The 261,156-nt window shown below is 35.6% G+C and overlaps 5 protein-coding genes and 1 long non-coding RNA gene across 14 annotated transcripts; 3 read left to right on the forward strand and 3 right to left on the reverse strand.

The window, feature by feature from the left end:
* Positions 1-1,751: 1,751 nt before the first annotated feature.
* LOC123524078 (adenosine 3'-phospho 5'-phosphosulfate transporter 2-like) lies at positions 1,752-18,176 on the forward strand. Its single transcript, XM_045301979.2, has 10 exons — positions 1,752-1,884; positions 7,421-7,678; positions 8,090-8,211; positions 8,787-8,941; positions 9,228-9,335; positions 9,937-10,034; positions 10,656-10,748; positions 11,982-12,093; positions 12,608-12,677; positions 15,245-18,176. The coding sequence occupies exons 2-10, from the start codon at positions 7,442-7,444 to the stop codon at positions 15,411-15,413; spliced, it is 1,164 nt and encodes a 387-aa protein (XP_045157914.2). The 5' UTR covers positions 1,752-1,884; positions 7,421-7,441; the 3' UTR covers positions 15,414-18,176.
* Positions 18,177-20,845: 2,669 nt separating this feature from the next.
* Positions 20,846-22,814, reverse strand: LOC128555970 (SCAN domain-containing protein 3-like). The gene is made up of 2 exons (XM_053539831.1): positions 22,802-22,814; positions 20,846-21,600 (listed from the first exon to the last, which is right to left on the reverse strand). Exons 1-2 carry the CDS (start codon positions 22,812-22,814, stop codon positions 20,846-20,848), a joined length of 768 nt encoding a protein of 255 aa, XP_053395806.1.
* A 14,786-nt stretch (positions 22,815-37,600) lies between these two features.
* Positions 37,601-95,737, reverse strand: LOC123524076 (tetratricopeptide repeat protein 39B-like). 2 transcript variants are annotated; one of them, XM_053539249.1, is made up of 18 exons: positions 95,640-95,737; positions 88,644-88,675; positions 67,593-67,697; positions 66,412-66,487; positions 64,339-64,471; positions 60,015-60,147; positions 56,240-56,339; positions 55,056-55,121; positions 54,594-54,705; positions 53,235-53,302; positions 51,144-51,203; positions 50,565-50,656; positions 46,469-46,627; positions 45,533-45,650; positions 45,045-45,156; positions 43,902-44,019; positions 42,255-42,371; positions 37,601-40,776 (listed from the first exon to the last, which is right to left on the reverse strand). In XM_053539249.1, exons 1-18 carry the CDS (start codon positions 95,679-95,681, stop codon positions 40,524-40,526), a joined length of 1,896 nt encoding a protein of 631 aa, XP_053395224.1. In that variant the 5' UTR covers positions 95,682-95,737; the 3' UTR covers positions 37,601-40,523. The 2 variants fall into 2 exon arrangements, with proteins under 2 accessions (XP_053395224.1, XP_053395225.1); XM_053539250.1 differs by lacking the exons at positions 88,644-88,675; positions 95,640-95,737 and adding an exon at positions 70,072-70,716.
* A 10,045-nt stretch (positions 95,738-105,782) lies between these two features.
* On the reverse strand, positions 105,783-234,344 carry LOC123524075 (uncharacterized). Of its 7 annotated transcripts, none has more exons than XM_053539255.1 (18): positions 234,236-234,344; positions 174,631-174,769; positions 170,187-170,516; positions 166,978-167,101; positions 164,876-165,063; positions 160,853-160,995; positions 151,553-151,594; positions 148,253-148,424; positions 147,485-147,585; positions 143,815-144,043; positions 139,659-139,786; positions 137,684-137,852; positions 131,827-131,982; positions 130,973-131,122; positions 129,205-129,292; positions 125,791-125,878; positions 124,988-125,026; positions 105,783-123,758 (listed from the first exon to the last, which is right to left on the reverse strand). In XM_053539255.1, exons 2-18 carry the CDS (start codon positions 174,704-174,706, stop codon positions 121,398-121,400), a joined length of 4,584 nt encoding a protein of 1,527 aa, XP_053395230.1. In that variant the 5' UTR covers positions 174,707-174,769; positions 234,236-234,344; the 3' UTR covers positions 105,783-121,397. The 7 variants fall into 7 exon arrangements, with proteins under 7 accessions (XP_053395230.1, XP_053395229.1, XP_053395226.1 ...); XM_053539254.1 differs by lacking the exon at positions 234,236-234,344 and adding an exon at positions 229,379-229,520; XM_053539251.1 differs by lacking the exon at positions 234,236-234,344 and adding an exon at positions 217,759-218,222.
* LOC128555774 (uncharacterized) lies at positions 219,401-221,338 on the forward strand. Its single transcript, XR_008370351.1, has 2 exons — positions 219,401-219,714; positions 220,268-221,338. It is a non-coding gene; the product is annotated as an uncharacterized LOC128555774 (long non-coding RNA).
* A 2,196-nt stretch (positions 234,345-236,540) lies between the features above and the next one.
* LOC123524073 (F-box/WD repeat-containing protein 9-like) lies at positions 236,541-259,685 on the forward strand. 2 transcript variants are annotated; one of them, XM_045301969.2, is made up of 9 exons: positions 236,541-236,697; positions 240,977-241,376; positions 242,249-242,388; positions 244,390-244,518; positions 250,524-250,639; positions 254,149-254,386; positions 254,690-254,809; positions 256,930-257,088; positions 258,128-259,685. In XM_045301969.2, exons 2-9 carry the CDS (start codon positions 241,046-241,048, stop codon positions 258,209-258,211), a joined length of 1,317 nt encoding a protein of 438 aa, XP_045157904.2. In that variant the 5' UTR covers positions 236,541-236,697; positions 240,977-241,045; the 3' UTR covers positions 258,212-259,685. The 2 variants fall into 2 exon arrangements, with proteins under 2 accessions (XP_045157904.2, XP_045157905.2); XM_045301970.2 differs by lacking the exon at positions 236,541-236,697 and adding an exon at positions 239,942-240,083.
* The last annotated feature ends 1,471 nt before the right edge of the window (positions 259,686-261,156 follow it).

Consider the following 261,156-nt stretch of genomic DNA (forward strand, 5'->3'; position numbering starts at 1 on the left):
GTGACCTTGACCTTTGAGACAGGGATAAGGGTGTTGTGAATTTTTTCTTAGATGACAGTGTTATTGACCATACAGTAAAAAATATATATCAACCTTTGACCTCCATGTGTCACCTTGACCTTTGAGCTAGGGTTTTGGGTGCTGCGCATGACATGTCTTCTTATTATGGGGTACATTTGTGCCACGGCATATTAAAATGCATTTAAGGATTGTCGAGTTATACACCAGACAGAAAAAACCCTGTTGGCCATTGACCTACAAGTGTGACCTTGGCCTTTGAGCTAAGAGTCGGAGGTTTGCGCATGACACGTTGTCTCATCAAGGGGAAATTTGTGCCACCTGATATTTAAATCCTGGTTATGGACCAGACAGGAAAATCCTTATTGACATTTTGATCTCCAAGTGTGATCTTGACCTTTGCGCTAGGGTCCTATGTTTTGCGCATGGCACATCGTCTGATTATGGGAAACATTTATTCCAAGTAATATTGTAATCTCTTGAGTTCTGGACCGGACTCGAAACAGACCCTGTTCATGCCATATTAATATCTGACTGCCAAGTGTGACCTTGACCTTTAAGCTAGGGGTCTGAAAGTTGTGCACGACACATCGTCATATTATGGGATACATTTGTGCCAAGTAATATTAAAACCCCTTCCTGGATTGTTGAGTTACAGACCGGACAGGAAAAAAGCCATATTGAAAGTTGACCTCCAAGTCTAACATTGACCTTTGAGCTAGGAATATGGGTATTACACATGACACTTTGTCTCATTATGGGGTATACATTTGTTTCAAGGAATATCAAAATCCCTTCCGCATGGATGACAGATTAATTGACCATACAGGAAAAACACATTGTCCATTGACCCTTGACCTCCACGTTTGACCTTTACATTTGAGCTAAGGGTCGGGGTTTTGTGCAAGACACATCGTCTTATCAAGGGGAATATTTGTGCCAACTAATATTCAAATCCTGTTTTGCACGAAGTTATGGACCGGACAGGAAAAACAACAAAACTTATTGACCTTTGACCTCCAAGTGTGGCTTTAGGGTTCTGGGTGTTGTGCATGACACGTCATCTGAATATAGGGAACTTTTATGTAAGTAATATTGCAATCCCTTGATGGATTCCAGAGTTCTGGATCGGACACGAAACAGACCCTGTTCATGCTATGTTAACATTTGAACGCCAAGTTTGACATTGACCTTAAAGCTAGGATTCTGGAAGCTGGCATGTCTTCTCATCAAGGGAACATCTGTGCTAAGTAATATCAAAATCCCTTGTTAAATGACAGAGTTACGGACCGGGCACGAAATAGCGGACGGACAGACATACGGACGGACGGACGTACGTTCATACATATAGGTATTTATGTAGCTACCTTTTTGTTCTCTCTGTTGTTTTTTTAGCTACGTAAAAGAAAAATAGTCACATAAAAGCTTACGGAATGAAGGACATCAAAGAAAAAATACAGTTATATCTATTGTTCCTATAGCCGCCTAAGTATGTAAATGTAAGCTCGGAATGACGGAATGACAGACGGACGGACGGAAAAGTGCAATCCTATAGTGCCAGAAACTGGCCGGGAAATGGCTAATAAGCTAATGTTTAGTCGGTTCAAAAACTCACATGAGCTTATGTTGTACTTGTTCGATGTCTTGCCGACTTTAAATAAATCTTATCTTATCTTATTTGGTATACATATACGGCGCTCTCGAGACGACAGCGATTAACAAACTTTGTAATTCGCGACAGGAAACTTGATGTTTGACAACCACGTACAAAGAAATATTTTCATTCAATTTCTCAACAGGAAAAGCATGTAGCTTTGTGACTTTCTTCCTGCGTCTGACCACAACTTATATGTATCGATTGCAAGGGTATTTTCTTTAATTTTATGCAGTTATTTCTTGAAAATGAAACATACTTATTTAGTGTTATATTATTCGGATAAACAAATATCGGACATGAATGTAGTGGTAGTAGGTTTGCTAACAACCTTGCTGTGGGATTAATCATTTAGGGATCGTGGTAAGAGTGTCCGCCAAGAGTTCTGGGGTTCAAACCTCAGTAGGGACCTTGGTATTTTCTCCCACATACTTACTTTCTATGGCTTTAGAAGTGCTTGATGTGATACTAGTGACAGCCTTACTCATTTTAGGCAAAGAGCTTTAGAAATAAATTGACCGGCAACTTGAAAGGGAAATCTCACCAACATCATGTGGGAACTGATCGAAAGATCTCGTTTTATCGGTGTATGAAACAGACAACAGAAGGATAAAAATTTGTGTCGTGAAAAACTTAATTTTCTATCAGATCGTTTGTTTATAATGATAATGTTGTCTTTTTTAATGTTATTAGTATTTTCTACATGGGAAAGTAATGAATTTATGATTGGAAGTCTGAGAAATCAACAGTGGTTGTTTGAAAATTGAACCCAATTTGGTTTATTACGTGCTGGCTGTATCGCCAGTGTAAATTGTAATAGCCTACTTTAATAAACGTCTGTTGTGATCAATTTAAGTCAGCAAATGCTTCATTAAGATAACGCGCTGACACAAGATTGTCTCCTGTTGCCATTCTGTGTATTTTATACTTCTTGTTTTAGTTATTTCAGTGACTTATTTAGATAAAGACTTTTCTTTTCAAAAATGATGCAGATCGATGTGTTCACTAATATTATATTGTTCATAATAATTCAGTTTGAAGTATTTTACCTTAAAAGTCGTTTTACAAAACCTACAACACTTTCAACTCTCTCCTCTTATTTTTTGTAGGTCACTTCCATTTTATAAAAAAATGGTGTAACTAATTAATTTTGGCAACAAATATTTTAATTCTTTTATTTTTCCTCAGGGGGGATTCTTTGAAGTGGCAACATTTTTCTAATTTTTTCCTTATTTTGGATAAAAAGAATTTCTGCAAAGTTGTACCAACCAATTCAGAATGCTGTTAAGATTAATAAGCAAAGTTATTGGGATGAATTTATCGATACCTGACTAAGCTTAAGACACTTTCCACTTTAAAAACCTTGTCGGCTCTAGGGGTCAAGGTCATTGAAATACCTACTCATTTGTCTTATCGGGATGACTTATTAGCCCACCATCATCAGATGGTGGGCTATTCAAATCACTCAGCGTCCGTGGTCCTTCTGTCCATTAACAATTTCTCGTTGTCGCATCTCCTCAGAAACTACTGGGGGCATTTTGACCAAACTTTGTTAGAATGATGTGTTGGTACCCTTGTTGTGTCCCCCTGAAAATCAGACTGGTTCAACAATTTTTGAGTGAGTTATGGTCCTTTGTTTATTTTGATTTCTAATATAATTTTATATCCAGTGGCCCTCCAAGTAGTTAATTGGTTTTTTTATGGCCTTACCTGTAGAAGGGTCATAAAGTCTGCATACACTATTAATGAGATAATGATTCAAGTTGTTCATTATTTTCCTATTACACCTCAGCAGTGAATGGACTACCTTAGTAGATTGATGATTAATTTGTTTAGTACTCAGATTTCTGGGTTTAATTATTAGTTATAATATAAGTAATTATATGAGCATTCTTTGTTTCCATAAAAAGAAAAAAAAAATTGCATATAACTCATTAATGGTGTCATCTCTCTTGTTTAGGGTATGGGTTTAATTATTAGTTATAATATAAGTAATTAGACTTGCATTCTCTGTTTCCCTAATAAGAAAAAAAAATGCATATAACTCATTAATGGTGTCATCTCTTGTTTAGGGTCAAGGTCACTTATTTTGATCTAGTGACCTTTTTTGGTTTTTAACCTACAACATTCAAATTTGGACCACATGTATAGTTTTGAGTGGCTAGATGAACCTTGACATGAGTTGACCTTGATATTGACCTAGTGACCTACTTTCACATTTCTGTTGCTACAGCCTTCAAATTTGGACCACATGCATAGGTTTGTGTACCGAAAAAAACTTTGACATTGACCTAGTGACCTACTTTCACATTTTTGAAGGTACAGCCTTCCAGTTTGGACCACCTGCTTAGTTTTGTGTTCCGAAATAAAATTTGACCTTGATTTTGACCTAGTGACCTACTTTCACATTTCTCAAGCTACAGCTTTTAAATTTGGACCACATGCATAGTTTTGTGTACCGAAGTGAACTTTGACCTTGAGATTGACCTAGTGACCTACTTTCTCATTTCTCAAGCTACAGGCTTCAGATTTGGACCACGTGCATAGTTTTGTGTTCTGAATTGAAATTTGACCTTGATTTTTACCTAGTACCTACTTTCACATTTCTCAAGCTACAGCCTTCAAATTCAAAGCACATGCATAGTTTTGTGTACCGAAATGAACTTTGACCTTGAAGTTGATCTAGTGACCTACTTTCACATTGCTCAAGCTACAGCTTTCAAATTTGGACCACATGCACAGTTTTGTGTACAGAAATGAACTTTGACCTTGATTATGACATAGTGACATATTTGTGCTTTGCTCATAGCACATTCATATATTGACCAATCTCTTTGATATTTGGTATGTAAAGTACCTTGTATGGAGCTGAAATTATCAACTGGTATTAGAGGTCACTGGATCCAAGGACTGTGATGACCTGGATTCTGACATAGTGACCTACTTTTAGGATTTTGAGCTTGTCTTGAAATTTGGAACATTCAAAAATGACTCAGTGGTGGACGCCAAGATCACTCTGTGATCTCTTGTTTTATGATGTGATATTTTGTAGTTGACATCCCTCTAAGCCTTACCTGTGTCTGCATTTTACTGTTAAGAAAATGAAGATGTTAAAAAACAAAAAAAAAGTCATACAGTACTTGCCAAACTTACTTTCTCCAGGTCGCTTAACGGGTTAACCCAACAGCAAGGCTTTTGGTAGTAGCCTAGGAACCTAGGAAGTGGCTAGGTGTCTGGTAACCGGACCTCTAGACCCAGAGTCTAGAGGTCTGTTAATCAATATACATGTACTATTATGTACTGCAAATAAAAGTTATGATTAGTTGTCATAAAGATGCCATTTTTTACGGGGTTTTTGAAAATATTTTATTTATAAATACCTCTGTTTCCTGTCACTTACAATTTAAAACAATGAGAAAAATACGACAGCAAACTTTTGAAATCATCTCCCGTTTCTAAAGATAAATTATAGTCTCCTGTTTGTACATGTAAGTACCGTTCTAAGTATTCATATTGATTACCGAACCTCTAGACAGCCCTGTACGGGTTGTGTGCTCTACCGAGTACCGACAAAACTAGCACACTGTCTAACATAAAATTATGGTTTAAATAATAGGATGTTTCGGGACAGCCTGATAACTTTTGACTGTCAGTGTCCCATCACATCCAAACTTACTCTGCATATTTACGCCTCCCTTCGAAGAAGGAGGTGTGTATTGTTTTGCTGATGTTTGTCGGTCAGTTCACCAATCGGTTTCCTGATGATTACACAAGAACGCTTTGGCCTAGGATCATGAAAGTTGATAGGGAGGTTGATCATTACAAGTATATGATCCCTATTGACTTTGAGATCAGTAGGTCAAAGGTCAAGATCATAGTGACCTGGAAGAGTTAAACGGTTTCCAGATGATAAATTGAGAATGCTTGGGTTTAGGATCAGGAAACTTATAAGGGAGGTTGATCATGACCAGCAGATGACCCCTACTGATTTTGAGATCGGTAGGTCAAAGGTCAAGGTAACAGTGACCCGGAACAGTTAAACTGTTTCCAGATGATAAATTGAGAACGTTTGAGTCTAAGGTCAAGTAACTTAGGTTGATCATGACCAGCAGATGACCTCTATTGATTTTTAGATCAGTAGGTCAAAGTTCAAGGTCAAAGTGAGCCCAGGAACAGTTAAACAGTTTCCAGACGATAACTTTAGAACACTTGGGCCTAGGATCACAAAACTTTATAGGGAGCTTGATCATGACCAGCAGATGGCCCCTATTGATTTTGAGGTCAGTAGGTCAAATGTCAAGGTCAGATTGACCAAAAATAGTAGTACTTTTTTTTTGCCAAATAACTAGAGAATGCTTTGGTCTAAGATCACATTTGATAAGGGGTCACCTATATAATTGGTAAATGACCAATAATTATTGATTTGAGATCAGTGCATCAAATGTCCACTGCACAGTGAGATACACCCCCACAAAGCAGAAATTTTTCCTTGAATTCTGGAGGTGCATAATATTGCAAGCATCATAAGACCAACCAAAGAAGCATAACATGGCCCCACACTTGGTACCAAATATCACTGGGTGAGAAAAATGTGCAGTTAGTACGGGGCTTGAACCCTGGTCACCTTGCTTACAGAGCAATAGCTCTACCAACTGAGCTAAATGACTGCTTTTCACATTCACCCCCCTCACGTGACTAAGTCTTTACCTTGACATGTACTTGTATCTGACAATGAGGAATATACCAACAACAGGTTATAAAAATCTTACCAGTATATCTATAAGGTTGAAAAATAATTTTATTACTTTTAAAAGTGTAAAAATTACACAAAAGGACTTTTCTTATCAATATAGACAAGTAGGTTGAATAAAAAGATGCCAGAGTGGAAAGTGTGTGACATTGCTTGATCATGTTACATTATAATTCTGCAATATGCTCAAGAGGGATACAAGCGATTGATTATTGTATGTAAATACATAGTCTCAGGTTTAGAAATACCCGATCCTGCTCAAAATAACCCTCTTGGTAGCCTAGTGGTAGAGTGTCTGCTTTGAGACTGTGGGAGGTCAATGGTTTGCTTCCTGGCTGAGTCATATCAAAGACATGAAAAATGTTGGTGCTCAGCTTTATGAGGATAGTTTTAGGATCGGTTAGACTGGAGTCAGTACAATGTGACTAGGTAGGGTATCAAACACAAACACTGCTCAAAATAAATTTTAGAACAATTGTCCTTTTGAAGAATCTTTTGAGAATGTACAGTCCTCAGTATTGTCACCTGTATGTTATGACATACGAATATCAACATTTTTGTAATTATAACAATATAATTACAAAAATGTTGATATTCATATGTCATAAATTGTTATTTACATTATATATAAATAAACATTTATTGTTATAAAGAAGTTATATACTGTACTAACCCAGTATTGCTAGCCACTTCCATTAAAAATGTTACATTTTACGCAAAAAACCCAAGTACTTTGCTCCAAGGTCAAGGTGACAGTTAGAGGTCAGAGGTATACAGGATCAGTTTTGTGTCATATAGTTATAACTTTCCAATCCATTAACTTTTAGAGATTTTTATAAAATTTGGCACACATATTTTCTGAAACTAAAACAGCACTACATTAGGAGGTCAAAGGTTACAGAATGTAGAGTAGTGTTTGTCTCAGATTTTTCCAAACTAAAGAAATCTAGGAAAAAGCCTTTGAATTCAAAAGTAATTATGTTGTTTTAATTTTGCAGGGTGATATATTTGCCTCTACAATGTCAAAGGACTCCAAGAAGATGAGAACAGAGCGTCATCTTCGTCAGATACTTGGTTTAAATGGTCAAGAGAGGGACAGTGCCTACATCGAGATGGGAGATAACTCTGATACAGAAGAGAGAAAGAAAGACATGAAGATATTCTTTGTAGACTTATCTTCCTTTACAAGTTCAGTCCAGTTTGTGATCCTGTGTGCAGCAACATTTTTCTTTTATCTTATTTATGGTTACTTCCAGGTAAACATGACTTGTGACATATTTTTTTTTCTTTTTGAAGTTTTATCGAAACTTTGGTAATAAAAAAAGTTTTTTCAAATTCTAAAATTTGGATGGTCGCTTATTAGTAATTTCTGAAAAAAGATATTCTGGGACTTCTATTCAATCTGTAAAGCAATAATATACTTTGATTCTGTAAAAAATAGTGTAATATTTCTTATTCATAATTGAACTGGCTTATAGTTAGTCTTTTTATCATGAAAAGTTTTTTGTCAATAAGACAGAATTTGATGTAGAATATGGACAACATAATTAACCTAAGCATGCACTTTATAAAAGCTGTGGTATTCAATGAAGAAGATGCTCAGGAATTTTTGGACTTGTTAAATATTTTGTAATTTTACAAACCATTTTTCATGTTATTTCTTTTAGGAATTGATATTCCGCCTAAAGGAGTTCCGTCCACATGGCTGGTATCTTACTCTGGTACAGTTCGGATGTTACACGTGTTTTGGCCTGATTGAAATGGTCTGCACTGGTGATAAAACCAGAAAGTAAGTCATTTGGTGCGTTTCATCATTGTTTGAACTCGGTTAACAATATATATTGCAGTGACACTCTGTGTTGATACTGTCGTTTGAAAGCATGGCTTTGAATGTAAAACTCATTCAAGTACGGATGTTATCCATCTTGCTTGCAAAGGAGCAGTGACTCTGCACACCAAGTGCCCGCTCATCCCAGATGTAATGCCTGGAAATCTGGTGTAAATCATGTGAAACAAATTCCTTCAGTATGTTTTAACTGTCAACACAATAAACAAAGTAACTTATCTTTCAAAATGATGACTGCAAAGTCCATTAATTCATGTTGAGTATTTATTTAATTTGCTCGATTGTGATGAAAGCTTGAATTTTATTGAATCACTCTTGAATCTGCTTCCTGGAAAAAACAGTACTTGTTTTAATGAGAAGGTATGGTCATGACCTCAGCATAGCTCAAACGCAGGACCTCTGGATTGAATGGCAAACACCCTTACCACTAGCTAGGCCACCACTCCCCTTATTTAATTATTAATAATTAGGGATTCATTTTTGGTGATGGACTAGGATACCAGTTGTATTTTTTTCAGGATACCTATGAAGATGTATTGTTTGCTAGCATTCCTTACAGTTGCTACAATGGGTCTCTCTAATACATCAGTTGGATATCTGAACTACCCAACACAAGTTATATTTAAATGTTGTAAGCTTATTCCAGTGATGATAGGTGGAGTTCTCATACAAGGTAATTCATATAATATAAATAAAAAAGTGACAGGTGTACTTATTTATTAGATTATTAAAAAAAATATGGCAGATTTTTAATCAAGTTATAAAATTTAAAAGCAATGGTTGTTGGATATTACAAGAAATTTCCTACTTTAAATGTTGTAACCGTATTGGTAGAGAAAACCTTTTTGAACATTTTGTTACTTGTGTGTTTGATTCGTATTTGGGTAAATTTTATATTTTGATAATTATTTGCCAGAAATATTTCAAGTGGCAAATATTAAAAGAATGTTTGATTTCAGGCAAGAGATATTCACCATTAGATGTCACTGCAATGTTGATGATGGTAGTAGGTCTTATATTGTTTACGTTGGCTGATAACAGTGTTTCTCCATCATTCAATACATATGGTATGTTCCTATTTTTCAACATGTATATACATGATGTTTCTGTGTAATTCAGCCACCATTCAGGGATTTTCACCAGGAAATTTTGCCCTGGCTCTTAAAAATGGGAAATTTGTAGGTGATAATTGCTGATTTTGGGAAGCTTCCTAGCCACCTGTATTTCAGTTGTACTTCATCTGATTTGTTTTTCCCATAGTTTAATTTCATATTTCTGGTTTGAATTTAGAGTTATTTGCATTTGTGGTTGTTTGTGATTAAATAAACAAACTATATTTACAATAAAGATTGATAATAACTGATGATAACTATAAACTTCTGTTAAGTTGCTATTAACAGTCTCGTACAATAGCAATACTAGTTTTTGTGAGGTCACTAGACACACAAAACAGGGAGCTGTTACATAGTGTCCCAATATTTAGGAAAATGCATTAGGAGGTAAACTTACAGTCATATAAAACAGGGAATCCAGACTGTTACAGGGTATCAATATTACACGACATACATAACGCATGTTTCAATAGTGAGTCTTACATTCTTGCCAGAGGTTTACCTGATCTCTTGAAATAATATTGACTAAATGTTTATAATGTTTATATAATTACAGGTGTTATACTGATATGTCTAGCATTGTGTGCTGATGGACTCATTGGTAACTTTCAAGAAAAAACTCTGAAACAGTTTTCAGCTGCAAACTCAGAAATGGTAACAGCTTCAAGTTTCAGTTCTTTCTGTGTTAATTTCCTTTCCTGGCATCAACTTGCTTTGACATGGTTATTGAGAAGTTATCAACAGTTTTCTAAATCTGTCATGTTTCATGTAATAAAATACTCATTGAATGACTTGCCAGTCAGTAGTTAAAACTATTGATCTGTAAGCTCTTCAGTATTGAGTAAGTGTATGCTGATATATATTATATTCATTTCATCTTAACAATGACAAGAATATAGTGATAACAAGACTATAAATGCATGACAAGTATTTTATCTTGTAGCAGGTTGTGGACATTTACCTACCGACAAAAGAAGTTACGGAGCTTTTTCTGTGTCACATAGCACTGTCAAATATCTGTGTATCTGTAGTGTCATACGACAGTGTCATATTGTCAAATAACAGTGTTACATGATAGTGTCATATGGCAGTGTCATACTGTAGTTTTATATAACAGTGTTTCACGCTATTGTCACATGACACAGTATCGTATTGTAGTTTTTTATAACAGTGTCATATTCTAGTTTTATATAACAGTGTTACACTGTAGTGTCACATGGCAATGTCATATTATGGTGTCACGTGAAATTTCAATGCATTTCAACTATATTTCAGGTATTTTACTCCTATTCTCTGGGCTTTGTGTATATACTGGTTGGAATATTATTACTTGGTGATATTGTCTCTGCTTTTAAAGTTTGTCAACTGGTAAGTTGCATCATATTTTAGCATGTTATAGAAACATCCTTTGTTACTGTTGCATTGCAATGTATACAATTTGGTATATTAAAACTTTATACTTTCTAAATTTATCTAACATTGTTGAGTACATATTGCAACATAATTTATCATTATTATTAACAATTAGTCAGCTTTTTTCGTAGCAGTTTTAAACTTGCATTTTTACTGAATTTTTAATTTTGTCAAGGCGTCTTGAAATACAGCGGTTTTGCTATTAAACGAAAATTATTAACATTATTCAAGTTTAATGCAACCCTTTTTTGCAGCAAAATAAACTTTTATTTTATGTTATTATATTTTCACTAGATATATTGGTCTGCATATAATACTCACCATTGTTTATTTCAGTATCCAGTGCAGACCTATGGGTATGGTGTGATATATTCACTGTCTGGATATATTGGTCTATATATAGTACTAACCCTTGTCTGTCTATTTCAGTATCCAGTGCAGACCTATGGATATGGGGTGTTATTTTCACTGTCTGGATATATTGGACTATATATATAGTTCTCTCCCTTGTCTGTTTAATCCAGTATCCAGTGCAGACTTATGGGTGTGTGGTGATATTTTCACTGTCTGGATATATTGGTTTATGTATACTGTGAAATCATTAATATTCATGGGGGACTAATTTTCGTGGTCGAGTCAATCAACGAAATTTAATCCCAAGAAACAAGTAAAATTTCCATTCATTTTATGTTCAAAAGTTGAAATCCACGAATTCATATCCCCACGAAATTGCCGTTTTGACCAAAACCACGAAATTTTATGCCCACGAAATTAAATGATTTTACAGTAGTACTAACCCTTGTCTGTCTATTTCAGTATCCAGTGCAGACCTATGGATATGGGGTGCTATTTTCACTGTCTGGATATATTGGTTTATGTATAGTACTAACCCTTGTCTGTCTATTTCAGTATCCAGTGCAGACCTATGGATATGGGGTGATATTTTCACTGTCTGGATATATTGGTTTATGTATAGTACTAACCCTTGTCTGTCAATTTCAGTATCCAGTGCAGACCTATGGATATGGTGTGATATTCTCACTGTCTGGATATATTGGTTTATATATAGTACTAACCCTTGTCTGTCTATTTCAGTATCCAGTGCAGACCTATGGATATGGGGTGATATTTTCACTGTCTGGATATATTGGTTTATATATAGTACTCACCTTTGTCTGTCTATTTCAGTATCCAGTGCAGACCTATGGATATGGGCTGATATTTTCACTGTCTGGCTATATTGGTTTATACATAGTACTCACCCTTGTAAAGTCATTTGGAGCTCTTATAGCTGTGACAGGTATGTGTTTGTTTTGATATTGTTTCATTCTGATAGGTTTTTATCCCCTAATCTGCTCATTAATTCTTTTTACCACACCATTTTTAAATGAATGATATTTCCCTAGAATTACTGTTTTGGCCAGATGAATGTATATGAGTATAGTTTCACAAGTGCTTTAAATTCTTGATGAATAAAATTAGTTTATATAAAAGTGAAATTCTTTCATGCAATTTTATTTTGAAAGGACACACTTTCAGTTGCCAATTTTCAGTTAAATATTTAAAATTTGCAGCATTCTTTATTTCAGAAGATAAACTCATTAGGTCAATATGAAGTAATGTTCCAGGACAATTAATTATTGATATTTTGATTTTGCATAATCCATTTTATCACTGTATTTAGTAGATATATACTTTTATCATGACAAAATTTCAGAAGTATTTGTGTGTATCTAGGATAGTGTATACATGTAGCTGTATCTTATATGATAATAAATCTGTCTTTAAAAAAATCCTGAAATCTTCATTTCCAGTGACCACATGTAGAAAAGCTGTTACCATTATTTTGTCTTTCCTGTTTTTCACAAAGCCTTTCACATATCAGTAAGTACAGTATATCATTTTTCCCAAGATAGGCATTTTTTATCTTAGGTTGTAGCACTTTGAAAAAAAGTGCTTCAGTAAAAACTGAACTTGGACTGCACAGAAGTGTGTTTGCGCTCATTCTGTGTAAAATTCACCACTCAAACTACATTGAAACCACCTGATCTGATGAAGCTAATGACAGTGTGAATTTGGATCAAGTTAATGAACTTAAAGTATACTATTAAATTAATGTATTTGTTTTGAAATACTTTTAACAATCAAGATATTATTAAGCTCCAGCAGTATATGTATATAGAGAGGTTGTCATAGAAGGCTTTTGAAGAATTTAAGCTATTCATTTACATTAACTGTACATTGTCTTTAACTTTCTGCTTCCTATATCCTGTGCTTTTTAGCTCACCTGTCACAAAGTGACAAGGTGAGCTTTTGTGATCGCGCAGCGTCCGTCGTCCGTCCGTCCGTGCGTTCGTGCGTGCGTAAACTTTTGCTTGTGACCACTCTAGAGGTCACATTTTTCATGGGATCTTTATGAAAATTGGTCAGAATGTTCCCCTTGATGATATCTAGGTCAAGTTCGAAACTGGGTCACGTGCGGTCAAAAAATAGGTCAGTAGGTCTAAAAATAGAAAAACCTTGTGACCTCTCTAGAGGCCATATATTTCACAAGATCTTCATGAAAATTGGTCAGAATGTTCACCTTGATGATATCTAGGTCAAGTTCGAAACTGGGTCACGTGGCATCAAAAACTAGGTCAGTAGGTCAAATAATAGAAAAACCTTGTGACCTCTCTAAAGGCCATATTTTTCATGGGATCTGTATGAAAGTTGGTCTGAATGTTCATCTTGATGATATCTAGGTCAAGTTCGAAACTGGGTCACGTGCGGTCAAAAACTAGGTCAGTAGGTCTAAAAATAGAAAAACCTTGTGACCTCTCTAGAGGCCATACTTATGAATGGATCTTCATAAAAATTGGTCAGAATGTTCACCTTGATGATATCTAGGTCAAGTTCGAAACTGGGTCACGTGCAATCAAAAACTAGGTCAGTAGGTCTAAAAATAGAAAAACCTTGTGACCTCTCTAGAGGCCATATATTTCATGGTATCTTCATGAAAATTGGTCAGAATGTTCACCTTGATGATATCTAGGTCAAGTTCGAAACTGGGTCACCTGCCGTGAAAAACTAGGTCAGTAGGTCAGATAATAGAAAAACCTTATGACCTCTCTAGAGGCCATATTTTTCATGGGATCTGTATGAAAGTTGGTCTGAATGTTCATCTTGATGATATCTAGGTCAAGTTTGAAAGTGGGTCACGTGCCTTCAAAAACTAGGTCAGTAGGTCAAATAATAGAAAAACCTTGTGACCTCTCTAGAGGCCATATTTTTCATGGGATCTGTATGAAAGTTGGTCTGAATGTTCATCTTGATGATATCTAGATCAAGTTCAAAACAGGGTCATGTGCGGTCAAAAACTAGGTCAGTAGGTCTAAAAATAGAAAAACCTTGTGACCTCACTAGAGGCCATACTTGTGAATGGATCTCCATAAAAATTGGTCAGAATGTTCATCTTGATGATATCTAGGTCAAATTCGAAAGTGGGTCACGTGCCTTCAAAAAATAGGTCAGTAGGTCAAATAATGAAAAAATGTTGTGACCTCTCTAGAGGCCATATTTTTCATGGGATCTGTATGAAAGTTGGTCTGAATGTTTATCTTGATGATATATAGGTCAAGTTTGAAACTGGGTCAACTGCGATCAAAAACTAGGTCAGTAGGTCTTAAAATAGAAAAACCTTGTGACCTCTCTAGAGGTTATACCCTTGAATGGATCTTCATGAAAATTGGTCAGAATGTTCACCTTGATGATATCTAGATCAAGTTTGAAACTGGGTCACGTGCCTTAAAAAACTAGGTCAATAGGTCAAATAATAGAAAAACCTTGTGACCTCTCTAGAGACCATATTTTTCAATAGATCTTCACGAAAATTGGTCAGAAATTTTATCTTGATAATGTCTAGGTCAAGTTCAAAACTGGGTCACATGAGCTCAAAAACTAGGTCACTATGTCAAATAATAGAAAAAACGACGTCATACTCAAAACTGGGTCATGTGGGAACAGGTGAGCGATTCAGGACCATCATGGTCCTCTTGTTTAAATACAGTTAAACCCTGATTGCTTGAAGTTGCAAGAGGGTGAACAAACAGTTTGAATTACCTTGGTTTCGAAAGAATCAGAATGTAGAAAACATAAGGAAACAGGCAGTACATTGCTCATGTCAGACCTGTTTCTTGACAGAGTGCTATTTCAATGTTGAAATTTGAAAGGAAAAATTAACAATATTTTCTGACTTTCTTAACAAATCCTCACTCAAAGTCAGAATGAGATAAGCATACTCTAGAGTTTCCCTGAGTGGTTAGCAATCCAGCCGAAAGTAGCTAGAACAACATGAAAAATTGTTCAGGTGAGTGTGATTGCCTGGATCATTGATGCTTGTATGACCAGTGCCTGTTGGCTACTTATTCCACACGATTCTAGTCTCTTACTTGTACTTACGTGTATTTCAGGTATGTATGGTCCGGGATGATAGTTGTGGCTGGAATTTATCTGAATGTATACAGTAAGAATAAAGTATCATGGGATACTACAATATCACATTGGTACTGGTATATACGACAGAGACTCGGTATAGAAAGGAAATATCCCATCAGAAGTGTTACAAGTACTGTTGTGTAACAGTCATACTTGCAGGGTGTTTTGTACTAAAAGAGATTAATTATTTATTTCAATAGTTGTGCATTTTAATGTAGTAGGGAAAAATCTCACTTCACTTTAGGGTTATTTTGTTTGTTGAGGTGTTATATGTTATTTAACTATTTATAATTGTACTATTTTTAGCTCACCTGTCACAAAGTGACAAGGTGAGCTTTTGTGATGGCGCGGTGTCCGTCGTCCGTCCGTGCGTCCGTAAACTTTTGCTTGTGACCACTCTAGAGGTCACATTTTTCATGGGATCTTTATGAAAGTTGGTCAGAATGTTCATCTTGATGATATCTAGGTCAAGTTCGAAACTGGGTCACGTGCCATCAAAAACTAGGTCAGTAGGTCTAAAAATAGAAAAACCTTGTGACCTCTCTAGAGGCCATATATTTCATAAGATCTTCATGAAAATTGGTCAGAATGTTCACGTTGATGATATCTAGGTCAAGTTCGAAACTGGGTCACGTGGGTTCAAAAACTAGGTCAGTAGGTCTAAAAATAGAAAAACCTTGTGACCTCTCTAGAGGCCATATTTTTCATGAGATCTTCATGAATATTGGTCAGAATGTTTACCTTGATAATATCTAGGTCAAGTTCGAAACTGGGTCACGTAGGGTCAAAAACTAGGTCATTAGGTCTAAAAATAGAAAAACCTTGTGACCTCTCTAGAGGCCATATTTCTCAATGGATCTTCATGAAAATTGGTCAGAATGTTCACCTTGATGATATCTAGGTCAAGTTCGAAACTGGGTCACGTGGGGTTAAAAACTAGGTCAGTAAATCTAAAATTAGAAAAACCTTGTGACCTCTCTAGAGGCCATATTTTTCATGAGATCTTCATGAATATTGGTCAGAATGTTCACCTTGATGATATCTAGGTCAAGTTCGAAACTGGGTCATGTGGGGTCAAAAACTAGGTCAGTAGATCTAAAAATAGAAAAACCTTGTGACCTCTCTAGAGGCCATATTTCTCAATGGATCTTCATGAAAATTGGTCAGAATGTTCACCTTGATGATATCTAGGTCAAGTTCGAAACTGGGTCACGTGCAGTCAAAAACTAGGTCAGTAGGTCTAAAAATAGGAAAACCTTGTGACCTCTCTAGAGGCGATATTTTTCAATGGATCTTCATGAAAATTGGTCAGAATGTTCACGTTGAAGATATCTAGGTCAAGTTTGAAACTGGGTCACGTGGGGTTAAAAACTAGGTCAGTAGATCTAAAAATAGAAAAACCTTGTGACCTCTCTAGAGGCCATATTTTTCATGAGATCTTCATGATTATTGGTCAGAATGTTCACCTTGATGATATCTAAGTCAAGTTTGAAACTGGGTCACGTGGGGTTAAAAACTAGGTCAGTAGGTCTAAAAATAGAAAAAACCTTGTGACCTCTCTAGAGGCCATATTTCTCAACGGATCTTCATGAAAATTGGTGAGAATGTTCAGCTTGATGATATCTAGGTCAGGTTTGTAACTGGGTCATGTGCGGTCAAAAACTAGGTCAGTAGGTCGAAAAATAGAAAAACCTTGTGACCTCTCTAGAGGCCACATTTTTCACGAGATCTTCATGAAAATTGGTGAGAATGTTCACCTTGATGATATCTAGGTCAAGTTTAAAAGTGGGTCACGTGCCTTCAAAAACTAGGCCATTAGGTCAAATAATAGAAAAACCTTGTGACCTCTCTAGAGGCCATATTTTTCAATGGATCTTCATGAAAATTGGTCAGAATTTTTTATCTTGATGATATCTAGGTCACATGTGCTCAAAAACTAGGTAACTATGTCAAATAATAGAAATAATGACGTCATACTCAGTTCAACACTGGGTCATGTGGGGATAGGTGAGCGATTCAGGACCATCATGGTCCTCTTGTTTGTTTTTACAGAGGGATAAATATGAAGGCATTATTAGCAATTATGAATTATTTAGAAGATTCTGTCAGATGTGTTTCATGTTAAAGCTTGACAGATGTACTGTGAAGTGATTAATATTTGTGGGGGACTAATTTTCGTGGATTTCGTGGTTGAGTCAACCCACGAAATTTAATCCCAACGAACAAGTGAAATTCTCATTCATTTTATGTTCAAAAGTTGAAATCCACGAATTCATATCCCCACGAAATTGCCGTTTTGACCCAAACCACGAAATTTCATGCCCACGAAATTAAATGATTTTACAGTATTTCATGTTTAAGTATGAAAGGTGTAGTTCATGTATGTTTGACAAGTATATTTCTTGTTTAATTTGAACGGGGTAATTGTACCCCACCACCCTCCCTGGGTATACTGGTTTCAGGTTGTCTGTCTGTCTGTCCATCCATCTGTCCGTAAACACAATCTTGTGCGCACCAACTCTTCATCCCCTTGACACAATTTAATGAAACTTCACACAAGTGATCAGTAACAACAGTAGTTGTGCATGGTGCATGTTAGGTTCATTCAGAAAAAAAATTTGCAGAGTATTTACGGCATCTTTTTAGTCCCTTCTTGTTTGAGAGATACCTTCAACATGTCTGTCAGCAGTTTTAATGACAGGACCTGTTGAAAGTACCTTTACTTTGTACCCATTTATGTTTAGACATTCTGCCCCTATTCCAATAACCATCCTGCCCACACCTTCTTCTGATAAGTTGATAGAACAATTTTTAATGTTTTGTGAAGTGTTTACCCACTCAAGTGTTCTTTATAGATGACTTTTGTGATATATATTTTACAATTATAAATCCTTGTTGAAACTTTGACATACTTATTTTCATATTTTATTTTATAGTTGTAGTTACAGGGTCATATTGTATTGATCTGTATCTACATATACAGTCTACTCTCTCATGCTAAAACATGTTAAGTGACCTTTGCCTCAAGCAGCCATGTGAAAGTCCATGGACACTTTTTGTTCTGTATTTTGTCTTTTATCTTACATGACCACCTACCACCAATTTGCAGTCAAAATTAATGTGTCATTTTCCTTCAGAAACCACAGATATTGTCTTTTATACTTGGAATCATCTTGTTATGTTTTCAGACTGTTCATATTTCTTATGAAAAATAGACAAATGCAATAACCATCACAAATGACAATAAAGTATTGGTTCCAAAGATCAAGATACATTTTAACCCTTATCCTGCTAAATTTCTATAATGAACTTGTCCATCTTTCAGTTTGGACAGTACCATTACCTGTTTAAAGGGGTGAAAATACCGAAAAGATACTGACTGAATGGCGAATAGTGCAGAGATTGAACATGATCTACACTGATCGGAAAGGCAGAATCAGTCGTGTCTAGCATGATAAGGGTTAAATTTGATCAGTTCCAGTAGAAGAGCATTGTAACACAGTCCACTTTGCTAAATTGCATACTAAAGTATCTTGCATTAATTACGAATTAAGGCAGTTACTGTATGGTAAAGGGGACAGATATTGCGAATTATTTTATTGTACCCCCCAACAACAAAGTTGTAAGGGGGGGTATACTGGTTTCAGGTTGTCTGTCTGTCTGTCTGTCCATCTGGTCGTCTGTCCGTAGACGCAATCTTGTGCGCACCATCTCTCCTTATCCCCTTGACAGAATTTAATGAAACTTCACACAAGTGATCAGTACCAACAGTAGTTGTGCATGGGGCATGTTAGGTTCTTTTAGAAAAAAAATTTGCTGAGTTATGGGACTTTGTTTTTTTGTTACTATACTATATACATAGACACAATCTTGTGCGCACCATCTCTCCTCATCCCCTTGACACAATTTAATGAAACTTCACACAAGTGATCAGTACCAACAGTAGTTGTGCATGGGGCATGTTAGGTTCTTTTAGAAAAAAAATTTGCAGAGTTATGGGACTTTGTTTTTTGTTACTATACTATATACATAGACACAATCTTGTGCGCACCATCTCTCCTCATCCCCTTGACACAATTTAATGAAACTTCACACAAGTGATCAGTAACAACAGTAGTTGTGCATGGGGCATGTTAGGTTCTTTCAGAAAAAAATTTGCAGAGTTATGGGACTTTGTTTTTTTGTTACTATACTATATACACAGACACAATCTTGTGCGCACCATCTCTCCTCATCCCCTTGACACAATTTAATGAAACTTCACACAAGTGATCAGTAACAACAGTAGTTGTGCATGGGGCATGTTAGGTTCTTTCAGCGACAAAAGTTGCAGAGTTATGGGACTTTGTTTCTTGTTAACATACTATGTACATACAGTCTGCATATGCAATCTTGTGCGTGCCTAATCTACCAAACCCTTACACACAATTTAATGAAACTTCACACAAGTGATCAGTACCAACCCTAGTTGTGCATGGTGCATGTTACATTCTTTTAGATAAATATTCTGCATAGTTATGGGACTTTGTTTTTTGTTACTATACTGTATACATACAGTCCACATGATTATGCAATCTTGTGTGCGTCAAATTGCAATGTACTGTGTCAGTGCATGCAGGGGGTACATTCATCACCTTTAGTGATAGCTCTAGTTGTATTTGTTCTGGCCAGTAGTGCTTTACCAGATAGACAACAAAGGCAATGACTTCATATAGGTTCTTTAATGTGAGGATCATAAAACTTGGCAAAGAACTGTTGAGCACATGCTTTAAAAAGTTTAAAAACTACAAAGAAGTAAGCTTAGATGTCCCATGTCATTCAGATTAACACAAATTTTAAGTCACCAGTATTAAATGTACAAATTTACAAGAGTAAAAAAATCTAAACCAAAATATCTGACATATAAACCTGTGTTATTATGTAATACAGAGTGCGTCGTGCATGGCCTAGTTATAATACAGAGTGCATCCTGTTTGCCATTTTCTAGGTGTCTGCAAGGTCTGTAAAATCCATCCTTCCATTTGTTCCAGAACATAACAATGTTTGAACACGCCTCCACTGGGTCTTGTATAGGTCCTTCATATCGAAGTTCTCCTGTATTGTCGTTTCACCTCCTAATTTCTGAGTTAACAGTGTAACTGAGAGATCACTGGTGACTTGGGATCTGTAGAGATCGGTCCTATTGGTCTTGAATTTACTATATCGCACACTTCTGCCATAAACTTGGTAAGCACTTCATGTGTTAAATGTTTCCCTGGTGTACCTAATAACATGGCATCTAACACCCTTCTTGGAAGTCCAATCATGTGCTTCCAGATGCCACCCATATAAGAGGAGTAGGATGGGTTGAAATTCCATACAATACCCAATGTGTGCAAGTACTTAGTGACCTCGGGGTCATTCACATGTATAGCATTGATCTTCAACTCCTTTACCGCACTTACAAAGTTAATCCCACTGTCTGAACGTATCTCTTTTACTTCACCCTGGAGTGCCACGAATCGTCTTCATATGTTAATAAATGAGGATGCGGTCATGTCCTGTATGACTTCGTATCGCTCGCGTTGTCAAACATGTTAACATGATAGACCATCTTTTGGCAGAATTGAGAAGTAGTAGTTATTGTTGACTGTTCTACTGTATGACTCCAGTTCAGGGCTAGACTTTGTAGCTTGGGAAGTAGCTAGAGAACAACGATGAGCAGCACAGTGTGCACCAATTAAAGAGGGAGCACAGTCTTTCAGCCTTTTAACAACACCATTCTTACTTCCTGTCGTCACAGAAGCGCCATCAGTTCCTATGCCTACCATTTTACTAATGTCAATTTGTTTTCTTTCAAGATAGTCTTTTATCTTACATGTTATTGTTTCTACATTTGCCTGAGATGCAGTTATCAGCATGTTATCAAGAAGAGCACATTTTACACCATCCTCATCAAGATGCTGTATGTAGGCAAGTAACTGTTTTTTGTTTCCAATGTCTGTGCTCTCATCAATAATTAATCCATACTTTTGTGAACGAATGATAGCTTCATATGTGTCCTCCCAAATGACATCACTGATTGATTGATAGAATTCATTCAGACTATAATTGGATGTGCACAGAGGTTCATAAGATTTGTTTTTAATGAATTTGACATTGAAATTGTCTGCAAGATCAATGTGTTCTTTGAAGGCTGATTTTGGAAGTTCCTGTTTGGCCTGATGGTAAACACATTTCATGTAGGCTGTAATGGTGTCAGCTTCTTCGGTGAGAATGTTGTCAACCTGTTTTGGTAACGACTCTTTACCCTTGTATTTTAATCTGGTAACTGAAGCCTTGTGCTGGTTAGCTAAAAAGATAAAATAAAACATTTTTAATAATTCTTTCATATTCTATTTATATACTCATTACTCTATTTTTTTTTTGGCTTCGTTTGTTTACATACAGGATCTGCTCGACCGAAAAGCTGTCATAACTGGCGTGACCCCGACATGTCTGAACATCCGAGATGTAAAAGAGCAATTTAGTCAGAAGTGAACTTTTTTTCAGTATCGTACGAGTCTGAAAAGTTTATATATACTGCTTTCAACTTTGACTGCAGTTTATAAAAGTCTCAACTTTTTAATGAAAAATTGTTTTTACTTATCAGTGGTTAAAGACTTAAATACCAGATACTCTATTCTTTAAAACAAAGTGTCTTCACATAAAAAAAAAGATTTAATGTATTACCTCCCTTTTATATATATCAAGGAACTAAAAGTCGTCAACAAATTTAATAGTTTGTCAATGGCATTGTATTTGTTAATATTTTTTGGGGGTGGGGGATAGGGGGGAGAAAAACAGATAAAAAAGGGTTAGATTTAACAAATCCCAATGAAGAAATAAATGTCTTATAGAACTCGTTCATTAGAGTGCTCCCTATAGGATTTCATTTTTTTTTCTGATTTTCGTGCACCCTGTCTAATAACTGCACACATTCTACATAGAGCCATTCTAATTTCACCCGTAAACTACTCCCAGCAATAAAAATTGCGAAACCCATTTTTAAGTCAAATTTTGAATCGAAATCATGATCATTGGATCTTCTAATTAAGAAATTAAATAAATTATCTTATTACTCAAAATAAAGACCAGATATCTTGTACAACACTCTTCTGTTAACATCGATATGCACTGATACTCACAACAAGTCAACAGTTATACATAATCTGCTATTACAGCTAAATATACATATAATAACGATGTAATCAAATTAGATTGAAGTATGTCTATTAATGATATTGGGAGTTGATCGGCCACTCGTGACTAAACAAGTGTCTCACCGTGTAGAGTCATTAAAACTCAACAAAATCCGTCGATCGTGAGGAGAACAGACGCACTAACCCAAGGCGGCACCTGGATATGGGCCAAATGCACAAACCAAGTCCATGTAGAGCGAGGCAATGCAATATAATGGAACACATAGTAAAGCAATGTAAGACACTTTGTACTTTGCATTGGGAATCATTCAAATGCAAATATGCAGCAATGCCAATTGAATGTCGAGTTACCCATTCCACCCATTTTGGGTTTTACCGTGTACTGAGTTAAATCGCAACACAAGTCGATGTAAGGCAAGGCAAGGCAAAGTGACACCACTAAAAGCAAGGCAACATAAGCAAGGCTAGCTAGGAATTGCCAAGTACTCTGGCAATACCTACTATTATCCAGTCAACTGTAAATGGTAAACGTATGACACCGCAAAGTACACAGCTTGAAAGCAGCCTTACAGACACGGCATCTGTTCGCCTCTTGGCCAACAGAATTTTACCGCCACGATAAATTTATAATTCATCCATCAAAATTCTACTGATTTATCAAGCCATTCTTTAATATTGTATCTCTTATGTAATCTAAATAAAACTCTAATCCTCCTACATCATTACGATGCACTCCATTTGCCTGAAAAAATGCGGTTTTGGCATCAATATCGGGCCGAATGGTATCCTATCTGCCTCCTGAATGAACTAACTTGTGGCCTACCCTGTTTATGCGAAGATGTTTTTGTTCTATTACGTCATACCCATTTACCGCCCCTCTCCAGACTTGCATCTGCAGAAAGTCAATCCAAACAAGTATAGACTGAGGAAATGCGTCACGTAAATATGATATTTCTGTTTCCATTATCCTTTTCATCTGAACAACTGTAGAATCAGTTGTCATTCCCGCCTAAATTTAGAAATATTATTGATGGAGGGGAAGGACCTTTGCTTTGATTTCCTGCCTGAAATTGCGCCAATATAAGCCTCGTACCCCTAGCCAATCAATGGTCAAATCTTGTAAGCGCAGGTTCTGTTTGTTGGTTTCCTTTGCCCACACTCCAGCCCAGTAGGAGATCGAGTCTTCTAAGACCCAATTGTAGGTAGAGGATTGTTGAACTCTGCCGTTCACAACATTCACCAAAGCATCTGGTGCTCGTTTCACCTAATTGTTCGGCTGCTCCTCTCTGGGCCTGTATTCGTCATTATAAACACTATCTTTCTTGCCTGTTCCTGTCTCTCAATATTGTCCTGTTCTTCATTTTACTAAATGATTCTGTTGCGAAGAGCCCTCCGCCATATCGGTGCCAGCCTCCGACCACGTGGCTTTGCAAAAAGTAAAAATTTCAGACGTGTTGTAAAATAGTTCAGACGTTACTGCTGGTGCAGCTAGCCAAGTGTGAGAGAACTTCACAAGATTATTGGTATTTATATTGGACTGGGTACCAATTGAATAGGACCAATCCTGAGCAGCCAGATGTAACAATATCGACGATACTTTATCTAGTAATAGCAGACGATAACTTAACATAATAGCAGACAACAATCTAACAGACAACAATTTGAGAAAAAATAAATTAAAGTATTTCAATTTTGAAAATTTCCATTATTAAATAACACTTTGTGCTTCTTACAGAAATTCAGGTGCTTTTTTGCAAGAATTATGGCCCCTTTTGGACTTAGAAAATCATGGGTATGACAATATTTCTATTATACAGAAAAAATCAGATTCAATTTGGCGTCTGCACCTGTAAGGCGGTGCTTTTGTTTTTAACACGTATTAACACTAAATAAATAAATCTCTGAATGAACATTATCATAATCCTGAACTCTCATAACACCTAAAGTGTCCATGAATGGGTGTATATTAATTTATGACACTGTAAACATGAAACATATATCATTCATTTCAAGATAGTGGTTTTTGATCACACTCCCGATGCTTCTGTAAGCACACTTAAACATTCCGAAAGTTCACTCACAATGTCCCACTCATAGTCCTTCAGAAACAACACAGAGTCACTTTTCTTTGTGAATCTACTATCTAGCATAATGTCCGTTACAACACGCTGTTGCTCACACAGTCTCTGAAGCATGGACTGAGTTGAATTCCAGCGCGTTGGTACATCCTGGACGAGAACGTTCTCCTTTTCTCCAAGCACTTGCTGGCGTTTCTTCATTTCTGCCGTTACCGTTGTAGAATGTTTGAAATGCCCCACAAGCTTTCTGCATCTGGCAACAGTCTTAGATACAGACGGAAGCTCTAAGGCAGGCTTTACACACAACTGTAACGTGTGTCCAAAGCAACCTAGATCACCCCAGTCCTCGCACTTTGCTCCGGCACATTCCATGTTGCGTGCATTATCATGCACGCAGGTATCAATCTTCCCGTCGAGTCCGAACTCACTTACACAGTCTTTCAGTTTATGCGCCAAGTTCTCCCCAGTATGGCGCTCTGGCATTGCCCTAGTAAGCAACACATTTGATTTGAATTCCCAATCCGTGTTGATGTGGTGTTCTGTGACGGTAATGTAACTTTCCGTAGAGTTAGAAGTCCATGTGTCCATGTGTCGGTTGTGATAGAGGCCGACTGAACGGACTCAAGTTCTGAAGTAAGAATGTCCTTCTCACACTCATATTGTCTAACGATGCGGGAGCGCACAGTATTCCGACAAGGAACTTTATAATCCGGAGCCACTATTTGCATGAGTTTACGGAAACCTTCACCTTCAACAAGACTCAACGGCACATAATCCTTCACTATCATATCAGCAATAGCACAAGTAATCCTTTCACTTTCAGAAGCAGACACTTTCTTAGGCGTACTAACAAACGATGACATTGACACTTGTTTCTTATTATCACTGCCATCACCATTAGACAGTGATGCTGGGTGTTTGTTTTTCACATGATTCAGAAGATTGGATGTAGTTCCTACGTAAGTAAGGATAGTCCCGCACAAATTACAAGTAGCCGACTTCCTATCGGATGATCGCGTGAAATACTTCCAAACGGCAGAAGGCGTAGGTGGCATTTTGACAGTAGATGAACGTAATAGCATGAACAATATTTTTTTCAATTAATTGAGGGAGAAATAAAGAAATATTAGGTTTAAGTACACTCTTTGTCTGAATATTGAGTACTTAATTAAATTGCTGACCATACAAAATGCATTACTCTATATTTTGAGTAAATTATTTTTTTCCGGACATGTCTGTTGGATGATGCGATTTGCGTAAGGAAATTTAATTTGCATTTCACTGAAAAAATAACCCTAGACTTGTTTTTATCACTTTTCGGCGTTTTCCTTTACTCAATTAATCTTTGATCATCTTTAATTAAAATACGAGACTTTAGATCAATTGCTGGTCGGTGTTTTTAATTACTGGCATTTCGCAACCATCGTAAACAAAACGATCCATAACCGATTTGTAGTAATTTTTGACAGTTAAAGTTTTCTAAAGGCAAGCAATTAGCGGTATTATCTAAGGGGTACACTGCCATCACCATAGCGACGGACAATCTCGGCTTGCAAATATACACAGTGACACGTCTGACAACTCCCGAAACCATTTTCGCAGGCTTTTTTAAAGACTTGGGAATTGACAAAATTAATTAACAACCATTTTTATTCTTTTATTAAGCTTTTATTTATTTGAGGTAATTTTTAAAAATTTCATTCGAATATTCGAATAGTAAAACGGTATTCGAATATTCGTTGCCATCCCTAGTCTTAACACTTGGTTTTGCTGTAACTCTGTGATTCCAGCAGGTATGCAAATTTTGATTCCATACCTCATGTTTTTATTTCGATGTAAATGAGATGTGAAACCAAAATTTGTAGTCCTGTTTGGCGCCATATAACATATACTGTGTTGGTATGCCGTAAAACCCAAATAAATAAACTGAACTTGTTTGACGATTGTTCAGCTTTCTTTTGTCGCTAATACATGTTTATCACTTTGTACAGACTTTCCATGTTTGAACTATAAAAGCTTGCAACACCATTATCACAGTAACAAGGCATCCCCAACTTCTCGCACTGTAAACAAATATCCAGTATACCAAGGCACCCCTTTAGAACCTTTAAACCAATGGCACTCCTTAGTACCATCATGTATCCAAATAAACCATATAGCCAGGTACTCTATTTGTACCAAATAATGGTACGCCCTTGTACCATATTAAACTGATAAACCAACATCTCCAGGTACCCTATTAGTACCAGTAACCATTAGCGCAACAATGCCTACCATCAGAAAGACAAGCCTATGCAAAAAAGGGAGTCATTGTAAGAACACCTAGCCCTTTTAGCTCTCTGGCCAGTTCCTAGAAGCTAAAAAAACAAGAGCTGTCAGAGGACAGCAAGGCTCGACTATTCAACAGCCTTGTCAATTGAATGAATACAAAAGTTGAAAAAGGGGCATAATTTTGTAAAATGCAAAGTAGAGGTATTGAACCTCTGTACTGCATGTCATATCACGACAGTGAACAAGTGTGTGAAGTTTCAATCCTTTCCAATTTGTGGATACTGAGATACCAGCTTACATACAAAAACTTAACCAAAAACTGCTAAGTCAAAGGGGCATAGTTTTGTAAAAATGCAAAGTAGAGTTATGGGACCTTCACAGTGCATGTTAGATCATGACAGTGAACAAGTGTGTGAAGTTTCAATCCATTCCAATTAGTGGATACTGAGATATCAGATTACATACAAAAATTTAACCAAAAACTACTAAGTGGAAAAAGGGGCATAATTTAAAAAAAAAAAGAGTAGAGTTATGGGACTTGCTTAGTGCATGTCAGATCATGACAGTGAACAAGTATGTGAAGTTTCAATCCATTCCCATTAGTAAGTACTGAGATACTAGCTTACATACAAAACCTTAACCAAAAATTTCTAAGTCGAAAAAGGGGCATAATTTTGTAAAAAAGCAAAATAGAGTTATGGAACCTGTGCAATGTAGGTCAGTTCATCACAGTGAATAAGTGTGTGAAGTTTCAATCCATTCCCACAAGTGGTTACTGAGTTACCAGCTTACATACAAAACCTTAACCAAAAATTTCTAAGTCGAAAAAGGGGCATAATTTTGTAAAAAAGCAAAATAGAGTTATGGAACCTGTGCAATGTAAGTCAGTTTGTCACAGTGAATAAGTGTGTGAAGTTTCAATCCATTCCCACAAGTGGTTACTGAGATACCAGCTTACATACAAAACCTTAACCAAAATCGGGACGCAGACGCGGACGCCGACGCGGACGCCGACGCATGGGCGAGTCCAATAGCTCTACTATTCTATGAATAGTCGAGCTAAAAACTATAGTCAAAACAACTGTAATTTGGACCACATAGGCTTTCAGCCTCCGCAGTTAACTACAGACCCATGGGGATGCAAAAAGGTTTTGTTATTATATTAACTGTAGATATGATATGCCCCGATCACGTCCAAGCAAAAGAATTTTCAGCCACAAAATAAAATCAAGCTTTTATTTCCCCCAAAAATTCTCACGAGTTGTAGGTCTCTAAACATTCCTGGAGAATATTTAAATAAATAAGTGAATACCGTCGGACTGAAAAAAGCCTTTAGTTTTTACACCTGTACTGACTCGAAATTTTTTGCAGACAATGTCTTACCCAGCTGGTGTACACGTTTTCTTTTACTTTCGTAACTGTTTATTTTTTCTTCAGGAACACCCCAATTTAATCTCTGTAATATGTCAACCTAGATCATTTTCGCGTTTGGAAACGCCCGCTTGATGTAATCAAAGGAATCATACATGATTTTAAATATGCACTTAATAGAATGTTTTGTCAAATCATTCACTCCTAAATGTATTACAATAAATTACAATCACCAGAGGAGGACTCCTAAAGAGGGCTGGGAGTTGTAGGGTGTGAGCCAGTTCATCCAGGCTCATCACTCTCTTGCACAACCAGGCTACTGTATAGGGTAGCCATAAATTGACAATCCCCTTTGCATTGGCTCTCACACCTGCCCAGTGGGATATCGAGTCCCCAATGACGCATATGTTTGTAAATATTCCACATTTTATTAATAAAATTGATGTAACCATGAGGTACCTAAGCTAAGTTATGCAAATGTATAACTGTAGACTTATATGTAACTCTTAAGCAAAAATAAAAAGAATGTTTTAGATAGGGATCGCACCCAGTCATAGATGAAGGCGAGTTTGAGTTTTACGCCTGTTTTCAACTATTTCAACGTTCCTTGGAAATATCAGTTCTAGACTCCCATACTCAGAAAAACAAAAACTGCCAACTTTCTCACTTTGAGATACTACTGAATTATGGTCTTATATATGAAATAAGGCACCGGAGTGCCATCTACCTAATTTCACGATAGAAGATTCCATAACCTGCTTGACGCTAACTGAGAGGCTCTGCCAATACAAAAGCTATGCCACTTGAAGTTTGGCGACTTAAACTTAGACCAGTCTATGCATTTTTTTAAGTACAGCTGAAAATTGATATCTGATTACCGGTTGACTATTTCTGTGAATAAGCAAAGGACCAGTCGGACTCTTTTTGTTCTGAACTGGCATCATTACTGCTTGAAGATAAATTGATAGATAGAAAATCATTGTTAGATGTTTGACTTTGAAAAATTCTCTGTTTTGAATGTCATTAACTACATCTGTGAGTGAGAATCGCGAATTATCTGTTCAAAATCTATAATAGATCTAGTCTGCCTACATCTGTCTGGACTTGTTCCATCCTCAATTGCCTGCCATGCTCTTTTAACCTCGGCTGCTCTGGTTGTCAAGCCACATTTATCTGTGCCCCTTCTCTTTACACCCCTTCCACGACCTGGCATGGTAAATTTGCTAACATTTTTTTTTTCAAATTTTTAATGTTGCACTACACTGAATTTGCGGACTGAAAGAGACACTGTGACAGTCATGTGACTTTTATACTTGGCGAAATTATAAACGATCTTGAGAGATGTACCATGGTTACCCTAAACAGCGTCTCACTACGGTTATTTCGGGTAATTATCCAACTTGACATGAGCAGGAAATTAACACCAGAATAAACAAGATTAATACCTAAAATTAATCTCTCTTATCAAACACTTATTTTACATTTAAGTAAACAGAAGTTTTCGTGTTACAAATGATTTTAAGTTTAAAATTAATTAAAAACACGGATTAAATCACTGAATATTCCACTCTAAACGGTTGTCTTCAGAAGGCACTATGAAGTGAGATCCCTAGTACTAAACTGAGAGGATTTGTTCCTGGAATCTGTCTTACAGTCAGATTAGTCACAGTTATCTAGACTTGATTCCGACTGTATGGCTGATAACTTAATGGTGCGTAAAATAGATGTAGTTTTGTTATTAACAGCTGGCTGGTGATGTATAGCTAGAGGTTTTTTCACTACTAAGCGCGACTGTCAGTAGACTTACATTTATCTTGTTCTTTTCTGTTAAACTTTTCAGGGAGTAAGTCATCAAGTGTTTTTCTTTTCTCGTTTTTTCTGCTTGAGAGTCTTTTTGAGAAGTCTGTCCCATAGCTATCATCACTGGTTAATGTCGAATGTCCCAGTGTGGGCATCTTCAGACAAGGATGTATTACTGATAGTAGTAGCTAGTTGTCTGCATGTACAAATGTAGTATGAAAACAAATGCACCAGTATAATCTATCTAAACTCAAGAGTACACATGGAGAAAATGTCCCTTTCTGAACAATGTTTCAGTCATCTGGTAAGATATCAGTCAGTGCACTAAACCCTTGCTGAATACGTCACTATGCCCATATAAGCAGCCTGTTATCTGTGATATGCTGTCTTTTTAACCATTTTGCATGGCTGAGATAATTACTTTCCATGATTAGTAAAGTTTTTATAATAATAATAATTGTACCAAATGAGACTTGATCATCTAGGGTAGGTACCTGTAAAAAATTTCTGTCTCTCCATCAACCACAAAAAGTTCTTTACTTTTTCCACAAAAGCTTTCACATTGTTTGGTGCAGAAGAACAATAACTTTGTTCTGAAAGTTCACTCTGTGAGGTCTTAGAGATAATCCCTGGTCTTTCTCCAGACTTTTTTAATACAAGCGTTGTCACCAAAAATGTTTTATAAGCATTTTTTGATAGATGGAGGTAAGTTTTCATTGTCGCTGCAAATGTTTTTATTGCCAACATGTTTATTACCTAAGGATGCTAAGAAATTGTATCGTTGTTACCAGTTTCAAAGCTTACCGTTTTTAGCTACACTATTGGATAAAAGGGGTGGTATCCTACTCACCCCGGCGTCGGCGTGACCTTTCTTGGTTAAAGTTTTTCGGCAACCTTTGTTTTTCTGTCATATCTTTGTTACTATTGCTTATATCTTATTGTAACTTCACATAAACATTGTCCAGTATACAAACAAAGTATGTGTAGGGACTGAGCCCATTACACCCAAGGTCAAAGTCACCAAGGTGTTATACTTAGGTTATTTTTAAGGAAGTTTTTCGGCAACCTTTGTTTTTCTGTCATATCTTTGTTACTATTGCTTATATTTTACTTTAACTTCAAATAACATTGTCCAGTATACAAACAAAGTATGTGTAGGGACTGAGCCCATTACACCCAAGGTCAAAGTCACCAAGGTGTTATACTTGGGTTATTTTTAAGGAAGTTTTTCGGCAACCTTTGTTTTTCTGTCATATCTTTGTTACTATTGCTTATATTTTACTTTAACTTCAAATAACATTGTCCAGTATACAAACAAAATATGTGTAGGGGCTGAGCCCATTACACCCAAGGTCAAAGTCACCAAGGTGTTACACTTAGGTTATTTTTAAGGAAGTTTTTCGGCAACCTTTGTTTTTCTGTCATATCTTTGTTACTATTGCTTATATTTTACTTTAACTTCAAATAACATTGTCCAGTATACAAACAAAGTATGTGTAGGGACTGAGCCCATTACACCCAAGGTCAAAGTCACCAAGGTGTTATACTTGGGTTATTTTTAAGGTTAAAGTTTTTCGGCAACCTTTGCTTTTCTGTCATATCTTTGTTACTATTGCTTATATCTTACTGTAAGTTCACATAAGCATTGTCCAGCATACAAACAAAGTATGTGCAGGGGCTGGGCCCATTATACCCAAGGTCAAGGTCACAGAGTTGTTATACTTGGAATTATTTTCATGTGAAATTTTTTCGAAAGCTTCGTTTATAGTCATATCTTTGGTATTTAAAAGATAATGACTTGAAATTAAAAATATTTATTTATAATCAGCATCTGCATGTGTGGTTACAAACCCCATAACTCTAATTGTATTTTTGACAGAATTATGTCCCTTTTGTACTTAAAGTTTTTTTGCAATCTTCGCTTTCTTGATATAACTTTAATGCAGTATAAGATAAAGACTTGAAACTTAAAATGTATCTTTATCATCATCATCTGCATGTGTGGTAACAATCTCCATAACTCTTATTTGTATTTTTGACCAAATTATGCCCCTTTCATACTTAAATTTTTTAACAAACTTAGTTTTCTGGACATAACTTTGGTACTATATAAGATAATGACTTAAAACTCAAAATATATCTTTACCATCATCATCTGCATGTGTGGTAACAATCCCAATAACTCTAATTTGTGTTCTTGACAGAATTATGCCCCTTGGTGTATCTTCCTTTTAAAGTAGAGGTCTCTTATTGAGACATTTATATTCATTTTACTGTCAAATCGCCGAATAGTGGAGTGCGCTGTCTTATGGACAGCTCTTGTTATCTTTCCTCTGAGGTTGTGCTGGTTTAAATGACGAGTCATACAATTTCTTAAACTCAACAAGAGATATGATAAAGTCCATTTTACTCTCCATTTTTGTCCACCTGATTTCAAATTTAAAGTCCATTTTACTCTCCATTTTTGTACACCTGATTTCAAATTTTACTGACAATAGTTGTACCCAAACTAAGAAATCAAGCGGAAACCATTTTTCCATTCTTAGTAATAGTTACCCAAAATACATCCAAAGCCACTACTTCATATAAGCTTGCTATGCACAAACTTTGGTGACAGTAAATCAATCCTAACTAAAATTATAAAGCAGGAAGCACCTTTCTGATTATCACAATAAGAAAGTTTATTTCTTTTTTTTAGTAATTTTGACCTTGACTTTGACCCTATGGCACTAAGGTGACTTTTTATGTATTACAAAAAGACCAGGACCAGGATTTGAATTACGACCAACCTGTTCAACATTAACAAGATGTACAATAGACAAACACTGGACCACTGTGCCATGATGGAATTTACTAAATTTGCAAATTAAGTCATGCTGACCAAGAACTTGATCCTAGTGATCCTATATACAATCCCAATCTTGGTTTTTCTATAAGCTACTTTATTTTAGGCCAAGTTTAATTCCAACACATTAATTCAGTCTCGAGTTATTGAGTGGAAACCTGTTTTTCTAGTTTTAGTAACATTGACCCTGACCTAGAGGGTAGTGACTTCATTTGCAATACCAAACTCTGTGCAAGCTCACTGTATACTAAGTTTTATTGCAATTGGTCACTCCTCATGCTGCTCGCCCAACAGCATTTGCTAATCTTATAGCCAGGTTTTTGAAAACCAGCTTAGAAATTGGAGTCAAATAGCCATTTTTGTCAAAACTAAAAATTAACTGGCAACAGTATTTGTTGTTTATGTGTCACAGACAGTAGACAAGACTTAGTGTTAATGAAAATAAAAAATCTTCAGGTTTTAGCTGCTTTTTTTTTTTATTCTCACGTTTTTTTGCAGTGATTTTAATGGCATGTATAAAAACAAACATTACATCCATCTTATTACATTTATTGTATTATAATGTTGAGATTTTATGGAAATAAATTATTTTCGGCTACAGCCTACTTTGTTAGTTTTTATTATACGCCCAAACGGACGTATTATGTTATACCCCCGGTGTCTGTCTGTCCGTCTGTGTTAGCAATTTCGTGTCCACTCTGTAACTCTTGAACCCATTGAAGGATTTCAAAGAAACTTGACACAAATGTTCACTACATTGGAACTACACATGTTCTAGATGAATCGCTTTAAGGTCAATGTCACACTTAGGGGTCAAAGGTCATCGTTCTGTAACTCTTGAACTCCTTGAAGGATTTTGAGGAAAAACTTTACACAAATGTTCACCACATCGAGACGTGCTAAGAGCATGTTCTGGATGGCTAGCTACAAGGTCAAGGTCACATTTAGGGGTCAAAGGTCATACCTCCAGGTGTATACTAGTATTACTCCGCATTGTGGTGCTCTTGTTGCAGTGCTATTCTGATCAGTTTCAATCTTGTACAGGATCATCAGAGTTTCAGAACCGTAAAAAACTTAATTTAATTGGTAAATGAAAACAATTGAATAGGTATTTTACCAATGTTTATATGGTTAGAAGTTTGCAAATACTGTTTCATTACACTACCGACTGCTTGAGACATTGATAATGGTAATGAAGGAATAAATTATGGATTTGTGGGTATAATGATACAATCTGGATATGAAATAAATTATGTGGAGGTCAAAGGCGTTAACTTGTGGAGTAAGAGGAGATACAGTGAAATATATTCCTCTTATGGTAACACAAATCCTGTAGTTGCATATCATTTTTATTTTCAATTGATGAATCAACATTTTTTTCTTATAAATACAAGTTAAAATGGTGATAAAATGTATGTATAGCTACTGTTATAGACCCTGGAAACATCAGCTACTTGTGACAGAATTTTATTAGTTTCTGATAATATTTACACCTTTAATAAAATTATATATCTATAAAATTTAATGCTTGTCTTTTTCCGTGTAAATGTATATCTATCTGCAACAAATTAATTCAAACAAATATCGTCTTAATTAATTCAATATACCAGCAGCCCACGATGAAGCATATTCATTCCAGTAAAACATTAACAATAAAAAGAGGGAATTTTCTACCATCTTTACCATAAAGATTTTCAAATGGAAGGTTTCTTGTAAAGAAACGTAAGTGCAAGAGTTTTTCCAAGACCTATTAAAATAACAGTAATTACACTATAATATAAGACATAATCTGATTCACCCTCTAATATGCTTTTTTTCTAGAACAAGTGAAAATACCAGAAATTTTTGAGAATAAATAAGTTGCACAGAAGAAATAATATCTGGGCTCTTTATCAAAAAATCAGATTCAAAAAGACATTCATGAAGATTTATTAATTTACAATCAGTCATTAAAACCTGCTTTCAAAACAAAAGTGCTATGGTGTGCTAACAAAGACAGAGCCAATAGGAACTAAAAGAGATGATTCTGGGTTTCAATGGTATTAATTTTGATTAATAGTTTACTTGACAGCCTTTTAAATAAACAACTATGTATTTTACCTAAGTTTTGGGACACCCTCAAAATTTGCAAAAATAATTTTTTCATCCCTTAAATTGGGACACAAAAGTTATGGATATTTTTCTGCTCCTTTAATTTGGGACAGTAGAATCTATGTAATGCAATTATTTTTCCAACAAAAATGTGAAAAAAAAAATCAGCAGGAAACAGTATTTATGTTCCTGTTATTCCCATCCCAGACGAAACAATGTCCCTTAATTTTGGGACATTTGTTCCACTTTTTTTTTCAATTTCGAAATTGGTTTTTGGGACAGCAAAAACAGTAGGTTTTTCATGTCCCAAAACTTAAGCAAAATATGGTACAGAAAATATGCCCCTATATAGACCTATGATATTGATTGCAAAGGTAAGACTTGTCTGTAATTTCTGAAGTGTAAAAGTATGCATCATATTAATGAAAACAATATAGGCTTCTATTAATGCCATTTATAAACACCTGGATGTGAAACATTATAAATAATAAACATAAAAATTTGTAATAAAATATGCAACTTTTAATACAGTATATCTAAAATTGTGCTGATTTAATACGAAACTTATAAACAATCTTGACTTTCCCAAATCTTTAATTTTTAATAAAGTCTCTCCATGCTTATTTCAGTTTTTCTTCCGCACTGAGTGACACGAGCAAACTGACATATTCGTTTTATTTGGAGAGGACATAAAAATCACTCACTTCAGGTTCCCAATTTCAAATGAAAACCTGGATAACTAAGATCACATTCATACAGAACAACTTGCAAATGATGCTGGAAACATCACAGTCTAGCTGTTTTACCCTTTCTAATTTTAACTGATAACATTATTATGCTGAAAGAACATTTGATCCGCGCCATGAGAAAACCAACATAGTGCATTTGCGACCAGCATGGATCCAGACCAGCCTGCGCATCCGCGCAGTCTTGTCAGGATCCATGCTGTTCACTAACAGTTTCTCTAATTGCAATAGGCTTTGAAAGCAATCAGCATGGATCCTGACCAGACTGCGCAGATGTGCAGGCTGGTCTGGATCCATGCTGGTCACAAATGCACTATGTTGATTTTCTCATGGTGTGGCTCATTCATTTTACAATATAACAACCAATGCCAGCAATCAGTGTACATCAAACACACACCAATAATGCACCTTTCACCTTCTTCCCCACCAATTACTGAAATAATATCATTATGTAGGAAACTCCAAATGAACACCACTGTAATAAAATTAACATAAGGGCTTTGCAACCAGTCAGGATCCAGATCATTAAACAACCATACTTTCCATTTATCCATACATCCATGCTATGCGTAAATCAATTTCAGCACTTGTATGCAACTGGGAAGCAACCAGTATGGATCTAGATCCGACTGCACAAATGTGCAACCTGATCTGGATCTGTACTGATCACAAAGCTCGTAATACTCATTTTTGCACAGCAGCCTTCAAATACTGAACATTACAATGAAAGGTGTATTATCCTAAAATCTTCTACATTCTTGTACCAGCAAGCACGATGGTCAAAAAATCATACAAATTACATAAAAAACAATTAATAAAATAACATGGCAGCTCAACTTTTTGAAGATTTTCAGGCACCTTGAAGAAACAAATAAAACAAAAAGTGGAGTACCTTATTTTACAAGCAGGAGAAAGAAGCATGGCAAAATTGGATTTTTTTTTTCATTTTTCTTGTCTTTCACATTGTTTCACAACAACACAATGTGATATGCATACATAAATGATTGAGAAGTAAAATCTAGCAAATAAATAATTTGACATTTTTTTTATTCCTCTATGAAAATAGACACGTGTGATTGCTAGGATGTCTGGACTAGATATTTCAAAACCACGAAATAAAGTGATCAGCAGATCTCCTAAAAATGGTAATAAATTTTACATAATTTATTATTATTTGATAACCCTTATCACGTTGGACACTACTGATTCTGCCTTTGCGGCCAGTGCAGATCATGATCAGCCTGCACATCCATGCAGTCTGATCATGACCTGCAGTGTTTGCCATTCAGTCAGTATCTTTTTGGTATGCACCCCTTTTAACAATGAATTGTACTGTCCAAATTGAAAGACGGACAAGTTCATTATAGAAATTTAGCAGGATAAGGGTTAAACTAGGCCTTTACCAAACAGCAAGACTAATGAATGGTCCAGTATTTCAAAGAAAACAATTAATACCAAAATTAAAAACCCTGGGGCTTTCCCATTTTTAGCTCGACTATTCATAGAATAGTAGAGCTATTGGACTCGCCCATGCGTCGGCGTCCGCGTCCCGATTTTGGTTAAGGTTTTGTATGTAAGCTGGTAACTCAGTAACCACTTGTGGGAATGGATTGAAACTTCACACACTTATTCACTGTGATGAACTGACCTACATTGCACAGGTTCCATAACTCTATTTTGCTTTTTTACAAAATTATGCCCCTTTTTCGACTTAGAAATTTTTGGTTAAGGTTTTGTATGTAAGCTGTTATCTCAGTACTTACTAATGGGAATGGATTTAAACTTCACATACTTGTTCACTGTCATGATCTGACATGCACTAAGCAAGTCCCATAACTCTACTCTTTTTTTTTTTCAAAATTATGCCCCTTTTTCGACTTAGCAGTTTTTGGTTAAATTTTTGTATGTAATCTGATATCTCAGTATCCACTAATTGGAATGGATTGAAACTTCACACACTTGTTCACTGTCATGATCTAACATGCACTGTGAAGGTCCCATAACTCTACTTGGCATTTTTACAAAATTATGCCCCTTTGACATAGCAGTTTTTGGTTAAGTTTTTGTATGTAAGCTGGTATCTCAGTATCCACAAATTGGAAAAGATTGAAACTTCACACACTTGTTCACTGTCATGATATGACATGCAGTACAGAGGTTCAATACCTCTACTTTGCATTTTACAAAATTATGCCCCTTTTTCAACTTTTGTATTCATTCAATTGACAAGGCTGTTGAATAGTCGAGCGTTGCTGTCCTCCGACAGCTCTTGTTCTTCAAATAGTCGAGCCGACACTTAACAATACAGCATGAAAAAATATCACAGTGGTATACAATGAGTAACATAAGTCAATTAACAAATTACGTAATTTTCAAATACAAGGCATTATTAAATAATAGTAATTGTATTTTATTAACTAAACTAGTAACTGTAGACATATATCTCTAATTATAACCTAAAATAATCTCTTAAATAACCATAGATACAAATGTATATCATCAGTATTGAGATAATTTTATTATATTTAATAGAATTAAATTAATCAAACACTGCAGAAAAAGATTCTGTGTGCACTACAAATTAACCTTAAAATGCAATATCAAAAACTGAATGAAGACCAACTTCCCTTTTTCACACACTGTTAACTTAGTATTATTCGTAGGGACTATTTTTCTTGCTTGCATCAACCCAAAGAAAAGCAAAAAAATTCTACATTTTTGTTAATTCATGAAATAAAGAATCGATGGCTTTATGTCCCAAAGAATTTCCATTTTGGCTAAAGCGAAGGATTAAACAATTTCATTAAACTGTGTGGGGTACATTTTTATATAAGCAGATAATATCCATCTATAAAATCATATTGACTTTAGTTTAAACCTATGGAGACTTTTCTAATACCACAAATTAACTTCCCTAATTCCCACCATTTAAATTATTCTCTTCTTTATGAGAACTTCTCCATGTGCAGTGCTAAAAAACGTTTTCTAACGTAACTGACACATATTAAGGTATCATGATATGTACAAACACTGCAGAAAAATTAAAACATTTCCTGAAATGGTCACCCAAATATGATGGACAATCTGTCAAGGGAGGTAAATATTACAAAACTGATATCCATTTATCCATATTTGGACAATTTGTCAAGGGAGGTAATTATTACAAAACTGATATACATTTATCCATATTTGGACAATTTGTCAAGGGAGGTAATTATTACAAAACTGATTTCCATTTACTCTCATGTTATCAGCTTATAATAGATAAAGAAGACAATCACTGTATAAAGCTGAACTGTATTTGGTATGCAAGAACCTGTTCTGCACTTCTTTTGATAAAATATATGAAATAACATTTATATGAAAAAAAAAATACAAATAAAAATGTAAGAAGTAATTTTTGAAGAGACATGATACATGATGTGTAGACTAGATGCAATGAGCAATTACAAAAATACCCTTCTATTACTCAAAACATTGCCACTTAAGGTACTGCATCCATAATGACACTTGACCATTTCTGTGTAATTACATTCTATATGAACTGCTTTAAACTTGCAGTGAAGAATAGTCACTTATATCTGAGAAATTAATGATCATGAATTAAGCATGTTCCTGCTGACAACCATTGACAAAAGTATAAGTAATTTGTAAAAAAAAAGTCCACGCTTAAGTTCTACTTTCTATGTCTCCGGCTTCATGAAGAAAAAAAATCTTATTTTGTGACTGACATATGGAGGGACAGAAGGATAAACAAAGAAAATTATACAATAATAAATATGTACTCCACATTGTCTTTGGTCTATTTTACCAATGTCAAGAAAAAATCACTTATACTCAAATTATCACAAAATCCACTTTTTAGAAATATTTTTATAAAAGGACACGCATATTCTCCATACTGCCAGCTATCCATGTACCAAGTTTCATGAAATAATATCTTACACCTTTGAAGTTAATGCAGGACCCCATTTTACCTAACTGTAAGATGAATAGATGGGGGGGGGGGACTTACTGAAAGTCTCCTCCAGTGAAACAAGGATAGGGGACAAAAAATACTAAACTGGGTCCATTTCAGCAAATTCTACTTATGTAATTTCAGGGTCTGGTAAATATGTTTTATTATATGTTAATTTTTGGTAAAAACTAAAAATTAAAAATCAATAAACAATATTTTATCAACAAACAATTTAAACATTATTGGACTGAAATATTAAGTGTGATGAATTCATAATTACATAATTACTTTATATCTGAAAGAAAGGCTGGCTGGTATCTCCTCATAAATTGCCCATAGCAGAGTAGTCAAGGGAGATACTTAGAACCACCTGCCCTTAACTGCTACAGGCTTGAAACCTCACTTGTGGTGAAGAATTCTTGTATGTGAGGAAGCCATCCTGCTGGCGAGTGGTTCTACCTATATGCTTACCCATGCCTGCAATTATACAGAGGTCTTCCTCCACTACCAAAGCTGAAAAGTTGTCAGATGACCTGTAACTGTGTGACATTAAACCCAACAAGAAAAAGGGGGCAAGCATTGCAGAATTACCCGTTTCACAGAATATGAATAAATAAGAAATTTACTACAGCTTTCATAGATACTATATGTTATATGTTCCCTAATTTAATACTTTAAGAAAGTCTATAAAACTTGGAAAATTGAGCGTAAATTACCAAAAACAGGGTTTTAACATTAAATAAATCTCTGTCTGAAGATACAACTTTGATGACCATGAGAAGCCAGGCATCAGTATTTTGCTGATTTGTTTCAGACAAAACATCCTCGAACATTGTCTGTACATTGTACTGTAAATCTACTTCTCATGTGACATATCAATTTCTCATAGAGTCCTAATACACACATCCAAGAATCAAGAAACTCCCATGGCACCATTTGTTTTATTGGTACCATCATCAGTATTAGTCAAATCATCACCAGTATTGTCATACCAGGTACCATCTTTCACTGGAGTATCTGGAGTGATATCCCCTTCAGGACTGTTCTCCCCTAAATTCAGAACATCTGAGTTTGGTCCCTCTTCTACCAGCTGACTGAGACTCAGTCTGGTTGCATGGATACGAAAATGTAAACGGGATTCCAATAGATAACCCTTGTAGTTCTTCCTGTAAAATTAAGTGTAATGATGATTTCAAATGCCTGATGACAATGCCAGCCATCATTAACAACAAAAATCTATCAATAGTTTAGATGAAAATTGATTTCTGCAATATATGTGTAGCAAAGTCAAGACTTTTTTTAGTTTCACTTGTTTATTTAAACTGATGAAATAATTCAATTATTATATTTATATGTATATGTCCTTAAAGCCGTCATATCAGTATACTCCGTAGTATCATGTTCCGTTGTATTGTGTTGTACTCCGTGTTTGTCTTATCGTGTCCAGTCATGTGTCCACCCGTGCATATGAACTTGATTTTGTAAGATAGAAACATTTGATTGGTCAGTTATCCTTTCCCACAAATAAGTTTTTGACGTGAACTAACATTTGCACGGCCCTCTATACATCATTCTTTAGAATCATTTGCTACTGTTCCTTTAGAACTACATTTGAACTTTCTGGTAAACCGTCCTTACCTTTGGACAAATCACTCTTTTAGTATTTAAGTGTATCTTTGATAGTCTGGTAAGCTATTTTATTTGGCATTTGTTTTTTTAGAATTTAGTAATAACCGCAAGAGATGTATTTTGTGAAATCTGTATTTTCACGTTTGCTATCGTTGTATTGTAATTCGTATTGTTTCATGTTACTGATTTTACTGTTTTATGCTTTTAGGTTTTTTCTGTATGTACTTTACTGGTACGCTGTCCAGTAAATGGAAGAAACTTTTACATGGTTGTGTTCACCATATCTCCAAATCTACCACTACTACATATGTCTATATGTGTCTTTATGCAATGTATTTTTTAGTAAATTATGTACCAGCTTGAAACATATAAACAGCTAGAGGTATCACTAAATGTTATTACAATACCCCCAGACAGTGCTTTGGTACAAGGAATGTAAAATGTTGTGATCATGACCTTTGACCTTCAAGCATAACCTTGGTTGTCTGCTGTGCTCTTCGTCTTGATAAAGTAAGTAACTGACGCTAGTTTTTCAAAAATCTTCAAAGCGGTTTAGAAGAAACAGAGTGGACACAAGCTTAAGCTATTTGACCATTGACTTCCAAGTGTGACCTTCACCTTGGCCCTAGTGACCAGGGTTGTCCACTTTGCATGTCATCTTGCTGAGATTAACAACTGATGCAGGTTTTATGAAAATCTTCCCAGCAATTAAGAAGATATGGAGCTGGAATAATGGACAGACATGCATGACTCTAATACAGCCCCAATATACTTTGTATCTAGGGGTATAAAAAGTAGAAAATGATTAATTATATACCCATACACCTCTAAATTGATTTCTTGATCTTGTACTAAAAGGATACTTATATGACAGAATCTATTTTTGCAGGTTATAACCTTCACAATCAGTAACATGGGTGTCTTGAGTTTTGGTCAGTGCCGATTCTGAACAAACATTTTCCCCACATAAAACAAACAGAGAAAGAAGTCATAAACAATATTTATATGCACTCACTTAGCTTTTTCTAGGTACATTTTCACATGCTGCAGCCGTCTCTGCTCCAGACAAAGTATCGCCAACTCTACAGTGGCATATGGAGGGAGGAAAGTGTCATATTTTATCTTTTTCTCACTGAAAATATGGTAGTTGTATTTGAATAAGGAACACAAAAGTGGCAATGCAATGAAACTAGATTTTCAATACTCGACATCTGACACTTTAATATGAATACAAATGTATGTAATGCTAGCAACTGCACAGTTGTACTGTATATATCAATGCTGAGGACTAACTAAAGTTAACAACACTATCCAATGCTTGTTTCAATAGAATATATCTATATAATGATTAGCAACCATTTTCTATTTTTAGTAACAAGGACCTTGACCCAAAATACAATTCCAAACTTTGTTTCTACAAAAACTATAAACATACCAAGTTTGGTGACAACACCTGCAGGCTGCACCCAAACCAAAGATACTGAGCAGAAACCATTTTTCTATTTTTAATAACAGTGACATTATCCTTGGCCCAAGCAGCCCCAAATACAACCCAAAATGCCATCTCCTTCTAAGCCACATATAGAGTAAGTTCCTTCCCTATATCTCATTCCTAACTAAAGTTATTGAATGCAAACTGTTTCCATTCTAAATGACAATGACCTTGGCCCTGACCTCAAGTGACCCCCAAAACAGAATCCAATCCTTTGTCTGGTAACAGTATGTCCATTCAAACTAGTCATTTAATGAAAATAATCTGTCTGACGCCATTGCCCATCCACCAGAAGGAAATACCCTATTCTATTAACCTGAATTTCCTGACAAAATGGTTTCTTATAACCAGATTTTTGTTGCTGAAAACCTGGTTAAAAAAGAGCACCACCTGCAAATGCCAACACTTGTCTAAGTTTGACATTAGGCAATATGCAAGAAATGGCTACCGGTATGCTTTTTCCTACTGATGATACAGAAATGTGTAAACTTTCAATTTTATATAGTTCTTACAGATTTTAAGAAAATGTGGACCTAAAGAAAAATCTTAAACAGTGCCGACACCAATGCTGACTACCAAGCAATTAACAGCTCGTAGATTTTTTAGAAAAAAATCCAATAACTTAAAACATTTCCAAAATGTATGAAAGTAGTTATTCATTTCATTTGCATATAAATATTAATATTAAAATGCTTATAAACCCTTTTACTATGACTGTATTTAATGAATAATGAAAAATACCCGCAATGAATATGAAAACTTCCCGAGGTAAATAAAACAGTAAAGGTTCAAACACAGGAAAGCAGAGGTAACTATGGTAACTAGGTGCTGTGACTTTCTTTCAGACAGAGAATCTTTGTTGATTCTATTAAATTCATTAACCTTTAGCCTGCTGCCGGCAAGTGATTCTGCCTTTGCGACCAGTGTAGACCAAGGCTGATCATGGTCTGGACTGTTCGCTATTCAGTCAGTAAATTTTCAGTGAACACCCCTTCGAATAATAAATGGTATTACCCAAACTGAATGATGGACCAGTCCATTTTAGAAATTTAGCAGAGTAAAGGTTAATCTCATGTTAATTATAAAATTTCTTCAGTTATTATGTTTCTTTAATACTATAAATTTCCAATCTGTCTATGTATTGAACCAACTCAAGCTGTTTTTCCTTACTTTTCAATAACTTCCAGGAAGCACTGTTCTGCCTGCAGAAACTGGCCTCGGAACTTCTGACATACACCTTTCAACAACAACACAAGGCAGTAGTCATCTATATAGTTCATGTAACTTTCTGTAAAAAGAAAAGTTTCATCCTTTAATCAACTTCCACAAACTAATAATACATATTTACTAGGGATATAAAAATAAACTATTTTCTGCCAGAAAAAAGATCAACACTGAATAATCAGGACCATATGACTTTTTCCTGGATTTAAGGATAATTCAAAGAAAAATCTGGAAAACTACTTTTATTGGAAGGCAAATTACAACTTAATAATGGCATGCCTTTTTAGCTGTTCTATTTAGATGTTGAAAAGATCAATATCTTGCCTTTTTTTTATTTTCTGATATTCACGAAAAGCAAACAATGTATTTTTGCTGTAAAAACGTAAATATAAGAATTGAATGCTATTTTTATGCATTTAGACAGGTATCATAAGTCAAATCATCCACAAATCCCATGGATTTCCATGAAGTACAAATCTGGCTTATACTCATCTAAATGCACAAAACAAGCAATTCTTGAACATCTACATTAGTGTTTGGTGAAAACTTCTGCTCCACTTAAATTTGGCCGATATTTACCATTTCCAAAAACCATAAAAACTTCCATGCTGTAATAAACCAATTATAGAATGTCCGTTTGAAACAGCCAGAAAATAGTTTATCGTGTATCAGAATTGTATTTTAACACACTTCTCACCTTAAAACTAACTGATGCACTTTAAAAGTGAAATGTATTTATTTCCATTTCAAAATAGTCAAACATTTTTATTAAATGGCATAACTACTTTTGCCAGAAATCTGAGATCTGCCAAAAATACATAAAGTACCTATATGGTCTGCTTATATCATATCTTTATCAAGACTAAGACCTAAAGTTATAAAACTGAGTTTAGAAACCAGTCTCAGAACTCAAGTATTTGATTGGTTGTTTCTAAGCACACAACTGAAATCAACCAATGGCAAGCGTGCATTCTGAGACTGGTTTCCACTCTTATTTTTATAACCTTGAACAAACTTCATCTATCTGGAACTGTTCCAGAGTAACAGTGTCTGCAACATCAACCTCTGGTGAAGAATGTATGACCTTACCTTTATTTTGGAGTATATTGCTAATGGTGGTTTCAACAGTAACCATAATGGGTTCCAACAGATCCTGTCTAGTTCCTATGATATTGAAACCATTCCATGTGTAGATCAACTCCTGTAAATATACTTGTAATATAACAGAAACCATTGAAATAGAACATAGGACATATCTCATCATTACTAAACTTAACCCTTATCCTGCTAAATTTCTATAATGAACTTGTCCATCTTTCAATTTGGACAGTACCATTAACTGTCAAAAGGGGTGCTTACTAAAAAGATACTGACTGAATGGCAAACAGTGCAGATCATAATCAGACTGCACGGACGCTTAATTTCCACAAGCTTGATACTGTCCTCACACAAATTAACTTAACCCCCTTAAGCCTTAGGCATAAACAGAACTGAGGGTCAAGGGATGCAATACCAATGTTCTTAATCACTTGACCCTTGAGGCCCCTATATCAGTTATATACAAGACTTTGACTTACCAGTGCTGGAAGGGTAAGGTAGCCATTTTGCTCAGCATATCTTTTGGCTTTGAACACAGCAAATTTCTCTATTGGTATTGATTTACCAGCTATTCTTTGTTTTAATCTAGGTACTTCCCTGTAAACAAAACAGATATAATTCTACATTACTGTCTGATCCTTTAAATTTAAATGCCTGTTGTACACGGCCATTCCTAGAATCATTTCAGGCACAAGCGGTTAGAAACCACCTTCTGTAAGCCAGCTGGATTGCTTCCTCACATGTAAGAATTTTACAACTTAAACAAGATTTTGAACCTCCTTTGATATAACAAGAGCTGCTGGAGGACAGAAACGCTTGACTATTCAACAGCCTTGTTAACTGAATGCATGTAAAAAACAAAAATTGGGCATAACTTTGTATAATAGCAAAATGGAGATATACAACCTGTGCAATGTAAGTCAGTTAATCACAGTGAATAAGTGTGTGATATTTCAATGCATTCCCAAAAGTGGTTACTGAGATACCAGTTTACATACATGAACTTAACCGAATCAGGATGCTGGCCCAGAAGTCGATGCAATAGCAAGTCCAATAGCTCTGCCTATTCTTTGAAAAGATGAGCTAAATAATAAAGATATAATCTACATACAGTAATATGCCAATCACTCAAGGTCACAACACAGTCAGCAAAATGTTTGAGTTATCCAAGGTTATTCGAGGTTTTGAGGGATCAAATCACAGAAAATATATGGAAACCGACCAACCAAGGACAACAATAGCCCGAGTGAGCCCAGGTGTTTGAGCCATTAATCCGCGAGCAAGCTGTGTTTCACTGTATAATCTATAAACAGATTTGTAGTTAGTGACTGTAAACATTTTGTCATAGATACGCCAAAACACAGTACGGCCTCTAGAAGAAGACAAAGTAATATTAACTCAAATTAAATGATTACCCCATTAGATAAATGAGGTGTTCCTTGGAATCTTCTGTCTGGTTCTCACACATCATGAGGAACGCTGCTTTCTGGTATGTATATGTAGCTTTACTCCACCGACTTTCCTTACACAGTATCTCTGCATACTTCATACCCATCAACCAGTCACCCTTGAAACTAGAATGTAAACAAGAGGGCCAAGATGGCCCTAGGTCGCTCACCTCAGAAACACACCATAACAGTGTAAAACATGTTTGACCTAGTGATTTCATGGAAACAAATATTCTGACCAATTTTCATTAAGATTGGACCCAAAAATTGGTCTCTTGCGATAAAACAAGCATTTTCTTAGATATGACCTAGTTTTTGACCCTAGATGACCCATGTTCAAACTCGACCTAGATTTTATCAAGGCAATCATTCTGACCAAAATTCATGAAGATCAATTGAAAAATACAGCCCCTATCACATACACAAGTTTTTCTTTGATTTGACCAAGTGACCTAGTTTTTGACCTCAGATGACCCATATTCAAATTCGACCTAGATTTCATTAAGGCAATCATCCTGACCAAATTTCATAAAAATCAATTGAAAAAAACAGTCTCTATCGCATACACAAGATTTTTCTTTAATTTGACCTAGTGACCTAGTTTTTGACCTCAGATAATCCATATTCAAACTCGACCTAGATTTCATCAAGGCAATCACTCTGACCAAATTTCATGAAGATCAATTGAAAAATACATCCTCTATTGCATACACAATGTTTTTCTTCGATTTGACCTAGTGACCTAGTTTTTGAACCCAGATGACCCATTTTCAAATTTGGTCTAAATTTCATCAAGGTAATCATTCTGACCAAAATTCATGAAGATCAATTGAAAAATACAGCCTCTATCGCATACACAAGGTTTTTCCTTGATTTGACCTAGTGACCTAGTTTTTGATCCCTGATGACCCATTTTCGAACTCGGCCTAGATTTCATCAAGTTTATCATTCTGACCAAAATTCATGAAGATTATTTGAAAAATACAGCCTCTATCGCATACACAAGGTTTTTCTTTGATTTGACCTAGTGACCTAGTTTTTGACCCGAGATGACCCATTTTCAAACTCGGCCTAGATTTCATCAAGGCAATCATTCTGACCAATATTCATGAATATCAATTGAAAGATACAGCCTCTATCGCATACACAAGGTTTTTCTTTGATTTGACCTAGTGACCTAGTTTTTGACCCGAGATGACCCATTTTCGAACTCGGCCTAGATTTCATCAAGGTTATCATTCTGACCAACACTCATGAAGATTAATTGAAAAATACAGCCTCTATCGCATACACAAGCTAAATGTTGACAGACAGACGACAGACGACAGACGACAGACAGACGACAGACAGACGACGGACGCCGGACATCGAGCGATCAGAAAAACTCACCTGAGCATTGCTCAGGTGAGCTAATAAAATTAACATTATTAATAATTCAAAAGACCTTAGGTTTACATACTTTTTGAATATAAAGATATAACTCCTTGGACAATTAAATAAACAAGAGCCATGTCAGACATGGCTAATCCCCCCACCGGGCAGCTGTATTTGCAAATGGAATGTTAATTTTGTGGTTGTTTAGTAACCATTGTAAGTCTTTTGTTTTTTAAAGTCCACAAAAAAACTCCTTACTAGGTAGAGATACCTTATATATAATAAAATTAATAAAATACACCTAAAACTGGAGAGTAACATCTATGCTGTACCACAGAAAAGTGGTCTTGTTTTTTCCCTAGGGTCAATTATAAAAATGTTACAATATAAGTTATTTATAGTAACAACTAAGGTAAGTTAATCTTTTAAAAAAAAAAAAAAAAAAAAAAAAAAAAATTGCAAGTCCACACAAAAATCTTTATCAGGAAGAGACTGGTCAAAATACACCTCAAAATTGGATTTAGCATGTTTGTTGTACTACAGAAAAGTGGTCTCGATTTTTCCCTACGACTAGTAATGAAAAAGTTACAATAAAAGCTATTTAAAGTAACAAAAAAGGGAAGTAATTCTAAAGAAGGGAACTGCGCATGACACTTCGTCTCATGATGGTGTATAATTGTGCCAAGTTACATCAAAATCCCTCTATGCATGAAGAAGAAATGCTTCGGACAAAGTCATTCTTGTATCTGACCTTTGGCCTCTAAGTGTGACCTTGACCTTAGGCCTAGTGACCTGGATCTTGCGCATGACACTCCGTCTCGTGGTGGTGAACATTTGTGCCAAGTTATATCAAAATCCCTCAATGCATGAAGAAGAAATGCTCCGGACAAGGTTTTTATTCTTGTATCCTTTGACCTCTAAGTGTGACCTTGACCTTAGACCTAGGGACCTGGTTCCTGCGTATGACACTCCGCCTCGTGGTGGTAAACATTTGTGCCAAGATATATCAAAATCCCTCCATGCATGAAGAAGATATGCTCCGGACAAATTTTTTTAAGAAAATATGATAAAGGGGAATAACTCAAAAAATAGGCAAGGTAGAGTTATTGTTCTTGCACACTGCACTTCCTCCCAATGTGTTCTATCAGTGTATGAAGTTTGAAGAAAATCCCTCCAGTACTTTTGGGGTTATGCTCCGGACAAAATGTTTTAAGAAAATATGATAAAGGGGAATAACTCAAAAAATAGGCAAGGTAGAGTTATTGTTCTTGCACACTGCACTTCCTCCCAATGTGTTCTATCAGTGTATGAAGTTTGAAGAAAATCCCTCCAGTACTTTTGGAGTTATGCTCCGGACAAAATTTTTTAAGAAAATAAGATAAAGGGGAATAACTCAAAAAATAGGCAAGGTAGAGTTATTGTTCTTGCACACTGCACTTCCTCCCAATGTGTTCTATCAGTGTATGAAGTTTGAAGAAAATCCCTCAAGTACTTTTGGAGTTATGGTCCGGACAAAGATCGTTGCGGACGCACGGACGGACGGACGGACGGACGCACGGACGGACGGAAAGCATTTCTAATATCCCCTTCACCTTTGGTGGGGGGATAAATAACATGTCATGCCACCTTAAAAACACATAGGAGTTCTAACAAATTAATTCGTATTAATTCAACAGTTCAAATTGCTGAGGTAAGTGGTGGTCTAGTGGTTAAGATGTCAACCGCTCAACCCCGAGGTCATAAGTTTCAGCCCCACTGCGGTCATAACCATATCTTCTCATATGACACCAGTACTGTTATTTTCCATGATGCCAATTTGATAGTGATTCAACTGCGTCACAATCAAGCTAAACTAAATCAGTACAAACTTACAGTTCAGTTATATGCGACAACATGTTAAATTTAGGTATGTAGAAAATACTGTGGGCAATGGCATAGAGGAATCTTTACCACTGATTATTGAATACAGTCACTCAAGTATTAAACATAAATGCCATTACAAGTAAGATGAAAATTAACAAAAAATCTCCAGTACTCTCAACTTTGTTTTTTTGCTAATATAATCTTGTAAAAACCATACAGAAGCTTACATTAAAAGGTTTCTGCAAGATGTAACAACAATAGTCTTTGAAAAATAGTTGAAAGGCTCACTTAGCAATGATATGACATTTAATTTAGCTCCTAGTAACACAGATGATGCAAAACTTACCAGTGACACCACATGAGCTCCCAGTAACACAGATGATGCAAAACTTACCAGTGACACCACATGAGCTCCCAGTAACACAGATGATGCAAAACTTACCAGTGACACCACATGAGCTCCCAACAACACAGATGATGTAAAACTTACCAGTGACACCACATGAGCTCCTAGTAACACAGATGATGCAAAACTTACCAGTGACACCACATGAGCTCCCAGTAACACAGATGATGCAAAACTTACCAGTGACACCACATGAGCTCCCAGAAACACAGATGATGCAAAACTTACCAGTGACACCACATGAGCTCCCAGTAACACAGATGATGCAAATCTTACCAGTGACACCACATGAGCTCCCAGTAGCACAGATGATGTAAAACTTACCAGTGACACCACATGAGCTTCCAGTAACATAGATGATGCAAAACTTACCAGTGACACCACATGAGCTCCCAACAACACAGATGATGTAAAACTTACCAGTGACACCACATGAGCTCCCAGTAACACAGATGATGAAACTGTCTCCATTCTTGCTGAGACTCTATCGACTCCTCAAACTTATCTATTGCCTGTAACAAAAATATTAAATAACATTAAGGACTGCAAGGAGAAGTGGCTTCTATTTAAATAAATGACAAGGCAGCATAGATGTCTACCCTGTAGTGAAATGTTCTCTATTTAAACTGTCTGGATACGTTGTCCTTATATTTGACCTTACCTTGAAACTGCTGACATGCCATATTTTTGCAACTGTTGATAATAAAATCTGTTAGAAGCAACAATAATAGAAGACTAGGTTTGATTAAGTCTGTTCATGAGAGGTAATGAAATTTGCAACACCCCTCATTCCCATTAGCACCAGCTTAAGGTGAACTCTATTATCAAAAAACATTCAATGGACTCTACGATCCCAAAAGGACCAAAAACCCTTTTCTAAGTGGCAGAGGAATCTTACAAATCTGAATGCAGGACTGAAAAATGTACTTGAAATCTATATTACAAAACTAACCTTTTGTAATCTAACTTCTTAACATGTGGTTACAATTTGATATTTACCTGATTTATGTTACCCTTTATTTCTTCAACTCTTCCAGCAAAAAACAGAAACAATGCTCCCTGGAAAAAAAATTAGTGAATATATCTTCAGGTCCTGCTATTTCTATACATAATTCCTTTCTTTATTCTGGGATCATATACCTTTAGTATTAAAATGAAAATATCTGACCACTGTAAAAAAAAAATCACTATCCCCTTACAGCTGTATTAGACCCAAATTCATATTTGCAGAAAATGAGTAATTACTTTACAGTATCTATGTAGACACAAAATTAACATGTTTGTGTGTGTAAACAGTACTGTGTGTTAGGTTTAAAACAGTACACACCTAATACATGTATCACTAAGCACAGTAAAAATGTCTACTACAAGTAAAAGACCTGGAAGTTTTTTAAGAAATGACTGTTATACATGCTATTTAATTGTGAACATACATGTAGCTCTATAAACACAGTTAGTGTATCTGGTAAGGTTAAATTCACTTGATAATTTTATTCTATATTTAAAGTTATAATGTAAAAATAAAACATTTTAAAGATGTACATTGGATATCTTTAAAACAAGGACAAAATACTTAACAGGAGGTTTTTTTGACAATTTACCCTAAAACAGGGTGGTTTTATATTGGTTCAGCCATTTACCATATATTGCAAAAAAAAAGGGTTATTGCACTCACATAGGCTGAGACCAAATTGAAACTGCCATAATTTGGCAAATGAAGGACAAATATATGATATCAATTTCAACCCTGAGTTAGAGAAAAGTGTTACCAATCTTGTGAGTAATAATCTAGTTATACCATGGCTAAATTTGTGCCATTCTATTAATTGACGATTTAGGCCAGTTATTACCTAAGTCCAAAATATCCAAAATAAGGTACATGAAACAAATAAATTAGGATGAAATAGCACAGTTGTCTTTTTACAAAAGACAGTTATGTTGTAAACTAACAAGAGCACCGCCTTGCGGGTGCTGACGCTCATCTGATTTTTTTTGTATAATAGAAATATTGTCCTACCCATGATTTTCTAAGTCTAAAAAGGGCCATCACTCTTGCAAAAAGCAGGATAGAGTTATGTTTCTTGATGCACAGTGTCCACTTATGATAGTGAAAAACTGTTGCAAGTTTTAAAGCAATAGCTTTGATAGTTTATGAGAAAAGTTGACTTAAACATAATAATCAACCAAGAAAATGATTTTTCTAAGTCCAAAAGGGGCAATAATTATTGCAAAAAGCAGGATGGAGTAATGTTGCTTGCTGTACAGGGTCAGCTTATGATGGTGAACAAGAGTTGCAAGTTTTAAAGCAATAGCTTTAATAGTTTAAGAGAAAAAGTTGACCTAAACATAAAACTTAACCAAGAAATCTGATATTTTCTAAGTCCAAAAGGGGCCATAAATCTTGCAAAAAGCAGGATGGAGTTATGTTTCTTGCTGTACAGGGTCAGCTTATGATGGTGAACATGTGTTGCAAGTTTTAAAGGAATAGCTTTGATAGTTTAGGATAAAAGCTGACCTAAACATAAAACTTAACCAAGAAAACTGATTTTGTAAGTCCAAAAGGGGCAATAATTCTTGCAAAAAGCAAGATGGAGTTATGTTTCTTGATGTACAGGGTCTGCTTATGATGGTGAACAAGTATTCCAAGTTTCAAAGCAAAAGCTTTGATAGTTTAGGAGAAAAGTTGACCTAAACATAAAACTTAACCAAGAAATCTGATATTTTCTAAGTACAAAAGGGGCCATAAATCTTGCAAAAAGCAAGATGGAGTTGTGTTTCTTGCTATACAGGGTCAGCTTATGATGGTGAACAAGTATTCCAAGTTTCAAAGCAATAGCTTTGATAGTTTAGGAGAAAAGCTGACCTAAACATAAAACTTAACCAGGCAACGCCGACGCCGTCGCCGACAACCGCTCAAGTGATGACAATAACTCATCATTTTTTTCCAAAAAATCAGATGAGCTAAAAATGCTTTACTACCCCAAAAAAGAATTCAATATATGCAAGCCTTGTAAGTTTTAGCATACATGAAATTTCACTAGACTAAGTATGGCCAAGCTGTCCAATAACTAAAAACTCAGATCTATTTACCTTTGGATAATGTTCTAAACAAGGCTGTAACAATTTATCAGCCATTTCTATATCTCCATCTGCTAAACCTTGAAAACAAAAGAAAAATCTTTAATTAGTGCACAATGAATAATTCTTTATCTTTTGTAAGCTAAGAGTAAGTAAGCATTTCTTTTTGAACTATTTAATAGATACAAAATATATCTTAACATACTTCAGTGCTGGATATATTACCTAAATTTATCACTGACAAAATACTGATATAAACTACTGTAAAAATCCAATCTTTCTACGTTCCATGAGGAGAAAACTTCTCAAATTATCAAGGGTTTAAAGCAATCCAAATAAAGACTAAAATTGTGTCCATATGACACGGATGCCCCCACATACTGCACTATCATTTATGGTCATATTCAGATACAGTTGTGCATCTGAGCAACTCTGAATCACTGTGGGGAGTCACATGATCAAAATAATCTCTAAACCAAAGTTATATTTTAAAGAACATGAATAAATTTCCTGTCATGATAAGATATGAAATTTAAACATAGCCTATCATATGACTAATGAAAATTGTTAAATTATCATGGAGTTGACAATAATAATAGATATCCGGTAATTACAAACACTAAGGAAAATAAGAAGTATCAGTTTCTTGAAGTGTTCCAGATAATCAGAAGGTGATTGTGATGGAAATCTATGTAGTTTTAGGATACATGTATGTTGCCATATGATAGGCTATATTTTAGATTTACAGCAAAAGATTCTTCAATATTATCCGACATTATTCATAAATTTATTTTGGTTTAGAGATTATTTTGATCATGTGATTCCCCGCAGTGTGAATCCATTCCTTCAAAAAGTGTATGAGGAGTTGAACACACCAAATTTCTGCACTATGGCCTATTTTTTATGGTCATCTTCACATCAAGGTCCTTTATCTGTGAAACTTTCAAGCATATTCTTTCAATAGTATTTGAGGAGTTGGACACATAAGATTTTTCTCAATATTCTATATAGCAAAACTATCAAAGTGCAATAACTGTGGTAAAAATAGTCACAGCAAAGTTCCTTCCTTTATGGTCATCTGCACATCAAGTTTGTTCATCTGTGAAAGTTTGAAGCAAATCTGGCTAATAGTGTGGGAGGAGTTGGTCACATATTTTGGGATGTACGTATGGACAGCAGCAATGCTATGTGCCCACCCTACATAAATGTGGGGACATAAAAACAGCTAGGAAGCACATTAACAGCTCATGCAGCACGGGTACTTGAGTCACTGACACTCAAAGAAGTAGTATTTCGTTTTAATTTACAAGAAGAGCAAGGCAGGAATTTAACTTGTTTAGAGAAAGTAAGTTTACCATAAGTAATACTTACCTAAAACATAACTAACAACTGTATGATATGCTATAAGTATAATTGAACACAGAGGTCCTCGAAGACTGAAGAACTGAACACTACCATGCTCCAACTCACGTAAACCCAGTTGCTGAAATATCAATTAAGATATGAAAATTCAAATTCAACATTAATCAAGACAAGTTCTTAGTATCATAAAATCGATGATTCTAGACAGCATATTGGATGAATAAAATTCAAATGATTGCATCATTCAATCAATTAATACCATTTACATGAGAGAGAAAATAAAGTTGTAAATATAAAATGTGATTTGAGATTTCAGTAGTTTTCATCTGAACATGAAATACATTGGTCAACAGTCTCCAAACACACTTTAAAGGTGTCCGAGTATTTCATACCCAAATGAAAATGACAACACTTTTATTAATTTTTGAACTGGAAATAACTGTAGCCTACAAACATTTATGAAAATCATACCTTATTCCCTGAGAATCCAACAAACTCTAACAACTTTAATATCTTGCCAGGTAATAATGATATCATCTGAAAAACACAATCATTATCTTATAGTAATCACAGAAAAAAACAAGAAACGCTTGATGCCCCGGTGGCATCCTTGTTGATACAAAGCAACCTAAGTCCAAAATGAGGTTAAGTTCAAGGACAAGGTCAAACTGAGGTCAGGTGATGTCTGAAGATGAGGAATGGTCACAGGTTACATCTGCATTAGTATCAAGTCATTCTAGTAAGGGGTATTGATGCTAGACGAAACGGTCCCATTTGGTTAACCTCATACGGACGGACGAACGGACGGACTGGACGATCACTATATGCCTCCCACATCAGTAGGTGCCGGGGGCATAAAAATTCTTACCAGCCTTTTCCCATTGTCAAATTAAATAAATTTTCAACAAAACATCTATCATTGTAATGATAATCATTCTTTAATGTAGCTGTATCCAACTCATTGATATTTCTATAATTCTCATTAATGTAACATCCCCACATGACAGAATTTACTTGTTTGTATAAAGTCGCATTGAAACAATTCGGGTCATATGGCAACTTTCCCATTTTTATGGTGGTAGAGACACTAAGTGCACCTAAGGGTAATGTTTCAGGCACAGGCAAGCACTTGTAAAGGACTACCAATGGATGGCATCCTCGCATGCTAACCCAAGCAGACCTCAAACCTACAGCTGCAGGGGCAAAGTGACTTAAGTCAATGAACTACCTGGCAGCATGGGGCCCTTGTAAATACAATGCTGATGCCGTTTGATATTGTTCACAAAGATATTATAGGTACTCCATATACAGGTGGTGTCTAATATCCTATACTGTCAAATCATTAAATTTTGTGGGCAGTTCATTTCTTGGTTTTGACCAGTATGGCTATCTCTTAGGGATATGAATCCATAGATTTAAACTTTTGAGGACAAAATGAACAGGGAATTATACTTTTCCATTGGGATTTAATTTCATGGACTGACACCATAAAATCTATGAAAATTAGTCCCCCATAAAAATTAATTATTTATTACTACATATATATATATATAATATTATACACACTGGTAAAAGAGACAAAATGGAACTAATTCTATTATACAGATCTTAATTGAATTTAAAAAAGAAATCTAACGAAACAAATTAAAGCTTACAAGATTGAATGAGCCAACACCCATCTTCACTCCACTCTCAAAATGTGTCTTTTGATTCTCTGATTCAAATTTTCTGTTGGCTAAAAGTTTGGCACAATCTCTGAAAAATTACAAAACAATCAGTCTGAACCAAGGTTAAGAGGCAAGCAATATATAACACACTTGAACTTTTATAATAAGAAAAATCTGACTCAAATGTGATAAAAAGGTACACAAAACTTGGATTTGTTTAATGCATTTTTTTTTTCAAGTTCACTGGCAAGTTAACATAACCATGTCCTAAAATTTATAGACGAGTGCTGCTGTGCGAAAACCTATGACTGGGCTTAGCAATCAGCAAGGATCCAGATCAGTGAACAAACTGAATGGATGTCCAGGCTGACCTGGAACCATAGAAGTCACAAAGCTCTATCACTAGTTATCCCACAGAGGCACTCCTCTATCTATATACTATTTGCATAAAATCTTTTGAAGGAGAATGGCTTGCCAGTTACCAAGTAACCTGTATACTTGAATACTTCATGTTACATTATTGCCTTTGGAAAATAATAAAGATTTAAAAAAAACAATGAATTGAAAATAGAACTTTATACTGTAAATATGTGCAGCATTTCACTATAAATAGTACTGGCATATGAAGTGTCAAAAATCAGAAAACTGCAATTTCTACATCATACATGCCATATCTCCCGCCGGGAGACGTTTTCTCCCGTATTTTCAATATATCTCCCGGTCTCCCGCCGGGACATGAAAACCTTCCGTAAACAAGAGGACCATGATGGTCCTGAATCGCTCACCTATCCCCACATGACCCAGTGTTGAACTGAGTATGACGTCGTTATTTCTATTATTTGACATAGTGACCTAGTTTTTGAGCACATGTGACCTAGATATCATCAAGATAAAAAATTCTGACCAATTTTCATGAAGATCCATTGAAAAATATGGCCTCTAGAGAGGTCACAAGGTTTTTCTATTATTTGACCTAATGACCTAGTTTTTGAAGGCGCGTGAACTACTTTTAAACTTGACCTAGATATCATCAAGGTGAACATTCTCACCAATTTTCATGAAGATCTCGTGAAAAATATGGCCTCTAGAGAGGTCACAAGGTTTTTCTATTTTTCGACCTACTGACCTAGTTTTTGACCGCACATGACCCAGTTACGAACCTGACCTAGATATCATCAAGCTGAAAATTCTCACCAATTTTCATGAAGATCTGTTGAGAAATATGGCCTCTAGAGAGGTCACAAGGTTTTTTCTATTTTTAGACCTACTGACCTAGTTTTTGACCCCACGTGACCCAGTTTCGAACTTGACTTAGATATCATCAAGGTGAACATTCTGACCAATATTCATGAAGATCTCATGAAAAATATGGCCTCTAGAGAGGTCACAAGGTTTTTCTATCTTTAGATCTACTGACCTAGTTTTTAACCCCACGTGACCCAGTTTCGAACTTGACCTTGATATCTTCAAGGTAAACACTCTGACCAATTTTCATGAAGATCCATTGAAAAATATGGCCTCTAGAGAGGTCACAAGGTTTTCCTATTTTTAGACCTACTGACCTAGTTTTTGACCGCACGTGACCCAGTTTCGAACTTGACCTAGATATCATCAAGGTGAACATTCTGACCAATTTTCATGAAGATCCATTGAGAAATATGGCCTCTAGAGAGGTCACAAGGTTTTTCTATTTTTTGACCTAATGACCTAGTTTTTGACCCCACATGACCCAGTTTCAAACTTGACCTAGATATCATCAAGGTGAACATTCTGACTAATATTCATGAAGATCTAATGAAAAATATGGCCTCTAGAGAGGTCACAAGGTTTTTCTATTTTTAGATCTACTGACCTAGTTTTTAACCCCACGTGACCCAGTTTCGAACTTGACCTAGATAGCATCAAGGTGAACATTCTGACCAATTTTCATGAAGATCCATTGAGAAATATGTCCTCTACAGAGGTCACAATGTTTTTCAATTTTTAGACCTAATGACCTAGTTTTTGACCCTACTTGACCCAGTTTCGAACTTGACCTAGATATCATCAAGGTAAACATTCTGACCAATATTCATGAAGATCTCATGAAAAATATGGCCTCTAGAGAGGTCACAAGGTTTTTCTATTTTTAGACCTACTGACCTAGTTTTTGAACCCTCGTGACCCAGTTTCGAACTTGACCTAAATATCATCAAGGTGAACATTCTGACCAATTTTCATGAAGATCTTTTGAAATATATGGCCTCTAGAGAGGTCACAAGGTTTTTCTATTTTTAGACCTACTGGCCTAGTTTTCGATGGCACGTGACCCAGTTTCGAACTTGACCTAGATATCATCAAGATGAACATTCTGACCAACTTTCATAAAGATCCCATGAAAAATGTGACCTCTAGAGTGGTCACAAGCAAAAGTTTACGGACGCACGGACGGACGACGGACACCGCGCGATCACAAAAGCTCACCTTGTCACTTTGTGACAGGTGAGCTAAAAAATAAATTCAGAAAAAAAGTCCTCTGTCGAAAAACGATTCTCAGACCCAATGTAGACCTTTAGAAAATACTTGAAATTCAATATCGAGTAGCCCGGAAATACTCTTCAAACATAATTTTGATAGTTGTCTATAATCCCTTGCTTGTTTATCGAGAGATACACACCTGAGGCATTAATTATCTTTCCACCTGCTATCACCATCTGCAAACAATTAACCATTTAATCTTACCCGTAGGCAATTGTAAACCTGTGCATTCGAGATTTTAGACTTATTCAATAACATCAAAGTCGCTGATCCATAGTTTTCAAAACAATAATATTATGTAAACCAGTCTTAAAAATACGTCATTTTACTGCCACCTGCCAAAGTGTACTTTCGTTTTCGCTGACCTCAATATTTATCGAGCCATCAGAAGATGAGACAGATTAGTGCTAACACTGAGTTCATGCTTCTCAATTTAAATACTTGCACAACATGCAAAAAATCAACCATGATTTAACAAAAATTGGCGAGTTAATGTCAGACTACACAGAATTTCGGACAAACATGAATTCAGATAAGTGAATTTTATGAAATAAATTGCAATTCATATTGCCCAAAGAACTGACTGCCATTCCTTTGTGATATTGTCATGTTGCAATAATTAACGGGAGAAGAATTCCCAGTTTAAATACATGTAGTTTTAATTTAAATATGGACATTCCAGCAATAGAACGACTTTCATTTTTGTTTTAACAACTTCATTTCTGGAAAGAAATGACTGCCCTTAAAAGACTGTTTTGACATGATATCTCCGCAATCTTCTGAGTATTGTATGCTTAAACATGTCAAAAAGATCACTTACTCCAGATGCAGAAGCATCGACACATAAAGCAAAAACAAAATTCCTGGTTCAATCTTTCATGGAATTCTGAATTTCCTTGGATTAATTAAAGTGCTGTAAGTCATAATCATGCATTCTGTACACAACTGTTGGCTCCATTCATCAAATCAATATAGAAAATTTGATATTTTCATGAAAACGGCTATTTAGCGCATAAAAATGAGCGAATAGAAGTCTCCCTGTTTTACCCAAATCTCCCTTAAAAAAAGCCCTGTTAAGGCAAATCTCCCTTATTGACCGTCTGAAAATATGGCATGTATGCTACATGACATGTTGAAAACTTCTTCTTAAGTTTAACTTTTTTTTTGTGTAGTACTAATTTATTGTACTACATAAAATAAATTTCTAAAACCATGTCAAGTTCTTTATTAACAAAATCACACTTACTTGTAGACCTTGTAACATTCTCGTATTTTGAGACCACCTTTAACAAAACTGATGAGGTTCTCATCTTGGATAAATGTAAGCAGAGCCCTGATCAACAAGCACTCTGCATAACACAGTTCTGCATGGATTTCCTCTGAAAAAAACACAACAATGTTGGCATTACAAAGTTTGCACTGATTTTGTTTGCACGGACAAGATTTGTGACAGACAGACAGACACACACATGGACACAAAGACCGAGTTAATCAATATGTCTCCCACACCACTGTGTTGTGGGAGACATAATTCTGGCATAAGGAAGTTCTGCACAGATTTCCCTTCTAAACAAAAAGCAATTTTAGCATAACAGAGGTTCTGCATGGATTTCCTTTGAAGCAAAAAGATTTCAGCATAGTACGGTTCTGCATGGATTTCCTTTGAAAAAAAACAAAACAATGTGAGCATAACACCTTTATGCATGGATTTCCTCTTTTAACAAAAAAAATCTTTGCATAACACAGCTCTGCATGGATTTTCTCTGAAGCAAGACCCATGTCAGCATAACACAGCTCTGCATGGATTTCCTCTGAAGAAGACCCATGTCAGCATAACACAGCTCTGCATGGATTTCCTCTGAAGCAAGAACCATGTCAGCATAACACAGTTCTGCATGGATTTCCTCTGAAGCAAGAACCATGTCAGCATAACACAGCTCTGCATGGATTTCCTCTGAAGCAAGAACCATGTCAGCATAACACAGCTCTGCATGGATTTCCTCTGAAGCAAGAACCATGTCAGCGTAACACAGCTCTGCATGGATTTCCTCTGAAGCAAGACCTGTGTCAGCATAACACAGCTCTGCATGGATTTCCTCTGAAGCAAGACCCATGTCAGCATAACACAGCTCTGCATGGATTTCCTCTGAAGCAAGACCCATGTCAGCATAACACAGCTCTGCATGGATTTCCTCTGAAGCAAGTACATGTCAACATAAGACAGCTCTGCATAGATTTAATAACAATGTTAGAACACATGTACAACAACTAGATTTACTCTGAAACAAATATGTCAGCATAACAAAGCTCTGCATGGATTTCCTTAGAAAGAAAATAAATGGAAATAATCTCAGCTAAAAACAAGGTGTCTAGCAAACTAATTTTTTCGATGTCAAAACAAAATAATTACATAATTAGTATCAGATTTTTCTGTGATTTTTTTTATCTTGAGAATAATCTCTCTGTAATATCATCGTATGTCTGTAAGCACAAAGACTGGCATGCTAATATCATACTGGGTATTAAACAATCTTTTGAAATATTAAAACAGAAATTGATACTGAAGCCTAGCTTCCCAATTACATTAGTTTTGGGATTTCAACCCAAAATAAGTTTATATTAAAGCTGACTGCTTTGACATTTGACAAATAATTAAACATGTAATTGCTCAATTACTGTGAAATCATTATTATTCGTGGGGGATTAATTTTCGTGGATTTCGTGGTTGAGCTCAACCACGAATTTAAGTCCCAACAAAAAAATTATGCCCACGATAATTTTAATTGTACGCAGAGCCGCCAAAATTGACACCATACAGTAGCCGTTCGATCTGATCCGTAGTTTTATGCATGCGGCAGTACTAATCTGCAGCTTTCGTGTAGTTTATTGAATCTCCATCAACGATAAACACAAGTATGCGTGGAAACAAAACCGACTATTTCATTTAGAAATGTACCCTTGGTTTGTTTATGACACGTTTGCCAAAGTGAAAGTAGATATTAAATAAAGAAGTTTGACGTAGCGTCACGTGCCAACTACGCTATAATACGGCTATTATATGATTTTTACGGCCCCGCTATGCAATGTTTATACACTAACCTTTATTTTAATGACATGTACTAAAATACTACGACTTTGGAACTATTAAATATTACGTATTAATTGTAAAACATATATCCGATGCATTTATACCTAATTCAGATTACACGTTTCTCGGCAGGAAATAACACATGCACAAGTTTAACAGCTTGTAATTTTTAGATGCAGACGCGCATTCCTTTTACCAAAAAAAAAAAAGTCGGACTAGTTTATAATAGTTTATGTAAGAATTTTTATGGTTATATTAGCACTACATTATTTAAATCTTTAATAGCATGTTTTAATTTGTGGTAAAATAAGTAGTTCTTGTTTAAAACACGATCAAATGATCAACTTTATATTTGTTTCGATTATGAATGCTAATTGTGCAAGGTGCTACGGTTTTGACATTTTTTAATTGGCGCCGACTTTTCTCATTGAATATTTCACAGTTCTAAAAAGTTTTACAAATTAGGGTTTGTATCATTATAGATACTGTAAATCACTTTATATTAGCGTGATCTTTATTTCGCGAATTCCGGCATCCTGAATTATTTCGCGGATTTATGAATTCGCGATGGAAGGGTCAGAAATTTAAATTCGCGAAGGTTCTTATCTCATGTTAGCAAAATTTCAGTTCCGGAACCAAATTTATGCAGGCTAAAGACTCGTCAAACACATGGTCCGTAACGTTTATTTCATTTTAGCAATCGGTTACTTTATTCATACAGACTGAGAACATTGAGCATTTAAATCCTTTATTCAAGTTACTGGCGATCATTCTTATTACACTTAATAGCCAATAAAATGTTTGTTACAACCATTTCATAAATAATCAACGTACAAGTATATAATACAATGGTGTGATAAATTGTCCGTTTATCCCTATTGTTGTCTTAACAAAATGTGTAAAAAAATCAGGTTTATTTAGAAGATAAGGGATGATATAAATCTTCTCCTCGTACAACACGCGCTCTACCTGTTTGACACATACGAAGTGCATCCAGAAGATGCTCTCCGTTAAAAACTGCCAGCTGCAGGTAAATGTAACCTCAAGCAGTATATTCTACATGAACTATTTATAATGTATTGAAATGTGAAATGAATTGAAATTCATTCAATAAACATCGATGTATAGGCTGCTAGTATTCATTGCTGAATTTGACCGTATTTTGGACATATTTTCGGATATGTCTGTATGTTATGGAAGGATATTTACGCGGATTCATGATTTCGCGATGTACCCCATTCGCGAAAAATAGCGAAAATTAAAACACTGCGAATAATACCGGATTTACAGTAACGCAGTCCTTAATTGGCACATGATCACTCGCTAATCTCCCGCGGCGTCAATTGCAAATTCGGTAACCATGGTAGCGCTGTTTGACACATGTAGGTTTCACATGTAAGGACAGTAGTATTAGTATAGTATCTATTCCTGTGGAAATTATGATTTCTTTTTGATTTTTTTTTTTTTTTTCAAAAATTGAAAATCCACGAATTTACGTCCCCACGAAACAGCCGTTTAAATTGGTCAAAACCACGAAATTTCGTGCCGACGAAATTAAATGATTTCACAGTATTTTCTTTGAGAAAGAGAGTCCTTGGACAAGTTCCAGTTCGGCAATCCCTTGCAACTACATAAATATTTGAAAAGGATATAAAAGATGACATGTAACTTCGGCTAAATACCAAATACAGAGCAACCTCTGAAGTGTAAGGCATGCCAGAAAACTACAATTTATTTCCTCGATATATAGATTATTGGTCTTGAGAGGTCTTTAGCGGTGTTGTAGGTTTTTTTTTTCCTTTCCCAGTAAAGGCTACTTATAGGCTTCTTAGAAACTTTCTGTCAAATCAATTAATTTTCCATTAAAATTGATTTCAAGTATTTTTTTTACACCGAGCATTTTTTTTTTACCTAAATAAAATGGCCTGGGCTCCACCCCATCTTAGTAAAAGTACTGTGTTGACCACAGAGGTAGTACATTATACTGCAATGGGCACAACTCATGTTTTGAATGATAAAAAGGGCTGTTGGGGCGGCAGTAGCCCCAACATCATGCTTACAAACAAGAATTTAATGCTTTACATGTGATACATGTTAACAAGAGAGAAAAAAAACATTCTTAAATGGTTGTTTTTTTGTCATTTTATTTTATTTATTTATTTATTTATTTTTGAGGCTTCGTCATATGAAGTATTTGTACATACCAAGCATAATTTTGAACCCACAGAAGTGATGGATAAGTGATTTGAAGTCAGCTACCTTAACTAATGATTTAAGGAAGTACAATTCAAATAAATATCTAAAAATGAATTAAATCATTTTGTTTCAATGTTGCCATGGAAATAAAATGGCGGCCATTTTGATCAAAAATTGAAATGTTCATAACTTTTTCGTTTCTAAGCCATTTTGAAAATTCTTTCACGTCCTTAAATGACTCAAGAAAACCTAGCTGACAGGATTAAGTAAAGCAGTAAGTTTATACCATCAGTGAGTTCTGTATAGTTGCCCTTGCTAGCCTCTCTACTGAAAGAACCAAACATTGAGATCTTCCTTCTCTGTTTGTTACAAACAACCAAGGATTTCTTTATAGCCTGTATTGCTGCTTCTATATCATTCTGAAATATATCATAAAACTATTAATGTGTATAAGTCTTACTACACTCACCATACAGGCATATTTTTACATTCTGTTCTATCAAATAGGTAGTGTGGTATCAATTTCAACAATGACTCAGTCAGGAAATTTTCTGTTTCCACAATCCTGCTTACCAATGAACCAAATGAATATAATGTAAAATCTCTAAAAAAAACTTTAAAGGTCACAAAATCAAAACAAAACAGTCATAGATTGGCCATACAAATTTGTAAACAATTTAATGAAAGAGCCCATAGTATATGCCAATAGTAAAACAGCAGGATGGAGTTATTTTTCCTGCTGAACAGAGTCAGCTTTTGATGGTGAACAACTGTTGTAAGTTTTAAAGCAATAGCTTTGATAGTTTAGGAGAAAAGCTAACCTAAACACAAAACTTAACCAAGAAATCTTATTTTCAAAGTCCAAAAAGGGCCATAATTCTTGCAAAAAAGCAGGATGGAGTTATGTTTCTTGCTGTACCAAGTCAGCTTTTGATGGTGAACAAGTGTTGTAAGTTTTAAAGCAATAGCTTTGATAGTTTAGGAGAAAAGCTAACCTAAACACAAAACTTAACCAAGAAATGTGATTTTCAAAGTCCAAAAAGGGCCATAATTCTTGCAAAAAAGCAGGATGGAGTTATGTTTCTTGCTGTACCAAGTCAGCTTTTGATAGTGAACCGGTGTTGCAAGTTTTAAAGCAATAGCTTTGATAGTTTAGGAGAAAAGTTGACCTAAACATAAAACTTAACCAAGGAATCTGATATTTTCTAAGTCCAAAAGGGGCCATAATTCTTGCAAAAAGCATGATGGAGTTATGTTTCTTGCTGTACAGCATCAGCTATTGATGGTGAACAAGTGTTGCAAGTTTTAAGGCAATAGCTTTGACAGTTTATGAGAAAAGCTGACCTAAACAGGCAAGGCCAACGCCAATCAAGTGATGACAACTCATCTTTTTTTTTCAAAAAAGACAGATGAGCTAATAATGACACGGTAATGAAATTTTCTGTTTCCACAGACCTGTTTACCAATAAACATATGTAAAATCCATGAAGAATTTTAAAGGACACCGAATCAAAAGAAAATAGTCACAGATTGGCTATACAAATTTGTAAACAATTTAACAAAGAGTCCATAGTATATGCCTTTTGAAGCTAAATAAACAACATGAAATTCTAATTTGCACTAAATTCTTATGAAATACTGTTTTATATTTGTGACAAATAAATATATATTATAAGCCATTTGTTTTGATTACATTCCAATTTCAGAATTAAATTCAAAACTCTTTTTGATGTATCAAACAAAATAGTAATATATTATAAATACAAAAGACATTGTAACTATATTATAAATACAAAATACATTGTAACTGGATTAATTTCACATCTAATAAACACTATATAATTGAGTCGCGCCATGAGAAAACCAACATAGTGGCTTTGCGACCAGCATGGATCCAGACCAGCCTGCGCATCCGCGCAGTCTGGTCAGGATCCATGCTGTTTGCTAACAGTTTCTCTAATTCCAATAGGTTTTGAAAGCGAACAGCATGGATCCTGACCAGACTGCGCGGATGCGCAGACTGGTCTTGATCCATGCTGGTCGCAAAGCCACTATGTTGGTTTTCTCATGACACGGCTCATATGACTTATCAGGAATTCGCTCTTCGTAGCTGGTAGTATTTCTGGGTATAATGCAGCTAGTACAGTTTATATGAATTCGCAATTGACATTCATGCCCATGTTTGCAAATATCTGCAAGTGTTGTATTAACTTGTTTGTAATTGCAATGAAAATCCCAGAAAGCAAAAGCAGTACAAAAAAGTACTACCGGTACTTGGGTAATATGTGTACAGAAAACAGTGTCAATAATGATACAAGATGTTTCATAATGTCTTTGTATAGGTAGGAAATAAACATACCATATCAAATGTCATCACAGCCTGTATATACATGATGGTCCCGTATCCCAGGGCATGGTACATACTCCAGTCAATACTGTAACGATAAAGTATATTGTACCGTATTTTTAGTAAACCTGTCTCAGCCACAAGGTTATAGCATGCTAGTAGATAGTTCAAAGTGCCTACTGGGCCATCACGAAAACTGAACTCAAAATAATATTTCAAGCTTTTGGAGTAATATTGAAAGTTTAAGTTTTCAAGGCATATGACTATCTGGATGCTAGCCACAAATCTGATATACCCTATTTGGTCCAGGCTTATCAAATAGTAGAAAAGTGCACACCTTACTTGTGTTTTTTCCATCAGCTCTAATATACTTTTTTCTACAATAAATGTATCGTGTTTTGTACATAGTAGTGGCCATATATACATGAGAACAAAAAACATTATTCCATCATGTCTGATACACACAAAGCATCACGTATCCACAAAAATAAATAGATATGTTACAGAAAAAGTTATGCAGGGTTCATTTTCATCTATTTTTAAGGTCTGAAACTTTGACCTAAGAACGATAAATACACGTATGCAATTTCCAATAACTTTGTCTGTAGCACATTTATACTGCTGAAATTTTGCTGAGCCATCATTATCTACAGAAAGGAGATTCCAGCCATGTTTCTTTGCGATCTATGCATGTTTGACAGTGCCAGTGCAAAATGAAAATTTAACATTTTAAAGTCTTAATTTCAGACTTCTAAACAATGATGAATATAGACCCTAGAAGAGTAATTAATCACTGACTGAGACATAAGCTCAGTAACTAAATCTAATATAGTAATTATGTTATTACATCATTCAAATGAAAGGGCTTTTGAGCAAGAAAAGCAGAAAATATCTCATATATACGATCACTTCATTTTGCTTTAACCCTTAGCCTGCTAAATTTCTAAAATGGACTGTTCCATCATTCAGGTTGGGCAATACCATTTAGTATTCGAAGGGGTGTTCACTAAAATTTTACTAACTGAATAGCGAACAGTGCAGACCATGATCAGCCTGCACAAATGTGCAGGCTGATCTTGGTCAGCACTGGTCGCAAAGGCAAAACCAATCGCCGCCAGCAGGCTAAGGGTTAATGAATAAATTTTATGCTTTTATATTGAAGTGTAAGACATTTAGTTAGCATCTTTACTCACCATGGTTCCATTCTGTTCTTGGCTTCTGTAAAACGGTTATTGAGGAACAACTTAAGGGCCACATGACAGTCTTGTATACATGAATTGAGATCTTCTGGTTTTGAGCTGAAATACAAAAATCATAATTAATTATAATATTTACAACTACTACAGTGTCCCTTGTTACAAGAATTAATATATACACAATCATGCTTCTGTTGCTAATAATAATGACTGATGACAGGCAAACTGGAACCTAAAGTGACCACATATGAGCCAAAAAAAGGAATCAGTAACAATTACTAAGTACTGTACATACAGAGACGCTTAAAATGAAAAAAACAAGAGCTGTCTCCATAGGATGACACATGCCCCTGATGGCACTTTGAATGAATAGTTATGGCTGATGTTAGAGTTTAGGACCTTTGACCTACGGACCTGGGTCTTGTGCGTGACACGTCGTTTTACTGTGGTACACATTCATGCCCAATAATTTTAAAATCCATGCATGAATGACAAAGATATGGACCGGACACGCCCATCAATGCACTATCATGAAATATGACCTTTAACGTCTAAGTGTGACCTTGACCTTTGAGCTACGGACCTGTGTCTTGCGCATGACACGTCGTCTTACTGTGGTACACATTCATGCCAAGTTATTTGAAAATCCATCCATGGATGACAAAGATATGGACCAGACACGAATGCACTATCATGAAAAATGACCTTTAACGTCTAAGTGTGACCTTGACCTTTGAGCTACGGACCTGGGTCTTGCGCGCGACACGTTGTCTTACTGTGGTACACATTCATGCCAGGTTATTTGAAAATCCATCCATGGATGACAAAGATATGGACTGGACACGAATGCACTATCATGAAAAATGACCTTTAACGTCTAAGTGTGACCTTGACCTTTGAGCTACGGACCTGGGTCTTGCGCGCGACATGTCGTCTTACTGTGGTTCACTTTCATGCCAAGTTATTTGAAAATCCATCCATCGATGACAAAGATATGGACCGGACACGAAAATTGCGGACAGACTGACAGACTGACAGACCGACAGACGGTTCAAAAACTATATGCCTCTTTTCGGGGGCATAAAAAACAAGCCATAGCTGTGGAAAAAAGTAACATGTGTTCAGATTTTAGATGACATGATTAATTATCTTTAAAGTAAAAGCAATACATCTGTTCAGATTTTAGATGACATAATGAATTATTTTTTAAGTAAAAGCAACTATTTGTTCAGATTTTAGATGACATAATAAATTATCTTTCAAGTAAAACCAAAATTTGTTCAGATTTTAGATGACATAATAAACTATCTTTCAAGTAAAAGCAACATTTGTTCAGATTTTAGATGACATAATAAATTATCTTTCAAGTACAAGCAAAACATTTGTTCAGATTTTAGATGACATAATAAATTATCTTTCAAGTAAAAGCAACATGTGCTCAGATTTTTGATGACATAATAAATTATCTTTCAAGTATTAAAGCAACATTTCCTCAGATTTTAGATGACACAATAAATTATCTTTCAAGTAAAAGCAACACTTGCTCAGATTTTAAATGACATAATAAACCATCTTTCAAGTAAAAGCAATATTTGCTCAGATTTTAGATGACATAATAAACCATCTTTCAAGTAAAAGCAACATTTGCTCAGATTTTCGATGACATAATAAACTATCTTTCAAGTAAATGCAACATGTGCTCAGATTTTAGATGACAGTCATAATAAACTATCTTTCAAGTAAATGCAACATGTGCTCAGATTTTAGATGACAGTCATAATGAACTATCTTTCAAGTAAATGCAACATGTGCTCAGATTTTAGATGACAGACATAATAAACTATCTTTCAAGTAAATGCAACATGTGCTCAGATTTTAGATGACAGTCATAATGAACTATCTTTCAAGTAAATGCAACATGTGCTCAGATTTTAGATGACAGTCATAATGAACTATCTTTCAAGTAAAAGCAACATGTGCTCAGATTTTAGATGACAGTCATAATGAACTATCTTTCAAGTAAAAGCAACATGTGCTCAGATTTTAGATGACAGTCATAATGAACTATCTTTCAAGTAAATGCAACATGTGCTCAGATTTTAGATGACAGTCATAATGAACTATCTTTCAAGTAAAAGCAACATGTGCTCAGATTTAAGATGACATACTAAACCATCTTTCAAGTTTTCCTGAAGAGAACATACAGCTGTGCACTCATCTCTGGCAGGTACCAAACAACAGACAGGACTACAGGATATCATGCCAAACAATCTTTTACCTGATTTAATTACAGGTGTCATAAACAAGAATAGCTTCAGGTAATGAATGAAAATTTGATTGCTCTGGTTTGCAAGCTCTGATATATCCGGAAATGGCATACAAATAATGCACAGATGAATGTTTAGACATGTCAAGTGATGGAAAAAAGTGAACGATGCTGATGCATAAATTTATGGATAAAAAATACTTAATTAACCTTGCAACTCCTTGCCCTGGAGACGAATCATCCATACATGTTGCCATGGTTACTCTTTGTATAAGCAACCCATCAAATTCTACAGTAAACACAATTCATAACTATTCCAAATAAACATGAAATTATTTCACGCAGAAATAAATTTTCCACTGATGATTCACACTTAACAAAAAAGGCCTCAAACAACACATTTAGTATTCCTCACAATTATTCTTTCATTTACATCAATAATATCTGTGCAATGTAACATCTGCTCCTACAACATTTCATCAAATGACAGTATCAAATATTAAATTCCTTGTAACAGTATGTTACATGCAAAGTGAGTTCTATTTACCGGTACTACCAATATTTTCTATTATCCCAAGGATTTCAGTTTCAAACAATTGTCAGAAGGCAGTTACATAAGATTTTTGATAAAAAAATGATGGATAACGAAGTTTGTCTCGTGCCAAATCAATACCGTAATTTACTGGCGCTAAGGGGAGGCTTAACGGCACAGATTTGGCTTCTTAATATTCAAATGTTATACAAGGCTTAAGAGCAATTAATTCAGTAAAGATGTCTTTTTCCTGGTGTAAGTAATCTTTAAACAGATCATCCTTAAAATATTTCCTTCTTCCATCAATTTTGACGTCAATGATATATCTGATAATCTGAAGACAAAATAAAAGACCGGCAACTAAAAGAAAATTTGCATTAGAAATAAGAAGAATATACTGTGAAATCCATAATATTTGTGGGAACTAATTTAATCTGTGGATTTCATATTAGTGCCAATCTGCAAATTAAATCAGATCCAAAGAGAAACAATCAAAGAAATTTCCCATTTCATTTAAATTTTAGAATTTAAGCCAGTCAGTAATTTTTTCACATGACATGAAAGAACAGATTGAAGTTCATAATTATTATTTTCTTCAAGTTTTCACTTCTCCCCACAAAATTTAGTGTTGAACAATGTAGACTGGTCAATAACATGAAGTATGGACCAGTGATTAATATAATATTATAAGAAATCCTGTACATGTAATACTTAAGGATGTGAAAATGTATGGTAAAATAATGTTTTATTGACTCCATCTCTTAATCACAGAACACTATACAAATAAAATTCTCCTATAATCATCTCATCTGATCAATTATTCCAATCGTTCGAATCATTTATGTGGATCTCTTTTCCCGATAATCTCTTTATATCCTTCCAGTAACATTTCCAATCAATGAAATGATTTCAGCGCCAAAAAAGACGTGAAAACGTGAAACAGAATAATGCTTAGGCCCTCGCCTGGGACTTCTAAATATAGACATCAATCCAATTAATGCGTTAGATATTCCCGTGCAACGGTGTTTACAGTTGAACATATTGAGGAATTACAATCAAACCTGTCTATAATGACCACCCTTTGGGATTCATAAAAATGTGGTCTAAAAAATTTTCAAAAATGGACTAGATCATCATTCAATTTGGGCAGCACCACTTATTATTCAAAGGGGTATTCACTGAAAATTTACTGACTGAATACAGTGAATAGCGAACAGTGCAGACCATGCTCAGACTGCACGAATGTGCAGGCTGATCTTGGTCTGCACTGGTCGCAAAGGCAAAACACTTGCCAACAGGAGGGTTAAGGTTAAGGACTGATGCAGGGCACATTCTCATCACCATTTTAAGTCTGAAATTAAGGCTTAGACTTAAAACTTTTAAGAATTCAAAGTGCCATAACTTCCTTTGTAATAAATCTATACTTCTGAAACATTGCACAACTTTTTATTGTAGTATATGCCATATTTATGCCAAATTTCAATGAAATTTAAACAAGATTTACAAATAAATGGCAAAAAGTAATTTTAGCATTTTAAGGTCTTAATAAGGGCCAGATTTAAAATGTTGAAGAATACAGGCCCTGATCTAAATGTAGTGCTGTAGTCAGAGGTGGTCTATTTATACAAGTTTGTCTGTATTCCCAGTCTTCTTTGGCATCAACTTCTCATATTATCAGCGTTTCATCTAGATTTCCACCCCCAAACCATTTTTGTGTGGATACCAGATAATTAACCACAAAAAATCTTCCAACAGACACTAACAATATAATATGCAAGATATGCAAAATGGAAAATGACATTAATTCCCTCTGGAGTTTACAGAAAATCTCTGAAAGGACAAAAAACTATCTACAGGACGGAAGTCTCCTTTAACTGACTTAATTTCTTACTTGGTAAACAAAAAATATGCAATATTCCTCACATGAATTCATTAGCGGATTTAATCTTTTTTTTCCTAAATTTTTATCGTTTTCCGACAGTTTTCTGAATACAGACTTTCGAGCTTATTATATTTTGAATATTATTCCATACATGATTTATGATCAGCCTTTTCTTCAGAGTTATTTATAGAATAATTCTGAAGGACTGCTCCCAATATGCCTCCATCCTTTCAATACAGGGCTTAATGATGCATATGCTGAATTAGAGATATAGCATTAACGCTTAGAAACTGGCTACAATGAGTATTCCAGCATTCCGTCATTTAGGAGGTGAATATGATTAACCTTTAGCCTGCTAAATTTCTATAATAGGCTGGTCCATCATTCAATTTGTGCAGTACCATTTATCATTTGAAGGGGTGTTTACTGAAAATTTACTGACTGAATAGCGAACAGTGTAGACCATGATCAGACTGCACGGATGTGCAGGCTGATCTTGGTCTGCACTGGTAGCAAAGGCAGAATCACTTGCCGCCAGCAGGCTAAAGGTTAAGGGTGTCCTTAGCAACAAATTGGATTACTGCTTTTCATTCACACTCAGACAAAGTGATCTCAGAATATCCTTGTATACAAGAAAGCATGGGTCCAATGTTATAAAACAATATTTTGAGACAAGAATTTACCATTGGTCAATTTCAAATCTGAAACAGCCAAGAAAATGTCGGCATTTGGTTATATGTTAATTTAGGCATACAGTTTTAAAGCTCCTATCAACTGAAAACTCCAGTAACATTCTGAATGGTTATCCTGGAGTGGCAAATGGCAAAGTTGCATTCTCTTTCTAGAAAGGATGGACTCTGAACTCAAGCCTTATAACGTTGGCCTTTTTTCCTTGTAGAAGCCTGATAAACAGAAAAGCCTGATGGACAGCTTTAGCAACATCCATAAAACACATAGAAACATCATCCATAAAATAGCATCTATCATTATCCATAAAACAGATAGAAAATCCATGAAACAGGTAGAAACATGATTAAAATAGATAGAAACATCAATAAAACAGATGAAACAACCATGAAACAGATATAAACATCCATAAAACAGATAGAAACATTAATAAAGCAGAAAGAAACGTCCATGAAACAGATAGAAACATCAACAAAACAGATAGAAACATCAACAAAACAGATAGAAACAACCATGAAACAGATAGAAACATCAACAAAACAGATAGAAGCATCAACAAAACAGATAGAAACATCAACAAAACAGATAGAAACATCCATGAAACAGGTAGTAACACCCCCATAAAACAGATAGAAACACAGAAACATCCAAAAACAAACAGCAGCATCCATACAACACATAGCTAGCAACATCTATAAAAGAGACAAAAACATCCATAAAACAGACAGCATCATCCCTAAATTATAGAATTTAGTCAGTATTTCTCAATTTAGTAACATACAATTATGAAATAAATTAAACTAATCGTTCTATATAAAAATTTCACAGCGTGACCAATGCAGTAGCAATCTTTCCCATGTATTTAACATACAATAATTATACTGTGAGTGTCTAAACCCTTAACCTGGAGACATGTGTCTATACAGATTCACATCAATGTAGACACATAGTACTTGTAAATCCAATTTGTATGAGATATAGCAAAATTATACAAATTATGGGACATTCAGGGACCTAAAAGTCAACCATCTAAGAACATTTGTTGACAATCTGTCTAACCAGCTTGCAAGTACTGCACAGTAGTATGGCATTTTCATTTTTTAGCAGTTTGCAAATGAACGATCAGTAGTGTTCTATTTTTAAACAAAATATATACAAATTCAGATGTTGTCACAGAAGATGAGTGAAAGGAAATATTTGTAGTGATCCTTGTTATGACTTAAATCTTGAATTGAAAAAAGGAAGGTTATCCTAAATGACTTCTACATCATTATAGTCAAAAAGTAAAACTGACAGGTTATCCTAAATGATTTGTACTTTGCTACAGTCAAAAAGTAAAACTGACAGATTATCCTAAATGATTTATACATCATTATAGTCAAAAAGTTAAACTGACAGGTAATCCTAAATGATTTATGCATCATTATAGTCAAAAAGTAAAACTGACAGGTTATCCTAAATGATTTATACATCATTGTAGTCAAAAAGTTAAACTGACAGGTAAACCTAAATGATTTATACATCGTTATAGTCAAAAAGTAAAACTGACAGGTTATCCTAAATGATTTATACATCGTTATAAGTCAAAAAGTAAAATGATCTAAAATGCTTTGCATTATGTATCATAATTATTAAAAGCACAATAAAATATATTTTAGACAAAATAATTAGAGAATATAATTGAAAACTAAACGATGCATGTAAAACGGAAATTAAATACAAATATTTGCTGTTGGACTTTAGAAATTTGGTTTGATTGAAGTTACAATAACTTGACCTTTAAAATATAGGATAGGCTGGCTACAACATTAATGTAGGAAATGAATTCTTTGAACACTGGTGTTATGCTGTGATTTTTGTGTAAATTTCTTATATTTTATTTTTCATTTATTATTAGTAAAATACTTTGTTTCTGAACTTTGATCTATATTACTTTCTGGCCACAAATATTTTACATTTTTAATATTTCTTAATATTCCCACAGTCAGGAATGTAATCTTTTAGAAAAGCACTACTTTGCTAAATTTTTGTAATCACACTAAGAAGTCTCAATATCCTGACATCTGTAGCTAGGTATGAAGCCACTTAACACTTCCCTTACTTTCAAAGGAAGTGATCAAATGTTTGCTGTTTTAGCAAATGTTAAGCTGTATTGTTCTAAAAACATAGGTGATAGTTTGTCTGGCTTGACATGTACAACATCTTAAAGATTTTCACAGTTTTTTCTACTACTTAACTAAAGATTTAACATCTCCGCCTTATGTAAATTATGTGAAATTTTGCGTTTGGATTGGTCAAGATCCGAGGACCAATGGCCAACGAGAGGAACCCTCAAAAGATCCCTTTTCCAGCAGGCAGACATCATTCTGCCAACTTTCTTATGAAGGAAAATAATAAAATAAAACTTGCTGGAAAAGAGGATTGATCTTTCTTCTATATATTTTCTTAGGTAAGTGAGTTCTTATGTATCTCTTTGAGTTTTTGATATTTGAAAAATAATTAAAATTAGAAGTCAGAATGAAAATTAAATTAAGTTGTTATCTGACATTGCTCTGACCATTTTTGTTAGAAGCAATAGGTGTAAATAAGTTGTTTGTACATAAATTTAAAGTTCCTGATTGAACTTTAAATATCTGAATTTGGTTAATATGTCATTTCATGGATAGTGAATATATATTTTTCTAGATATCATTTTATGATTTCTTGAGATTTATGTAATAATGGTATGTTAACTTGAAAGTTCCTGAAAGAACTTTATATCTTGAATTTTGACAATATTTCATTATCTATAAGGTAATATTGTTAAGTGAATGATTTGGTACAAAATTACAGTTCAAACATTTGTTAACTAAAGTCTTAATTATCCGTCTCATTTTATATTTTGCCTATTTATAATTAGATCATGAAATAACAAGGGTAACCTTAGTGACTTTGCTTATGCAAATATCATGCAAATTTAATTCTAGAAATCAGTAGTAATTTCTGTTGGATTATATGTATATTCAAAATATGTTTATGTTTATTATCAGACATACATATATTTTAATATGTAGGAGATCATTCTGCCAACTTTCTTATGAAGGAAAATAATAAAATAAAACTTGCTGGAAAAGAGGATTGATCTTTCTTCTATATATTTTCTAGATTCCCCATTCTACAAAAGTTCCGAGGGTAAAGTTCTCGGCGGAACACGTGGTGGGTACCGAAAGATCCTGAACCTTTCACTTAAGCCAAGCGTGATGAAATGGTGTTGACTTCAAGACCATCAAACTATAATCTGCGTAGAGGTGGAGACAGCTCACAAGAGGACCAGCAGCAGGCAGAAGCACCAGTTACAGAACAAAATCAGCATCCGACACCACCTGTCGAGCAAAATCAGCAGCCAACCGTTCCTGTGACCACACCAACAGGTATGTCTGTGGGACACTTCAGACTTGAGAGTTTCGTCGGAGACGGCTCCCAAGACATTGTCGCGTATTTAAAACGATTTGACCAGTATCTTTCATATTCTGGAATAACTGATGAACGTACTCTAGGCACTTTAGCCCTTCACCTTGATGGAAATGCTCGCATATGGTTTGAGAATTTAGAAACTTTGCCAACCACTCTTAATCAGCTAAAGACTTTATTGACAAACAAATATAAGAGGAGTCAGCCAATAGACTTAAATGTGTATAACACAAAACAAGGGACTTTAGAGTCAGTGGATGCATTTTTAAATAGACTTGAAGCTCAGTGTATTCAGGGAAGAGTACCAGCTAATGTGCAGGTTCAAATAGCATTGAATGGGATGGAACGTTCCCTCGGAGCAGCCATTTCAACGCATGCTCCGGCCAACCTGGATGATGTGCGAAAACTTGTGTCGAGAATGGGCCAACTCAGACAGCCAGAAGTAAATGTCATAACCACCAATTCCAAACTGGAAAACTCCCTGGAGACTCTTACTGCAAACGTAGCAAAACTTACAGTCGCCATGGAGACCAACCAACATCAGCCTCCACAACCCAAGTACCAGAACAGACAACACTATGATGACAGGCGAGCAGAGGACACTTGTTCACGTTGTAAAAGTAGGTGCTCTTCTATTTCTCATTGTAGGGCAATGCAAATGCAAAATACGATTTGTTATAATTGTCAAGGCCGTGGCCATCTTTCAAATGTCTGTCCTACTCCAAAAAATGGTCAATCAAATGCTAGAAGGGATTCTTCCTACTCGAGAAGGGGTCGTTCTTCGGGTAGGAGGGACCGTTCTTTTGGGCGCAGGCAATAGGACTCGCGCCTGTCTGCAAGACCGAGAAAATCGATCATGTAGATGGGCACAGAGATAGGACTAAAGGTATCCTTAACACTAAATTTCAAAGAATGTTCATAATGACAATAAATGTAAGCAAGTTAGGTTTGCTCAACAAAAAGGTGAAAAAAGTAGTGCTTCAAAGTCTAATGATATTGAAAACTGTGAGGAAATCAATGCTAATTTTACTGCATACATGACCAAAAATACAGTAAACGTGTCTATTAATGGAAGGAAAACAAGTGCTTTAATAGATACTGGTGCAGCAATTTCATGTATTGGCAAAACCTTTTTTGATAACGCTTTCCCCAAAAATGCACCAACTATTGAAAATTGCTCCCTAAAACATATTAAAGGTGTAGGCGGTACATACCATGTAGTTGATGGATTAGTTCATTTAGACGTAAAGTTTAAGGGTTTAATAATTCCTTATCGTTTTTATATCATAAAGGATCTACATCACTCAGTGATTTTAGGAAATAATTTTCTTGAAGATTACAGTGCAAATATAGATTATAGACAAAACAACTACATCTTCAGGATGACAATAACAGGGACATCATTGTTTGTAACCTTAGTACTAACACAGGATATGCTAGGACTATGAAATCTGTTATTTTACCTGCAAATTCTGAAACAGACATTCAAGTTAAGATTGCAAGAGTAAATTCAGGTGAACAGGTCCTGTTAGAGCCTGTAGCTAGTCTAGTAAATCAAAATGTTATGGGTGCTAAGTGCTTAGTAAAGGTTAAAAATGGAAGGGCATTTTTTCGACTGATTAACCCAACTGAAATGATGTTACTTTAAAAGGAAAACAGGATTTTGGCAATAGCTTCTGAAATTAGCCACAACCACATATTTGCACTTTCAGAACCTCTAACTGAAGACCAAAGTAAAACAGATTCAGATAGGCCTAAAACAAAAAAGTGGTCTTTTAATTTAGATGATTCCGATCTGACACCTGATGAAAAAGAGAGATTGTTAAAATTGTTAAATGAAAACTCTGATATCTTCTCTGAGGGTTTACATGATCTAGGTAGGACGCATTTAGTTACACATAAGGTAGATACAGGAGATGCCCGACCAGTGAAACTGCCTTTTTACAAACAATCACCACAAATGAGGCGCAAAACTAAAGAGCTTACTGACGAAATGCTAAAAACAGGTCATATAGAGGAAAGCAATTCTAACTGGCATTCACCTGTGGTTCTCGTCCGTAAAGCCAACTCAGACGAGTACAGGTTCGCGGTCGATTACCGTAGGTTGAACAAAATTTGCAAGCAACAAGACTTCCCAATACCTAGGCTCACAGATATTTTAGATGCAATAGGGGAGTCGAATGCCCAATATTTTACATCACTAGATTTGGGAAAGGCTTTTTGGCAGGTCCCACTTCATGAGGAAAGTAAAGAAAAATGTGCCTTTATCACGTATGATGGAATTTTTTCTTTTCGAAATATGCCTTTCGGTTTATCAGGAGCGCCTGCAACTTTCCAAAGTCTAATGATGACAGTCTTACGTGGTATCAGTTGGAAATACGTCTTGTGCTATGTCGATGACGTGATAATTTTCTCTCGTACCTTCTCAGAACATTTGACACACATTTCAGAGGTCTTTAAGCGTCTTAGGGAAGCAGGTTTGAAACTTTCCCCACATAAGTGCTACTTTGCTCAGAAAAAACTTAATTATTTGGGTCATGTGTTCAGTAAGGAAGGGGTAGAGCCAGATGAGAGAAAAGTTGAAAAAATTAAGAATTTAACAGCTCCAAAAGATCAAAAGGGGTAAAAAGCCTTCTCGGTTTAACTAACTATTATAAAAAATTTATCGCGGGGTATAGTAAACTTTGTGCCCCAATTTTTGAACTATTAAAAAAGGGTATACGCTTTGAATGGTCAAAAGAGTGTGAACAAGCACTAAGAACTTTGAAAAATGCTCTCTCATCTGCGCCTATTCTAGCATTTCCAAATATGAACAAACCTTTTATACTCACATGTGATGCAAGTACTGCAGGCTTAGGTTATATATTAGGTCAGCTCGATGAAAATGGCAAAGAGCGAGTTATTGAATATGGTGGCCGAGCGTTGCATGGAGCAGAGAAAAATTATCAGTATCTGAGTTGGAATGTTTAGCTATAGTTTCTGGGGTAAAGACATACAAATCATATCTTTCTACAGGCCACCGTTTTACTATATTTACTGATCACAAAGCATTGAAATGTTTAAATTCCATGAATGAGTCAACAAATGGTCGAATTGCTAGATGGGCACTCTTTTTACAAGGCTTTCAGTATAAAGTTGAATACATTAAAGGCAAACAAAATAGTGCTGATGCCTTATCAAGACTTACTATTGAGGCACAAACAGGACAAACAAGTCATAACGAAGATTTGAACCAAAGTTCTAAGTCTGAGAATCCGCTAGATATAATGGCTGAAAATGTACACTCAGCAGAAGCTCAAGTCTTACCAAATTATTCTGAAAATAAAAATGTGACTAACTTAACCAGTCCTGTGACTGAAAACGAAGGAGAAATTCCTGAAAATGAAATGTTAGAAGTAACCTTTGAGTACTCTAAATTTGCCCCAGTCTTATCTGTAGATGTAGAATCACCAGTCACTGAAAAAATTGAAATGACATTGAATTGATACAATTACAGAAAGAGTGCCCTGACTTCAAAAACATTTATAATTATTTGGCTTCTGGTGTACTTCCATCCGAAGAAAAATCTTCTAAATTTGTTGTTTACAACCAAGATTTTTATGACATGTTGATGGAATTCTCATGCATAAATATCAACCTAGGTCTAAGAAAAAGCCAGATCATGAAAAGTTTATTTTCCAGATAGCTCTTCCTGCCAAACTTCGTTTACAGGCGATGCAATCATATCATGACTTTAATGGTCATTTTGGCATAAAGAAAACTTTTGGTGCATTACAAAACAAATATTACTGGCCTAGAATGCTTCAAGATGTTACTGATTTCATAAAATCATGTGATAGGTGTCAAATGGCAAGAAGAATTCACATCCTCATTCATTGCCATTGAATCCATTGCCTATTGTCAAGGTCTTTGAACGGATGCATGTTGATATCCTGGGCCCTCTAACGAAAACAAAATCTGGTCATGAATACATTTCTCGTCTGTGTCGATAGTTTCAGTAGGTGGGTTGAGGCCTTTCCTCTGTTTACTCAGTCTGCTAGTGAAATTGCAAGAGTTCTTCATGATGAGATCTTCTGTCGCTATGGGGCTTGTTTGTCCTTAGTAACCGATAGGGGTCGCAACTTCCTCTCAAAACTTGTCAATGCCGTTTGTGAAATTTATGAAGTTTCCAGGCATAAAACCGCCAGCTATCATCCCCAAGCAAATGGCTGCGTGGAGCGTCAAAATGCCATTATAGCACAAACCTTAAGAATGTATATTAACAAAAGACAAGACAACTGGAATCTTATCATACCCACTGTCCTTATGGCTATTAGGTCAGCACCAAACACTGAAAACTTCTGGTTACTCTCCCTACAAAATGTTATTTGGTACTGAAATGCGACTTCCCTTTGATACCTCCTTAGTTCCTAGAGAAACACTAAACCCCGAAGCAAAGACCTTTGTAGAACAAATGCTTGAAAACCTTAAAATGGTACATGGTCAGGCAAAAACCAACTCAGAGTTAACACAGAAGGAAAGCAAGCAAAAGCATGATGTCAAAGCAAAGAATTCAGATTTAGACATTGGGGATAGAGTTCTGTTAAAGAATAACAAGCACACCCCAGGTTTGTCAAATAAACTAGAAGATAAATGGAAGGGGCCATATCACATCACTGAGAAAGGGTCAGCTCCAAATACCTTCCGCATAGCAGACAACAAGACTAACAAACTTGTTAAAGGTATGGTTAATGCAAAGAACCTCAAAAGGTACCATGATCCTAGAAACTATCGACAATTCCTGAAGCAGACACACAAAATTCTGGCAGTTCAATTCCCCAACCAGGGCCAAGTTCTGGTCTATCTCAAGTAAGACCAAATCCAACTTCAAACGAGGTCCAAAATCCTGAAGCCAATACCAATCAAAATGATACGGGACACATCAGGTTATGGTCAAACACAAGGTCAAGGGCAAGGGGAAAACACGTCCCAGCACAGTGATATTCAAAATGATAATGAAGATCAGAGTACCAATGACAATAATAACAATAGCAACGACTATGATGGTAAATGGCACGAGGCAAACAAGATCATTAGACAAAGAATTAGGGGCAATGTAAAGCAATTTTATATTGAATGGAAAAACCCCAACATACCACGCTCATGGGAAGCAGAAGATGATGTCTCACAGGCTTTAAAAGATGCATTTTATAAAACTCATACAACAACAGGCAAGGCACGTAAGAAAAATCGCAAGAAAACACAAACAAAAAAACTGAGGTATCTTAAAAGAAGGGATGAATAAGGAACCATATTGATTCCAGGTGTTAAGGTGGATTGATAAAGTTAAAACTAAATTGTCTTAATGGAATGGTGTTAAAGAAAGCGTTGTTACAGTATACACTTTTTAGTTGCTGTTATGAACTCACAGATACTTATATGTCTTAATCAGTCTTTTGTTTACAAAACTTGTAATGGGACATAATGAATAAAGACAGGTCACAGTGTAGCTTATGAGTGTTCACTCTAATAAGTATACTAAGCAGACTTGTATCCATTTTTCTTACACATCATGCATATCATGTTGTGTTCTAAGAAACTGTATGCGGGATGTCAACAATAAATTTAAGGTTCAGGTCTGATTTGCAAGGCGTGTGTATGTGTTCTGTATGTGAGTGAATAAAAGTTATCTTTCCTTCTACTTTTCTCTGTCAGTTCCTGTTCCTGATTATAGTGCTAGATTGTAAAACTGTTGGCCGCAGAATTACAACACTGACTGACCTGCATTCTTTCTATTTCTTTATAGTTCCATGATGCTTAGAACTCTGCTTTTGGCTCTCTGTCTGACCATGGTGTCTGGAATTGTTCCGACTGAGTTGCAGCGTCTAAATTATGGTGTCACCTTCGAGCCACGAGCTCAACTTTATATGGCAGAGGACATGTGGATCCACACCTTTGAAATTGAGTTACCAACAACTCTAAATATGTTAGATTTACCAAGTTGTACTAAGGACGCACAAACATGTTCATTTATGAATGAAGTATTACTCGAGATAAATCAAATAAGGCATGAGACCGAGATAATCATCAATAGCACCTTGGAATCAGTATATAGGTTAATCCCTGAAAGACGTTTAAGTGTGCGCAGTCGTTCAAGAAGAGCATTGTTGTCATTTATAGGTGACCTTAGTAAATCTATCTTTGGAACAGCAACAGTTGAAGATGTTGAGATGCTAGCTCGTCATATTAATGCTTTAAATAGAATCACATCAAAAGTAGTTTCAACTGTGGAACAACATGAGGAAAATCTAGCCTCGTACATTAAAGCTTCGGATGAAAGGATGAACAATATCATGTTAGGGCTCAAAGATAATGAATTAGCAATTGAACATATTCAAACACAACTTTATGAATCTTTTAATAATTTAGAAAAGGCTTTCTCTATTATGAGTGTTTTCATGGCAAAACATATTGAAAAATCTAGGAAGATTGAACACAGATTTAATGAAATTTTAGATGGTGTATATCAGTTAGTGGAAGGAAAACTTTCTCCTCATCTAATCAATGCAGAAACCATGTCAAAAACAGTCTATGACATTAAAAAGATATTGTATACAAAATACCAGGTTTTCACTTAGTCTATACAGACATAAATGATATTTACCAAAATGTACAAAGTCTGTTTAATCGGAAAGGATCAAAGCTATATGTAGCTTTAAAATTTCCTATATCTCCATTTCAGAGACCACTCACTTTGTTTAATGTCATGTCATTTCCAGTCCCCAGTAAATGACTCTACAGATCATGCTACTCAGTTGTTGAATTTACCTGAATTATTTGCAATGTCTTCTGATTTACAATTTTATACAGTTTTCAATCAAAATGACCTTGCTCGCTGTAAAGTGAGCAACCAACACAAATTATTGTGTAAAATCAACAGAGTCTTGGTGCCAATTACAACTGAGAATTGTCTGTTAGCTATTTTTCACAATGATAAAACTACTGTGAAGAAATTATGTGACTTTCGATTTTTGACTGATCATGTAAAACCAAATATATTTGTACTCACAAAAACATTAATTGTTATATATAAAGTTCAGTCTTTGGAATTTACATGTAATACATCTAAACATATGGTAACAGGTTGTAATTTTTGTGCTCTAACTGTTCCATGTCAATGTTCTGTATCAGCTCGAGGTATGTACCTGCCTCAAAGACTGTCTTCTTGTCAAGAGACCAGTATCACAAAGTTACACCCTGTCAATTTGGCTGTTTTACAACAATTTTTCAATGACACATCTCTACAGTCAATAGAAAGTAATTCAGTTTTCAAAAACCTTTAAATATAGATGTCCCTCAATTTAAACTATATAATCATTCTATGAGTCACATTATAGCAGATGATAGAAAATCACATTTGAGCTTACAGAAAATGGCTAAAGCAGCAGAAAATGATGCTGTAGCTTTCCGAACCTTGACTGAACCTCTTTTGGCTGGGCATATCTCATTAGATGATTCTTGGCCAGCCCCTGCTGATATATTACTGTATTGCACTACTGCTGTAGTAGGCATCTGTCTTATTTTGCTGATCATAGTTTTCTGTAAACTGAGAAAACTTGTTACAATTGTAGCTGTATTACAAAAGTCCAAACATGTAACTGCGACTACAGCACCTTCATTTATTTACAAACGCAACAAAGTAACTACAACTCAAGAGCCAAATTTTCTCGAAACTCTTGACTTAACATTAGATCACTATATTTTGGCATTATCTATCTGTACCTTTTTGTTTGTCATTTCGATTATACTGTATCTAATCAGAAAGCAACATTTTAAACAAACAAAGTTTGTGCTTGAACTGACCAATGGAACTAACTGCGTACGGATACCTTTACAAACTCTATCCTTGTGTCTTACCTACTGGGAGGCCCACCTTCCACAGAACATTAAAAGCATATCTATTAGGGGACTATGGAACTCCGTTCTAATATTTGATTGGGACCATTGCCAGTTAAAGAATAAACTAACTGAAAACACCTTGTCAGTGAAAACTCAACATAAAGTTTCTATGTTCCAATCCAGAAAGATAAGAGAAATTCTTAGCACACCATATTGTGTGTATTTCTACTTTCAACATGGTAATTTACTAATTCCTGTAAGCAGTGCATTGCCTTAGCATGAAAATTGGAAGCACCAAACAAATGCAAACAGCATTTATACTGTTCCTTATGCTGAAAAACTTCAGAAGATTGTTGTAACTTCATTTTGTGTTTTGTATTATGCTTTTCATATGTGTTTATGTAACATTTTGCTTTGATGTCTCATATTTTTGGATATAAAGATGTAACTTATTTCCTACATGGAACAAACGGTTATCTTTATAACTTATAATAGAACATCAGTCTTAGCAGGATTACAATAAACGCAAAGTTCTGTAAATTTTTGTACATAATCCTCGGCTCACTTACCCACAACTAACTAATCTACAACTCTCGTTGGTCACACATTATTATACTTTATAGGAATAAAGTAAATTTTAAGGGAGAGATGGTGTTATGCTGTGATTTTTGTGTAAATTTCTTATATTTTATTTTTCATTTATTATTAGTAAAATACTTTGTTTCTGAACTTTGATCTATATTACTTTTTGGCCACAAATATTTTACATTTTTAATATTTCTTAATATTCCCACAGTCAGGAATGTAATCTTTTAGAAAAGCACTACTTTGCTAAATTTTTGTAATCACACTAAGAAGTCTCAATATCCTGACATCTGTAGCTAGGTATGAAGCCACTTAACACTTCCCTTACTTTCAAAGGAAGTGATCAAATGTTTGCTGTTTTAGCAAATGTTAAGCTGTATTGTTCTAAAAACATAGGTGATAGTTTGTCTGGCTTGACATGTACAACATCTTAAAGATTTTCACAGTTTTTTCTACTACTTAACTAAAGATTTAACATCTCCGCCTTATGTAAATTATGTGAAATTTTGCGTTTGGATTGGTCAAGATCCGAGGACCAATGGCCAACGAGAGGAACCCTCAAAAGATCCCTTTTCCAGCAGGCAGACATCATTCTGCCAACTTTCTTATGAAGGAAAATAATAAAATAAAACTTGCTGGAAAAGAGGATTGATCTTTCTTCTATATATTTTCTTAGGTAAGTGAGTTCTTATGTATCTCTTTGAGTTTTTGATATTTGAAAAATAATTAAATTAGAAGTCAGAATGAAAATTAATTAAGTTGTTATCTGACATTGCTCTGACCATTTTTGTTAGAAGCAATAGGTGTAAATAAGTTGTTTGTACATAAATTTAAAGTTCCTGATTGAACTTTAAATATCTTGAATTTGGTTAATATGTCATTTCATGGATAGTGAATATATATTTTTCTAGATATCATTTTATGATTTCTTGAGATTTATGTAATAATGGTATGTTAAACTTGAAAGTTCCTGAAAGAACTTTATATCTTGAATTTTGACAATATTTCATTATCTATAAGGTAATATTGTTAAGTGAATGATTTGGTACAAAATTACAGTTCAAACATTTGTTAACTAAAGTCTTAATTATCCGTCTCATTTTATATTTTGCCTATTTATAATTAGATCATGAAATAACAAGGGTAACCTTAGTGACTTTGCTTATGCAAATATCATGCAAATTTAATTCTAGAAATCAGTAGTAATTTCTGTTGGATTATATGTATATTCAAAATATGTTTATGTTTATTATCAGACATACATATATTTTAATATGTAGGAGATCATTCTGCCAACTTTCTTATGAAGGAAAATAATAAAATAAAACTTGCTGGAAAAGAGGATTGATCTTTCTTCTATATATTTTCTTAGATTCCCCATTCTACAAAAGTTCCGGAGGTAAAGTTCTCGGCGGAACACTTGTTTTCAAATCCTACGTATATTATATCATTGAACAGCACACATGTATGTACATGTATACATGAAATAATGAGAGATGATACAGACATAATAGACAGAATATTTTTGCCACTGGTTAGTGTGGCAGCCACATTTTTTTTGTGTGGAACATAAAATATATTACTTTCTTTTTAATTGTTATCTCATAGATTTAACAGTATGTTTGACAATTTGATTTACAATAAAAAGTATTATAAAAATCTATTCATTTTGTTACCCCCCTTTATGTCTCGTACAGAATATGTTCATCAACAGCAACATTCATACTAACAGCCTAATTGAGCCACGCCATGAGAAAACCAACATAGTGGCTTTGCGACCAGCATGGATCCAGACCAGCCTGCGCATCCACGCAGTCTGGTCAGGATCCATGCTGTTCACTTTCAAAGGCTATTGCAATCAGAGAAACTGATAGCGAACAGCATGGATCCTGACCAGACTGTGCGGATGCGCAGGCTGGTCTGGATCCATGCTGGTCGCAAATTAAGCCACTAAGTTGGTTTTCTTGTGGCGCGGCTCAATTATGCTTTTTTTTCTCTGTTTAGCCAGCTGCTTTATTTCTTTTAACACAAAATTTTAAGCATAATGGAACTTTAAAATTTAAATGTTGAAAAGACAAAATAAATAGCTGAGAAACTGCATAAAAACGAGGAAATCATGCATGCAAAAAAGCTTAACCTATTTTCTAGAAACTGACATAAATAAATGTCTTCTGCACAACGTGATCTTAGCACATGATGCTTTTATTACACTTCTGCTTAAAAGAGTTCTTAAACAAATAAGAGGATTTCTTTAAAAAAACTTGGTATTTAATCTGTGCAACGTTGTTAATTTCAGTTGCAGCATTTTCCATTATACATCTTAGAGAAGATTGCTGAAAATGTCTTCTTCCTGCTGGCAACTTCTGTGTCTTGCTTGACATCAGATATCATATACAGAGAAACCACGTGCTATTACATGCTATTAAACTTATGTAATATACATGATACAGCCAAGTGAATTAGGGCTAACAAAAGAATTTGTTGTAAGATAGATAGAAAGTATCTGATGCTCTATGAAGATTTTAACAAAAACTATAATAGAGTATTCTAGTAGGCTGACATGAGCTGCAAAATAAGTAATCATCTTAAACCCTTATCATGCTGGACACTCTTGACACTATCTTTGCAGCTAGTGCAGATCATGATCGGACTGCTCAGATCAGCCAGTGCAGATCATGATTAGCCTGCACATCCGAGCAGTCTGATCATGATCTGCACTGTTTGCCATTCAGTCAGTATCTTTTTGGTATGCACCCCTTTTAACAGTTTTGATTTTGTCCAAATTGGAAGATGGACAAGTTCGTTATAGAAATTTAGCAGGGTAAGGGTTAAGTATGTTTAGTTTTAGCTTCAGCATTTAGTGTAGATGCTTATAACATATACAGTTGGCAGCTACTTAATTATAGTGAGAGACAATCTGGCTATTTAAGACATGTGGCTGCTTAAAACAAGCTGAAGTTAACAATAACTCAGTCTGAAGTAATAACTGACTGGCTGCTGAAGGCAAATGGATTTAGCTGCTAAGGTACAGTAATCTGCATACCAGTCTTAGAATCACAAGATACAAGTATTGACTTGCTTATTGCCATATGAACTATATGTCTACAATACAAAATGGTGAAATAATGCAGGAAGAATGAATCTTCACACAATTTATGAAAATTAATGTTATGGGTAGTAATTAAGAATTATTCTAACACGATCAGATTCATTTTCCTATTAAACAAAGAAGGAAGAAAGCAGTGAATTATCACACAATAAATCACTGTTCTGACGTCACAATTATTATGTCATGGCGTCATGCGGCATAGCGGCGCGCTGGAAAAAAAAAACGAATGAAAACGGGCAAATATTTAATGCACGTCATCAAGGACGTACTTTAAAATCCTTTATAATGTGTTAGAATCGAAATAATATATCTCATTTAAATCACTGGATGAGATATATTATTTCTTAAATTACTTACTGTCAAAACAAATAATGCTGCCATAAAATTAAAACACACTATAACAGTGTTGTATGATTGCAGAGGTGTTGACCTTTGAGTAACCTGATTCGAAACCAAAGTACGCCTGCCTCCCACCAAGACCAACTCCAATGTGAGGTAAGACAATAGAGACAGTACTGGTAGTTCATAAAATGAGCTGTGCCATGAGAAAACCAACATAGTGGCTTTGCGACCAATGCTGTTCTCAGGACAAGTGCATTAGGCTTTTGCCTTCCTTACTCTTCTAATTAGTAGTCATTAAAAATATTGTATGTACTTACATCTGAATATTTTCAACAGCATCTTCAAATGCCTGAAATAAATACAGAAAAATACGATGAATTAAAGAAAGGAAACATAATGAATTATAAATCAACATAACAATTGTTTGATTCATCAGTACTGATAATAGCCTTGTTTCCTTTTTTATTTACAAGAAACAAGTTTAAATCATAGTCTTTAGCAGCTGAAACAATACAGGATATATGTGTTTTGAAGATATCTTTGATCATTTCTATTTTTCATATATGTAAATTTCTGACCCATTCTCTATTTAATGATTACCAAACTGAAACTGCTATGAGCAGACATGTGTTCATTAGAGGCAATTACAAGGTATGTCTTGTTTTTAATCTATATAAAACAAGCAAATTCGATGAATTGGTGTGACCAAGGCAAGGTGGTGACCAGGTGTGGGTACACAACTTCACATGTTTATAATAAATGTTCATGGAAAAGAATGAAAGACGTTTAATGAAATTCTACCAATTGGTTGGTTTGTTATGTACAAATCTGTAGATTTTTAAACAATTAAAGGGCAATAACTGACCAAAAATTGACCAATTAAAAAAAAAAAATGACAGGCATCATCGAAGTATGTTGGTTCATATTTATTTCAAGTTTCATGAAATTCTACCAGCTTGTTACTGAGAAATTGCTGCAGACATGGATTTTTTCATTAAATCAAGGGCAATAACTCTAACGGAAATTGACAAATCAAAAAAAAAAAACTTGACGGGCATCATGTATGTTGGAGCATGTTTATTTCAAGTTTTATGAAATTTTACATGATAGTTACTGAAAAATGGCTGCGGACGGACATTTTTGGGCATTTTTCATTAAATCAAGGGCAATAACTCTAAGGAAAATTGACCAATCAAAAAAAAAAAAAGAAGACGGGCATCATCGCAGTATGTTGGTTCATGTTTATTTCAAGTTTCATGAAATTCTACCTGCTAGTTACTGAGATATGGCTGTGGACTGACGCACGCATGGACGGACAACACCATTTCAATACCCCCATCCTGATTTCATCGGCGGGGGATAATAAGTTAAACTTTAACATTACACAAAGTCTTTCAAAAAGTCAACACAATATTCATGCATAACTTCCACATAATGAGACCTTTACTCTGCTAGGAGATTCACCATGTGTCAATATGCCACATGTAAATATTTTGCCCGCTACATCATAATTTGGAAATTTTGTGTGAAATTTAACAAATTTAATTAAAAGTAATTTACACAACATACCTATAGTCATTTATTAAAAGTGATAAATAGTATGTAAATCTGGTAATAAAATTATATTACGGTATTCAACATAAACAATGGTCAATCAAAAATAGACTGGTCTAGTGTGCAAATTAATGACCCAACTCCCGAGTCATTATCTGTGATTATGATCTTTCAGTGCAGTTGCTGGTGAAAGTACATATTATGTAGGACCACGAGCATTTTGACCAGTTTGTGTACTATTTGATATATCGTCACAGACCTGGCTTAAATGTGCCTCTCTTGTAAATTAGGCCATTGGAGTTACTGTAGCATGTCTGTAATGCTGGATGTTCTGCGATAATCACCGATGACATATACATGTATGGCCGACCTGTATTGTACTATTTCTAACTTTCTAGTGTTCTTTTTTGTGTATGGGTTCCAGACACCCCCATGACACTCCCATACTCAAATACTAGGCAGAAAAGTCCTGTTACACAATTCCTTTGTGTTTTAAGGACATTAGAAAATTATTTCTTGAAATTAATGAAAGCTCTGATGTTGTCAGCTTTCTTTGCCCTAGTGTCTATATGGTCGTTCCAGCTGAAGGTCTCGTGAATATAGATACCCAGGTACTAGGCTTTCTAACACATGGACTTGGATGGTGTATGGTTCGTCTATAGATGATGTTTTTCTTGTTGGATATGTGTATGACCTGGCACTTCTGTTGACGGAACTCCATCATCCAATTGGACTCCCAGTGTCCATGCTGGCTGAGATCTTATTGAATGGCTTTGGCATCTTATGAGTTCTTTATTTTTCTGAACAGGATACAGTCATCTGCAAAGAGACGTGACTTGATATGGAGTCTTGAAGGTCTGTCCTGGTCATTGATAAACAGGAACATCAGCAGACCTGCAAGCATGTTTCCCTGAGGACTAAGAACTGGAGCTGTGCTGGAGATAGACTCCTCTAGGGTGACCTGCTGAGTTTTAGAGCTCAGGAAATGCTTTAATGATGAGTGAACTGGACCCCATATTCCATAGATATCCAGTTTGTAGAGAAGCCTGAAATGAGCAACCTAATATGAAAGGCCTTAGAAAAATCAAATAGTATGATGTCTTTCTGATCTTTAGTATCGTTGTTCTTTGCAAGGTCCAGGATTGTGAATATTTTTTTTTAGATTTCGGCTACCGAGGTAACCCATTTATTGTCCCCATCACAGATGTGAGGGGGTCAGGGATCCATCCTTCATCACACCTAACAAAAAGTAACATGATTGCTGGATTGTGAATATTAGTTGGGATTCACAAGACCTCTGTTCTCCGGTATTTCCGTAAATAGGGTAAGGGGGCTGTCGAGATTAACTGAATATTTGTAACGAGCGTGTACAATGTTAGCGATTATTTTTGCCAGAAGATAAGGATTTAGGAAAATTCTTACTTTGTCAAAATGAAAATTTTATTTTACTACCTTGACAACAAAATCTTTGTACAAATAATTTGTTTACCTTGAAAATGCAAATAATTTCACACCATCGGTATTGAGCTACGGAAGCAGAAGTAGGATAAGATTGCAAAAATAAAGTAAACTTTGGGGATACAGTGTTCTCCAGACATAATATTGTAACCAGTGATAATAATTAAGTAGAAGGTGACAATGCACACGTTGAGTAGGGGGAGGGAGGAGATACAGGGGGGCCCCCATGGAAAGTGGAAAATTTTGAAAATATAGGAGTAAAATGGTGCAATCTGGTGGCTTCTCGAGTAGTTTTACTTGTCCATTTAGACATGCAGTTTTTATATGAAAGTGTATATAAAAGATGACCATAAACAACATCCCAGCTGTATTGACTTTAATATCCAAACTGACTAGAAAAGCTCATCCTTAAAGTGACTAGAAATACTCTATATAATGAAATTGCCACAGCTAACACTAGATCACTGGGTGAGTATTTGAATTGTATTATCAAAACTGACTAAAAGTGACTAGATTGACTCCATCAATAAACACTTAATGGCACATTAGAAATCAAAGTCATAATCATCATCAGAAAAGTCTCCAGTATCCTCATCATCAAAAGCTCTGAAGATAATATTATCCACATTTTTTTTTTAAATTTTAAGTCTGCATAATAAGCGGTGCATAGAATCGAAATAAGCATTGCACTATTGGGACAACATGTGCAGTTACTGTAAACGCAGTCATATACTAAACACAGACTGCACCGACAATTGTCCATTTTTCCAGGAAAGCACTATGTTGCAACTTTGAATATTGTTGCATTTTCATTAAAATAACTTCAAAACTTTGGAAATAATACAACCTGGGTGCAGCCATCTTTAAACGCTTTGTAAATTGTGTAACAAGCATGCTGATTGGGCGCCGTATTTATCGGAAATTTTAATTGGTCGTTTATGTCACTCATAAGATATTAAATTCAAAAATAGAATTATGGGAATTCCCAATGTTAATCTGACTCGGGTATTCGAAGAACGAGATGTTTTTCTTCTTTTTGGAATACGCGATGAAAACTCTTTTTATTGTTTGAGCGGCGGTTCCGTAAACCGAAAAATAAAAATATAAGGCTTTAGCAAAAGTAGTCGGCGGCAGGCATGCGCAGAGTCGGTGATTTTGCCGATGCTTCTGGAGAGCTCTGGGGATATTTTTGCTACATCTTAATTACAACAACGTTTTATGATAATCTGCAATATTTTTCATGCATTAATTTTCTTTGTTTGAACCTTGAAAAAAGGATGATACTAAACACTACGGCTATGTAGCATAATGGCTGATACCCCCTTACCCTAAATCTATTGGTGGCTAATACCGGAAAACAGGATTTATCCTAGAATGTTGATTTGGAGAAGGCAGTGGCTACGATTACTGTACCGTAATCCTAGCCTCCGATTCTAGGATTACGGAAGTTCGGTATTCCTAGACAACCCTATGAGGATAGGCTAGGATTACGGAAGTATTTAAGAGGCATCAAACATAATGTTAAGACATGCATAAATGATGTTGTAAACTTACTTATTTCACTTAGAATAGCGAAATACAAAAAACATATATGGGTGTTGATTTCGCCAGATTCTATATGCGCGGAAATCTAAAGTGACAGACAAAATCTACATTTAAAGGATAAAATATTTTTAAAAATCTTTTTAAGCTATTATCAACCATATAATTCTTCGTTTTTCTGCCAATTTTCAAAAAAAAAAGAAAATAAAATTACATTTAGTACGGTTTTGGAAAGAAAAACGTATGTATATCGGTGTTAATTTCTCCTGTTTCTTGGCGGAAAAATCAAGTGACAAGCAAAATCAAGTCATAAATTTTAAGAATAGAATATTTTTTAAATCTAACTTTGACGCTTATATTTCTATTATCTTTCCTCACGCCTCGTTTAAGATTATACTAACCCTAAATGGCTGATCGATAACACAAAATAATAGGACAGGCATGAAAAAACGCTATTTTAAGTGAAATAAGTTCTTTTGCAGATATTAGAATTTAATTTTAAACTTGATTTCTTTTTTTTCAGCTAGTATTTAATAAATTTGCTCTTTGCTATTAGTACCAACTGATACCACCATATATAGCAAACACTACAATATGTCTACCTATTACAATACATACTGTTACCTCAAACATCTATAAATGTTTACATGCTAAGCATAACCCTGCAAGTAATCTTATAACTATGTGATTGACAGATTATACTTATTACAGCTTCCAACATGTAATAGCAAATGTAACATGATGTAATAAAATGTAATAATGGTATCAAATCTCATTAATTATCTCATTAACGACAGCATCTTTTGGCGCCCAACGTTTGGACGTTAATGACGGGACGTCATTTTTGAAAGAGGGGAAGTATGTAACCAGGTTGGATTATTTACATAATCAAGTACTAGTTATCTCCCTTGGACCATCATTGGCAATTCTCCCGCCTTTTATTGTTGTTGTAAGCGTCACGTGAGATCAGTCCCTAGTCAGCTGTAGAGAAGGACGGACATGTTAAATTGGTTCCTCTGTTTGATTAATTATCGCGGTGATGGTCATTGTTACAGGTTAGGAATGCTTTGCTCTTGTTTTTATTTGTTTAAATATAGACTGCAAGATTATTTCTGGTGTTTTCTAAGTAATGAAATATTTGGAATACATGTAATTGTACATGTATATAGTTTTCAAGATGGCGGCATTTTTAACTTTCTTACTTTCTATAATCCTATTCTTAAACCTAATTAATACATATGCAGTAACAATAAAGAATCACAGTCTATGGTACTTAGTTGCACTCGTTGTTACTCTAATTTGCAGCATAACAGCACCTTCACGAGAGTGTGTGTTGGACAGTATACGTAGCAGTTGTAGAGACGGTGTGTGTGTTGATTCGATCCACAATCGGTATGTAAAATGTTGTATTTATTATATATGATTGTATAAGGCTTACTTAAGGTAATACTTTGATTGGCTGCTTGATCATGTACATTGTATACTTTTAGAGTTATTATGAAATACGCATAATAATATGTTGTAAATATATGTATGAAACCAGATGCCTGATACGGAGTCGAACCTGACTTTTTCTTGTGAGTGTTATATTTAAATTTGGTGTAATATTCCCTGTTGGAGTATTATATTGAATAAGGAATAATCGCCTCCAATGCTGTCCAGATTGCTATTGTTTTAATTCATATGCCGCTTATGTATATGTAGCTCATATAGTATTTAGTGTAATTTATTGTTACTTTCAGGTCACACATTGTCGATACGTACGATACTTGTATTTACATTTCGGTGTACCCTGCAACCTTATGCTATAAACTGTGAAGTAAATATGAATAAAATGATGAACTGTAAGCCTGTTTCTCGTCGATTCGAGCTTTCTCATCAATTCGAGCCTTGTATTTTAGTGAATTCATGCTCATGTGCATGCTCTTCCATCAGAATTTGTGTCATTACATTTTAAAATGCTTGAAAAAATTAGTCATGAAACCACTGAAAATTGAGTAAATACTGTTTTAATATTTTGCATCAAAAATTGCTTTTTCAGAGAAAATACATGTGGGTATATTGTGAGCCAATTTCAAATTAAAAGCTCTGAGCATATTCAACTGTTGTAAGGAGTGAACAAGGAGTCATCTTGAAGTATTTGCTTTATGGAATAGATATGCAAACATTAACACTTGATGACTTCCAAATAAGGGCGCGAATCGATGAGAAGCTTTAATGATGTGGAGTTTGACCTCCTTCAGTCTTGTGCAAAAAGTACATGTAAAGATGGTAACATTGTATTCTTATTGCCCATTGTTAAATGCAAATATTTTTGTAACAAAAAAACAAAAATTATTCAATTGAACAGGTTTACAAAAATATGCACAACCCTATAAGATTTAAGAGGCTCGAATCAAGGAGTAAGCAGCATACCAGTGTTGTGGTTCAAGCATATTAGCTGTAATTACAGTTAGAAGTAGAAGAACCCAAAGGGTAACACAAGGGAACTCTGGCTTTTAGGCATCACCTAATTTCATATCACTATTACATATTATGGACAGTTACAAACATGTTTACATTCCTAATGCCTACTTGCACGATCCTGTCAAATATTTTCAAACGACATGCAGTTTCTTTTTGGCAAGCATATGTGGTATTTTCACTTATTTCGTTCGTTTTGTCTCACAGACAATCTTAGCAAAGACGTCTTCGTTATACAATTTTTGTTTTTCTCAGCAGAAAAAATATTTCTTCATTCACAAAAACAAGAAAATTACCTCTTCCGTGTCACTGTCATTTTTGGTTGCCGAGGTCGCCATTTTGGTAAACGGTGACCAAGTAAAAAGTATCTCCGTACCGTATCGTACTGTACCGTATTCGCAGGCAATCTATTATAGGCTGAACACCACTAAATCCAGCTGTTCTTTATTTCATATAAAATCTACTTACTTCATAACGGTTTTTCGACATTTTCTAGCATATCAGATTTTCAGAGACTTATATTCCCATAAAGAACTAGATCGCTACTTTAGAAAAACAAAAAGAAAAGGGGATGTTAACTTTTATATAAGAAAACTACAGTTCGTTAAATACAACCCGCTGAATTTACTACTTTCCGCTTCTTTCAATTTCTCTTTACTGGTCATTAAATTCTTACGCCGCCATTTTTACCTAGCATGCGATAGGAACATGCCGATTTCAATAGAATGTAAAGTGATACATACTGAAACGCGATAGAGTAAAAGTAAGCACGTTTCTGCCGAGAAAATGCACTAGGAAAGGAAAAAAGATCAGTACTATTTATATTGGACTACTTGTGACTAGACCAGCGGAGGCTTACATTCTATTTGGTAGTGATCAGCCTATAAGAGAAAATTTTTATTTAATCTTTCCATGAATTTGCATTCATTCTCAAGGTACACCTGTTTTACAATGACTCTGTTTAGTTTTGGTGCAAAATATTGAGAAAATCTAGAGAAATGGCAATTCATTACAGGCCACCCCCATCCTCAAAATTACCCGAAATTTAGCCCTGTGCAAGCAGTAATTCATTTTTTTTACCTTATTCGTGGAGTTTTCATTTAAAATTCATTTAATCGTTACGATGTTTGTCATGTTCATTCAGAAACATGCTAATTTCAATAATATACAGACAACTGAAGTGCAAAAGTGCGAGAAAAGACATCTACTAGGTTCTAAAACGAACCAAAATATAACCACCTGGTCGAAAATTCGATCTAAATTCCAGAAACACAAGAAATTTAACAGTTTTCAGTCATTTGTTACCGTTTTACATCATAAAAAATAGATTAATTGCATTTCCAATCATTTTCGAGGAGTTTCAGAAAATACCATGTATTGCCCCTTATAGGCTGAACACCACTAAATCCAGCTGTTCTTTATTTCATATAAAATCTACTTACTTCATAACGGTTTTTCGACATTTTCTAGCATATCAGATTTTCAGAGACTTATATTCCCATAAAGAACTAGATCGCTACTTTAGAAAAACAAAAAGAAAAGGGGATGTTAACTTTTATATAAGAAAACTACAGTTCGTTAAATACAACCCGCTGAATTTACTACTTTCCGCTTCTTTCAATTTCTCTTTACTGGTCATTAAATTCTTACGCCGCCATTTTTACCTAGCATGCGATAGGAACATGCCGATTTCAATAGAATGTAAAGTGATACATACTGAAACGCGATAGAGTAAAAGTAAGCACGTTTCTGCCGAGAAAATGCACTAGGAAAGGAAAAAAGATCAGTACTATTTATATTGGACTACTTGTGACTAGACCAGCGGAGGCTTACATTCTATTTGGTAGTGATCAGCCTTAAAACACACTAAATAGTTGTTGTTCTTTATTCTAATTCCAATGACCGCAGCACACATCAGGACCCATTTTAAATGTCTGTAACTTACATTTTCTTGAAGAATATTGTCAGTACTAACTAAAAATCAAAAGAAAAGTGTGTGTGTGTGTGGGGGGGGGGGGGGTCATGTTTGATGCAAGAAAAATAATTTCAGTCAAACACACCAACTGCAAAATCAGCTAAAAAATGAGACCCGAAATTATGCTGGTGGTGTATGATCTAAGTTTCCATGAAAAATTTTGTAACGTTGTTATTTCATTATGAAAATGCTACCTACATGTCAAGCATAGATCTGTCATGTGATTTTAGCCAAAAAATTGCAAAGAAAAGAAGGAAAATAGCTGTACAGAGCAAAAAACTGAGGACTATTTTTTTCGCGCCATTTTTCTTTTTAGTATCTGTATGCCTTAAGGAAACATATAATAATGAGCCGCACCATGAGAGAACCAGCATAGTGCATTTGCGACCAGCATGGATCCAGGACCCATGCTGTTCGCTTTCAAAGCCTATTGCAATTAGAGAACCAGTTAGCGAACAGCATGGATCCTGACCAGACTGGTCTGGATCCATGCTGGTCGCAAATGCACTATATTGGTTTTCTCACGGTGTGTCTCAATTATTTAATTGATATATAGCTACATGACGCCAAAACTAATATTATAACTCTTTGGACTTTCTTAAGCTTATTTAATAAAATTAAAGAAGTACAACTTGAAAGATGCAGGTCAAAATGTACACAAACCAAAATGTACCCACATCAGGCCCGGATCCAGAAGTTTTTTACTGCGGGGGTGGGGGGGGGGGGGGGGGGGAGGACACCAGTCTAGAATGAAGTCGTCACCATCGAGGCACATAGTGGTTTTTTTTTTTTTTTGGTGGATGTATACTCTCTTAATTAGGGGGGTCAGGGGGCTCTCCCCTGGAAATTTTTGAAATACAGACATGAAAATAATGGTGGCCTCTTGTGCATTTTAAGGTCTAAATATTTTGAGGTAACGGAGGGGTTACTCACTCACCCACTTTCAGATATAAGTACAGAAACGACCGGAAACGCTACCCTTCAAAATCGGCATTTCTCGCCACGTTGGGACCTGTTAGAAATTCGAGTTTTGGGGTGATTTTGGCAACCCGGATTTTTGCTTCCGTTTCATGCTATGATGGTCCTAGAAGACCAAACACTCGCCCACTTTCAGATATAAGTACAGAAACGGCCAGAAACGTTACCCTTCAAAGTCGGCATTTCTCGCCAGGTCGGCACCTGTTAGAAATTCGAGTTTTGGGGTGATTTTGGCAACCCGGATTTTTTGCTTGCGTTTCATGCTAGGATGGTCATAGAAGACCAAGCACTCACCCACTTTCAGATATAAGTACAGAAACGGCCAGAAACGCTACCCTTCAAAATCTGCATTTCTCGCCAGGTCGGACCCTGTAAGAAATTCGAGTTTTGGGGTGATTTTGGCAACCCGGATTTTTTGCTTGCGTTTCATGCTAGGATGGTCCTAGAAGACCAAGCACTCACCCACTTTCAGATATAAGTACAGAAAGGCTACCCTTCAAAATCAGCATTTCTCGCCAGGTCGGGCCCTGTAAGAAATTCGGGTTTTGAGGTGATTTTGGCAACCCGGATTTTTTTGCTTGCGTTTAATGCAAGGATGGTCCTAGAAGACCAAGCACTCACCCACTTTCTGATATAAGTACAGAAACGGCCAGAAATGCTACCCTTCAAAATCTGCATTTCTCGCCAGGTCGGGACCTGTAAGAAATCCGAGTTTTGGGGTGATTTTGGCAACCCGGATATTTTGCTTGAGTTTCATGCTAGGATGGTCCTAGAAGACCAAGCACTCACCCACTTTCAGATATAAGTACAGAAACGGCCAGAAACGCTACCCTTAAAAATCGGCATTTCTCGCCAGGCCGGGACCTGTAAGAAATTCTAGTTTTGAGGTGATTTTGGCAACCCGGATTTTTTTGCTTGCGTTTCAGGCTAGGATGATCCTAGAAGACCAAGCACTCACCCACTTTCAGATATAAGTACAGAAACGGCCAAAAACGCTACCCTTCAAAATCGGCATTTCTCGCCAGGTTGGGACCTGTAAGAAATTCGAGTTTTGGGGTGATTTTGGCAACCCGGATTTTTTGCTTACGTTTCATGCTAGGATGGTCCTAGAAGACCAAGCACTCACCCTCTTTCAGATATAAGTACAGAAACGGCCAGAAACGCTACCCTTTAAAATTGGCATTTCTCACCAGGTCGGGACCTGTAAGAAATTCGAGTTTTGGGGTGATTTTGGCAACCGGGATTTTTTCCTGGCGTTTCATGAAAAATTAGTACCAGAACGGCCTGCAACGGTACCCTCAAAAATCGTCAATTTTCCACAGGTTGGGACCTGTGCAAAATTCGGGATTTGGGGTGATTTTGACCTGTGGAAAATTGACGATTTTTGAGGGTACCGTTGCAGGTCGTTCTGGTACTAATTTTTCAAAGTAGGTCACTGCATGGTATTCTAGTACCATCCTAGCATCAATTGCAAGTAAAATGTCCGGACCGCCCAAATCACCCCAAATCCCGAATTTTGCACAGGTCCCGACCTGACCATCCTAGCATGAAACGCAAACAAAAAATCCGGGTTGTCAAAATCAACCCAAAACTCGAATTTCTTACAGGTCCTGACCTGGCGAGAAATGCCGATTTTGAAGGGTAGTGTTTCTGGCCGTTTCTGTACTTATATCTGAAAGTGGGTGACTGCTTGGTCTTCTAGGACCATCCTAGCATGAAACGCAAGCAAACAATCCGGGTTGCCAAACTCACCCCAAAACTCGAATTTCTTACAGGTCCCGACCAGGCGAGAAATGCAGATTTTTAAGGGTAGCGTTTCTGGCCGTTTCTGTACTTATATCTGAAAGTGGGTGAGTGCTTGGTCTTCTAGGACCATCCTAGCATGAAACGTAAGCAAAAAATCCGGGTTGCCAAAATCAACCCAAAACTCGAATTTCTTACAGGTCCCGACCTGGCGAGAAATGCCGATTTTGAAGGGTAGCGTTTCTGGCCGTTTCTGCACTTATATCTGAAAGTGGGTGAGTGCTTGGTCTTCTAGGACCATCCTAGCATGAAACGCAAGCAAAAAATCCGGGTTGCCAAAATCACCCCAAAACTCGAATTTCTAAGAGGTCCCGACCTGGCGAGAAATGCCGATTTTGAAGGGTAGCGTTTCTGGCCGTTTCTGTACTTATATCTGAAAGTGGGTAAGTACTTGGTCTTATTCCAAGAATGTTTGCTTGTAATGAAATGAACGGATTACTATGAAATTATCACCAGTTCAGACGAATACGAGACCCATCCATGTAAAAAACTTGTACAGTAGTGTACAAAACGAAAAAAATATCTTTGCAAACTGACAATTTGACAAGATTCAGCGGGCAAATACGTAGCGTATGGAATCTGTTGTATGAAATATATCAAATATACACTTACGCCTGCAGCATTTTATTTTCTATATTTGCCAAGAAATTTGACGCCGTTAAAATGCGTAGTAAAATTCGAACGCAATTTACTCAGATGAACGTGGTAAGGGCGGAATAGTTTGGGTGTGCTATGCGCGAGAGTGCAACGATACAAGTTCAGCTGACCTTCACGCACATTTACACGCTAGACAATAGAATACCAACAGCGGTGCCAATTTACATAGATGGTTTTACAGACAGGAAAGACAGATGCAGAAAACGTGGATTAGTGTGCATCTGTGACAAGAAAAAAGGACGAAAGATTATATTGTATGAAATGTCAGAATTTTAAAAGTTTCCCATAATGCAGCACACTTTTTGTACTTTTCGAATGTTAAGTAGTTGCGTTGACCTATTTGCTTTAACATTATAATAAGTTATACAAACGCATTCTGCGTAGGAGGATACTACCTATTGATATATGTTTACAAACATGTCTAACATATTGTCCTGGCTGTGCATAGATATTATTGATCGATGAAACACGCCACCATCCGCTATTCTTGTTTCGTTTTTTCGTGTATAAAGAATAGGGTTTCCACGTTTTCTTTTTTATATAAGATGCGTTTTGTATATTTTTTTTAAGACAGTTTTGTGACCCACGTTTATTTATGATGTTCGTCATCTGATTAATAGCTCTGTACAAAAAATAAAATTACCCTTTTATAAAAATGCATATGCTTAGTTACTCGCATAAAACACGCAAATGTATGGCTCCCTTATCCGCACATTACTAATTTCACTCTTAAAATGTTTTTTTACTCTACTATAAGACATCTTGCAAAAGGTGTAATTACACAAGATGCAACAGATTTTATAGACATTGTTGTTTTCACCAAGCCTTAACATTTAATTGTCCTTTAAACAATTCGAGTACAATATCATGCCCCCACCATTCACTTTTAGCAACTTTGGTTTAATTTTTGTATGCAATATGGTATCATAAAAACGCCTTTCATGATCAGAAATGCATCTGATTTGAGTCTCATGGATCTGATTTGCCTTTTCATACAGTTTCCCACCTTTTGTTTACCATGCAATTTTAGAGAAGTTTTTGTATGGAAATTTAGCATCATTGGGAGAAGTGAAAGTGCAACGACCCCAACTTGTACTTAAGCACACTTGTAACCACTTTTATAATTGTTTATGTCATTATATTCTACTTCTTTAACTTCCTTTTGTGACAATGCTTTCAAACAGTCGAGCAGTACAACACTATGTACTAATTTCTTATGTAATGAATTTAATGGGTCAAACGATATCTTTCATATTGTATGACTATAATGTTATTCGACAGATTTTATATTTGTTTGTAAGCACTTATCGCTTCGATGGGCGTCTTATTTTATAACCGCAAAATATATTTACAAGACTTTATTCGACCTTCTTCAGGTATTGTAAGTTTATCAGCTTCTTTTGTACTGACTTTAATGGGTCAAACAATATCTCGCTTGTATCTTATGACTATATTATCGTTTATGTATTGCTGCCATATGTATGAATAAACAAAAATGCAAATAATAAAATTAAATCAATATGTTAATGAGAATGTTAATATAAAGTGTGTACATGTATCTGAGTTTAATTATATTTAAACTGTTGGTTTCCCAGTTGTTAGTCCGATCATCATTAATATTACTCGCTTTTTTGGCTTAGAGGGACTAACCCAAATATTTTAGGTCAAAATAATTTCTTTCAAATATCCGTAAAAAGTGAGTGCTGTCAAAATGGCTAGTGGTACAAACTTACTGACATAAGATTTTTGCAAGATATTGTTATAAATAATAAAAACTATTGTGAAGAAGTTAGTACGCCGTTGCAACGCTTTTGAAATAATGCAAAAATTTTCATTCTTCTTGAATTTTCAATATCTGTTGTTTATTTTCACCCATTTCATCATTTTTCAGTGATATATATAATATAATCCAAACTTAGCGGAAATGATCATGTCGAAAAATTGCACCCAAAATCTGGGTAAGTAGCTTAAAGTGCTCTTACCAATAGGCGAAAGCAGTAAATTTATTTCCCTATATACGAAATAAAGACAATCATGCAGATGCCACATTCTTAAACGTTGAAGTTAGAATTAAAAAGCTGAACTATTTAATTTGCTTTGATACAGCATGTTTACCGAATACAAATCCTCAAAATGCCCTTACAAAATGAACAAATCAACGCCAGTGAAAAATTAGATGTCGCATTTTAAAGTCTTAAGTCTATATTTTAGACTGAAAGTTTTATGATTTTAGGCAAAGGATTACACTATCCATGCTGTTCGCTTCCAAAGCCTATTGCAATTAGAGAAACCGTTTGCGAGCAGACGGATCCTGACCAGACTGCGCGGATGCGCAGGCTGGTCTTTATCCATGCTGGTCGCAATTGCACTATGTTGGTTTTCTCATGTTGAGGCTCAAAATTTTACGCGTTTCGGAATCGATTAAGAAAGTAACACATACGCCCAACACTGATCCGAATGTCTGGGTAAAACTGTATAAAATCACATCATAATAGTTAGAATACATGTGAAACAAATGAATGAAGTATTGTCATACAAAACAAAGTCCCCTTAATTATATAAACTACAGTATAACCTAATGATATGATATATGTCAATGATGTATACACGTTATAATTATTGTGCTATACAATGTATATGCAATATGTTATAATGCAAAATATTTGAACTTAAATTTTGCATACATAGAAAGTCTACAGTTTTAAATTGCTTTTAACACTTGTGAATATAAAAATAGTTTAATATTTTATTTTAACTGGTGGAGAAATCAGAGAAAAAATATAATGAAAAAGTGCATCATATTTTTGGGAAGTTATATTTTCAAAATGAGTCCATGTTGTACATGAACCTGTTACGTTGTATATTTATACAAAAATGATTTAATATCCATATATACACCAAAAAGACTTATAGACATTTTACCCCCTTATGAGACCTCAACCTCTGGGCTAGGACTCTGGATATTACGGACGACAAGTAGCCTCATGGTGAACAAGGGATATTGAAATCCCCTGATATATGACAGAGTTATGGACCGGACAGGAAAGAAATCAATTCAATTTTTGACCTCCAAGTCGACTTCGACCTTTTAGCTAGGGGTCTTTGTTTTACGCATGACACATCGTCTCATTCTGTGGAACATTTGCACCAAGTTATATGTATAGAAGAGATCTCTCAATGGATTACACAGTTTTCGACCGGACACAAAACAGATCCTGTTGATACCGTGTTCAATTTTGACCTCCAAGTGTGACCTATACATATAACTTGGAGTCCAGGTTTATGTAAGACACACTGTGTTGTTATGTGGACAGTTGTGTCAAGAAACATTAAAATGCCTTAATGGATGGTCGTGTTACAGACAAGAAAGTAAATAGCCCTATGTGACTTCGACCTTTCAGCTTGGTGTCATAGTATTCCACAAGATATGTCACATTATTTGTTAGAGTTTAAGAACTATGGATAGGACACGAACGTACGGACAGTACGGAAGGCGCCAAAGTCGTCGTCGAAGAATGAAATTTGTAAGTGTAACCCATAATTTAATTTGGGGAATACAAGTTTTTTTAGGAACTGCGTTAGGATCTGGACAATTTTTTTGCATTATCCAACAGAAAATAGGCACACTTGTGGCAAAAGGTGGCCTTTTACACCTTTTCGAAATGAATTCAGTAACCCAACTAAGATTTTAACCGGTGCATGTTTCGTGTCGGCTTCGGTTCACAGTGTTATCATGTATAGCAGGTAACATAAATTACTTTTCCATTTCTGACACTGATATAACATGGACAGGATTATGATTGACAAACGGTGTTCACTAAACAATTTCACTTTATAAACAGATTGTTTCCCTTGTGTTAAGAGGGTTTAGGGTAAGGTCTCTATTAAGTATCCACTTAAAATGCTTTAAGAAGCGCGTCACTCTTTGAAAACGCTTTGAATATGAAGTGTCTCAATAATTTGACCCCGATAAGCAAGGTATTTGATGAGACATTCTCAAAAGTTGACAATATCCTTCCACGTTCGGACTGAACAGCAGTGTTAGGATCGATGGCAAAACTGACGGCGAATTATGATAATACTACACTTGTCTCCCAGAGAATGTTTGTAGGTGGATTCCCGACGTCGATTAATAGATTTGTTTAAAAAAATTATAGACGAATGCATCGGTATTATAATATACCATTTTCTGGTGCAAAATTATTTTAAATCTGGTTGTATAATCTATCATTTTATGCATCATATAAACGGGCACAAAAGAATTGAAAATCGTTGATGTTTCAATATTTATGAAAAATAATTTCAATCTGGCTCACCTCGACACGAGCGGATGGTTGGAATTTTTACTTTGTACTGCATCACTGTTATAAATATACGCATTTTAAACATTATACCCGTTTCGATGTTGCCCCTCTTAGAAAATGACCTTGCGGTGTAACGCTTAAGTGGAACTATGATATTTAAACGGATTCCATGATCGCAAAAGGATCATAAAATATAACGACAATTTCTTGCATAATTCCTAAGATATGGTCCGTATGCTGAAATTAGAGCTACTGAGCAAATAACCCATGGCAACCATACATCTATATTCCAAATTTGATGTCGATTCCATGCTATACTCTGGACAAGCAAATGAGAAAGAACGGACAGACAGTTCAAGTTCTATATGCTGCCATTTGATGAACACCCTACAATACACTGATATAATGCGCGAAACCGTGCGAGGAAATTTGTTTAAAGAGCTATTCGGAAGCAGTACAAATCTGACTAAAGTCAATCTATCAGGCGGTACATCCAGATAATTTGCACAATACTTTAAGACGTAACCCAGATTCTGGTGAATAAATTCTGATATTTGAGGATTTATTAGAAATCTAAATGTTGTCAATGAACAGATGGAAGAATATACATGACATCTGGCTATACATAACGTATCCTTTTTTTTTTTGAAGGGTTAAATATTCAGGCATCGCTGCACCTCGCAAACAACTCTCTCATTCCGCTATATGGAAAAAATACAACAACACGTGTAGAACATTTTATTGTTTAGAACACAAAAGAGTAATATATGGGATATACATTGACAAAAGAAAAGAAAACAAATTCCTAAAGACTAAAGCCTACTGTGATATGATGTCTTTGAGACATTCAAATATACTGTTTAACAAAAAGCATTCTTTATAGTTTGTTTGCGTAAAAATGACAATTGTTGAAGATAACAGTGTGTATAAAAATGGTCCCGATGCAATGAGTGATGATTTTCTACTCTGAAAAAAAAAAGAATGATAAATAATATATATGTCTTTGAAAATATGGTAAAAGTAAAATGACCAGCACGTTATAAGAATTTATCATATGTAAAGAAATCATTTCCACTGCATTCTCTTAAAAAAAGTTTAAAAATAAATTTTAAGAGTAAGTACCGTGGCTTAAAGAGAACAGTTGTAAGGAATGATACTGCCCGGAGGTAGACAGATAGAACATAAATAAGTTGAACAGACCAACATTTAACATTTTTTGAAAACCGTCTGTCTGTTTTAACTATTTCCAAACTATTTCGTTTTAAATAAACATCGTTTTAAGGCATTAACATAAAAACCTGCATTCGTGCGTTCAAGAATAATTAAAGGGGGGAAAATACTTGCTATTCCTATTCTATGTGTCAGGTTTATCTATTCCAATTGCAAAAGATTGCACAATTTAGAGACCCAATTTTGGGTCCTATTTTATACAGTACTCACATTTCTTTCCTGCAACAAGGTTATGTGGTGTTATTTTATTTATTGCAGCGTTAAGAATGTGTGTATTATAACTGCATGAACAATATATTGCTAACATTTTAGAAAAAATGTAAATGACGGATATGAATGACTGTAAAATGTATGTTGCACCTAATATCGCAAAAGTACGTGTGTCAGTAAGAGACAGGTCGACTAGGCTTTTAGGATGCCTCATTTATAAATACGTAGTCATACTGCGTAGAAATGTTCTAGTTTTGTTATAAACATGGAAACTAAAACGCTCACGGTAAAGTTATTTACAAAGGAAGAACAGAGTAAAATAAAAAGGAAGAAATGATAACTTTAAAATTAAATGCCATAAAATGATGAGACAATCATTCGAAGACTAGGTGCATAACAATTTAGAGATGTTAAGAGATGCAGAAAAGTGAATACGAACTAAGTTCATATCAATTATTTTACATGAATTTTTGAGATTCTGAAATGTATACAAAGAGGAATTTCATCAGATACTGCTTTAACTGTTTTTCTTGTAATATAAATTATTTGAGTACTTCACTTACTAAAGGTGCGGATTGAAATATCCAGCTCGTGGGTAACTGCTTAATGTTTTTCTTTTAAGCACTATCTTGTAATAGTAACGTATGTAAATTGTATACATGCATGAATTACAGCACGAGAGTCATCTTACACATCAGCGCGAGACCAGATTTTCCACTACCGGTAAAGCACGGGAAAATTCTGTGTGACATGAGAGAGAGAGAGAGATAACTATTAAACACGTTAATTAAGAAAAAGACATGTAAAAAGCGTGCAACTTTGCCACTTTACAATTTTATGGAAACTGTATAATCCGATCCATATATCAAGGCACAATTAGCAGTCGTTAAATAACAAACGTGCGGAAAAAAATTACCCTCTTAACTAAATGACCAGTCGCCCTCCGTCACTCAACAAGAATGATAAGAGGTTAAGAGAAGTTGTTTACAGACGAACTACAATATAGTTTTTTTAATTGCTTTTAATTAGCTTCCTGGGATTCACGTAAAGTTTCTGTTTTGTCAAAGAATTTTTTAGACTTGTTTGTTCCTTATATTTGGACTCCCGTGACAGCTCTGAATTTGATAAAAGAAGGACCTGATAATAAATTATTTAGAGAAACTCCAGCGAAGCAAACATGATCAAAGAGCAGTGGCTTAATTTTGATTTTTAGCAGAAATGTTTCTTTAAAATAAGTACATTTTGTAACTTTATGCAAAAACTATGAACCCAAATGCAGTTCCAGGGACCTGGCTTCAACAAATTTGGCAGGGGGCTTCATCTTTCTTCTTAGAATAGCATGTAAATGTAAGGATATAAAGTTTGATGATGATCCACCAAGTTATTCTTAATTAAAAGTTGTTCAAAAGGACTTTGTACGTTTACCCAAATTGTCCGTGAATACAATCAAGTGAACCATTTGACTTGACAGGGGTCAATCCAATGATGCAAGTTTCAGTACATAAAGAGGTCATGTTGACGACGGACGATCGTAGCCGGGACATCCACCTATACTAAATAGTCGCTCTGAATCCTTTGATTAGGGAAGTTAAAACACGACAGATATACATGTATGTTGCTCTGAGAAAGAAAGCTTTCTCTTTGTCACAATAATAGAATTAAATTTAGTTGTTCTCTAACGGGTTCATAATCACCAACGTTCTGAGACTCAAATGCAAATAGTCACATATGTATTTACCATGATTGCGTAGATAATCTGCTATAACTTAAAAAGGTCCAGAAAGATGCATTCTCGTATGAAATGAACAGTGGCAAAATTAAATCTTTTTTCACAACAAAAACTTTAAAACAAATCAAATTTAAAATGCAGATTAATACAGTATTTGTATTACAAACAGCAAAAAGGCAAACTGTTTTTCTGATAAAATTATGATTAACTATGATAAAGATTTGTAACAAATGTATTCAGTGAATTCCTTAGTATCAAGTTATTTCGAATATCATATCTGTGCAAGCCTATCTTCTATATGAACAAAATCATTTTAAGTGAGTATATTAAAAACATATATTGAAATTTAATCACAATAATAACAAAGCAAAATCTTCAAATTCGAAACAAATTATGACCAAATCAAGTGAATACTGTCCTGGACCATCTGTATATTTATCTAAAACACTAGCAACAATTTCATCACATCAGACTAGCATGACGGTATAAACATAAAACATTACTTCGACTATTGATAGTATACTACCAAAAATCTCTGTAAAGACGTCGAATTTAAATAACAACAATAACATAGTTATCAGACCGTCTTAACAGTATAAATTCAATTTCAAAACATTTTCTGGCATGGAATGTATTAATTGTTTATAAAATATTTTGCCATTTCATAATGCTGGATTTTTCAGCATTTTATGTGAAACAATGATCCAATACATAACTTTAATGAATTCCCATAGCACAAATGCTCTGCTTCCACTATAATCAATAAATGCTAGGATACAACAAATGATTAAAACAAATGATTAAACAAGAGGACCATGATGATCCTGAATCGCTGACCTCTTCCCACATTACCCAGTTTTGAGTATGACGTCGTTTTTTCTATTATTTGAAATAGTGACCTAGTTTTTGAGCTCATGTGACCCAGTTTTGAACTTGATCTAGATATAATCAAGATAAAAACTCTGATTAATTTTCATGAAGATCCATTGAAAAATATGGTCTCTAGAGAGGTCACAAGGTTTTTCTATTATTTGACCTGTTGACCTAGTTTTCGAAGCTACGTGACCCTGTTTTGAATTTTAACTAGATATCATGAAGGTGAACATTCTCACTAATTGACAGGAAGATCTCATGAAAAATATGGCCTCTAGAGAGGTCACAAGGTTTTTCTATTTTTATAACTACTGGCCTAGTTTTTGACTGCACGTGACCCAGTTTCTAAACTGACCTAGATATAAACAAGGTGAACATTCAGATCAATTTTCATGAAGATCCATTGAAAAATATGGCCTCTAGAGAGGTCAAAAGATTTTTCTGATTTTAGACCTACTGACCTAGTTTTTGACCGCAGTTGACCCAGTTTCTAATCTGACCTAGATATCATCAAGATGTACATTCAGACCAACTTTCATACAGATCCCATGAAAAATATTGCCTCTAGAGAGGTCACAAGGTTATGTTATTATTTGACCTACTGACCTAGTTTTTTATGGCACGTGACCCAGTTTCAAACTTGACCTAGATATCATCAAGATGAACATTCTGACCAATTTTTATGAAGTTCCATTCAAGGGTATGGCCTCTAGAGTGGTCACAAGGTTTTTCTATTTCAAGACCTACTGACCTAGTTTTTGATCGCAGTTGACCCAGTTTCAAACTTGACCTATATATCATCAAGATAAAGATTCAGACCAACTTTCATACAGCTCTCATGAAAAATATGGCCTCTAGAGAGGTCACAACGTCTTTTCATTATTTGACCTACTGACCTACATTTTGATGGCATGTGACCCACTTTCGAACTTGACCTAGATATCATCAAGATGAACATTCTGACCAATTTTTATGGAGATCCATTCACAAGTATGGCTTCTAGAGAGGTCACAAGGTTTTTCTATTTTAAGACATACTGACCTAGTTTTTGACCGCACATAACCCTGTTTCGAACTTGATCTAGATATCATCAAGATGAACATTCAGACCAACTTTCATACAGATCCCATGAAAAATATGGTTTTTACAGAGGTCACAAGGTTTTTCTATTATTTGACCTACTGACCTACTTTTTGAAGGCACGTGACCCACTTTCAAACTTGACCTAGATATCATCAAGATGAACATTCAGACCAATTTTCATACAGATCCCATGAAAAATATGGCCTCTAGAGAGGTCACAAGGTTTTTCTATTATTTGACCTACTGATCTAGTTTTCGAAGGCATGTGACCCAGTTTCAAACTTGACCTAGATATCATCAAGGTGAGCATTCTGACCAATTTTCATGAAGATCTCATGAAATATATGGCCTCTAGAGAGGTCACAAGGTTTTTCTATTTTTAGACCTACTGACCTAGTTTTTAACCGAACGTGACCCAGTTTCGAACTTGATCTAGATATCATCAAGATGAACATTCTGACCAACTTTCATACAAATCCCATGAAAAATATGGCCTTTAGAGAGGTCACAAGGTTTATCTATTATTTGACCTTCTGACCTAGTTTTTAATGGCACGTGATCCAGTTTCGAACTTGACCTAGATGTTATCAAGGTAAACGTTCTGACCAAATTTCATGAAGATCTTGTGAAATATATGGCCTCTAGAGAGGTCACAAGGTTTTTCTATTTTTAGACCTACTGACCTAGTTTTTAAAGGCACGTGACCCAGTTTCAAACTTGACCTAGATATCATCAAGGTGAACATTCTGACCAATTTTCATGAAGATCTTGTGAAATATATGGCCTCTAGAGAGGTCACAAGGTTTTTCTATTTTTAGACCTACTGACCTAGTTTTAGATGGCACGTAACCCAGTTGCGAACTTGACCTAGACATCATCAAGGTGAACATTCTGACCAACTTTCATAAAGATCCCATGAAAAATGTGACCTCCAGAGTGGTCACAAGCAAAAGTTTACGCACGCACGTACGGACGGACGGAAGGACGACGGACGCCACGCGATCACAAAAGCTCACCTTGTCACTTTGTGACAGGTGAGCTAAAAACAGTCTTGAAGCTACTTTACTTACGCAAAATACTTCTGGACCCATATTACTGAAATTGTTTACACCAAAATTATCACGTGAATGTATAAATATTACAAACTGTCGGTCTTGTTAAAAGTTATGTTCTTCAGTTATAAATAACATAAGGTTTTGAAAATCATATGTTACACCAGTGTCTTTTTATTATACATTATTTCATCTGCCAAGCATTTATCAATTTTATTCGACGAATTTGATAAATTGTGTGGAAAGACAAAAACACCACAAGCTAGCTTTTCCTCCTAAAACACCAGAATGTTTTCTTTCTTACCTGTTATAGACGAAGTCAATTCAACCAACGTCTACTCTACTTACAATGACATCAACTAAATGTATTATTACACTAACGTAATACAACAAGAGCTGTCAGTGGACAGCACGCTCGACTATTCTCAGTGCTTGATAGTATAAAATAAGCAATGAGTAAAACTTGAACATTACAATAAGCATATTCTAAGTCGAAAAGGGGTCATAATTCAGTCAAAATGCTTGGTAGAGTTGCCTCCTCCTTTTTACAGACAGGGGTCATGATGGAAAACAAGTATGCAAAATATGAAAGCAATATCTCAATGGACTTTGCAAATATTTGGGGTGGTAAGCAAACTTTAACATTTATTCTAAGTCGAAAAGGGGCCATAATTCAGTCAAAATGCTTGATAGAGTTGCCTCCTCCTTTTTACAGACTGAGGTTACGATGGTAAACAAGTATGCAAAATATGAAAGCAATATCTCAATGGACTTTGAAAATATTTGGGGTGGTACGCAAACTTTAACATTTATTTTAAGTTGAAAAGGGGCCATAATTCAGTCAAAATGCTTGATAGAGTTGCCTCCTACTTTTTACAGACTGGGGTCATGATGGTAAACAAGTATGCAAAATATGAAAGCAATATCTCAATGGACTTTGAAAATATTTGGGGTGGTACGCAAACTTTAACATTTGTGTGACGCTCACGCTAACGCTAACGCCGACGCCGGGGCGAGTAGGATAGCTCCCCTATTCTTCGAAAAGTCGAGCTAAAAATGATATAATCGCTTTATTTCACAAATGACGTCAGGCATGTGTTACAGTTCTTTTTCAATATTCTTGACAGGCATGAATATTGCAAAATGAACTACAAGCAAATGAAATCTGATTTTTAAAAAGTCATACATAAAATGTTTATAGTATGGTGAATTGAAGTTGCAGACATGTACGTAATGGTAAATTATATTTGAACCGTCACCGTCTGAAAAAATGTGGTTATCATAGTATCATCTCACTTCTACTGAATTACGACTGCGCAGAACACAAATTACAACAAATTAAAAATTCCTATTATATAAGAAAAACATTAGAAGTACATATAAAAAACAAAGAATATGAAAACGTACAATTATGCCCAACATATTACGAGGTAACAGAAATATACCATGTTGAAATGTGATGACCTTGAATCTAACATTCCATGTTGCGCTTGACATTGTGCAGTTTTGTTTAATACCGTTCACATTGTGCAGTTTTGTTAATACCGTTGACGATTTGTTTGTTTTGTTTGTCGCACTGACATAATCGTAGGTCATATGGCGACTTTCCAGCTTTGATGGTAGAGAAAGTCCCCAGGTGCCTCTACGTGCATTATGTCATCACGGGCGGGAACCTAGGTAGAACCGACGACCTTCCGTAAGCCAGCTGAATGGCTTCCTCACATGAAGAATTCAACGCTCCGAGTGAGGCTCGAACCATCATCGGTGTGAAGCAAGTGATGTGAAGTCAGCGACCTTAACTACCTGGCAACATAGGCCCCTATACCATTGACAAGGTATGAAACAACAAGAAAATGTGTCTATTTTCACATATTAAATACGAATACTTTAAATAGTAAAATATTAGAAAATCATGAAATATTGCATCTAAAATTTAGTGAAAAAACAGTATACATTACACTTAAACACATGATGATCCTCTATAAATGTTAACAAACAGTGTTTGAATTTTTCTTTTGAGAGACTTATAAACAACCAATCTTATATTGTATTAAGGTATTGGACCCCTAAAAGTAATGTTTTAAAAATGGCATTTGCTTGGTATATTCTTAAAGTTGATCATGTTTCACACTGTGTTGCAAATTTTAAACAACTTTTACCGTGCCGTTTTTTTGTAAATTTTGTATATTTTATGGTATTTCCTCACGCTCAGGAAGAGACAAAATTCAATGTGATGGCCACTATCTAAAACGTTTGCAGAAAATTCATTAAAACATTAATTTTGATAAAAGAAACATCAAACTATTGTTAAACAATTATAAAACACAAAATAAAACTTTAAAAATCATTTTTGTCTAGGGTGCCTCAAGTAAACAGATTTAATGAGACAGAATTCTAACTCCAACATTGAAAAATTAAGGTCGAATCCGGTGGGTCTGTTTTGAATTTTGCTCACTTCATTCAAAAATAACCTTGGGGCAATAGTAAAACCTACCTGCATTTCTTCCACAATATGTAATCTAAAGAATGAAGGCAAAATAGAGAACTTTTACCGCACGTAACTCAGTATTTTTAAAGATGTCTAACTCTACCCCTCCTGATTCAGAGGTAAATTCACATTGAACAGCAAAAAATTGCTTATAAAATGAAAATTTTCCACTTTTGTACAATTCATCCATAATTAGTCTTGAAAGAAGTAAAAACTTACTAGAAAAGAGGAAAACATGGAGAAAAAAAAATTGGTCCCAGTGGGGTTTGAACCTACGCCCCCCTGAAAATTGCAGTCAAAGTAGGTTTATGGTAGGAATTGAATACTCTTCAAAAAGGAGATACTCTATTACGGGTCCAATACCTTAACTTAGAGTTATAAAAGACCTTTCGTACTATGTCTACGCTATACAACTGTAAATAGTACAAAATGCACCTGGCAAAAGTAAAACTCAACAGACAGCAAATTGTTTGCACTTCATTTTAAGAACTGCAAAACCTGTAACAAAGTACAAAACTAATAAAAATCAACGTATCAAAAAATAGATTTATGAAATATACATAACAGACAACTTAAAGATATTCTTACACCATGCTCAAATGCTTTTGGCAAAGTTAATGTTAATACATACTCTAAAAGGTGATAAAATGTCCCTTATTCTTAGCTTTATTTACTTCAACATGGCACAACAACAAACACTGTATAAATTGCACAGTATTTCATATAAAGAAGAACGACAATCAATTCAATTATAAAACTACTACTAAAAACAACAGCACTTTGATTATTGCCATATAAAACAATCAGCAGCAACAAAAACTACAAACATATCACAAAAGTGAAATAAATGTACACTAATTTTTAATACCAATACTGATTCAAAGTTGCAAATACATTTACTCAGGTCTGGATTCCTTGACGAAAATTCAGACTCAGATAAAATAATCGGCCACACTGTCGTCCAGTCATCACTTATCACAGACTTACCACTTATTTAATAAGCAATGCTCTTTTGACAAGAATTGTATCTCCTTCTTTCTCTCTTTAAGTCTATCTTTTATTTCTTTCTTAAAGTAAAATGTTTGGTACAAAGCGTTCACGAAAACGAGCCGAAAGAACTACTGCCAGCTTCATTTGAAGGCCAAAACTGTTCAATCTTAAATTCTGCCTATGTTGTGACCAGAGCGTTTCCAGAAAGTTTTTAGTTTAACCATCCTCTGTCTAAAACAATTTATATATGTGTCGTACAATAAACGACATGTGTTACATCTTTTTTTCTCAATATTCTTGACAGGCATAAATATTGCAAAATGAACTACAAGCAAATGAAATCTGATTTTAAAAAGTCATACATAAAATGTTTATAGTATGGTGAATTGAAGTTGCAGACATGTACGTAATGGTAAATTATATTTGAACTGTCACCGTCTGAAAAAATGTTGTTATCATAGTATCATCTCACTTCTACAGAATTACGACTGTGCAGAACATGAATTACAACAAATTAAAAATTCCTATTATATAAGAAAAACATTAAAAGTACATATACAAAACAAAGAATATGAAAACGTACAATTATGCCCAACATATTACGAGGTAACAGAAATATATCATATTGAAATGTGATGACGTTGAATCTAACGTTCCATGTTGCGCTTGACATTGTGCAGTTTTGTTAATACCGTTGACGATTTGTTTGTTTTGTTTGTCGCACCGACACCGTTAAATCGTAGGTCATATGGCAACTTTCCAGCTTTGATGGTAGAGAAAGTCCCCAGGTGCCTCTACGTGCATTATGTCATCACGGGCAGGAACCTAGGTAGAACCGACGACCTTCCGTAAGCCAGCTGAATGGCTTCCTCACATGAAGAATTCAACGCTCCGAGTGAGGCTCGAACCATCATCGGTGTGAGGCAAGTGATGTGAAGTCAGCGACCTTAACTACTTGGCAACGTAGGCGCCCTTATACCATTGACAAGGTATGAAACAAGAAAATGTGTTTATTTTCACATATTAAATACGAATACTTTAAATAGTAAAATATTAGAAAATCATGAAATATTGCATCTAAAATTTAGTGAAAAAAAACAGTATACCTTACACTTAAACACATGATGATCCTCTATAAATGATAACAAACAATGTTTGTTCTTTTCTTTTGAGAGACTTATAAACAACCACTCTCATACTGTATTAACTTAGAGTTATAAAAGACCTTTCGTACTATGTCTACGCTATACAACTGTAAATAGTACAAAATGCACCTGGCAAAAGTAAAACTCAACAGACAACAAATTGTTTGCACTTCATTTTAAGAACTGCAAAACCTGTAACAAAGTACAAAACAATTAAAAATCAACGTATCAAAAAATAGATTTAGGAAATATACATAACAGACAACTTGAAGGTATTCTTACACCATGCTCAAATACTTTTGGCAAAGCTGATGTTAATATATACTCTAAAAGGTGATAAAATGTCTATTATTCTTAGCTTTATTTACTTCAACATGGCACAACAACAAACACTGTATAAATTGCACAGTATTTCATATAAAGAAGAACAACAATCAATTCAATTATAAAACTACTACTAAAAACAACAACAGCACTTTGATTATTGCCATATAAAACAATCAGCAGTAACAAAAACTACAAACATATCACAAAAGTGAAATAAATGTACACTTAGTAATTTTAATACACAATACTGATTCAAAGTTGCAAATACATTTACTCAGGTCTGGATTACTTGACAAAAATTCAGACTCAGATAAAATAATCTGCCACACTGTTGTCCAGTCATCACTTATCACAGACTTACCAATTATTTAATAAGCAATGCTCTTTTGACTAGAACTGTATCTCTTCTTTCTCTCTTTAAGTCAATCTTTTATTTCTTTCTTAAAGTAAAATGTTTGGTACAAAGCGTTCACGAAAACGAGCCGAAGGAACTAGTGTCAGCTTCATTTGAAGGCCAAAACTGTTCAGTCTTAATTCTGCCTATGTTGTTAACAGAACGTTTCCAGAAAGTTTTTAGTTTAACCATCCTCTGTCTGAAACAATTTATATATGTGTCGTACAATAAAAGACTTCTTTACAATTTGGTTGACTTCAATTTTTTCTCAATTTGAAATTGTTTAACCTTCGAAAGGTATTAAATTTTAAACAAGGATCTTTATATCTTTAAATCCGTTGACACATTTTGTGATAGATAACATAGATTTATGAGCCAATCACACCAAAAGATTTCATGACACAAAACCATACCATGAATCAAGATTAATGGAACATTAGTAGCGCGTTAGTGATCACATGCTGAATGCCATATCGGCTATTATTATTACCCAGATAACCCCGATTGATATGCCTAGAATAGTGCTCAAAATGACAAAGTTTATACAAAAAAAAAACACTATAAATTCCTACATTTATCATAGTAAGCTGACGAATAACTGCAGACGTTTCATCTTCTGTCAGGCTTGAAAATTCTGGAAGATCTTACCAAATGCTATAATAACAAACTTGTGAACTTTTAACTGACATTCAACTATTCATATTACTAACTTAGCATGGCCTCAAATATAAATTGAGCCGCATCATGAGAAAACCAACATAGTGCAGTAGCGACCAGCATGGATCCAGACCAGACTGCGCATGTTGTTTTTCTCATGGTGCGGCTCAATTTACAATCACCAGCAATTAATTTTGACAAAAGGCTCATCTTTAAATCTGTCTGTTAGTATATAAACACAGTTTTCTTAACAAGGCTTAACATCTCATTTCTCAAAAAGTCACAAAACAACATGTCTCAACACCCTCCCTCTTCATATTGTGTGCATTGCACATTTTTGTAAAAAATATATTGAATGAATAAAAGCACCATAAATAAACGAATACATGTTAAAAACTATTGCTTATTGAAAAGTATGGTACATATAAGATCTAAAGAATTCATATAATTTACAGTCAAACCCTGACTAAGCATCCAACCAAAAAGAGACAAAATATGACAGCTTAACCCTTATCATGCTGGATACGAGTCATTCTGCCCTTTCGACCAGCGTTGATCAAGATCAGCCTTCACATCCGTGCAGTCTAATCAAGATCTGCACTATTCTCTACAGTATCTTTTAGAGGAATGGCTGCTTAATACAGGTGGCCATAAATGCAGCTTCAGCTGTATTCACATTTGGTATACTTTCATTAAAAACAATGTTCAAATGAAAGAGAATCAACACATAACTCTCGTGTATAATTATAATATTAAACTGAAAACTATTTGTACATACAAGCGAATTTCTCTGCCCATTGAAACAAAGGTACACGAAACTTGTGTCATTATACGTAATACACTAGGTGTCTAAACACACACTCATAAGTTTAAATAGGGCAGCTAGTGTATTTTTCTCTTTTCATTAACACATCAATTTGCATGTGTCATGTCATAACATATAAAAGCATAATACATGCAGTATATCACATGTGAGTAATTGTATCAGTACAAAATGTTTGATGTTACAATATCATTTACATATATATTGTCTATATATACAAAGAAACAAACAAGGCACAAGATGTTGATGAAAAATAGCACTTTTTCTTTATATACAACCAAAAGCTATTTTATGTAAAAGTGAATTTATCAATCAAATCTAAAATGGGCAATTGTCCAAATTACCCTAAACATGTAACATGCAAATAAATTTACATGTTACTCATATGTTTGAAGACAAAATAATATATCAGGAACATCAGCATTCCCTTTCATACAAAATTACTTATTAGAGTTTTGTTCCGATGGGTTTTAAGTCACAATGGTATGATTTTAGGTCTTAAAGGTACTTTCAGTTTTTGACGGTGAACGTAGACCGCATATTTTCCCTCTGTGATATATTGCAGGTATGGGCGGACACCTGCATCGAACCATCGACATTCCGCAAACCAGACAGATAGCTTTCTAACATGTACCGCGCAAGGTTTTGAACTGACAGCAGTATGGGGCAAGTGGTATCAAGTCAGCGGCCAGGAAGGCCCCTCTGCATAGTTTTGCGAATTTGGAAGAAGACAGTAATCAGTCAGAACGTACCACAGCAGCATGTTTTTCTTTACTAAATGACAGATTAAGTGTCGAAAAACGATAGTTCCTGTAATTACTGTATTTAATTTTTTAATCCCAACTTGCTTTGGTAAACTTTTAAAAACAGTTATCCATGTGTACATTTGTCAAAATACTGTTGTAAAGTGACCATAGTCTTTTAACAACAGTTTTTTTGTGAGTAGTGTTTGAATGGTATAAATGTTATTAGCCGACAAAGGTTTACTTTCAGTGAATAAGTAGATATTTAAACAAGAGGACCATGATGGTCCTGAATCGCTCACCTATCTCCACATGACCCAGTGTTCAACTGAGTATGACATCGTTATTTCTATTATTTGACATAGTGACCTAGTTTTTGAGCACATGTGACCTAGATATCATCAAGATAAAAAATTCTGACCAATTTTCATGAAGATCCATTGAAAAATATGGCCTCTAGAGAGGTCACAAGGTTTTTCTATTATTTGACTTAATGACCTAGTTTTTGAAGGCACGTGACCCACTTTTAAACTTGACCTAGATATCATCAAGGTGAACATTCTCACCAATTTTCATGAAGATCTCGTGAAAAATATGGCCTCTAGAGAGGTCACAAGGTTTTTCTATTTTTCGACCTACAGACCTAGTTTTTGACCGCACATGACCCAGTTACGAACCTGACCTAGATATCATGAAGATGAACATTCTCACCAATTTTCATGAAGATCCATTGAGAAATATGGCCTCTAGAGAGGTCACAAGGTTTTTTCTATTTTTAGACCTACTGACCTAGTTTTTGACCCCACGTGACCCAGTTTCGAATCTGACTTAGATATCATCAAGATGAACATTCTGACCAATATTCATGAAGATCTCATGAAAAATATGGCCTCTAGAGAGGTCACAAGGTTTTTCTATTTTTAGATCTACTGACCTAGTTTTTAACCCCACGTGACCCAGTTTCGAACTTGACCTAGATATTTTCAAGGTAAACATTCTGACCAATTTTCATGAAGATCCATTGAAAAATATCGCCTCTAAAGAGGTCACAAGGTTTTCCTATTTTTAGACCTACTGACCTAGTTTTTGACCGCACATGACCCAGTTTCGAATTTGACCTAGATATCATCAAGGTGAACATTCTGACCAATTTTCATGAAGATCCATTGAGAAATATGGCCACTAGAGAGGTCACAAGGTTTTTCTATTTTTAGATCTACTGACCTAGTTTTTAAACCCACATGACCCAGTTTCAAACTTGACCTAGATATCATCAAGGTGAACATTCTGACCAACAATCATGAAGATCTCATGAAAAATATGGCCTCTAGAGAGGTCACAAGGTTTTTCTATTTTTAGATCTACTGACCTAGTTTTTAACCCCACGTGACCCAGTTTCGAACTTGACCTAGATATCATCAAGATGAACATTCTGACCAATTTTCATGAAGATGCATTGAGAAATATGGCCTCTAGAGAGGTCACAAGGTTTTTCTATTTTTAGACCTAATGACCTAGTTTTTGACCCTACGTGACCCAGTTTCGAACTTGACCTAGATATCATCAAGATAAACATTCTGACCAATATTCATGAAGATCTCATGAAAAATATGGCCTCTAGAGAGGTCACAAGGTTTTTCTATTTTTAGACCTACTGACCTAGTTTTTGACCCCACGTGACCCAGTTTCGAACTTGACCTAGATATCATCAAGGTGAACATTCTGACCAATTTTCATGAAGATCTTGTGAAATATATGGCCTCTAGAGAGGTCACAAGGTTTTTCTATTTTTAGACCTACTGACCTAGTTTTTGATGGCACGTGACCCAGTTTCGAACTTGACCTAGATATCATCAAGATGAACATTCTGACCAACTTTCATAAAGATCCCCTGAAAAATGTGACCTCTAGAGTGGTCACAAGCAAAAGTTTACGGACGGACGCACGGACGCACGGACGGACGACGGACGACGGACACCGCGCGATCACAAAAGCTCACCTTGTCACTTTGTGACAGGTGAGCTAAAAACAACAACAAAAAAAAAAAACAACAACAAAGAACAAATCAACTACTATTTGTTTCTGTTTCACTATATTTCAGTTTATAGCTTTTACCTGTTTAGATATCAGAATGAATCGTGAATATCAAAGTTTTGCTGTATTTGTGTATAATGCGTGTACATATCTGTCTAATTGCAAGGTACAAGATCATTGTTCATGTAGATAAGTGTGAAATAGAAGTTTTGTGTTACAATGTAACATTTTATATGACTGTAAGAAGACAGTTATAAAATTCTGAAATATTTTCTTTGTGATGATCCAAGGCATACCGTTAGTGTTGTTGGATTTGAAGTTACATCAAAATAATTTTAATTAAGTTACACGGCGCACTTCCAGTGTTTGATGGTAGAAGAATACCTAAGTCCCTGCTAATGGCATTATTTCAGTCATGGTAGGCACCCTGGTAGACTATCGACCTATCGTATACCAAATGTCTGGCTTCCTTACAATTACGTTGGTTAGGAGCAAGTGATTCGGAGTCAGTGAGCTTTAACAATTGGCCATTGAGGCTTTTTAAAACATATGGAGATCATCATTTTTGCATTGACTTTGCAACCTCGCATGAGACATATCCAGTTTGTACGTTTTGCAGCTTTCTATTTGTTTCTGGACTCTCATTTTCTAGGCTGCTTAAACCGGAGTCTGATCCCCTCTTACTACCTTGATCTTCCCCGTTATTCTGTTTCTCAATATTTCTCATTTCAACAGAAGGTTGTTCTTTGTAATAATTTCCCTGAGGTATAAATTGATGATCTACATAGCCATTTGGTAATTGCATTTCACTGGTCGGCACATTATTTGGTCTTTGTGATTCATTTGTTTTATTGGTATTGCTATCTGGGATATTTTCTTTAGGTTGATCATTGATGAATGCCACCATCCCCGATTCAGAAGATAGTGACCGGTCCGTACAGTCACTACCAGTGTAACTCTCTTTAAGCTGACTGTCAGTTTTCTGTGCTGTAGTGAGCCTATACTGGGGGTTGACATCATTACCATCAGATGCCGCACAAGAAAATGTAGCACGATAATCTGTATTTGTTACATACCCTGGCGAGGTCTGATCAGTTGATTTTGGCATAGAATTATTTTCTGACAATATGTAACCACTATTAGCACTAGATGTAGAGTCAACGGTTTTTGAAGCACTTGGATACGCAACATCTCGTTCACCTTCGCAAGAAGAAATGTTGTTTTCAACTGTACTATAATATATTTGGCTTTTAATAGCAACCGAGTGGTTCTGAACATTAGGTGAATACATTGCACTTTGAGCAGCAGGAACTGGAACAGCAGAATGAGACGTATATCCTCCAGCTGCCTGGTTATCAGTAACAACATTAGAAGACATACGATTGTGAACAGAAGGAAGTGTCATACTAGCCTGATCAGAAGCAGGAGTAGGAATCTTAATATTTGGATCTTCTGAAAAATTGTTAGATTCAGTAGAAGGAAGATTAGATGTTGCGTGCGAACTTACTGGGTAGGAATTCAGTGAGGACTGTGTTAAGTGTGAAATATTCGGGCTTGTTACAGAAGTTACATAACCCAAAGAAACATCCGAGTTCTGTTTGCTGGTTTGACTTTCTGATACAGAAACATGTGGATGGTCTGATTTTTTATGTGGATTAACATATGACATCTGGACTGGGGTTCCATGTATCCTCTCTGACACTGGTGTTCCAGTGTTAGACAATGTGACATAATTAGTACCTGAGTTTGCCTGCTGCTGAGGGGCACATTTTACCGACATGTTTGGCATGTCAGTAGTCGTAACATAACCTGAGGCCTGATCATTTTCATTTACTGGCTGTGATAAAGATTTCGAAGAGTTGGATGGAATGTGAATCATAGGTGTACTGTTATTTGTTACTTTTATGTAGTCGCTTCTACTTGTACCAGACTGAGGCTTTACAGGAGATGATGCATCAGCACGTGTAGGTGATGAAACAGTTTCTTCCTCAATACTGGAATTATCACTCTCATCCATACTTCTGGGGCATGGAATTTTGGTTAATTGTTGGAAAGAAGCATCTGCCAAGACTTGATCACACTTACTTTCATTATCTTCTTTGCTTTTATTTTGAATCTCGTGTTCAGGTAAATTGACTTGATGATTATCTGCTTTTATGTTTGTGCTGATGGTAGGTGATTGAGCTGTAATATAGTCAGGAGGAAACAAAGCATTTACATTATCATGTGGCGACTGTGCTTTAACATAGTCAGGTGAAGACCCAACACTTGTATCTGCAACATGACCAGTTGAATTATCATTTTCCCGATCTGAAAAGGAACTATTATCAAATGAACATTCAGAAAATGCTAAAGGCTTTGGTATAATAATACTACTTGTTTTGAAACTCGAGTTAATGACTTTATCACCTGACACGTAATCAGGTATTTCATTATCACTGTTAGCATTATTTTCATCAACATCTTGGCCATTATCATTTATCATCTTTTCTTCTGATATACCTAATGCCGCTTTTGAATAAGCATCGCTCACACCAGAATCCCCAGATTCCTTCTTTACCCTCGTTTTCACAACTGTTTCATTAAGAACAGTATCTCTGTCCACATTTTTCACAAGCGTTTCACTACCAGTCGCACTGTTCCCATTCATCACAAAACCAACTTGAGCTACTACTGGCTCTGTTGGAATAAAGCCCAAGTTATCTAAGGAAGTATGCAAACAATCCAGTTCAACTGAAGGAGAGCCAGGATCTGTGTCAGGCCTCTGACCTTTTCCTAATGCTGCAATACAGTAGCCATTAGGCAGAATTTGTGGGTTGTTCAACAGAGATACATCAACAAACTTAGGTTGCTCTTTAAACTTGCAAGCCGGTGGTGTCATCGGGTCAAAACCACTGTCATTACTATTCTGACGTTCAATCTGAAATTCAAAATCACATGTCTTCCTTAAAACGACAGGGTCGTGATCAACCTAGATAGCTCATCGAAGTGTTTACCTTAATCTAATTATACAAGGAATGGTGTAAATGGCAATTTCTGCTGAATAAATGGCACATAACTATTGATCAATCAGTCCTATATGACCCATAACGAAACCTGGACAGTGCCAGGGAATATGCTATCTGTCTAAATATGATTATCATTGGTACAAAAAAGAAATTGCTAATGTTAAAATGAAGAGATACATACTTTTATATAATTCAAAGACACATAATTCTAGACCACTTGTACTAATTGGACTTAAGATGATGGTGAAGATGAAGCATTGCTTTTTAAGATTTGACACACAAAAAATAATGGAAAATCCTCTTATGAAATGCATTAAATATAATCATAGAAATATAGTTTTTAATTAATATGTTGTTTACGTAATGAGCAAATATAGTATTTTTATTATTATAGTAAATATTATAAATATTGTTAAAAAATAATTTACTCTGTCTATGAATATTTACTATTAAGTTTGTATAAATGTGGTACTTCCATTTTGCAGAACATATCTGATAACAATCAGGAAATATGTGACAATTCTATCTTTACCCCTTGACATACAGTCATTAAACTATTGTGACCAAGGTTTGAATTTAGTTTAATATTTCTTTACATAAATATTGCTTTCTTAATTATAAGCAAATATAATATCGTAAACCTTGACTCATTATATTACAATATTCCTTAACAAATTGAATACCAGACACCTTGAAAACAAGAAAAGAACAGACTATGCTTATGGATACCGATGACTAGAAGGAAGATTAGGTGTCTGGTTAATGGACAGCTAGACACTTTCTTGTTTTGTTAGGTTTTAAGCCTTACTGATACAGATCCAAGGTACCCCATTTTCCTTATATATAATTCTACAATCCAAATATTGCATTAAACTGCAGTGGTGAGGGACAAGTGATAAAGATTAAGACTGCGTGACTGATTTAAATGATGTTGGACAATTTCTACATTGCACTGTTTGGTATTTCTAAACCTATCATTCGCCCAATGTACACAAGATAATCATGTGTACCTGTTCAAGTGTACTGAATCATCTACACTAAAAACATGCTTGCTTATTTTACTGTAGAAAAGAAATTATGATAATTCTCAGATAAAAACAAGAACAGCATGCATATTTAACTCATTACTTATACTACTTACAGGTCGAGTTGATGATCTGTCAATTTCTCCCTCTTCCACCTGTAATGGTAAAATTCAAAATAATTCACAAATTAAAATATGGTGTATATGCTATAGTAAATTTATAAATTTTAAAGGAAAGTTTGATATGTTGGTGCATGACAATTAATTGGTATAAAAAGATCAAAATATGCTTTGAACATTAAAGACATTTTTGTTATTGTACCACAGCCACATCCATAGTATTTTTGCTATAAACATGTTAGAAAGATCAACTGCAATACCAATTTGTTATATTTATCTCACGTCACCCTGCTGTAACTGGTTATAAAACAGAATTTTTTTTCAAGTTCCTGCCCATGTAAACAGTATTTTGGAACAATAAAAACATTATTTTAGGGCAATTCATTTATTTTTAAGAATTTCGAAATTTAACAAAAGATCCCCTTGAAAAGTTCTTAAACAGTGTTCACGATAATCTGTGGAAGTTTGAACAAATTCTGAGTTTGAATTGCATTACGTTTAGTACAAACAGACACAGATAATATGAATCATTAATATTTGTAGGGGACTACTTTTCGTGGATTTCATGGTTGAGTCAATCCACGAAATAAAATCCATAAGAACAAGTAAAATTCCCATTCATTTTATATTCAAAAGTTGAAATCCACAAATAGATATCCCCACGAAATTGCTGTTTTGACCAAAATCACGAAATTTCATGCCCACGAAATTAAATGAATTTACAGTAGCTGAAAACAAATCTATATTCCACCTCACACACAAGATTTTGAGGGACCTAATTAAAACAGTTAAATACTTACTGTATCATCAAATCCAAGGGTTAGGTCTTCCGGGACAGTAATATCTGCTAAACCTTTTACAGTCTTCTCTGCTTTCTTTTTACACTTCCTACAACATTGAAAATATTTTCCTATTACCTACAAATATATTCTTTGTAAATCACATATTTCTGAGGAGCACTTGCGAGTATGTGCACTTTCTTGTAAGGAAGTGCCACAAATTAAGGTCTATCCCTGTATCTCCAGGTAAGAAAGCACTGCACATATTACCTAAAGTGACATTCGATCCCTATATCACATGGTAAGAAGCATTGTAAAAAGTGCCAAAAGTGAAATTCTATTCATATATCTCCAGGTAAAGAAGCATTGTACACAGTACCAAAAGCGAAGTTCTATCCCTGTATCTCCAGCGAACAAATTATTATACATAGTGTCTAAAGCAAAATTCAATTCCTATATCCCCTGATAAGGAAGCATTGCAAACTGTGCCCAAAGCAAGGTTAGATCCCTGTATCTCCTGGTAAGGAAAAATTGTATATAGTGCCCAAAGTGAAGTACTATCACTATACCTCCAGGTAAGGAAGCATTTTAGATAGTGCCTTAAGCAAAGTTGGGTCCCTTCATCTCAAATTAAGAAAGCATTTTACACAGTGCCAAAAGATTTCATTTCAGGAAGCATTGTGAAGTGCAAAAAATGCGGTCTGATCCCTCTTTCTCACGGTAAGGAAATATTGAAAATAATGTCCAAAGTGAGGCTGGATCCCTCTATCTCCAGGTTGAGTCACATATTGGGGTAAGGAGTTGTCTTTGTTAGATAAGTATGCTTGATGGGTCAGCAAATGCCAACTACAGATATCACTATAGGTGATAAATACCCCCAACAGGCAGATCTGATACATGGAAAATGTTGTGATCATGATACTAGTTTAATGGAAATCCTTCCAGTACTTAAGAAAATATGAAACAAGACATAAATTTAAGCATTTTGATATTTGAACTGAGTGTGACCTTGACCTTGGACTTTGTGTACTGGGTCTGTGTCTACAAGTCATCTTGATGAGATTAGGTTTAGCCGATATGTAGTGCACACAAAATTAAGTAAATTGTCCTTGACCTTTAAGTGTGACTTTGACCTTGGACCTAGTGACCTAGGTTGTGCACTCTGCATGTCACCTTGATGTAGTTAATAATTGATGGTAGTTTTATGACCAGCTTTTCAGCTGTTAAGAAGATATGGTGACAAGAATTTAAGCTATTTGACATTTGACCTACAAGTGTAACCTTGACCATGGGCCAAATGATCCGGTCTGTGCCCTCTGCACATCATCATGATGAGGTTAACAATTAACGCTAGTTTTATGAAATTACTGTTGGTGCATGTACTGCTTGCACAGGCAGTTGTATACTGAAACCTGGAATTACTGTTGGTGCAAGTACTGCCTACACAGGCAGGTGTATACTGAAACATGGAATTACTGTTGCTGCATGTACTGCTTACACAGGCAGTTGTATACTGAAACCTGGAATTACTGTTGGTGCATGTACTGCTTACACAGGCAGTTTTATACTGAAACCTGTAATTACTGTTGGTGCATGTACTGCTTACACAGGCAGTTGTATACTGAAACCAGGAATTACTGTTGGTGCATGTACTGCTTACACAGGCAGTTGTATACTGAAACCTGGAATTACTGTTGGTGCATGTACTGCCTACACAGGCAGGTGTATACTGAAACCTGGAATTACTGTTGCTGCATGTACTGCCTACACAGGCAGTTGTATACTGAAACCTGGAATTACTGTTGGTGCATGTACTGCCTACACAGGCAGTTGTATACTGAAACCAGGAATTACTGTTGGTGCATGTACTGCCTACACAGGCAGTTGTATACTGAAACCTGGAATTACTGTTGGTGCATGTACTGCCTACACAGGCAGTTGTATACTGAAACCAGGAATTACTGTTGGTGCAAGTACTGCCTACACAGGCAGTTGTATACTGAAACCTGGAATTACTGTTGGTGCATGTTGTGCATATACAGGCAGGTGTATACTGAATCGAGGTATAACTGTTGGTGCATGTTCTGTTTACACAGGCAGGTGTATACTGAATCGAGATATAACTGTTGGTTCATGTTCTGTCTACACAGGCAGTTGTATACTGAATCGAGTATAACTGTTGGTGCATGTTGTGCCTACACAGGCAGTTGTATACTGAGACCTGGAATTACTGTTGGTGCATGTACTGCCTACACAGGCAGTTGTATACTGAAACCAGGAATTACTGTTGGTGCAAGTACTGCCTACACAGGCAGTTGTATACTGAAACCTGGAATTACTGTTGGTGCATGTTGTGCATATACAGGCAGGTGTATACTGAATCGAGGTATAACTGTTGGTGCATGTTCTGTCTACACAGGCAGGTGTATACTGAATCGAGATATAACTGTTGGTGCATGTTCTGTCTACACAGGCAGCTGTATACTGAATCGAGTATAACTGTTGGTGCATGTTGTGCCTACACAGGCAGTTGTATACTGAAACCTGGAATTACTGTTGTTGCAAGCACTGCCTACATAGGCAGTTGTATAATGAAACCTGGAATTACTGTTGGTGCATTTTATGCATATACAGGCAGGTGTATACTGAAACCTGGAATTACTGTTGTTGCAAGCACTGCCTACACAGGCAGTTGTATAATGAAACCTGGAATTACTGTTGTTGCAAGCACTGCCTACACAGGCAGTTGTATACTGAAACCTGGAATTACTGTTGTTGCAAGCACTGCCTACACAGGCAGTTGTATACTGAATCGAGGTATAACTGTTGGTGCATGTTGTGCCTACACAGGCAGTTGTATACTGAATCAAGGTATAACTGTTGGTGCATGTACTGCTTACACAGGCAGTTGTATACTGAATCGAGGTATAATTGTTGGTGCATGTTGTGCCTACACAGGCAGTTGTATACTGAATCGAGGTATAACTGTTTGTGCATGTTCTGCCTACACAGGCAGTTGTATACTGAATCGAGGTATAACTGTTGGTGCATGTTGTGCCTACACAGGCAGTTGTATACTGAATCGATGTATAACTGTTGCTGCATGTTCTGCCTACACAGGCATGTGTATACTCCAAGAATTACTGTTTGTGCATGTTGTGCCTACACAGGCAGTTGTATACTGAATCGAGGTATAACTGTTGGTGCATGTTCTGCCTACACAGGCAGTTGTATACAGAAACCAAATAGAACTGCCAATGCAAGCTCTGCCTACACAACACTTGTATATTGCAACTAGGTATTATGTGTTTTGCAATGAAGCTGTCAGGTGAACAGCAACTAAAGCAAAATTCTATAAAAACTATGGTACACAATTCTGTTATAATGTCAATGTATGCCATTTCTGAAAAGGTAAGTCATACAACAGTACAGTACCTTAACAAACAGAAACATCCAACTCCAGCCAGTAAAACAACTAAAAGCACACTGATAGCAATTCCCACAATTGCACCTGGCTTTAAACCTGGAAAAAAAAACAAGAAAGATGTCAAAACTGTATCAGACATGCCCATTGAATATTACATTTACAAAGTCCCCAAAAAAGGAGCATATCTAAAACATAAATTGGACACGTAATTCCAGACAATATGTTCAAGATGATTACCAAGTTTCATTCAAACTGGAGAGTAAATGTAAATGTACAAAGTCCAAAAAAAGGGGCCATAACTCTAGAGAATATGTATGAACATGATAGTCCTGAATACACCCATATCAACTATAAAGTTGATTCATACTAACTTTCGTTTTAGATGGATGGCGAACTGTAGGAGGAATCTTATACATAAGAAAGTGTGACAGACTAAGGGATGGACTGACTGATAGACAAGTCAGACATTATATGCCTTCTCGATCTGAAAGTTTCAGAAACAGCGGGGAGCATAAATCCCTAATAGAACAAGAGCTGTCACTAATGGTGACAAATGCCCCCGCAGCACCTTGACCTTTGACGTGGTGACCTTGACCTTTGACCTCGTGACCCCAAAGTCAGTAGGGGTGGTGTACTCAATAAGTACTATCAGCATGTGAAGTTTGAAGGTCCTGGGTGAAGTGGTTCGCATGTAAAGTGCCTTCATGCAAAAAGTTAATGTTGGCCCCTGTGACCTTGACCTTTGACCTGGAGACCCCAAAGTCAGTAGGGTTGGTGTACTCATAACATACTATCAGCATGTACAGTTTGATGGTCCTGGGTGAAGTGGTTCGCGAGTAAAGTGCCTTCATGCAAAAAGTTAATGTTGGCCCCTGTGACCTTGACCTTTGATCTGGTGACCCCAAAGTCAGTAGGAGTGGTGTACTCAATAAGTACTATCAGCATGTGAAGTTTGAAGGTCCTGGGTGCAGTAGTTCGCAAGTAAAAGGACTTCATGCAAAAAGTAAACGTTGGCCCCTGTGACCTTGACCTTTGACCTGGTGACCCCAAAGTCAGTAGGGGTGGTATACTCAATAAGTACTATCAGCATGTGAAGTTTGAAGGTCCTGGGTGCAGTGGTTCGCGAGTAAAGTGCCTTCATGCAAAAAGTTAACGTTGTGACAAACGAACTAACTAATGAACTAACGAACGAACGGACGGACTGTTGAAAACTAATATGCCTCCCTTTGGGGGCATAACAAATCTTACGCAAAATATTTTGACTTCCTCTCAAAACAAAAATCCTTCCCATTTTCTGCAAAAATATCATGTCATGAAAATAAAGTCATGGTCATGCAGTTTTCATTTGGGACTGAAAAGAATTGGACATTCTCTGCATACGTAAATGAGCCACACCATGAGAAAACCAACATAGTGCATTTGTGACCAGCATGGATCCAGACCAGCCTGTGCATTTGCACAGTCTGGTCAGGATCCATACTGTTTGCTTTCAAAGCCTATAATTGCAATTAGAGAAACCGTAAGTGAACAGCATGGGTCCTGATCAGACTGCGCGTATGTTGCATCCGCGCTGGTCTGGATCCATGCTGGTCAAAAATGCACTATGTTTGTTTTCTCATGGTGTGGCTCATTTAATCACAGCCAAAGTTCTTCATTCCCTTACCTAAATTAGCAGAATTGTAAAACTATAAATAAGGATTTTCAAAAGTATACTGAAATCACTGCTTCACATATCTCTAATAAAGAAAAAGAGCAGTATATATTGGCTCAACATACTGTTATCTTCTGGTACCCCTTTCTGCGGTTGACTCTTTGGTCCATAATCTCCATCATTTGTAATGCCTCTCACTGTTACAATGTAAGTTTGTTCCTCCTCCAAGTTATTCAGCACAACCCTTGCTTCACCTGATGCTGCGACATTTAGGGCTGAAGTGAAAAACAACCGTAGTACTACTGTTAAACGTACTAATTCTAGCTCAAATCTGAAAAAGTTTACATGCAATCATTTTTTACATAAAGAAGAATCTGGTTTTAGTGATGCAAGAACCAACAATGTAATGCTTTTTGTTTTAGTTGGATTTATAGTCAAATCAACGCAACTTTAGTCATGGTTATTTTACAGCTTTTGGTGGCAGAGGAAGAAAGCATATGCATTCAGGCATGGAAAGGCATCTAAGGTGGAAGCAGCAACTTCCCATAAGCCTGCTTCCTCACATGGAAAAATCCACCAAGCACATTGGTTAGGGACAAGTAAATGGAAGTCAGCAATTCTCACTCCTTGGCCAAATAGTCCTGCCACTGTAATGGCCAAATAATTTTTAGTCAGTAGCTTAAACTTACCAAGAAAGTATTTCCTGATCCCTGAACCCTTAACCCTTAGCCTGCTAAATTTCTATAATGGACTGGTCCATCATTCAATTTGGGCAATACCATTTATTATTCGAAGGGGTGTTTACTGAAAATTTACTGACTGAATAGCGAACAGTGCAGACCATGATCAGACTGCACGGATGTGCAGGCTGATCTTGGTCTGCACTGGTCGCAAAGGCAGAATTACTGCCGCCAGCAGGCAAAGGGTTAAAGGAAATTTATAAGAACAGAAAACAGAAAATATAAGTTTGCAGTCTTACATTGCTGGTTTCCTTCATGCAGTTTGTTATATTGTACATTGTACATGGCTATATATGGCTCATCTGATTTACATGTCAGTTTATCCCACGTGACAACTAGTGTGTTATCATCAGGTCCTGTCCACACAGCCACATTTTGAGGCTCCCTCTTTGGGTCTGAAAACAACAAGAGCTGTCAGTGGACAGCGCACTCGACTATTCTCAGTGCTTGATAGTATAATATAAGCTATCAGTAAAACTTTAACATTATAATAAGCATATTCTAAATCAAAAAGGGGCTATAATTCAGTCAAAATGCTTGATAGAGTTGCCACCTCCTTTTTAATATCTCAATGGACTTTGAAAATATTTGGGGTGGTACGTAAACTTTTAACATTACAATAAGCATATTCTAAGTCGAAAAGGGGCCATAATTCAGTCAAAATGCTTGATAGAGTTGCCTCGTCCTTTTTACAGAATCATATGGGAAAATTAGACCCATCGTGAAAATCACCACAAAAGCCGATAATACGTTTGGCCAGTTAAATCTGCTGTCGAGACTGTTCGCTAGTTTTCGGCTTACTCCGTATTTCAGGCCGACGTCTAACCCTTCTTCGCCAATGTACCGTTACATTAATACTTTTGATCATATAGATTTAGGGATATTGTTAAGTCTAATTTACAGTGATTGCAAAGATAGATTAGAAAATAGAAACCTAAATGGCTGTTGTTGGTTTAATCAGAATAACATTTATAACGGTATTCTCAACAAACACATTATTATAAAACCAAACAATGACTTTCCAAAAGTAAATTCTACTTTCTTACAATCAGATGGAAACTCGCTTTTATAATACTTTCTTTGATGTTCATGATTATGAAATAAAGATTTTAAGTAGTTTTTTATGTAATCAAATAACTGCACATTTATTATTATGCCGTGAGCGGTGTCCAACTAGCTTAGAATTTTATGCAAGCTCGAAGACCGAAATTCAACTTCATAACTTATTGAACTTTGATCCTAAGCTACAACTGAAGATCGAAAAACGTCAAATTGCAAAATAGCTTTTAATTTGGGGCCAGCCGTCAGTGATCAAAATTTATTATATTCAAAAAGCCAAATTTCGATCTCGTATTGAATGAACAGCCTGTTCCAAGATTGATATTGAAATGAAAAAGTCAAATATCGAGCAAGCAATTAGTGTCGAGCCATCTCGAAAATCGTACTAAGCTGAATTTCAGAATAATACTGAAACTGCGATCTGCTCAAGATTCAAAGATTAAAAATCGTGCAAGATCGGATATATCGAAATTCAAGTTTTATGCCCCCGGCATCTACTGATGCGGGAGGCATATAGTGATTGTCCTGTCCGTCCGTCCGTTCGTTCGTCCGTCCGTCCGTCCATCCGTACGAGGTTAACCAAATGGGACCGTTTCGTCTAGCATCAATACCCCTTACTAGAATGACTTGATACAAATGCAGATGTAACCTGTGACCATTCCTCATCTTCAGACATCACCTGATCTCAGTTTGACCTTGACCTTGAACTTGACCTCGTTTTGGACTTAGGTTGCTTTGTATCGACAAGGATGCCACCGGGGCATCAAACGTTTATTGAACACAGCTCCTTGTTAAAAATCTAAATAGATTATTCTCGGTATTATATTTCAAGCATACTCGAATTTTCAAAGCAATCGAATCTAAAACAGGTATTGAACGTGAAACTATCTTTTAAACAACCAGCTTCCGGGAAAACCCAGTACTGGTGTCATATGAGAAGTCATGGTCGTGACCCCTTTCACGGATGCTCGAACCCACGACCCCTGGGTTGAGCGGCCGACACATTATTCACTGGACGACCGCTCCTCTCAAAATATTTGAATTTCGGTCATCCTGCTGGATCTAATTTCAATTCTGCCTCGAAATTCGACGAATTCTTTTTACTTTAATTTCGATTTCCGAGTCTGTGCGAAATTCAATGTAAGCGAAATTCAACATCATCCTTTCAAAATTTGAATTTTGATTTTCTATTTCTAACTTGCCCAAAATATGCCGCCTAAAATGTCAACGTTTCTTTTTTAAATTTTGAACTTCGATCCTCAAGCTGTTTAAAATTGATTATTGGCTGTAAACAAATTATATTATGGAGCGTCCACTAATTTATAAATCTGTACATGTGTGCTGTTTAGCGGGTGAGAAGATATCAGTCTTTACCGTTAAGAAGCTTAAATTCCGTAAGAATTGACGGAAACATACGAGAATGTTCGAGTCTTTCCGATAAGGAAAAAAAACCTGTACTCATCTGCAAAATGCTTAAAAAAGACCATTTTCTTCTTCACTTAGAAAACTGAAATTAGTATGAAACAATAGCTAAATGAATATAGATTACTAAGTCGTTTGCAAAGGTCTTTAAGCACACATAAGAATCTATTTAGTCTTTGTTAAACAGAAGAAATTTCAGCAAAATATCCATATTTTACTATATTTCTAATTGTAGATAGACAGACATAAAGTATTCGCAAAAAAGACCATTTTCTTTTAAATTCATTTTTAAAATAAAATATTCATAAGAAAGACAATGCATTGAATATTATCACATCGTTTGCAAAGCTAAAATACCTATAATATTTTTTCCATGAATTCAAATAAAGTAAAGGACCCCTTCTTTGCGCTATATAAAATATTTTCACTCGTGTGAAAAATCGATGGGTCTAATTTTCCCATATGGGGGACACGATGGTAAACAAGTATGCAAAATATCAAAGCAATATCTCAATGGACTTTGAAAATATTTGGGGCAAACTTTAACATTTGTGTGACGCTAACGCTCACCCAGAAGCCGGGGCGAATAGGAAAGCTCCCCTATTCTTTGAACAGTCAAGCTAAAAATCAGCATAATTGTGGGGACTACTGAACAAGAAAGGCAATGAATATATTATTGTTGGGGTCAATAAACAAGAAAGACAACTGATTTATTACTGTTAGGGCAGGCAACCAAACAAGAGCTGTCCATAAGACAGTGCGCTCCACTATTTGGCAATTTGACAGTAAAATGAATATATGTCTCAATAAGAGACCTCTACTTTAAAAGGAAGATACACCAAGGGGCATAATTCTGAAAAGAACACAAATCAGAGTTATTGGGAATGTTACCACACATGCAGATGATGATGGTAAGGATTTATTTTGAGTTTCAAGTCATTATCTTACATAGTACCAAAGTTATGTCCAGAAAACGAAGCTTGTTAAAAAATTTAACTATGAAAGGGGCATAATTTGGTCAAAAATACAAATCAGAGTTATGGCGATTGTTACCTCACATGCAGATGATGATGGTAAAGATATATTTTTGAGTTTCAAGTCATTATCTTACATAGTAACAAAGTTATGTCCAGAAAACGAAGCTTGTTAAAAAATTTAACTATGAAAGGGGCATAATTTGGTCAAAAATACAAACCAGAGTTAAGGGGATTGTTACCATACATGCAGATGATGATGATAAAGATACATTTTAAGTTCAAGTTTTTATCTTATACTGCATTAAAGTTATATCCAGAAAGCGAAGATTGCAAAAAAAAAACTTTAAGTACAAAAGGGGCATAATTCTGTCAAAAATAAAATTAGAGTTATGGGGTTTGTAACCACACATGCAGATGATGATTATAAAGAATTTTTTTAATTTCAAGTCATTATCTTTTAAAGTACCAAAGATATGTCTATAAACAAATCTTCTGAAAAAAAATTACCGGTAACATGAAAATAATTCAAAGTATAACAACTTTGTGACCTTGAACTTTGGTATTATGGGCTCAGCCCCTACACATACTTTGTTTGTATACTGGACAGTGTTTATGTGAAGTTACAACAAGTTATAAGCAATGTCGAGCCCGTCAGCTGTCAAAAGGACTGGGAGTTGCACACGACACTCTGTCTCGTTGAGGCAAACATTTATGAAAAAAAAAAAAAAAGATTGCAAAAAGTTAAAATATAAGTTATTTGTAGTAACAACAAAGGGAAGTAAATGTTAAAAAAAAAATTTCTAAGTCCATCCAAAAATCCTTATCAGTAGAGAAAGGTCAAAATACACCTCAAAATTGGATGTAACATGCATGTTGTACTACAGAAAAGTGGTCTTGATTTTTCCCTATGACCAGTAATGAAAAAGTTACAATATAAGCTATTTATAGTAACAACAAAGGGAAGTAATTCTAAATTTTTGCGAATGACACTCCACCTCATGATGGTGAACATTTGTGCCAAGTTACATCAAAATCCCTCCATGCATGAAGAAGAAATGCTCTGGACAAAGTCATTATTGAATTTGACCTTTGACCTCTAAGTGTGACCTTGATCTTTGAGATAGGAACCTGGGGTTTGCGCACGTCACTCCGTCTCACTGAGGTTTACATTCATGCCAAATATAAACAAGATTGCTCCATGCATGTCAAAGTCATGGTCCGGACAAACAAATCCGGACAGACGGACGCACGCACATACACGGAACAGCCATTTGGACAACTAAGTCTTCGCTTCTGCAAGCGGGCTCGACAATAACTTAAGTATAACAACTTGGTGACTTTGACCTTGGGTATAATGGGACCAACCCCTGTATATACTTTGTTTGTATGCTGGACCATGTTTATGTAAAGTTACAGTAAAATATAAGCAACAGTAACAAAGATATGACAGAAAAACAAAGGTTGCCGAAAAACTTTTACCTTAAAAATAACCTAATTATAACAACTTGGTGACCTTGACCTAGGGTATAATGGGCCCAGCCCCCTATACATACTTTGTTTGTATACTGGACAATGATTATGTGAAGTTACAATAAGATATAAGCAATAGTAACAAAGATATGACAGAAAAACAAAGGTTGCCGAAAAACTTTAACCTTAAAAATAACCTAAGTATAACACCTTGGTGACCTTGACCTTGGGTATAATGGGCTCAGCCCTTACACATACTTTGTTTGTATACTGGACAGTGTTTATGTGAAGTTACAGCAAGATATAAGCAACAGTAACAAAGATATGACAGAAAAACAAAGGTTGCCAAAAAACTTTAACCAAGAAAGTCATGCCGATGCCAACGCCGGGGCGAGTAGAATAGCCCCCCTTTTCTCCGAATAGGGGAGCTAAAAAGGCACTGCATATATTATTATTGTTGGGGTCAGTGAACACAAAAGGCAATGGATATATTATCATTGGGGTCTGTCAAAGGCAGTGTTTGTATTACTGTTGGGCTCTTCGGACAAGAAATGCTATGAACATATTAATATTGGGGTCTGTGAGCATAATAGACAATGAATTTATTCTCGAGTTCAGTGAACAAGAAAGGCAATGGATACATTACTGTTGAGGTCAGTGAACAAGAAAGGCAATCGATAATTTATTGTTGAGGTCAGTGAATAAGAAAGGCGATGGATATATCATTGTTGAGGTCAGTGAACAAGAAAGGCTACGGATATATTATTGTTGAGGTCAGTGAACAAGAAAGGCAATGGATATATTATTGTTGAGGTCAGTGAATAAGAAAGGCGATGGATATATCATTGTTGAGGTCAGTGAACAAGAAAGGCTACGGATATATTATTGTTGAGGTCAGTGAACAAGAAAGGCAATGGATATATTATTGTTGAGGTCAGTGAACAAGAAAGGCAATGGATATATTATTGTTGAGGTCAGTGAACAAGAAAGGCAATTGATATATTACTGCTGAGGTCAGTGAACAAGAAAGGCTATGGATATATTATTGTTGCGGTCAGTGAACAAGTAAGGCAATGGATATATACTGAGGTCAGTGAACAAGAAAGACAACAGAATTATTATTGTTGAGATCAGTGAACAAGAAAGGCAATGCAAAATAAACACTTACAGGCATTTTTAAGGTAGACACAATCTTGCCATTCTACACCACTGCTGCCTTGCTCTGTCAACACACTTACACCATACAGAAAGTCTTGTGGTGAGTTTTCTGGATTAATTTGTAGAACAGCTTTTCTCGTGGTCGAAGAGAATCTTTCCCCCTTAACAATGTTTCTATTCTGTAAGAACAACAATATTGATATTCTTAACAAAATTTGAGACTGGTTTTTGTTTCCCATATCACTTTGAACATTTGAATAGAAGATAAATAAATATTTAGTATCTGGCAACGGCATATAGTGAAATATGCAGAAAACTAGAGATGCTTTTGAGAAAAGTGCATGTCTCCCACAACTGCCTAATCATCTATATAGTAAGTCAGTCTTTATAATTATACTGTTTATTTAAAACGTACCCTATTCTACTAATTACGCATGCGATTTCGTGCAGACAAAACGTACCCTATACTACTAATTAGTAGTATAGGGTACGTTTTGCCTGCATGAAAGCACATGCGAAATGAGGATTTTTCAATAATTCAAGGGCCATAATTCCAAAGTGCCTGGGCTGATTTGGCTAGTTATCAAACTTGGCCGAGGTCTTATGGTCAGACACAGTTTGTTCAAGTTTGGTGAGAAATGTTCAATTAAGAGTGCGGACAGGCTTTGTGACAGACAGACAGACACACACACACACACACACACACACACACACACACACAGACAGACAGACAGGAGTAAATCAATATGTCTCCCACACCACTGTGTGGTGGGAGACATAATAACCTAGACTTGGTACAAAAACTTTTCAAAAGGCAGAGTGGATTTCGGCCACGCTACAAAGTTTTTGTACCAGGTCTAGGTTATTTTCTGCATATTTCACTATATGCACACAACATAAAGTTCCATTTCATTTTATTATTTACAACATAATGTTAAGAAATTCTCATTTAGTTGAGAAATACACTATAATGAAGTCTTGCTACAACACTGATTCCATTTTACATGAAAAGTTAGAAATTAATACAATACGCACAAAAAACAGGCAAAGCAATATCACTTACAGTGTGACTAATATGAATTATATTTTAATGTTAACTTGCCGTAATTCAACAAACAAAATCCATTAAACTAGAGATAATTTTTCAAGAAAAACAAGTTTCTCCTACTTACAATGCAGAAATTGAAAAACGTAACAAATTAAGGGCCATAACTCCAGGGAAAATCACTGAACTATAAAAGTCAGAAGCCATACACAATAAGACTTGGAAATAGTATATACTGCAAAGTTTGGTGGAATTTCAACCAGTGGTAATGGAGAATAAGCTGCACAGATATCAAAGAATTTGATAATCAAAGGGCATGACTCTGCTGAAAATCATTTAATTAGGACACGATTCTGGTTAGCACAACTACACTTCACACTAAGCATTCATGCGGTTCTGTGTAATTCAGCCTAATGGTATAAAGCAAGTAATGTAAACACTGTAAAATATGAAAAATCAGGGACTATAACTCTGCTGAAAATCCCTGATCCCAAACATGCTGTTGATGTAATGCAAAACTAGGCTTGGCACTGATAACTTCTGTAAAGTTTGGTGGAATTCTGCCCAATGGTGTAAGAGAAGTTGCCAAAATATCACAAGATTTGACAAATAAAGGGCCGTTAAGTCCACTAAAAATCAATGAACCTGAACATGCCATTAAGGTGCATATTAAGACTTGGCACTGACCACCCAAAAATTTAAGAGAAGTGGCCAAATCATCATAAAGTTTGATAAATGAAAGGCACAAATCGCTGAACCCGAAAATGCTGACAATATGCATATCTAGGCTTGGCACAAATCACTCTTGTAAAATTTAGTGCAAGTGCACCTAGTGGTGTTGGAGGAGTTGCCTGGACAATTTTTTGACATACAGGTAAACAGACAGCACTAAATAAATATGTCTCATCCATTACATGTGGAAGTAATAATAAAGACTCACCTCACATTCTCCATTTTTGTTTCTACACCTGACTACCATATAACTGGTGGCCTTTTCTGCTTCTGTCCAACTCACAGAAACATTTGAGATGTTGGCAGCCTCAACTATAAACTGTGGCTGGACTATTCCTGAAAAAGAAAGCAGAAATGACAAACATGAAACAAGTTTAGGATTAGGGTAGATGCCCTTGCTACTGCAGTATACTGTTATGGTAGTTCTGCACGTTTGGATTGAATTTTTCTCTACAATGTAGAATTTGATTAAACTCTGATTTTTCAAAACTTCAGAACTTACATAGAAAATTCAGCAAAATTAATAACAAGAGGGCCATAATGGCCCTATATCGCTCACCTGTTATCATTGCACTTCAGGACAAGAAGGTCAAAAAATCGTAATCAAGATCAATCAAAAGAATTATGAGTAAATATAGTTGAAATTTTCTTAAAGGTACAGGTATGTCAAAATACACCTAAAAATTGGAGGAACCATCCATGTTGTACCACAGAAAAGTGGTCTCGGTTTTTCCCTGCGGCCAATAACAAAGAAGTTACTAAATAAGCTATCTATAGTAACATAAAATAAAGTAACCCCTGGGGCTGGGTCAATTTGACCCTGGGGGGGTCAAGATTTGAAAATGTTTTGTAGAGGTCCACTAGGCAATGCTGCATGTCAAATATCTAAGCTCTTCTGGTTTATTTTTAGAAAACTTTGAAGATTTTTCTATGTACAATCAAGTAACCCCATGGGGCAGGGTCAATTTGATCCAGGGGGTCATAATTTGAACAAATTATGTAGAAGTCTACTAGGCAATACTACATGTCAAATATCTAAGACCTAGGCCTTCTGGTTTATTTTTAGATTTTTTTTTAAGATTTTCCTATGTAAAATCAAGTGACCCCTGGGGCGGGGTCAATTTTAAACCCGTGTGACATGATTTGAACAAATTTTGTAGAGGTCTACTAGGCAATGCTACATGTGAAATATCTAAGCTCTAGGCCTTCAGGTTTATTTTTAGAAAAATTTTGAAGATTTTTCTATGTAAAATCAAGTGACCCCTGGGGCGGGGTCAATTTTGACCCAGGGGGTCATGATTTGAACAAATGTTGTAGAGGTCTACTAGGCAATGCTACATGTGAAATATCTAAGCTCTAGGCCTTCTGGTTTATTTTTAGAAAATTTTTGAAGACTTTTCTATGTAAAATCAAGTGACCCCTAGGGCGGGGTCAATTTTGACCCCGTGGTCATGATTTCAACAACTCTAGTAGAGGTCCACTAGGCATTGCTACATTCAAATACTAAGCTCTAGGGCTTCTGAGTTTTGAGAAGAAGATTTTTTAAATTTTCCTATGTAAAATCAAGTGACCCCTTGGCGGGGTCAAATTTGACCCGGGTACCATGATTTGAACAAATTTTGTAGGTCCACTAGGCAATGCTAATGTAAATATTAAGCTAAAAGCCTTCTGTTATTTTTTTGAAATTTTTAAAATTTTCCTATGTAAAATCAAGTGACCCGGTCATGATTTGAACAATATTGTAGAGGTCTACTAGCAATGCTACATGTCAAATATCTAAGCTAGGGCTTCTGTTTCAGAAGAAGATATTTTAAGATTTTCTCTTATGTAAAAATCAAGTGACCCCTGGGGGTCATGATTTGAACAAATTTAGTAGAGGTCCACTAGGCAATGCTTCACACCAAATATCTAAGCTCTAGGGCTTCTGGTTTTTGAGAAGATTTTTAAAGTTTTTCCTTTCGGTTGCCATGGCAACCAGAGTTCTGCATGGAATTCAATTCTTTGAAAAATTTTGAAAGGGGGCCACCCAAGGATCATTCCTGTGAAGTTTGGTGTAATTCTGCCTAGTGGTTTTCAAGAAGAAGATTTGTTTACAAATTGTTGACGCACGACGGATGACTGACGACGGACATCAAGCGGTCACAACAGCTCACCTTGTCACTTCGTGACAGGTGAGCTAAAAATATCTAAGTCCAAAGGACAGGAACAACAAAGGGAAGAAATTTAACCAAAAAGAAAAAAAAATCTTACAAGGTATAGATATGTCAAAATATACCTAAAAACTGGAGGTACCATCCATGCTGTACCACAGAAAAGTGGTCTTGGTTTTTCCCTACGGCCAATAATAAAAAAGTTACTAAAAATAAGCTATTTTTAGTAACGTAAATGTGAAGTAATTAAAAAAAATAATATTATAAGTGAACAAAAGAAGGATCTGTCAAATAAATCTGTTGACATAAAAGAAATTTCAGATCAGTATCTTCATTAGTTACGGAGATATACCCATTTTAATTTGAAATGAATTGAGGTAATTTGACATAAAATCAGTACATAGTTATCTACCCTGATTGTCTCAGTCCAACTAATAACAATAATGAAATTTCAAATAAGTCCTTTAATGATTTGCTGATATAAATCCATATTTATTACAATCAGGGGAGGTAATCAAATATAAAATAACTCTGGAACCTACGATTGGATCTGATTTGTCATGGAATCCAAGATTTATTGTTGCTGAAGATATTTTGGAAGTTTGTATCAAATAAAACCATAAATGAAGTCTCTATATGGCTGCAAAAGCCAAAATAGCCAATTTTGGACCTTTAAAGGGCCATAACTCTGGAACCCATGAGGGAATCTGGCCAGTTCAAGAAAGGAATTGAGATCTTGTGGTGATACAAGTTGTGTGCAAGTTTGGTTAAAATCAAATCATAAATGAAGCTGATGTTGTGCAGACAAGGTCAAAATAGCCAATTTTGGTCCTTTCAGGGGCCATAACTCTGGAACCAATTAAGGGATCTGGCCGGTTCAAGAAAGGAACTGAGATCTTATGGTGACACAAGTTTTGTGCAAGTTTGATTAAATTCAAATCATAAATGAAGCTGCTATTATGCAGACAAGGTCAAAATAGCTAATTCCGGCCCTATCAGGGGCCATAACTCTGGAACCGATTAAGGGATCTGGCTGGTTCATAAAAGGAATCAAGATCTTATGGTAACACAAGTTTTGTGTACGTTTGGTTAAAATCAAATAAATGAAGCTGCTGTTGTGCAGACAAGGTCAAAATAGCTAATTTTGACCCCTTCAGGGGCCATAACTCTGGAACCCATAATGGAATCTTGCCAGTTCCAGAAAGGAACCAAGATCTTACGGTGATACAGGTTGTGTGCAAGTTTGGTTAAAATCAAATCATAAATAAAGCTGCTATTGTGCAGACAAGGTCAAAATAGCTATTTTTGGGCCTTTCAGGGGCCATAACTCTGGAACCCATAATGGAATCTGGCCAGTTCCAGAAAGAAACCAAGATCTTATGGTGATACAAGTTGTGTGCAAGTTAGAATGGTAAAAATCAAATCATAAATAAAGCTGCTATTGTGCAGACAAGCTCAAAATGGCTAATTTTGGCCCTTTCAGGGGCCATAACTCTAGAACCCATAATGGGATCTGGCCAGTTCAAGAAAGGAACCGAGATCTTATGGTGATACAAGTTGTGTGCAAGTTTGGTTAAAATAAAATCATAAATGAAACAACTATCGTGCAGACAAGAAATTGTTGACGGACGCACGGATGCACTGACTGACGACAGATGACGGATGAAGGGTGATCACAAAAGCTCACCTTGTCACTATGTGACAGGTGAGCTAAAAATGATAGGGTTGTGTGCTTCAAGTTTTTACTAGGCTGATTTAAAAAATTTGAACCTCAGGCAATTTTTCATATTGGGAGTCTACAGGAAAATCATAACATTTCTGCGAATAGAAATTAATCAAAACTAATAAATCTGGCCAACTGCAAGGCTGCACTCTGAAACTAGTCATGAAACTTATAAATCTGATCAACTGCAAGGCTGCACTCTAAAACCAGTATCAAAACTTAAAACTGACCAACTGCAAGGCTGCACTCTAAAACCAGAATCAAAACTTATAAATCTAACACTGCAAGGCTGCACTCTAAAAACCAGTATCAAAACTTGTAAAATCTGACCAACTGCATGACTACATTCTGATTCTAGTCTTGAAACCCTTTTCTATAATGTCCAAACCTGTAAGTAGCATTAACATTATCTATATCTCTCAGGTTATGTAAAAACCTAATTTCTTTTACACCTTCTCATTCACTGAATTACAACAGAAACTAAGTCTTACCTTTAGTGGCAGCTGATATAAGCAATGTGGAGTTATCTTCTGATGTACCATTACTATTTCTGGCCTTGATGGAGAACACATAGCTTATATTACACAGCAAGCCTGAACTACAACCGACTGTTAAATCTTCAGCCCAGTTCACATCGATTGGTGTCCTAGTCTGATTGACGGCTGTGAATACACCATCTAGTCCTTTCATTTGACCATTTTTATCTTCCTCTCGGATTGGCTGGAAAAAATATTTAATTTCTATTTTCAAAAGTACTGTAAGTCTTTGCAACTAGCTGTTAGTACTGTGATAATGCTGATATACACTGAGCATTTAAACCTCATTTGCATAATTAAAGCATTCACAAGTGTAAACAAGGGCTGTCTGTAAGAGTGCGTTCCACTATTCGGTGATTTGTCAGTAAAAAAATTTATTTCTCAATAAGAGACCTCTACTTAAAAAGGAAGATCTACCAAGATATAAAAAGACCCTACTACTCAGAGGGGTAAAAGGTCAAGTATGGAAGGGGTAATGACATTCTTTATTTTGATGGAGTTAAATTACATCAGAAAAATCTGTCCAAGAAACTATATGCACATTAGTATTTAAAAGACTTCACTATACTCAAATTATATTTCAATTTATTTTTTATTTATTTCTATTTTATTTATTTATTTATTTCATTTATTACTACAGCAGATGATGATGATAAAGATACTTTTTAAGTTTCAAATTATATTGTACTAAAGTTATTTCCGAAAAGCGAAGATTGCCAAAAAACTTTTAAGTATGAAAGGTGCATAATCATATCAAAAAAACAATAAGAGTTATGGGGAGTGTAACCACACATGCAGACGATGATTATAAACAGATATTTTTAATTTCAAGTCATTAGCTTTAAAAGTACCAAAGATATGTCTACAAACGAAGCTTTCGAAAAAAATCAACACGAAAATAACCTAAGTATATAACAACCTGGTGAACTTGCCTATAATGGGCTCAGCCCCTACATATACTTTGTTTGTAGTGACATGTAATTAAACTTGGACCAATGGGAGGGCTCTTTTCATCCTGGCATAATTGAACAATTTGGTGAGGAACACTTGCAGGCACATACCAAAATCAAAGTGCTCCCACTCGTCCCTCCCCAAGAGCGCTCTTTCAACCCAGGATATCTGAACACTTACATTTGTAGAGACACAGAATGCAAATACAATCAAAGTGGTCTTGTGGTTAGAAAGAGTTTAAAGTTTTTCATAAACTATGAACTTTGGACCCTTTCATCAGGTATTTAAATTTCGAAAGGACAATTAGATCACAGCCAATTCAAGCCTACCGTGCTTTAAAAGATTTAAAGTTTCCTTTTGGCTCCATGCCACCAAAGTCGATGGATCACTCTTGAAATTTGAAAGGGTAATACATCAGATCATTTCTGATGATTTTGGTGTAATCTGCCACAAGGATTTGCAAAACAATATATTTTTGAATTGTTGATGGACAAGACAGTTTTTTACGCAGTATATCGAATAAGCTGTCACAAAACTTGACCATGCCTTTTGGCTCCAGGAGCTAAACAAAGTTTCTGAAAATTCAACAAGAAATAGATATGTCACACCAAATATCAGGGTGAGAACGCACCTATTCTTCAAATAGTGATTTAAAATGTTTTTTTTGTTTTGTGTTAACGCGTTTGTTGAACAGATTCTTAAATGTTGAAAGGGGCATTAACCTAACAGTGTTCCTGGGTTTGTAATTGACAACTGTTCTCTGCAAGAACTGAAATCCAATTTTATCAGAGATGTGATGGACTAATGAATTTCAGACACAATGTCGTATCAATAGCACGGTACATAAGCCCCGCCTGAGATCGAACTTCAGAGACCACACGCGATCCGTAGAAAACAGCCTTACCTACTGACTAATGCGAGTGGAGCTAAAATGTTTATACCTTCAAAAGTCAGAGTAAATGGCCAGCATATCTTATTCAAACTATAAGAATCAAGTTATAGTAAAACATTTACTCATTTGATCTGATAATTATACTGACTCAGCTAAAAGGTTAAAGACAATGTTTTTTTGTTTGTATCTTGATGATAGAAACTCTGGTAAAAACTTATAACATCAACAAAATAATATTTTGCTGTTACTTAAAAAAACAAAACAAAAAAAAAACATTCAAGTTAGAATGTGTCTTCAAACTTTAGCACCATTTCAAAATAAAAGTTGCAAAATACAATGTTATTTATTTAAAAAACTTCTTTAATCAAAAATTGTTTGCAATTAAGTTTATCAAATAATTCAAAAATTGTTTGCAATTAAGTATATCAAATAATTTTTTCTTACCATCAATTCTTAAAATTACAACAACGATTATGAAATAATGTTCATAATGAGCTTTATGGAAATGTCACTGTGTATCTATCATACATCACTGTCTCTTATAAAGCTAATGTGTACACAAAGGACATGTAAACTTGTATATTTGCCATGTTACATCAGGGGCTACCTACATTGCATGTCTTGGTTTTCCCCATTAGTTCCCATTCATTTCAGTCAGATGGCGCATACACTAGTGGACTAGGTAGTAGAACCACCGACCTTCTGTAAGCCAGCAGGATGGCTTCCTCATATGAAGAATTCTACACCCCCAGTAAGGCTCAAACCTGCATCAATGAGGAGCAAGTCAACTCAAGTCAGGGACCTTAACCACTTGACCACAGAGGTCCCCTACAAGTGATCTGAAGTCAGGAACCTAAACCAATTGGCTACGGATGTCCCCTAAAAGAGATTTGTGTTTCACAGAATTTCCCTTAATAAATTATAACTTAATGACTTTTAACCCTTATCATGCTGGACACAATTGACATTTGTGCAGTCTGATCATGATCTGCACTGTTTGCAATTCAGTCAGTATCTTTTTGGTAAACACCCCTTTTGACATTTAATGGTACTGTCTAAATTGAAAGATGAACAAGTTCATTATAGAAATTCAGCAGGGTAAGGGTCAAGAGATAACTTCATTTATCTATATAACTTCCCTTTAATCTATTACAAAATTCAGCTTGTTTTATTTTCTACAATTTAATTCAATTCAGTTTATGAATATATTGATTCTTTTAAAATTAATTCAGAAAATACTCAGTGAAATAAAGAAAAGCAGTGAAAAAATATTATACTACCATGTTGACTGTTTTTACTGAATTCATATATATTTTGGTGCACTGTTAGAAGAAATAAAACTATTACTGTGAGTCTATTATATAAAACTTCAGATCTTCCCTTTGTTTTGTTAGGTGTTATTGTAGTAGCTAAATTATTTCAAACTCTGCATAACTTTCACTTTCAATATGAATGAAATACAACTGAAATGGTATGAAATGGACCAGTTAAATAATTGTTGGGCATAAAGTCTTCTAGTGGAAAGTTATTTAGCATCAAAATGGCTAAACATTCTTCAAATCAGAACAAATCTATGGATCCAAGAAACAAGGCAGCCAAAGCTAAATGTTGACAGACAGACAGACAGACAGACGACAGACATCGAGCGATCACAATAACTCATCTGAGCATTGCTCAGGTGAGCTAAAAAGTTGAAGTAAAAGATGGATCAAGGACAATCTTAAATTAAATGTTCTCAAAAAAGAAACAAGTAAGATACAAAATGCCACAAAAACAGTTTACCTTCCAAAACACACAAACTTTTCTTTTGTCATTTATTCCTTCACAGTCCCTGTGATTCCAGCTGTAACCCCCTTCTGTTACACCTGGACTGGCACTTGGTACTAAAAGTCAAGAAAGCAAATTCTATAGTTAATGAAATAAAACCAGGAACAGTTTTTTAATTATGGGAAACATTTTTAAAGCAAATAATTACATTAACAACATGACCTGGTCGACTTTTCTCAGTGCTTGACTCTGAATTACAGCTTTGCAGTAAAAAAAACCAAGTAAAAAAGAAAATCGTCAAATCAACGAGTATGGAGTTTCTCTGGTACTTTGATGAAATACTATTTAGTTCAGTCAAATAGCTTCTAGTACAAGAATTGCTTTATAAAAACTTACAAAAATCTAGTTAAAAATGGCATATTCTGTCAATTTCAAACGAGTTATGGGGATTGTTCTTCTGGTGTAGACTTTGATGTAATAATTTAAGTTTAAGTCATAGCTTGATAGTACAGAATATCACTTGATCAAAACTTTACACGCGACAGTTCGGTGAGTACAACACTACTTTTTCCAAAGTGTGCTAAAAATGCTGATATTACATTCTGTTTAAAATTATTAGCAATTATCTCACTTGTATCATGAAAAACTGACAGTTCTAATGCCAGCTAACCAACCTACATGTAAACAAAGATTTCAAAATTTTTACATGAAGTGTTAAATAAATTTTGAATTAGAATGAAGGTGGTTGCTATTTTATATAATATTAACATTAAATTCACTCACTATCAGAGTATGTAGTGGCCACAGTCTCTCTAGGGTCGCTGTAAAAACCTGCTTGCTTTCCAGTAGGCTGTATGCTTACAGCAAACGTGTAAACTGTATGCGGGTGCAGATTACACCATGTCCAAAAATGTGTATCTTTTTCGGTATCTTCTGTTGTGTTGAACTTATACACCTGGAAAAAGAATAAGCAATATATCAGTCTTAAAATATGTTTTGTTTTAAGTTTCACCAATGATCTGCATTAAAATAATGTCTTGTTGATGGGATTATTTAGAGTCAATGAAAAACAATATTAAGGAATATGTGAATCAATCCATTTTTAGAAAAACTGACTTTGAACTTAACCTACTTTTACCTTGACCAGCTGCTCAAATTGACTTCAAACCAGCTACAAACAGTTTGAGAACACTATTTTAATCATAACTAATTATCTTTTTGAAACAGTAATAGTAAATGTGACACTGACTCCAATGACCCCTACTATAATCCAAGCATTTCGCTCCCCCCCCCCCACTCCCATTTTTATTTTTATCACGAAAGCTTATTCCCTAAGGCTTAGCTTTTAGTGAAACATTTTTCAATTCTGGGTAACAGTGTCCCTGGCAAGGCCTCGATTAAGTTTGATGTAACACTACATTTGGTGACAATATGTTAAACTGAACTGAAGTTACCGTATTAGCCCAAAACCCAAGTTTGATGCAGTCTGTCTGATGCTACCCTGCACCCAGACTACTACATACCCCAATCTTATGACTATGATTTCATGAATGAAAACCTGGCTTATAAATGCAAAGTTGTCTTTATTATGCTTAACTTCCATTGCAAATTTTATCAATTCTTTGTGAATGGGTGTACAAATGTATATGTTTTCAACTGTTGCCCTCTGTGACAAACTACTTCATGCCGACTGCCAATCAAAATTTTTATAAAACTGTTTACCCAACTGACCGGTTGTCTTGGAACTAAACTTATGCTATTACACATTTTCAGAAATTAATCATGTTACAATATCTTTCTTCAACAAAAATGCCCCACAAGATACAAGATACAAGAGATACAAGAATCTTTATTTTACGTCGGATAAAGTATAACAAAAAACATTAGCTCATGAGCTATTTCCCGACAAACAAAGAAAACAGAAATTAACAAAAAATAAAGCGGCTAAAAAGAAAGATAAGCGAAAGTTAGGCATATTAAAACATAAATTAAATGACAGCAGTTAAGAATGGCATGGTTATATAATTAAAAAAGAAACTTACATACATAGCACATATAAGCACAAACCTGTAAAAAAATGTACATAAGTAAAAGGGGAATGACATACATATAATACACTACATAGTGAGTTTATTGCATGTCTAATCTGCCCAGCTAGTGTACTCGTCCAGCTGACAACAGACAGGCTTCTCTATGGCAAATAGAACAAGAGGGTCATGATGACCCTGGATCGCTCACCAGAGTAATATGTTTCAAATGTCAAACTGATGATTTTTAGAATTTTTTTGGAAAATTTTCCGATGTACAATCAAGTAACACCTGGGGCGGGGCCAACTTTACCCTGGGGGTCATGATTTGAACAAAGTTTGTAGAAGTCGACTAGGCAATGTTACATATCGAATATCTAAGATCTAGGCCTTCTGGTTTATTTTAAGCAAATTTATGAAGATTTCCCTATGTACAATAAAGTAACCCCTGGGGCTGGGTCAATTTGACCCTGGGGGGTCAAGATTTGAACAAATTTTGTAGAGGTCCACTAGGCAATGCTAAATGTCGAATATCTAAGCTCTAGGCCTTCAGGTTTATTTTTAGAAAATATTGAAGTACAATCAAGTAACCCCATGGGGCGGGGCCAATTTGACCCCGGGGGTCATGATTTGAAGAAATTTTGTAGAGGTCCACTAGGCAATGCTACATGTGAAATATCTAAGACCTAGGCCTTCTGCTTTATTTTTAGAAATTTTTTGAAGATTTTCCTATGTAAAATCAAGTGACCCCTGGGGCGGGGTCAATTTTGACCCCGGGGTCATGATTTGAATAAATGTGTAGAGGTCCACTAGGCAATGCTACATGTGAAATATCTAAGCTCTAGGCCTTCTGGTTTATTTTAAGAAAATTTTTGAAGATTTTCATATGTAAAATCAAGCGATCCCTAGGGCGGGGTCAATTTTGACCCCAGGGGTCATGATTTGAACAACTTTAGTAGAGGTCCACTAGGCAATGCTACATGTCAAATATCTAAGCTCTAGGGCTTCTGCTTTTTGAGAAGAAGATTTTTTAATGTTTTCCTATGTAAAATCAAGTGACCCCTGGGGCGGGGTCAATTTTGACCCTGGGGGTCTGATTTGAATAAATTTTGTAGAGGTCCACTAGGCAAGTGAAATATCTAAGACCTAGGCCTTCTGCTTTATTTTTAGAAATTTTTTGAAGATTTTCCTATGTAAAATCAAGTGACCCCTGGGGCGGGGTCAATTTTGACCCTGGGGTCATGATTTGAACAATTTTAGTAGAGGTCCATTAGGCAATGCTACATGTCAAATATCTAAGGTCTAGGGCTTCTGGTTTTCGAGAAGAAGATTTTTTAAGATTTTTCTATGTAAAATCAAGTGGCCCCTGGGGCGGGGTCAATTTTGACCCCGGGGTCATGATTTGAACAAATTTGGTAGAGGTCCACTAGGCAATGCTTCACACCAAATATCTAAGCTCTAGGGCTTCTGGTTTTTGAGAAAAGGATTTTTAAAGTTTTTCCTTTCGGTTGCCATGGCAACCAGAGTTCTGCATGGAATTCAATTCTTTGAAATTTTTTTAGAGAAGACCATCCAAGAAACATCATGAACTTTCATCAAAATTGGCCTGTTGGTTTAGGAGGAGATGTTGTTTAAAGGAAAGTGTGGATGGACGCCGGCCGGACGGACGCCGGACGGTGAGCGATCACAATAGCTCACCCTGAGCACTTTGTGCTCTGGTGAGCTAAAAAAGCACCAAGGGCATCAGTGACTGGCAACAGGGAAGCAGTCTTCAAGCAGGCATGTACATAAAAGCAACAATAAAAAACAAATGCGAAAGAATATTGCAACAAGAATTATACGCAGTACACTAAATCTTTAAAGAAAGAAAAAGCAAGCACATGCAAAGCAGGACAACAGATGAAACGATGTTTTGCTATTCACACATTTACATTTTGGGTCTGTCCAGGTGCTGATCAGTCGGGCAAAATCCTTGTACTGATCGATTGTACGTAATTCATTTGGCAGACTGTTCCACACCCGGGCAGCCTCAAAGCGGAATGAATTCTTGCCATACCTTGTTGTCCTTACTTGAGGCATTTCCAGGATGTCTGAATATCTGAAATTATAATTAGAAGATTTGACTGTTACCAGAGATTGTAGATATTATAGGAATAAGTTGTGTAGACATTTAAAAGTTTCAGTTGCAATCATACGTAACCTGTTGAGATGTAAAATGGTCATGTTAACCTTTTTTAACAAAGTATCATAGCTTGAGACTCATAGTCATTAAATACAATCCTTAAGGCCCGGTACTGCAGCTTTTCTAGCTTTTCTGTGTTTGACTTACTACAGAAATGCCATATAAGTGGGCAATAATTGTAGTTTGACCTAATGAAAGATTTGAATATTAATAGTCGGGTGCTTTCATTTAAGAATTTACTAAGTCTTTGAAGGACATTTAGTTGTTTGGCTGCTTTCTTGCACAAGTTTGTGACTTGTAGATCAAAATTTAATTGAAAGTCAAGTTCCTAATAGTTAACCTCATTTTGACAGACAATTTGAGCCGCGCCATGAGAAAATCAACATAGTGGGTTTGCGACCAGCATGGATCCAGACCAGCCTGCGCATCCGCGCAGTCTGGTCAGGATCCATGCTGTCCACTTTCAAAGCCTATTGAAATTAGAGAAACCGTTAGCGAACAGCATGGATCCTGACCAGACTGCGCGGATGCGCAGGCTGGTCTGGATCCATGCTGGTCGCAAACCCACAATGTTGATTTTCTCATGGAACGGCTCATTTCATTATGACCTATAGAGAAGGATTTGACTTCTTTGTTGGATTTGTTGCCTACACAGACTGACTGGAATTTTTCAGGATTTGCTTGCATTTGATTAATACTGAACCAGTGTATAAGGGATTCACTTTCTGATTCAATAGTTTCCTTAAAAGTGTTAAGATTTTTATGGCTAAAGGAAAGGGTATTGTCATCTGCATGGTTATACAGAGTTGATCTATTTATAAAATAGAAGATATCATTAATAAATGTTAAAGACCAGAGGCCCAAGTATTGAGCCTTGAGGCACTCCTTTGATAATTTGAAGCCATTCACTTGTACAATTGTTGATTTTGACCCTTTGGGACCTGTTTGAGAGATAGTTTAGCATTAATTGACTTGCATTTTCTGATAACCCATATGCCTTAAGTTTAAGAATTATCAGATTGTGAGGTAAGCAATCAAAGGCCTTTGACAGGTCCATTAGGATAGCACCTACATATTTATTTTCATCTAGGGCCTTTTTCCAATCTTCTACTAGTTTGAGTAGGGTTGTTTGAGATCCATATGTTGACCTAAAAGCAGATAGATAGGGGTGGAAGATTTCATTAAAATGTTCCGTAAGTTGGCCACTTAACATTCTTTCATAGATTTTTGACATAGTTGGCAATATACTTACAGGTCTGTAGTTCTTTTCAGTGAAGGGATCATCTTTCTTGTAGATGGGAGTAACCTGGGCTTGTTTCAATTTGGTAGGGAATTGACCTTTATCTAAAATGGAATTTGCTAAATTAGTAATTGGTGTTTTAAGTATATGCTGTCCTGCTATGATAATTTTTGGGGGGATGGAATCTGAACTCCAGTTGCCTTTTTGGGATTTAGTTTTTTAATACAGTTGCCAACACATTTTTCTGTAACATGAGCAAAATTAAAAGTTTTAGCTTCAATGTTATTTGTATGGCATGAATGCTGGGGTGTTCATTGTCTACTGGGGTTTCGTTTTCAATGCCGATGTTTTTAGCAATATTAATATAGAAAGAATTAAGTTTATGTGACACTATAGTTTGATCAGAAATCATTGAGTTACTCTCAGTATCTTTCAGGATGATTTGACTATTTGATTTCTGTGTAGATTTTTGGGATAGGAAAGGTTTAATGGTGGGCCAGAAGTCTTTTGATTTAGGCCCTCCACCACATCTTTGCTTGAAGTAGACTGTAATAGATTCACGTTTTGACCTTGTTTTAAGATTGCGAAGTCTAGTGTATTGCAACCAGTTTTCATTAGACTTATGTTTTAGATAATTATTCTTTGCTTGTCGGGTCTTGTAGATAATTTTACGATACTGGGAATTCATATAAGGGGGTGAGTTTCTTTTGGGAATTTTTTCTTTAATTGGGGCGTGTTCATCTATGACTTGTTTTAGCATGAGTTCATGGGCCCAGTAGATATCATCAATATCATCAAAGACCTGGGCTACATGAAAAGGTACATGGGATAAATCTTCATTGAATTTACTTTCATCGAAATTTTTATAACTTCTGAAATTTACTTTTTAGCTCGACTATTCATAGAATAGTAGAGCTATTGGACTCGCCCATGCGTCGGCGTCCGCGTCCGCGTCGGCGTCCGCGTCGGCGTCCGCGTCCGCGTCCCGATTTGGTTAAGTTTTTGTATGTAAGCTGGTATCTCAGCAACCACTTGTGGGAATGGATTGAAACTTCACACACTTATTCACTGTGATAAACTGACTTACATTGCACAGGTTCCATAACTCTATTTTGCTTTTTTACAAAATTATGCCCCTTTTTTGACTTAGACATTTTTGGTAAAGGTTTTGTATGTAAGCTGGTATCTCAGTACTCACTAATTGGAATGGATTGAAACTTCACACACTTGTTCACTGTCATGATCTGACATACACAAAGCAGGTTCCATAACTCTGTTTTGCTTTTTTGCAAAATTATGCCCCTTTTTTCGACTTAGAATTTTTGAATAAGGTTTTGTATGTAAGCTGGTATCTCAGTATCCACAAATGGAAAAGGATTGAAACTTCACACACTTGTTCACTGTCATGATATGACATGCAGTGCAAAGGGTCAATAACTCAACTTTGCATTTTACAAAATTATGCCCCTTTTTAAACTTAGGAGTTTTGGTTAAATTCTTATATGTAAGCTGGTATCTCAGTACCCACTAATGGGAATGGATTGAAACTTCACACACTTGTCCACTGTCATGAGCTGATAAGCACTATGCAGGTTCCATAACCCTATTTTGCTTTTTTTAAATTATGCCCCTTTTTCGACTTTCGTATTCATTCAGTCGACAAGGCTGTTGAATAGTCGAGCGTTGCTGTCCTCCGACAGCTCTTGTTTCTTTGATACTGATTGACAATGTTCTTTCAAGGAAGTAGCTATGAAATTGTGACAGTCACTGAGACCACAGTTAAAATTGATAGTTTTACAACAAAAATTTTTGGCATTAGTTAAAACAACATCTATCAAGGTGGGGTCTTGATTTTTCACCATACAAGTTGGACCTTTTACAATATTTTCCAGATTAAAATTGACACAAATGTTTAAAAGAGTTTTGCATCTTTCTTTTTTCAGTAAATCAAAATTAAAATCTCCAATACATATCAGATGGTCAAAAGAGATACACATTTTATCAAGACAAGTTGTTGTAGCTTGCTCAAAAATAGGGTTTTGCATTGATGGTTGTTTATAAAGACCTAAAATTCCCCACTTCCTTTTGTTCATTGATAATTCATAGCAAATACATTCTAGATCTTTGCTTTCCAAGTCTTTCCTACGTTTAAATGGTAGGTCTGACCTTACAAATGACATAAGCCTTCCTCCGTGGGCAGTCCTGTCTCTCCGTTCCATTTTGTAGCCTTCTACAGAAAACAGATTATTGTTGAAGCTTTCTTCAATTTTTAGCTCGACTATTCATAGAATAGAAGAGCTATTGGACTCGCCCATGCGTCGGTGTCCGCGTCGGCGTCCGCATCCGCGTCCCGATTTGGTTAAGTTTTTGTATGTAAGCTGGTATCTCAGCAACCACTTTTTGGAATGGATTGAAACTTCACACACTTATTCACTGTGATAAACTGACTTACATTGCACAGGTTCCATAACTCTATTTTGCTTTTTTACAAAATTATGCCCCTTTTTCGACTTAGAAATTTTTGGTTAAGGTTTTGTTTTCAATGCCAATATTTTTAGCAATGTTAATATAGAAAGAATTTAGTTTATCAGACACTATATTTTGATCAGAAATCATTGAGTTACTCTCAGTATCTTTCAGGATGATTTGACTATTTGATTTCTGTGTAGATTTTTGGGATAGGAAAGGTTTAATGGTGGGCCAGAAGTCTTTTGATTTAGGCCCTCCACCACATCTTTGCTTGAAGTAGACTGTAATAGATTCACGTTTTGACCTTGTTTTAAGATTGCGAAGTCTAGTGTATTGCAACCAGTTTTCATTAGACTTATGTTTTAGATAATTATTCTTTGCTTGTCGGGTCTTGTAGATAATTTTACGATACTGGGAATTCATATAAGGGGGTGAGTTTCTTTTGGGAATTTTTTCTTTAATTGGGGCGTGTTCATCTATGACTTGTTTTAGCATGAGTTCATGGGCCCAGTAGATATCATCAATATCATCAAAGACCTGGGCTACATGAAAAGGTACATGGGATAAATCTTCATTGAATTTACTTTCATCGAAATTTTTATAACTTCTGAAATTTACTTTTTAGCTCGACTATTCATAGAATAGTAGAGCTATTGGACTCGCCCATGCGTCGGCGTCCGCGTCCGCGTCGGCGTCCGCGTCCGCGTCCCGATTTGGTTAAGTTTTTGTATGTAAGCTGGTATCTCAGCAACCACTTGTGGGAATGGATTGAAACTTCACACACTTATTCACTGTGATAAACTGACTTACATTGCACAGGTTCCATAACTCTATTTTGCTTTTTTACAAAATTATGCCCCTTTTTTGACTTAGACATTTTTGGTAAAGGTTTTGTATGTAATCTGGTATCTCAGTACTCACTAATTGGAATGGATTGAAACTTCACACACTTGTTCACTGTCATGATCTGACATACACAAAGCAGGTTCCATAACTCTGTTTTGCTTTTTTGCAAAATTATGCCCCTTTTTTCGACTTAGAATTTTTTGAATAAGGTTTTGTATGTAAGCTGGTATCTCAGTATCCACAAATGGAAAAGGATTGAAACTTCACACACTTGTTCACTGTCATGATATGACATGCAGTGCAAAGGGTCAATAACTCAACTTTGCATTTTACAAAATTATGCCCCTTTTTAAACTTAGGAGTTTTGGTTAAATTCTTATATGTAAGCTGGTATCTCAGTACCCACTAATGGGAATGGATTGAAACTTCACACACTTGTCCACTGTCATGAGCTGATAAGCACTATGCAGGTTCCATAACCCTATTTTGCTTTTTTTAAATTATGCCCCTTTTTCGACTTTCGTATTCATTCAGTCGACAAGGCTGTTGAATAGTCGAGCGTTGCTGTCCTCCGACAGCTCTTGTTTCTTTGATACTGATTGACAATGTTCTTTCAAGGAAGTAGCTATGAAATTGTGACAGTCACTGAGACCACAGTTAAAATTGATAGTTTTACAACAAAAATTTTTGGCATTAGTTAAAACAACATCTATCAAGGTGGGGTCTTGATTTTTCACCATACAAGTTGGACCTTTTACAATATTTTCCAGATTAAAATTGACACAAATGTTTAAAAGAGTTTTGCATCTTTCTTTTTTCAGTAAATCAAAATTAAAATCTCCAATACATATCAGATGGTCAAAAGAGATACACATTTTATCAAGACAAGTTGTTGTAGCTTGCTCAAAAATAGGGTTTTGCATTGATGGTTGTTTATAAAGACCTAAAATTCCCCACTTCCTTTTGTTCATTGATAATTCATAGCAAATACATTCTAGATCTTTGCTTTCCAAGTCTTTCCTACGTTTAAATGGTAGGTCTGACCTTACAAATGACATAAGCCTTCCTCCGTGGGCAGTCCTGTCTCTCCGTTCCATTTTGTAGCCTTCTACAGAAAACAGATTATTGTTGAAGCTTTCTTCAATTTTTAGCTCGACTATTCATAGAATAGAAGAGCTATTGGACTCGCCCATGCGTCGGTGTCCGCGTCGGCGTCCGCATCCGCGTCCCGATTTGGTTAAGTTTTTGTATGTAAGCTGGTATCTCAGCAACCACTTTTTGGAATGGATTGAAACTTCACACACTTATTCACTGTGATAAACTGACTTACATTGCACAGGTTCCATAACTCTGTTTTGCTTTTTTACAAAATTATGCCCCTTTTTTGACTTAGAAAATTTTGGTTAAGGTTTTGTTTGTAAGCTGGTATCTCAGTAACCACTTGTGGGAATGGATTGAAACTTCACACACTTATTTACTGTGATAAACTGACTTACACTGCACAGGTCCCATAACTCTATTTTGCTTTTTTACAAAATTATGCCCCTTTTTCGACTTAGAATTTTTTGGTTAAGGTTTTGTATGTAAGCTGGTATCTCAGTACTCACTAATGGGAATGGATTGAAACTTCACAAACTTGTTCACTGTCATGATCTGACATGCCCAAAGCAGGTCCCATAGCTTTATTTTGCTTTTTTACAAAATTATGCCCCTTTTTCAACATAGAAATTTTTGGTTAAGTTTTTGTATGTAAGCTGGTATCTCAGTATCCACTAATGGGAAAGGATTGAAACTTCACACACTAGTTCACTGTCATGAGCTGATAAGCACTATGCAGGTTCCATAACCCTATTTTACTTTTTTACTAAATTATGCCCCTTTTTCAACTTTCTTATTCATTCAAGCGACAAGGCTGTTAAATAGTCGAGCGTTGCTGTCCTCAGACAGCTCTTGTTGTTTCTGCTATAATGAGTAAGTCTGTCAGTTTATCATCCAAAATCTGTTTTAAATCATTGAATTTGTATCGTATACTATTGATGTTTAGATGGCTAAAAATTGGTCTCTTTTTGTTTTCATTTCTGAGTTTTCTTAATTCATCAAAAATATCATATTTATTTTGTTCTCAAGAACTTGAGTTAAATGAACTGTCACTCTCATTATTACCTTGTGAGTCTTCAGCGTTTGATTTTTCCGCCTCATTCAGCCAGTCACATAATATTCACACCCTCACTTCTCCCCCCACCCTGGTGGCCTGTCTAAGACAAGAGGACCATGATGGTCCTGAATCGCTCACCTATCCCCACATGACCCAGTGTTGAACTGAGTATGACGTCGTTATTTCTATTATTTGACAAAGTGACCTAGTTTTTGAGCATATGTGACCTAGATATCATCAAGATAAAAAATTCTGACCAATTTTCATGAAGATCCATTGAAAAATATGACCTCTAGAGAGGTCACAAGGTTTTTCTATTTTTCGACCTACTGACCTAGTTTTTGACCGCACATGTCCCAGTTATGAACTTGAACTAGATATCATCAAGCTGAACATTCGCACCAACTTTCATGAAGATCCAGTGAGAAATATGGCCTCTAGAGACATCACAAGAATTTTCTATTTTTTGACCTACTGACCTAGTTTTTGACCGCACGTGACCCAGTTTTGAATTTGACTTAGATATCATCAAGATGAACATTCTGACCAATCTTCATCAAGATCTCTTGAAAAATATGGCCTCTAGAGAGGTCACAAGGTTTTTCTATTTTTAGATCTACTGACCTAGTTATTGACCGCACAGGACCAAGTTTCGAACCTGACCTAGATATCATCAAGGTGAACATTCTGACCAATTTTCATAAAGATCCTATGAAAAATATGGCCTCTAGAGAGGTCACAAGGTTTTTCTATTTTTAGACCTACTGACCTAGTTTATGACCCCACGTGACCCAGTTTCGAACTTGACCTAGATATCATTAAGGTAAACATTCTGACCACTTTTCATGAAGATCTCATGAAAAATATGGCCTCTAGAGAGGTCACAAGGTTTTTCTATTTTTAGATCTACTGACCTAGTTTTTGACCCCACGTGACCCAGTTTCGAACTTGACCTAGATATAATCAAGATGAACATTCTGACCAATTTTCATGAAGATCCATTGAGAAGTATGGCCTCTAGAGAGGTCACAAGGTTTTTCTATTTTTAGACCTACTGACCTAGTTTTTGACCCCACGTGACCAAGTTTCAAACTTGACCTAGATATCATCAAGTTGAACATTCTGACCAATTTTCATGAAGATCTTATGAAAAATATGGCCCCTAGAGAGGTCACAAGGTTTTTCTATTTTTAGATCTACTGACCTAGTTTTTGACCCCACATGATCCAGTTTCGAACTTGACCTAGATATCATCAACCTGAACATTCTGTCAAATTTTCATGAAGATCTCATGAAAAATATGGCCTCTAGAGAGGTCACAAGGTTTTTCTATTTTTAGATCTACTGACCTAGTTTTTGATCGCACGTGACCCAGTTTCGAACTTGACCTAGATATCATCAAGATGAACATTCTGACCAACTTTCATAAAGATCCCGTGAAAAATGTGACCTCTAGAGTGGTCACAAGCAAAAGTTTACGCACGCACGCACGCACGCACTGACGCACGGACGACGGACGCCACGCGATCACAAAAGCTCACCTTGTCACTTTGTGACAGGTGAGCTAAAAAACATGTCAAACTGACTCAAAGATTTGTTTATTCAACACAAGTGCCCTATACCCTCTCTATTCCTCCCCTGGCAGCCTGTCTGTGTAAACTTAGTAGATAGTTTTCAGTATCAAGAATGTTACTATTATCATTATTATTATACCCGATTTCTATAAAGCACTTTTCATGATAAACATGTCCAAAGGTGCTTTACATTACAGCAAATGCAGCCACACATGCTGCGAAATTCATCCTCTACTAGTACAGACACAGAGCGATCTGACCAGAGAGACAGAGTGAGATAAAGCCCCAAGAACAGATAGAGAAAAATCTTTTTTAGATACAGGCCTGTACGGCTAACTTAACCTAGCTCTTTGGGAATAGACAGTATGGTTCTTTAAAGTGCCAGGCAAAGCCGCCTTTCCTGGGAAGAACTAGTACAGGCCTCTTAGTTACATGGGAGACACCCAAGAGCATCTCAGAAATGTCCAGGCATCTGTCCAGTGTCTGGACCGGGATTTGAACCCTGGACCTCTGGATTGACAGTCAAGCGTGTTACCACTAGACCATTGGCCCACCTTATACATTTATACATAATATCCACTTATATCCACACTAGAGATCATCTTCTAACCAGTCAATCACTGTAAACTTTATATACTTATATACTTATTTTGATTGCTAGAACCTGTTCTCTAGCAATTGATCAGAATAAAACAGACTCACTGACCAATAAACAACCTACAGATAAACTGACATGAGCCAAACCTCCTTCACCCTTTTCGCAACAGAGATGCCCTGTTGCTACAGACAAAGGTATTGTACATGTTCTAGGTCAGCAAGGTTTACAAGACAAGAGTAAATGGCCTCCAAGAAAAATAGTTTAAGGTTAATATTTAAAGCCCAAAGTTTACCTCAGGGTCACCCCATTTACTGGAAACTGTCAGTTTGTGTTCTTTAGGGTACTGCATCTCTGAATTGTTTGTTCTCCATTGCACTTGGACACATGTGCTGTTTAAAACTGAAGATGTTAATCCAATAACTGGTTTGGGCTTCACTGAAACAAGAGACAATTAAATGATTAAGCCTAGCTTTTTAAATATATACAGCATGTTGATTAATTCACAGAAATAAGAAGATATTAGTTTTTTCTAATATGACAGAATATCCTTGCATTAATAAAAGTAAGTTAATAAATTGGGTCCATGAACTAAAATCACTTTTCCGGTGTGAAAAAATAAAATATCCCTGACATCAATTGGTTGGTGGCAAACCTGAAACTTAGAACTGTCACAGGAGTGACTTATACCCCCACAATAGGTCCTGTTACAGAAGAATGGCAACCGTAAGAAATTTTAAAAATACTTAGAATAATATAAAAATGTAAAAAAAATTAATACTTAAAAATTTTTTACTCGTCTTTGGAGTACTTCATCCTGAGCTTTCGCGGCACATATAAGTAATACTAGTATATGTGCCCAGGATGAGGGAAGAGGTAAATATAAAAAACTCTTATATGAGAGATACACTAAAATTGAATACAAAAAAGTGTCTTACCTACACATGTTACAACAGAAAAATGTTTTTACTTTTTACATAGGACTAATAACAAACAAGAGCTGTCGGAGGACAGCAACGCTCGACTATTTAACAGCCTTGTCGCTTGAATGAATAAGAAAGTCGAAAAAGGGGCATAATTTAGTAAAAAAGTAAAATAGGGTTATGGAACCTGCATAGTGCTTATCAGCTCATGACAGTGGACAAGTGTGTGAAGTTTCAATCCATTCCCATTAGTGGGTACTGAGATACCAGCTTACATATAAGAATTTAACCCAAAACTCCTAAGTTTAAAAAAAGGGGGATACTTTTGTAAAGCAAAATGGGTTATGGGAAACCCGTTGGCATCAGCTATGACAGTGGAACAAGTGTGTGAAGTTTCAATCCATTCCCAGTTAGTGGGTACTGAGATACCAGCTTACATACAAAACTTTAACCAAAAATCTAAGTTTAAAAAGGGGCATACTTTTGTAAAATTGCAAAGATGAGTTATTGACCCTTTGTGTATGTCAATATGACAGTGAACAAGTGTGTGAAGTTTCAATCCTTTCCAGTTAGTGAGATACTGAGATACCAGATTACATACAAAACCTTAACCAAAAAATTCTAAGTCGAAAAAGGGGCATAATTTTGTAAAAAAGCAAAATAGAGTTATGGAACCTGCTTTTTGTAGCAGTTATCACAGTGAAAAGTGTGTGAAGTTTCAATCCATTCCACATAGTGGTACTGAGATACCAGATTACATACAAAACCTTAACCAAAAATTTCTAAGTCGAAAAAGGGGCATAATTTTGTAAAAAAGCAAAATAGAGTTATGGAACCTGTGCAATGTAAGTCAGTTTATCACAGTAAATAAGTGTGTGAAGTTTCAATCCATTCCCACAAGTGGTTGCTGAGATACCAGCTTACATACAAAAACTTAACCAAATCGGGACGCGGACGCGGACGCCGACGCATGGGCGAGTCCAATAGCTCTACTATTCTATGAATAGTCGAGCTAAAAAGGTTAGAAAAATACCTAAAATATTGAAAATCTAAAAATAGAATTTCTAAAAACAGACTCATTCTTGGAATTTAAGGGGAAGTAACTCAGTACAAAAGTTAAAAAAGGTTACTTCCCTTTGGCTCTCAGCCAATTGGAATGATATATAGTGAAAATGCATCAAAATCAACCTTAAATTCTAAGTAAAATGGGCATAATTCATGTAAAATTGGTGTCAGAGTTATGCATCTTGTGTCACATGATGTGGGTGATGAGGTGGAACATCCACTTTAAGTATGAATCAAATCCATTTAGTAATAACTGAGATATAGTGAAAATACATCAAAATTAACCTTAAATTCTAATTTAAAGGGGACATAATTCATTAAAATTGGTGTCAGAGTTATGCACCTTGTGTCACATGATGCAGGTGATAAAGTGGAACATCTGTTTTACGTTTGAATCAAATCCATGAAGTAATAACAGAGATAATAGATTTCGGGACGAGACGCAACGGGACGGGAAAAAACTGACTCCTATATGGCCCATCCCCCTAAAACATGTTTGGTGGGGGTAGAATTAAACAATACCAGATGTATTTGTCTCGGCTGTGACTAAAAACAGATGTGGTGATACACTAAACAGTGTCACAAATTGACATACGGGCCTTATTTTATCTGTATTGTAAATGCAGGTATTGCATCATCTTTTTGTAAATTTTTGAGTTATTGAGGTAAATGTCAGATTTCACGCATGAAATACCTCTCATGTTTTTCTGTATTTCATAACTTAAATTTCCATGTAAATTTCATTAAATTCTGTAACATTTACTTTTCGGCATATGAGTTTAGCTAGTTTCGGTATGTCAGGATGATTTATTAAATTTTTCAGACTTTTGTAAATTATTTCGAAAGAGGAATCTAAAATGTTTCATTTATATAAGATGTTAAATTTGTACTGAAATTTGTAACATGATAATTGTAAAGCACTGTTTCAAAAACTTATGTCAAACATTTTGTTAATTATGGAACGCCATTACTGCATTGTATTGTTATGTATAAATCTATATGGCAAGTCTAGTACTGTGTATGTAATATATTATTGTAATTTGTAATTGTGTGCCAGTCTATAGCACATCTAATTAATGTCCGTTGTAGTGTACGGCATTAGATATTATATGGATGCCAACTCTCATATAACGTTTGATTTACATTGAATTTTGTTAATTTGTAGTTGTAAATAATGGCTGCAGTTTATCATTTCCATTACTATAATGTTTCATCATATACTTTTCATATCTTTTTCATACTTTAACTTTAGTCTTTTAAGTAAGTAATTTTTGTAATAATGGAAGTAATTAGTGACGTATTTTAATCACGTGACGTCTGAACTTAGTAGCACATATGTTTTGTATAAGTAGCACGTATTATTTATGGGAGCCTACGGAGGTATGGTGTACCCAAAGGAGCAGTTATATGCCCTGACTTATTTGTTTTGCTATGGTGCTTACCATATGTTATATATTTTAGCTTCTTCCGCCAGACGATTTTCCTGGTGATGTCATAACCCGGAAGTACAATGCCCGAGGTTCACTTGTCTTCACTCGCCTGGATGTGATATTCCCAGCGCAGAGCTTTCGTCCCATGGTTGTGCCGTAAACCGCAAAGACGATGATTTTTGTTATCCTCTGAAGTCAGCTCAGGGATGCAATCACCTACCACCATAGGGAGCCAACACGGAATCAACGTATTCACGGTTTAAAGGGACTGTATTTTGAATTTAGAAGCTATGTTTTGTTTGTGCTACTTAAAGTTCACAATTACATTAAAGACCTGTGTCACTTCAGATTAGAATGGACTATAAGAACTTTTGTATCTAGAGATACTGAACTTTCTTTTTTTTCTTTCTTATAATCAGTTTTTTTTTTCTTTTCATATCTATTCATTGTTAATAATCATCTTATGTAAATAAATTTGTAAATATTGTAAAGGGTGTTGATTTGTTTTGATGGTTACTGTCGCCGGTACGGCCTTTCCTGTCATAAACAGACTACGGTATATACCAGATTCAAGCAATTTGAACAAAAGTATCTTAAATGTATATATTTTGTAAATATGGTAATCCTAACGTTAGCCTTTAGTCCGTATATTTTACATATTATACACAAATTTGCGTATTTTTGCCGTGCGCGCCATGATAATGATTTCTGTGACTACACCAGATCAGTAATGAAAAAAATCAATTTGTCTCCTGGCAAATTAACAACTGATATGGAGTATGCATCTTTTCCTAAGCTTTAACATGACACCTCCACTAGTCTTGGAAGAGTCACATTCTTGAATATAAATTTAGAAAGACTGTTTAAGCAGTTGATCAACAACAACCTGAATTTACAAACCTATCTTTCTTGTGTCTTTGGTGAAGTTTGAGGACACACTCACTCCACACGGCTCTTTAAGCGTAAGCTTTATATCAATTAATTTCATTGTAAAATCTCCACTACGTGAGCTGTTCCAGTTACAGTAGCCTGCTTCAACGTTCAGATCACTACATACGTTCCATGAACTAGAGTATTCTGGAATTCTCCTGGAAACAAAACAAGAGGGCTATGATGAACCTCACATAACTCACCTGACTCAAACTGGTATATAATTTAATGGTAGAGGACCGCTAGATAAAGCTACATGCCAAATATCTAAACTCTAGGTCTAAAGGTTTCAGACAAATAAGATATTTTTCAATACAAGTTTATCTAAAATAAGATATGGGTTGGGCTTATTTTGACCCCAGGGGCATGATTTTAAGATGACTACTGTTGTGGCCCCTGTGATCTTAACCTTTGACCAAGTGACCCCAAAACCATAAGGGGTCTTCTACTCTGCATGTCCAATCATCCTAATACCTATGGAGTTTCAAAATTCTGGGTCAGGTGTTTCTCAAGTTATCAATGAGAAATGGTTTTCCATGTTCTGGCCCCTGTGACCTTGACTTTTGATTGTGACCCTGAAAACAATAGGGGTCATCTACTAGGTAAGCCCTATCACACTATGATGTTTGAAGCTTCTAAGCCAAATGGTTCTCTAGTTATTGATCAGAAATGAAGTGTGATGGATGGACAGACGGACATGGCAAAAACAATATGTCTCACCGGTGAGGGGTTGTGGGGAGAAATAAATATAATATCTACCAAGAGTTCAAGTTGATATTGATGAATAATGAAACAAGAGCGCCATGAAGGCCCTGTATCGATCACCTGACCTTCTGACCTAAAGATCACCAAGATTAACATTCTGACCAAGTTTCATTAAGATATGCTCATAAATGTGGCCTCTAAAGTATTAACTTAGTCTAGCTTTTTTTTTTATTTGACCCAGTGACCTAGTTTTTGACCCAACATGACCCAGATTCGAACTTGACCTAAAGATCATCAAGATTAACATTCTGACTAAGTTTCATGAAGATACATGATAAATGTGGCCTCTAGAGTGTTAAAAAGCCTTTCCTTTGATTTGACCTTGTGACCTCGTTTTTGATCTCACCTGACCCAGACTTGAACTTGACCTATAGATCATCAAGATTAACATTCTGACCAAGTTTCATTAAGTTATGGTCATAAATGTGGCCCCTAGAGTGTTAACGAGCTTTTCTTTTGATTTAACCTGGTGACCTAGTTTTTTATACTACATAACCCAGATTCAATCTGGACCTTGAGATCATCAAGATTAACATTCTGACCAATTTTCATGAAGATACAGTCATAAATGTGGCCTCTACAGTGTTAACAAGTTTTTCCTTTGATTTGACCTGGTGACCTGGTTTTTGACGATAGATGACCAAATATCGAACTCATCCAAGATTTTATTGAGGGTAACATTCTGACCAAGTCTCATTAAGATTGGGCCAAGATTGTGACCTCTAGAGTGTTAACAAGCTTTTCTTTTGATTTGACCTGGTGACCAGGTTTTTAATCCCAGATGATCCAATATCGAACTCGTCCAAGATTTTATTAAGGGTAACATTTTGATCAAATTACATTAAGATTGCGCCAAAATTGTGATTTCTAGAGTGTTAACAAGCTTTTCCTTTCATTTGACCTGGTGACCTAGTTTTTGACCCCAGATGACCAAATATTAAATTTGTCCAAGATTTTATTGAGGGTAACATCTGACCAAATTTCAGTAAGATTCAGGGCCAAAATTGTGACCTCTAGAGTGCTAACAAGCTTTTCCTTTGATTTGACCTTGTGATCTAGTTTCTGACCCCAGATGACCCAGTAGCGAACTCGTCCAAGACTTTATCAAGGGTAACATTCTGACCAAGTTTCATTAAGATTAGGTCAAAATTGTGACCTCTAGACTGTTAACAGTTAAATTGTTGATGATGGATGGATGACAGACGTACGACAGACACAGGGCAATCACAAAAGCTCACCTTGTTTACAAATTTTGAGGGAATTTTGCACTTTTACTCCAAAAATATTAAATTAGCCAAGATTCATACCAATGAAATTCTACATGTGGTAACTGGCGTCCTTTATAGTTGTCCCCGTAACTCCAAGAACACCTCATTGACTTGATGTAGTTTTCCACAATGCAATCCACATGTTCCACCTTTTCAGGCATAGCTAAATCGCAAAAACAGTGATTATTTCATTTGTTTAGTTACTTTTAATTCACATTTTTCAATTTACTTAATAATATCACCATGAAATCATTTAACATTTTTTGCAGTTTTGCAAAATTAGCTATTTTAAAAGTACATAATTTATATTCATGGAAACTTAAAGATTGTTTGTTTTTTGCTGGGTTTAACGTCACACCGACACAATTAACTTCCCAGTTTTTGATGGTGGATGAAGACCCCAAGTGCTCTTCCATGCATTATTTCATCATCGGCGGGCACCTGGGTATAACCATCGACCTTCCTCAAGCCACCTGGATGGCTTTCTTATATGAAGATTTCAACACCCAAAGCAAGGCTCAAAGCCAGATCAGTGAGGTGCAAGTGACTAAAAGTCATCATTAACCACTGGGCTGCGGAAGCTCAAAAGATTAAAATCTTTGTTTTGGGATTAAACTTTCAGACCATGTGAAATCCATGAAAGCTGACCAACAATAATGTCAAAGTACAAAATATATTCATAAATTGTGCTATGTTATGTATGATGATCGATTATCACAAACCTTAAAAATCAGCTCTGGATTTAAACACTGTATTTAGCGTAATCTTAATAACTGTTTTTCCACAGATCTACTTAATATATTATTAATAAAATTAAAATGAGAAGCTTTCAAATTTAATGTCAATAAATACATCTTAAAGAAAGGCCTAACCGATATCTCATTTCCTTAGAATTAGATAAACAAAAAATATATTAGGATATTGGCAATTTGTAGAAAAATCAATATATTTAATAAATATAAACATTCAATTAAATATAAATGCAGCTGTAAATGAAAAAAAAAATGCAATTATGTTTCAATTGTATGAAGCCTTACATCATTGCTGGACTATGATGCACAGAACTGCTATGGAAAAGCTGAGTGCATTTTTATTTCAGGGTTTACTTTTTGTTGCGTAGGATAATCTAGACTATAAAGCAACACATTCAATCTTCCATTTTCATTATAGGATAATGGGACTCATATCTTTTAGGAATAAATATTGAACAAAGGAGTGTGGTGCATTATATTAAAACACAGTGAAATATATAAAACATTTAGGGGTACACAAAGGTGTGCAATACCTTAATCTGTCTCTTTAACTTTGTTGATAATCCTTTTCAACAACACTTTGAACAACAGTCATTTCCAAGAAAAAGAAAATTAGTTAACAGATTCTTACCACAATCTAACAAACAAGTTGGCAAATGCTTTAATAGGATAAGTAAGTTTGCAGCAAGGTAATCCAGAGAAAGTTTGGGTCAAGTTTAATGAAATTTGTGTAATACTAGATATATCTATCTCCTAAGGCAGATAACATTTGAGATGCCCCATGAGAAAACCAACATAGTGCATCGCTCAACCAGCATGGATCTAGACCAGCCTGCGCATACATACAGTCTGGTCAGGATCAAGGCTGTTTGCTTTCAAAGCCTATTTCAATTAGAGAAACTGTTAGCGAACAGCATAGATCCTGACCAGACTGCCCAAATGCACAGGCTGGTCTGGATCCAAGCTGGTCGCAAATGCACTATGCTGGTTTTCTCATGGTGCGGCTCGTTTAAAGAAGAACCTACATAAGCTATCCCGGTGTTTATTATACTAAACTAAATGCATCTCATCTCCTTAGCAATTTGTAAGCTGTATTAACTACATAAGTTTTCTGACAATTCAATACAAACTTGAATAAAATACTAAATTTCCCATACAAAACAGAAAATGTGGATGAATAATTCAATAAATGATTTTGACAAAAAAAGAAGTCAGAAAGTAACAAAAGAAATGTAAGCAGGTCAGCCTTATCGAGGAGACAACACACTCAAATTGCTGGATGTTGAATTAAGACATATCTGAGGAAAATAAGACCTTAGAATCAATGGAGTGACTAATTATAATGCACTTATGCCATGTGATATGTGTGACTTTCTAGAAAAACTCTTTTTTAAGTTTGAAGCAAATCATTCAAGAAATTTTGACAAATAAATAACGAAGGAAGATCGAAAGTTTGCACACAGATTTTTGTGTTGTTACTGATGTTAATACTGCATACTGAAGTTGGGGCAAGTAGAAATTATAATTAGCTTCTATGTATTTGCAGGCTATCAAGCACTATTCGGCAAAAACATAGGACTATTTTTGCCAAAAATGAGGGCTATTTTTGCCAAAAACAAGGGCTACATTAAGACCAGATGCCCACGGGCAACATGTCAAGCCCACCCTTTGATCATATATAGTGATGCTTTTCATCATCACCAGACATGAATTGTCATGGCAAGGTGCATAGTGCCAAGAGGGGGTTGGTATGGGAGAGGTGCCTCTGTCTGTGTTAGGAAGAGTTGGGGTCTCTACCTGAAAGTTTTTGATATACAGGTATGAAATTGAAACCACTGGTGTATTTTCTGGTCTGAATGATGAGGTATTGGAGGGGTATTCTTCTCAATTTAGGTGGGTGAGGGGGCTCTCCTACTGGAAAATTTTGAAATATAGGTATGAAATGGTGGGCGCTGGTGTATTTTTTGTTCTAAATTTTGAGGTATAGGAGGGTGTACTCACTGTCCCCTAATTTTAGGGAGGTCAGGGGGCTGCCTCACCCCTGGACAATTTTGAAATACAGGAATGAAATGCTGGATTGTAGTACATTTTTTGGTCTAAATTTTGGTGTGTAGGAGGGGGTATCCCTGTAATTTTAGGGAGCTAAGGGGACTCTCCATCTAGAAAATTTTGAAACAAAGGTACAAAATGTCGTCTGATGCATATTTTATCTAAATTTTGAGGTACTGGAGGGGTACTCTGCCATTTGAAGGGGATCAGGGGGTTTTCCTCCTGGAAAATTTTGAAATAAAGGTATGGAATGGTGGCCTCCGGTGCATTTTTGGGCCTAAATTTTGAGAAAATATACAGTTGGGTGCCACTTGAAAGCCTGTATTTGAAATCAAGCTTAAAGTTCATTACTGGAAAATTGTTGTGTTGAAATATCAAAACAAAACCTATATTGTAGACTGTGACAGAAGAACTGTCATTAAGCATATAGTCTCTTGAGATGCTTACGGTAAACAGATGCTGCTGATGTTTTACCAAGCTGCAGGGATGTATCATTAACAACACCAAAAGTTTCCCAGTAGAAACATTCAACAAAAATGTATTTTGTGGTATTGATGGCATAAATCGTAAATTCCGATGAGGTCTCATTTATCACAGTTATTCTTCCCTCGTCCACAGGTAGATACTCCCTATTCGTACTTTCATTTTTCACAGCGAAGCCAATGGAGTTGCTAGGAACTGGAGTACTAAGAAGCGTACATGTAAATGTGATATTCTGTGAGGTGCAAACATCGGGATCTGATGGGACAAGAGTGCCTTTGTGTAAATATTCTTGATCTGTTAATGGAAGAAAATACATGTTATAACATTAAAAGCGAAATAATTATAGACATAAAGCACATTGGAGATCTCACTTACGGAAAACATTCAGCATAGATACTACTGCTTCACTTGTATTACAGGAATTACCCAGGGTGCAACAAACAACTAAATGTTGATCTGCTTCACTGACTTCATATAGTGTAAATTCAGCGGTATTTTTCCCAATCTCTATAAGACTTTTTACACTTTTGAAGTTGTTCTTTCCCATAAAAAATCTTATTTGGTCCGCAGAGTCTGATTTTCTATGCAAAGAACTGTTACACCTGAAAGTGATGTTTGACGAAACACAAACTGCTGGATCCTCTGTTTAAAGACTTACGTCTGGTTCCTGGCTCTCCTTTGCAAATACTGTAAAATATTTGTTTTTGTGATCTGTTATTATAGTTATAGGTTATTAGATTTGCATTGAGAAATATTCACACGAGTTCTGCAGTGGAAATATTGCGCAATATTATTACGCGAAAGAACAAGTGCATATTTCTCGATGCATATATCCAATAATGTTTTTAGTATACTCACACTACACTTTTAATTATTATATCAATGAGATAAATTTATTCTTTAGCCTGAGTAAAACGGAAAATATCGTCATTAAGGAACTTTTGAACATGAAGACTTGCATGAAACTGACGTCACAAATGACGTCACACACCCGATATGAAAACGGAACGTCAATATGGAAAAATATTGACATTTCAGGTTCCACTGTAACTTAAAGCCCTGCTCCGCAGCTATTCTAATTCTTTTGTGTGTCTGCAACCCATGATTGCAATAGGTAACAGTTAACGGCCATGCGCCACACTTAAGCACGCAAAACCACAGGTATTTTATATAGAATTTTATATGAAATAGACTCTATTTCAACAAACGTCACAGTTCATAGTCAGGATTTTCAAGCCTTTTCAGTGACAATTTAAGGTTTAAAAGGTAGGACTGGAGCAGGTCTTTAACAGAATGTATAACTGAGCATGTAATAATAAAGCATACGCTCAACAAAACCTATGTTAGCAATTCACAGTCACCAGGAATCCTGCTACTTAAAGACCACCAACTAGTGATGTTCCGATTGTCACTGATGTTCGATTAATCACCGCCAAAGTTTCAAAGTCGGCGACATCAATTCGACCAAAAAGAATCGATTCTAGTCGCTGATTTTGTTAAAAAAAATAAAATCCCGCTTTCAGGACTTTTTCAGATACTTCTCGCTGTTTAGCTTAAATACTTTTGCTCTTTTATAGTCTTTGGGTTAGTATTTCAAAATAGGGTGGTCTTATTAGTGGAACGGTCTAGATGGGTGGGCATAAAGTATGTATATGCTAGCTAGATCATAGTGATCAATTTAATCTTTCTTTGGATAAATGCAAACATAGCGGACATATCGCAGAAAACCTATTCTAGTCAAACAAGTAATAAAAGACACTCATCAATGCTCATATTATGATAGATCTACTCTATCTGTAATAAAATGAAATTTTAAGTTAAAGATTCCTTAAACAGGGTACAAGACTTTGTAAAACATTTCCTGAAGATATATGAAATTGCTGTTTATTAATATACCTTCTGATTTAACCTCCTCTGTAGCCAGTAGATTCCTAATTAAACAGATCACCATACTTTGTGACACCAGGATATTGTTGATCTGACATTATTCTTTGTAAAACCTTCAATGTGGCCAACAGATTATGAATTAACCCATGAATGACACTGCAATGTCAGTGTGATTACTCTTGTCTGACTGTTTCTATCAATATGTAACTAAGTTAGTGTCAATTTAATCCCTCATATAATTTTCAAGTTATGCTCTTGACCAGTTTTTCTTTTTTCTTTCACACAAGGGGAGATAATTCGAAAATGGGGTCAGCTAGAGTTATGGTTCTTTAGCACTGCACTTCCTCTCACTGACCTATATGAATTTGTAAAGTATCAAGTCAATCATTTTCATTAGGTTGGACTTAAGCTCTGGACAGCTTTCTACAAAAAGGGAGATAATTCAACTAGAATGTGTTTGTAGGACACAGGGTGTGCCCCCCCCCCCCCCCACTGGTACATTTGTCACAAATAAGGGGAAATAATTCAAATGTTTGCAGTCTTAATGGTGTATAGCCTCAACAAACGTTTTATGAAAAAGATTTATTATTCTAGGCCATATACTTTTTAAGCTGAGCATCAAAAACAATAGAGCTGTCCGTAAGACAGTGAGATCAACTTTTTCTTAGTGCTTGACTCTGAATTAGAGCTTTGCCAGTAAAAAAATTCCAAATTAAAAAGGGACATAACTCTGTCAAAATTCAAATCAGAGTTATGGGAATTGTGTCTGCTGGTGTAAACTTTGCTAGTAAATAACAACTTTGAGTTTCAAGTCAAAAGCTTTAATAATAACAGAGATATTTGACTTTATCAAAAACTTTAACAAAAGATTCTAAGTTAAAAAGGGGCATAATTCTGTCAAAATTCAAAACAGAGTTATGGGGATTGTTTCTCCTGGAGTACACTTTGATGGTAAATGACTATTTTAAATTTCAAGTCAATAGCTTTGATAGTAACAGAGATATTTGACTTAAAAACTTTAACCAACAGTGACGCTGACACCGACGCCGACACCAGGGTGAGTGCAAAAGCTCTACTTTTTCTTCGAAACGTCGAGCTAAAAAATCCACTATTTTGGCTATTTCAAGGGCCATAACTCTGTAATAAGCGCTAAGATCTCAAGAAGAATGCCAAGTGTCCAAGATCACATTATGATAAAAACTTAAGCAAGGTTTCATGAATTTACACAGGTTTTTTTTCTAGCTAATTTGGGAACATAGCCTATATAATACCCCTAAAATTGGGAATTTTGATGCGTAAATGTTCCAAATTGGGAAATATTTAGTCCTTTAAGATATAGTAAGGATGTGTTTAAGCACTTTCTCATACACTTGTTTCACATTGTACAACCTCTTTAACATACTTCCATTACAAAATTGTCCATACTTTGGTCAATGTTTGTGCAATTTTGATGAAATTTTTTTCAGAATGTAGATTGGGAATTTCTGCACTCATTTTGGGAAAAATATTTACTTTTTGGCATTGGGAATATAGCCGAATAATGGCTATAAAAACGGCCAAAAAAAAACCTGTTACATCAAATACTTTTTGTGCTAGGCACATAATTAGGTGAAAATGTGCATTTTTTTTTTTACCTATATCAGGGGCAATAACTTTAAAAAAAGGGAAGGAGCAAGCCAGAAAATAAGAGGTGCGCAAGTTTATATCATGATAAAGACTCATGCAAGTTATCATCCATTTATATCATATACTTTTTGAGCTAGGCGCGTCACAAGGCGAAAATAAGCATATTTTTACTATTTCAGGGGCCATAACTCTGTAAATAGGGAGGGGAGGCAGATAAAAAATAAAAGGTGCGAAAGTTTATATCATAGTAATGACTCATGCAAGTTTTAATCAATTTATATGAAATACTTTTGAGTTAGGCATGTCACAAGGTGAAAATGTGCATTTTTGACTGTATCAGGGGCCGTAACTCTATAAATAGGGGCAGACCCAGAAGAAAAATAGGTGCGTAAGTTCATATCATACATGCAAAGTTTCATGAATCTATATCAAATACTTTTTGAGCTAGGCGTGTCAGAAGGTGAAAATGTGCATTTTTGACTATTTCAGGGGCCATTACTCTGGAAATAGGGGGTGGAGCCAGATGAAAAATATGAAATGCACAACTTCATATCATGATAAAGACTCCTCCAAGGTTTCATCAATTCATATCCAATACTTTCTGAGCTAAGCGCGTCACGAACTTCGGACGGGCAGACGCACGGATGCACGCACAGAATCACAGACAAGACCAAATCTAATTATACCCCCATTGGCCACCACTCATGTTGGGGCACAAAAATGGGTCCATCCAGAGTTATGATTCCTTATCATTGCACTTCCTCTCAACAAGCTCTTTCAATGTGTGAAGTTACAACTACGTATCTTCATTACTTTTTCAGTTATGCTCCGGACAGAAGAGTGACAGACGGACGGACTGGAATCCAGTATAATAATACACTCAAATTCAACTTACCTGTGAAGAAACCAAACACAGCAGAGCATGATACAGTACATACTAGCCATATTGTTACTGTATATATGGCTCTCATGTTGAAATATTCCTATAGGAAACTGTTATAATTCTTCCACATCTTCTTAGTTCTCTGAAGCTTCTGAAATATACAGACAGAAACAAAACCTGATATATGTAAAGACATTGGGAAAATAAAGTTCTGTGATGTCTACATCGGTATCTCGTTCAGATTGAAGTTTCTCCACAACTCCTACATTACAGTACTGCACAACCCCTACAGAGTGAAAACCACTTGGATTACCAATGTACTTTACTTACACAGTGGTTTATGTCAATGTTATTCTTCTTTTAAATTAATATACTAATAAGAATTATATGTGATGAGAAAGAATCAACCACAAAAATTATCTATACGATTGGTAGAGAGATGTTTGCTCTTTAGTGGTGTTGTAAACTGCCTGAGAATGTAATATTATTTAAGAAATAATAAGTTCCCAAACGTGGTTTATCGTGGAATAACCCGTGTTTTGAGTTCTTATGCGTAAGAATATATCACGAAGGCCCTAGTGAAACATTGTTTCGCATCAGAACGAAAAACTCTGGTTATCCTATGATAAATCACACTTGGAAAATTATTATTTCGACCCTAACACAACATACTAGTATCAACAGTGTTAAAAAGGTGGTAACTACTTTTTACGACCGTGCTACGCACTAAGTTCAGATGACATCATTGCCCGAGAGTGGTTTATTGCAGAATAACCAGAGATAGATTTTGCTCTATATATATATGTATGTTATTTGCTGGTCGTGTTAGAATGCATGAGAATATACTACTGCATGATACTATGAGAATATACTACTGCATGACACTATCAGAATATACTACTGCATGATACTATGAGAATATACTATTGCATGATACTATGAGAATATACTACTACATGACAATATCAGAATATACTACTGCATGATACTATGAGAATATACTACTGCATGATACTATGAGAATACACTACTGCATGATACTATGAGAATATACTACAGCATGATACTATGAGAATATACTACTGCATCACACTATGAGAATATACTACTGCATCACACTATCAGAATATACTACTGCATGACACTATCAGAATATACTACTGCATGATACTATGAGAATATACTACTGCATGACACTATGAGAATATACTACTGCATGACACTATCAGAATATACTACTGCATGATACTATGAGAATATACTATTGCATGATACTATGAGAATATACTACTGCATGATACTATGAGAATATACTACTGCATGATACTATAAGAATATACTACTACATGACACTATCAAATATACTACTGCTGATACTATGAGAATATACTATTGCATGATACATGAGAATATTACTGCATGATACTATGAGAATATACTACTACATGACACTATCAGAATATACTACAGCATGATACTATGAGAATATACTACAGCATGATACTATGAGAATATACTACTGCATGATACTATGAGAATATACTACTGCATGACACTATCAGAATATACTACTGCATGATACTATGAGAATATACTACTGCATGATACTATGAGAATATACTACTGCATGACACTATCAGAATATACTACTGCATGATACTATGAGAATATACTACTGCATGATACTATCAGAATATACTACAGCATGATACTATAAGAATATACTACTACATGACACTATCAGAATATATTACTGCATGATACTATGAGAATATACTACAGCATGATACTATGAGAATATACTACTGCATGACACTATCAGAATATACTACTGCATGATACTATAAGAATATACTACTACATGACACTATCAGAATATACTACTGCATGATACTATGAGAATATACTATTGCATGATACTATGAGAATATTACTGCATGATACTATGAGAATATACTACTACATGACACTATCAGAATATACTACAGCATGATACTATGAGAATATACTACAGCATGATACTATGAGAATACACTACTGCATGATACTATGAGAATATACTACTACATGACACTTTCAGAATATACTACTGCATGATACTATGAGAATATACTACAGCATGATACTATGAGAATATACTACTGCATGAGACTATGAGAATATACTACTGCATGATACTATGAGAATATACTACTGCATGATACTATGAGAATATACTACTGCATGACACTATCAGAATATACTACTGCATGACACTATCAGAATATACTACTGCATGACACTATGAGAATATACTACTGCATGATACTATGAGAATATACTAATGCATGATACTATGAGAATATACTACTACATGACACTATCAGAATATACTACTGCATGATACTATGAGAATATACTACAGCATGATACTATGAGAATATACTACAGCATGATACTATGAGAATATACTACTGCATGATACTATGAGAATATACTACGGCATGACACTATCAGAATATACTACTGCATGATACTATGAGAATATACTACTGCATCACACTATGAGAATATACTACTACATGACACTATCAGAATATACTACCGCATGATACTATGAGAATATACTACAGCATGATACTATGAGAATATACTACAGCATGATACTATGAGAATATACTACTGCATGATACTATGAGGATATACTACTACATGACACTATCAGAATATACTACTGCATGATACTATGAGAATATACTACTGCATGATACTATCAGAATATACTACTGCATGATACTATGAGAATATACTACTACATGACACTATCAGAATATACTACAGCATGATACTATGAGAATATACTACTACATGACACTATCAGAATATACTACTGCATGATACTATGAGAATATACTATTGCATGATACTATGAGAATATACTACAGCATGATACTATGAGAATATACTACAGCATGATACTATGAGAATATACTACTGCATGATACTATGAGAATATACTACTGCATGACACTATCAGAATATACTACTGCAGATTACTATGAGAATATACTACTGCATGATACTATGAGAATATACTACTACATGACACTATCAGAATATACTACTGCATGATACTATGAGAATATACTACAGCATGACACTATGAGAATATACTACTGCATGACGCTATGAGAATATACAACTGCATGATACTATGAGAATATACCTCTGATAAAATACTAATGCATGACAATATACTACTGCATAATACTATTGCACGAGAAGACACTACTGCATGACACTACTGCTTGAGTATACACTACTGCATGATACTATTGCATGAGAAGACACTTCTGCATGACACTATTGCATGAGAAGACACTACTGCATGACACTACAGTATGAGTATATACTACTGCATGACACTACTGCTTGAGTATACATTGTATACTACTGCATGATACTATTGCATGAGAAGACCCTACTGCATGACACTATTGCATGTGTATATACTACTGCATGACACTATTGCATGAAAAGACACTACTGAATGACACTATTGCATGAGAATATACTACTACATGACACTATTGCATGAGAAGACACTACTGCATGACACTACTTCATGTAAATACAACTGCACGATATTATTACATGAGAATACACTACTACATGACACTATTGCATGAGAAGACATTATTGCATAATATGATTGCATGAGAAGACACTATTGCATGACACTATTACATCAGAATATACTACTGCATGATACTATTACATGAGAATACACTTACTATTACATAATACTATTGCATGAGAATACACTACTGCATGACACTATTGCATGAGTATATACTGCATAAAACTACTGCATGAGTATTTACTACAGCATGATACTATTGCATGAGAATATACTACTGCTTAATATTATTGCATTAGAGACACTACTGCATGACACTATTGCATGAGAACATACTACTGCATGATACTATTGCATGACACTATTGCATGAGAATATACTTCTGCATGATACTATTGCATGAGTATATACTTCTGCATAACACTATTGCATGAGAATACACTACTGAATGAGATTATTGCATGAGTAAATACTTCTACATAAAACTACTGCATGAGAATACACTACTACATAATACTATTGCATGAGAATATACTACTGCATGATACTATTGCAGGAGAATAAACTACTGCATAATACTTTTGCATGAGAATACTTTTGCATGAGAATATTATTTCATGAGAATGGAACACTTTTGCATGAGAGTAGATTGCATGAAAATCGAATACTTTTGCATAATTAAAAATACTACTGCATGAAAATACTTTTGCATGAGAATCATACTTATACATGAGAATTATACTTTTGCATGAGATTAACTAGCATAGATAGAATTTAGCAATCTGCCAAATCTTTTGGGATAGGTTAAGGTAACCATGCCCTAAGCTGAGAATAATAATTAATATATCACAAAGATTGCTCACAATGATTCAGATATAACTTTGGAAGTATTTTATAATAACCTTATATCATGCTAGACACAATTTGATTCTGCCTTATGACGAGTGTAGATTATGATCAGCCTGCATATCCATGCAGTCTGATCAAGGTCTGCACTGCCATTCAGTCAGTAACTTTTTGGTAAGTACCCCTTTTAACAGTTAATGGCACTGTCCAAATTGAAAGACGGACATGTTCATTACAGAAATTGTAAGCAAGGTAAGGGGTTAATACAGATTTTTACTATACACTCAGTATGCAGCCTACAATAAAGTTACGATTTATGGTCATGTCTTGTCTAAACATTATAGTAATAAAATATGATGCACTATCTCATAAATATTGCTACAGTCTGACAGTCAACATAGCTAATATAAGCTGTAAATCTGTACACTTAGGTCAATAGTGGGGGTGCAATAAAATCATTGTTATAAAATATAATCTCATTTTTTGATAATGTACAAGAACATTTATTTTTTAATTTTTACAATTGGCTTCACTGTTATGCCAGGTTGCATGTCATTGAATAAAATTGCTTAGAATCTATTATCAATTTTACTCAGCTTCTTAATTATCTGTGATGGTCAATTCTTTAATAGACATTACAATTGTCGCCTATTTTTCGCAACTTGTAGTAGATCTATGATGTTTTTTTTGTTTGGTTTAATGGTTCACTGTGTTCACATAACACAATTAGCTTTTGATGATGGAGGAAGATCCAAGGTGCCCTGGTTCCGTGCATTATACTTCATCACGGGCAGAGACCCAGGTAAAACCACAAACCTAGCTATAGCTTCCATCATAAAGCCAGCTGGATGGCTTCCTCATCCTCACATGAAGAATTCAATGTCCGAGCGAGGCTCAAACTCACATTGGTAAAGGGCAAGTCCCATTTAGTTAACCTCGTACAGATGGACAAACAGACGGACGAACAGATGGACGGACAGGACATCACTGAATATGGCTTAATGCAAGGGCCATAATCCAAGAGTGCCTGGGGCGGTTTGGCTGGTTATCGAACCTGGCCGAGATATTTTGCCCACAAACATTTTCAGCAAGTTTGGTGGTGATCGGATTCAAACTGTTTGACTTAGAGAGCGGACAAGGCTTTGGTGAAGATTGGATGAAAACTGTACTCAAGAGTGCCTGTGGGGATTTTGCTGGTTATCAAATTTGGCCAAGATATTATGCCCACAAACATTGTCACCAAGTTTGGTGAAGATTTGATGAAAACTGTTTGACCTAGAGAGCGGACATGCTTTTGGACGCCATTTACTGCCCGCCTACCCCAGGTGTTTACATTATACGCCCCGCTCTTTCAGAGATGGGCGTATAAAAAGAATGGACTCAATAATAATTTCCTTTATGTGAAATGATTCAAAGAAGGGTGACATAGTCACAAAATACACCGGTTGAGAGCTTGTTAAGTTGTCATTCTTGTATCTGACCTTTGACCTCTAAGTGTGACTTGACCTTAGATGTAGGGACCTGGTTCTTGCACAAAACACTCTGACTCATGATGGCAAACATTTGTGCCAAGTTACATCAAATTCCCTCCATGCGTGAAGAAGAAAATTAAGGCTGCGGACAAAGTTTGTGGATGTCGTCAGCCCATCTGCCAAGGGTGTTCCCATAATACATCTGATCTTTCGATGGGGGTACATGTATACAAGTATGACAAATACATGAGATAACAATTTACAAAAACAGGCAATGACAAGAAAATAACATGGCAGTAACCCACAGCAGCCAAAACCATTATGAATTAACCTTTGATGACAAAAGTATAATTATCATAATTGCAACAAAAATATGGCAGCTTATACAAAGCTCTTAAATATATAAACACTGGTAAACAGGCAATTAAAACCTTCAAATTATTGATTTTTTCTATTAAATGTCACTTGTGGTAAATGTTAAATCATTAATAATATATCCTAATAATTTTAACATAACCACATAATAACATATAATTATGTGAGATTTACACAAAATTTTGATCACACCCTGAATAAAACATCAAGTTTACCCTGAAAATTATATTGAATTTCTCTTAAATCCCTTACACAAAAGAAAAAAAAATCCGCAAAGTTAATATCCCAAGTTTAAGAGCCTGTTCTTGGAATGGGTGAAAGTCACTAGTTGCTTTCTATGATATATCAGCATCTCGTTTAATAAGAATTATATGTGATGAGAAAGAATCAACCACAAAAATTATCTATACGATTGGTAGAGAGATGTTTGCTCTTTAGTGGTGTTGTAAACTGCCTGAGAATGTAATATTATTTAAGAAATAATAAGTTCCCAAACGTGGTTTATCGTGGAATAACCCGTGTTTTGAGTTCTTATGCGTAAGAATATATCACGAAGGCCCTAGTGAAACATTGTTTCGCATCAGAACGAAAAACTCTGGTTATCCTATGATAAATCACACTTGGAAACTTATTATTTCGACCCTAACACAACATACTAGTATCAACAGTGTTAAAAAAGTGGTAACTACTTTTTACGACCGTGCTACGCACTAAGTTCAGATGACATCATTGCCCGAGAGTGGTTTATTGCAGAATAACCAGAGATAGATTTTGCTCTATATATATATGTAGGTTATTTGCTGGTCGTGTTAGAATGCATGAGAATATACTACTGCATGATACTATGAGAATATACTACTGCATGACACTATCAGAATATACTACTGCATGATACTATGAGAATATACTATTGCATGATACTATGAGAATATACTACTACATGACACTATCAGAATATACTACTGCATGATACTATGAGAATATACTACTGCATGATACTATGAGAATACACTACTGCATGATACTATGAGAATATACTACAGCATGATACTATGAGAATATACTACTGCATCACACTATGAGAATATACTACTGCATCACACTATCAGAATATACTACTGCATGATACTATGAGAATATACTACTGCATGATACTATGAGAATATACTACTGCATGATACTATGAGAATATACTACTGCATGACACTATCAGAATATACTACTGCATGATACTATGAGAATATACTATTGCATGATACTATGAGAATATACTACAGCATGATACTATGAGAATATACTACTGCATGATACTATGAGAATATACTACTACATGACACTATCAGAATATACTACTGCATGATACTATGAGAATATACTATTGCATGATACTATGAGAATATTACTGCATGATACTATGAGAATATACTACTACATGACACTATCAGAATATACTACAGCATGATACTATGAGAATATACTACAGCATGATACTATGAGAATATACTACTGCATGATACTATGAGAATATACTACTGCATGACACTATCAGAATATACTACTGCATGATACTATGAGAATATACTACAGCATGATACTATGAGAATATACTACTGCATGACACTATCAGAATATACTACTGCATGATACTATGAGAATATACTACTGCATGATACTATCAGAATATACTACAGCATGATACTATGAGAATATACTACTGCATGACACTATCATAATATACTACTGCATGATACTATCAGAATATACTACTACATGACACTATCAGAATATACTACTGCATGATACTATGAGAATATACTATTGCATGATACTATGAGAATATTACTGCATGATACTATGAGAATATACTACTACATGACACTATCAGAATATACTACAGCATGATACTATGAGAATATACTACAGCATGATACTATGAGAATATACTACTGCATGATACTATGAGAATATACTACTACATGACACTATCAGAATATACTACTGCATGATACTATGAGAATATACTACAGCATGATACTATGAGAATATACTACAGCATTATACTATGAGAATATACTACTGCATGAGACTATGAGAATATACTACTGCATGATACTATGAGAATATACTACTGCATGACACTATCATAATATACTACTGCATGATACTATCAGAATATACTACTACATGACACTATCAGAATATACTACTGCATGATACTATGAGAATATACTATTGCATGATACTATGAGAATATTACTGCATGATACTATGAGAATATACTATTTACATGACACTATCAGAATATACTACAGCATGTTTACTATGAGAATATACTACAGCATGATACTATGAGAATATACTACTGCATGATACTATGAGAATATACTACTACATGACACTATCAGAATATACTACTGCATGATACTATGAGAATATACTACAGCATGACACTATGAGAATATACTACTGCATGATACTATGAGAATATACTACTGCATGATACTATCAGAATATACTACTGCATGACACTATCAGAATATACTACTACATGACACTATGAGAATATACTACTGCATGACACTATGAGAATATACTACTGCATGACACTATGAGAATATACTACTACATGACACTATCAGAATATACTACTGCATGATACTATGAGAATATACTACAGCATGATACTATGAGAATATACTACAGCATGATACTATGAGAATATACTACAGCATGATACTATGAGAATATACTACTGCATGATACTATGAGAATATACTACTGCATGACACTATCAGAATATACTACTGCATGATACTATGAGAATATACTACTGCATCACACTATGAGAATATACTACTACATGACACTATCAGAATATACTACCGCATCACACTATGAGAATATACTACTACATGACACTATGAGAATATACTACAGCATGATACTATGAGAATATACTACTGCATGATACTATGAGGATATACTACTGCATGACACTATCAGAATATACTACTGCATGATACTATGAGGATATACTACTGCATGACACTATCAGAATATACTACTGCATGATACTATGAGAATATACTACTGCATGACACTATCAGAATATACTACAGCATGATACTATGAGAATATACTACTACATGATACTATCAGAATATACTACTGCATGATACTATGAGAATATACTATTGCATGATACTATGAGAATATACTACAGCATGATACTATGAGAATATACTACAGCATGATACTATGAGAATATACTACTGCATGATACTATGAGAATATACTACTGCATGACACTATCAGAATATACTACTGCAGATTACTATGAGAATATACTACTGCATGATACTATGAGAATATACTACTACATGACACTATCAGAATATACTACTGCATGATACTATGAGAATATACTACAGCATGACACTATGAGAATATACTACTGCATGACACTATGAGAATATACTACTGCATGACGCTATGAGAATATACAACTGCATGATACTATGAGAATATACCTCTGATAAAATACTAATGCATGACAATATACTACTGCATAATACTATTGCACGAGAAGACACTACTGCATGACACTACTGCTTGAGTATACACTACTGCATGATACTATTGCATGAGAAGACACTTCTGCATGACACTATTGCATGAGAAGACACTACTGCATGACACTACAGTATGAGTATATACTACTGCATGACACTACTGCCTGAGTATACATTGTATACTACTGCATGATACTATTGCATGAGAAGACCCTACTGCATGATACAATTGCATGAGAAGACACTACTGCATGACACTATTGCATGTGTTTATACTACTGCATGACACTATTGCATGAAAAGACACTACTGAATGACACTATTGCATGAGAATATACTACTACATGACACTATTGCATGAGAAGACACTACTGCATGACACTACTTCATGTAAATACAACTGCACGATATTATTACATGAGAATACACTACTACATGACACTATTGCATGAGAAGACATTATTGCATAATATGATTGCATGAGAAGACACTATTGCATGACACTATTACATCAGAATATACTACTGCATGATACTATTACATGAGAATACACTTACTATTACATAATACTATTGCATGAGAATACACTACTGCATGACACTATTGCATGAGTATATACTGCATAAAACTACTGCATGAGTATTTACTACAGCATGATACTATTGCATGAGAATATACTACTGCTTAATATTATTGCATTAGAGACACTACTGCATGACACTATTGCATGAGAACATACTACTGCATGATACTATTGCATGACACTATTGCATGAGAATATACTTCTGCATGATACTATTGCATGAGTATATACTTCTGCATAACACTATTGCATGAGAATACACTACTGAATGAGATTATTGCATGAGTAAATACTTCTACATAAAACTACTGCATGAGAATACACTACTACATAATACTATTGCATGAGAATATACTACTGCATGATACTATTGCAGGAGAATAAACTACTGCATAATACTTTTGCATGAGAATACTTTTGCATGAGAATATTATTTCATGAGAATGGAACACTTTTGCATGAGAGTAGATTGCATGAAAATCGAATACTTTTGCATAATTAAAAATACTACTGCATGAAAATACTTTTGCATGAGAATCATACTTATACATGAGAATTATACTTTTGCATGAGATTAACTAGCATAGATAGAATTTAGCAATCTGCCAAATCTTTTGGGATAGGTTAAGGTAACCATGCCCTAAGCTGAGAATAATAATTAATATATCACAAAGATTGCTCACAATGATTCAGATATAAATTTGGAAGTATTTTATAATAACCTTATATCATGCTAGACACAAAATTTTATTCTGCCTTATGACGAGTGTAGATTATGATCAGCCTGCATATCCATGCAGTCTGATCAAGGTCTGCACTGCCATTCAGTCAGTAACTTTTTGGTAAGTACCCCTTTTAACAGTTAATGGCACTGTCCAAATTGAAAGACGGACATGTTCATTACAGAAATTGTAAGCAAGGTAAGGGTTAATACAGATTTTTACTATACACTCAGTATGCAGCCTACAATAAAGTTACGATTTATGGTCATGTTTTGTCTAAACATTATAGTGTTAAATTATGATACACTATCTCATAAATAGTGCCTACAGTCTGACAGTCAACATAGCTAATATAAGCTGTAAATCTGTACACATAGGTCAATAGTGGGGGTGCAATAAAATCATTGTTATAAAATATAATCTCATTTTTTGATAATGTACAAGAACATTTATTTTTTAATGTTAACAATTGGCTTCACTGTTATGCCAGGTTTGCATGAATAAAATTGCTTAGAATTTATTATCAAATTTTACTCAGCTTCTTAATTATCTGTGATGGTCAATTCTTTAATAGACATTACAAAATTGTCGCCTATTTTTCGCAACTTGTAGTAGATCTATGAGTTTTTTTTTGTTTGGTTTAATGGTTCACTGTGTTCACATAACACAATTAGCTTTTGATGATGGAGGAAGATCCAAGGTGCCCTGGTTCCGTGCATTATACTTCAAACACGGGCAGAGACCAGGTAAAACCACAAACCTAGCTATAGCTTCCATCATAAAGCCAGCTGGATGGCTTCCTCATCCTCACATGAAGAATTCAATGTCCGAGCGAGGCTCAAACTCACATTGGTAAAGGGCAAGTCCCATTTAGTTAACCCTCGTACAGATGGACAAACAGACGGACGAACAGATGGACGGACAGGACATCACTGAATATGGCTTAATGCAAGGGCCATAATCCAAGAGTGCCTGGGGCGGTTTGGCTGGTTATCGAACCTGGCCCAGATATTTTGCCCACAAACATTTTCAGCAAGTTTGGTGGTGATCGGATTCAAACTGGTTTGACTTAGAGAGCGGACAAGGCTTTGTTGAAATTGGATGAAAACTGTACTCAAGAGTGCCTGTGGGGATTTTGCTGGTTATCAAATTTGGCCAAGATATTATGCCCACAAACATTGTCACCAAGTTTGGTGAAGATTTGATGAAAACTGTTTGACCTAGAGAGCGGACATGCTTTTGGACGCCATTTACTGCCCGCCTACCCCAGGTGTTTACATTATACGCCCCGCTCTTTCAGAGATGGGCGTATAAAAAGAATGGACTCAATAATAATTTCCTTTATGTGAAATGATTCAAAGAAGGGTGACATAGTCACAAAATACACCGGTTGAGAGCTTGTTAAGTTGTCATTCTTGTATCTGACCTTTGACCTCTAAGTGTGACCTTAACCTTAGATGTAGGGACCTGGTTCTTGTGCAAAACACTCTGACTCATGATGGCAAACATTTGTGCCAAGTTACATCAAATTCCCTCCATGCGTGAAGAGGAAAATTAAGGCTGCGGACAAAGTTTGTGGATGCCGTCAGCCCATCTGCCAAGGGTGTTCCCATAATACATCTGATCTTTCGATGGGGGTACATGTATACAAGTATGACAAATACATGAGATAACAATTTACAAAAACAGGCAATGACAAGAAAATAACATGGCAGTAACCCACAGCAGCCAAAACCATTATGAATTAACCTTTGATGACAAAAGTATAATTATCATAATTACAACAAAAATATGGCAGCTTATACAAAGCTCTTAAATATATAAACACTGGTAAACAGGCAATTAAAACCTTCAAATTATTGATTTTTTCTATTAAATGTCACTTGTGGTAAATGTTAAATCATTAATAATATATCCTAATAATTTTAACATAACCACATAATAACATATAATTATGTGAGATTTACACAAAATTTTGATCACACCCTGAATAAAACATCAAGTTTACCCTGAAAATTATATTGAATTTCTCTTAAATCCCTTACACAAAAGAAAAAAAAATCCGCAAAGTTAATATCCCAAGTTTAAGAGCCTGTTCTTGGAATGGGTGAAAGTCACTAGTTGCTTTCTACGATATATCAGCATCTCGTTTAAAGCTAATAGCCCACAGTTTGGGTGAAATTTTTCAACATGTTCATTTCCACTAAGTTTGGAATAGAATTATAGTCAGCCGTATATAGGACACAGAAAAATGATCAAGTAGGTGAATATATATAAACTAGATAATGGTAAAAATACAATCAGAATGTAAATTTTCTGCATTATTTTAAGTTTACTACCTTTTGCACAATTTTAAATGTATGTCCATAAGTTTGTACTGCTAGTCACTTTCAGAGTACTCACTTTTAGATCTTTGAGAGAATTCTAATACAATTTTTTACCTTAAGTGTGTGGGTTATGTACCTTTAAAAGTAACTGAAGTAATATTTTTATGACATATTTTTTGCTAAATACATCTGGTGATGATTAGTGTTACGTAATTATAAATTCCAATAAAAACCACAAAACCTGTAATGTTGTATACATCCATTAAGAATGACGAAAAGTAAGTACCCTTTTTATTATAACTAAATTTAAATTCTTTTCACTCACCTCGCCTACACATAGTGATACAACTAATGAACTAAGTAAAGTTTAAATGCCTTTGTAAGTACATTAAGAAACTGATATTTAACTTCAGCAATTTTTGTTTCTCCGTATTAAATTGGTAAACTTATAATAATAGTAATTCAAGTAACAACGTTTTGAAACTCAGATACATCAAAAATGATACAAAACTCATAAAGAGACTATTATTAGATATAATGACACAAAGTATATTTCATATTTTTTATTGGAAACTAGAAATGTGTCACAGACACGGACGTCCCCGCAACAATGAAAAGTCACAGGCATGCACAGCTCACAATTAAACTAAAAGAAGGACACTTGGCCCTATTTATTTACAAATAAGGGGGCCATGATGGCCCTATATATCGCTCACCAGAGTTGATCTGGCCTACTGACCTAGTTTTTGATCCAACATGACCAAGAGCCAAATTTGTTCTAAAGACCATCAAGACAAACATTCTGACTAAATTTCATAAAGATGTGGTTATATCTGTGGCTTCCAGAGTGTTCACAAGCTTTTCCTTTGATTTGACCGGGTGACTTAGATTTTGACCCCACATGACTCAGATTCGACCTTGACCTATAGATTATCAAAACAAATATTCTGAATAATTCTCATGAGTTTCAAACTTAAATTGTGGTCTCTTGAGTGTTGAAAAGATTTTCCTTTGATCTGGCTTCGTGACCTAGTTATTGATCTAATATGACCCAGATTCAAACTTGACCAAGAAATGATTAAGACAAACATTCTGACCCTGTTTCATAAAGATTGAGTTACAACTGTGGCCGCTAAAGTGTTCACAAGCTTTTCCTTTGATTTGACCAGGTGACCTAGTTTTTGACCCCACATAACCAAGATTCAAACTTGACATAGAAATCATCAAGACAAACTTTCTGATTAAGTTTCATAAATATTGGGTCACAACTATGGCTTCTAGAGTGTTCACATGCTTTTCCTTTGATTTGACCGGGTGACCTAGTTTTTGACCCAACATGACCCAGTTTCAAATTTGACCTAGATTCATCATGAATAACATCCTGACCAAGTTTCATAATGATTGGGTCACAAATGTGGTCTCTAGTGTTCACAAGCTTTTCCATTGATCTGACCTACTGACCTAGTTTTTGAAACAACATGACCCAGATTCATACTGGAACTAGAGATCATCAAGACTAACCTTCTGACCAAGTTTCATGAAGATTGGGTCACAAATGCGGTCTCTACAGTGTTACAAGCTTTTTCTTTGATCTGACCTACTGACCTAGTTTTTGACCCCACATGACCCTGTTTCAAACTTGATCTAGAGATCATCAAGACTAACATTTTGACCAGGTTTCATTAAGATTGGGTCACAAATGCGGTCTCTGCAGTGTTCACAAACGATTTCTTTGATCTGCCCTACTGACCTAGTTTTTGACCCCACATATCCAGTTACGATCTTGGCCTAGAGATCATCAAGAATAACACTCTGACCAAGTTTCATTAAGATTAAGTCACAAATGTGGTCTATAGAGTGTTCACAAGCTTTTCCTTTGATCTGACCTACTGACCTAGTTTTTGACCCCACATGACCCAGTTTCGAACTTGACCTAAAAATCATCAAGACTAACATTCTGATCAAGTTTCATAAAGATTGGGTCACGGTCTCTAGAGTGTTCACAAGCTTTTCCTTTGATCTGACCTACTGACCTAGTTTTTGACCCAACATGGCCCAGTTTCGAACTTGACCCAGAGATTATCAAGAAAAACACTCTGACCAAATTTCATAAAGATTGGGTCACAAATGTGGTCTTTAGAGTGTTCACAAGCTTTTCCTTTGATCTGACCTACTGACCTAGTTTTTGACCCCACATGACCCAGTTTCAAGCTTTACCTAAAAATCATCAAGACTAACATTCTGATCAAGTTTCATAAAGATTGGGTCACAGTCTCTAGAGTGTTCACAAGCTTTTCCTTTGATCTGACCTACTGACCTAGTTTTTGACCCAACATGGCCCAGTTTCGAATTTGACCCAGAGATTATCAAGAAAAACACTCTGACCAAATTTCATAAATATTGGGTCACAAATGTGGTCTTTAGAGTGTTCACAAGCTTTTCCTTTGATCTGACCTACTGACCTAGTTTTTGACCCAACATGACCCAGTTTAAAACTTGGCCTAGAAATCATCATGATAAACATTCTGACCAAGATTCATAAAGATTGGGTCACAAATCTGGTCTTTACAGTGTTCACAAGCTTTTCCTTTGATCTGACCTACTGACCTAGTTTTTGACCCAACATGACCCAGTTTCAAACTTGGCCTAGAAATCATCAAGATAAACATTCTGACCAAGATTCATAAAGACTGGGCTAAAATGTGGTCTTTAGAGTGTTCACAAGCTTTTCCTTAGATCTGCCCTACTGATCTAGTTTTTGACCCCACATGACCCAGTTACAAATTTTTCCTAGAGATCATCAAGACTAACATTCTGACCAAGTTTCATAAAAATTGGGTCACAAATGTGGCCTCTAGAGTGTTCACAAGGCAAATGACAACGCACGCTGGACAATGACCGGTCACAATAGCTTACCTTGAGCACTTTGTGCTCTGGTGAGCTAAAAAAAATATTTTAGGAAAACCAGACAACCGGGCCAAGATGGCCCTAGGTCCCTCACCTGAGAAACACACCATAACAGTGTAAACATGTTTGACCTAGTGATTTCATAAAAACGATTATACTGACCAATTTTCACTAAGATTGTTATTTTTTATAAGATTAAGTTTTTTCTCTGATTTGACCTAGTGACCTAGTTTTTGGCCCCATGTGACCTAGATTTCATCAAGGCAGCCAATCCGACTAAATTAATGAGTATCCAATGTGAAATGCAGTCCTTATTTGCATACAAAAGGTTTTTATTTGATTTGACCAAGTGACCTAGTTTTTGACCCCAGATGACCCATATTCAAACTTGACCTAGATTTTTTCTAAACAAACATTCTGATCAAATTTCATGATGATTAAGTGTAAAATGCAGTTCCTGTTACATACACAAAGTTTTTATTTGATTCGACTTAGTGACCTTGTTTTTGAACCAAGATGACACATATTTTTACATGACATAGACTTCATCAAAGCAAACAATCTGAATTAAATTCATGAAGATCTGGCGAAAAATACAGTCCCTATTGCAAACACAAGATTTTTCTTTGATTTGACCTAGTGACCTAGTTTTTATTGACCCCAGATGACCAATATTCAAACTTGACCTAGATTTGAAAAAGGCGATCATTCTGAGCAAATTACATGAAGATCGATTGAAATATACAACCTCAAATACATAAAGTTTTTCTTTGATTTGACCTTGTGACCTACTTTTGGCCCCCAGATGACCCATATTCAAACTTGACCTAGATTTCATCAAAGCAATTATATCATTCTGACTTAATTCATGAAGATCAATTGAAATAAGAGCTGTCTATAAGACAGCGCGCTCCACTATTCGGCGATTTGACAGTAAAATGAATATCAATAAGAGACCTCTACTTAAAACTTTAAAAGTACAAAAGGGGCATAATTCTATAAAAAATACAATAAGAGTTTATAACCACACATGCAGATGATGATATTATAAAGAAATTTTTAAAATGAAGATCAATTGACAAGAGGGCCACGATGGCCCTATACCGCTCACCTGAGTTTAATTGCTTGCTTGAACAAATTTCTTTGCTAAAGCTTCAAAAACAAACAAAAAAAACTAGGTGAGAAGGTCATGGTAAAGATTCTTCAAGATAAGACTTAGTATTGAAATCTGTTAAAAAATATACAGGTGGTCCAATTCTCTTTGCTGTAGCTTCAAAAACAAGAAAGTAGGTCAGTAGGTCAGGGCTGATAATATTTAAGATGAATATTGAAATCTGTATCAAAAGTTCTACATGTAGTCCAAATTTGCCGTATCTTCAAAAACAAGAAAGTAGGTCAGAAGGTCATGATTAAGACTATTCAAGAGGAGTATTGAAACCTGTATCAAACATTATACATGTGGTCCAAATCGTGCCGTAGCTTCAAAAACAAGAAAGCAGGTCAGTAGGTGAGGACTAAGAACATTAAAAATGAGTATTGAAATCTTTATCGAAAGTTACTGACGTGGTCCAAAATTCTATGCTGTTAATATCGGTGTGCAAAACTATATTATGTCATCCAAATTTCAAGGCTGTATCTTAAAAAAACAAAAACGTAGGTCAGTAGGTCAAGGTCACAGTCAAGTGACCCCTAATTTGAACAATCTTGTTAGAGAATCACTAAGAAATGCTTCATACCAAATATCAAAGGCTTAAGCCTTGAACTTTCAGACAAGAAGATTTGCCCCAGAGCAGGGCCTCTTTTCACCCCAGAGGTATAATTTGAACAATTAGGGTAGAGGACCACTAGGCAATGCAACATACCAAATATCAAAGGCCTTGGCCTTGCAGTTTCAGGCAAGAAGATTTTTAAAGTTTTTTTCCTATATAAGTCTATGTAAAACTTGGGACCCCCTGGATGGGGCCTCTTCACCTCAGAGGCATAATTTAAATAATCTTGGTAAAGGACCACTAGGGAATGCTACATACCAAATATCAAAAGCTTAGGCCTTGCAGTTTCAGACAACAATCTTAGTAGGACCATCACGCAATGAAATATACCAAATATCAAAGGCCTAGGTCTTGTGGTTTCAGACGAGAAGATTTTTAATGTTTTTTCCTATTTAAGTCTATATAAACCATGTGACCTCCAGGGCAGGGCCATATTTGACCCTAGGGGAATAATTTGAACAATCTTGGTAGAGAACTACTATTTGATGCTACATACCAAATATCAAAGCCCTAGGCCCTGTGGTTTTGGACAAGAAGATTTTTTTAAGTTTTTCCTTTTGGTTGCCATGGCAACAAGAGTTCTGCTTGGAATTCAATTCTTTGAATAATTTTGACAGGGGACCATCCAAGGATCATTCCTGTGAAGTTTGGTGTATTTCTGCCCAGTGGTTTTCAAGAAGAAGATTTGTTTAGGAATTGTTGACGGACACACAACGCACGATACACTACACACGACAGACATTGAGCAGTCACAAAAGCTCACCATGAACCTTTGACTCAGGTGAGCTAAAGAATACAGCCTCTATCGCATACACAAGGTTTTTCTTTAATTTCACCTAGTGACCTACTTTCTGACCCCCAATGACCCATTTTCGAACTTGGCCTAGATTTCATCAAGGTTATCATTCTCACAATTTTTCATGAAGATCAGTTGAAAAATACAGCCTCTATCACATACACAAGGTTTTTCTTTGATTTGACCTAGTGACCTAGTTTTTTACCAAAGATGACCCATTTTTTAACTTGGCCTAGATTCATCAAGGTTATCATTCTGACCAAAATTCATGAAGATCAATTGCAAAAGTACAGCAACTATCGCATACACAAGCTAACTTTTGACAGACAGACGACGGACACTGGACATCGAGCGATCACAATAACTCACCTGAGCATTTAGTAATCTGTATACATCAACTAAGGACTGTGACCTTGACCTTTGAGCTGTTAAAATGGTTTCTGTGCATGGCACATATTAATGTCTCACTCAGGTCTCTCCTGGGCCTCGGAAAGTTGCTAAGCCTTTTTTTTTTTAGAGAAATTGCCAAATTGAAGCTGAATTGCTGGAATTTGGCCACATTTTAATAAAATTCTTGTAGCCAATTTCAAAAATCGGTAGCCAGTGTTTGAATTTGTACATAGTATTTGGCTACACTGGCAAATGGCAGGGTAGGCCCAGAGTCTAAAGGGCAATAATTTACATTAAATTCAATCAAGATATCAAGAGTAATCTGATTGCATTGTTTCAGCAGGTCAGATGACGGGGAAGTAATATTTTGTGAAGTTTCAGTCAAATGCAGACAGTTAACTATTGTTAGCTATGCTACAATAACTATTTTGGTTCAGCAACCAGGATACAAAAATCAAAATTTTAAAAACACCATCAGTGAAAATTTCCACTTGTATTAACCCTTACCATGCTGGACATGGTTCTGCCTTTGCGACCAGTGTAGATCATGATCAGCCTGCACATCCGTGCAGTCAGTGATCATGATCTACCAGTACATTGTTCGCTATTCAGCCAGTATCTTTTTAAGCACCCCTTTTAACAGTTAATGGTACAAGTTTGTTATAGAAATTTAACAGGGAAAGGGTTAAGCACTTATATAAGCAAACACAAATAAATATAAAATTCAGATGTTAAATTTTCAAACAATTTAATTGATTAACATCACATCTTAGCATAATGATATAAATTGTAAACAGGGCCAGTGAATATTGATTTGGGCTTGATATTATACATATTTCGTAAGCCCGGCTTGATTGTGATGTTTTTTGTCAGTGCTAAAGAATGTTAGAATTAAGTGAATTACCCCAGTGTCCAGACGGTAATAAAATCCATACCCCATAAAAACTTAATCCATTAATGTATTGATTGTTTTAGACACATTCAAAAGTAACCATCCTACAAAAAAAAAGTCAAAACAGTTTCACATTATGCAGTGAGCGTTATGAAATCTCATATGAAGTGCATTACTGATAACTATCAACTGCAGTATCTTCCAACACAACTTAAGTTTCATGCACTTGCATTTAACAACTTATCAGATAAACAATCTGGCCCTTTGTTCACAAAACATTTTCAGTCTCAGCTGAGTTTGTTAATGAAATTTTACTTCTCATTTATATTTAAATAGCATGTTTAAGACTAAATTTTATGTTAATAACTATTTTAATGTGACTATTCAGTATTAATGGTCAGTCTCATTTTGGATTTAAGCTTGAAGTTTTAGTAAAAATGATATTAAAAGTTCAAACTCAACTCAGCTGAGACGAAAATGCTTTGTGAACACGGCCTGTTAACAGATGTAAGATTGTCCCGATAAACATTTAAAGAAAACAAAATATACAGATATTTCTCACAAGCACTGACCCCCAGATTTTCCCTAAAAATGACTGATAGTTTGGTCATATTGTGAACATAAGAACATGAGTTTTTATTTCTAAACAGTCTTAAAAATGCCAATTATTCAACACAAAAATCATGCCCGAGTTGGAGAATCAAACCCACGGGCACGCTGCTGTGGCAATAAAACTTTTCCAGCATTCTTATACCAATACACCACAGATCTACTTAGTGGTCGTTTAATAAAAAGCTTTATATTAAAGGCATCTCGGTATCTCATTATCTGATCTTGAGGTCAGTGCCTTTAAATTAAGACAGCAATCCTACCTGAGAGCTGACTGGCTGAACACGCGCTTATAAATACGTATACTGTTGATATTTTTCTGACACTCAGCATATGATTTTTTTATTGGGTCTAATGCTGTACCACACAATATCATAATCATATGGAACTTCCAGCTTTGATGTGGGATGACCCTAAAGGTGCCTTCAGTGCATAATTTTATTATAGCACGCACCTGGGTAGAAGCACCAACCTTCCGTAAGCCAGTGAGGCTCTAACCAACATCAGCGAGTGGCAAGTGATTCGAAATAAGCACCAAAGAGGCCATTATTAAAGCCAACATGAAATTTTTAGAAAATAACTTCCATTTGTTACCATATTATGTTATATTTTGACAGTTAAAGTCAAATATTACAACTATTAAAACTGTTAACTAATTCTTTCTTCCTTTAATATGCAATGATTTGAACACGCCTGAGCAACAGTTGGCTAATATTCTGCCTCTTTTGCTCTACACTCTCAAATTATATCCAAGTTTTTCCTAAAAGTTCACAATTAAAGTAAATCTTAACATCTGTAAAACAAGTTTTGATCTGGTTCAATATGGTCAAAATCTGAGATGATTTCAACAGTCAGGAAATTACTGTCAGATCAATATTTGACCTAACCTGGGGCTTTTCCTTTATAAGACAATACTATATTCATACTAAACTTCATTTTAAAGAACTTAAAGGGAGGTAATTATGAGCATTTCTTTTTTCAATTTTCAAAATATTTTTCTTTCTTTTGAATTTATCATCAGAAGCTGCTACTGATCAATCTCAGACGGGGTGTTTTACATTATAAATTTCATGCTATTTGTAAATATTTTACTACTGTCTTTATTTTGTTTGTCTTAATTATCATGTATTGTTATCTAATGTTCAGGATAACTGGGCTACCTGGTAATTCATCATTCGTATGTAAACAAATTTTACACAGGAAAAAAATACATCTTGTGGCTATAAAATAAGCATTTTTTAAAAAAAGAGCTGTCTAAATGACAGCGTACATATTATTATGGAATCACGCAAAGTAATAATACAGTGTAATATAATTAACACTCAAAATGTTAAGCTTCCCTCGTTTTTTCCAAAGTGTAAGTGGGAAAACTGGTAAATTGTAACAGGATTTAAGTACTGGAAGAAACGCAGCCAACTATTAAATTTAAACAAGCAAATTCGATGAGTTGGTATCCCCTGCCGAAAGGGTTTGTGGTGAGGAATGGCAAAAAGATATATCCAGCAAAAAGTTAAGGATGTTAATAAGAAGCAAATAATTTCATTAGTCAAAATCAATTTAACAGAAAACAAATGTTTAATTAAAGAGTACATAATAAATGTATGATACTTTGATCCTGACTAAAGAATTTATTTTCAATGGGATATGCTTACTGTAATAAGCTTAGCTTTTAAAATTAAATGCAGTTAATTGAAATGTGAGCTTGAAGTTTAACGGGAACGAAATATTGTCTTTGAGTGGTTTGGCACCAGGTGTTGCTGTTTAACATGTACATTTGAACTTAAAAGAACAGATGTCCTTAAGAGAACATAGGTAAGATATCTTGAACAGGGCTGAGGGCAAGGTTTGTGCAGTCACAACTTAACATATTGAAGGTTTGAACATTTAAAAAAAAAAAAAGGAATGGAAATATATATATGTATTTATATAGATATATGTATATATTTATTTTTTAGGGGGTGGGGGTGCAGGGGAACGGGAGAGGAAACAAAATTTCACATGCTGATTATAAATATTGATTGAAAATTAAAACTGAAAAAAAAAAACAAGGGTAAAAGGGTGAAGTTGGGGGAAGAGAATGCATGATCAGTGGTGGGCATGACTGGGTGGAGAAGTGAGGTGGGGGAATGGTACAACTTGGAAGGTTTGAAAAAAATCTAAAATAAGAAATGAAAAATAAAAAAACATTTTTTTTCGAGGGGGGGGGGGGGGGGGGGGGAGGGGGAGGGGGTGTGACCAAGGCAAGTGGGTGACCAGGTGTGGGTGCGCAACTTCACATGTTTATAATAAATGTTCACAGAAAAGAATGAAAGAAATTTAATGAAATTCTGCCAAATGGTAAGTTTGTTATGTACAAATATGTGGATTTTTAGACAATTAAAGGGCAATAACTCTGAAGTTACAAAAGAAATCCGTACAAAATTGTACGTGCACAACCACATTATAGTGCTCTAAATTCTGTTAAAGTTTCATAGTTAAAGGTCAAATATATCAAAAGTTATGATGCAGAAATTGCCATATCTATAGTACCCTATATAGTTAACACTAGAAACTTCTAAGGGCCATAACTCTAGTGTTACTTGGGCAATCTGTCTGAAACTTGATGGGCCCCATAACCTCATAGTGGTGAACATGTTTATGAAGTTTGTTTGAAAAAAATCTAAAATAAGGAATGATTTTTTTTTTTTGGTGCGGGGGGGGGGGGGGGGTAGGGGATGGGGGGGGGGTGTGTAATCAAGGTAAGGGGGTGACCAGGTGTGGGTACACAACTTCACATGTTTACAATAAATGTTGATGGAAAAGAATTCAATGAAATTCTACCAAATGATAAGTTTGTTATGTACAAATATGTGGATTTTTATACAATTAAAGGTCAATAACTCTTAATTTACAAATAAATCTGAATGAAATTGTGTGTATACAACCAAATTATGGTGATCTAAATTCTGTTTAAGTTTCATAGTTCTAGGTCAAATATATCAAAAGTTATGATGCAGAAATTGCCATATTTATAGTACCCTATATAGTTAACACTAGAAACTTCTAAGGGCCATAAGCCCATAACTCTGGTGTTACTTGGGCAATCTGACTGAAACTTGACGGGCCGCAAGAACTCATAGTGGTGAACATGTATATGAAGTTTTAAATAAATATTCCCAACCATTTCCTAGATATGTCTCCGGACGGACGGACAGAAAGACGGACAGATGGACGGACGGACAACGCCAAAACTATATCCCTCCGACTTTGGTCGGGGGATAATAATGTTTGTTTGTTTTAGGTTTAACGCCATTTTTTAACAGACTACTTCATTTAACCTATTCATTTACTCATTCTGTACCAGTACAAACCTGTTCTTTGTAGTAACAAACCTGTTCTCTCAAGTAACAAGCTGCCATATATCCCCACATGTCAATCTGACTAAAGTACTTGATCTTCTAAACGAAGATCTGAGAACGACCCGTTCACATACGTCTTCTGTATATTTTGGATTTCCAGTATTGCATTTTTTTTGAACCAATCAGACATCTTGTTCGAATGCCAAGAATAAGAAAATATGCAGTTATTTCAGGGCTCGAACCCGGACCCTCGCTTTCAAAGCAATTGCCTACCGACTGAGCTAACGGCCATCTGACACATAGGACATAAGAATTGTAATATAAAAGTCAAGGCTACAGGTAGATTTGCAAAATGTTGTAAGCTAGGCTCTGATTGGCTAGCGAAAGGGTCGTCAGAACGAGGCCATGAATAGGTCGTTCTCAGATCCTATGCGTAGCGTAATAGGATATGTACTTTAGTCAGATTGCCCCACATGTATGAATCAGAGGTGGAGGACGAATAAATCAGACACAATGTTTTCTATCAAATCATCACTGAGAATATATTACACAACACCTGAGGATCGAACTCACAAACACGCAATCAGATCCGTAGATCTGAGCTTTTAAACCCTTATTGAGCTAATTAGCGAGCGGATATTAGATTAAACTAGAGTTGTCACAGGAGTGACGAATTATACCCCAACAATATGGCCTTGTCACAGAACTAAGCCAGTGTCAAAGCTGAACTTGCTCAACCTTTGACCTACTGACCTCAAAATAAATAGAGGTCATCTGCTGGTCATGATCAACCTCCCTATGAAGTTACATGATCTTCGGCCCAAGCGTTCTCAAGTTATTGTCTGGAAAAGGTTTAAATGTTCAGGGTCACTCTGACCTTTGGAACTCAAAATCAATACAGGTCATTTGCTGGTCATGACCAACCTCCCTATTAAGTTTCGTGATCCTAGTCCCAAGTGTTCTGAAGTTATTGTCCGAAAACCATTTAAATGTTCCGGGTCACTGTGACCTTGACCTGTGACCTACTGACCTCTAAATCATTAGGGTTCATCTGCTGGAGATAACCAACCTCACCATCAATTTTCATGATCCTAGGCCCAAGCGTTCTGGAGTTATCATCCGGAAACCGTTTAACTGTTTCGTGTTATTATGACCTTGACCTTTGACCTACTAGCCGCAAAGTCAAACTTGACCTGTATTTTATCATGTTACACCAGTGTACCAAAATATATGATCCTAGGCCCAAGCGTTCTCAAGTTATCATCCAGACCATTTAACTGTTCCGAGTCACTGTGACCTGGACCTTTGACCTACAGACCTCAAAGTTGAACTTGACCTGTATTTCATGATGTTACACCTGTGTACCAAAATTTATGATCTTAAACCAAACATTCTCAAGTTATCATCCAGAAACCATTTAACTCTTCCGAGTCACTGTGACCTTGACCTTTGACCTACAGACCCCAAAGTCGAACTTGACCTGTATTTCATGATGTTACAAAATATATGATCATACGCCCAAGCGTTCTTAAGTTATCATCCGGAAACCATTTAACTGTTCCGAGTCACTGTGACCTTGACCTTTGACCTACAGACCTCAAAGTTGAACTTGACCTGTATTTCATGATGTTACACCTGTGTACCAAAATTTATGATCTTAAACCAAACATTCTCAAGTTATCATCCAGAAACCATTTAACTGTTCAGAATCACTGTGACCTTGACCTTTGACCTACAGACCCCAAAGTCGAACTTGACCTGTATTTCATGATGTTACAAAATATATGATCACACGCCCAAGCGTTCTCAAGTTATCATCCGGAAACCGTTTAACTGTTCAGGGTCACTGTAGCCTTGACCTTTGACCTATTGACCCCAAATTCCAACTTGACCTGTATTTTCTGATGTTACACCTGTGTAACAAAAATTATTCAAATCGGTCAATCCTTTCATGAGTTACCATCTGGAAACCACAAAAACTAACAGACCGACCGACTGACGAACCGACCGCCAAGCTCACTCCTATATACCCCCCAATCTTTGTTTTGTGGGGGCATATTTAGCCATATATTAAATTAAACTACCCAGCCAAATTTTATAATGTCTTATATAGAAACATATAAAAGGACCTTGATTTCAGATTTAAACTAAAAATTGCTTTTGTAAAAAAGCGCATGTCTCCCCCAATGCAAAGTCCTATAGGCAAGAAGTCAATAGGCATCAGGAGTGAAAGTCAAAGAGACACTGATGGTTGGCTGCAATAGGGATCATCTACTTGTCATGTCCAGTCATCCTGCTAAATTTCAACACTCTTGGCCTAGTGGTTCTCAAGTCACTGTTCAGGCTCCTGTGACCTTGACCTTAGATCAAGTGACCTCAAAATAATCGGGGTCATCTACTCTGCATGTCCAATCATCCTATTAAGTTTCAACATTCTAGGTCACGTGGTTCTTAAGTTATTTTCCGGAAATGATTTTACATGACCAGGCCCCTGTGACCTTGACCTTTAATAGACTGACCCCAAAAACAATAGGGGTCATTCACTCTGCATGAACAATCATCCTATTAACTTTCAACATTCTGGGTCGAGAGGTTCTCAAGTTATTGATCAGAAACGGTTTTTCATGTTCAGGCCCCTGTGACCTTGACCTTTAACAGAGTGACCCCAAAATCAATAGGAGTCATCTACTCTGCATGATCAATCATCCTATTAAGTTTCAACATTCTGGGTCAAGTGGTTCTCAAGTTACTGACCGGAAATGGTTTTCAATATTCAGGCCCCTGTGACCTTGACTTTTAACAGAGTGACTCCAAAATCGATATGGGTCATCTACTTTGCATGTTCAATCATCCTATGAAGTTTCAACATTCTGAGTCAAGTGGTACTCAAGTTATTGATCGGAAATGGTTTTCAATGTTCAGGCCCCTGTGACCTTGACCTTTGACGGAGTGATCCCAAAAACAATAGGGGTCATCTACTCTACATGACCAATCATCCTATGAAGTTTCAACATTCTGGGTCAAGTGGTTCTCTAGTTATTAATCGGAAATGGTTTTCAATGTTCAGGCCCCTGTGACCTTGACCTTTGACAGAGTGACCCCAAAAACAATAGGGGTCGTCTACTCCAGCAGCCCTAAAACCCTATGAAGTTTGAAGGTTCTAGATCAAATGGTTCTCCAGTTATTGATCGGAAATTAAGTGTGACATACGGACGGACGGACGGCCGGGGCAAAAAACAATATGTCTCACATAACAATAATCTTAATTTGAGAAAATAAATCTGGTTTCTCAATACAGCTGCAGGACAAAGGGAGTGCTGAAGGCAGTGAAGGTGTTATAACTTAGCTTCCTGGTCAACATAGTTGTCAATAATTAAAACTGTGTAATTATAATTGCAACCATGCATTGAAGCACATAATGGCATAATTAGATGTCAAAAATGGCAAAAAATGAATCTAGATAACAAAAAACAAATTAATATTGAAAATAGTTTGCATTCAAATTATGAACAGAAAACATTCAATTTTGCTTTATATAGTCGATTGCCAGCTATTACAAAAATATTCCAGCAGGGTAACATCTTTACAAGTATTTTCAACTTACACACTGTTTCTTGTATTTTACTGTAGTACCCAAATGCGGTTCATTTTTTTGCACAAAATTTGTTTTAGATTACAAACTAAAACAATTTTCACCAAATTTGTTACCCTCATCATAATTAAATGTTGCACTTTGTATGTCAAGAATATATTCTTTTTAAACATTAATTAGTGCATAGAGACCTTATGTGTGCACCATCAAACCCTTACAAAACTGCTTTCTGGTATGACAATGACAACACACTGGCCAGAAGCTGGAAACAGACTGGCTATTGGATGGTCTCACTGACAACAAAACTGGCAACAACATGGTATGATACTGGCACTACAATTTCCATTTCTGGCAATAAACTGGCACTAGTGTCAGTGTATTGTCAGCTTCTGGCTACAGAATAGCAGCACTCAGAATATATTGCCAGTCTAGTACCAGAAATATTCTATCTGACAGTAGTCTGGTTATACACTGACAGTAGTCTGGAAAATTCGAAAACACACCTATTGTCAGTTTATTGGACATTTGTTGTCAGATCTTTTTTAGTGGCAGTTTGAAGTTATTTTGATGTCAGTTGTTTTACTGGAAAATGATAAGTTTCATCTTTCTCTTTGAATAAAAAGTCACTTCTGATGGTGTGTCTGATTATGATGCAGTTGTAGTCAGCTTTATTTCCACTGTGTTGCCAGATTATTACCACTCTGTTGTCAGATATGGTATTAAGCTGGCAATGCACTGGTTTTAAATATCCAGAACTGATAATAGCATACCATTAAAGTGATGATAGGCTGACATTAAACTGGTAACAAACTGATCATACACTGAGGCTACCTGACAATGCAATGGAATTACAATATAGCAATACTGAAAATTTCCGTAAGGGAACAATGAAAGTCAGCACACCCTGAAACAATGCATTTAATTCAACTAGGCAACTTGAACTGGCTGACCAATCCTGAAGAATTTTTTCTAAAACCATTTCTCATGAAATTTTATTTAATCATATTTTATTACACTTTGATATGAAGTTATAACAATAACAGTATCAAAGGGCAAAAGGGTCAGACAACAAATTCTGGCAACAATAGAGACTGTCCTTCATAAATAAGGTTGAGGAAGCTAGTGTTGCAAGCTTGCACAGTCATAACAAGTGTTTTTGTCTACACCCATTTAAGTGCATGCATATGTGCATAAGCTTGCAAGATTGCGCAAGCATGCAATCTTGTTATGATTGTGTAAGCTTGCAAGATTGCACAAGCATGCAATCTTGTTATGATTGTGTAAGTTTGCAAGATTGCGCAAGCTTGCAATCTTATTATGATTGTGCAAACTTGCAAGGTCACAATAAAGATGACTAGGGTTCCAATCGCATGCATGCACATTCACAGAGTGACCTTACAAGCTTGCAAGATTTTAAATTGGTTGCATGAAGCCTGCGAATTTAAGTTTGTTCAAGCTTAAATAATGGTTGAGGAAGTGTTTTTGTCCACACCCATATAAGTGTGCACAAGCTTGCAAGATTGCACAAGCATGCAATCTTGTTATGATTGTGTAAGTTTGCAAGATTGCGCAAGCTTGCAATCTTATTATGATTGTGCAAACTTGCAAGGTCACAATTAAGATCACTAGGGTTCCAATCGCAAACATGCATAGCCTTACAAGCTTGCAAGATTTTAAATAGTTTGTACGAAGCCTGCGAATTAGTTTGTTCCAGCTTAAATAATGGTTGCGACGGTTCCATATGCTGAAACAAGTTTGCCGCACACTTGTTAAGATTGCAACTACAGTCTTGCTGCAACCTTAATGCAAGCTTAATTAAGCTTGCCATTTTGGTTTGGGATTATTTTTCATTCTTTTACTTTTTAACTGCATAGAAAAAATTTAAAAACATATGCTTGACAGATTTCAGGAAGGGTGCCCACAGGGTGTGCTCCATTCTACACCCCTAACCTTTAATTCATTTAAACAAAGGTCTATTAAATGAAAATTAAATCATTTCTTTATCTTTCTGTCTTTCCTTAAAACTATCTCAAATAAACTTACTGTTTCTTCTTTCAAGTCTATTCCTTCACAATTATCGAATAAAGGATGCAGACTGTCTGGCTGTTTGGAGCTATTTGCCAGTATCCGCCAGCAGCGTCATAGATTTTCAATTTGTATCTTATATCTTTTAAGTCCGTAAAAACACTTAATTAGCCATTGAACCAATCTAGATCTTTTTTTAGCAAACTTCTATTGTTTGTCAATTTAACCTAATGATAATCAAGGACAATTAATAAAGTATCACTTAATTGTACTGATTTCCCTAAAACATTATAAATATGACTGGTAACAGTTGAACCTGGCTGATTGGTCACCTGGAGTTCTTGCCAGGTACTTGCCTTGCTGCTAAATGCCAGATTCTTGCCTTAAGCAGCTGGGTACTTGCCAGGTACTTGCCTTGCTGCTAAATGCCATATTCTTGCCTTAAGCAGCTGGGTACTTGCCATGTACTTGCCTTGCTGCTAAATGCCATATTCTTGCCTTAAGCAGCTGGGCACTTGTCAGGTACTTGCCTTGCTACTAAATGCCAGATTCTTGCCTTATGCAGCTGGGTACTTGCCTTGCTGCTAAATGCCATATTCTTGCCTTAAAAGCAGCTGAGTACTTGCCAGGTACTTGCCTTGCTGCTAAATGCCATATTCTTGCCTTAAGCAGCTGGGTACTTGCCAGGTACTTGCCTTGCTGCTAAATGCCATATTCTTGCCTTAAGCAGCTGGGTACTTGCCAGGTACTTGCCTTGCTACTAAATGCCATATTCTTGCCTTAAGCAGCTGGGTACTTGCCAGGTAATTGCCTTGCTGCTAAATGCCATATTCTTGCCTAAAGCAGCTGGGTACTTGCCAGGTAATTGCCTTGCTGCTAAATGCCATATTCTTGCCTAAAGCAGCTGGGTACTTGCCAGGTACTTGCCTTGCTGCTAAATGCCATATTCTTGCCTTAAGCAGCTGGGTACTTGCCAGGTAATTGCCTTGCTACTAAATTCCATATTCTTGCCTTAAGCAGCTGGGTACTTGCTAGGTACTTGCCTTGCTGCTAAATGCCATATTCTAGCCTTAAGCAGCTGAGTACTTGCCTTGCTGCTAAATGCCATATTCTTGCCTTAAGCAGCTGGGTACTTGCCAGGTACTTGCCTTGCTGCTAAATGCCATACTCTTGCCTTAAGCAGCTGGGTACTTGCCAGGTACTTGCCCTGCTGCTAAATGCCATACTCTTGCCTTAAGCAGCTGGGTACTTGCCAGGTACTTGCCCTGCTACTAAATGCCATACTCTTGCCTTAAGCAGCTGGGTACTTGCCAGGTACTTGCCCTGCTGCTAAATGCCATATTCTTGCCTTAAGCAGCTGGGTACTTGCCAGGTACTTGCCCTGCTGCTAAATGCCATATTCTTGCCTTAAGCAGCTGGGTACTTGCCAGGTACTTGCCCTGCTACTAAATGCCATATTCTTGCCTTAAGCAGCTGGGTACTTGCACGTACTTGCCTTGCTGCTAAATGACATATTCTTGCCTTAAGCAGCTGGGTACTTGCCAGGTACTTGCCTTGCTACTAAATGTCATATTCTTGCCTTAAGCAGCTGGGTACTTGCCAGGTACTTGCCTTGCTACTAAATGCCATATTCTTGCCTTAAGCAGCTGGGTACTTGCCAGGTACTTGCTTTCAGCAGGTGCTTGCCTTAAGCAGCCGAGTTACTTGACACTATACTTGCCTTAATTTAGAAGCTCAGATACTTGCCAAATACTTGCTTTTAAGCAGCCTGGCACTTGCCACATGCTTGTGTGGCATTATGCGCATCTTACTGCACATGTAGTGTGTTTTTGGTGAATGTTTTATAAAAGCAATTTTCAGTTGCTGTGCATTTAAATGTGTTAAATTAACGATAATGCCGCATAAATATAAATTGAAGTTAACTGATGCTAAATTAGAAATAAAGAAATCGATCTAATAAAATAATAGATATATTCTTCAATCTTCTATGCAATGATCTCTCTTACCTATAGGTAGAGATTTCTAAAGTTGAAGGGAAGCAACACCTTCATGCAGCTTGACTTTTCTTAACAAGTGGGCCGGCCCTGTATCACTCACCTGACCTAGGAATTTCTGACCAAATTTCATTAAGATATGGTCATAAATGTGGCCTCTAGACTGTTAACTAGCTTTTTCTTCGATTTGACCTGGTGACCTAGTTTTTGACCCTACATGACCTACATTCAAACTGGACCTTGAGATCATCAAGATTAAAATCCTGACCAAGTTTCATGAAGATCGGTCATAAATGTGGCCTGTATAATGTTAACAAGCCTTTCCTTTGATTTGACCTTTTTTCTGGGGAGAACCCTGACCTGGTGACCTAGCGTTTGACCCCAGATTACCCATACAAACTCATCCAAGATTTTATTGAGGGTAACATTCTGACCAAGTTTCATTAAGATTGAACCAAAACTGTGACCTCTAGAGTGTTAACCAGCTTTTCCTTTGATTTGACCCGATGACCTAGTTTTTGATCCCATAAGACCCAGATTCAAGATTGACCTAAAGATCATCAAGATTAACATTCTGACTAAGTTTCATGAAGATACAGTCATAAATGTGGCCTCTAGAGTGTTAACAAGCTTTTCCTTTGATTTGACCCAGTGACCTAGTTTTTGACCCCATCTGACCCAGATTTAAACTTGATCTATATATCATTAAGATTAACATTCTGACCAAGTTTCATTAAGATATAGTCATAAATGTGGCCTCTAGAGTGTTAACTAGCTTTTCCTTTGATTTGACCTGGTGACCTAGTTTTTTGACCCCAGATGACCCAATATCGAACTCATGCAAAATTTTATTGAGGGCAACATTCTGACCAAGTTTCATGAAGGTTGGGCCAAAATTTAGACCTCTAGAGTGTTAACAAGCTTTTCCTTTGATTTGACCTGGTGACCTAGTTTTTGACCCCAGATGATCCGATATCAAATTCGTCCAAGACTTTATTGAGGGTAACATTCTGACCAAGTTCATTAACATTGGGCCAAAATTGTGACCTCCAGAGTGTTAACAGTCAAATTGTTGACGACGACGGACGACGGACACAGTTGAGCTAAAAAGACTATGCTCAGGTGAGCTAAAAAGACTGCCCAAGTCAAAATAAGAAAAGTCATATTTGGGAAGTTTTTATTTCATACTTGTAACAGGAAGAGTTTGGTATATTGGGTTAAAAGCTATAATTTCCTCCACCCTTTCTACACACACATCTATTTCAGCTAGATTTTTACTCGAAAAATACACATAATTCCACTTTAAGCAGTCGGTACTTGCTGGATACTTGCCTTTAGCAATCGGGTCCTAGCCAGGTAATTTATTTAAACAGCCTGGTACTTGCCAGGTGCTTGTTTTTAGCAGCCAGGTACTTGCTTCGAACATAGATACTTATTAGCAACCCAATAAATAAGAAGTGTACCAAGCCATGTACTTGCTTTAAGCAGATGGTACTTGCCAGGTGCTTGCTTTAAGTGGCTGGATACTTGCCTGGAACTTGCTTAAAAGTAAGCAGCCAGGTATTTACCAATTACTCAAATGTTTTTGTTAAGCGTCACATGGTCACAAATATAGATAAGATGGAGACTTCTCAGCTTTTGATGATTTAGGAAGATCTTAGGTCCAACTTCAAGCAATATTTTAGGAATATGAGGGAAGGACCAAAGTTTCTTTTAGCCAGCAGGATGGCTTCTTCACACGAATGAATTCTACACCCAAATTTTGGTCTGAACCAACTGCTATGAGGGGCAAGTCATTTGAAGTAAGCGACATCTACTACTTGGCAAATAGAAATTAGCCAACGACATTTAATTTTAAATTAGTATTTAATATATTAAGCAGTTACCTTTAATTCAGATGAAAAGTATGCAAAAACAGCAAATGGGGCAAAATTTAAACATCGAAGGGCGTAATATGAATAGACATGGTCACTCATTGTCTGTCCCTATACTGAACGCCACTTACTTATGATTCAAGATAACCTGTCAGCTCATCAGATCAAGATGTTGGGTAGAATCTTAATAAAATTGGGTGATACTTTAGAACCCATTTTGGGCAAAGCATAAGAACCCATTTTACTGTCTTTATTTTATTTACTATCTACCAATTCAGGTTCAAACATATCAAATCAACTTGTTTACTACTGACCTGATCAACTGACAGGTTAACCTAAATGATTGGTACACAAGTGTTGACGACCTTTACTGTTCTTATAGTCATAAGATGATAACTTGACATTTGTTTTTCAAAACAATAAACAAAGGAACAGTTAACTTCCTGTCCTGATATTTGTTTTGTTTTTGTTGCGTTTAATGTCGCACCGACACAATTATAGGTCATATGGCGACTTTCCAGCTTTTGATGTTGGAGAAAGACCCAAGGTGTCCCTCCGTGCATTATTTCCTCACAGACGGGCACCTGGATAGAACCACTGACCTTCCATTTAGCCAGATGGATGACTTCCTCATATGAAGAATTTAACGCCCAGGGTTAGGCTTGAACCCACATCAGTGTGGGGCAAGTGATCTTAACCACTGCGCTATAGATGCCCCTCCTATTCTGACTGATATATGAATATAATAATACATATTAAAAATACACAATTCAAATCAAATTATCGTATAAATTAGATACACTTCCTGAAAATGGATTCTCCCAAGGAAAGTTAAGGCAGCAGTCATGATACCTTTGTTATCCTCCTCCGAAGGGGGAGGGATATAGTTTTGGCATTGTCCGTCCGTCTGTGTGTCTTTCCATCCGTCCATCTGTCCAGAGCCATATCTAGAAAGTGATTGGGAATATTTAAATAAAACGTACTTCATATACATGTTCACCACTATGGAAAAATGCGGCCCTTCAAGTTTCAGTCAGATTGCCCAAGTAACACCAGAGTTATGGCCCTCTGAAGTTTCTAGAGTTAACAATATAGCTAGGTACTATAAATATGGCAATTTCTGATTCATAACTTATGACATATCTGATCTTGAACTCTAAAACTTAACCTGAATTTAGATCACCATAATATAGTATTGCACACACAATTTCATCATGATCTCTTTAGTAACTTCAGAGTTATTGCCCTTTAATTGTTTAAAAATCCACATATTTGTACATAACAAACTAACCATGATTGGTAGAATTTCATTAAACTTCTTTCATTTTTTTCCATGAACATTTATTATCAACATGTGAAGTTTTGTACCCACACCCAGTCACCCCCACTGCTCAGGTCACACTCCCTCCCCCTCCCCCAATAAAATTTTCAATTTTTTTTTCGTTCCTTTTTTTTTTCAAACCATCCATGAATATTTATCAACATGCAAAGTTGTACCCTCCGCCCACCTCGCTCCTCCACCCAGTCACCCCCACCACCCACGATCATGCATCCCTCCCTCACAACATTTTTTTTTTCATTTTTGATTTTCAATCAATATTTATTAACAACATGTGAAGTTTTGTACCCTCACCCAGTCACGGGGCCAGCCCCCATCCCCCAATTTTTTTTTATTCATTTTTAAAAAAAAAAATTCAAACCTTCCATAAATGAAGTTGTAAATTTCGTTCTAGCTACACTTCAAGATCACTTTTCAAATAACTCTATATAATTCTAAAAGCTAAGCTTAATTATTAGAGGAAACATAATTATTCCATTCAAAATAATTTCATTAGTGTTCAGGTTCAACGTAACATACATTTATTATATACACTTAAAACATTTGTTTTCTGTTAAATTGATCCTGACTAATGAAGTTATTTGCTTCTTAGTAACATCCATAACTTTTTGCTGGATATGTTTCTTTGCCATTCCTCACCACAAACCCATATGGGTGTGTGTGTGGGGGGGGGAAGGGCGAATACCATCGTAGTAATTATTACATAATCCAGTGTTTTTAAATTACCTCCCTTTATGGTTATGATAGTAAAACTTCGTGTGAAATATCAAGTTAGTACTGGTTCTAACCATGGCATCTAATTATGCATAAATTCTATAGAGGTTATAACACACTAAATAGTTGTTGTTCTTTATTCTTTATAAAACTGACCTAATTCCAATGACTGCAGCACACATCAGGACCCATTTTAAATGTCTGTAACCTACATCTTCTTGAAGAATATTGTCAGTACTAACTAAAAATCAAAAGAAAAGTGAGGGTCATGTTTGATGCAAGAAAAATAATGTCAGTCAAACACATCAACTGCAAAATCAGCTAAAAAATGAGACCCCAAATTATACTGGTGGTGTAATGATCTAAGTTTCCATGAAAAATTTTGAAATGTTGTTATTTCATTATGAAAATGCTACCTACATGTCAAGCATAGATCTGTCATGTGATTTTAGCAAAAAAAATGCAAAGAAAATAAGGAAAATAGCTCTACAGAGCAAAAAAACTGAGGACTATTTGTATCTGCCATATGCAACTACCATTTTTTTCGCGCCATTTTTCTTTTTAGTGTCTGTATGCCTATAAGAAAAACTTTTTTCTCTGACACTTTGCCAGTTTCATTTGAAATGTACAAGAAACCCAAATGCATGAAAAAATACAAAGTTTAAATAATAGCTTGATATCAACAGTTTCCAAGTTTTTACGGCATTTTCAGTACCATAAGACAAAGCATCAGATTTTGTCAAAAACAGCTGTCGCGACATAATTTTGAAGCAGTGTTCCTAAATGCAGCCTTGTTTTGCCCTGTTTTGACATTTTCTGCTCTGATCCGCATCCAAATTACACATTTAAACTGTTAAATATGTTCACTTGTACCTCTGATGGCCAGAAAAATAATGTCAGTCAAACTGAAATGTCCAGAAATGGCCAGAAAATAGCAATCAGTAGGCTATAAATATGCAGTTTTTGAAAAAAATACACTCAAAACAATGAAAATGTGATATTTTTGGGTTTTACCCTCATTTTCAATGAAACTGCAATAAATTTTCATTTTTTATCAAATTTTAATCAAAGTCTAAGCCCATTTCCACCATCATCTGGCCAGATTTCAATTTTTACCAATCTCATCTTATAGGTTAATATAACACACTAAATAGTTCTTGTTCTTTATTCTTTATAAAACTGACCTAATTCCAATGACCGCAGCACACATCAGGACCCATTTTAAATGTCTGTAACCTACATTTTCTTGAAAAACATTGTCAGTACTAACTAAAAATCAAAAGAAAAGTGTGGATCATGTTTGACGCAAGAAAAATAATTTCAGTCAAACACACAAACTGCAAAATCAGCTAAAAAACGAGACCCCAAATTATACTGGTGGTGTATGAATCTAAGTTTCCATGAAAAATTTTGTAATGTTGTTATTTCATTATGAAAATGCTACCTACATGTCAAGCATAGATCTGTCATGTGATTTTAGCAAAAAAAAAAATGCAAAGAAAATAAGGAAAATAGCTCTACAGAGCAAAAAACTTGAGGACTATTTGTATCCGCCATTATGAGACTACCATTTCTTTTCGCGCCATTTTTCTTTTTAGTGTCTGTATGCCTAGACCCTGCTTTATCTGTTTTCACATACTGTGAAATTATTAATATTCGTGGGGGACTAATTTTCATGGATTTCGTGGTTGAGTCAATCCACGAAATTTAATCCCAACAAATAAGTAAAATTCCCATTCAAATCATATCCCCATGAAATTGCTATTTTGACCAAAATCACAAAATTTCAAACCCACGAAATTAAATGATTTTACAGTAATATCTAAAGCCTATATAATGGAAGTTTAAACATTGAAAATGAACTTTTTTTAGGTCACTGAAGGATCTTGGCAGCAGTTATTATATATATTACACCAGTCAAGGGTCCACTATTGACATTAATTATAAGACAAAAAATATGAAACTTTAAACTGCCCTTGACACTTTTTTAACTACTTCAGTTAATTTTCCTATATATGAGACAATTAGTCTTACTCTACAATAATGCACTACAAAAATTTAATTAGACAAAGATATATCTATCTGAAACAGGTTTTTTTATAACAATTGATCTTCTTAAAAAAAATGTCTTTAACACTCAACTTGAAGGGTCATTACACGTATAACTGAAAGCGAGTCAAGTAGCGCTCACTAAATTTGCAACAATATGCCGCTTTATATAAAGATGTTCACAATGAATTTATAAACTCTGCAAAATTTAAAACAATAAACGCATCAAAGCCTTATGGTGAAAACATGGAAATAAAACCATAAAATTATATGAAAATACAGTCAAACCTATCTTAAGCAGTCAGTCAAGGTCAAACAATATTATAAGTGCCATACAGTGTGTCACAAAGTACGTCCATCATTGAATTTGGCCTAATTCAAGGGCCGTAATAAAAGAGTGCCTGGGGCTATTTGGGTGGTTATTGAACTTGGCCGAGATATTATGCCTACAAACATTGTCAGCAAGTTTGGTGAAGATCGGATGAAAACTGTTTGAATTAAGAGAGCGGACAAGGTTAAATCTGCAGTTTTTCAAGGGCCATAATCCAAGAGTGCCTGGGGCAATTTGGCTGGTTATCAACCTTGGCCGGGATATTATGTCAACAAACATTGTCAGCAAGTTTGGTGAAAATTGGGTGAAAACTGTTTGCCTTTAAGAGCGAACATGCTTTGAACACCGACTGACCGCTGCCTGACGGGTGTTGACATAAAAACAACAAATGGACCAAACTGTGGCCCCAAGTCACTAACCTGACCCTTAAATATATTGTATGTACGTGCCGGATCATCAATGGAATCAATTGTGTTTAATATAAGAAAACATATAACAGGTCAATTGAAGTGCCACCAATTGCACTTTGAGAGAGATTTTACAGACTAATGAAAGATTTAAGGTTAAATTTAGGAGTATACATCGTATCATCAAAACACAGATAATATTTAATAAACAAACATCATCTTTTCCAACAATCTTCCTGGCTACGTACTCAGAGTCCCGTATGAAAAAATAAGGTGGAATCCGCTCTGAATTAAAGCGTATTAAGGGCGTAATCCTGCTAAAATGGATATTCAAAGGCGGACTATTGGCGGACATGGATTATTCTAAAAATTACGCCTAACAGGAAGGCGGAATTTTTCTTAAATTCTGGTTAATGCGCTTTTCAGAAAAAGGTGCGTTCTCATTAGGCGGAATTTTCAGATAAAATAAGGGGAAATTTTGAACTTTGAAAAAATGGCTTTACTAAGATAGGGCGGAATTTTGGAAGGTGGTAATTGTATATCAATTAATTTGAAATAGGATCACTGTAAGGGTCCAGTGAGTTTATTACATCCAGATGTTGTGACTCCTGTTTAGAGAGAAGCACTTTCTGAAGGCATTTATACATGGGATGTTATTAGTTAAGTAGACTAGACTAAAGAGTACATTATATATTTGTGGTGAGTTAGAATTTAATTAATTTACATCTGTAAACCTTTAGAAATAGCAAATTAAGGTGTAGAGGAATTAATGAACATCTTTTCTGTTTTAACCAAATCACTATCTGTTAATTACTTACATTTCAGAAGTACATGTATAATGCATAGCAGTTACAAGGTAGCAAACAATTTAAATAAGATTTCAAGTCTAAGTTAGTATTTAATATCATAATTATTGCCATAATTATAGGCATCACAATAGTATGGCACTGGCACCAAACATTAATGATAATATCAGTAATAATCAGTAGTTCCATGCTAGTTAAGTGAAGGTTTAATAACTTCTAATTTTTTCAAGAAATATTCATGATATTTAGTCAGTATTGTTGTGCATTTGCTTCAGTAATGTTATTAAGCCACAGCTGATATATTTGTAAAATTGAAGCTGTCTTATTAATAAATTGTATTTGGCAAAGCAAAATGAATCTAGTGAAATGTGAAAAACTTCATGCTCAAGATAAATACTAAGGGTACTTTTTTATGTTTTACATAAGGCGGATTTTATTCCGGTCAAGCTTTTCTGAGTATTTTTTTCCCGCCTAAGCAGAAAATATCCTTAGACGGAATTTTTTCCAGCTTAAACATTTTTACGCCAATTTAGGCGGTTTCCGCCTTACTAACAGGAAAAAATTTGCATATTTCAAGCCCTATTCTCCCTAAGGTCTCCCTAAGGCAGATATTATGCTTAATAGCAACATAAGATAGAAACCGCCTTATTTTTCTGGGCGGTTTCCGCCTAAAGTATGGGCGTACTTTTTCGTACGGGCGTCCTGTGAGATGGAAAAGGTTGTCCTCTTTTAAAAATGAATGTCATTTGTAAACAAATAAATATAAACAATAGCTGAAAACCACGTTCCTAGTTAGGTGAAATTTCCTCACTTGGACACTTAAAATTGCAAATTCATAAACTTATAGATTACTTTAAAAGTTTTTTGAAGTTGGTGAATTTTTAAAGGCAATGAACTGTCCAAAAGTGTGACCCCTTAATGCAGTCCTTTTCTGGAAGTCAGTGTTTATATATATCAGTATTTAAACTGACAATAATTATTGTTTTGTTGAGTACTATACATGTTTCATGTATCATGCAGTTCAATATTAATGTGAAATAATTTAACCCTTCATATGTATGTGTTTCTCAAAATGCAAGGAGGCTATGTATAAGCATTAATGAAGATCCGCCATGTGGTACCAAAAATATTTCAAAATTTAGAGCATAAATCCCTCAAAATGGAGCTGAGTGCCTCCATTTGAAGAATTTTAATGAAGATCAAGTGCCTTATGAGAAGAAGTTGTTTAAAAGATATTTCTATTTTTAGCTCTAGTGACAACGAAATGGAGCCATTTTTAATGCCCATATTTGACCAAACTGAAGAAAGGACCTAATGATGCTAGTCAGATCACATACTCTGCAACTGGATATAAATTAAGCCGCCGTGTTCACTACCCGCCATGATTTGACCATTATTTCTCATATCTGAAATTCTTTACATCTATGGTTACCAATTAACCCACCGCTTTCAATTTAAATGCTTCGTATAAATATCTAGGATTTTCCGATGATATTAAAAAATAACAAGGTTACGCGAAGCTCTCGCACTATTTTTTTCAACCAAAAGAAGTGTTGAGAGGCGGCTTGGCAGTGCAAACGCATCCGCATGCTGGGAATCTCACTCTTTTTACCTGTCCTTATGGATTTTGTCATTTTCTTTGCTAACGCCAGATTTAATCTACCTCAGTTGAAAAAATGGCGTGAGAGCTGTAAATTAGAAAGGCTTTAGCAGGGTAAGGGTTGATTCATAGAAAGAAGACCACTTTAATTTTTCTATGATGCATCATGAATATCATATGCAATTAGAGCCAAAAATATCTTTGACAAATATCTAAGACAACAATTATAGAAAATAAAGAATAAAATATCAACAAGAAACAAAGTAGTAACAGTGACTACCCTTTAAAGTATTAATCATATTAATGCCACTAGTGTTTAAAATGTGGCTACCATATTAATTGTCCATTATGAACATAAAATACATTAATTTCTTGTTAAATCCTACTTGATTTTTGGAAATTTGCCGAAGGTTTGAATATTGGTTAATATACTAGAATCTTTTATTGAAGCTATTGTTTTTATTACCTCCCTTTATGGCTCTAACTATAACAGTTCATGTGCAATATTAAAAGAAGTGCTTTTCTAACCATGTAATTACGCATAACATCTATTTGGAAAGCTGTTTCATCTGTTTTTAAGAATTTTTTAAATCATTATGGACCTTTAAACTGTGGTAATTAATAACTGGCTGAGCTTCCATACAAAATCAACCAATATCTTTTACCTTGGTTTATTAACAAACATTACTTAACATTATTACTTATGGTTGTATTTTTTAATTCAAACTACAGTACAGTAAACAAATCAAATTGTAAAATAGATCTAGATAATTTTATAAAGCCAGAAAATTCTGAAAATTAACAATTTAAGTATTACTATATATATACATGTACATGTATATAGTACAGTGCTTTAGTAGGGTATAGCGGATTTTAGGGTATAGGGGATAGGTTGATAAATTTTGCATTTAGTCTTGAATTATTGTATAAATTTTCATATCATTCTTTTACTGGCATGCAGACAGACATTCGGACATACATTTCAAATGAGTGCTTGTTGTGTTATTTTTCATATGTTATCAAATAAAAATCGAGGCTATCCTTTACTGACTAAATGAGTGTGTATGTAAAAAAACATCAATGAATGAAAGGTATTTGATAGAAATTTAAAAAGCTGAATGTTTTTAAAAAGAGAATACATTATTATTCTGATTTATAGTAAAAAAATATTGGGAAGGTTTAGATGTGGATTTTAAACTAATAATGGAAAAAATGACCAAAACTATCCTGTGCACCCTAAACCAGCACGTACGTAAACAATAGCATAGAGAGAAAATTGCATGAATTAATCTATTAAATGCTGAATGTTTTGAAAAGAACAGCTGTTTTCTGTCTGATATACAGAAAAAAACTACTACATTTTGTTTCTTTGAATTAGAATGCAAGAAAAATTAGTTAGCTATCCGCTATACCCTAAAGCACTGTATTAGTATTACTGCCAGTAATAAAATCTAAAATAATTCTACTTCCAGACACTTAATTGTTAATTTGATTTCTTCTTAGAAACACTATACATTTTACAAAGAAAAACCACTTTAGTTGAGATCTTCATCTTAAAATGAACAGCCAATTACAAACAGCATTTTAATATAGCATTTTTACAATATAGCCAATTAACAATAATTTCCTTATGATTTTATCTGAACCATACATACTGGCCCTCTTTAGTACAAAAAAAAATCCTTATGACCTCTTAACCATAGAATTTCTGGGCCTGTTAACAAAAAAAACTTATGAGCTCACTTCAGGTCCTGTTTACCAAATAAATTTCCTCATGACCTTGCCTAAACCATCAAATAGGGCCCTGTTTACAAATTACATGTCGAAATATGGCATAATCATGGCGTTTTTAATGAAATTATGATCACAAAATAATCCATGATGAAAATTTTATATTATGATATGGAACACAGGCACGAGTATCGGACCTAGGACAAAAATTATGACCAGATTGATAATCCTTGTTTTCATCCTAAATGTGTTGAAAATGAAAAATATAGGCCTACAGTAAAATATGAGCCCCCTTCAAAAGATACATATGTCTACAGTAGACATATGTATCTACATATGTATCTTTTGAAGGGGTATCATATTTCACTACATATTTTTCATTTTTGACTCATATATTTTGTCCCAGGTCCGATACTCGTGCCTGTGATATGGAACACTGATTTCTATAAACATAAACCTACCCTTTTACATGAATATCCACATATTTCCTTATAGACACCCTTCCTTATACGAGGAATTTAACTCCAAAATGTTACGTATATGGAAAGTTACAAACTCTATAATTTTACACACCAAGTTAATAGGCAAAAAACTCATTATAAAGAGATGGTAAAAACAATTAATTTATTTATCATATTCATGTTACGTCAATGACACTGTAAGACCTAGTTGAAAACGTCTTTTTATCATAATAGCCTCGGGCAAGCCACAACCGTTGTCGTAACATTTAACACACAAAACAAACGGGCTAGAAGTATATTCTGTTTGTCCTAGATCAAGATGTTCTTAAAGCTTTATAACATTTTTTTACACATTTTATAGTTTTTCATACATTGCAGCAGGTTAATATCACATTGTTAAATAAATATCTGAACTGCATTCTTTTACCCAATTTTGTTAACTTTTCTTAATTATTATCTCGGATCCCTTTAAGGACAACATAATTACTGAGCCTATTTCTTTACATTTCAACATAATTTTAAACTTTACTGTTCCATTTGACAGCTATACATTTTATAACAGATTGTTTTACTGTACGTTCTTCAGACCTCATAATTCACTCTCGGTTGTACATGCAGTCAAGACAGACGGAAGGGAGGTAATAAAAATGTTTCAACTGTCCAAAGAAGTATAAAATACACAGAATTATTTTTATAGTTCTTTGAACTGTCACATAATTACTTTTTGAAACCTTTTCAAAAAATCTATTTATTTCCTCTGAAAGTGTTACTGAATGATTTGTAATATGGCTAAAATTCTTTTGTCAAAAACTGTTTACATACTGGTTAGGAACCATTTTCCGGACAGGACCAGTTTCCGGACACATGCAATATCCGCTTTATTTCGTTGTTATTCATGCTATTGTTTTATCTAGAACATTTAGATGTTTGTTCTTCATGTCTACAACAAACCATTATTTTATAAGGCTGTATAATGTTTGGGTTTTTGATGATAACTCACTTGCGTTTATGAAACAACTTTCTGTCTTAACGGGGCATGAAGATAGCATTGCGCATGCGCGGTAGTTCACACATGCTGAGATATCAAGTGTGGAAGAAATAATCAAACTACATAATGATTGTCTGCTGATAACTTGTTCTACTTTTAATTTCACGCTAAATGTTACGTAAAATGCAGGGCTGTCGATTTTTGCACTAATTTTATTCTATTTCTATTGGAATTATCACGGATTCGTGTTAGACGAAATTCGAGTTTTTTATAGTCAACCTCGGTTTGCTTTCGTAGCTGCTATTGAACGTCGGGTTATGTTTCAAGTGCAATTTTGAAGAGATGAATGATTAAAAAATGTGTAGAAATAGTTTAATTACTTATTTTGATATCAAATTAACAACAAAACACCGTCAAAATATTTGTCCGGAAATTGGTTTACCTGGCGGGAAAAATACCTCATTTTAGTGACCCCATTTGAGGCCCCACGGAACCCATATTTTACGTCACAATGCGATGCTGATTACAACATCGGATGCAGAAGGGGCTGAAGTTTGTGCAGTATGGACTTCATTTATGTCAAATATTTTTTTAAGAATTAATGGAGCCGAAATATGAAAATGTGTCCGGAAAATGGTTCCCAACCAGTACTGATTTCACACTTTTGTGAGAAGCGGCAGGCTAAAAATAGCCTGAGCTGTCATTTCTCAAGGCTGGATAGTGAAATACAGTAACTGTTATATAATTATATTCAAATTGTAATTTTTATTCATATTCAAATATATAATTATACAGCCTGAAAATCCCAGGGTATCTTTTACAGAAAAAAAAAATTAAAAAAATATAAAAGGGTACTGTAAAGGTTAAAAAGATCTGTAGTGGGTAATCAGGGGTGGTATAGTACGTCATCAAAAGGTGCGCGCAACACTTCCCGATGCGGCTTTTTTATGTCAAAATACTTCGATTCGGTGAGTAAACTTGCGATTATTTCATTGGTAACGAATAGATTTGGAAATGACATATAGTCTAAAGTACCCGCATGTGTCTCTAGTTTATCACTGACGTTTGCATTTTTCAAGAAAGTCTTACGTTTAAGAGAACATTCGAGCACAATGCACTTCATGGAAACACTTCCCCATTCACCACACCATATTATATCGCATAAAAAGAGTTTTCATGCATTTCTAATGACTAAATGCCTTGACGGGTGTTCTTTTATAGCAAACAGAGGTCAGTGATACCTTAATTAATTATTGGAATCTATACTTTCAAAGAAATCAGTAATATAAAATTTCGCCTTCCCGGTTCACCAGGTAAAACGATGCACTTCCCGGCTCACCGCCCGTTTGGCATCGTGTTTGACTTAATTATATGTAGCCTTTCAATTTATTTTGACGCATGGTACTTCGGTTGCCATACCAGCAAAACTAGTATTCAGCAATGAACGTTTATGTCAGTAAAAACAGTGCTTAATTTACCTTCAAGGGCTATATTATGACATATTTACTCTTTCTTTTTCAGATCACAACAGAAACACCTGAGATATTCTGTTTATCAGAATTAAATTATGAAGCTAAACACTTGGGGGTCAGCAGTATGATATCCGTAGACAGATGAACATAAACTGCATATAGTAATTCATGCATTTCTCGGAAATAAAATGACACGTCAAAAAATCAGACTTGTAGAAAGGACAATACCCGCTTGTTGTGGATGTTTGTGAAAAAGTCAGAAATGAAGACCACAAAAGTAGTCGTTGTTTGAGGTTCACACACTGGCAATATGTGCAGACACCGTTCAAAACAGTTCACTGTTACGTGTGACCACTACCGTACAATATCTAGCCATGAACAGCTTTTGTAGACGGAATTTAATGTGATTTTACGCGACTTCAAACAATTGTGATTTTTATTGAAACATTTTTTGTTTTGTCTGTCTGTGTTGAAGTCACAGAGTCTTGTCAGTACCTCTCCTTTCTTCTAAATAACATTTGACAGATTTTGATGAAAGGCAACAGCAGTAATAAACTTTGTTTGAAATGTAGTTGACACTAATGCTCATTACGGGTAAAACACAACAATGTAAATATTCTTGTTATCTTTATGTTTCGGTCAATAAACGTTCACGAATTATACTACATTGCCACTTTATCAATTTTTGTGTGTTTTTAATGAAATTTCTGAGTTATAATTAGTGTAGTTGCGCAAAACCACAACATTTTCCAGTTTAATGGTTTCAAGAGTTATTATATTCTGATTTATGTTGATTTTGAAGTACAGGCAGTGCATCTCCACTTCAACCTTTTTATAATTTTCATAATTACAAAAACATGTACATGGTGTATATCATGGCAATAACTGGTTTTAATGATAACTTATCAATTACATTCAGAGCTTTCTTTTCCGTGTAATTCCTTCCTCTGTAGATGTTGACATATTCTTTGACATTTTTTCCACAGAAAGCTGCTGTCGTCTATTCAGAATGTGGATGAAAACAAAGGCCATTTAAAATAAAACACCTTTAATTTCATAATAAGAAGTTGTTGAGGATATTGTGCGTTTTAGAATATGTGATAATAAATTACCAATAGTCTTTTATCGTTTTTCTTTTACACTAAAATTACCATAAAAGTTTTGTAATTATTTTAGGGTTCCCTGTCGTGTCTGAATATTTCCAATTGTTGAGAATATGTGACATAGAGATGTACACTACTTCTTGATCGAAGAAAATTCAAGCATACAATGTGGAACGAATTTGTCAGATATGCGATCTCAATGAAACTTAAGGTGAATTTCATTTTTTAGCTCGACTATTCGAAGAATAAGTAGAGCTATCCTACTCACCACGGCGTCGGCGTCGGTGTCGGCGTCGGCGTCGGCGTCGGCGTCACACCCTGGTTAAGTTTTTCGTACCAGTCCACTTTTTGACAAAGTCTTTTGAGATAAAGCTTTGAAACTTTCAAGACTTGTTTACCATCACCATGTCCAGTTGTAGGCAAGAGTACATAACTCTGTCAAGCATTTTGACTGAATTATGACCCCTATTGACTTAGAAATCTTGGTTAAGTTTTTCGTACCAGTTCATATTTTGACAAAGTCTTTCGAGATAAAGCTTTGAAACTTTCAACACTTGTTTACCATCACCATGTCCAGTTATAGGCAAGAGTACGTAACTCCATCTAGGATTTTGGCTGAGTTATGCCCCCTTTTTGACTTAGAAATCTTGGTTAAATTTTTTGTACCAGTCCACATTTTGACAAAGTCTTTTGAGATAAAGCTTTGAAACTTTCAACACTTGTTAACCATTACCATGTTCAGTTATAGGCAAGAGTACATAACTTCATCAAGGATTTTGGCTGAATTATGGCCCCTTTTGACATAGAAATCTTGGTTAAATTTTTCGTACCAGTTCATATTTTGTGTAAAGTGTTTGACATATGGCTTTGAAACTTTTATAACTTTTTCATTATAATAGTCTCTATCAGTAGACAAGAGTACATAACTCTGCTTATCTATTTTGGCTGAATTATGGCCCTTTTTGGATTTGGAAATTGGTTCTGTTTTCGTACATGAACATGTTTTGTCAAAATTATTTGACATATGGCTTTTAAACTTTAAACACTTGTTTATCATCATGATTTCCATCTGTAGGCAAGAGTACTTAACTCTGACAACTGATTTGGCTGAATTATGGCCCTTTTTGAACTTTGAAATTTGTTCAGGTTTTCTTTCAAGTCAGCGTTCTGTCAAAAGTATTTGAACTGTGGCTTTGAAACTTTTAACACTGGTTTATCAATATGATATCCATCTGTAGGCGGGAGTACATAACTCTGTCAACTATTTTGACTGAATTATGGCCCTTTTTGGACTTGGAAATTTGTTAAATTTTTCATAAAAGTCCATATTTTGCCTAACATATAACATAACATATTTGCCAGCATGGTCACACATTGCCATTTAGTGCAAGACTATTTGATTAAATCAAAATTCACAAGTACAGGAATATTTTTCGAATAGTCGAGCACGCTGTCATCCGACAGCTCTTGTTTAAATGTTGAGTTATAAAGAATTACGTCCAAAGTTAATGAAACGTTATCATTATATTCGTATAAGTGTGTATAAAATTTAGAATTGCTACAATCAAGTAATAAATCTACTTTCGTTGATTTGTGTAAATATATATGTGACAGGAAAGGCCGTACCGGCGACAGTAACCATCAAAACAAATCAACACCCTTTACAATATTTACAAATTTATTTACATAAGATGATTATTAACAATGAATAGATGATATGAAGAAAAAAAACTGATTATAAGAAAGAAAAAAAAAAGTTCAGTATCTCTAGATACAAAAGTTCTTATAGTCCATTCTAATCTGACGTGACACAGGTCTTTAATGTAATTGTGAACTTATAAGTAGCACAAACAAAACAGATCTCTAAATTCAGTCCCTTTAAACCGTGAATACGTTGATTCCGTGTTGGCTCCCTATGGTGGTAGGTGATTGCATCCCTGAGCTGACTTCAGAGGATAACAAAAATCATCGTCTTTGCGGTTTACGGCACAACCATGGGACGAAAGCTCTGCGCTGGGAATATCACATCCAGGCGAGTAAAGACAAGTGAACCTCGGGCATTGTACTTCCGGGTTATGACATCACCAGGAAAAATCGTCTGGCGGAAGAAGCTAAAATATATAACATATGGTAAGCACCATAGCAAAACAAATAAGTCAGGGCATAAAACTGCTCCTTTGGGTACACCATACCTCCGTAGGCTCCCATAAATAATACGTGCTACTTATACAAAATATATGTGCTACTAAGTTCAAACGTCACATGATTAAAAATACGTCACTTATTACTTCCATTATTACAAAAATTACTTGCTTAAAAGACTAAAGTTAAAGTATGAAATGATATGAAAAGTATATGATGAAACATTATAGATACGGACATGATAAACTGCAGCTATTATTTACAACTACAAATTAACAAAATTCAATATAAATCAAACGTTATATGATAGTTGGCATCCATATAATATCTAATGCCATACACTACAACGGACATTTATTAGATGTGCTATAGACTGGCACACAATTACAAATTACAATAATATATTACAAACATGGCACTAGACTTGCCATATAGATTTATACATAACAATACAATGCAGTAATGGCGTTCCATAATTAACAAAATGTTTGACATAAGTTTTTGAAACAAAGTACTTTATAAATATCATGTTACAAATTTCAGTACAAATTTTACATCTTATATAAATGAAACATTTTAGATTCCTCTTTCGAAATAATTTACAAAAGTCTGAAAAATTTAATAAATCATCCTGACATACCGAAACTAGCTAAAATCATATGCCGAAATGTAAATGTTACAGAATTCTGTAGAATGAACAAAAATTTACCAAATAAAAATCGTAATGCAAAAATCATACAAAAATCTAACAAATAAATTTCTTACCTCGATCGAGCATAAATTTCTAGCAAGAAAATAATTCAGACATAGATTCGTCTATAAAGTCGTAAGGTGGTGTGCGCAAGGCATATCTAGTCCAGTCTATTTAAAGGGTAATGTCCCGCCAAATACTAAATTTCATGGGATTCACGGCTAAGCCGTGGACTCCGACTATTTGTGTTTCCACGGGATTCACGATATAGCCGGGGAATCTAACTACTTTGGCGCGAATTTAAATTGACAATTTGAGGCCCATTATAGTGGTTTTGGGGATAAAAACATAAATTACTGAAGTTTATAAAATATCAACTTTCTTATTACTGAACCGAATTTAATGAAATTTACATGGAAATTTAAGTTATGAAATACAGAAAAACATGAGAGGTATTTCATGCGTGAAATCTGACATTTACCTCAATAACTCAAAAATTTTCAAAAAGATGATGCAATACCTGCATTTACAATACAGATAAAATAAGGCCCGTATGTCAATTTGTGACAATATAACATTAGCTGATAAAAAGGAAAATGGAAAATGTTGCTATGTCTTGAAAGTGTATTTGCGTATTTTTATGTCACAACGGCTTCCACTGTGTAAGGGTAAAATAACAAAAAAAATAGTAAAATTTTCTATTTTAAATAATCTTTTATACAACAACATTTTCAACAACTAAACAGTTTAAGAAAAGTAAAATAATTTACATTGCGAGTAAAATTGTTCTACCACTGTTCAAGCTCACTTCGAGTTTTAACATGTAATTGGGTGCACTAAGATTTGCAGGCAAAATCTGAACATTAGTCAAATATTTAATCCTGAACCGCTTTCTAGTGTAGATTCAGTCGATGTCCCATTCTACTACATGGTAATTAAATTTCGGTTGCAGTCTCTCTTGTTTTTTCCCTGCGCACATCTAAAACTCCTTAATAAGAACATTTCGTTGGTGCGATACAGTAATTTCTCATTTTCCCGAGCAATTGTGATGATCACGTGGCCCTGAAACGTTAAACAAAATTAAATAGTAGCATATCATTAAAAACTAAACTGCATTGGTGCGACTTTATACCTTTAAAAATATATTAAAAGGTTGCTCCTTTAAAAAACAGCACATGATAATAATTTAACTATATAATTTTGCTTTACTTAGCATATTATCAATGCATATTCTTATTCGTCTCATCGAGTCTTGCCTTGAACTCAAGTTCGGAATCAAAGCCATTATACTCGACTATTTTCGATGACACGCCATATATTGTTATCATGAAAAAATAATTTTAGTAACAAGCTAACTTGGTTTCCAAAATACTTTCTATTTATATTATCATATGTCGAAGTGCCTATCTAACTATTCCCCTTATTAAGGTTTATCTACTGTAACATTATTGAAATTAAATCAGTTCTTTATATCCATACCTTCAAACAGCAACCGACATAGTCGTGTTCGGTACGGAGACCTAGTTGAGCGTTGAAATCCTAGTCTTGGGTAATTCCGTTAGAGGATATTCTCCACTTCTCAAATATTATGTCGTATAGCTTTTGGAAAATATAATACCTCAATTATGTCTTGCATGCCGATCACTCAGCAATACTTTTTAACATATATTGACAATTCCATTGATGCAGACTAGAAGTTTTGTTTCCTTTTTCATCTTTCATGTACCTAAAATAACAAATATAAGGACATGATAGAACATATATCATACATATGCACGTTTCTATATAGTATACAACATATGTTCAAGATATACCTCGTTCTTTCAATATTATCTTCAAATGCTTAAATGAAGTTTACGAACCATCTAGTGCAAGCACTCTAACAATTAGTTATTCGAATTAATAAAACCAAAGAACTATAAAATACATTTACATTATTTTATAGCTCTTTGATAAAACTATAGAACTTCCAGGCAAGCGTGATCACATTTACAGCCCGATATTAGTCATGTTGGAAATTGGTGAGCCGGGAAGGACATCAATTCAGTTGGTGAACCGGGAAGGCGAAATTTTAGTTTACTGATTTTTCGGAAAGTTTAGATTCCAGTGACTAATCAAGGTATCACTGACATCTGTTTACCATAAAAGAATACCCGTCGATGCTTGGATTTATCAGAAATGCATGTAAACTCTTGTTATGCGACATGATACGGTGTGGTGAATAGGGAAGTGTTTCCATGAAGTGCATTGTGCACGAATGTTCTCTTAAACGGAAGGCTTTCTTGAAAAATGCAAACGTAAATGATAAACTAGACGCATGTGCGGGTACTTTCGACTATATGTCATTTCCGAAACTATTATTTATCAATGTAATAATTGCAAGTTTACTCACCGAATCGAGATGTTTTGACACAAAAAAGCCGCATCGGGAAGTGTTGCGCGCACCTGTTGATGACGTACTATACCACCCCTGGTAATAGGGTATCTTCAGTATTTAGTGGTAGTGAAATGAGTTACAACACAGGCGCCATATGCTCATGTAACACAAGTCATGCTTAGACTGTCCTAAAGAATGGATGTTGCATTTTTACTTTTTGAGAGTATTTTCAACGCACAAGGCTAGACAAAAAATATTCTTTAAGAAAAACTACGTTCGAAGAAAGATCCTCCCCCTCAAACAAAAACCCCATATCAGTGATTGTATGGATGTGTACATGATTAACTTTACACTTAATATACATGAACAAAGTAAAATATATAAACAACGAGAAAGATACGAACACACAAAAGAACAAAGTGGAGCACAGATTTGGAACTGTCCGTTGCAAAAACACAACTTGGAAATTAAACCAGTAAAAAGTGATGTAAACCTTTCTCCTAATCCTTCCAACTTTTCAGAGTTGCATAACAGTGTAAATAAAAGACGTAATGGCAAAGTATGTACAATACAAAATGTTTCTGTAAATTTAGATACAAAGTAAGCCTAACAACTATTAAGACATGCACTCAGTTCTTTTAACCTGAGCAAAATAGACTTCTAGAGCATAAGAAGCCTAGAACTGAAAAAATGACCATTAACAATTTTTTAATGTTGAGCTGAAACTACATGGAGGGCCCTTAGGTTGGAATCCAGCCCTGACCATCACTAATTAAGGTGCCAGGAAAATCATTTCATGCAGTCATTTGTACATAATAATGCTTACTTTCAGGAATCCTTATAAGTATAACTATCGTTAATAACGAACAACAAAATATATATACTTAATCTATTATCAAAAATGTAAACAAACAGATTGAACAAGTCCTCAACATTCTTGTTCCTATAGCATGAATAGAGGTGAGTATATGAGGACAAAGAAGAGCCGATATCTACAATCTGCAAGGCACAAAATTACACAAAATACTAATGATTTATATTATTTTTTAAAATATTAGAACTTTCTAGCCCATTTGTGGCTACTTCATAAACACCACCTACCAAAAACGTAGCTGCTTGGGAATATAGGCGCTACATGTTGACATGAACATCAGTTATCCTTTTCAGGTAATGAAATACTTACAATAATAAAATGTAACTATCAGCTGTGCAGTGTCATTGTGACATTTACTGAAGTGGACACACATCAGGACTGGTGTGGTACATGAAATGCTGACCACCATAATGAGCAGCGGAAACCTAAATACTTGACAACTGCTCCGCTGATAACAAATTGGTTAAAAATGTCTTTGACTTGTCTCTCTGGCTAGCTGAATCAAGTGATCTGATTGTTGTTTGGGGTATATTCCAATGTTACAAGAGATCAGATGAATAAAGAAACATGTGTAGGTGACATTGCCAATGAATATAAGTGTAGGCTTGCTACTAGTATATCAAGAGGGCACACATTTAAGAATACTCTGGTCTTTGAGCTATATTTATACTATGGCATATAGTTCCACTTACATCCTATTGAAGAGATGTGAATACCACCATACATATAAAATGGTGAATCATAAATCGTCATATGCTAAATATATTTCAGCAATGATTCTGTTAACTAATAATTACTTATTAATCTAAATTATCATGAAATGTGAATAATTTAAACCCATTTGGAGCCTTTTTTTTTGGTGGGGGGGGGGGGGGGGGGGGGGGGGGGGGGGGGGGGGGTAAATGGGGAAGGGGTGAAAAATAACCACTTAAGAACAAAAATTAAATTGCTGTGAAGAAAATATTCTGGTAAATTTTATGGTTTACAAAATATGAAAGAAGAGGAAAATTTGCCATTTTTATCCAACAAACTTTAACATTCGCATATCAATTATTCTACAATAACATGACCCTATAGTGGTGCCTTTTTATTATTTTGTGTATTAGAATGCCTGTTACACACCTGAACCTTATATACTCAACCTTACTATCGTAGAGATTTCACAAATAGAGTAAAAACAATATACTTCTAAATTATGCTATACCGATAAAAAAATTCAAAATATTTCTTTAAAATCCCTGTAATGGGCCTAAAATTCTAAAACAATTAGTGTGATGAACATTTTTGTTCACATTACAATACATTTAATCTAAAACAGACACACATTTCATCAAATAATGATAAAAATGAAAATTTTCTTTAATTTCCCTTAAAATTGAGAAAAAAAAACCCAACTAATTGTCCCCTTTTGGGGCCTCACAAAAAATAAAAATGGATTTTTGAGCCTGGTATCCACCCTGGTTGAATAGAAGAAAGAATAACGAACCTTTTAAGGTATGATACCATATTGTACTAAAAAATGCCTACGGATTTGTTAACCAGGCCTCTTTTCCAAGTCAGCCAACTGTCTATTTCAGTCACACAGACATAATTTGGTCATATGGTGACTTTTTCAGCTTTTCGTGGGGGAGGAAGACCCCAGGTGCCCCCTGCTGATTGTTTCATGCATGAATGGGCACCTGGATTATACTTAGAACTGCTTCCTTGGGCCAGCTGGATGGTTTCATCACATAAGGAATTCTACGAGAAAGGGTTTTAAACTACGCAGAACTCAGCTGAGGGGCAAGTATATTTTTAAGTTAGTTACCTCAACCATTCAGCCAAGGACACCAATTTAGCATTGTAACAGTCCTTCAATAAATTGTTGAAACATGTTTTACGTTTAATAGCTGCTGAATATCTACAAAACTTACCAGCTGAGCACAGCCTTCTAATTTTTCTCACAAAGCAAGATAAAAAGCAAAAATACTCACAGCATATTATGTATAACCTCACATAAACACATTTCATTTACATTTTCGCATACAGCAAGACAATCATTCTGATATCATCTGGATAAATTTTTAATGCACAGACATAAAGATGCAGAGAAAGTGTGCAGAAAGCTGCTATTTCTCATCCTTCCTATTATTAATGCAAAATGCCAAAAAAATAAGATTATTCATTGACATGACTGTTAACATGCTGCACTTCCTTTTTTACTTTAAAGTTTGAATAGTATGTACGATCACAATCGGCTATCCAATGAGTGACAACCCCTGGACAAAAAAAAAACTGGAAAAATAACCTATTTCATACAGACAAACATTCTGAAAAGCGTTATGAAAACACATGGCCTTCTGAGTGATAACAAGACCTCATGTAACCCAGTTTTGAACCTGACTTAGATTTAAAAGAGAAAAGCATTCTGACGGAGCTTTATGAAGATCAAAAAATTTAAATGTGTTCTCTACAGTGTGAACAATGTTTTTCTTTGATCAAACCCTAAGTGAGATTTTGATAGTTGAGATTTTTTTTCTGGGTTGTATCAGGAATAATGTAGGGCGTGGTTATAAATGAATGCCTGAGAATGTAAGAATCTTTTTTTCAGGGTTGTATCAGGGGTCTTAGGGTGGGGAGGGGGTGACCAATCAATGATACTGCCACCTGTGATTTGACCTAGTTAAAATTCTCATCTTATGTTACTCAGTTTCGAATTAATTTTAAGATTTCAGACAAACATTCTGAAAACGATTTAAGAAGATGTCATAGAGTATTAATAAGGTTTTCTATTATTTGACATAGTGACCTAGTTTTTAACGCCAGATGGCCCAGTTAAGAACTCATTTGAGACTTTAGTGGAGTAATATTCTGACTGAGTTTCATCAGGCTGGACTAAAATTGTGACTTTTCTAGAGTGTTAATATTCAAATTGTTGAGTGCGTCTTGAAGACGGACACATATTTGTAAAACTAATATTTACTTTTCTTCAAGGAAGACACTTTACATGACTTCATGTCCAAAACCAAACGGATGTTACAGGGTAAAATTGAAATAATTGGTAACCTGAAATTTCTCGCCAGGTCGAGACCTGTAAGAAATTCGAGTTCTGGGGTGATTTTGGCAACCCGGATTTTTTGCTTGCGTTTCATGCAAGGATGGTCCTAGAAGACCAAGCACATTCACCCACTTTCAGATATAAGTACAGAAACGGCCAGAAACGCTATCCTTCAAAATCGACATTTCTCGCCAGGTCGGACCCTGTAAGAAATTCGAGTTTTGGGGGGGATTTTGGCAACCCGGATTTTTTGCTTGCGTTTCATGCTAGGATGGTCCTAGAAGACCATGCACTCACCCACTTTCAGATACAAGTACAGATACGGCCAGAAACGCTACCCTTCAAAATCGGCATTTCTCGCGAGGTCAGGACCTGTAAGAAATCCGAGTTTTGGGGTGATTTTGGCAACCAGGAGTTTTTACTTGCGTTTCATGCTAGGATGGTCCTAGAAGACCAAGCACTCCCCCACTTTCAGATACAAGTACAGAAACGGCCAGAAACGCTACCCTTTAAAATCGGCATTTCTCGCCAGGTCGGACCCTGTAAGAAATTCGAGTTTTGGGGTGATTTGGGCAATCCGGATTTTTTGCTTGCATTTCATGCTAGGATGGTCCTAGAAGACCAAGCACTTACCCACTTTCAGATATAAGTACTGAAACGGCCAGAAACGCTATCCTTCAAAATCGGCATTTCTCGCCAGGTCGGGACCTGTAAGAAATTCGAGTTTTGGGGTGATTTGGGCAACCGGGATTTCTGGCTTGCGTTTCATGCTAGGATGGTCCTAGAAGACCAAGCACTCACCCACTTTCAGATATAAGTACAGAAACGGCTAGAAACGCTACCATTCAAAATCAGCATTTCTCGACAGGTCGGGGACATGTAAAAAATTCGAGTTTTGGGGTGATTTTGGCAACCCGGATTTTTTGCTTGCGTTTCATGCTAGGATATGGTCCTAGAAGACCAACCACTCACCCACTATATAAGTACAGAAACGGCCAGAAACGCTACCCTTCAAAATCGGCATTTCTCGCCAGGTCGGGACCTGTAAGAAATTCGAGTTTTGGGGTGATTTTGGCAACCCGGATTTTTCGCTTGCGTTTCATGCTAGGATGGTCCTAGAAGACCTAGCTCTCACCCACTTTCAGATATAAGTACAGAAACGCTACCCTTCAAAATCGGCATTTCTCGCCAGGTCGGACCCTGTAAGAAATTCGAGTTTTGGGGTGATTTTGGCAACCCGGATTTTTTGCTTGCGTTTCATGCTAGGATGGTCCTAGAAGACCAAACATTCACCAACTTTCAGATATAAGTACAGAAACGGCCAGAAACGCTACCCTTCAAAATCAGCATTTCTCGCCATGTCGGGACCTGTACTGATCAGGAAAAACAAAAACTGAAAACTTTGTTGCTTCAGTAAATATATTCTGGTAATAGTTTGAGTGTAAATATATGGAAGAGCATTAGTGCCAGGTGCGTTTTTTTTATTGACTCGAAATTTTGAGTTACGTAAGTCGAAATTTCGAGATAGTAAATTAAGTCGAAATTTCGAGTTACTATCTTTCCCTTTTATCCGCAAAATTTGAACGTCTGTCCCCGATCTGTCAAAGGCCAAAAATGTAATTGACGACTTTTGACTCTTCGAAGCCCACACATCGATATATTGTACCCAACATGTAGGGACTTGAACGTATACTACCATACATCAATGTATGACCTACCATAGCCCCTAGGACTACTCCGGATTCCAAGCTGTATCCAGGATATATACCTTCATTTACATGTTCAGGTGGTAGGGGCTCGAACTTGGTCGTAAACCTTCCAGATATGGTCAAACTAGTGAAATATTTTAAGTTTGAATACTTCCCGGTCACCTTCTATGACCTCTCCTCAAAATCTAGATCCGTCCAAGTATCTGATCTTGCTCAGACTCATAACTACACGTTCATTTATGGTATGTCTATATTTCATTGCCTTATGGGCTCAAACTAGGTCGAAAACCTTCCAGACTTAAACATGGTTTAGGCACCTGGGGTCTTCCTCCAACATAAAAGCTGGGAAGTCGCCATAATATTATGACCTGTAATTGTGTCGGTGCGACGTTAAACACAATAAAATAAATAAATAAGTAACCATGGTTCAAATAGTAATATGTTCTATTAACAAACGCTGCCCGGTCATCTTAATAGTATGACCCTGTAGGGCTACCCTACCTAATCTTGGCCAGGACCTTTACATCAAATTTTGGCCCCAAAACTGCTATTTTTCCTGATAACCCCTCATAGGAAATTTGGCGATTTGGGAGGGTCCTATTCCCGCCAGTTTCACTGCCTATATCGAAAAGTTAATTAATGCTTGGATGGTCGGACCAGCCTAGCATCAATTGCATGCTAAAACTCGGGGTCCGAAATTTGGTCCCAAAACTGCTATTTTTCCTGATAACCCTCGTAGGAAAATTCGCCGATCTCGGTGGGTCCTATTCCCGCCAGTTTCACTGCCTATATCGAAAAGTTAATTGTTGCTTGGGCGTCTAAGACCGTCCTAGCATCAATTGCATGCCAAAAATCGGGGTCCGAAATTTGGCTCCAAAACTGCAATTTTTCTGATACCCCTCGTAGGAAAATTCGCCGATTTGGGAGGGTCTTATTCGCGCCAGTTTCACTGCCTATATCGTAAAGTTAATTGGTGCTTGGGCGTCTAGGACCATCCTAGCATCAACTGCATGCCAAAATCGGGGTCCGTAATTTGGCCCCAAAACTGCTATTTTTCCTGCTGCCTCTAGTAGGAAAATTCGCCGATTTGGGAGGGTCCTATTCCCGTAAGTTTCACTGCCTATATCGAAAAGTTAATTGGTGCTTTGGCGTCTAGGACCATCCTAGCATTAATTGCATGCCAAAAATCGGGGTCCGAAATTTGGCCCCAAAACTGCTTTAAACTATCTCTCATTTTCCACTTATGTTAAACAAAGCACTTTTACAATGTATCCTGGAGACGGATAAATATCCGTAAATATCAGTATATCCCCGAATGAAGATATAGTCGCTTCGCTCTTAAACAAAACATCAATTTGTTTTTATAATCACATATATCATAGAAGATGATGCAAAATAAAATTTAAAGAGTAGAATCCCTGGAAGCATAATTTTAAACAAAAAACACAGTCAAAGCCATCCACAAACTGGAACCGTAGTGAGAGGATATACATGTATGGGAATGGGTCAAAACGGGCGTGCATTTGTGAAAAATAGGTGAGGGCTCGTAAAATGGGGAGAAGAAGTGATACTCCCCCCACCCGCCAAAAAAAAGATAACATACATAAAATACAAAATGGTACGGACAAAAAGCAAGTTGAATATAGGTGCTTCAGACTTTAAAGGCCTAGATCCACTACTGTGTAAGTGTCTCCAAACCCTAATCCAATAAAGGTAGGGCAGTAGTAAATAAATGCTATATGTTCTGTATAAAATTAACAATCTTCTTAGAGCTGCCACACATAGACAGTCATTTGTAAAAGAATAATTAGCTTTATGTTAGAAAATGACCAAGTGTATTTCTTGAAAAAAAAAAAAGGCATCTAAATTTCATTTTAAAGTGCCCATTTAGTTAGCAGAAAATAGATTTTACTATGCTAATCCCTCCCTGCCCAAATTTTGTTCTACATGGCTATTATTGATGTATCATTTTCTTCATTTTGCAAACTACACACCTTTATAAAACTATATCACGCCTCTTTACTTACAGCAGAATACACCACGTCCAATAAACAAGAGGGTCATGATGACCTTATATCGCTCACCTGTTAAACTTGGCCTTGGAATCATCAAGATAAACATTCGGATCAAGTTTTTCGAAGACAGAGTCATAAATATGGCCTCTAGAGTGATAACAAGCTTTTACTTTGATTTGAGCGGATGACCTAGTTTTTGACCACACATGACCTAGTTTCAAACTTGGCCTAGGAATCATCAAGATAAACATTCTGACAAGGTTTCATGAAGATAGGGTCATAAATATGGCATCAAGAGTGTTTGCAAGCTTTTCTTTTGATTTGAGTGGTGACCTAGATTGTGACCCCACATGGCCCGGTTTCGAACTTGGCCTATGAATCATCAGGATAAACATTCTTGCCATGTTTCATGAAGGGTCATAAATGTGGCCTCAAGAGTGTTAGCAAGCTTTTCCTTTGATTTGATCAGGTGACCTTGTTTTTGACCCCATATGACCCAATTTTGAACTTGGCATATGTTAATTCACAAGAAGTGTCGGGTAATTACGGCATGTTGAGTAATTACTGCGGTGTTGAGTAATTACGGGTGGTGTTGAGTAAATCGTGCCGCCGCTCCACTGGTTTTATTACCACACTGGCCATAGCTTTATCAGATCAAGTGGTTCCAACGTTGTTTGAGCGGTGAATTTTACGCCGATCAGATGGAGAAATATGGCCGATACTACAAATTTCCGGTATTGTAAGCATGATTTAAAGGAATTTCTACCCGTTAAATAACGAATCAAATGAAACCGATGGGTGCACCTGGAGCGGAAATGTGTCTATATTTTAGCACATGTGTCTATTTAGCTGAGGTTTGTGCCGTTTATTCAAACACTTCTGTACAGTCCGGCGGGGGAAGAAGATTTTTGACAGTTTTTGACAATATCGCCTCGAATATAGTGTTTATCGGAAGCAAGTAACTGTTAAAACACTTTTTATGTAAAGGACTACCTCTTAAAACAAAGCGTGTGTATTTTCATAGAATTATTCAGGGTTGTTTCTGAACAATCGGCCGTAAACCTAATGCAACGCCGTTTCGAGTGGGCCGCTTTGCAACGCAATCAAGTGGATACCGTTCTGTGTCTTACTTGCGAAGTCTTATCCGTCTTAAAAACAGTCATTATTTTCAAAGCCTAACAATAAATAAATTAATTTGGATAGTTTTATATCATCATATTGATCCCGCCATTTCTAATATATTGTACTTTTACATTTTTATGCTCGCTTAACATTCAACATATTTTTGCGGACATTGTCAAAAAACATCAACACATAAACATAAAGCAAGGATGAACATCGAACAATATCGTTAAGTAAATAAGAGTATTAGTTCGTAAAAATAAGAACCAGTTCACGGATATTTTTCTCCTCCACGAATGGTACTGAACAGCATGCCAAACTCGGGTTGACTCTTTAAATCAGTATAGTTACAGTTGGTTACTTTTAGTCCCTTAAAACCAATACATTGCGATTTCATTACTGATTTGTTGTGCATTTAAGCTGTTCATACAAAATAAATAAAGTTTGGTCCATGATAAAAGTATTGATCAGTTGACTTGTTTGTATATATTTTCATTCATATTCCTGGTGAAACGTTCATTTATTTTCAGAGAGATAAATCACAAAGACCGTTAAAATTGGCCAGGGAAAAGGTAAGATTTTATTTGTCCTTCATAAAACAGAAACGATGTAATAAAACTCTACGGTCGCCGTTTAAAAATCAAAATACAAATGAAATACAGACACCAATGAAAAAAAAAGTTTTGTTGGAAACAGTTAAATAGTACAAGTGTAACACGTCTCTCTTAGTATTGTTAGTCCGTTTATTTTCTTTCATTGGTGTCTGTATTTTATTTGTTCATTTATACATTGATACCACACCTATTAAAATCCGTTCACTTTAGCTGTGTCTATCGCTCGTTAACATTGCCTACTCGTGTATACTAATACAAAAATTGTTGGAAGAAGGTCAGCGTACGCCGTACGGTCCTGTATTAAGAACCGTTGTGTTTGAATAAACGGCACAAATCTCAGCTAAATAGACACACGTGCTAAAATATAGACACATTTGTGCTCCAGGTGCACCCATCGTTTTCATTTGATTCGTTATTTAACGGGTAGAAATTCCTTTAAATCATATTTACAATTCCGGAAAATTGTAGTATCGGCCATATTTCTCCATCTGATCGGCGTAAAATTCACCGTTCAAACAACGTTGGAACCACTTGATCTGATAAAGCTATGGCCAGTGTGATTACATAATCAGTACATAACAAAATTATGATACGGTACGGTACGGTTTCTGACGGTTTACTAAGACAAATTACTCGGGGCTTTATTTTCTGGACACCGTTTCGAAATCTGCCAAATATTTTTTTTTAAATCATTTCTAATAATATACCAAAATGACTAATTGATAGCTCCAAGAATTTTGTAGAAGAATCTGTTTTGCAAACTATAATTCTAGTTTGAGACGGAACGAAGTACAGGTAAGTTTTTGATTTCTGCATTCGGACTGCAAAAACAAAAAAATCGCAAAAAAACTGGATAGTCACCGGTGTCATAAGTTATGACAGAAAATCACAAATATTTTTTATTTATGCATGCAGTATGTAAATCATATATTTTTAACTGCGATTTTGAGTAAATTTACCGTGGTATGTTTAGGACATGCATTTTATTTCTTTAAGATTAAATTATCTGGAGCACACATAGATAGGCCATATATATACCATCCATCTGTAATGTCGCGGTACTTGACATTCGAAGTAACAACATGAAATAAGAAACAACACAATAGAATATTTATTGTCTTTACCACAATATTTAATGTCATATGCATCAATAACTGCGTGAAAATAAATCAGATATCATTCAAGAAGGAAGTGTCTAGGGGTACGGATCCGTACCGCTAGAATTTGATTCTAGAGGTACGGATCTGTACCTCTAGACAAGCCTATTAGGGGTTTTCTAGGGGTACGGACCTCCTTTTTCTAGAGATTTAGGTTTATTTACATCTAAAATTTTGTTGAAAATGAAATAACAAATAAGACTTAACCAGTGTTCACTTAAAACATGGATCTAAATGGTTTACAGATACCAGCGTTCACCCGATTGTTTACTGTTTCTTTCAAAACCTAAATAACCGAGGAACTCCAAATGAATACACTGTTCCGTGTCAATTAGTTTATTGTAAAATAATATGTTGATAACAGCTAGATTAATGAGTGAATCTTACTCTTGAAATTGAATGAATTATAATTGAAATTCAGCAGAAAAAATACACATAATAATATTCACCTATTTATTTTGTTATTTAACAAGATATAATGATAATAGGCACGGACCTGATTGTTTAATAGTCAGTTAACCGATCGAGATTAATTAAAAGAAACTGTTTGTGAAAACGTCCCTTGTATCTCGTAATGGCTACCAAATGTGTGGAAAACATATATACCCTAAGGGTTAATTATCACCCTAAAAATAGGGGTTTTTTTTCACGACATAATTTAACATTATTTTGTTTAATCTTTAAGCTTTTTTCTGCAAATTCGAATCCTCGTGATTTATTTGGTGTTCCTCGGTTATTTACGCTTCCAAAGAAAATGTAACCAATCGGGTGAAGGTTGGTATCTGTAAACCATTTAGATCCAAGTTTAAGGTGAATACTGATGAAGTCTTATTTGTTATCTCATTTTCGACAAAATTTGAAATGTAAATAACCCTTAATCTCTAGAAAAACGGAGGTCCATATCCCTAGAAAACCCCTAACAGGCTTGTCTAGAGGTACGGATGTGTACCTCTAGAATCAGATTCTAGAGGTACGGATCCGTACCCCTAGACACTTCCATTCAAGAAACATCTATGTGTATTTTAAACAACATTAGTCAGCCATTGCCATTGTGTGACGTCACATCACTAATCTCGCGGTATAGGTCAACAATTGTGGCAATCAAATTATCATTGGTTAAAAAGCACTAAATTGTACTCAGTGCTCCAGCTAGCTATTTACAGCAGGGCGCATCGCCCGTTCCGAAATTCGTTCCGCCCTGTTGCCCCGCCAGGCACCCTGCCCGTTTTACAACCATTCATTTCTTTTTTTAGCCAAACTTCCCTTTTTTGCCTCAATGATTATAATACACTGCTTTATTGCCCCCTTTTTATCGAGTGATACACGCCGGGGGGCATTGACATAATTAGCAAACAATTAAACAATTACCTGCTGTAATCATGCCCGAGGCAGACCATGATATTTTAGACTGCTCCACTAGCATTAAAATCATTGAACCTTAGTGTTAAAACAGTTTGCAAACCAGTCTGAAATCATTATCATTTCGCGCCACCTGTCAAAGTGTACTTTCGTTTTCGGTAATATAGTCGTAAATACCCCTTTATACACAACTGAAACTTAAGTCCAGACAACAGACATTTATATGTAATTAATAAAAATCGATCACAATCTGATTTAAATAGGAAAATATTTTGATTTTATCGTTTTACAAGTTTTTGAAATCGAAAGTAGGTTGTCGTCTGCTTTGTGAAATTGCCGATTTTTCATGAAGATTTCTTTGAAATTAGTTTACTAAGATGTAATGACAGGGTACACTGTAATGTCAGATACTGTAAAATGCTGTTAAACTGTCTTTGCATCATAATAATTTTTCAAAAATATTGTTTAAACTGGACATTCGACGACTTTTAGAAAAAAGTGTAACCATATCCGGATATAAAATTTTGGATACCCGGAATATGTCTATTACAAGTGCTAAACTTGCTTTTAAGACTGTTGTAAGTTAAAAACTTTGCCTGATTTCATTGACTTAAGTGGAAGTTTAAACTTTATTTTCTGTATATAATATGTTGCACGTATAAATTTATAAATATCAAGTAGCCTACATGGAGAAGATGTGTACTGAAATTGTAACAAGTAAATAGGCCTAAACACATAGATATTGTTATTCAGTATGCAATTACAAAGAAATGTTACAAGTTGAAAATCAATGCCAAGTAAAATACAAACAGCAGAAATTTTAGTTAATAAACAGATGCATTAGATATGACAGACATAGCCTATTAAAAGACCATACCTGAAGTGTGCCAAAAAACATGCCTAAATTATGCCAAATTCCATGCCTAAAGTATGTTAAAATGCACTGTATGCATGGACTAGTTATATTTTTTTCCCGGGGGAGCACGTTCCCGGACCGACCACCACCCCAGAAGTGCCCTTTTCAGTGCCAGCACCCTGCCCTTTTTTAATCCTAGCTGGAGCACTGGTACTCAAACATTGAACAACTATTTAAGCCAAACTAACAGGAACACTCAAAAGTCATAAACGCCAGTTAAAACATTTTATATTACCTGTTTACATTGACACTATCGAAACTATTCTCCTCTGGGAAGTGGACATACCAGATATTTTGCAAGTAAACCACACGGTCGCGGGCGTGGTCATAATGTATTGGAGCCTAAAAATTGTACTATTACTGAATATTTTCTATCTGATACTTTTCTAACAAGTTCCGCTTCACTGTTTAGTATCATGGGTGTATTTTGAGGGGATGGTGGCGGGACCCCCATCCCCTCCTCCCCCATATAATCCGTTGAGTTTAGACGTTTTGATATTTCGTCTAATACTGACATTTCATTCATTTTTGTCTAGCTGGGGATGTTACGTAAAATCTGGTGTTCTCTAACCTATGGGCGGGACCTAATTTGCATAATAAATGAGGAAAACTGCCGAATGGCTGGTAGACAAACTTATAAACGTTGCAAGTATTTGCTTAATTAGTGGATTTTATTTGATATTTGCAATAGATATGCAAAAAATACGCTTTTAATAAATATTGACAGATATTTAGCAAGGTAACTGCAGGTAAGAACATTTTTCGATAGCATGCATGAAATAGGTGGCGAAACTCAAATACCGCGAAATATGACTGTGGTATTAGAAATAAACATTTCAAGACAGAATATAATGAGAGACAGTATGTTTACATTTCAAACAGGAGATATTAAGTCAAAGAATATAGCACTAGTTTTCACAGTTGTATTTCTATGCATAAGTAGCACCACCTATATCTAAAACTAAAATCAAAATATTGATTCAAGGAACCTTATTCATTTATCTAGATTTGAACTCGGCATGAATGTGTACCACAGTAAGATGACGTAGCTCAAAGGTCAATGTCACACTTAGACGTTAAAGGTCATTTTTCACGATAGTGCATTCGTGTCCGGTCCATATCTTTGTCATCCATATGGATTTTCAAATAACTTGGCATGAATGTGTACCACAGTAAGACGACGTGTCGTGCACAAGACCCAGGTCCGTAGCTCAAAGGTCAAGGTCACACTTAGACGTTAAAGGTCATATTTCATGATAGCGCATTGATGGGCGTGTCCGGTCCATATCTTTGTCATTCATGCATGGATTTTAAAATTATTGGGCATGAATGTGTACCACAGTAAGACGACGTGTCGCGCGCAAGACCCAGGTCCGTAGGTCAAAGGTCCTAAACTCTAACATCGGCCATAACTATGCATTCAAAGTGCCATCTGGGGCATGTGTCATCCTATGGAGACAGCTCTTGTTTATATAAATTTTAATCCAAGTGTTTTGTTATAACATATTGTATATATTGTACAATATTGTTTATACATCATTGACAGATATCATTATGTTATACTGCAGTAGAGCAAATTAGGTGCCTTCCAGTAGGGGACTTTGTATTGCATGGCAATACTTCATTCACTCGTTTTTTTCAGGTTTGTTGTGATGGTAAAAAGTGTTACTGACTGAATGAAGTTTCCAAAGCAATTCATATACGATTGACAATGAGTGAAGGAGTTGTTATCATTGACAACAGTGTGGACAAAGAATTAGCCTTTAAAATGGCGCAGATGAACATCTTTCAGACAGACAATGCAGAGGAATTTGATGCTGAAAATGCTGACTCTGACCATTGTATAAATGCAGAAAACTGTCTGAATATAACAGATTTGCCATCAGAAATTCTGATCCATATAGCATCGTTCCTAGAATCTCGTACAGTTATATTGTCACTGTATGGAGCATGTAAACGGTTCTATGAGTTGTTCTCGGGCGACAAATATTGGAAGACGAGGATCTCGCAAAGATGGTCTAAGCAGTATCCTGTAATTGAAAGTAAGAGATTGTTTTTCTGTTGTTAAGAATGTCAGAATAATGGTAAACATTTTAAGATCCTTCAAGATAAAAGATACAAGTCTCCAAGAGGAATGTTTTTCTTGAAGTCTTGTTGAATACTTCAGCTTGGAGTAATTATTTTCATCTCTTGATTACATAAGAAGAAAACAAATGCAAGTATGAATGGTTTCATTGAGGGCCTTATGGTGGGGATTTTTCTCTGCTATTGTTGTCTGAAGCCCCGGCTACTTTTCCTGTAGCAGATAAAGTTCTAAATGGGGAAAAAGCCCTCAGACCTCCCTCTGCTTTCTAGTTCAGTAATTAATGACACCATTGAAGTACCCATAGAAAGTGTACTTTTAGAATATTTGCTCCTTAAGTGAAAAGAAACAGTGGTTTTGCATTTCTAAAAATTGTTGCAAATACTAGAAATGAAAGAAAAACAAGTTCCAAAATGGTTCATGCCTTATTCATTAATCATTGTGTGGGATTTACATGTGAATTGTTGACAAATAATCAGAAACAGTTTAAATTTCACAAAATGAAAAACAGACTAAAATTAATAATTGTTGCCTTACTGCACATGAAATTATTTATTCAGCCATATGAGCCGCGCCATGAGAAAACCAACATAGTGGGTTTGCGACCAGCATGGATCCAGACCAGCCTGCGCATCCGCGCAGTCTGGTCAGGATCCATGCTGTTCGCTTTCAAAGCCTATTGCAATTAGAGAAACCGTTAGCGAACAGCATGGATCCTGACCAGACTGCCCGGATGCGCAGGCTGGTCTGGATCCATGCTGGTCGCAAAGCCATTATGTTGGTTTTCTCATGGCACGGCTCAATTATAAGTGTTTCTATTCTTTATAATAGGAGATGATTTTAATTGGCGTAAAGCTTGCATGGAACGTGAGGAAATTCACACGATGTGGTCAAATCCAGAAGAACATTTCAACCACTTCATGTTGAAGGAAGGATTTTTTGCTGCAGTGGATGTTGTTCACTTAATGAAGGTACTGCTTTGCTACTTTATAAGATTTGTCTTGTAAGCATAATTATTGTAAAGATTTGTGAATATTCTGATACTGATGAAAGTTATTTTGTTTTATAATGTCTCAGGTTTCCCATATTATATCCCATCAGAAACTCGTATAACTATATTCTTGCATGCCAGACAGGAGTTTCCTGTGTTTTTGCTGGTACTAGAAAAACATCTCACCTCGAGGTGTAAGATGACTTGTGTGCTGCAATTTATGGATGAATGTGTAAATTCATACACTACTACATTAAAATAGTGCTTTAAAGGAAAGCTTTAATTCTTCTATTAATTAAAGACTATGGCATGCAAGAAAAAGAATCTATCACTAGTTGAAGGTGCAGATGGAAATATCTGGCTCTTGGGTAATGGTTTTGCAGCAACTTGGCAGATCCTCTTTACTGCCTAAACAGTTACCATCCAGCCAGATATATTTCACACCACACCTTCAACCATTGAAAGATTCTTATAGTAGTTACTGCTGGGAAAATGCTGTTTTTCCCCCAACTACTCAGGGGAAAGAATTCAGAACAACTTCAGTTGTTCTGGTAAAAAAGCTAGGAACACTCATACAGGTCACTGGGCCGGCCATTTTTACATTGTAATATATCACAAACACTTTGTTGTGAAGCCAGTCTCTGAGGGGACTCCGTTGCCAAGTTGTTAAGATCGCTGACCTGATCACTTGCTCCTTACCATTGTGGGATTGAAACCTCGCTTGGGGCTAGTAATTCTTTCATGTGAGGAAGCCATCCAGCTGGCTTATAGAGGGTCAGTGGTTCTACCCAGATGTCTGCTTGTGCCTGAAATAATGCACGTGGGGCACCTTGAGTCTTCATCCACCATCAAAAAACTGGAAATGCTTCATATGATCTATAATCTTAATTTTTAGACGTATATTTTATGTATTTGTAAAACGCCATTGAATATCAAGGTTCCCATGCTTCCTGGAAAACTGGAAAAGTCCTTGAATTTTTCATTTCATTTTCAAGGCCTTGAAAATACTTGAATTTTAAAGAAAGAGCAAAAAACCTGGAAAAAGTCGGGAATTTTGCCCTCTGTATGCTCACAATATTGCCAGTGTACATAAAAAGCAAACATATTTAAATAGAGAAACACCGGCATTGCTATCCCTGTTCTTGAAAAATTCACATCTTCAACTCTTCACATCAGTTGAGATTTGAGTGGTGTTACACCTACTTAGTCTATATGGAGTTGTCTTTCTTTGTAAAGCGTCCGGTGATTAAGATGAATGAAAAATGTGGCACACTTTGAAAAATGATTTCTTTCCTACAAAGAAGAGAAATTGGCAAAGCTATTGTAAAATACGACCTCAAAAGTCTGAAAATTGACAATAAATCGGTATTGCCAGATGACTGCATTGTACATGCTTATAATCTGATTGAAATACATCTGACAAATTGCAGAACACCCGTAAAATTGAATCACAAGGTGAAGAGATGCTTATCAGCACAAGAAGTCAATCTAAAAAGCAACCTACTGACAACTTTGAAAAGTCTTAAACGCTTGGTGAAAATTGAGTCCTGTTTTTTTAGTTTAATTAAATTTACATGTATTATACCTCATCCCCTTTAGGGATAGCTCTAGCTTATTTTCTTAAAGTTCTAGCACCTATTAAAGATCTTAGTGGCAGTGAAAGAATTTCACTTCTGACGGGACTTGAACCTACAATGTCTGGATCAGGTTTGGGCGCTCTACTTTGAACCACGAGGCGCTCTATTAGTCCTTGAATTTTGTGAAAATGTCCTGGAAAAGTCCTTGAATTATTTCCATGGAAAAGAGTGGGAACCCTGGAATATGTTTTACGTAAAAATAGGCGTTTAATCAAATAAAATAGTTTCAGTTTTCAGTTTGTGTTTGTATGACGTTAAACCCAGCAACAAAGTAAACCAGTCTCCGACCAGCACATCTTTTATATGTGATGAAATAACATTTAGTACAAGATTGACTGTTTCAGAATGGAAAATATTTAGCAGTTGGTTCAAGGGACCGCCATCTGAACATTGTGGATCTTACAAAATATGATTGTGAAAATCAAGACCAAATAAAAGATATCATTGTTGCCTCGGAAACAAAGGTTCACAAGGTAAATTTAATCATACTGTGTTACGTAGCCCTTGAGATATGTAGTTAGGTAAACTCAATATTTGTAGGTGTTTACAATACTGATTTATCCATACAGTATACATTTGATTCAATTTAAAGTAGGTATATGTATAGTTATTACAAAAAACGTAAGTGATATCACATTTGTCAAACGACAATCAATTCATTCAGTTTTGTGCATACTCAGTTAGCTCAAAAGTAGAGCTCCAGTTAGGAATTGAAAAAAAAATTGCAAGTTTGGTATCTGGGAGAGTAAGTTGTTTTCATTCATTGAGGATTTGACAGGATATAATGTGTCTTAAGTCATTTCTCTTCCACATGTGATTCATGAAGGGAGGAGAGATTTCAAAGTTGATCCAGGGAAGGGTGACTGGCCAAATTATTACCCCCAAAATGTTTGGACCGAAAAAGCATATGCTACCCCTCCCTCTCTGGCCCCTGCTCCTAAGCCAATGTCTTTCATACTGTGTTTTTGCATACAAATTTGAAGGGGCATGCCCCCAGGTTTATGTCAGAATTTTCATTTAGAAAATTCAAATTATTTAGTTGTAAATTTAGTGTAAAAGTAAAGTGAAATCAGTGAATTCTAGGCAGAATTAATTTATGAAAACACTTGGTTAGTGTTTCATTGATGTATAAAAGCTCTGAAATAGTTATGAGATGTTAAATAGTGTACATTTCACGCCATGTACCCGGATAATCCTAACTCTGTTCAGCGACCCTAACTCAGTGCCAACATGGCTGACAGAAAGACGATGTATGTAGTTAATTTCCTTGTCTTTTTTCGTGTTTTTATGTGAGTATGCAATGTTAGCGTAAAACTTTTGATAGTCATAATATCCTGTATTGATAACATGTTTTGTGTACTAAATATTTCAATCGAAATGTCACATTATGTGGCTGGAATTCATTAAAATGTACTCAAAAAAGTCTTCAAAATGAACATGTTTTATGTTTCTAACTGTTTTAAAGTACCAGAAATTGCAGTAAGAACTTACTTATTAAATGTATTAGTTCCATAAATATCTCTTTGACAATGTTTAACAGTATCAAAGTTTGAAATCAATTTTTATATCTTAAAAATTGTATTGATTATGAGGTGGGTTTAAATTTGCGGATAATTCCTAACTGGTATAGGAAACAGTGCTGGATAAATACGAACTTAGAATGGATAAACACCTAACCAAACGAAAACTGCTGTTCGTCTGTGCTTTTTTATGGACTGCTCGAAGTTCTTTGATCCACCCACCCCTGCAGGGATGTGGGATTCCTATGTCCAACTTATCCGACTCGTGATTTTTTGCCGGCGGACAAGTGCATTTTTCATTCTGTGTGTCCGCGGAAAAGCATACTTTTTCAGGTATAAAATGAGAAAACATAAAATATCATTTAGATTGTGTGTTGCTTCAGGGGTATGGAGGTGATAAAGATAATGGGTTCTTTGACTAGGTCTCGCGCACACTGTAACTCGGTGACTATGTAAAATATCAGAGAAGATTTAGATACAAGAAGATTTAATTTAACGTCGGAAAAGTATAAACAATAACACTAGCTTAAAGCTATTTTCCGACAAACACATGTAAATAAGCTCAACATAAGTAAAACAGCTGTAAGAAAATGCAAATATGTTAAAGCACATTAAAGCAAATAAAGCATCTGGCTCTAAGCAATCTGACTAAAGTACATATCCTATTACGCTACGCATAGGATCTGAGAACGACCTAATCATGGCCTCGTTCTGACGACCCTTTCGCTAGCCAATCAGAGCCTAGCTTACAACATTTTGCAAATCTACCTGTAGCCTTGACTTTTAATATTTACAATTCTTATGTCGTATTGTGTCAGATGGCCGGTTAGCTCAGTCGGTAGGCCAATTGCTTTGAAAGCGAGGGGTCCCAGGTTCGAGCCCTGAAATAACTGCATATTTTTCTTACTCTTTGGCATTCGAACAAGATGTCTGATTGGTTCAAATAAAAATAGCAATACTGGAAATCCAAAATATACAGAAGACGTATGTGAACGGGTCGTTCTCAGATCTTCGTTTAGAAGATGAAGTACTTTAGTCAGGTTGGGCTCTAAGTAGATAAGAAACCAATCACAAATTATCACATACATGTTACAGCGCATTAAAACAAAATAGCACATATGTACTAGCAAATAAAACGAAAAAGTAATTTACCACATACAGATTTAGCACATTTAAAGCAACATAAAAAAATTAGCTGACACTACACAAAAATAAGAAGAGTCACATTTTACAACATGCATTTAAAAAAACAACATAAAAGAAGAAACCATATACATGCTAAAGGGAACATAAGAACTACTTAAAGTAGCTGAAGAAAAATATTTGCATCATCAGCATATAGCATTCTGTAACTAAAACTATAAAAAGGAAAACAAGAGTTACACACAGAGAACAAAAAGGACATTTAAAGACATCAGAAACGTAAACAACTTATAAAAAGTATTATGACAAGTTTGTAAGTAGAATTCCAACTGCTGAGACAATAAGTCACTGTCAAAGGAAATATTTGACCCAGTAGTCAGCCAAATTAAAATCAAAAGCACACAGAGATCGCAAGTATGACTAAAACAAGTCGGAACGTTTTAAGAGTCTTTCTCTGAATTCATCTGGCTTTGCACATTGCGTGGGCAGTGTTTCGGGCATGACCTCAAAAGATCCGAACACTGCTTACGCTATTTCAGACTTAATAAACGTTAAAAGGCAAATATTTCAACAGCTTATATTTTACCACAGTTACTGTGATATGCTTTTCTTTTCATTGTCCTAAAAAAAGAACTCGATTTCCAGTCTGTTAGCGCTTTCATGAAGGTTTGATATTACAAATCAGAGCAAGTGAAAGTTGACTATGGACAAGTGGATTTTAAGTGTCTGTGGACAAGTGAAAAATGTAAGGATACCCACACCCCTGTCCTGTCAGTCCATGCATCACTCCCCCACCCCACCCCACCACACACACACTTTTCTTCCCTATTTACTGTCTGAAAAAATATCATATTTAATAATTAATCATAAATCTAACCCCATTTAAACAATATCAAAAATATTCCATTAGCACCTCTATAAAAATCTCTTACACTATACGATATACAAGATTTGAAACAAACACAATTTTTCTGAAACAGTGTGTGCGTGTGTGTGTGTGTGAGAGAGAGAGAGAGAGAGAGAGAGAGGGAGGGAGAGAGGGTTGGGGACTACAGAACTTCGAACATCGGTGGTATTAAATAATTTCTTATGTAAATATAATAATTTTGACTTTTATACTGAGTTATTTTTTAGGGTTTATTCCAAACATTGCTATTTGCATAATATTAAAATTATGAAAAAATATTTGACTGTAGTGGGCATACATATAACATCTTAAAATTAATGACAAAGTTTGAAGACAATACCGCTTATAAAGTAATGTTTACAATAATCAGACCATGTACATGTCAACTCATTCATTTCTATAGAATACTAGTCAATTAGGTGTTTATCCGTCACACAATTTCGTGTAAGTTAGGTTTTTATCCATTCCTCATGTAAACTGAGTTCGGTTTTTATCAAATCAAAGTTAGGTTTTTATCCCTTTTCTCGCTGTCAGTACATTTGAACATGTATTGTGTCAACATGTAGTTGGTAAACAACATAGTGTAAAGGGGCCTATAATGCAGTATATCTTTGCTTTCAAACAACAAAATAGTCGAGGCATCAAAAGCATAGAAGTATTTTTAAAGATTTTTTGTAAAAATTTTCATTGAAAAAGTTGCCTTGTTCGTCGTTTTTCCACCTGAATACACAAGGTTGATAATTTAACATGATACATTTTGAAATAAATATACACTTGATCAATGGAGATAGATATAACAACAGAAAACATTCCTTTATACATCGTAATTACACAGAAAACAAAGTTGTATCGGCTTTACATCCGCCATGTTGGCACTGAGTTAGGGTCGCTGAACAGAGTTAAGATTATCCGGGTACATGGCGTGACATTTGTTAAATAGCTATGCCATGCATTTAATGGTAATTATCCAATACATCATGTAAAATACAAAGATATTTTGCTCGTCAACAACATTTTTTCTTGTATGAAAGCCCAATTTTGACAAATTGAAAATTTTGATAAAATTTTGATCAGCTTTTAAGACAGGGCGAGGACTTCAGACATGAAATATTTGTTAAAAATCCCTGTCATACAGGCAAGTAAACACAGATGCATGTGTTTTCTCAGGGACATAGCCCGAGTACAAATGTACTCGTAACTGTAGTCTATGGAGTGCTTGTAATCATAAGAAAAGTTATTGTCGAGTTATTTGTTATTTACATAAAAGCTATTAAGGTGTACTCATATAGTCAAGACATTTCATCATATGAAATATTAACAAACATATTGATACAATGACACATACTGGTTCCAGCCGTAAATTCGGCCAGGTCGTAAATATTCGGCCACCCACTTTAAAGCTTTTTTTCGAGCCAGATGCTTGAAAACGCATATGTGTCATCATAAGCACTTGCATTAGCAACAAAGTCGGCAAAAAACAGCAAGTTGATGTGAGTAGAAAAAGGTTGTCCTTCCCTAAAGTTGTATACTCGAAAAAGCAAATATTTTGTCTCACGGGTCACGTGACGTCATCGCATGCGCTCGTTTATGCTGAGGCCCCGCAAGGGTTAATTCAAATCTAATAAAACTTTAACAGGGAAAGAACATGCGCTAACTTGCATAAAACGCGTTAAAACCAAGTAAATTAATATATTGTCCCTCAACGTCATTGAACTTCCATGTCTACGTTGTTTTTCATGTTGACGTAATTTCCTTTGAATTATCCGTTTTGGGGCCGTAATACGTTTATGCTTTGCCACGGAATGTGAGTATATAAAAAGGTGTTATAGCAGCACGTGAGCGCGAGAATCCCTTAACTCCTAAACGCCCCCGAAAAATGACAAGACATGCAGGTTTATGCTAGAATGTGTGATAAACAGTGACGTAAAAATTAAACTGTGTCATGCTGGTGTGAGAAGGATGACAGGCGCTTTTTAAATATCAGTTGGCAAATATTTCCCACGAGGTATGCTATTGAAAATTGATTGCAGTTTGTTGAAAACAGAATGATTTTGGCTGCAGCATCGATTTATTTCCATGACAATGTTAAAAATATAACCAACTTTATGTTTAAAAAGTGGCCGAATATTTACAACCTCTAGATGGTAAAATGTGGAGGCTAAACCTGTCCGTTATTTTAAGCGCGGTTTTATTGTTTACCATACTGTAAACGGCCGTTAATGATAACAATCAATGTTGCTTGTATTAAAGCACATATGGTAGAAATTGTGTACAAATCAGTTGCATAAAGAAAGAAATATTTATGAAAAACTGCAAAAAGTGGCCGAATTTACAACTCTAACCAGTAGTTAAATTATGTCACACATGCAGCTCTAAGTAGGTCAGTCTATTAGTTACTCTTGGGTTGAAGCTGATATATATGTACATATTGTGCATTTTACAGAAATAAATTCTCGAAAAGTTGCAAAATTAATTAATGTCTGGCATATGATTGGTTAAAAATGTATGTTACTAGGCTTATAAAACTGTAGAAATCTTATTGTTCATCCAGAGACTTGCTAATTTGTTTTAGCAGCTTTGAAATATTTAAGAAAGCTGTAAAAGCACATATTTTTGCTGGGTCAAAATTTCGCGAATTTGAAATTTTGAGTATGTTCGCGAGGTTTAATATTCGCGAAATTGTAAAAGTGGTATCATACTTGAATTTGAATTATACTAAAAGTGAATATTTACGTGAGGATTAATTTTCGCTAGATGTATGACATGAATATAGCGAAAATTAAACCCTCACGAAAATTTCTGCTTTTACAATATATTTGTAAGGAGAAATAAACATAACATGTAATATTTTGATGTATTCCAGTTGGGCATCTTGTAAGACTTATTCAATTGAAGGCTGGTTTTTCAGGGCTGGGTTTGGTCAATGGCTTCCAATGATGACACACTGGTCACAGGGTCGTGGGATACCTACATACGTCTCTTTGATTTCAACAGTGGGGAAATCAGAAAAAATTCTGAAATCAAGTAAGCATCATGTGCATAGTTTACATTTGTATACAAATAAATTTAATATGTATAAAACAGTGTCCTTGAAAAATAAAGGATAGAATAAATGACATGTGTTACAGGTACATCTTTGACAACATATGTGCACTTTATTATAGAGATTCTTACTAATTACACGTTTGGAATAAAAGCTTGATAAAATCTCTTAAGAAGGCATATAATTTCCGTGCTGTAAACATCAATGTTTAATTAATTGTGATGTTCTGTGTTTTAAATACTGTTCTGTTTAGAGAGCAAAAGAGAATATATGTACCATATGGTTCCTTATTCTTTTTGCTGTTTGTACCGTTATTCTCCATATAAATCTTATTGATAACCCACAGCTGTAATGTAGGGCATCAAAAGTACATGTGAGGGTTGATCCAGAATTAAATGGACTTTCATTGTAATAAGTAAAAGGAGTGAAGATAGTTTAATAAAATTTTATTTAAAAAATCTTTTCAAACACATATTCATTTATTGACTGGGAAGCCATTCAGTAAGTGTGTCATTACATGACACCAGAAATAAATTCTTACAGTTTTTAGCTCGAAGAGCTATTGGACTCACCCATGCATTGGCGTTAGCGTCGGCATCCTGATTTGGTAAAGTTTTTGCATGTAAGCTGGTATCTCAGTTACCATTTGTGGGAATGGATTGAAACTTCTCACACTTATTTACTGTGATCATAAACTGACTTACATTGCATAGGTTCCATAACTCTATTTGGTTAAGTTTTAGTATGTAAGCTGATATCTCAGTACCCACTAATGGGAATGGATTGAATCTTCACACACTTGTTCACTGACATGATCTGACATGCAGTGCACAGGTTCCATAACTCTACTTTGCTTTTTTACCAAATTATGCCCCTTTTTAGCTCACCTGTCACAAAGTGACAAGGTGAGCTTTTGTGATCGCGCGGTGTCCGTCGTCCGTCGTCCGTCCATGCGTCCGTAAACGTTTGCTTGTGACCACTCTAGAGGTCACATTTTTCATGGGATCTTTATGAAAGTTGGTCAGAATGTTCATCTTGATGATATCTAGGTCAAGTTCGAAACTGGGTCACATGCCATCAAAAACTAGGTCAGTAGGTCTAAAAATAGAAAAACCTTGTGACCTCTCTAGAGGCCATATATTTCATAAGATCTTCATGAAAATTGGTCAGAATGTTCACCTTGATGATATCTAGGTCAAGTTTGAAACTGGGTCACGTGGGTTTAAAAACTAGGTCAGTAGGTCTAAAAATAGAAAAACCTTGTGACCTCTCTAGAGGCCATATTTTTCATGAGATCTTCATGAATATTGGTCAGAATGTTCACCTTGATGATATCTAGGTCAAGTTCGAAATTGGGTCACGTAGGGTCAAAAACTAGGTCATTAGGTCTAAAAATAGAAAAACCTTGTGACCTCTCTAGAGGCCATATTTCTCAATGGATCTTCATGAAAATTGGTCAGAATGTTCACCTTGATGATATCTAGGTCAAGTTCGAAACTGGGTCACGTGGGGTCAAAAAGTAGGTCATTAGGTCTAAAAATAGAAAAACCTTGTGACCTCTCTAGAGGCCATATTTCTCAATGGATCTTCATGAAAATTGGTCAGAGTGTTTACCTTGAAGATATCTAGGTCAAGTTCAAAACTGGGTCATGTGGGGTCAAAAACTAGGTCAGTAGATCTAAAAATAGAAAAACCTTGTGACCTCTCTAGAGGCCATATTTCTCAATGGATCTTCATGAAAATTGGTCAGAATGTTCACCTTGATGATATCTAGGTTAAGTTCGAAACTGGGTCACGTGCGGTCAAAAACTAGGTCAGTAGGTCTAAAAATAGGAAAACCTTGTGACCTCTCTAGAGGCGATATTTTTCAATGGATCTTTATCAAAATTGGTCAAAGTGTTAACCTTGAAGATATCTAGGTCAAGTTCAAAACTGGGTCACGTGGGGTTAAAAACTAGGTCAGTAGATCTAAAAATAGAAAAACCTTGTGACCTCTCTAGAGGCCATATTTTTCATGAGATCTTCATGATTATTGGTCAGAATGTTCACCTTGATGATATCTAAGTCAAGTTCGAAACTGGGTCACATGGGGTTAAAAACTAGGTCAGTAGGTCTAAAAATAGAAAAAACCTTGTGACCTCTCTAGAGGCCATATTTCTCAACGGATCTTCATGAAAATTAGTGAGAATGTTCAGCTTGATGATATCTAGGTCAGGTTTGTAACTGGGTCATGTGCGATCAAAAACTAGGTCAGTAGGTCGAAAAATAGAAAAACCTTGTGACCTCTCTAGAGGCCATATTTTTCACGAGATCTTCATGAAAATTGGTGAGAATGTTGATATCTAGGTCAAGTTTAAAAGTGGGTCACGTGCCTTCAAAAACTAGGCCATTAGGTCAGATAATAGAAAAACCTTGTGACCTCTCTAGAGGCCATATTTTTCAATGGATCTTCATGAAAATTGGTCAGAATTTTTTATCTTGATGATATCTAGGTCACATGTGCTCAAAACTAGGTCACTATGTCAAATAATAGAAATAATGACGTCATACTCAGTTCAACACTGGGTCATGTGGGGATAGGTGAGCGATTCAGGACCATCATGGTCCTCTTGTTTGACTTAGCAGTTTTTAGCTCACCTGAGCCAAAGGCTCATGGTGAGCTTTTGTGACCACTCAATGTCCGTCGTGTGTTGTCCGTCCATCAACATTTCCTAAAAAGATCTTCTTGAAAACCACTGGGCAGAATAACACCAAACTTCACAGGAATGATCCTTGGGTGGCTCCCTTTCAAAATTGTTCAAAGAATTGAGTTCCATGCAGAACTCTGGTTGCCATGGCAACCAAAAGGAAAAACTTTAAAAATCTTCTTATCCAAAACCACAGGGCCTAGGGCTTTGATGTCTTGTCTGGCTCGTATTACTCAGGTGAGCGATCCAGGGTCATCATGACCCTCTTGTTTGTTAAGTTTTTGTATGTAAGCTGATATCTCAGTACCTACTAATGGGAAAGGATTGAAACTTCACACACTTGTCCATTGTCATGAACTGATATGCATTGTACAGGTTCCATAACACTGTTTTGCAATTTTACAAAACTATGCCCCTTTTTCGACTTATATTCATTCAATTGACAAGGCTGTTGAATAGTCGATCGTTGCTGTCCTCTGACAGCTCTTGTTTAGTCAAGTTTTGACATTTATTGTTGAACTGTATACTGGTTGATAGCACAAACTATGGACTGGTGGTTTATATAAATGTAAATTTTGATATGAAAGTGCCTGTATGTGCAATATTCAATCTTTGCCATAGAAGTTAAGAATTGGAAACCCAGGGTGAAGGTGTAGTGAAGTAGCAATTCTTTTCTCAGGTTTAAAATATGCTACAGTTACCTGTAATCATGAAGTTTTTATTGGCTTCCATAGTTGAAATCTTATATGCTATAATTTGTTGCTACATGTCATTAACATTTAGTCAAGCTTTATCTTTTATAGGCTAAAATCTGCTATACTAGGGTTGCACTTTGAGCCAAACTTCATTGCAGCAGGTGGTTTTGATAAAAGATTGTACATGCTAGACCCACGTGCCCCAAATGATTATATAAGGAAGCATTATCATGCGCAGCCCATACTGAGTGTGAAAGCAGACGACAAATATGTTATAACAGGAAGTGAGGACAAGGTGGTGGCAATCTATGACAGAGTGGCTGGCAAGAAGTATAAGACTATTGAGGTGTGTTCGGGTGCTGTTAAAAAGTTCAATATTTGTAATTCTGTTTCACTTTATGTCTTTTATAAACCAGAAAAACTAATAAATTGAACAATACATCTAGAAAGTAGGGTTTATGAAACAACCTGATTGAAACAGTGACTTATCAAGGAAAGCGAACAGTTTCAACTTCAAAACTTTGTTATAATTAGTGCATGTAAGAGACATATAGATCTAACAGGTTTTCAAATTTTTTGTAAAACGTGTGCATATAGTTATGTTAAACTTGTATTTACGTATTTGGTATTCTTGTCTTATTTATTACAGACGGAGAATTTTGTCTTGAGTATGAGTTACGGAGATGGTCAGTTGTGGATGGGGGACAAATTGGGTAAACTACATGTGATGGACACTAGAGATGGTCTCTTTGATGAAAATTCGATAAAGGTTTGATTTGTTTCTAGTAACTCTTTCATGGCTTAAGGAAGGTAGCTGGTTTTAACCAAGTGCTTGAAATAATGCCCAGAGGGCCACATTGAGTCTTTCTCTAACATCAGGGGGCTTTGGTGGCCGGCTGGTTAAGACCGCTGACTTTAAAACACTTGCCCCTCATTGATGTGGGTTCGAGTCTCACTCTGCGCATTGTATTGTTCATGTGAGGAAGCCATCCAGCTGGCTTATGGAAGGTCGGTGGTTCTACCCGGTGCCTGCTGGTGAAGAAATAATGCACGGAGGGGCACCTGGGGGTCTTCCTCCACCACCAAAGCTTGAAAGTCGCCATACGACCTATAATTGTGTCGGTGCAACATTTAACCCAACAAAATAAATTCAGATTATAACAGTTTTTAGACATACCAGCTGATGAAGTTTCAAGAGATAAATGGATATGGTTGCTTACTTTGAATCTCATGCCCCTAGCTACTGCGGTTAAATAGCTTAAAAAGGTCAGATTCTTTGGTTGAGCCACTTTAACCATATGGTTAAGCTGCTGATTTCAAAACACTTGCCTCTGAAGGGATGTGGAATCATTTTGAGTGAAGAAGCTGCCAAGGTGTATGGAAGATCCATTGTTCAAACCCAGGTACCCCCTTTTGCCTGAAAGAATGTCAGTATTTTGCAGTTGTCATATGACTAAACAGAAGTGTCTTGAAACGAATTAAGGCTAAAAAAAATCCGCTTTCTTAGAAGGAAGCTATATAGCTGGTTTTTAGCTCATCTGATTTTTTCTTTTTTAAATGGGTTACTGTAAAATCATTTAATTTCGTGGGCATGAAATTTCGTGGTTTTGGTCAAAACGGCAATTTCGTGGGGATATAAATTTCAACTTCAACTTTTGAACATAAAATGAATGGGAATTTTGCTTGTTCGTTGGGATTAAATTTCATGGATTGACTCAACCACGAAATCTACGAAAATTAGTCCCCCACGAATATTATTGATTTCACAGTATTGTCATCACTTGATCGGTGTCTGCGTCAGCGTTGCCTGGTTAAGTTTGATGTTTAGGTCAGCTTTTCTCATAAACTATCAAAGCTATTGGTATAAACATTGCAACTCTTGTTCACCATCAATAGCTGACTCTGTACAGCAAGAAACAAAACTCCATCCTACTTTTTGCAAGAATTATGGCCCCTTTTGGACTTAGAAAGTATCAGATTTCTTGGTTAAGTTTTATGTTTAGGTCAGCTTTTCTCCTAAACCATCAAAGCTATTGCTTCAAAACTTGCAACACTTGTTCACCATCAATAGCTGACTTTGTACAGCAAGAAACATAACTCCATCCTGCTTTTTGCAAGAGTTATGGCCCCTTTTGGACTTAGAAAATCAGATTTCTTGGTTAAGTTTTGTGTTTAGGTCAGCTTTTCTCCTAAACAATCAAAAGAAAATCAGATTTCTTCGTCAAGTTTTGTGTTTAGGTCAGCTTTTCTCCTAAACAATCAAAGCTATTGCTTTAAAACTTGCAACACTTGTTCACCATCAAAAGCTGACTCTGTACAGCAAGAAACGTAACTCCATACTGCTTTATGCAAGAATTATGGCCCCTTTTGGACCTAGAAAATATCAGAATTCTTGGTTAAATTTTGCGTTTAGGTCAACTTTTCTCCTTAATGCTCAAAGCTATTGCTTTAAAACTTGGAGCAGTTATTAGCCATTAAATGCTGGCTCTGCACAGCAAGTACCATAACTCTACATTGCTTTTTGCAAGAATTATGGCCCCTTTTGGACTTCTGGATAGGACAATATTTCTATTATACAAAGACAAAAAAATCAGATGAGCATCTGCACTTGCAAGGCGGTGCTCTTGTTAAAGGTTGACATCTCCACCCAGGTGCCTGCCAGTTTGGACTTGAGGAGACTTTATCCACCAGCTTGACTTTCACCGTCTAGTTTGTTTTAAATGTAGCAAACAACAAAAATAACGATACTCCTCTATATCTGGTGTTTTGGCAACTTCTGTGCTAATTAGGATTATCGTTATCTAGATACATGTCTTTTGTTCTATAAACATTATAAAGTATATGCATCTGTAGAACAAAATCAAATCATACTTTTTCATATTATTCTAGACGTTTGATGTAGGGCACAATGGCCGGTTGACTGGCGTGGTTCATACAGATGGTGGTATATTCACATGTTGTTCAGATTCTTGTATCAAAGTTGTGGAACCAAGCTACGACCCAGGATTAATAAACAGTGTCAAAGTTCATACAGGAGAAGTTGCTGGGGTAGGTATTTGTACCTCTGTTACCCTGCTAAATTTCTAAAATGGACTGGTCCATCATTACATTTTACCATTTATTAACTGAAGGGGTGTTCATTGAAAATTTACTGACTGAAAAGCGAACAGTGTAGACCATGATCAGATTGCATGGATGTGCAGGCTGATCTTGGTCTGCATTGGTGGCATAGGCAGAATCACTTGCCGCCAGCAGGCTAAAGGTTTAATGACAAGTACCACATTTGTTCAGATTTTTAGCATTAGGCTGGGTATATCTGAAGCAGGAGTCATTGCTTTGATCTCCCCTTTGTTATGAAAAGACAGCGTAGTGGAAAGAAATCTAGAAACACTGTTCATAAGTAATTTTGATAAGATTTTAAAAAAGGCGTGATAACTGACGAAATAAATGTTGTTGGCATATGTGAAACAAGAGGAGATTGGGTATTTTTCATGTCATTTTTATTTTGCATTTTATTATACAAAGCCCTACTTGTGTTGTTTAGAATTCACATTTTTAGGCAGGTTACATATGATGTCTCCCCCATAGGTGGGGGAGACATATTGTTTTTGCCTTCTCCGTCCGTCTGTCCGCATTAAGCTTGTCCGGCTTTCACAGGTCAAACTGCTCGCCAGATTTTGACGAAACGTCACAGGAGTGATCAGTACCAAGCCTAGTTGTGCATATCGCTGGCACGTTCCGCTTCGCTACACAAAATGGCCGCCAGAGCTAAAAATAGAAAAATCTTGTCCGGCTTTCACAGGTCAAACTGCTGGACAGTTTTCGACAAAACTTCACAGAAGTGATCAGTACCAAGCCTAGTTGTGCATATCGCCAACACTTCGCTGCACAAAATGGCCACCAGAGCTAAAGGTATACATAGAGGGCAGACATATGACAATAACACCTTCTAGTTTGAAGATAATGTTTGCCAAATATTCCATTGTTTTTCATTCCCGAATCACTCAGTTCATGAAAATTTAGGAAAACAAAGGGATAATGAGTGGTACCCAGTATACAGTCCTTCATTTGTAACATTTCATTACAGATCAGCTATGATAATGGCGTACTGGCAAGTGCTGGAGCTGATATCTCAGTCGGAGTCTGGATCCCGAAAAATAGGGCATACTGAAACACACACAGATGAGAACAAAGACAATGAATTCTTAAAGAGTTCTACATAGTAGTGAGCAGACTGCACTGTTGTAGAGTATTCTATGAAATAAAACTTTACGTTCTACACATACACTGTGATTTTAGTACACTGCTGTAAAATGTATGTTTATAATGAAGCAGGAATAGTGAATTTACAGTACAACATGAATCACTCAAGGTCACAAAGTGCTCAAGTTATCCAGATTTTTGAGCGATCCAAACAGAAAATGGAAGAAAAATATCCGTGACCACATAATTTGACAGGTAAACCTGGATGCTGGAGTGAATGGTGCTTCACTGTAATTTCTAGAATACTTTATACAGTTATTAAGTCATGGATCATTTATCCTACTACTGTACAGTCAAACTTTGTTCCCACAAACACGACGAGACAGGGAAAATTTGTTCAAGTTATCGGTATTTCAGTCCATTGAACAGAGTATATTGGGATTTTGCTGGGACCTGACAATGAGAGTGAAGTGTGATGTTCAAATTATCTGAGTTTGAATGAACAAAGTTTGACTGAAGATAGTGGTGATGTCAGTCTTAGTGTCTTGTTGATAACCATACAATTTTATACATGTCTAATTGTTTATCAGTACATGTAAATGCATGTTTCACCTTGTATATACTGTACTTGGTTTGTCATGCTTTTTTCACATACTGGTTATATTTCAGACCTGTATTTTGATGGAATAGCTTTATATATATGGCGCTTTTAAATAACAGGATTTTTGTCCTGAAAAGCAGTACTTTGAAATTCCTGAAGAATGTATTGCAGTATCCTTTTAATAGAGACCTCATATGCAGAAAGGGACCATTGTCACATTCTAGAGTTAAATAGAGGCAGTAATTTTTTAGGTGCACTTTAAATTCATTGGCATGTGTTTGACAGTTTTGTTAATACATTTATCTACCGGTAATTGGTATATACCTAAAAGTTTTTTTTAATAGCTTATGTAAAATGGTCTGGTCATATACGAAAAAGACAAAGCAGTCAAATATCCAGAGTTAAACACAGATTCAATTACATCTTTCTGCTTATTTTTGGAGCAGTTATTATATGAATTTAATAGTGCTAAAGCCTTTCTGAATTCAGTTAGCAAATGAAGTTGTATGTCTTGGAAGCTGAAGATGTAGTTACCTCCCTTTGACAAATGGTCCCTTTTAATTTACTTTACAAGCTGACTGTGATTTTCTTACCCTGTTGAATGTGTTCAGATTTTTATTATGTAATGAACATTTATGTTTGTGTTATATTTATTTTTGTGATTCTATTGGTTTATGTAAGAGTTTTAAGGCTTTGTGTTTTGTACTTTTAAGAATAATGTGTTCTCCACATAAGTTTTTTGGTCTGGTAAAAAAATATCAGTATCAAAAAATACCACTGTAGTTGTTTTATTTTGACATTTAAAGCGATTCATTAAAAATAAATCTTGTAGATTTTAAAAGCTGTATTTGATAAAATTGACATTCAGTAAAATCGAGACATATGAATGTTTGAAAAGGAAAAATTATTTGATTGAGAAATTTCCTCCAAAATAGAACAGTATTTTTAATTTCATTAACATTACAGTCCCCTAGTATTATAATATTATCAGACACCAGTAATGGCAAGTGATGTTAACATCATAGCAACAGCTTTACACTGATGAATACAACTATATTATGGCCTTTCGGACTTGGAAATTGGTTCAGTTTTTGTATAAGTCCATGTTTTGTCAAAACTATTTGACATGTGGCTTTGAAACTTTGAACTCTTGCTCCATCCGTAGGCAAGAGTACATAACTCTGTCGAGTATTTTGGCTGAATTATGGCCTTTCGGACTTGGAAATTGGTTCAGTTTTTGTACAAGTCCATGTTTTGTCAAAAGTATTTGACCTGTGGCTTTGAAACTTTGAACACTTGTTTATCATCATGATCTCCATCTGTAGACAAGAGTACATAACTCTGTCGAGTATTTTGGCTGAATTATGGCCCTTTTTGGACTTGGAAATCAGTTCAGTTTTCATACACGTCCAAATTTTGTCAGAACTATTTGACATGTGGCTTTGAAACTTTGAACACTTGCTATCATCATGATCTCCATCTATAGAAACTTGACACGAATGTTCACCACATTGAGACAAGGTGCAGAGCGCATGTTTCGGATGGCTCGCTTCAAAGTCAAGGTCACACTTAGGGGTCAAAGGTCATATAACTTTGTTTTGTGTCCGCTCTGTAACTCTTGAACTGCTTGAAGGATTTTAAAGAAACTTGGCACAAATGTTCACCACATCGAGATGACATGCAGAGCGCATCTTTTGGATGGCTTGCTTCAAAGTCAAGGTCACACTTAGGGGTCAAAGTTCATACCTTCGGACGTATATTGCTCCGCATTGCGGTGCTCTTGTTTGGCATAGAAATTAGTGAATTCCGCATATCATTCCATATTTTGTCTTAACTGTTTGATATGTGGCTTTCAAACTTTGAACACTTGCTTACCATCATGGTCACACATTGCCATATAGTGCAATACTTATCCAGTTCCACTAAGTCTAATACAGGTACATTGTCTTATCTATTTTTCTTCTTTTATCTGAAATTCTGTGGTAATATTTTGACCCCATACCGACATCAATTCTTCGAATAGTCGAGCGCGCTGTCAACAGACAGCTCTTGTTTTACTTGTATTCATCCATGTATCTAATTTTAGTGGCAAGGCTTTTGAATAGTTGCAGGCTGCTGTCCTCAGATAGCTCTTGTTTTTAGGGTAAGCTTTAGATTATGTGTTACACAGATGTATTCATTTTGCTTACCGTATTCATTTTTATACCGGTAATTTAAAATGCAGGAGTTTTCAAGGGTTCTAACTATTGAGAAAATATTAGAATAGAGTAATGTGACATAGCACACTGTATATTGTTAATGTACAGTGACAT

This window comes from Mercenaria mercenaria, chromosome 3 (genome assembly GCF_021730395.1).
Source record: "Mercenaria mercenaria strain notata chromosome 3, MADL_Memer_1, whole genome shotgun sequence".
Taxonomy (NCBI): domain Eukaryota; kingdom Metazoa; phylum Mollusca; class Bivalvia; order Venerida; family Veneridae; genus Mercenaria; species Mercenaria mercenaria.

Coding starts and splice junctions, on each gene's coding strand:
- LOC123524075 (XM_053539255.1), bottom strand. CDS start 174,706: ATGAGAGCCATATATACAGTAACAATATGGCTAGTATGTACTGTATCA. Junction 160,996..164,875: donor CAAAGACACAAGAAAGATAG/GTTTGTAAATTC, acceptor CTCTTGTTTCAG/TGAAGCCCAAACCAGTTATT. Junction 125,027..125,790: donor CCCTTGGATTTGATGATACA/GTAAGTATTTAA, acceptor TTACCATTACAG/GTGGAAGAGGGAGAAATTGA.
- LOC123524076 (XM_053539249.1), bottom strand. CDS start 95,681: ATGGCGACCTCGGCAACCAAAAATGACAGTGACACGGAAGAG. Junction 88,676..95,639: donor ATGACAGTGACACGGAAGAG/GTAATTTTCTTG, acceptor TATTTATTTCAG/GCATTTGAAGATGCTGTTGA. Junction 45,651..46,468: donor CACCTCATTTATCTAATGGG/GTAATCATTTAA, acceptor TTTTGTTTACAG/GGAAGTACCTAGATTAAAAC.
- LOC123524073 (XM_045301969.2), top strand. CDS start 241,046: ATGAGTGAAGGAGTTGTTATCATTGACAACAGTGTGGACAAAGAATTA. Junction 242,389..244,389: donor ATGTTGTTCACTTAATGAAG/GTACTGCTTTGC, acceptor TGACTGTTTCAG/AATGGAAAATATTTAGCAGT. Junction 254,387..254,689: donor AGAAGTATAAGACTATTGAG/GTGTGTTCGGGT, acceptor TATTTATTACAG/ACGGAGAATTTTGTCTTGAG.
- LOC123524078 (XM_045301979.2), top strand. CDS start 7,442: ATGTCAAAGGACTCCAAGAAGATGAGAACAGAGCGTCATCTTCGTCAG. Junction 8,942..9,227: donor AGGTGGAGTTCTCATACAAG/GTAATTCATATA, acceptor GTTTGATTTCAG/GCAAGAGATATTCACCATTA. Junction 12,678..15,244: donor ACAAAGCCTTTCACATATCA/GTAAGTACAGTA, acceptor CGTGTATTTCAG/GTATGTATGGTCCGGGATGA.